Genomic DNA, 224,920 nt, shown 5'->3' on the forward strand with positions numbered 1-224,920 from the left:
ATTTATTCTGGCTATGCTACTATATTATATACGATCTTAATTCATAAAATTGATATAAAACACAAATAATTTCAATTAAGTTAATATTATTACGGTTAATACATAAGTACTGCTAATTTAAGGCGAATTTTAATTCGGCTAGACATAGAACCACTTATGTGAAAGCTTCCAGGATCCCTTCAACTTCAAAACAAAAGCAGTTTCAATTTCTTGAATACATAACTTCTTTCTCTAGTTAACACCCATCAAACGACCGAAAATATTTTTCTTTCTCATTGCGAAGATCATATGAAAGCCTAAACCATCACTAAGATAAAAATTAATGCCACATTTTAATTGTTAAAATAAATTGTTTTTTTTCGAGTCGAAAATTCAATAAGCATATAATTATCAAAATAACATTGGCATTAACTTGAAACGTTTATAGTCGTTCAACGTAATCACTAAAATTGAGTGGAAGTCCTAAAATACTCGCGACACTAGTTATTCTGTGACACATGAAAAAAATTCGCTCAGAGGAGCAGATTCTAGCTCGTAAAATACATTTCTGACAAATTTGAATAGGTCAAACACTCTGAAATTAATTTTTATTATTAGAAAAAAATTGGAAGACAACTATTTTTCGAAATGCAGAACTGATAGCCGAAATAATAAACACTCAATACAGAAAAATACAAAACATTTTATTCATCAAAATATACACAAGACTATCATTACGAAAGTTTAGGTCATAAGATTTATACATATCACATAGTAAAATAGAAGATACACTATCGAATATATGGTATGATATAAATTAATAAGTCATGCAGATAACTGAATACAAGATGAGTATTTTTTTTTTTAAGTTTGCATTAATAAAATCTTAACAGGATAATTTAAAAACTAAATAATGGTTTGTTAAAATTCTTAACTTTCATTTTTATCATGCTCGTAACAAAGAGACGCCATTAACACAATTTAGGAATAAACAGCAGTAAAATTTCCATTATCTTTCATTTACTTATAAATTAAAATTAAAATTAAAATAGGATAGATCATTTAAAAAAAATTCATACATTCTATTGCAATTTTATAGTACTCGAAAGACCAACATCCCTATTTTCAATACTCTTGTAGCGTATATTTACTATTAAAAAATGCGAGTAGTATTTATGCGAAACGCTTACTTTTAAAGACAAAATTCGTTAAAAGTAATAAATCTAAAACCATAATTCAATTTAAAATTAATATTAGTTTAAATTGATACTGTTTTTTACATTCTATACAAAGATTAAAATATTCGACAAAACCAATTGTTTAAAAAATACATACAGATTTCACACTAATTTTTGATTGAAAACAAAAAGAAAATCAAAATGCATTAGCATCCAAGATGATCAGCTAATATATTTAACTCAAAATTCCATTACTAAATCAGTTTAAGATAATAGAATTAAAAACTAGCTTGACCATTATTTCTAATTCATATCTTGATGCATGGCTGTGGAACAGAAAAGTTTCAGACAGAACAGATTTTCTCAACAAAAAATTATTGCACACTTATTTCATCTAAAAATATTGCTCCTGATATTTTAGATTTGATAATGTACAAAGGAACCGACACAGAATCTAGTTGTTGTTTCTCATATCTTTCACTTCGGCAGGAAGTTTAACAACAATACCATCCATCTCTTTAGTAAGTTCAATACAACAACCTAGTCGGGACCTAAAAAACAAATTGACAAATTTTTTTTATGATAAATAACACATACTGTAAAAACATTAAAATTTGAGATTAAATATTCCTAGAGGGTGCCTCTAAAAGACGTTTTAAAACGAAATACTATTAAATAGAAATTTAAGAATAAATGACTTTTTGAAGCAATACTACGGCTATTTTCAGACGGACCACTTTCGAGTGCTGGTCAAATGACAAGGCACCTACCTTTTTCCAAACTTCCGCACCATACTATTGGGAGGTCGTTTAGGCCCGACGTCTTTAACCTGTATCAAACCCTATTAAATGACGGATATTAGGTTTAATATAGTTTCGAGCCTGGAACCCTCCGTTCTGCAGACCGGATTTAATGCCGGTCTGCAGAGTCGGCCGTTTAATGCCGCCCAGATTTACAGACGGTAGTAAACAATTACGTACAGGATGATCCTTAAAGAATTTTTAAGCTCTTTAAATATAAAATGACGTATCGTGTAGCAGGGAAATAATGTGTGCCTACAGTAAAGTGACTGCTGAATTTATAGAGAGGAAACTTAGCGGGAAAAAAGTTCCAAAAAAATAATTAAAATAAAGAAATCTGTATGCTCTACTATAATGAAAACCAATAAAAAAAAAAGGTTCATGGAATTATCTGCGAAATTAGCGGTATACTTACGATTAAAATTATGAACTTTCGGCAACTTGGAAAAAGCTGCCTAAAATTGAAAAATATATTTTCTGGTACCTCCCTCCCCCACTTCCAAGGGCGTTTTACAATTTATTATTATTCACTTTCTTCGTTGCTTAAATTTCATTTCATCGTTGTTTACTTATCGAAAAAAGTATGATAATACCTACCGAATAATACATTTTTAGTTTAAGGCTAACCCTTTTTCAAATCAAGTTCATAATTTTAGTTGCAAACATCTCTGCCAATTTTGTAGAAAATTCCATGACATTTTTTCCTGTGGTTTTTATTATGACATAGCGTACATTTAACTGAACTCTTTGGCCAATATCATCTATTTTTTAATATTTTTTTTTTTTGTAATTTTCCTTTTTTGCCGCTAGGGACGCTGTAAACCTCTCCATAAATTCAGTAATCACTTCACTGTAAGTATACGTCACTTCCCGGCTATGCGAGAGGAGGCCGCTTTGAATTTAAAGGACTTAAAAAGGACTTGCCCGATCGCCTTGTATCTTGATTCGTTTATCCCAATCCACCACTAGATGGCCCACTCATTCAGAATCAAAATTTAAATATAATCAATTGGTAATTAAGTTCTCAAAATATTAAAATATGTTACCGACATTGGGAACACACAACTTGAGGACTCGTGTAATGAGTGAAACATCGATCACAAAATTATGCCATCAGAAGCAGCAAAGCAAATCTTACGTATCAGTGAGGCATGGCGAGAGGTCCAGTGTATCGTCCTCTTCATCCGAAGGTTTGCCGAGTTTTTGGAAGTCATCTTTCGAAAGAATCACGTGGCAAGTTGAGCAACTAATGGTTCCATCACAAGCACCTGTCAAGAAGCAACAAACATTTATCAAAATGAGACATAGCAAACAAAAATATTAACTTCCTGGGATATAATTAATACTTTCTCCATAAAAAATTTGATCGAAATATTCAGAGCAATCTTGAAAGTAAAAACTTAGTCACAGATTCATTAAAAAAAACAAGCTAATTTTCAAGTCAAAACTCTCCGGATGGAAACAAAGATTGATAAGTGACTCACTAAATTTTGATTGTATAACACACAATCATTTTTGACCACATATTATAGGCAACATCTTAACACAGAAATATAAGAAAAAAGGTGTAGCTTGGGTAAATACCGCCTGAAGCAAAATATAATTTTTCGCCCCTCAAACGTTACGAGTAGTTTAGCAAGTATAAATAGCACTTGAGCCATATCACTTTTTACTCCTTCAATATTCCTCATTTTCAAAGGGGCAAAAATGCACTAGTGTTTTGAACTATGACGCCTCCTTGCTGTCATTTGATATACTACTAAAGCTTAACTCTCAACAGTCCACTGTCCAGTGCCACATGACATAAAATTCATAATTTAGTTTTCCTAAAAGTGATACATTTTTCCCTTTATTCAAATTCACTTATTTTATAAATTATTATTATTATTATTACCAGCACTAATAAAATCAATAGAAAGCCAATGGCTAATGTAATATGTTTCGCTCTCAGAGGAATGCAAATGTAAGGTATGGGGGGAAAAAAACATCGATTCTTGTGGCATTTAATTTAATCCAGAATATTGTAGCCTCAATTAGCTTTAATTATATTGACTTCCCATTTTAAAGCAACACTATGGTTATTTTGGGACGGACCTCGTAATTTTGAATCGCGATCGAGACGACAAGGACGACACATGAGCTAGCACCCCTTCTCCAAACTTACGCACCACACCAGTGGGAGAACATTTAGCTCCGACAGATTAAAGGTGCACCAAACTCGCTTAGATAATGTTCTTCGACGAAATCGGGTATCGAATCTGGGACCCATCGACTGCCTGTAGTCTCGGTTGTGATCCTTAGAATAAAAAAAAATTCTAAATTCTAGGGGGTGTACAAATTAAATTTATGCGCTATTTGCATTTCAAAAAAGAATCTTTATTCACATGATACTTCAATTTATTCTGTGTAATGGCACTTAATATTTCTAGTTTGAAATCCCAACGATATTTCTTGTGTTCTGTCCATAAAGTTAATAATACAATTGATTGCGATAACATATTAAGCACTGCACATTTTACGGTACCAGCTAGAATGCTTAGAATGAATAGCTTATTTGAGAAAGTATTTGATAAATATACAAATATGAATACATTCTCATTATATAAATTTAAGAGATATTCAAGTTTTCTTAAGATAGACATTTTTTTTTTAAGAGTCCTTCGATGTTTTTAAAAATCAAATGTCAACAAGTTTTATATCTCAAATGCGAATTAAATTCTTTTTTTAAACTGAATATTTTAGTTTTTGCATCATACATTTCTCTAATGTTTTTAAGGGGCAGTATTCATGGTTTTTGCCGATATTAACAGCTTCCGGCGACTAGCTCGTTCGTCCAGAATACCGATTCTTTTTCTCATTGTTAAATTATTAATAAGGATCCGTTTTATTAAAAATTTACTAATTTAATACGGCTGAAGCGTGAATTAAAGAAAAAGCAGCGAATTAAAAGAATGTCACGTTCATTTTATAGTGCCAAAATTAAAATTTTAACATTGAATAGACGAATTTTGATTTAAAATAATGCATGAACATATCTTGTATTAATATTTGTTTCAAACTTGGCTTGTTGCCACTACACTGAAATAAAAAAAAATGATTTGAAAAAAATATTCAATTGAATCAAAGCAGAAAAGCAAAAGTAAATTATCTGCACCGATCACGTGATACTTTATTAGTATGATAAGCAGAATAACTTAAGAGTGAAAAAAGTGATAAAAATCCGAAATGGGTGTTGCAATATGATATAATTGACCACATGCGCAAACGAGAAAAATGAGATATTGGGCGAGAATAATTATACAGATTACAATGTAAGGAAATTAAGATTTTCGCCAGTATTAACATGACAAAACAATGAATTTCATAACCCGTTAGTTTTTTTTTTTTTTTTTTTTTTAAGGCCATGGGCAACTACCTTGTCAAAATGAGCAAAATATTCATGTCCACTTGCTGGTTTTTCCCTCTGCAGTTTCTTGACAAAGTGGAAATCGTCTCATTGGGAATTCAAGGTCAAACAATGTGCAAGGTTATATATATCTTTGAAGAGGAAATAATTTTTACTGAAGTGCAATTTTATGTGTATTTATCTTGATTTCAATTAAATGATCGTTTTAACCAGAGGAAGCGTTTTATGCTAGGCATTCTCATATGCTTTAGCAAGAAGGCGATTTTAATTTTAGCTTTAATGTATTTCGAACCTCTTTCCTTTAATCGAATGGATTGATTGTCTTCACATCATTGAATTATGATGTCAAGATAATATATCAAATTTCATTTTCCTTGCTGATTGCGTTCAAGTTATGTACTTACATACACGAAAAACAGACAGTAGGAAGTTAATTTTTAATTGAAAAAATCCTATAGTTCGGTGGTAAGATCCATTAGCTAAATTTCATAACATTCATTGCCTAAATTTCATTCTAAATACAGATGGGCAAATGGTCAACCCGTAGTTGGATTTGACCTAAAATTTGACAAGAATCTACCCTATGGATGATAAATCTGTGTACCAGATAAACAGACAGAGGTACAGAATGTGTTTTTGCAAAACTGTTTTTCGAACTACGGGAGATCTATAAAACGTGGAGATTTGGCAAAACCTCGAGTTCGAATTTTTGATGATTACTATATATTTTTCTCTATATTGTGTACACGCCATTTAAAGGACTTCAAACAATAAATTTCACGGTTAACTTCAATAACAATTGTGTCATATCTCGCAAATGAGAATCAGAAATAAAATCATTTTTTCCAGTTATCGATCGGCAATCGAAAAAGTGCAGCCAGATCAGATAATATTTGCGATGCAATTCTTACATCAAACACGCCAACTTATCAGATTGCACCAGTTTTAATTTTGCGTTGCGCTCAAAGAGAAAATTAGAGTACCATATCCTGGAAAGTCTGGGTTGTCTTGACCAATCACTTCTTGTATCGTGTGACCGACTTTCCCTTTCCTTTTCAGCTGGGTGCCGTCGTGTCTCTCGAAAGTGATGGCCACCCTGAAAAAAAAAATATGTATAACAAATAATAGTTTAATGTTTTTATTATGTTCTAAAATATTTGTATGGCAATTTTAATAATATTCTTAATTTAAATTTTTTAATGTTATTAAAATTGCTATATTCTTAATTTTTAAATTAATGTTATTTGATGTATGGAGGAACTTGTCTAATTCGAACCTAGTTTGCCAATAATAATTCTATTTATCAAAAATTTTAATCTAAAATTGAGTACAGCAAGAGGGGAAAAAATGGACCATTTTTAAACTAAAATGAGATTAATAGCCTTAAATATTTAATAGTTACAAGTAATTTAATAAAAATGCACATAAAGGTTTTCAATAAGTAATTCTAGTAAATAAAGCACAGCACTTCGAACATAATAAAATAAAATTTTTAAAATATTTAATCTTCACATAGTTTAAAAAGCGAGAAATTTTTTGTTGCATTTTTTCATCGACAACATGTAGAAGCAGATAAGACCCAAACGAAAGAAAGGCTTGAAAAATAAACAGCATTGTTCTAGTTTAGCTATATTAACGCCCCGTTTTGAAACAAAACGAAGGTTATTTTGGGACAAGATTCAATTTTGAACCATGATCAGACGATAAAGATGATAGCCGAACTAGAACTCTTTCCCAAATTTTCATACCACACTAGTGGGGAGACATTTGGCACTAACGAATTTAACATATATCATACCCTCTGATACAATGATTTCTGTTATTTTAAATCTAGAACCCTCCAGCCCGAAGCTGAGACATTACCACCAAGCCATCACGGCCTCTAATTGACACAAACAAGCAAAGAAATAAATATTTTAATTAATAAAAAGTAAAAATATCGAAAAAGTAAGCCATCAGCAGCATTCTTCTCGCCAATTTCTCATGTACTTGCATAATATGAGCCATTTTTTTTTATTATTAGCTTCGTCATTTAATCAAGAAAGCCGAATATGCAATTTGAAACAGTGCCCATAGACCAGTGCAGTTCGCATTTACACACAGAACCAACAATTGTAGCATAAAAACCGCATACTAAGAATTATTCTAATTTATCACAAATCAGAAAAAAAAACCCCAATACAGATGGTCAGCTTTTTGATGGATTTGATTAAATTGTTTTATTGAAGTCTGCAAATTATGGGGATAAAACTATGCCAAATTTCATTCATCTATTATACGTTTCTATACTAAATTATTAAGCATTAAAATAATATTTTATCAGGCATAATCGCCCTTCCACCCATTAGTTTTATTACGTTCATTTAGTGGTTATAATATTTATAAAATTAACATCGACTTCAATAATATTGAATACAAATGTAAATACCAGGTAGTTTGGAGTCAACGGATAAATAAAAAATACAATCAATCACCAAGCACTTTCCCTGACGAGTCATTATCATTACGAGAATAACAAAAAGAGAAAAAAAAAAGGACTCGATTAACGAGCGATGTTTCGCAGAAGTATCGAGGAGACATTGTAACGTTACAAGATAGACTGGCCTGTATCAGTCTGTACTGAGCACCTATTTGAAGAGAACCTATATTTCTATAGAGGTTTCGGTCGTATAAAGTTATAATAGTTATTGAAAGGAGATGCAGCAATTGTGACCCATAAAGGTTCAGTAAAGTTATCAGATAAAGCAATCGATCAATAAAGCCAATAATTTTAATAAAAATGGAGGTTAACTGTTTCACTGTAATATTTATATGGTCAGACATCTTGATTAGCGACTTGTATTGTTGACATCCTTGGCGAAATAAGGGGCACACTAAACTAGGATTAAACCAGAAATACTGGGACTATTTTGGAACGGGCCTCATAATGTCGAACTCCCATCAGATGACAAAGATACAGGAGATGACATTCTCCTCTCCAAAATTTACGCATCACACCAACGGAAGGCCATTTGGCCTATAAGGTCAGATTTAGCGAGGAACAGGCCCACATACACGACGTTTTTTTTTTAGTAGAACCGGATTTCGAACCCAGAACCTACGCTCCCGAGGCTTTACCACTAAGCCTTGTACTACTAGACTCTGCTAAAGTAATTTGAGAAGCATCGCCCAAATAAAGCAGTTGTGAACACTACAAATTCATTCTATTTTCCAATTCAATTTCCTAATCTCATCTAATTTCATCTGCATCTAATTTCCGCCAAATTTTGAACAGCAGTCAAAGACAAATGTCTTTAGACAACTTCCTTAGTAAATATAAAAGATGCATAATAAATTACATTATAAATCTGGTTATTTCTTTTCGAAATGGAACGCACCATCCTATTTTAAAAGAATTCTTATACAGACTTTTTTCGCTAAATGACTATTTCGCATTACGAATAAGATTCAAGAACGAATTCTGCTCGTTAAGAAAGAATCCAATGTGCATTTTCATGACGTTATAAAATATAACCAAAAGTAAGTCATTAACATGTAAAAATGACAAACTAAATTGGAAATATTTTACAAGAGAGGCCTCATAGGAAGCTATTTCAATTCTTCACTGGGATAGAAGTGCAAAATAAAGAATATTTCTTTCACTATACTTATGAACAGTGCCATTATTTACTGTACTGTGAATAGTGTTAAGTGGAATAGGAACCAGATCATAATCCGATTCCTATTCCACTCAAGACTATCTTGGAGGGGGGGGGGGTAGCAAACATAACTGACATCCGGAGGCATGACATTTTTTCGCTCCTTTAAAATATTTCATTTAAAACAATACATACTATGTTTTGTCCTGTTGGCTTCTAAGACTAGGTCATCATATATCACTTTGCCATTCCTAGTCACTACATTATTGGTTGTGTAGCTACACAAATTGTATACTTGCGTAATACGATGCAAGAAAACCGGAAGAACAATATTCAAGCTGGCTTCATGCAATTTCTGGCATGTAACTTTAGAAATTGACTCCAAAAACACATATTTTACGCCATCTTTACCGTCAACTAACATAAAATTAAATATCTTTTCAATCGTAACTTATTATTGCTCTGTTTTCTTTCATTATTTCCCATAATCCTTTAAAAATAATTAGTAATAAACCCAGTAAATTACAATATATAAAAATACAGTAAGCTTCAAAAGTATCTGATCTAATGTGGCAGAAAAGCAAGCTGGATTACAAAAAAAGCGAAATAGGATTGGCCGAGTTAATTATATGTAACCTTACAATGCACAACTTTACTTTTATTTTTACAAATGCAATTTTTTTGCATTTATTATATAAGTTATAATATTATGTAAGTGTTCTGAATAGCCGCATATAATTTTTAAAAATTTTCGTCAAATTTTTAAAAAATTAAAAATTTTCCAAATGATCACATTATGAATGAACCAATATCCCAATTGACACAAATCGCAAAAATTCTGCAATAAAAATAAAAAGTCCCTTTTTACCAACATTTACACAATACAAAAAAAAAAAATGATAGTATTTTTAAAGTTAGAACTATTCATACAACGGCCATCTTGGTATTTTTCCAAGTTGAAATCTAATTTAGTGCCGCTATTGCCATATACCAGACTTTTCCACAAATGTTTATCAAAAGGCATTTAAAAAGGATTTCTAAACATTCATCGTTGCCCTTTAGAACAGTCATATGAAGCTTATAAATGGAAATAATGTTTGGCCAAATGGCTAAACGAAGCACTTTAGGGTTAAGTCCCATTTGAAAGTAATATGAGGTCTATTTTGGGAACGGACCTCATAATTTTGAACCCACAGCAGATGACTATCCCTCCCCCCCCCCCTACTAACTTTCGCGCCAGATCTGCGGGTGGATATCTGAGCCCGTCAGTTTTGATCTGTACCAAAGCAACAAACTTTTCATTTTCGGATTCGAAAAAAAAGATGAAAGGAGTAAGCGTTTACATTTAGCCATAGGTCGAACTCAAATTACCGTGGAATTAGGAGACATAATAATCATGTATCTTTCTGCGTACCACCCCTTTCCGAAGTACAATCGTCGAAAACTGCTAACTTTCCCCAAAACATTCTAGCATACTCCCCAATAAAAGCATCTGCTCTCTCCTGCATAAAAATTAATGCCACAATATCGTGAAAGCACGAGCACTCCGATTTTTATTTTCAGAGTCGCACACAAGTGAGTTTTGTGCTTTATAGTACAGTGAGGCAGTATGGGTTTTGGATATTTTTTCGTCCGACTGAAACAAAAAGCAGAAGTAGAAAACTACAATTTTAGTAGCAAGATCCGATATCAAATTCCATTAAACTATGTTATTAGTTTTTAAGTTGTCGCATTTGCGTGTATGAGAAAGTACCGACTAAGCGGTATCTGGTTCAAAATCTAATAAGAATTACAATTTAGATACTGCACCTGAAATCAAAATTTCGATCAGCTAGTTCTTTGCATTTAATAATTATGGTGCTCATTTGTATTCTAATATATGGATTTTCAGTAAATGGATTTCATTCAAAATTTGATAGAAATCTAGAAGTTAGATGTTAAAATCACATACCAAATTTCATCAGTCTAGCTCAAAGCGTTTATGAGTTATGAATTCAATTCCAAACGAGTTTTCAGACTAAATGAGGTCTGAAAAGAAGGTCTCAAAATTTCAGGTCCAACTTTTTTTTCCGCCCATAATTTCTCAGTATATTTAAGGTATATATGAAAAGGAAAATGCATGCAATACTTTCTGTAATAAATACAATGCATTTTTTTTTTAAAGATATTGGAAGAAAAACCGGAAATGCATTGTTATATATTTTCTTTGCCTGAACTTATTTGTAATTCGGAACAGATATACTATTCTATTTTCACTTAACAACGACGAATGTTTCTATTAGTTTAATTCATTTCCTGATATGATATAATGAAATACTGCACTACAGAGAATAAACATCAATTCAATGAATGAATTAAGGAATTAGTCTAATTTAAAACTTTTTAATATAGTTTCCTCTGGTTCTTTGACTTTTAAAAACATTTGATTAACTTCTCTAATACGGATTAATTTGTTAATTGGAAGTAAAAACGAAAATAATTTTTTTAAATTCCAAATTGCTTTTGGTGATAAAATAGTCTGTACATCGTTTCTTCTAAAAGAATTATTTTTGAAGCCCTTTTTTTCACACGAGATTTTTACTGCTGTGAAAATGTATTCAATAAAAAATATAAAAACGTATAAAATAACTATTATTTCACTTTTTTTTAAAAAAGTGAATACGAGAAAAAAATTGTTTATTTTAAAGTAATATCGAACAATTATATTTCAATAACAGTATAATGCTTTAAAATTTTTTTAATTATTAAAATGTTTAACTATACTTTCTTAAAATTATTATTTTTAATAATTCATTATAATTTCATATTGATGAAACTATAATGAATTATTAAAATTAAATTACTATTTATAGTTTAAAAACTGTTTTCTAAAGTACTCATTTTTATATTCAGTTTTTCCTGGAAAGAAATTTGGATAGAAGGAATTTTTTTACCCTGTACCAGTTAGCTTAACTAAATTTCATTGAGTTTTAATGTTATCTAATTCAGTTTTATACTTATAGTTAAATCGTATAATTTAGTTCTTAAATTGAGAACTAAAATGGATGATAGTAATTACTGTATCCAATTCAATATATCATTTTCTTTATTAAAAAAAAATGATATTTAAACACTCAAATATAAAGCACGTGAAACTATGCACTGTTTTTCGACGTCGCTATTAAAACACTTTTTATACTGAAAAAAAAAAATAGTCTCAAAATAAAATATTTCATCAGTTCGAAAATATTAAAATTAAGAATTAATAAAATTTTCCATTTCGTCACTGCAATTAATATATTTATTTATTCCCTGAAGGAAAACGCCTACCCTACAGAAGCAATCATTTATACAAGCACACGAACAAAAGCAGCAAAATTTCGAACTCACCATTGATTGCCGTCTTCGCTATAAAACCTAAATTTATTAATATTTAAACTAGCTTTAAAACTCGTCCGTAGAGGTAAGCTCTTCATTTGGCTGTATGAAGCCGACGTCTGTAGCATTAGTCTTCCATAAGAACGGTTTAGAAGTCCACGACATAAATTTCTAACTGCCGAAAAAGACATTTTTATTTGCTTTCCTAATGAAATTCCAATATATGAAGTCACAACACAAATTTCACTTTCATATTACGAATACTTCACAGAACTAAGATAGAACAGAGCTGAACTTATGTATGTTTACGCTTTCGATTGAAGCATGTGCTTATCGACTAGAATCGTTCTAAATGCAAGTGCGCATGACTAGGCTTTATTTGGCGACGGAAAATGTTGGCGAATTTTCATACGTCATAACCCATCGCCGTTGGCAATCGAGCCGTTTCTTATTTACTAAATACAGCGTTTATTAAAGGTTCATTTCTAGCTTAAACATATTCGATTTTCTTCTCCGTATAGCATCTTAATGGCTATGTACAATATTTTTCACCTACAATGTTTGCTTCTGAGAAAAATGGTTGTTTGGAATTCTAGCAATTAAACATATGAAATTATGACCAAATTGGCTGCATCCATAAAATGAGAAGGATGCAATGTATCAAAATTAAATTTATTTCAAATTTCCTTTAGTCTTGTTACTAAGTTAACGATAGGGAAACTATAAAATGTAAAGTAATTAGGCGATTAAATTTAATAACAGAAAAATGTTGATAATATTTATTAAATGTCGTTTAGTATTCGTTCTATTATACATTATTGAAGTAATAAAATCTCTTCTACTACTTAGGCCTAATATTTTATTTTTTGCAAATTTTAAACAACTGAAACACTTTTATGATTGCTATAAATCTGTTTCCTGTGAAGTAAATCATTGATATTGGGTAAGAGTATAAAAGACATCGAAGAATTAAAAGAACAGATACTAAAAACAAAATTAAGAAGAAAAAAAAAACGAACTTTAATTCTGTTCTAAAAGTTTTTACATCAATATGAGATTCATCTGCATAGTTCTTTTTTAATTCCTTATGTTCACATTATCTTTCAAACAAAATAATGAATAAAATATGTTTTAAATAAATAGAAAAAAGAGCGGGATTAAAACAAAAAAAGGAAGCCAACAAACTTTTTTTTCCCCTGCTGCGGCGATAAAAAGAAAAAAGAGAAGGACTTCTAAATGAAAGAATTGCTCTAGGGTTGTTATTTCATTTTATTTTTCTACGTCATTGAGTGTTAAACTGAGGTTATTGTTTCCTACTTGATATCTTAAATCTTATCTCTATCATAAAGATATTGCTGATCATTTTTGTTATTGGTAGGGTTATTTATTTATTTTCTTCCTTTTTTCCCACAACTTTTCTTTGATAAAATTCATTACATTTCCTAAAGTGGTCGTTATTTACTTTTAATTGAATTATCATTATTTCAAATCGACGAAAATATCTTTCACCTTAAACTAGACGGAAGCTCTCTAAATTCTTTGAAAAATTTTTTCTCTTTTTACGGGAAATTCGCTTTTAAACGTTAAAATTAGAAAACCACAGTATAATATTAATAAATATGATTTTTCTGCTTCCTGTAACACTTATTCTGTATTTACAGCATATAATACAGTTCAACAAATGAAGAGCTTAATACTACGTTTTCGAATTATTTTTCAAAATGTTTATCATATTTATACATCGCTTCTTTTATATATAACAGCATGTGTATGTATAATTAGTGAATATCGAATTTACAATACAAATTGGTTCTGATTGTAAAACATTTTTGCAAATTATATTTTTTCTCATATATTATTGAAATAGATTGAAATGCTCAATGGATTAATGTTTCAATAATACTAGCCGACTTCGGCAACTAGACGTTTTGCAGCTTTAGGCGATACATAACATGAGACCCTTTTTTAAAAAAACTACATGTTTTAATATCATATTTCAACACATTTTTAATTTAACTTGAGACTAATGATTTATTTTATGGCAATTTCTTATTTTAATAACTTGATTTAATAATTTGATTTTATTTTTGCTTATTTATAATAACATACTGATTGTACGGCATCTATGTTTATGCACATTATTACATAAAGAGAAGCTTGGTATTTCGGGCCTCTTGGTCTTTAAAAACTTATCAAGTCAATTCTCAAAAGTCATCCAACGACTGCCTTAAAATATTGTGAAAAAAAGAAAAAAAGCAATGAATTAAAAAAATCGTTCTATTACAGGACTCCAAAATACTCTAACATTATATGTAATTGTCTTGGCTGGTTCGTGAGTGCTTTGAATAAATAGGCAAATAGAAAACTTAACAACAAATTTATTGCAGAATCGTTTGAGTTACTCTGCTCAGTAACTCCTTCTCCAAGAGCCAACATTCGAATGACATCACTCTTTTAATTACACTCTCGCTAGTTGTCTAGCGCCATCTATGAACGTTTATTTCCTAACGCTTCAACATCCAATCACTACAGAAATGAAATGGCGGATAAAATAACAAAACTGCCTCGGAATTTTCAAAACAAATTAAATAGATTGTACCAGAATATATTATAAAATTTTTAAAGGAAAAGCATCTCGAAAAAACAACTAATGATTAATCGAAATAATAAATACCATAACTCAATTGGTAACTTTATAGATACTATTGAAATTTCAAAGTGGTCTGGAAACAAAAACGAAGATAATCTCATCATTCGAATCTTATGCATCAAATTACCAGTGGATTGCTCACACAAATTTAATCTATATCCAATATGTATTAAATGCAATGCCCAGAATGACCTGGATCACATTCTGCTCCTCTCTTTTTTCGTTTAAATCAATTTATTTTCGTAGAACAATCATTCCAAAAAATTAAAGATTGCAATTTAATAATTTTGTCATTTAAATTTGTCTATCTAGAGTTTTAAATAAATATACGGTTTTGAAAGTTTGAGTAGACAAAAAGGACTCTGAGACTTATGTTGTCTAAAGGTCCCCAGAAGGATTAATCAGGCATGCTTGTTCATAATTAAACAGCCAGGGAAAATCAATGATCTGAGCGAGCAAGCTGGTTGCTAATGATGGCTACTTCATCACTGAATTAATAATAAAATTATGTTTTTATATAACACAGTACCTTTCCAAATCTCATTCTGATATTAAAACGGCTGAGCGACGTTGGGTATCTTCCTAGCTAACGATATATGTAACATAGACAGTTATCAAAATTCCATATATTAATTCATTTTCGTTGTAAATTTGATAGAGTTGGTGTATAAAGTAAGAACCAATAAAAAACAAACCCACATTTATTACAAAAAGTAAAAAAATATAATTTATTCATCATAAAAATTACAATAGACAACACCAGTTACAAAAATTTAAGGACATCCAACAACTGATATATCTGAGAAACAAAACAAGTAAACAATTCTTAAGAAACATTAAATTATCAAATAAATAAAATGACGCAACAAATAAATAAGCACAATAGTATTGCATAGACAAAAATATATCATATTCCAAAACCATTTTGGCAGTGATACTATACTTAACTTAGTAACATATAATTCGGTTTGGACACAGTTATGGAATTGGCTTCAATTTTATGTTATAAGCTTCGGGCTCTACGTTGAGACACTATATCTCGTAGTACAAATTCAGGAAAACTATAACCTGCTGTACAACAGACTATTTATATAAACGAATAAATAAGTTCGGGTTAAATGCAAGATTACAATTGCTTCTGCGTGTTTAACAAAAAAAAAAAAAAAAAAGTTATCTTGAAATATCCCCGAAAGCAGGGAATAATGAATACGTAGATGGAATGTTATTATATAATTAAGCGAGATTTCGCTTTCGTGAGGTGTAAAATAATGTTGTGGGTTCTAGTTATCTGACTACAATGGCAAGGCGCACTTCTGAAGGAAGAAACGGATCTTAAGACCCACGACTCACTTTTTCACCACTTGTTGGCGCCGCAATTATTATTTAATTAACTTTCAAAGCTTTAGCAGAGAGCAATAACTTCTATTTAGTAATCTCTTCTATTTAGTAATCTCACAAAGTGCATTACTTTTAAGTTTTCTTTTTTGCCAAGAGCAAGCATTGCAATAATTAAATAGCAGAAAAAGTTTAGTTTAGTTTAGTTATATTAACGTTCCGTTTTAAAGCAACACTAGTGTTATTTTGAAACGAGCCTCGTAATTTCGAACCGCGCGCGAGAACGATACCTGAGCTGCCACTCTTCTCCCTTCTTCAAACTTCCACACCACACTAACAGAAGTACATTTGATGGATTTAATGTGCATCACACCCGCTTACATGACCGTTCTTCGGTGGAATCGGGTCTGGAACCCTCGGATCCCCACGACGAGACCTTACACCCAGGCCACCACGGCTCTAAACAGTGGGAAGGGGGGGGGGAGTGACTTCTTTGAAAGATCCTGCTTTAGATCTTCCCGAGTCTAAAAGAACGATCTTTGGAAGTATATCTATTGATTAACAAATTTGTCATTCTGTTAACATAAATCAATCAGTAAGATTAAATAGGTAAAATTTGATAAGCGCTCTGTACACCAAAATTATAGTTTTTCATCAAATTTTGAATGAAATCTATCAAAAGGATGCCTGTCCATCTATGCACAAATGAGTAAACTAAAAACACGGCGAACTAGATGGATGAAATTTGGCACAGAGTTTTATCGCCAGACTAGATCAAATATTGAACCAAATCGGACAATGGGAGTCAGAAATAAATACTCGGATCTCTGCAAAGTTGCAGTCCAACCTCATGTCACCAATACTGACCAATATCTCTAAAAAAAAAGTATGTGTATTTTTATCTTAAACAATTAAATTTGGATGTTGTTAGGTTGCCGAAAACTAATAAAGGTCTCAGCCCTGGAGGGTAGTGATTTGTCTTCTACTTCATATTCACGACATTGCTTAAATAACATTAAGGTTATAGTTGCAGCGGCATAGAGTGGCGTTATTATTATTATATTACGAAGTTAAACATAAAATGCATTAGAATGCGTAAACATACGAGCTGAGAAGTCTTGTAATGGCTCTGCTATAACCTATTCAGCATTCCAAATTCATGCTGAATAGGTTATAGCAACGCCGTGTCTTAATAACGCAGCTATAACATGAAGACATGTCTATGGCAATGCTTTTCAGTACAATTTAAATTGTGCCTTATTGAATTAATTTTTGAATACTTAATACACAGCAATATAAATAATACATAGATTACTGATTTAATATAAATAAAATTAGCAAATAAACTACAACCAAGCAATAACTAATTTTTAATTAATTTTAATTAAAAATAAATTTTAAAAGTAATGCTCTCGATTCTCTGCTTCTCATTCCTTGCTTTTGTTTACTAAGAATTTTTCCACTTCAATTAAACAAACAACAACAAAACACGAAACTGTATCGTTAAGATAAATAAGTCTGCCGATATGAGTTAAAATTTAACACAATCATTTTTTTAAATTTCCTTTGATTATTCATTCAAATTTTTTACTTTTTATTTATTTTCAAATTTTGCCTCGCCATAAAAATTTCTACAGCGAAAAAAACGCTTTAAGTGTCGCTTCTAATATCTTTGGAAGAGATGACGATACAGTCAAAAACTAGCATCCTTTTAACTTTCTCAAATACGTAGTATAGAGAAAGTATAGTAATAGTCAAAAAATTCGAAATCGTGATTTTGACGACTGTCCACATTTTAGACTTAAGGAAGTCTAAAAACATTTTTGATAATACCCGTTTGTCAGTCTGAGACAAAGATAATTCAAAAATGCTCAGAGCTAAACGGATGAAATTTGCTACATGGGCTTCAACCAAATTTGAAGATTTTTATCAAATTTTGAGCTAAATCTATTCGGGGGGGGGATCTGTAAACCGGCTGTTCGAATATAAGTTAGCACGATAAATACAAAAAGAAGAGAGCTAAATAGATAAGATTTGGTACACAGATTTAACATCTATAGTGTAGTATTAACACCTGTCAAATTTTGAGTGAAAGGGTTGGGGGGCACAGACAGACAACAAGGGGTTGTCTGTCTGCGCTTTGAGAAACAAGTAAACACAATAACTCAGAACCGTTATGATTTAAATATATCAAATTTAGTAATGAATTTTGTGACTACAAGCGTAGTTTTGTGTCAGTTTTGATTCCATCGGTAGAGTAAATCCCTCTAAAATAGAAATTCGATTTTTGGATACTATTTATCGCATGCCAGGAATTAATCGCCAAATAACTCGCCAAGGATCACACGACAGATTCAGTAAAATGCTACATTCACGACGGAAGTTAATACTTCATAACTATTGTACGTCGGTGCCATACAATGCGTTCTCTGACATGACAAGTTTATTAAAGAGTATGAGAAAAAGGTTTAGAGAGACCTCTCTTGCTGGTTTCTTCCTAACAACAAATACGCTATTATTACGCATGCGTAGTAACAGAGATCGTTATTGCTCAAAATCGCTGTACTCTTCCAAAAAAAAAAACAAAAAAAAAACATGTTCTTTCTACCAAGTCAAATTCGCCATTTAAAGCAAGTTTATCCTGAAAATCTAAAACTCTAATTGTTGATAAATTAAGATATCAGATGCAAAATTAAATAAATTAGCCATTATATTTATGGATGTTGTAATGCTTATGAGCGGACTGCCGCTATATTGAGATCATTGCCAATTGCATAACTGTGTCCAATTAACAGTAATGAATATATTTCAAACACCACTTTTATCTTTAATATAAAGCTCCATTAAAAACAAATAAATGTATTACAAAAGCAACCAAACAAATCAGAATATTCAGGACAACATCAAACTTAATACTGAGAAATATTCGTAAAAACTTTTTCACAGGTTTTACTAATCACATTAAAGTTTTAAACAATTTTTGATTGTAATTGAAAAAAATAAATTCAAAAAATAAATCATGTTATAAAGTAAGAAAGATAAAAAATCAGATCTATCATTTGAATGATAATAAAAACTTAACAATATCACTTTAAATCGCTTTGTATAATGTTTATAGTTTGAGTTCATTCAAAATATGAATCCAGATATTTTATATGCTATGTGCTTTTTGAGAGAAAGCCATTAAATAAGTCACAAAAGATAATTTTAAAAATAACTTACAATAAAAATCACTTCAAAATGATTTTTATTTCTTAACATAATTTCCCACAACTTATCCCAAAATTTTATCAGTGCCTTAGAATCAGCTATATAATATCCATTGTATAGCTGTTTCGGCCATATTAGAACTTCATGTTGAACCTCTTTATTGTATGTAAATTGTTTTCCTACAAGATTCTTTTTAAGTAAAGAAAAACAACACAAAAGAGACGAAAACCACTTGGAATTTGAACTTATTCGGACCTATTTTTGCAGGAATAATCATTCAAATATTTGGAATGTCTTCTGTTTTAAGCAAACTGCACCTTCTTATAAGCATTACCGCTATTTTGAAATTGAATTATGCTAAGTCAATATAAAACGAATATTTTATTTATATATAAAATATTTTTAGTCAATATAAAACGAATATTTTATTTATATATAAAATATTTTTAGTCAATATAAAACGAATTTTATGAAATGAATAAAAATGTCATTTATTAACATTTTTAGAAAGTACTTGTTACACTTATCTGTCATATCAATTTGTAATTTAATGACTTTCTCTGAAAATTTTAAAATATTATATATATATATATATATATATATATATATATATATATATATATATATTATAATTATATGATTAAAAACCATATATCAGTTCCATGAATAACTGAAATTATGAATATGTATCAAAATTATTGATATGGCTTTAATTTGTAATAATAATTCAAAGAATACATTTACCGATATTAAAGTACATTGAGTTCTGATTAAAAAGGTGTGTTTTCATAAATTTGTAATACTTTGAAAATTTATTAAAAAACAACAGATGGTTATAAAAAAAAAATACGGTTTACATGACTGGCATCCGAAAATGACGCCATTTATATTACAAAAAAAATGTAGTTCAAAAAATTACCAATAAAAGATGGTGAATCGAAATTTAAATAAAATTTTTAAGAAAACAGGCTTTTATTAAAGTACCTAGATTCACATGGATTTGTTAATTCAATATCAAATCTAAGTTTGCCTTCAGTAATATTCGCGAATAATGATGACTAACCTCAAGTTACGAGTTTCGGATACTTTTTTAATAAGATCGAATGATGAAATCAACGTTGTAAGTATCAGTGGCCTCTATGATCACCAACCCTTAACCCAGTAGAATTTTAGTTGCAGGATTATTTAAAGTGGCTTGTGCATCAGTCCTCCTTTGCTACACTGAAGGAATTCAAAAATGCCATTTGTGGAATGCACTCTGATGTCACGTGATATGGTTTGTCATTATATGTAGTTAAGGTTTTATTTTTGTCATTATATGTAGTTAAGGTCTTGCTGAACAATTATTATTGAAATAAATCAATATAGCACTAAGTTGTTCTGTTATTATCTTCTAGCATCTTTTTTGGTACATGTTTTGATTTTTTTAATCATCATTTTCTGAGCCTTTTAATGCAAACCTCACTCATTTATGAACATTTGCTATTAAAATCTAGTTTAAGGTACCCTTATACCTCGCCAAAGATGCCAAGACAGCTGACCAGAGAAATAATACTGTTAAAACCGTTATTGCCAACCGTCTCGAATCTTGACCTTGGCATTGTTGGCATCCTTGGCGAAGTGAAGGGGCACTAAAACTAAATTTCAATCACATTTGCTTCACCTTTAATAAATTTTTGTAATTTTAATTATTTTTTAACTTATTTCAGGTGCATCCTGTACACTACTTTTGAAATTGATAAATGACTTAAGTACCAAGAAGCTGTCTTGTTTTAGGAAGCTTTATCACCATTCCATCCATTTCTGGGATTATGTCAACACAACATCCAAGACGTGAACTAAAAAATAAATAATAATAATAAATTCAGACAAAATACAAACACACATAATTGAAGAAAATCTACATTGCCATTATTTATCATTTTAATCCAGAATTCTACTGTCTTACATATTATTTATTTTACACATTATTTTTTAAGCTAAATAAGGACTTGCTTTTAAATGACAATATATAGCAAACAATACATCATTTTTTTGTAATGATTTATTATTATATGATGCTAAATAAGATTAAAAATGAAAAGAACATTTTGCTAACACCAATTCAGGTACTGACTACTTTATAAATGTTAATGATGATAAAAAAATATTTAATTTGAAAATTATAATTTCATTAAAATCGTCGATAAGTGAAACATGAAATATTTCTTATTCTGTATTTATGATATACATTTTTTTAAAAATCAAAAACACATCTTTTAACATCATTCTGATTAAAACGAAAATTTATAGAAGAATCTGTATTTCAACCTAAATGTTCTAACATTCATTATCTCACACTGCATTTATGCTTCATTCTCAATAATTAACCAAAGCAGCCAAATATATATAAACGATTCATTATCATCAACAATTATAACAGCTTGTCAAAATCTGCTTCTAATTTGAAGCAGATAAATAAACAAATCATAAGAATAGGCTTCCTTTTCTGTACGTATAGCATATAAATGTTCATATTATTATGTATAAGTTATTTCCTGCATAGATATTTGTACCTGTTAATTTTTATTTATGAATGAATGCATTCTCTTTACTATATAAGGCATTATTATTTTACATTAGGTCAATTAAGAATCCTATTTGGCTAATCCATACTGATAGACCCTTACAATACAAAGTCATAAACTATAACCATTATATAAAACACATTTATTTCCACAAATATATTACATTACTTATGATGCTCCCTTCAAGATAAAATTCATTCTGAGAAAAATGTCATTATATTCAGAAGAAAATCAATAATTATAAAAATGTTGAAAGCAATTATTAATTTTGCACTAGAAAATTAATAATGATGGTATTATAAATTGGTTAAATTTGAAACATAAGGATATTTAGAGAAGAATGAGATATAATTTTTACAAAACTGTTTTGGTATATCAAATTTTTTTGAAATTTAATATATATTAAAGGGGGGAAAAAACTTATAAAACTGTCCAATCTTCAAAAATTTAGTAATTTTTTGCATTTCTAACAAGATGGATAAAAAATGTAGTGGCTGGTTTAAAAATATTAACTCCAGAGACATAAATTAATCATTGTAATGTGAAGCAAATATAAAATATTGGCATGCAAATGCTTGTAATTTAAAAAGGATGGTTAGATATATATAATGAAACCATATGTCCAATTACTTTAAATCAATATTTTTTTATATAAGTTGCTATATTAGCAGCTTTCTCATTCCTTGCTTTTCTGCCACATAATACCATTATTTTAAAATTATTGAATCATAATTTTATAATAATGGTATATTATACTGTAATTTTGACTATATTAGTAAAAAAATTAAATAAGAAACTACTGTGAGAGATCACAGAAACACTGAAATTTATAATGTGTGACTAGATAAAAACTGTCTTTTTACAAAAACTTTTCAAAGAATGTGTGTTTCTTGCCATTCATAACTACATATTATTACCAAAGAAAACATAATATTTTTATCTTCTAGAAATGGTCACTTCCATTTATTTTTTCCTCATATAACTTGGAGATTCCGTGATTTGAAAATCGCTCATTTTTTAACCACACCTGACATTAAGTATTATTTATTGATACAGTAACAAGGCTTTTATTTGAATAGTAATTTGAAAGAAAAGTTTCATAATCAACTGTAAACCAAATTTTATTTTTTAAAAACTTTTCAAAAAAGTAAATCAAACTGTAAAAATCCAGTCATTAGGTTTATAAAAAAACTCATCAAGAAAAGGTAAATCAAACAGTAAAAATCAAGTAATCAAACTTAGAAAAAAATTAACAATATGTTAAAAAGAAAAATTGAAAGATTTTTGCTTTGTAGCAGCAGCATAAAAATATAGGAAATTGATAAAATATTACACAAATTTCAGTTTAAAAGTAAGAATTCCAAAAGGGCTTTTGATGAATATTTTAAATATCTTGAAAAAATGCCAAACTTTAGAAATCCAATTTCCATCATATGAAAATTTTTCTATGCATGCTTTTATTAAACAAACTGTAGAAATAAGCATGAAAGTTCAGGTGACATTCACCATGAACATTCTTGAAAGAAATATTCACATTTTTACAGAAAGTCAGTTTTATAAACAGTAACAAGATTTTAAATTCTTATAAGGAATATTCATTTTTGTGAAATTATTAATCTAATTAATGCAACCAGGACAGTAATTTGTACTGGTTTAATATTTTTCATATTTAAACAAATTATTGGTAAAAAAAATGAGGGATTTTTTAAAACTAATTTTAAGACTATTTGTAAATAATATTCCAAAATATTCCAAAAAAAATTCCACAAAAAAATATTCCAAAACAGTTATCAATCAGAAAAGAACTACACACGGAAGTATTTAAGGTTAAATGCATTTACAAATTATACCATTGAAAGCACACAGAATTACACAATGCAAATTAAGAATTAAAGTTTTGTTATAAGTTTAAAAAGTATCTGAAAGGTGTATCACTAATTATTATAAGAATTATGAATATCTTTGATTCTTATTTAGTTGCTAAATTATGGTACAAATCACCAAATTCTAGGGGTCTTAGTGCAATTTGAACAGAATCTTTATTATTGCCAAATTGAAATACTGGCATTATTCTGTTTTGGCATCATTATTCATCACTAAGTTCAAAAGAATTTGGTACAAATTGCAAAATTTTAAGGACAAATTATTATAGATTGACAATACATTATTGCTGAGTTTGGCAATTTTAAACAAGAATTGAGAGAATCTAGTGACTTTAATGTTTAGTATTGGCACCGAAATGGAAAAGGTCAATATTTTAGTTCTGGTGTCAATTGGTGTTCAGATAAAATATAAATGTCCTTATCAATCATAATCAAATTAGTGTGAAATTATCTTACGTATCAGTTCGGAAATCAGCATCACCTGCAGGATACAGATTGGCTATGTCATCTAACACATCCATCTCAGATTCATCCTCCTTTTTAAATTTGCTAATTGTATTGAAATCCTCTTTTGTAAAAATCACATGGCATGTTGAGCAAGCCATTGTACCTTTGCATACACCTATTAAAAATATCATGATAGAAAAAAAAAATGTATTAACAATACTGAAGAATTAAAAATTATAAAATATTATTAAGTCACAACTAAATATAGTTTTAAGATTGACATATATGTAACACTAAATTTACATAGCATTCAAATAGGACACCTCCTATTTAAAATAACTCAATGAATATGGAAGAACTTCCATTAATTCTATACTTAAATTCTAGTAAATATAATCAATAAAGGTAAATACTAAAATGCAAGAAAATTCAAAGTATTTAAGATATAAGAATTTGTTTTCCCCTTAGTTCTAATTAATTTCAACATTTTTTTAAATCTTAAGAGTTTAGCTGCATGAAATCTTGTATAATTTGCAATATAAAAATTGAGAAGTAAACAGTATTAATAAAAAACATTTATTTTATAGACAAAAGTAAATAATAGTATTTCTTTTAGAATAAGCACCATAATTTTTAATTACATAATATTATATTGTTAATTTCTTTTCTGATAAACAACCCAAGAAGCTAGTTGATAACTGTAAGTCTAACAGAATGCTTCATATAGCATTTTTTTAATCATTGAAATTATTTTGTATTTAATGAGGAAAATAATTTTTCAACTAAGGAATTGTAGCCAACATAGAATTTTCATTATTTAGGATAGAGAATGAAAATCATTTTTCAGGCAATAACTTCTAAGGAATCACAGCTGTAAAAAGACTTTCAACACAAAAATTATTAATTATGATGAATTACATATATCATCAATCATATAAAAATTATGGAGAAAAAATATTTTCAAATTTCAAGCAATTTTATCCTTTTAATATTGGATCCCCCTTACACCAAATTTTCACCCACATGACAACATAATCTGCAACAATTCAAATCAAATATATTCTAATCATTATATTCATAGAATAATATGAGAAAGTAATACATGCATAAATAAAATTTTGAACAATGAGAGAGTTATGAAAACTATCACAATAGGTAATGTTCTTGCAAGGAATTTTCTTAAAAGCCTCTTAGCAATAAACAAACAAACAAAAAATTCTGGGATACTAAATGAAAAAAAAAAAGTATTGCCTTTTTTTGTCTGTCTATAAATATATTTATAAGCTATAATGAGTCTCATATATTAATTATGTGGAATTTCATAGATGGTAGTAGACATTATAAACTCAGTTTTGTTACTTAGATTAATCCAGTACCAAATTCTGGAAAGTCTGGATCATCAAAAAGAGCATCATAAAGTGTTTTCCCAATTTCTCCTTTTCTTTTTACATGAGTACCATCAGTTTTTTCTAAAATAATAGTTATCCTGAAAAATACAAATTATAATCACTTATCATATAAATATTTATAGTTTTTGCATTAATATTTCGTCTAAGCTTAAACATGTTTAAATTTTATTTCTTTAAAAAGAAAAAATACAAAATAGACTAGTTTAAAAAAAGATTTTGGAGAAGTATTACATTTAAATCTTAAATGGTATATCAAAAACAAAACACAAATTATTAAACTAAGTGCAGTAAAATGCAAATAAAGCAGTTTTGCAGCTTTTGTAGAAATGAAGCATCAGTGGCATTGTAAAGACTAACAGTGCTCAGGCATTTATTTACCTCTCCACTTATGGTCTTCTTTGTCAACTTCTGACTTTAAAAATGGATATAGTCTATAGCGACATCCTATAAATATTTCTAAAATATTTATATAATTTTACTAAATATTTACTAAAATATTTTAATAATTTTAATTATAATTTTCTAAAATTTTAATAATATTTTTAAAATATAATAATGATTATTTTAATATTAAGGTTTCCTTTGCATTTTTATTCATAGAAGAATTAAGCTAATAATACTTAAATCATATGGATGAATAGTTTATCTTTATGAACAATATTGAATTTTCTTTAACAAAATGCAGTTTTTATTTTAAATATATTTTAAGGAAATAAATAATACTAAAAATTATTTCATTTTGAAGTCAGAAACAATTTTATAAATACGATTAAAGTATTCAATTATTTTATTAAAACTATCATGTTAAAGCAGAAAACAATACATAAAAATAATAAGAGCAATGATAAAGCTTACCAAAAGAATTTAATCTACAATTCCTTTTATTATATTTTTTGAAGTTATTATTTTTATATCTCTTTTTAAAAACTCAAAAAAAATTTAAGCATAAATTTTTAAGTGTTATTTTAATAGAAAGCAAAAACGTGAGAATATAATACACAAGAGGAAAATGATATAGTTATGAAAAATCATGTATTCAAATATTATTTCTTTACTTCATTTAATTGAAATTCTATAGTATAACATCATTTATTCTTAACAAAACAGACATAAAAGAGATTAAAATCATGACTTCATATGCACTTCACAACACAAATACTTTTATTGAATTTCACAACTGATTGATTCTGGTCACATTTATGTTTCAAATTCATAAAAAAAAACTTGGAAATCATCATATTGAAATACAAAATATAAGTGATGTTTCCAACTACAATGGAAAATATGCAAAAATTTATTCTTTTTATTTTTACAATAACAGAACTAAGTTCCATTGAAAACAGGAGATAAAAAATATTTGGTAAAATTACTGACATGGCTCTTATCGTTTCTGATGTCTGTGATAACCACTCCAGTTGTACCTTTAGTTATTTTTTAACAACAACATTATTTCTTGTAATATTATTATTACACTAAAGAAAAATTGTAAATTAATGAAAATATGCTTATATAACTAATTTAAGGAAAAATCAAGTAAGTATATAGTAGGAATAAATTAAAAATCCATAAATATATGTAACATAGCTGAAAAAATATTTCCTAATTTTTAACTAAAATTTCATGAATAATTAAAATAATCAAAAAACTATAATTAAAAAATATTTCTGTATGGTTTCATAACTTTTTATTAAAAAAAATAATCTCGTAAAAGCTTGAAAAAAAAGTCTATAGGGAAAAATTCAGTTTATATTAATTTGCACTTAGAGCAAAATTTGGTTATAAATTACTGTTAAAAATTTATGGCAATGAATTTGGACATCGAACTGGAAAACAAATATTAAACTTACCATTTCTTTCTCTCGCAATAATACCTCCAATGTTTACTATCATAGCTAGAACGAAAATGTGTCCTTAAATTAGTATTGTTAATTCCGTTGACAACCACTGATTGTCTGTAAGAATAGCTAAAAAACCTATAAAATAAATTTTTAGATATTGCAGACAGAGACATGATTGCTCTGTCCCCAATCAATGGGTTTTACGCCTCTGAAGATTAACCTAGAAGAAACTTCTTTTAATGAAGGGCCATTTTTAAAAATACATTTAACATACAGAAGTTTTTATTTACAACTTTCAACGATCCATGTGCTTGCAAGGAAACATGTGCTCTGCAGCCGAAATGCGCATGACTCTCAAATGCCGGCTTGGTTTGGCGATGAAAGATTGGCGATTTTGTTGAAAAGAAAATATTGTTTCAGTTTCAGTTTGCCCATTTCGGTTTAGTTGTACATTGTTGATTATTAGGAACAAATGAGTAAATTATTGAGAGGTAAATTTTATTTTTTGTAATATACTATTACGTAATTTTTTTCAATGCATTTGGTATACATAAAAAAAATGAATAATTTTTTTATTCATTTTTTTTCTAATGAATCTCAGTAAAGCATACACACCGCCTTTCCTTTTTTTTTATAGCAGAAAACTTTTAAACAAGCTTTATGTTTATTTTTTATTATTTTCTTCTGAAAGTTTAAATGTTTTGTAAGTAGCCAATTACTCTCATATTTCTTTTCATAGTACGCTAATGAAATTATAATTTTGAAATGCAACCCCCTCAATTCTACTGTAGTAATATAATATAGCGCTCAATAGATGCATTCCGTGCTACAATTTATTTTTTTTATTGTGTTACATATTAAATTATTTTATTTAAAAGCAATTATTTTAATTGTTGTTTATTTCTTTACAAGTGCTCAATAAGTACTCAAGAGTTTAAAAATTTTACTACATTATTGATTTTGATTTATTTACAAATAAATATGTAATGAATTCATTTATGTAAACTAGTATATGTTCTAAGTATTTTCTGATTATTTCTCTTAGTTATAATATTTAAAAGTGAAAAATATTTTAATCCTATAACATAATATTCCATATTTTCTTTATATTTCAAAAACAATAGCTAAAATGCCATTTCATCATTATTTTAATGCATGATAAATGTAAAACTGAATAGTTATTGTATCATCTGAATACTACCAATATTCTCTTCAGTGTTGGAAGGAGTAAAATTCAAAATTGAATATTTTTAGAATTACATCACTATTATTAATATGAAACCAATTTTTGGACTTTGTATCCTAATCTTACTTCTCTTATTACAATCCATATACTTATTGCAATTGTATTATCTTATTGCTTAGTTATCCGTATACTTATTGCAATGCCTATATTGTGTGCTTCCAACTTTTTTTATTTTAATGTGATTATGTCACTCTAAGAGTTACATACATGCATTGTATTTTAGAATAACTTTATTTTGATGGTAAATTTTTGTTGCATTTCCAAAATATGTTAATAAATCATATATATTATCTGAATATTCATTACTTCTCTGTGTAATTAATTAATTAGGTTCTATAACACAGGATTTAAATAAAAATTTTGGACTCTCGGGTGGCAAAAATATTATATTGCATGGCAGCTTTTAATAATTACAAGTTAATTATTAAAATTATTATTTAAAAAAATTTAGCCTGAGGGGTGAGTATTATATTTGTTATATATATCAGTAAATTATTTTCAATTGAAGTTATTTAAATTAATAGTAATAAAATATCTTTTTAAAATTTCAGGCCTTTTTTTTATCCACATGCTATTACTTTATTAATCATTAAAACATTAAATCTTATATTAAATTTCATTTTGTTGAATTAAAAATTATTATATTACAGTCATTATTATCATTGTTGCACAAAATGTTTTACAATATTAATCTATTTCCCCCATATTAAGTGGCTTTTTTTTCAGTGAAACACTTACAACTTAGAATTTTTTTAAAGCCTTTGTATATAATTTTAAAAATATTTAACATTATATACATAGATTTTTTTTACAAATAGATAATTTATTAAGACTTTTTTGCTGATTTATACTGATAAAATATATCTCAAAATGTAGATTTATATAGCTCCTATTTATATTTCAAGACAAAAAGAAAGAAAAGATTTTGAAAAAGAGTGATATTTTCCACTTTCTGAATTTATTTTGGGAAAAATAATAATTTTCCTAATTATATGAAAGAAATTGATTATAATTGTAAATATAAATTGTTTTCTTGTTATACTTTAAAATTAATATTGATTTGTTAGTTGTTCAAAACAATTTTATTTTAATATGTTAAAGTTATTATCAACTTAAAATTATGGTTCAAATAGCATACTGAAGGTGAGTTGTAATTTTTTTTTAATGTTTATTTTTAGCCTGTTTGTTTCTAGTAAAAAAAAAAAAAGGTGGATTGAAACTTAAAAGTTTAAGGATAATTTCAGCATACAAATTAGAAGTATTTTGTAAAAAAAAAAAAAATTAATAAGATAGATTGATTTTCTTGTTTAAAAATCTGTTAGATTGAAAACCCTCCCTAAGAACTGTTTGACAATGCCTAGTTTTGCTTGAAGTTAATCTTGTATTGTTTGAAATTTTAAACAGATAAAAAAAATGCAGTTTTCAATTTTAATGTCACAAAAATTGCACAGTAAAAACCTCATCTGAATAATCCTTCATTGATGGAAACGTTGAATTCAAAACTAGAAGAGGGCAGCATTCATTAAAAGGAAATAGATTAAAATTAATCTGGGAGAAGGTTTAGATAATAGAATTTGTCCAAAATACCCCCCCCCCCTTTCCTTCTCCTAATCTGAATGTTCTTAGCTGTTTAATGGTAAAATTAATTAGATATTTGAATAAGATCCAGGATAGAGTTGAATATGTCTGGTGCATTCTTTAATTGGCATCTGCTTATTCAATTTCTTCAATGGTCTGGTATCCATATGAATTCAATAAAAGGCCGCAGTAATCTTTTTATTCCAAATATTATGTAATAAGTGAATAATTAATGAAAATTGTAATTAAAGTTTCTTAATCCACTTAACATGGAAATGTAATTACAAAAAGATAAAGTGTACTTCCATGTTGCAAAGCTGTTAATAAAGTTGAGGCTTCACTTTTGAAAATGCTTTGTAGGCTAGAAATCTATTACTAATATTATTTTTTCATTCTACTTCATGCTATGTAAATATGTCTAGTAGATCATTTACTATTATTGACAACAATCTTTGATCTTTTCACAAAAATAATATTATCACATTTTTCTAATAACTCTATGATGTAAATTAATTATTTATTTCCATGACAGTTACATAATCATTTATCTTCAAGAAGTTTCACATATATTTTTGTGATAGTAAAATTTTGGTAAATAGCTTCCATTGGTAGTAGAGTTCTAGCTTCAGAATTGGATGGTTGTTAGTTCAAGTCCTTACACCACTAAATATCAGTTATGTATATGGGCCTGCTGCAAGTTAAATCTTTCAATGATCAAATGTTTCTTCACTAATGCATTACAAAAGTAAATAGAACAGATGTTGTAGTATATGTTCAAAATTATGAGGCTCATCCAAAAATTGCTTTGATGAATTTTAAAATATGATGTTACCCAATGAAACTAAATTTCAGGAAGAGAATTCATTTTCTGTGAGTTCATTTAATACTTTAATGATATAATTAATTTATCTAATTATGAAAAATACTCTCCTTGAAGATATGAGCTTTGATAATGAGATATCACTATTACAAAAAGGAAATTTCTGAAGATGAGTTTTCCTCTACTTATTTCCATTTTTTTTAAAAAAAACTTGAAAATTGCAGTATTTTTAGTACCTTTCTCAATATATGAACATTGGATACAATATTATATTACATAAAATATATCATCATAATATTTCTGAACCAAAGTATTTTTAGATACTTGCCCCAAAAATGAGAGAATAAAACCAAGTGACAGGCCAAGTGTTACTACCTTGTATTTCATTTACATTTTATGAGAAACATCCCTCATAAATATTAATAGTTAAAAAAAAATCAATGCATTAAAACTGAATATAATTTATTGAATAAAATCATTTGGTACTTTTTTTATTATAGTGGTTCTGAGATTCAATTAGCCATCAACCAAGATGGTGGTGAAATCTATTTATTTATCTATCAAGATATATGGTTTTGGCATAATCCTAAAATCTTCAAGTCTAGAGGCCAGTAATAAGAAAGTACCAATCGTTTTTACGAAGATTGAATAAATCATATTAAAATATGGAAAAAATTACTGTTGAAAAACATTTATTTATTGATAAAATTAATCAAAATATTACAAATTTCATATATATAAATCTTACATAAATATGTATTAAAATAAAAACCTTATATTATTTGTCTATATATATACATTGGACAGAAAAGAAAACACAGATTAAATACTAAATAATAAGTTATGCATTATTAAAAAATAAGATACATCTGCAACATTCAGAAATGACATCATTATATAGGATAAATTATTGAAGAAGTTATTAATTTTTTTAATATCTAAATCTTACTTTTTATTTCTCACTTTTTTAGTAAGACTTTATCCAATTAGATTATTAATGATACTAGAATAATGTATCTTAAAAATGAAATTAACTTAAACGTTTGGCAAAATTTGGATTTTTCTGAAATTATGTTAAAAAGGAATTAACATCTGAATTTTAATTATTTTTTTAACTTCAAAAAAGGTAGGTGAGTTATCATATAAATAGCTTTAACTTTGCTTAAAATTGCAAAAGAATGGAAAGTCTTACAAAATGTGTAAGATTAAAAATTGTTACATTTTTTAAGGACATATCAGGAAAAAAATTAGAACTAAAAAGGAAGCATATGCATAGAAACTTTCAGCAAAATAGGAAATCACATAATCTTCATAAACATTAAAATTACTTATTTAAGAACATCTCTATTTATGCAATATAAAAAAAGAGTAATAATAAAAACGTATATGATAATTTCATTAGAAAACAATCAGTGGTGTATAATACAAAAATTATATATTCAGATTACATGCAAATATGTTAAAATAATAAATAAAATTGTTTATGGTTGATATTTTGCTTCAATATTACATTGGCAGTCTTTTATATATAGATTTTCCTCAATTTAAATTTAGATTTAGTTCTAAATATGAAATGATAAAGGAAGTTATCATATAATAATATTTATAATCATATAGATATTTATAGCTGTCCTGTATCAATCTACAGCAGGTATACATATGAGCTGATCCTTGGCTTCATAAATACAAGCTAACACTGTGAGGCCAAGATTCTAACCCTGGATTGTAAAATTTGAGTGTAGCAGCAATAAGAACAGATGACAAAACCCTGTCACCAGAATTTTCCAGTCCTTTCTAATAAAATCGTCAAAAAAGGTCTTTTAAGCATCCTGAAAGGCAAAAATGATTCATTTTGCTCTCTAATATTAAGAAATGAAAATTTCATCACCTCTGCAATTTCCTTTTTAAATTTCTTAATGGTTGAAGCCATGTAGGTGGAAGAGAAAGAACTGATGAGAACGTTTAAATAACGTAACATTGCATCTATTGGAAAACTTTTTAAGTACGAAAATTGTTTATGAGAAAAGTGATAATTCACCTTATTTGAAAAATCTTGCTACTTTTAGTTGTAAAGAATTAATGGAGAAATGAAGATTTCAATTTTGCCACCATGTAAACTTCATTTGATTTGGATGAATCATCTAAGAACTTAGCTAAGGTTTTCTTCTCCTTATAACACATCCAACCACATGAAATACCATTTTGTTACTTTACCACTTAAATGATTCGCCTAAGCATCATATGAGAATTGAATTATTATATTTCTAAAAATAAATTTATTTACAGATGTTACAATTTTATACAAAAACTGCATAGAATCTATAAATACAACAGCATGTTCCAATGGAGACGTCATCCAATTAGCCAATAAATAAAACTAAATATTAAACTAGATGAAACAAACTGCAAAAATAAAAAGATTTTTTATTCAGAAATTAAATTAATAATTTCTTGTACAAATTTGTCAGAAATAAGCACTGTCAAAGAATTAGGTTATGGAATGATTTCAAAAATTATTTCAGAAATAAATAATCTCTATAAACACACATGCATAAACATGCACACACATACATATATGTATAAATTTGCTCTCCGATATAAATACTATATATATAAATCTGCTATCACATAAAAATAAGCTGCCATATATTCAAAAAGTAAATGCATTAATCATGTAGCTGAAAATAAAGTTTTGTAATAATAATTACTGTGGTTTACAGTAGTAAATAAATAATAGCTACACTTAATAGAAATTATTAATTTAACTTAATAGAAATTTATATAAAAAATAAAAATTTATAATCAATTCATGAAAATATTCTACCATGAATAATCATATACTGTTTAAATAAATCTCAGGGGGAAAAAAAGGTTGCACATATTTTACTTAATAACTTTTTTTTTTTAGTATGACAACAGTCAACTGCTTAATTTGTTAACATAATGTTCTGTTAAAATATGGATTATGTTGATATGTTGTAACTATGAGCCATGAATAGTATCCAACATCAGGGAGTATCCAAGAGTAATAAACTAGAAGTGCACATCATCTTCACTATAAAAGATGAACAGTGAGTAAGCTTCATTTTTTATCAATTCAGAATCTTCTTTACTAATATGAATTACGTCGATATATTGTAACTATGAGCCAAGAGTGGTTCCGAGATCTATTTAAAATCATCTTTGAGGAATACCCAAGAGTAATTGACTAGAAGTGCACATCATCTTTTGTATAAAAGATGAACAGTGAGTACGCTTCATTTTTTATCCAATTTTGGGATCTTCAATACAATGCCATCAATTTCTGGTCCAAGCTTCATGGCACATGCCAAACGTGATCTGTAAAAATATATATATTAAGAAATTTCTTCGTTATTCATCAATTTAACAAACTTTTCAAAGAGAAGAAATGCAGAGAGTGAACAAACTTTTCAAAGCGAACATACTTTTCAAAGACTCTGAGCGCAGAAAATTGTTATTATTATATATATTAATTTCAATTTAAATCCAGCTCTGAGAATAACTCATTTCTTATTGTGAATTCTAATTTCATTTCAAATCCAAGTTGTGCATTTTTTCTTTCCCAGGCTTTTGAGTTGACACATGTTTAAAATAAAAGGGGCTCAGCATAATTCAGAGAAAATTCCCTTCTAATGCTAAAAAGGTTTGGGATGTATTTCCACTCAAACTTTTTTCCCAGTTTCCTTCTTTTTTATTTGGAGAGTATTGTCCTCTAATCAAGAATTTCACAAAGAAACTTGCAGAAAAATTTAACTTAATCCTTAACAATCATGAAAAAGAAAAAGAAAATAAAGAAAGAAAGAAAGAAGTAATTTAAGAGAAATTGTATGCTTCCTTTACCAGAAAATTGCATTTCATATTTCATACATTTAAAAGGTTTATTAATTTGAATAACAAAAAATCTAATTTTTATTAATTATTAAATATCTAATGCTAAAGGTTTTCCTGCTCCAGAAAACATTTTTTTCACAATTGTTGACATATAAAAATTTTGGAAAAACAAGACATAAAAATTTGGTATTTTGATAATTATCATGCTTATGCTTGCATTAAAAAAAGTTTTTAAAATATCTTTTGCGACATTTAGAAGCTACAACTTGAAATATTGAAGATAAAATATGAAATGGAGCTCCAATCTCAGAACCTCAATAAATCTCAATATCCTGAATAAATCATACCTCTTTAAAATAAGATGTGCAAACAATAAACAATTTCCTATTCTATAAATGTTTTTTTTTTTTTCTTGTTAATAAGACTTGCGAAAGGTTACTGTAGTTCAGTTAAATTTAAGGAGCACTAACTTCGTAAATTTTGTAATAAATATTCTTAAAACAATACTTTTCGGAATAAAATATTCTCTATTCATGGAATATTTATTATTTTATTTTGAGATAGATTTTAGATACCTTTGATCTTTTTCTATTTTAAGACAAATTTAAACGCAAAGACATAAAAATAGTACTTCTAAATAGTTTTTGAATTATTACAATTAAAAAAAGAGTGTAAATCAACGCTTCACAAACAATACAGTTCTTAATAAATAAATATAAACAAGCAAGAGAAAAATAAAAGAATAATAATAAATAAAATCAAAAAAATTAAAATTCCCTTTAAAATGGAAAATTAAAAATATATATATATAAAGAAAATGATTCACTAATTCTTTGGTTAGAAAAGAATAACTGAAATCAAGAAAAAAAAATTATTAAAAGAAAACTGAAGAAATTGCAACTAGCTTCTGGTTATGTTTTTTACTTGAAAATTACTTTTCACTCATATTTAAGTTATTCTGTACAGCTGCATATCCAAATACAAGAATAATTAGTCAAAAATTTACATTCATGTAAATTGTTTGATTAGCAATTTACATGAAAGTAACATAATGAGATATAGAAACAAATACTCTAAATCTGAATCATAATCAATTGATGATACTGACTCAAGAAATGTCAATATCATATCAGCAAAACATTTAAGAATATACTACGCATCAAAATGGTTATATTTAAAAAATAAGACAAGATAATACCTCCTGGTTTAAAAAAAAAGTCAGAATCGGAGCAAGAAGAGGTTAGAGAAAGCAAAAATAGTAGAAAAGCACCACGAAGCAGTTCTTTTCGAATAGCAGCTAATTATAATTTAAATGCTGCAGCTAATTTGAAAACAACTAATTTCAAAATTCTTCAATAATCTTGAAAAGTCTAACAAGTTTGAAAAAAAGCATTAAACAAATGTAAGGAATAGTTTATATTTCTGTATCCCTCTTAAAATTTCTTTAAAATTGCCTTATGAAGAAAACTAATTAATCCAAGTAATACTTTACAGTTGTGATAAATTTTACAGGAATCAAAATTTATGACCAGTAAACATTTAGTTTCAAAATTCTGACCAACAAGAAATTTGAACTCCCTATAATTAATGACAACTCATTTAACATAAAAATAATTTCTAAAATTCATATTACAAATGAATAATGTAATATAATTTTTTAGATATCTAAATTAATGGAAAGATTTCTGTAATATTAAACAACTTTCTTTCCAATATAGTTTCACTTTATTGAATATGAATGTTATTTAAATCCCGAATGAATATATTAACTGATAAATAGATTAGTCACATATTTAGAACTATTTAATAGGATATAAAGATTTTATTCTGGCTTTTTTTACACAATTGATTTAAGTTGCCACTGCCTATGTGATTTCTACATTATTCTTATATTGACAACTAATAATTAAAAATGACTTGATTTTAAATTTCGTATTAAAACTAGTCGGATACATTAAATCAAGAAATTTGCAATGTCTGATAGTTAATACAATTTAAATAATCTCATCTTACGTAGGAGTGAGAAAATGGGCCTTATCTAATTCATCTGCCTCTAGTACTCCTGGCTCACCAAGTTTCTCAAAGTCATCGTTTGAAAGAATTACATGACAGCCTCCACAACTGATGCCTCCACTGCAACTTCCTGTCAAAGAGAAAATTGAATAGTTAACTACAGTCAGCCAATAATCCATAAACAAAATCTGCACAAATATAAAAGAATAAAATTTTAATGAATGCAACTAATATGTTTCCTAATAGAGATTATTAGTATTAAAGACTTTTTTTATGGTTTCAGAGAAAAATTGATAAAAATATTTTCATTCAGAAATTATTAAACAATTTGCTGCTTTAAGAAAGTTGTTACGTCTATGGAAATGCAAAAAGTGAGGAAAGAAAGTCTCAGATATTGTCAAAGGTCTGGAGGATCCCAAAGTGCATCCATCAGCAGCAACCAGTCAAGCTTTAAGATATCTGCGGTAATAGAAAGGCACTCGAAGATGTGTCTCGGTGTGAGCCGAGTTCCAGGGTGATTCTTGCAGTAAATATAGGCTCTTGTTCCATCAGGGAGGATTTTCATTCCCTTATAGTGATTTGATTTGTTCTTAATCTAACCAGTGTAGTTGTTACATTTCTACAGAAATCAGTCAGTGATTAAAGGCTTCCTAGAGGGTTGATTTATAAGTCTACATCTGGTCACAGTGTTCGCATCTGCAAGTATGATGGTGGAATTAGGTTGGACAAGATTTCGTACCTCTTTAGCCAAAGCATCCACACATTCATTACCTTCGATGTTTACATGTACGGATATCCACTGCAGCACACAAGATTTCCTCCTGTAATGTAGTTGATTGAGTAAGTCATTTATAGTAGAGGTGATGTTTGTATCTCCGTTTCCCTCTAAGAGCCTTTAGAGTCTGAGAAAACAACCAGTCCCTCAACAAAGTCCATAGCTTGAGAATTAGTCAGGTAAAAAGTTAGGGCTTCTTTGATTGCCAAAGTTTGCTGGTGGAGTTGGAGGCAATCAAACCTGTGTTAATTTTAAGATTACTTTTTCACCATGTGGAAGAATGAAGAGGATGACTGCTCCACTTCTGCTGAGGGATTTATCTGAAGAATCATCGGTGAAAGCAACTGCCAGGTTCTACTGGGTGAGCTTTTCTATGGTTTCTAGACATTTTTTTTGTTTGAGTATAATGGGGTCCTCTTTTTTAGAGCAGGGTTGAAGCAAGTTCAGATTAATATTAGTGTTCACCGATGGTGTTCTTGGAAAGAGAGGTAACCAGAAGGAAATTTAGAGATGAATGCTCCAGTTGGGTCAGTCTTCTGATATCTGCATCCAGCTGGAGAGTTGAGGATCTTTTAAGCCTGGTTGAACATTTCCGGTCATTGAAAAGTCTGGTAGAGATATGATCATTGCTATTGCAGCGAAGTCTATTGATGAATTTGATGATGGCAGTGTTGCGTCTACTCTCTGAAGGGGGTATGTAAGTAGGAGAAACAACCTTTTCAATTTGTTGGGTTTTTTATCTTGATGTTTAACCCGAAAGTGCCTCTATGACATCTATCAGTTGAAAAGATGCAATAATTAGTCTTTACTTGCATTGATGGGTAACCTTTGAGAAAGTAATACTATACAGTAATATGGAGTTATTCTGCAGTGGAATGAAGTGAATGCTTTTAAGATTATATGTAAAAGCAAAAACAATGTAATTTTTTTGACAAAAAAAGTTATGACCATTTTTTTTCTTAAAACAAAAAAATATCTGATATGAATTTGAAGAAAATGAGAAATCAAGGTGCTATATTAAAAACTATTCTGTGCTATTATATACTGAAAGTATGTGCTTTTTTTCCCATGCAATTTACTACATTTAATCATTTTATAATGAAGCAAATCAACTGATTAGACAAATCGATAAAAGTCTAGATGCATAAAGAAATAAACCCAAATTTAAAAGAATATCCTGTCACATATTAAATAACCAACATTTTCTTTTAGGGAAGACTGAACTTTCTTGGAGCGCTAAGACAATGTATATTTTGCTGGGTCCATTCTATCCAAATTTTCAAAATCAAATTTTTTCATCAATTTTAATTTAATAAGTAGTTTTAAGTGGCACATTTTGATAAATTGAAAGAGTAAAATGCTTAATTGCAAGTCACATTTTATGAATAGATTTCAGTATATTAATAAAATAATGCATTTTGAAATTCAAATGTAATTCTAAACAAAATAATAAAAAACAAAACTTTTTTAACATGATTCAAATAATATGTATTAATAGGATGAGACATTTTTTTCTTTTAATTATAAAGCCCTACATTTTTTTAGAATTATAAAATAATCTAATATAATACTGGCAAGTGGTAATTAATTAAGAATGTTACTATAATAATGTTCCAAAATTAATTTAAACAAGATTTGATTTTAATTTGAATAATTCAATTATTTGATCTTTATAATCAAATGAAAGCACAAAATTAAATAACTTTCAAAGTACAAAATCCCCTGACAATCGGTACAAGGTCCCCTGAAATCTGAGGCCCTAAGCAATTATCTGTTTAATAATCGAATCCTGGGTTACAGCAAAAGTCACCAAGCACAATTGCTGCCATGAAATATCTCTTTGTTCACAAAAATGTGCATAACTGCACAATTTATGATAACTTAAAGCTTATATTGGGCAAACAAATTTTAAGATTCATAGCACCCTATAGATGTAATCAGATTGGAGCAATTCTCAAGATATAGAAGGGAAAAAAAAATTATTATTCAAAGCCAGGAAGTAGGTGAAAACTCATACATTTTACAGCTTAAGATTGTTGCAGTTGGTGTATTTTACGTGCATTTTTAATCCCTTTTCAATCCCAGGGATACACATATCACAGGGATTACGTGTATCCCTGTAATCAATCTAGCAAAAAATGTCAGAGTTATTTTTATGAAAATATGGATTTTTTTTTAAATATTTATTTTCCTAAAAAATATAATTACCATATCCTGGAAATTCTGGATCATCTTCTTTCACTGTTGATCTAACAGTTTCTCCAGCTTTTCCACTCCTTTTTATCAGAGTTCCATCAGGCAGTTTAAATGTGACAGTTATGCTAGGAATAAAAAATATTTCCAATCAATAAAATTGGGTTTTTTTTTCTTTAGAGAATAACAAAAAACATAAAACACTATAGACTATTAATTAAAATATAGCTATATTCATTCTATGCTTTAAAAATTATACCATTGAAATATACTATGCGAATAATTACGCACTGAATTACTTTGCCTTCGGAAAAGTAATTCAATGCATAATTATTCACCTAATACAAAAATTTGTTTACTACTCTGAAAAATAAATATACATAATTGTTTCAAGTTGAATTTCTTTGAAAAATTAATTTATATCTTTTTACCATTCTGTAGGCATTTTTAACAATCAAAATTGAAAAATAAATAAATAAAATGTCAAAATGATATGCCATCTTGAATGGTGAGTGAGAGGTCCTTTCCGAGGGCAAAAGGTTAAAATATATAATCAAAGACTGCTCAAGTTTAAAACAATTATGTATATTAGTTTAAAATACATAGACATATATATACATATACTTAAAAGTACAAATACATTATAATATGGGTTTTTTTGCTGCAGCCCTAAGACTGTAATATGTCTTAAGGCTGCAGAAATTGCCCTAAGAAATTATTATTAATTTTATTATGTGGGACATCACTAAAATAAATCCTGCTAAAATCTATGAATTATTTCTAAATGCATTGGAATTATATTTAGGACTATTTTATTGAGTGCATGTCAAATACATATGATTACTGTTGAAGTGGTGGATGAGCAAACTGCAGGCAATTCTGTCAGAACTATGCTAACAAGAAATAAGCAAATTTTTATGTCCTCTAACAAAAAGAAAACTTTTGTTAATAGTTAAAAATAAATAAAAAAGCTTCACATACATGTAAACATATTTTTACATCCATATTAATACATATATTTCATGTTTTGAATATAATAAATTGAAATAATTTGAAAAGAGCCAGCATAGTATAATAAATGTTATTAACTATTGCATAGCTTACCCCCTCCCCACTGTCAGTTTGACTCATCACTAACTATAAAATTCAATTTAAAGAAAAATTTCAAGAATTCAAGTAATCAGAAAAGAAAAATGTACAAGGTAAATACATTCTGATTTTTCAGAATTAGTACATAAATTGTGAAAAAAGACAAGAAAAATAAACATGGTATACATTATTTTCTGAATTAAAAAAGAATTACAAAATAAAAATGTAGATACTTTTTGAAGATACTTCTAATAATATGGGTGTATCATATTATTACAATGACACTGAATATAAAGTGTAGTTTTCACAATTTTAGAAGTGATAATATTTTTAAATTGTAAATCTTCATAAATGGCTGAATATATAACTATTTCTTTTTTTTTTAATTTAATAACCAAGATCCTTAATTTAAGTAATCTGTAGATTGAATATCAATGAAAAATTAAGATTTATAATTAAATAACTACATTCTGTAGATTTCTTTCAATAGATTTTTATATATAAATACTTATTACAAAAACATAATGAAGTTTTTATTTGTGTGTGTATTTGTAAAATATATATATAAACTGTCACTTTTACTATAAAATAATGATATCTTTTGTTATTAAACTATTCCAGTTTTTTGAGGACAGGAGGATAAAATTAAACTTCAAGAAATGAATCATTAAAAATTATATTGAATATTGAAACATATTACAAAATTGTAAAGAAATGCAAGATTGATTAATAATTTTTTTAAAATAAAAATCACTTATCCAAGAACTCAAGGGTTTACTTTTGTGAATGAAGAATAAATTAAGTAATCAATGGTGAATGAAATTACATTACTTTTTTCTTAACAGACAGATCTCTGACAAGAATCAGCTAAATATTAGAATAACTTTTCAGTCTTAGTGGTGGCTTTTAGTGAGCAACTCTAATAATGAATGTTGACTCTAACATAATGTTTATTCATTATGTTTTCTATCAAAAGAATTGTCAGTTTGATTTAAGAAAAAAATCTACCTATATTGCAAACTAAAAAAATTAATATAAATTTATCATAAAAAGTATATCTTAAAATCAATTTGCAAATTGATCCCAATGTATTTGGTTTCAAAGCAAAACACTAATAACAGTAGTAACAGATTCAAAAGAAGAAAAGGGGGCGGAAGATGTGATAAAACAGTGAAATCAAGAAATCTTACCTTTCACTACAGTAATATCTTAAAAAATTAAATCTCAAATTAGTAGCGAGTGAAATTAATTTCGTTTGATTGCTTGCAATAAAAATAAATGATCTGTATGAATGATGTAAAACTTTGAAACCAGAAAGCGGCATATTTCAATTTCTGTATAAGCATGACGAAATCGCAAGAACAGTCATAAGCACATTGGAGAAAAGGATGCCAATTCAAAAATGCCGCAAAATGTTTATGTTTACATCCTCGAAAAAAAGTGGCGCGCAGAAAAGGAAAAATTCTCCTTCGCTGTAGTTTGGCGCATGTCATTCACCTTTCCTTAATTTGGCGCCGCATTTTTTTTTTTTTTTTTTTTTTTTTTTTTGTGGTTAGGCGATTATGCAAAATATTATGTAAGGAAAAAAACTGTTTATCTACGTATTGTGTCGCCATCTGTTGATAATATTTAAAACTTAAAGTTTATATTATGATGAAACTTGAAGACAGGTTAGGAGCAATATTTTTTTTAATCGTAAATATTAATGTGATGAAGGAAATTATGAATTCCGTTTCTAAAATCTGTACTTTGCAGAAAAAATAGCATTGCTTATTACTTTAAAATTTCTATCTGCAATGTGCGAGATATAACATTAACGGGAGAGTAATTTGTCCATCATTAACGTAACAAAACAAATCGTTATAAATAATATTTTAGATCTCTTTCTTACAATCATCTCTTAGTGTCGGTTTTAAAAAATTATAATATTAAATATAATGTCTTAAAAAATATTGTCACTCTCAACAAATTTATCCTACCAGAGGACACCTCAGATATTGAGATGAGAATTTTCTGATATGTACTAGCCGCCTTTCGCGACCAGCCGGTTCACCGATCTTACAGCTTCTTAAAATTTCAAGTTACAGACAAATATTTTACGTGTTTTCAATTGCTTCTTTATCAAACTATTTTAAGCTTCAAATTTTGATAATCATATAGTTCACTCATAATTTTAAAGCTACCTTAAGCCATAATGTACTATCTCTCTCTCTAACTTTCAATCAGCGCCCGTAAAATTAAAGTGACAATGATTAAACTGCAATCAATATAAAAAACATTTTTTACTGAAACCACGCATTTAAAAAAAAAATGAGTACTGAAAACAGAATCTTTTAGTATTTAAATCATACTTGCATTACAGAATAATTTTCATAACTTATGTAGTATCTTAAGAATTATTCTACAAAGATTCATCATAAAATTCAGTTTTTAGTTTTATTTTCTAAAGGATTTAAATGACATTAAATATATATATTATTTTATTCTTGTCTATAAATATACTGTAAAAAGTTATGAAATCTAAATTTTATACAGTCCTTTGGTCCTAAGGGATCATATTCCCGAAATATTCTTGACACTGCAACTTTTAAATAAGTAAAGGATCTATCTTTTGCTGTCAGATAAGAACGATTTATGAACTTTTGAATAGAATAGTTTAGAACAGAGGTTCCCAAACTTTTTTTTCTCATGGACCACTTTCAAAGTTTTACTATTTTCGGTAGACCCCCTGCTGCTACATTTCTACTGTATTCCCAAAACTCCTAAAAAATATCTCCCTAAATTGGGGGTGTTAAGAAGAAAAAAAAAGTAGCACATTTTCTTGTGTCCTATTTATTAAAATAATACTTGTGGTTATACAAAATTATAAACATTTTTCTATTACAAACAATCAACAATGAACTCTGAAATGGAAATCAACAACTGCTGAACTCAAATAGCTCCTCTTGTAATACCACATTTGCCTCTTCCCTTTCATCAAATGGGGTTATGATCCATGGTGGTATTTCCATTGTCAGAATATTTTAAAATCTTTTTTTGAAGTCATCATGCAAGGTATTTAAATGTTGAGCGTATGTCTGAATATCCTCATCAAGACATTCTATCTGTGTCAAGTGCGGAAACTGGGAGAATTCGCGCCGACTAATATTTTGCTTCATTAATTTCAATTTACCAAGAAAAGCTGAAATTACACCCATTGTTTTTATTAAGTTAAGGCTGTCCCCTTGTAACTGCAAGTTAACGTCATTGAATTTTATGAACAAATCTGTTAAGTACGCAATGACAGCTTTATATTTGATCAGATTTTCTTTTAAATCTGGTGCTTTAGTTTCCAGACATTCTATCACTGATTCGTAAAGTGAGTAAAATCTCGATAAGCATGCATGTTTCGACAACCAGCGTACTTCAGTATGTAAGAGCAGTCGTTGGAAATCTTCATCATTTTCATCGCACAATAGTGCAAATAAACGGGTATTCAAAGCATTGCATCTTATTTTATTAACTGCATTAATCGCAAATTGAAGCGATTGGTGCAATCTATCACTCAAATTTTTCGCTACAAGGTGTTGTCAGTGGATGACACAGTGAATAGCAATTAGTCCTGGTATTATTCTTTTAAGATGCCTTATAAACCCACGATATCGCCCAAACATGGTAGGAGCTCCATCTGCTGCCACCGAAATAATGTTTGTAAATGGAATAGATTTTTCTGTAGAAAAATCACTCAGAACATTAAATATATCAGAAAACAAATGAGTAACGTTTTGTTCTTGGCATTCGTATTTATACTAATGTAGATTGCAAGCACAGTGCAAGTCGCATTTCATCCCTTTGCAGATCTAAACAAGCATCCCGGACGAGCGTGCGCACTGGCGGCACTTTGCAAGTCTCGACATGTGGTGTACACTTGTACTATTATCTATTGTTCTATTCAATTCTGTGTTTGAACTGAGTTTCCAATAATTTTGAGTACCTACCTAGTGAATGATGCTACCTGCCTACGTTGATAGGTAAATCCAAGCTAAAATTTTTGTTCTTTATTATGAAAACCAGAATTTTTCGTGGACCCCCACTTACAACTTGTGAACCCCTGTTTTCTTTTCACATCTACGTGGACACTGTGTGGTCTCTTATGGACCCCTGGGGGTCCACCTGGACCACTTTGGGAAACGATGGTTTAGAACAATCAACATATTCATAATCATAGGCCAATAAGTCTTGAGAAACCCTGGTCGCTAATTGAGATATCATCTTTGAAACGGTTGATGAAGTGGTCTAAAATCACCCATTTTTATTAAATAGTGATATTTAAATATTCATAAATAAGTCAGTTTTAGAGACTAATTTAGTTGATTGGCAAGCAACTGTTTTTATTTAAAATATTTGTATCTCAAGAATATTTTGTTAAATATGATTCACAGAGCAGAGAATCTAGATAAACATTGTCATTTATTAGAGTATTTATAATTCAAGTTATATAAAATATAATTGTTTACTTCATTTAGATAATTTTACTGCATGCATTTCTATTATTAAAGGTTTACAAATTAGCCCCTGGGCATTGAATTGAAATTATATATATTAAACCATGTTTACCTTAAGTATAATTTTTATGGAATTAATAATGTCGATATTGTAAAAGATCGTAGAAATCTTTACTTTGCATTTACTTTTGTAAAATATCCTATTTCATATTTATTTCAATTCATACAGACACATGCTGGAAATTGCATTTTTGTATGCTTAATTTGCAATAACAATTTTTTTTTTTTTAAATTTAAGCTTTTGTCAATATGATGGCAACATGTTGATAAAAGCTAATAATTAGATAATTTTTCCCATGCACGCGTGCTCATCCAAGTTAAATTTTATTTTTATTTTGGGCGAAATATAGTGTTGAAAAATATGATTAAAATATATCTTTAAAAATTCATTAAAAATAAGAACTTAATTTATAGGTTAAAGTATTGGTATCATTAAAAAGATAATTTTTTGAACTTTAACTTAATGCAAAAGTCAATTTTGTGCTCTAATATATTTTCGGAACTTATAGCGGAAAAACCGCGAAACTTCGATTCATTTTTAATTGATTAAAATTGTAATTAAAAATTTTCAAAAATTGCTCTGAGGTGCACATATTCTGCCTCCAAGGTATAAACATGCCAAATTTTACAGCTGTATGTAAAACGCCAGAGCCAACGGTAGAGCGCCAACACACACACAAAACAGCTTTATTAACGACGGGTTAATTATTTGGATATAGTTCATACAAAAATACTAAAATCGCGATTAAATAATCGGGGGGGGGGGGGTAGGACGGTGAAAATTTGGGGTTATAGGTATTTTTTGATGCCAAATAAAAAAATAATTTTAAAAAAATTTGTCAAAAAAATAGAAATTTTTTTTTTGGATAGGGACACCCTAATTACCTAGAAATGAAATATACTTTACGACCTATTCTCATACCTACCAAATACACATAAAAAATTTCATAAAAATCGGTCGTGCCGTTTCGGAGGAGTACGAACACAAAAACCGTGACACGAGATTTTTATATATTAGGTATAGCAGTTGATTCGCGCTTCCCGAGTGGATACGTTATGGAATCGAGTTCGCTTCCATAATGTGGCGTACTTTCTACATGAGGAGTAGTATCAGTGGCGTATTAAGGATGGGAAAGTCGGGGCACATGCCCTGGGCATTCATCATCAGGAACGCAAAATTATGAGATGATTTAATCACATTTTAAAAAAAATACACCCATTTTTATTTTTATTATTATTTTTCTTATTTCTCAAAACTAAAATAAAGCTTCTTAAAAGCATATATATATATATATATATATATATATATATATATATATATATATATATATATATATACAAAAGTATTAGAATCAAGTTAATAGGAAAAACAAAAAAAGAAATAAAAATTAAACCAAAAAAATTATAAAAAAAGAATCCAGCCTGAAGACTTTTTCAAGGGTCACCCTCAGGCAGGGATTCAAAGAAAGGGATTTTTTCTGTGAGGAAATACAGACATTGTCTAATAATGATTCCTCGTGACCCGAAAATCCCCTGAAATTATGCTCAAGATATATATATATATATATATATATATATATATATATATATATATATATATATATATATATATATATATATATATATATATATATATATATATATATATATATATATATATATATATATATATATATATATATATATATATATATATATTAATGTATTCAGTTATCTCGAAATTTTCTGAATTCGAATCACAATTTATGTTCCCTGCAATGTTCCCTACTCTGACACTTGAGCTATTGTAGATAAATTCATTCTTGAATTTTTAAATATTCACCACTTTAAAGGTTAAATTCAGATTTATCGTTTGTGTTGTATTAAAAACAATGCTCTCAATTTGGTTTAAAACAAATACATCTTTATTTAAATTCATATTTCTGGGATTAAATTTATGCATTTCTTTGTGTAAAATTCATTAAAAATGTATCTTGATATTAGAATTTTAAAAAAATGGCCATGAATTTTTATTTATAAATTATTTGTAAAATATAATTTAATAATTATTGTTCCCATTTTTAATATTGATCTTTAAAAAAAGTTCAGGGGAAATAAATACAGACAAATGGCAAAACAAAACAGCATCACATACTTTTTTATAACTCAAATGAAATAAACCGGTGATTTGTATAGTGTAAATTGTATTAATTTCGTAATGAAACAATGAAATAAGTTCTGATTTAAATCTGAACAATGAACACTACAGTTCCAAATCGCATTTAGAAGCATTTTTTTAAATATTTGTCACACAAATTAGAGCAAAATTGCACAATTATATATTCCATTGAAAAAATGATTTTTTTAAATTTTAAAATGGTGCATCAAAAATATAGTGTAACACGTATTTTCAGAAGCTAATATATGATATTCCTGATATATGATATTTCGCTTGATTTTTGATTAATTAAAACTAAATCAAGTTCCGAGAAACCGTTTTAAGGTGCAAGTTCTCACCATCCAAAACACATTTGATTCAAATTTGATGAAATTAAGTCAAATATTTACGCTTGTAATATGCATTGGATAAATAAATTACAGAAATATAATTTTCCTCTTTCAGTATTATTAAGGATAGCTGCATAACTTACATTATGGATAGATCTTTCCTCTCCAAGGCATCATAAGAGTATATCATTAAAATATTTTCTTTAATTTAAATCATTTCAAAAAAATTTAATGAAATTTTGATACATTTGCACAGGAAATGTTTCATATATCAGTGCTTTAAAATAAAATCATCAATCATCAAATATATCAATGCTTGATAAAAACTTTATAAGAACCTCGATTAAAAATGGTGAGCAAAATTTCATATACCTAAGTCAGAGCCTTCTCTATAAAGGAGCCCGGGTGCAGAAAGCCATTTGGGGTTCTAAATTTTTTGCAAATAAAAAAAAATGAACAAATATTATTATTGCATGTTTATTTAATGCCTGATTTTGTTTTCGCTATTAATTACTTCAGGAAAATTAAAATTTTTTGCAATTTTATTTCGATGCTTAGTATAATAAGTGCATTTAAGCTTTATGTACACATACATGACCGAGGACAATTCTTTACTAATTTACTGAAAGAGCCCTCAGCATTTATTATAGTAACTGACAATATAAGAAAAAGTTTTAACACAGTTAATACATTTATAATTATTAATTAGTATACATTGCAATATGAGTTGAGCGTTATTTACATCCCTTTCATTCAAAATCAAATCCCGTCGCAAAACAATTATTTGGATTAGATTTTCATCTCCATCGTTATTATAAATGTTACCAAGTTTTTGGTTATTTTTCTAAATCATGTTTTCCTAAAGTTTTTATATCAGTGATGAATTTGAAATACTTTTAAATTTATCTTGTATCTGCAGAATAACAATATTAGTTACAGAGTTAAAAAAAATAGCCTTTAAATTCCTCAACCGGGTTTGCTATAATTTAATCTTCTGTTGTTTCGAAATATAATTTCTCTCTCTCTCTCTCTCTTTTTTTTTTCTTTTCGAATTTGTTTTTCAGGAAAATATTCTGAAACATTCAAATTTCATGCTATCGCGTTTGCTTCGTCTAAAAATGAGTTAAATTTTGTTCCTAAATTTTGGATTTCAGTTTTAATTTTATTGATCAAATTAAAAGCCTAATCGAGAAATAATTGTTTTCCTTTGAAATAATTTATTGATAGTGTTAATTTCTGACAGTATTGTATGTTAACAGTATGATTGTATGCTGTTAAACATAAAACTTTTAGCTTCAGATACCGCCATTATTTGCATCAATAAATTCTTCTAGGGTAACAAGTTTTTTAAACTTATATACACTGCTTTAACCGTATCTATTTTGGCTTCTTAACGAGTGTCGCATAATGATTTAAGAGTAATGTTTAAACGCTTTTGTAGAATTTCTCAGTCTTTTTGAAGATACAGAAAATAAACAATATAAACTTTGAAATATCCAAACAAAATTACAATACATACTGCTAGAAGCGGTGTCACAATAAATTAATAGAGTGTCATAGACAAGGCACATAATTGCATGAGGGTTTAGAGCAATTATTCTAGGGTCTTGACACCCACAAGGTATATTTCCTTGGCATGAACATGACTAGATCTAACAATATTAAACATTTTATAACATGGATTATCAAAGTAATATACGCAATTTTATCTAATAGGTGAGATAAATGACTGTATTTTATGTTTATAATATGTTGCACACTTGCACTAAACTGTAATATATCTGTAAAATTCGTATATTTACAAAACCGTCGATTGTTCCAATTAAATTTCTATCTCTATTCTTTTCATCCCGCTATTACTGTTCAGAACATTATTTTGGTTCTTGATCATGTAGAGGACCCCCTCAACCGCGAGCCCCAATGCATTGCATTGGAATAGTTGAAATGGAAATGCATGATATCAATTTATCATGCATTTATCATGTAACCTTATCGTTATCGCATGACCAGTTGACAATCTGAAACCAAGAAATGTGCATGCATATGCTTTTACAATGGTGGAAAAAGATTTGCTAAATACAAACTTCTGTTACATTATCGTGTATCATGTGACCAACCAAAATACTGACGCCAAAAAAAAAAAAAAAAAGTGCATGCATATATTCTTAAAGCTTTCATAGCGCCAATGACGCGCCTTTGTCCCACCCTCTGCGCTAAAAATCTGCGCAGCTCTCTCTTATACATAAAAATGATATCTGAGACGCTGAAATAATACATAAAAACCTTGAGTAGAAGATGAGTTAGCTCATCCCTCGCGCATGGCGAATATTCCTGGAAGACGATTTATCTCTTCCCTCGCGATGAAAGAGAGAAAAATCGCGAAACACGAAGTCCGCCTCGCCATCAATATCATGTGGAAAATCAGCTATATGACGCCAAAGAATGTGCTTGCAGAACACAGATAAAAATCGCCAAATACGAAGTTTTGTAAACATGGACCAAGAAGATTATTCATAGGTAAAGAATTTCAAGAAACATTTCACAAAGTCAGTGATTAAAAGTCTTGTGACAAAGCCTGACGACAGCTATACAAACACCTTCAATAGCTCTTAATCTCTTGGTTATAAGAAATTTCAATTTTTCTGACATCTTTGTGGTTTCTAAGGGTTTAAGACTGAATTCATGTATAAAGCTTAGTTGTAGGAAAAAGGCATATAATTTATTTATGTCAGCATTTTTCAAAATATTAATTTTTTTAATGTATAAAACAGATTTCTAATTAAAGATTAGTTTAACAGAACATGAAAAAAGCTGCAAAATACTAATTATATTAAATTAATTGATTATATGTTTTAAATTTTAATAAAATGGATTATTACATTTCATTTCCCAGGTTTTGAGCATTATTTGTGATACTTGAAAATTCAATTCAGCTTCTGGATACTTTTTGCAGTGTTATTGCGTATGGCACTTGTCATAGGCAAGCCAGCTGGCGAAGTCAGCGATTTTAAGCCGAGTTTTAGCGTCTCTTGTTTCAGCTGCGCCATCTATGACCAAGAATACGTCTTAGTTACTCATGCGTCACAGCCCTTTTCACGGGGCGTATCTCATTCAAACATTTCATTCACAGAATTTAGACCTGAATCAGAGAACAATCGCCTATGATCCAGTACCTCCAGTGGTATTGTCTCGATTTGGAAAACTTTGTGGCAATGAAAAATGTATGCCATGTACACGGAGTTACATGGGTTACAGTTTATACCATGCACATGGATTACATAGTCCATGGATAGTAGTCCATAGCACACGGATTACATAGTTAACAGTCATACGGAGAGTCTTCGGCCGGCAGGGCTCGAACTCGTAACGCCAGACCAATCAGACTATCCCGACCTCGTACTGTTTATAGTAAGACACAGTAGTTAAAGATTCGGCAAGACTTAAGATTAATGTACAGTTACTTGTGAAACATGACAAAATCGTGCCAACTTTTTGAAAAGTCAACAGTCAATCAAATAAGAATGGGTTGACGGGGTGCCTAGCCTTACTTATAATAGTTAAAAAAATAGTTTATATATAATAGTTTAAATATAATTTTATAGTTTCCACTTACATTAGTTTTTTAAAAAAAACTCTATATTTGAACTCCATATTTTACTATTATATTGAAATCCATATTTTACTACGTTTTAGATCTTCCAAAATCCGAGAAACATATTTTTCTAAAAAATTGCGCCTGTGAGTGAACACAATTATTCAAAAGCGTTTCCAACTTGATGGGTGAAATTTTGTATATGGTCTCTACTTCAGATTTTTAAATTTCTATAAAATTTTGAACGAAATGCATTCAGAGGAAATCTATAATTTAACCCGATTACAACAAAATGAAGAACGCTAAATGTGTAACATTTGATGCACAGATTTAACATCTAAGGTATAGATATGTTTCAAATTTGGAGCCAAATCTACTAAAAGATTGGTCGTCTGTCTGTCTGCACGTTCACAAGCGTCTAAACGTGGTAACAGCCTATTAGATAAATTAAATCCGGAAATTGATTGGACTTAATTTTTAAAGTTCGGATTTATTAAAATAGTTTGCATACTCGTTTTTCTCCATTATACAACGAAGCACTAAACGCTCATGTACGAGTTCTCAAAGCTGCTCAAAATTTACTGCTTTTTGTGCATTAGTTTCGCGTGTATTTTATTTTTTCAGTATATTTTTGTGCGTTTCTTCTTTTTACTTTCGCTTTTCTTTTACCTTCCATTTCTTTTGCTTAGCTAATTACTATACTTCTAATATGAAATAATAATTTGCCTGAAAAACAGCACATAGCAGAAAATTATTTCTTAACTTATTAAGTGAAAAGGAAATATTGTTCTCAAATTTTACTCAATACATTTTTTACAAATTTTATTCAATTTCAATCTCGATCAATAGTATTCGCTTTAAATCCGTCATGAAAAATCTAGTTAATATTTGAAAATATATATATATAAATTAGAACCCTCAGAATTTAATTAAATACTAACTCCCCTCTTAGCCCCCCTCGAGTATTCTTTGCTTGATTATTAGATTTATTCCATTGTTAAATTAGTAATAATCATTGGTTAAACTTCAGTTGTTATTGGAAGTAGAAACTTTCAAAAATCACTCTTATTATTGTTGTTAGCAGAAATATTACTGTTTAATGTTAAACAAACGCACAAAATGCAAACAATATAATAGATGAAACAATGAATCCACTTTCTGCTGCTCTGTTAAGAATCATTTCTCTTTTTGCAACTGATCGTTGTGTGACTTTTTTTGCTGAGCTATGCTTAGTGCGTTTTTTGAATATTTCAATGAGGCTACGGCCATCATTGGATGGATCGTCTTTTGGATGATCTTGGAACTGTTGAAATATTACATGTTCCCTCACTTACCCTCAATCGGAGATCTGATTTTCGATCCCGATTTGGATCAGGATGTTTATACATCACCTGATCCACCTGCGACAAGAGTGGAATCCGTTCCTGTGGTTCGCTCATACATGGTATTTAGGATTTGCCAGGCTTTAGAACTTCCAGCGAAACTGGCTCCATCTGCAACCCAAAAGTCAGATATCCCTGTTGTAGAATCCTATATGGTCTACAAGCTGTGTTCTGCTCTGGGTTTGCCTGCACGGATGGCTCCTGTAGGAGTGCCAGTTGTAGAATCTTTCGAGATATACCAGTTCTGCGTAGCCTTGGATATTCCAGTGAGATACCGGTCGCAGAAGGACGCAGTTTAACATCAAAACTGTCGTCTGCTGCCCGATGCAGTTTTACAATCAGAACTGTCTTTGGATGCAGCGATGGAGGGTGGGTGGGCGGGGAACGAAAGTAGCCCACCTCCACGTGGTGTTCCCTGGGCAACGGTGCAGTTCTCTGGAATTGTATCGGCTAAGAGGCTACTTAAAAGTAAAAACAAATAAATAATGAGCTTATTATTTAGTTTGACAAAACTTCACACCTAATTTTTGATTTTGCGTTTTAATGCCACAAAATTTCATTACAAGCATCAAATTCTGAACATGCAGAACGTGTATTTATGGTAGCAATAAATGCAACGTTTTTTTAGATATACGTAAGAATTATATATTTTTTTATCACAAAAAAAAAAAAGATTTAAAATATCTATTTGACAAAGAATTGTTGTAGAACTCACACATACGGCTTTGACAATCATAAATCTGATGGAGGAATCTTATAATGATTTAAATTTGAAAAATTATAGCGACAAAAATTTACAAATTCATAACATAATTCTTCGCCATATATTTATAGCCGGTTATGATAAAATAGATTAAAGGCCTTATGGTCAATATTTTGCCACGTTCCTTCCTAAAGGGTATGGAACTGAGCTGATTGAACAATAGTACAAATGGGGATGGTTTGGGTCGGGGATTATCTGTTGTCTGATAAGGTAAAATCTGCGTTAAGCAATCAGTATTAGATGGTTTTTCAACTAGTAGAACACAGATGAGAATTAGCACATTTTCTTGCCCGTTGGAGCTTTGAGTTGGGTTTTTTTTTATGGTACAAAAGCCATTTTTGCCTAAGCTGTGCCCCATTCATGATATTAAAATATTTGTATCAATTTACAATAAATTCAAAACCAGAAATCTCTACAAAATCCAAATGTCTAAAAGCGTAAAAATGTGAGTCATGAAAAAGCGCAGCAATGATGTAAGAAATAGTGCTGTACTAAAAAAGCGCGGCTAATGTTTATAAATGATTAAAAAAACTAATATTTTTTAGAAAACTAAAAAGATTAACATGTGAAGTTTTGGAAAGCAACTCTCCCAAATCAGAGCAACATTTCTAAAAATATGTAAGACGCTGTAAAGAAAACCGTGGACATTCTGCAAGAATGTGTAAAAGAGACGTAGGATTGTCACAAATTGAGCTAAATGATGTTGGGTCCTCCATCAAAAAATGTGGGTGGGGGAATCGAGTGTGCCCAATCCTCAACCTAGTTAAAACTGTGGTCAGTTTTCTGCTGTGCAAAGTGAGCCAGAGATCTATTGCAGACTTAATTGTGTGAAGCTTATTACGAATCTGTGTGTCCCATTCAGTTTGCTATTTGAAATGCAAAATGTGATATAGTATATACTTCTTATAATCAGAAAGAAGAATCTGTGTTGTCAAGAAAGTAGTAGCCAATTTAGCTGCCATATCAGCAGCGATATTGGAACAGTTCAAACAAAGGTATAAGAGTAAGGGGGGGGGGTATCTCCCCAGAGTTGATTTTAATCTATTAACATATAATAAATATTTATTATTTTTTTGTTCCTGGACATGGTCCTTTTACTTTTTATTTACAAAGATTTAATTTAATAAACAGCCCATTCTGCACCTGCGGTGGTCTGGGGTATGCCGACTAATTCGCTTTTAAATGTGCACACACTAGTTCTGATCACCTCACAGTGAATCCTGTCTAGTGAATCCAAACCTCTTTGATTTCTTAGTGTACTCAGGAACGAGAGTCTTCACGAGGGATGAGGAAGAAGATTTGTGAAGTCTCGAGAGATATTTGTGAAGAAATTCAGAAGAGGCTAGGACGATGGACCTGTGTCTTGGGTTGTTTGCATTCTTGTTTTAATTCATTCTTTATTTATGTAATTCTTCTGGCACAGTTTCTAGTAGTTTGCTTTTTATCTAGGATTATAGCTATTAAAAACTTCTTATCTTTCTACTCATATTCTTCATTTACCTTCTAGTGGTGCTTTTTTTTATGTGTTCATCATTCTGGGTCTGCTTTGTATTTCAACCTTATATTTGTGTCATTCACCTATTTTTCACTTTATATAATGGGATAGATATATGATATTAGATATTGGTACATTGTTTGATATTGTTATATCTTTATGTCTACTATATCTTCCATCTTTTGGACATTGTGATATATTTTTTATGCTTACTACTGCTTTCTATATGTATTTTTCAAATTCATCTCCTGAACCCAGAATCGGTTTGCTAACTATTTAATTTAAATATTTTATTTTAGTCAAATAAACTATAATGTATACTCTTATTTACCATCCATATTCTGGCGATGACTTTAAGCCTGTCAATAAATAAATAATGGTTCTCTCCCCGGAGATCTTTAAGGTCTTGCACTCTTTCGGATAGGCAGGCTGTCATGGGGTTGACCAAATATAAGACTGTAAATTGTAAACCAATTTAGATCCGAATTCTGGTTTATTTCTTAATTTCATCATCCAGTAAGATCTCTAATATTTTCAGATTACCCGACTTTCCACTGGATGAATTATACGATAGAACTAGTGAAAGTGTTTGTCACTCCACTTTTTTACATACGTAAATAAGATTTATCAACTGGTTGGATGAAATCTAATGAGCTTTATAATGAAAAACGACCTTTTATTCCACCAGAACAATTCAGATAACAAAGACAAAGTCAAAGCTGACATAATGAACAGCTTTTGAAGAAACTATCAATACAAATAGGAACAAATCACTAAATAGTAACAATGTTCAGCGAAAACAAGTAGGGAGCATGCTCTGCTATCAACACTCCAAAGAAAAAAATTAATCCTCCGACAAGGGCCTCGCGTTTTATAATCTTCCAATAGAGTGTGATATCATATATAATTCCCCAGAAGAATTTCCAGATATCTTCTCCTAATATAGATAAGGTCAAAATTCTTCCATTTTCCAGAACCTTTAGTTTTGTCGGCAAGGTCGGGGTCATTGATCTGACATCCATTGAACCCCCGATTGAGAATCCATATAGATCACTCCTTCTTATTATAAAATTAATTATGCAGAGAAACGATATTACGTATTTGAACATTATGATGTATTTTCAATTCGTAGTTCAGTGAAAAGAATAGAATATAGTTTGGAATATAGCTTCTCTGCAACAGATAGAGTCTGAATTTCAAATAACCTTTTAGTTATGATGTCTAACATTACTATTATGATGTGAGAACATGGTGTTGTTTTGGTTTGGGGTTTTTAAAGCCTCAAAATGTATCAACAGAACAATGAAGAGAATGATTTGTTGAAACTTTTAATGATTTTATTAATCACATCTTTGTAGAATGATCATGGTGCGAAGTTCAATCCCTTTTTACAAAATGATTTTGATGTTTTCAATTTATCAATGCATTTCATGGAAGAAAAGATGGTTTAAACATTCAATTTTTGCTCTCAAAATTCATATTGTCAAATAAAATTCTCGCATGTTAAGTTGAAATTTGCGTTAGCAGATTTAATTTTTAAAAATTATTATTAATATTTCATTTATAATATTCATAAACTCATGAATAGACAGATAGATAGAAAGACAACCCTTTAATATATTTTGTCTTCAATTTGACTCGCATCTAAAATCTTGACGATAAAACTATATGAAGAATTCCATCTAACTTTTCTTTGCATTTCTCATTTATCGGATTCATGCGCATACGAACTGATGGACAGATAGGCTTTTTGCTTAACTTATTTCTTCGGAAATTTGCAATTTTTCTTTAATATTTGCATACCAAATATTGTCTTTTTAATTGGTTTCGCTTATGAGCAGTTTCAGTATGAGCACAAGTACTGTGTATATGTGTGCACTTGCGCGCGAGTCAACTGATACATATCAGATTGCATTTCGTACTAATACCCTTTGCCAACTGTCTGGTTGGTCAAGGATATTAGTTATATTTAATTAGAATTAAGTAGTTTATATATAATTTCATGTCAATAATAAGGGCAAATTATCAGACATTAAAGCCTGAATATTTTGTCTTACATAAGCATAAGCCTTTTTAATGGAGACTATTCCCATGGCATTATAATGCTATTAAAAACGTAAATTTTGATACATCTGTCTTCTAAATTTCGTGGTATTGTAACTCCATTTTTTTATTTGTTTTATAAACTATACAGGTGTTAAATAATACCCTTATTCTTTATATTTCAACATTGGAAGAAAATTATCCGCTTAAATATTTGATGAAACAGTGAAAACGGTTCGATTTTCAGGACAAGGATTTAATGTAATGAAAATCAAACAAATAAATTTTAAAAAATTGTAAAAATTTAGGTAAAATTTACACGATTTTTAAATTAGAATTATTGAAAAGATTTAAAATGGTGTAAAATTTATTCTTATGCAATACTATTTTCGGAAACTATCTCAGAACAACACCAAAATTCAACTTCATAAGAAAACTTCTAATTAAAATATTTTAAAGAATTGTTCTGAAATGCACATTTTCCAAGGTTTATATGAGCTAAACCATGTAACAGTAAAATAAACGATTTGGCCTATATAATATCAATCCACACGCACAAATACACACGCATTCTTTATTATTAGTAGATAATATAGAAAAGAAGAGCATATGAATTGGTAACAAAATGTAAAAAAACATGCAATTAAATGATATGCACAATTACATGTATTACATCAATTAATTCACTCAAATCAAACATCTCAAATATTAAACTGTAAAAAGTCTCATGATGAAAATAATACACGTTTTATTTCATGCATTAAAAGACAATTTATTCATTAGAATGTAATCGATTACAATGAATAAAAATAAAAAAGTGGATTGTAGTATATTATTTTCATTGAAACGAGAAAAATGACACTATAAAAATCACGCAGAAACAAAAAGCAATAATAGGTTAGCAAAAGGGCTGATAAAATACAGCATTTCCAGGTCATAGCTGAAAAGTTTCATTTTATTATAATGAGAAAACCTTTAAGTACATCCTTAAATCAGAAAAAAAATGTCGTAATTCTTAACAGTTTAACAATCATAATAAATTGCTCATGTAAGCATCATTAATAAATAGATCGATAATGCTTTTTTCCCCCGTAACTGTTATATCCCCAAAAGGTTTCTGCTTTTTTGTCATAAATATAAAAGTTGAAAATTACTAGCATTTTGCTTCTTTTTTACCATAGCTTCATTGCAGGTATATACTATAAATCGTATTGACTTTTATTGGGGACTTCACACGTTTCGATAGACATTTATTAAGAGCAAAATATTCTTAAACATTCTAAAATAATGACTTTTATCTTTCGTCACGATATAAAGTCGTTAGGCAGGCTTATTTCTTATTGTTCCAGGAGATAAAGTTATGAAGTAATTTATTTTCTGGCACGTGCATGCTTATAAGATTTATTTTACGCAGTGGAACGATAATGGCGAAATTCTGCTCTTGCTTAGTTTTGTTTTAAAGAGAATCCTACTTGAAAGCTAGAAATTGGCGCACAGTTTGGAATGGAAGTTTTTGTACATTCTAATAGTGTATGGAAGTTAATTTATGATTCATGAGTTATATAAAAAAGATTTGCTAGATATTATTGGGAATTGATGAGTAGAAACAAACGATTAAGAAAAACACATTTCATGAGTGAACGACTATTATTGGAACATTGACAACAATTTTCTACATCACGAGACAGTATATTCTGAAAGCTGAACAAAAGAACGAATCAAATAAATTAAAAAACAAATCACAAAAACGAACAGACAAAAAAAAAAAAAAAGTAATTTTCTTGCATACGTTTTAAGAACAGTTCTGCCATATATTCTTATCAACTCGTTTCAGAATCGGAAATAAGGATTCGCATTTCTTCAACAGCTTCGACGCTATAGATATTTATAATTTGTTTGAAATTATGAAATTCCCATCTAAACTTATAGTAGCTAATATCCCTGGAAAACACTTTCTTCAAGTAGATTTGAAAACTGGCGGACAACAGCAACTCATCGGGATAGAAGGAAGATTTTTAGATGAGGTCTCAAAAGCTTTGCACTCTTCTTTGGAAATTATTGTATCTGAAGATGGCGAAATAGGACGGAAAGGACCTGACGGTAATTGGACAGGAATAATTGGCTTGGTGCAAAGGGATGAAGCGGATTTGGCTATGAATTTTTTGGCAATCACAGAAGAGCGTCTGACAGCTGTGGATTTCAGTACCATTTACACCGTGGATGCTACCACTTTTGTTATTGGAAGACCCAGTCCTTTACCACCAACTCTGGCTTACTTGTATCCTTTCGAGCTGAGTTTGTGGGTAAGCTTAGCCTTTATGTTGTTTCTTATGCCTTGGTTTATTTTACTATTAACAAACACTAAATCTTCGTATTTCTGTCTAATTTTGGATTTATTTGGTAATTTTGTAAATCAAGATATGTCCATTAGAGATAACTCAACTCGAAGCAGGGTGCTTTCGATATCCTGGATTGTATTTACGTATGTGATATCTTTAAGTTACTCAGCTGTTCTGCTGTCATTCTTGAGTGTTCCTCTTTACAGGCAACCAGTGAAAAATTTTCAAGAACTTTCAAACGCCATTAGCAAGAACGAGTTGAAAGCATTTTTGATCCGTGGGTCCATTATCGAATATTTCCTCGAACACTCCCAACAAAAGCATCTCAGATACCTTGGAGATACTATCAAAAAGGAAGGATGGTACACGACTTTAAATAATCTTAATGGGCTTGTTGCCAATGACCATTTTGCATTCATTGGTCCAAGAGTTGCTTTAAAAGTCCTTTTTGGATCAGATGAACACAAAATAGTCTTGTGTCATGGAACGTGGCTTTTGCAGTAAACAAAGATTTCTGCTGCAAAACTGCGTTGAATGTCGTTTTATTCAGAATGAGAAGTGCAGGTTTATTTGAGAAATTTGTTATGGATGAATCCTACAATACTTTGCTTGAAACTCCTGCCAGATTATCTCATTCAGATGATACGAAACAGATATATCTCAAGAATATATTTGGTGTTATTTTTCTTCTTATCATTGGGTACGTTTTATCAATCTTGTCATTATTGGGAGAAATTTTATACAATAGTCAATATTGTAAATTTTGCTTCAGCTTCAAAATATTTAAAAAATTAAAGCAACATATGATGCGAAGTCATTAATGTACGCCTGAAATTTTGTCAGCATTGAAAATCTCACCCTTTTAAATCATTTTAAATCCCTTTTAAATCATTTTAAAGGGCAAAAAATTATCTTTACAATTATGCCAATTTAGTTGCTGTCAAATTTTATTTAGATTTAATTAACTTTTAATTGTATTTGTAGTAATTAACTAATAAATGTATTATTACAATTAATTAATTTATTTATTAAACACATTTTATTTACAACAATACTTTCATTATTGTGAATGAAACAGATAGCATTATTTTCTTGAAGTGTTGAAAACTAAAGGTAAGTCACAAAATCACGCATGAAATTTGATACATTTAAGTCATTGCGTTTTTAAGGTATCCAAACACGTTGAAAAGGTCAATTTTCGCCAAATATGACATTTTTAATTTTTTTTTATTAGATAGACCAGTCTTTGAGCTATCCAAAACAGGTTTACTTTTATCTCTACGTTAATTAGAAGTCAAGATATTAATATTTTTGTAATGATTGGTAAACCGGAAGTGGACATTTAAATAACCGGAAGTAGCGATTTAAAACATGTTAAAAATTTGTATAAACACAAATTTAGTTTTAAATACGGAACATTTTTTGTACCGCAAAATAAAAAATGCCAATGAGAGTATTAACGGTGTTTTGTGGAAATTTGTACATAAAGATGTCTTTATTGAACTCCAAACCCTCAGATTAGGAACAATTATGTCTGTAATACATTTTAGGATTACTGAATATTCTTAAGGTTATTGCCGTGTATAATAGTGCAAATGCAGTTAAAGCATTTGCTGAGCTCGACAAAAACAGAATATACGAATCTAGGTGGCATTCACTGCCAAACACAAAAATTGCCAGAAAAAAAAATGATTAAAAAAGAGAAATTATTAAATGCTGAGGAGAAAGAAAGTATAACCTATAAATGTTCACACATAATTTATTATTAAAACATGTTAGTGTATACTTTAAATGCATTTTTCTCAAAATTGATTTTTTTCTTATTTTTTGCTCACTTCAAATCAAATAACTCAAAATATAATGATCATATTACTATGAAATTTGGTGGACTTTGTCTTTATATTATTTTATAGAGAATGAACTAAAAGAATTTAGATTGAGTGAATATATATTTTTTTAATTTACAGCCTATTGTTTGAACAATAACGTCATAAATTTACTAAAAATTTCATGATAAATTCTTTGACTGGTTCTAAAATTTTTATTTATTATTATAACCATACGATTGTAGTTCATTCCTTAGAGAAAAAACTATGTAGTTTATTTTGTTATAAGTTTTGTTCGGATGAGAGCAATAATTTTTGGTGTGAACCAATTTGAAGTTTTTAAAGAATTTGCTTAAAGTTATGCTTTTAAATGCCAATTTTCAAAAAGTTTTAATGTTTATTTCAAATATTGACATCCTATTACTACTTTTGAATAGTCTTAATCCCAGAAATATGGTTAAAGTATGTCTACAGCATGTTTTTCTAAAAATGTGCTCCGATCGTGTTCGGATACCTTAAATTGCCGCGTTTACATACTTGTGAAAGTGCAGACTGGCAGAAAATTAACACCTGGAAGGATTTTGTATAAAGATATTTACTCTTTAAATGCTAAATCTGTGTACCAAATTTTAGCCATCTAGTTCTTTTCATTTTGTTTTTATCATGCTAATTTATATTCGGACATTCTGACTTACTCATAATGGATTTCATTTAAAATTTGACAGAAATCTACAAATGCTGTGTAAAAACTGTATATAAAATTTCAACAATATAGCTAAAAGCGTTTTGAAGATATCCTTGTCAAAAACAAACAGATAGACAAAAAAAAAAAAAAAAAAAAAAAAAAAAAATGTGTTTTTTAAACTTTAAAAGATCTAAAACATGTAATTCTACCAAAAATCTTGAGTTCAACTTTTTTGACGATTAGAATATTTTCTCAATACTTCAAAATGAAATTCGTATGGCATTCAAACTCAGAATCAGTGAATGAAAAAAGTAAAAGTAAAGTATTGCCGGGTTTACACTCGGCCAGTTATAAGACGGCAGCGCATGCGTAGAAAGCGACTGGTTTATATTTGCCACATTTTCATAAGATAAGAATCAGGTATTCCATGATAAGTTATAAACTGACATTTGGACGTCCCTAAATTTTTCTTTTTCACTGCGCATAGCATTAAAATGATGGATACTTACACAAAAAAACATGGTAAAATAAAAATAAAAAAAGGCCGGTATACCTCAATTTGGAAAACTGTAAAAAATAATAATAATAATAATCGGAATTAATCTATGATAAGTGATCAATTTTTTCACACCAAATTCTACAAACGCATGTGTAGTAAGAAGAAAACACAGAACAGCAGCATGTTGTTGTCCCGCCGGGAAAATTACTTGACATCTACTGAACAGCATTTTTCAGCCTTTCTACGTATGCGCTGTTCATTGGCCGTCTTATAACTGGCCAAGTGTAAACTCGGCATAATGTCACTTTCTTTACTGATAACATTATAAAAGAATTCTTAATATACCGCTTTAGCAACATGGTTATTTTTATCACAGTCTATAGGCAATATCTTTATGAGGAGGTATATAAACAAGGAGCAATATAGAATATATCCAGTTTTAATTTCTAATTTTGTTTACTTTAGTTTAGTACGGATTGCTTTGAGATTTATGCTTACCGTTTGGCCGCTTTATCTCCATTTTTCTTGACTCCTAATAAGAAATAAATTTCTGGTAACACTGAATGAATTAAAAAATAATAAGAAATCCTGACTTTTATTCAACATATACAGCCAAATTTATATTGAAAAAAAAAAAAAAAGCTTTTGAACTTTTCTTTTTTTATTTTAAAATTGTACATTAAAAAATTCTCTAAATTATGCTCTTTTATTTAATTTATTTTCTTTAAGCTTTTAAAGATTTATTGGCAACATAGTGTGAAATTATAAATTTTAGAAAGTTCCAGAAGCTTTTGTGAAATGTAGAATTTAAGCGCATGATTTTGTTCCTTTGCATGCATTTTATGACTTAAAAGATTTTTTTTTTTTTTTTAATTTTGAGAGAGAGATCACTAATGTTTTCTCTCACTTAACATGTTGAAATAAACTGAATCGTTTTTTAAAACTGATTTTTCTTCGTAACTTCTTGAATAAACTGCACCATAAATCATTAAAGAAAACAAGATTCAATGTGCATTATGTTTCGCTTATAGCAATAGTAGGCAAATTATGACTAGTTTATCCAGTTTTAAACTACAGAAATTTTATAGCTATTAGAAATATTATATTGCAAAACCTAGCTTTTAAAATTGCATTTACAATTTTATTCGACGACGTGATGGGTATTTCGACGGAGCACCTGGACTCGTAGGTCCTTAATCTCCGAAACCTTATAATAATTTTAAGAATTTAGTACTAGTATTTATGATTTAAACATGAATATTTAATTGCCTGAATAACTATTGAACTCTGTAAGGGAATTGGTTATTAATAACAAACAAAAAAAAGGGGGATAACATACATAAAAAAAATTATATTACTAATTGTGATACAGAACTGATTAATTTTAATTAGGTATCAATTACCTGCTGTTGGCACACCTTCGTCGAATCTGTCCGATCCAGTTAGGTAGTCAAATGGTTATCAAAGGGTTAATGATCATGACTTTCCTTACAATTTTATTCATCGCATTAGTCTTAAAGAATTTTTTAAATCATATATACCTTATTTGTTCTTATTAGGTCCTATAATACGTTTTACTGACCTTGATTTTGATAATCCTTTTCCGAAAGATTTACTCCAATTTTTAATCAATTAAATTACTCAAAGAAAAGATAGGGCATTTATTTTGTTTTTGCTTTTTAAACCAGCGGGATTGGTCTTCGCAAAACATTCTCGAATACTCTTTAAATGCCAGAGAATACCTTATATGGCATTGGCTTATAATAGTTACGAAATATTTTTTGACGTGAATTTTCTATTTTTATCGAATCTATCGTGCCATCCTTGGTCAGCTATTTGGTAATTAATCCCTGGCATGCTTTAATAGTATTCAAAAATCAAATTTATGTTTCATACATGTTTTTCTCAACCGAATGAAACAAAAATTTGACACAAAACTGCAATTGTAGTCACAAACTCCCATACCAAATTTGATATACTTAAGTCATTGCGTTTTTCATTTATCGCTTTTACATGTTTCTGAACAGACCGACAGACAATCCGTAGTTAGATTTCGCTCACAATTTGACCTTTACATCATAGATGGTGAATATGTGTACCGAATTTTATCTATCTAGCTCTCTTTGTTTTGTAATTATCGTGTTAACTTATATTCGAACAGGTGGACTTCATCTGAACAGATTTTGCACCAAATTCCATAGAAATCTGCAAATTTAGTGTTAAGACCATATACCAAATTTCATCTGTCTAGCTCAAAGCGTTTTGAATTATCTTTGTCATAGACAGACAAATATTTTCTAAAAATGTGTTATTCGAGCTCAGGAAGGTCTAAAACTTGATAGATTAATTAAAATCTCGAGTTCGAATTTCTTGAGGATTTCTATACTTTCCTTATACTATGTATATGAAAAGTAAGAATTGGATTTTTGAACAAAAATAGGATTAACTAATTGTTTCATAGATTGGCGCCTTTTTTATGATCATATTCTAAACACGACAAAAAATCTTTGTTATTAATGGAGAATCAAGATTTTCATGATTAAAAAATTAGATGTAAAATTAAATAAACTTATTAATAACCTTAATGAGTTTTTTTTTCTATACCTGCATAAAGTTCACCATTACTGAAAATTTAACAATTTTATTCCAAACATAAACAGTGCTTTGTTCCAGTACACCTCCTTCCATGTAATTCAGCATAAATTTTTGTTCATCATATTTACAGGGGGATATAAAAATAAATGTCATCTCTTGAAAAGCTAGATTACATCACTGCACTCTTAATTTTCTCATTGCGCTCACTTTGCGCACAATCAGAGGAGGTTTGTTTTTGGCTTCAGATTCAAACTTATCAGGCTTGGCTTTAAGAAGAGTTAGAAGAGTTTGTAGATCTGTCGATGGGGTGAGACCCAGGTCGTCTAGCACATCACAAAAATAACCTGAAAAGAAATGTACAAAATTACAAAACAACAAAAGATTTTTATTTCTGCTGAATAACCTAAGAACTTGCTAAATTCAGATATCATGAATACAGCTGGATTATTAAATAGGCAACAGAAGTACTTGTTTAGATACCCTAAAACTTTATATCCCTAACAATGGAGTTTTTTTTTAGAGTCTTTTGAAAGTTATACTCTATGTTTTCATTTAATTAAAAAGGCTGTGTAATAAACCTTATTCAAATTAAAATCAAGCATTGTTTAAATTAATTTTAGAACACTATTCTAGAAATATTCTGAATTAATTACCATTTGCAAGTTTTATCTTATGCTGTTTTATAATTCTAATAAAATGTATTTCATAATTTAAAAAAAAATTTAATATTATTTGATGTTTGAAAAAATATTTTATTTAAATTTCAGTTGTGCATTTTTTTTCCCTTCTTCTTCTTTTTCTTTTATATATGATACATTAAAACAAACTTTAGAAAATGGTCTGCTATTCAGTTTGTCAAATTCTGCTACTTAAAACTATTTATACAAAGATTAAACCGAAAAAACAAAATAAATGTTTGATTTTATTTTTAACACATGTTTAATATTTATGACAAAATAAATATTAAATGTATGTTTAGAGGAAAAAAAGGGAACCCAGATTTACACTGTCTAGGATACTTAAAAGGCTTAATCCTGCCTTGATCATGAAAAGAATTTTGAGGCACATATAATCCAATTAATTACTTTATCTAATCTAATTATTGATCTAAGTATATACTTAATCTAATCTAATCAGTCTTTAATCAATTAATTTTATGCTAATTAATTACTTTAAATATTATATATTTTCATTAAAGCAGTCAGTTTTAAAGTTCATCTCTGTGCTATGATATTAGTCCATATTTTTCAATTAGTTTGATAGCTATTATTGCTAAAAATAATGTTGGAGCAAAATTTCACAATTAGCCTGGTAGTTGTCTTAATAAATGAGAGCAGAATTTAGAAATATTTCACTTCGAAAATGATAATAAAGATGTTTCCATTTACAAGGCTACTGCTATATTCAGTGAACTTTGAATACATTTTACTGGGTGTTAAGTAAACATAAAATATTTTTACTCAAAATGCCGAATATTAAATAGATTATCAAAAATTCAATAAGCAATTGCATAATCAAATTAAATGGGATTAATGGTCTTTACCATCTCAAGAATCTACAGATTTTAATTAGAATCAGCATCTACAATCATATGCATATGTAAAAATGTAGTTGTATCTCAAATAAGCATAAGGCAGAATTAAAAAATATCCTATGGCTTTAATAGAAACCTAGTAATTTTGCTAACAAGCCAAAGAAGATCTTTTGAAAGCAAGGATTTTGCTTTCATTTTTTTAATGCATATGAAGTGAATTAAACTGTGTTCTAATTACCTGTGGCATCCCAAATGTGCATTAGGACATTTATTAAAATAATAAATCCAAAATCTTTACATTTATATACAAAAAAGAAAAAAAAACTTTTTATTAATTGAAATAATTTTTAATAGAAATAATAATGACATTTGGATTTAATTTATGAAGCAAAATAAAATATTATTTATTTCTTGATTTTCAGTTTCTTGAAATTCATGGATTAGTTATACAATTCAACAATAGCAAATAAATAAATAAATAAATAAAATAAATAGCAAAGTGTTACTAGTAGAACTACTCTGATTGTTTGAATTACTATATTGGCGACAAATTTACTTTGGTAAATTTTCGTTCAATTACACATTTTTTCCAGAAAATATTTTGAAACAAAGGGGTAACTAGATATTCTCATAATAATCTAATAATTTTCGTTCCAGAAAAAAAATGGGAACAGACAAAAAATATAAATATATGATGTATGGTTGACTGAATAAATGAAATAAACAATATAATTCATCAGTCCGTAATTTATGTATTCAGTATTTCTGGGTTTTAGAAATATTAAAGACCCAACTATAATTGAAATTTGAAATTTAATTTTGAATTTTAAAAGTCTATAAAGCTTGTAACAAAGTAATTAGCCTTTAAATGAAACCTATTTCTGTTTAAAAGCTTTCACTAAAAAGTTAAACAAAATTCTAATTATTAACAGAAAATGATATTTTTTTATATAATCGCTATTGTTTCATATATAATATAAGGCACATTCTGAAACTATGGAATAAATAATAACTATGGAATAAACTAATAATAAATAAATTCACACAGAATATACATGTCAAATATCTTTTTAAAAAATCATATTTGAATTTAAACAAAAGCTTACTTAAATCTGTCACAAGCTGGCTGCATGCATTACTTTTCAAATGAGATATTTTCAATATATTTTCACAATAGCTGTCAGCTATTCTCCTAGCTAAGCACTCCAACAAATAATCTGCCACATTACTACTATTATCTAGATTAATAAACAAAACTTGTAAATGCATGTAAATCAATAATCAGTGATATTTGTATAAAGTTTTGAGAAAATAAAAGATGCTTCGTAAATTGAAATAAAAGAAAATGCATTCCACTCAAATAACTTAATGCTAAACAAATAATTAATGAAGCTTGTAATTTGGCATCTTACAACAAAAAGTACTGGTTATAAAATAACACTCCTTTCTGCATTTTGTAATATTATTCCAACCCATTTGAACTATTAATATTATTCCAACCCATTTGTGTTTGAACATAACACAAAAATAAATAATAGAAAAATAATAATTCCATTAGGAAACTTGTTTATTTTGTGTTAATGTTAGTAATAATAAACATTTCAAATTTACATTTGAAAAAAATACATAAACACAAAAAATTAAGGTTAGTTTGCATAAATGAAATCTTTATATTAAACAATTGCAAAGGAGGGTAAAACTATCACAAAGTTATGAATGGTTTATAATTGCAAAAAGCTTTGAACTTCTATTATCAATATCAACCAATACAAAAGTTATTTACATTTGCGTGTGCGTTTTGAAAACGAGAGAGAAAGAAAGAAAGATAAAACAAAAGTAAATATATATAATAACTACACATATATCTATTCGAAATACAATATAATATAAATTTGTTATACATTATCACTTTCATCCACAAACTAGGTCTTGAACACATTTGTATCTTGCTGCTAGAGAACTAATTCATCTTTTGATGATCACAAAATTTTAATATATATAAAATATTCAATATTACTTAGATATATCACAGCTATTTATATATGCTTTATGTAAATTACAAATCCAAATATGTGATACCGTTACACATTTGTATTTGATAAACTGTATTTGTATGAATAATATTATGTTTACTATATGTACTAAATATTTGACTGTTTCACTACGTTTTACAACAAATACATTTTACAACTTTTTCTGATTGTTGGTAATGTATGAATAATTGGTTAAAACTAATTTAGTCACAAACATCTATGTAAAAGATAAATTCTTTAAGGTTTAAAATGTCTAAATAATGAGTATGCAACTATTGGAACTTAGGATATATTTCTTCATATAATGGAAAACATGTAAATCTACAAAGTGGAGAAATTACATATACTTGATTGAAAAAAAAAATTTATTCTATTACAATTTTAACTTTTGTTTCCTTTTGTGTTTTTTCTGCATTATTTTACAAAAAGCACGATAATTACTTGAACACAAATTTTTTTTCCAACAAAATTGTCACACATTAACATTTTATATATGACAAGACTGCAAAATAAATTTCATTTATCTAATTGGATTTTGATTTATTTTATTCATATAAACATAGCTACATAGATGACTGACCCTTTCCAGTATCAGCAAAAAATACAATATATATCTAAGATTCTAATGGTAGAATCATATAACAGATTTCATCATTATATCTCCCAAATTCATGCATTCTTTAGCATTTTTAATTATAATATTTACTTTGATAAATAGATTCCAAGTGGATTTTTTTTTTATAACTAAGGAGAAACCTACAATTTTGGTGCAAAGACTACATACTGAATTTTAAATATTTAGTTATGCACTAATGTACTAATATTAAATATTAGTACATTTTTCAGTTGTTGTGTTCACAGACAGACAAGCAGATATAATTCCAAAAAGTGTTTATTCTGGTACATGGAAGTCAACAACATGGAAATTCATTAAAATTTTTATATCAATTTTTGGGCAGTTACAATATTTTATCTTTACATATTATGTACAAAAGAAAATAAAAACAATTCCATATCTTGAAATGAAAATTATGTTTTTATTAAAGTAAAAATTGACCTATATCTTATCATGCATACAAATGTAAAAATTAAAGCTAATAATATACTGTAATAACTGTACAACTCTTGGCATGTTTATGGAATTTGATGTATTTGTGATGTTACTAAACATATAACTGTTGGATTAAACTAAACATTGTTGGGTTTTCATTAGATTAACATGTGACTCAAGAAGAAAAGATGTTCAAATTTCTATTGAGTACAAGTCTCATTGATGTAACTAGAAGCCACTACACAAAAAATTCCATAAAAATAAAGAAATTTCATCTACAGTTCACTTAGTTCTGACAACATCTTTAAATGTAATAAAAATCTACAAGATTTTCCATGGAATTGAATTCCAATTCATAAAAAAATGAGAAATACTTATTTTTCATAAAAGTTTCATCTATTATTATGAAAAATATCAAAAAGGAATGTATATAAAACAATTATTTGAATTGAACTACTCCTTGTTAAAATGGATTTGCACATCCTATTTATAGCAAATGATACAAACTTTATCATAATATAAATAACAATAAGAAATGAATTATGAGTTTCAATAAAATTATACATAATAAAATAAGCACAATATATAAACAAAATACAAAACAATAAAAAATTAATGTAAAGTGATGTAAGTGATAGTAAAGTGCTCTTCAAGCTCAATTATTTATTGAATGATACACCGCTGCTAAATGAATATAAATTTTAAAATACATAAGATGCATTATTTCAAAAAATTTATTAATTGGATACCAAAAAATGAAAACTGCATGAAAGTAAAACTGAGGAAATATGAATAACCCTTTTCTCTAAGTAAAATATTAGATAATACACTATTTAATATGAAAAACAATTAGAAATAGAATTAATTCATTTAATTTACCTTGCTCCAATCCATGAGGCATATTACAATTCTTTAGAGCTGTGTGTAGTCCTGGATTATCTCTCAAAATGAAAGGTTCAATATGCTGTGGAATGGTCATTAGATACTGCCCAACCTAACCATAGGAGAGAAATTACAGTTAATATACTCAAATAACTATTCTTTCATTTTTAATTATTTTATACATGAAATCAAATTAAATACTCCATAGGGAGTTAGTTTTCAAATATTTAATATTTCAGCATTAAAAAAAAATATTACACAAGGCTGATCTTTAAGCAGAGTAAACAGACAAATCAGATTCTTTTTTTTAACTATTCAAAAATACTTCATGTAAAACATTTATTGTTTTCCTTATTTAACAATTATAGCAATATTTTAAATTGTGCATCATCAATATTACATCATCTACTCTGTAGTAATTATAAAAAAATAATATCAAATTTTATTCTAAAAAATGAATGATTTCAAGCGATTCTTTAATTGTATTAGTCAATTTGAAAATAAAATTTTTTAATATTATTTCCTTTCTATGTTAAGCTTTTATAATATGAAATTAGGACACAAAATAAAAATAAATAATAAAAAAGAGTTGAGGATTTTAATTTCAGTTAATTTTTTTAATATAAGTCTAATATTCAAAAATACTTCATGTATAATATTGTTTTCATTATTTAACAATTATAGCAATATTTTAAATTGTACATCATCAATATTACATCATCTACTCTGTAGTGATTATATAAAAATCATATCAAATTTTATTCTAAAAATATTGGCAAGATTTCTACTCAGTTTCAAAAATAAAACAAAAACGAATGATTTCAAGCAATTTCTTTAATTGTATTAGTCAATTTGAAAATAAAATTTGTTAATATTATTTCCTTTCTATGTTAAGCTTTTATAATATGAAATTAGAGCATAGAATAAAAATAAATAAGAAAAAAAGAGTTGAGGATTTTAATTTCGGTTAATTTTTTTAATAAAAGTCTAATAAGCACTACAGTCTGAAAAGCACTACAGTCATGAATAGTTTTCTTTAAAACATTGCAATGAGCAATTAGCAAAACTAGACAGAGTTTTACAATCAGCTATTTAAGAAATCAGACTGAAATGAAAATGAAAATGAAAAAAAAAAAAAAAATTGAATTAAAATAAACCTCCAGCATATGGTACCAAAAAAAAAAATGCTTCCCCTTTTTAAGAAAAATAAAAATAAAATCTATAGTTTCACTTGTGGAACCATATATTTTTAGTGCCTATGGAATTACTATTCAGTTATTCTTTCATTTAAAGTCAAATGGCCCATCGCATATAAAGTGACTTAATATTCCAGATCAGTAAAGCAATAAGCTAAGTATAATAAACAGGGATAGAATAATGAAATGTAAGAGTGAAATCATAATAAATTACTAATACAGTAGTTATACCAGTCCATAAAATAAAAAATCTGCTGGTAGACCATCAGTACCACTCATAAGTAAAAGGCTAAATACCTCAGTTATGTACTCTTGAGGAGTAAGACTGAATTCTGGTAAATCAGCAACAACTGCACTTCCAGCATCTTCACTCCACACCTGTTGGCAATAAAACAAATGAAAATTTTAAAATAATAATAACAATCAAAATATAGCACAAAAATTGTTAAGGATGATAAATAAACACTCAATCACTGTAACTTTATAAGAAATTAATAATCTTTGAAAGCCAAAGGAGACATTTTAACATTTTTTAAATCAAGGGATAATATACCCTAATACATACTGGACAGAACACAATTTAAGCATTAATGCACGTAATCATTAGATTTCAAATGTATTTAGGCAACAGAGATTATTAATGAATAAAATCTCATAAATTTAAAATAATATATGGTAAAAAATAATTTTTAAAGGCATTTAAATTTAAAATTAAGTATCTCCAGAAAGTGCATATCTATATGTATCAGATTTAAACAATGGTCCAGATTTTAAAAAAATGCTAGTTTTTTTTAGCAACTTGTTTTAAAATTTATAAGTTTCAAAAAGCATTTAGTCAGTGATTTTAATTTTTAATAATATTCAGGCCACCATAGCTATATGTGTTAACAAAATGCATCTAAAAATAGATATGCTCTTCATGATCATCAAACATTTGCAACTGAAAAAAAGTTAGTAAGTAAAATGAGTATATAATCTTCATCAATAAAGGAAAAAAAATTCTATAAAAAGAATCAATATATACTTCAAATTTCTGTCAGTAGAAGTAGATTACGTAATTGTGTAAGTCTATGAAACTTATGATTGATGTATATAATACCTTATTGGCAAATATAATAACTTAATATTTCATTAACAATGAATTCAAATTCAGCGATAAATCACATTTGTATTATAAATTTTATAATTTCGAAGATATGATGTTTTTATACTTTCTCGTATACGTAGTATAGAAAAAGTACAGTAATCATCACAATATTCGAACTTGAGATTTTGACAAATCTCAACGTTTTGAACCTTCGGAAAACACATTTAGGACATGTCAGTTTGTTTATGACAAAGATAACTCAAAAATGCTTTAAGATAAACGGATGCATTTTAGTATGTGGTCTTTACATCAAATTTTGAGTAAAATTTGTTCAGAGGAAGCCCGTTTGTCCAGCTCTTTGAAGCATGATAATTACAAAAGAAAAAGAGCTAAATAGGTAAAATTAAGTACACAGTTTTAACATCTATAGTTTAGACACCTATTGAAATTTGATTCAAATCCAACAAAAGGTTGATAATCTGTTGGTCTATACTTTCAGAAACATATAAACACGATAATTCAAAAACGCATTGACTTAAATATATCAAATTTGGGATGGGATTTTGTGACTAAAAGTGCAGTTTTGCATCAAATTTTTATTTCAATCAGTTGAGAGAAAAACATGCCTACGACAAAATTTCGATTTTTGGATACTATTAACATGCAAGGGATTCATCGCCAAATAACTCGCCAAGGATAACATGGTAGATTTAGTAAAAATGCTAAATTCATGCCACAAGTTAATATTTCTTAATTATTTTATGCCAATGTCATGTAAGGCATTCTCTGGCACGATAAATTTATTACAGAATATACAAACAATTTTGAGGAAACCATTCCCACTGGTTTAGGAATATGATGCAAATAAAGAAATAGAACTTACCTTTAAATAAGGAACTTTCTGTAAATGAACTTGAGCTTGTTGCAAGACCAAATCGGAAATTAAGGAGCCAGCGTCAGTGCAGAGCTTTCTAAATGTTTGAAGTGATTTTTTCAAAGGACTAGCACTTTTGTCTGCAATGAATACATATAAAATGAAGATCGAGAACCGTGAAAAATATTCATTGTTTTTCAACAATATTCTGAATTCTGGTTGAATAATTAAATACTACAATATACTATGACAATGTAAACAAGTTATATGATTATGCAGTAGTAGTCAATAAAAACACACCACTTACATTTTTTCTGAATGCGGGCTTAGTGTTGTTAATTTTAATTTGAACAAATTATACAGTAACAAAGAAAGTTTGATAGATTTGCAACAGAAAATTCCGATTGTATCATCGGTTTTGATATTGCATGATCCTTTAAGACACCAGACAGATTTATATACATAGTATGACAAAATCTACGGTTACTACCATAGTTACAAAGTCATCATTTAGTAACTCAGAAAACTGATTTCTGAAAAAATGTAATTAATTTTGAAAATATCAGTTACACATTTTATTAATAATATATCTATAATCAAAACTGAAAATTCCAATGAAATATATTCGATTAAAAACTGATAAATTTTGATATCATTGTAAATAGCTATTAATAATAAAGGTGGGATGTGTGGATTTGAGCTTAATTGGACAGATCATTTTACTTAAACCTACTATACTTAGCACCTATATATTTTGGAGGTGAAAATGAGTGCATTCGGATGATTTTTTTAATGTAAATTTATCTAATTAAAATCTAAGCAAGATTTTAATATGTTATCACAAGGAATCATAAAATACTAATGTGTAACACCATTTTCACAAGAATTTAGGATTTTAAAAACTGCTTCTTTGATAATACCAATTTAATTGTAGAGCAAAATATTAAATTTTTTTTCTTGCACTTTTTTTAAATAATACAATTTGTTGTTACAATAAAATTCAAAATATCTGTTTAAACCCAAAGAAATTATTTCATTTCTATTTTATTGAGTGATTTTCTTCCATTATTGAAAGCTAAGGAAGAAAGATGTTGTTTACCATAGCAATTTACATGAAATTGAAATTCCAAAAAGTGAAATTTCAATATTGTAAAAGAAAACATGCAATTTGAATAGAAAACTTAAGTTTTTAATGGCTTTCTGACGTCAGGGGCTAAAGTATGATATAAGGCTTTATTGAAAGAATCATGAACTTTGAGTAATGCATAAGAGATTAGTTGAAATTAAGCATAATCTATATTTCTTTCTAAATAATTGAACACAAAAAGCAGCTAATATACAGAAATCAAAATCTGGTATTCCTTCCAATGATTTTTTTTTTTTTTTTTTTTTTTTTTTTTGTATGTTTCACAGACATGGCATGATAATTTAACTCTGATATTTAACGATTTCGTTCTTGACACTTTAAATTTTATAAAGTTTTCACATAGTAAATAAAAATAAAGATCTGCCACAAAAATTATGAAAATAAAATTATTAAATAAATCTAAAATAACATTATTAACATAAAACTAAATCATGCCGCAAATTTTCTAAAAATCTTCAAAACTCTTCAAATCAGTTCTTTTAACGATATCAAATTAAAAAAATGAATTTAAATCCTGTTGTTAAAAATCTGTAATGTTGCTTCCCAGTACAGCTGATTCCGTTATAGGGAGAAAAGTTTTACGGTCGGTTCTATTGGATGCTGATCAGGTGCAGGATCAATGGCCATCGCGCTTGGCGACAAACTTCTCGACCTTTAGACGACAAAATGGAAGATATTAGAATCTTATGGAATTTTGGCGACAGAACCAATAAGAGTTGAATTATGCTTGATTTTTCGGGAAACTTCTGTGCCCTACTCCAGAAGCTATGAAAGGCCGACAATTCAAGCTGTAGTCATATAATCGTACAATAAGTCAATGACGAATTAAAAGGATCAGGCCAGTGAAGCTCAAGCATTTAAGTGGAAATCAAGCAAATTAGAGGCGTGAGAATTGGTTCCGTGCACCGAGTTTTGCAAACAAATATTGAAGCAGCATCGAATCGTATGTGGAATAGTCAGTCTTATAGTAGTTATTCGGCAGTTGGGTACAACTAAAGAGAGAAGACAGTGGAGCATAGCAGGCGTTTGGAGAGACCGTACAAAATAGTTTCGTAGATTCCTTCCTCCTGCTGAGTGCTGTTTGATCGCTTTGTGTGTCATAGTTGTTGCTTACAACAGAATTATATTTGTGGGCTGCTATTTGTTCTACGAGCTGCTGTGTATTGCTTGTGTACGTCTTTGCAGTGTGTGGCTCTTTGTGTTATAAAGGTAGTTATCTGTTACTGAGACCTGTTGACTGTGTCACCATACACAAACTACAGCGAACCCGCCGTTCAAATTTAACGGAATTTTTAATTTCCATAACACTATTAATTCGTTAAAAAAATACAAAACATCCAATACAAATGGAAGGGGGGGGGATTACTAACCTTCTTGTAACATATTTATCATTTGTTGAAGCTCCCGCTTTGCAGATATTGATAACAAAATATCATCATATGCATGAAAAGGGTTCACAGAATTTTCTTCAGTAGGAGAATAATAGCCAAGCTTCCGTCCAATCTCTTGAACGTTTCCAATGTACAAAACTTGCAGGCCTTCTAACTGCATCAGTGCTTCCCCTATAACTTGAGTAGCATGCAAAGATTGTTGAAAAACTGTCCAATTATCTGTACTATTTCTGTCTGGTCGCATGTGGTTTCTAAAAAGCCTCAACAAGCATCGGAAATGACCAGCATATTCAGAGATAAAGCCCTAATGTTATAAAGTCAAATATGAATAATTTTTTAATTATAAAATACAATAAAATTAAAGATACAACTTGATTTCTCCGATGATCGCATTAAACCGTCAAATCATGTAAAAAACAACCAAAAGTAGCTGAGCTAAGAGCAACCATACACATTTTCACTTTGAGTTTCACTTTGGCATTATTCTTGGTGTCGTTTTAACCTGTTAATTGGATATGACGAAATATTTCAAAGCAAAATGAATTGAATATAAGTTTATTACCCGGTTAACTGGTCAATAGCGATCGCCGAGGAAATCAAAATGTAGCAAATTCAATATTTTGACACTATAAAGAAATATTAATAAATTAAAGTGATTTATTTATAACGTCTATTTTAATATTTTTTTAAGTCACACTTAATTTCAGATTCATTTAAAATGAATTCTATTGCTTTTAACCAATTTACAATCTAAAAGTTTAGTCGATCTGCCCTCAGAATTTTGATATTTTAAAAAAATATCTCAAAGCATTATAGATCAAAAAACACTTGCGTTACCGGTTTCACAAATGGCTTTGAAGCAAAATTGAAAAAAATTACCACAGTTTCATTTGTTACTTAGAATTTAATGGGATATCATCTGCTTCAATCTGCCTTTTTTTTTTTCATAAATGCTTTTTCAAATTTAAATACAAAAGTTGGCATCCACAAATTAAATTTTAAAAAAATATGAAAATGTACTATTTTACAAGGGGGAAAAAAGTTATTTCTGATCAATCACACAATTTGCTTTCATAGCACATATCACTAGTTTTAAAAAATAATTCATTATTTTTTTAAATAATTCTTTATTTTTAAAAATAATAATTTTGGAATAATAATAATGAATTATTTTTTTTAAAATAATTGAAAACTGATTTTTCAGAAAAATGCAACATCATTATTCAGATTGGTTGATTTGGAGACAAATCCAGTTAGTTACTAGTTATCTAAATGTAACTAACTAGTTTTAAAACTTCTTATCAAAATGGATAAGAATTTGCAATTCTGTGGAAAGTAAATTATTTTTCATTTTACTATGGATAATTAAATTTTTAAATTAGGCCAAGTAATAAAAAGGCAAGAAAATCTTGATTAGATAGCTGAGGTTCTATTATACACATTTATAGCTCTGGAGTCATTTTGAAATTGTTATGAGAGATCAGTGTGAAAAATTTACCACTTCCTCTTATAGGGTGCTAATGATAATGCTGAAATTTAATTTTCTTTTGTATTTTACCATTTTGTATTTTTCCTTTCTTATTTATTTTACCATTATAAATGAATGATTAAATGATACTGCCAAAAAAAAATCACTTAAATTATTATTATTATTTTACTTACTTTATCCTTGTCTTCCTGTGTAATAAGTAAAAATTTGTAATTCTATTTGTGTTTCTATTTAAAGATTTTTTTAAAATAAAAATAATAATAATGTACCAATTAAGTTCTGCTTTTATTTAGCTTTGACATTTTGCTTAGAAAAAATAAAAAAAAATTTATATATATATATATATATATATATATATATATATATACAAAAGTATTAGAATCAAGTTAATAGGAAAAACACTATGAAGTTCTAATACTATGAAGTTCCTTTTTGGTTTTAGTTTAAATAGGTAATAAATTTTAGTTGCGATTTCGAAACTGTTTTGTTTCGTTTTCATTTTAGTTTCGTTTTCAAAAATTTTTTTACTTTAGATTGGTTATATATATATATATATAATTAACACAGTATAAATGTTTATCATTTAATTAAATGATTATGAAAGTAATTATATTTTTTCTCAAAAAAATGAAGGAAATGAACAAAGATTTAACAATTTCCATAAAATTGGAGAATTTTTAAGTCTTTAATTTTTAATCTTAACTCTTAATTAAGTCTTTCATTTTTAAGTTTTTTAAAAATATTACCTCCAAAGCTCTTAGAAAACTCACATAGCCACAACCTTGGGTTAATTGATGGCATCTACTTTCAGCCTACATGCAAAATGGAGGAAAATCAGCAGAAATGAAACATACAAATTGTTTCTTATTTTATAAAAGTGTGAAAAGTATAAAAAATTATTTAATGGGAAATTGTATGAAAAGTATAAAAAAGTAATAAAAGAATAAATTTAAATATAAAATCTGAATTTTTACCTCTTGAATCAGGCAGAAAACCTTGCTCAGTGAATCACCCAATATGCGGACACTATCTTCCAAGTCTTCAGACTGTTTTTTACAATAAATTATTATCAAATTTTTATCCGTATAAATAAGAAAACAATAAACTGTACTTATTCTTAAATCTGATACTAAAATAATTTTTTTAAAAACTTAAAGTCTAAATATCATTTTTTTTAAAATTTACATGTTGTGATTTATAAATTTAAATTCAAAGATTATTTTTAGAAATAAATCTAGTTAAAGCATTTACTTTCAAATATTAGATCATATAAATATATAAATTTTATTTAGCAATAAAATCTAAGAAACGAAACAAGATTATCAGCCACTTTTGGACATTAATTTTATAATATTTCTGAAACAGATTAAAAAAAGCGATAGGGAAATTTTCTATTTTATAAAACCAGGGAGAACATTCTCAGTAAAATAAAACATCTATGTTAGAACATTAAATAATAACTTTTAAAATTTCCTTAATTTTTAAAATATTTTTTTAATATAATTTACAATGATACTTTTATTAGTTTATTTACTAGATTTATACCCATTTATTAACAATATTAAATACAACTGAACAGATTAAAATTATAGAGATGCAAATTAATTTTTTCCCAGAAATTAATGTAATATAAAGTATACCATATATTTGGGAAAGAATACATCATAAGTTTATAATTTTGTGGATGTTTTGGATTGAAATTTAATATACTGACTCAATGGAATTTGTGCATTAATTACAATTTTAAACTAAACTTTTTGAAAAAGTGACCCACCACTAAAACATTTATCAGCACTTTTTTTTATAAGAGTATTACTGTTACTATGTTGTCATATAATTTAGAAGATATTCAAAAATAAAATAAAGATATGCAAAAACATTTCTAACAAAAAGGCTCGAATTTTATTAATTTTCTTTAATCAAGAATAATCTCAAAATTAGCAGCAATATTAAGAAAACTAAATCAACTATAAATTTAAAATTGACTATTCAAAAGTTCATACATAGAAATCATTTTTACAATATTTTAAATAAAAATGATATTTTATTAATTAAATAATTTAAAATTATAATGGAAGAGTAAATTTTAAACAATTGAAAAATAAATAAATAATTTATACAATAGTTTTATGAAGGAAATGAACTGACTTTTATTAGCTTACATGATGGCATAAATTTCCCAGGGAAGAAAAGTACTAATATAAACATAAATATACGATATTCCTGTAATAATGACTATTAATTCTATTATTTAATTAGTTAAAGTAATAATAATATAATTAATATTATAAATGAATATCCGAATATTAAATTATTCACTATCTTACATGCCAATAGTCAATTATAAATGATTACATGATTATTATTCTAAGTTATTATATCATGCAACTTATTCATATTCTGTCATGACTATATTCTTTCTTCACACTATGGAGTTTTATTATTACTATGCAAAACTAAATTTAGCTTCCAAAATAAATCTGGTAAATCTGACGACAATGTATGAATAAGTACATAATTCTTTAAGAAGATAGATATAAGAATAAAAGAGACATAAATCTTTTTTTTTAATTTATATATTTAAATTTTAAAATATAGAAATTATTGGCAGTTTCAAGAGTTTTGAGAAATCATCTTCAAATGAAAGATATTACACTTAGAATCTTTCATAACTCAAGATAAATACTTTTATTATTCCTAGATATTTTATTTTATTCTCTGGTTAAACATACCAATGCTAATGCTTTCAGTGATGACAACAATTGTTGCTCCTCCAAATAATCATACTTTTCAATGTGAGGGCGGTAAGGTGCATAAATTGTCTTTACAAGAAGGATAAGATGAGGATCATTGAAAAATTCTAGAAGAAAATTATATTAATTAGGAACAACATGATGTTGATGCAAAAATAATTTGTTTGACTTATGTTCATATTCTATGATTTGATATTATTTTCTGAAGAAAATAGTAAGAGCAAAATCGTTTTATAAGTCAATTTACTATAACTTATTTTTTATTTATCACATAATAAGATGTTCACATTAGATGTTTAAATCACATAATATCAAATTAGATGTTTAAATCACATAATATCACATTAGATGTTTAAATCACATAATGCACCTGAAAATTTTTTTTAATCTCTCTCTGATATAATGGGTACAAAAATAAATAAATAAAGAGCATTTTAAACTTTTCCAGAAAAAAAAAGACTTTTCATTTCCAAACTCCCAAAATAGTTAGGAAGAAACATCTTGTTTCCTTTTAAATTATAGTAGATGACATATATAGAACACAACCTCCTTTATAGGATAAATATTTAAAAACTTTTTTGTAATTTTTAAAGATTACAATTGTACAGAAATCAATTGATCATAAACCCCTAATATTCTTTGGCTATTTATTCATATTTTATATAAAATTTAAATTCATTTCTGAAAGAATCAAAATGGATGTCCAAAATATGTCCTCATATACATTGTCTGCTTAGACACAACTTTCAATTTTCCACATGAAAAGTGTAACTTTGAGCAAAAACCAAGCTCAATGTGTAAAATATACAACATCCATTCAATGTGAGGTGAATAGATTCTGCTATTTGCTTCAAGTAATGTCCTTCAAAATAATAAAATATTTTCTTTATAATTTTTTTTTGTAATTTTATTGAATTTTGATAAATTTTTTAAATTTTAATGATTTAAATATAATAAATATTTAGTTTTTACATATTTGTTGATTTAAATTTTTAATTAATATTTATAAAAATCTGAATGTTTTTTTCTCATATATATTAGATTTAGTTTACAGTAATTTCTAGAACGTATAAAAATGTGGTATTTTTAATATATAAAGAATTTAAATTTCTAAGAATAGAAATAAAAATGCTTATGAACTTACAATATTCATAATCATTATTATGGTCATAAGAAATTTATATAAACATTTCAGAAGAATTTCTAACAAATCGATTACTTTAGAAAGTTTGTATCCTCAAATGAGGACCTCTCCATGGAAAAGTGTTAGTTAAAAAAATGTACATTAAAATCAATCTTTAGACCAATTAACTCCATTCATAATTTCTTTTCATAATATTTCAAAAATTTAAATAACTAGAGCCAGAAAATATTAAAACACATCAGAAATATAAATTTTTGTAAGCAAATGATTAAAATAACTTAGAATCCTAACATGATTCTATTACATAAGTCCAACATTATATTTTCTTAGCAATATTATATATATATATATATATATATATATATATATATATATATATATATATATTCTTTCTTGTAGTCTAATAACTAACCATTAAAGATACATATAAACTAGTCAGAGATTCATTCTAAATGGCAAGAAAAATTATATTTTATATTATTTGAGTCAATAAAATGTACTGTGGACAAAATTATGAAATTTAAACTCTTTTGCAGTAATATATATTAGAATATTCTAAAACCTCTTAATATTTTAAAGGAAAGGAATTCCACACTTCTTAATAGAAACTGAGTTATGGTGTTTTGCATTTCATTACTTTAGGCCTCTCAGAGAGCGTTTTAAGGAAATGACATGCATTTACTAGCTAATCTTCCTCTTTGTTCACTGAAATGTTCTAAAATTACCAAAATTACCTAAAATATTATAATCAAATCTTTATAACTGTAATTTGTTTTAGCTACAAAATTATACAATTTTCCCCTCCCTTCTTAAATTAAAATGGCAATGCACATGGAATTTTTTCCAAATATGATCATACGACCTGGAAACTGCTTAAAAATTTAAATGCTTTAATTTTTCATTAACATAACAAACAGCATAGTTTTTTTCAACATTAAATATAATTTATACTTTATTTGGAGCATTTTTCTAATAGGAAGCATATTCCTGTTTCTAGTAATTTAGTTAATAGTTAATGAACCTCAAATAGGATATATACACAGTTAAAATTCTATATAAAATTCTACATATAAAAATATATGGCTCTTATATAGAACTTTATTTAAGTGTTAATTTACATCAAAAATAGTTTTTCTAAAATATTCTCAGGAAAGGAATGCTGTGTCATAAAATTTTGATAAATAAAAATACTATAAAACAATATTTGTGAAAAAATAAAATTTACTTACTAGGTTCTATGGCATGAATGGATATTTCTAAACTTTTTGCCAATCTATCTGTAATCTAAATCCAAAAAGCAACAAACAATTTAAAAATTATAAAATGAAACTTGCCATTAAAATATAAAATATATAATGTTTTGCCAAAAAATACAAATAATTCAATGATATCAGTGCCAAGAAAAATAAATTTTTGGTAATAAGCACTTTTAATATATCAATCATTACAAAATAATTATACATTTCAACTACTCATTATACATTGCAGAAATTTATTATTTTTAATAAATGAATTGCATATGAAACATCTTTTTAAAAGAATAATAAAATGAACTAATTGATCAAGTTGAATTCTTACTAAAATAAAAATATAGAAATCGTTGAAACGCTGTAAATTTTTTATACAAAATTAAATCGTTTCAGCCAAATTAGTAAACTTATTCACTGAAGATACTTTTTAATGAGTAATGATTAAATAAAAGAGTGTAAGTAAGCATGATTAAAGCAATATTTTAACAGACTTATTTTAATAAATAGTATTTTTTAGGTTTTATGTGTTGTGTGAAAGAAATACTGAACAAGTTATTTTAATTACTCAATATTATAATTTGAAAGAAATTTTTTTAGATCAAAAATAAGAACAATCAAATCAAACAATTTTTAGGCTGTTTTAGCCATTTTATATATATATATTACTTAAAAATAGTTAATAACGAATTTTTTTAAGAAATAACACTAACAATTAAGTAAAATGAATCTTGAATGAATCTGAGCTAAATTAGCAGAATAGTAGATAAGTATATCAAAATGCAAGGAAATAGTCAATATGCTTATTAAATCTCACTTGTTTCAATTCAATCAGGCACTGTAATTGACTGGAATGCAATCTCATTCCAGCATCGATACAAAAGGTCAGTGAAGGATCTAAATTAGTCAAAACATCTACAAACAATTCAGATAAAACTTGCACTGCAGGGATATCAGGGAGTAACTGCTGGCAGCATGTCATCTGTCAGTGATATCAGAATATATTATGTACAATCCAATAAAAAATTACTAACAAAACAAGTAATTACTCTAACATTTTAACAACAGCTATTCTAATAGCAAATATTTTTTTATTGATTTTTATTGTCAGCCATGAGTTAAGAATTTATTCTAGATAAATGTAAGAAAAAAGTTGATACATAATTGTTTCTATTTTATGATACTTGAGATAAATTACTTTCAAGTTTTTTATTGCTTTAAAAATGCTTTATAATGTAAATTATTTATTTAATGGCATAATTGAAATTACTCATATTTTTTATCCACCCATATTTTGATATTTTCGAAATCTTTTTTTTAATCAAAAACATATATTAATCTGATAAAATATGAACTCTAAATCAACTTGAAATTGATGAAAAAGATGTTTTTTTCTCATTTCGCAAAATCTTAAATCTATGACTGTGTTATCAACAAATACCTAAATTCCTTCTTTCTTCAGTTTCGAGATTGGTAGCAAAAAGTTTACATGATAATGCATGTGAATGAGTTTCATTTTAAATTTAACTACAAATATTTATAAGAAATAATAATTAAAATTTCACAAAATGTCTTTATAAAGTAAGATATTTCTTTGCTTTAGGAAACCTGTCCAACTATAACAAAATATGAAATTTAAAAAAAAGAAAAAAGAATATTGCTTTCATAAAAATAGAAAGTTAAAAGTTATAAAATGTGCACCCAAAAAATGTGCGAATTTTTTTTTAAAAATCATTAAAAAATTATATTTTTACTGATAATATAATTATTTATATTGTGTTTCATTGCACTGTGTCAGACCTGTAATATTTGAAATAACAGTACAAGGAAACTATATTTCTTTTTATGAAAGAATTTTCAAAACATACATAAAATATATATTTTATGCATTTAATTATATCTCTACAAATATGCTAATCATCAATTGAATTACTCTTGATTTATTAGAAGTTAAAACTAAACAAAAAAGTTCTGAAAATTAATTAAAAATTCACAAAATAAATAAAAGAATAAAAATATTCTTTCTCAAAACTTTTAAAAACAAGATATGCACAAATTAGCACTGCAAATAAAAAATAGAAAGCTATAAATGCTAGTTCCTATGAAAAATATACTCCTTCCAACTATAGTAGTTCATGATAATTCAATTTTTAAGCATAAGCGTATATGATAAAAAAAAATTAACCAAGCCAATAACAAAAAGAACATAAATCCATGTTTTTTAAAGTAAAATTTTTCTTATAATAAAAATTGTTTAGTGCAAAAAGAAAAAATGAACTGAACATCATAAATAATTTACTTGTGAATGCCAGGTTGATAATAATAGATCATTAAAATTATTTAGCCAATCCATTATAGTCTCATCTGGATCTGTTTCAACGATTTGTTTCCATTGCTTGAGTAACTGTTCCTAGGGTACCAAAGATAAAATTTGCTCAGTATTACTTGAAAGTGCAGAAGTTAATCGAGTTAATCTAAGTTATATCTATTTAATTTTACTTACTTCATTTAATTCCAGAAATCCATCAAAAGTTTAATTATTTTTTCTAACCATTCAAATATTTATCAGGAAAATTCAGATTAACAGTCATCAAAACATTATGAACAGATTTTTTTGTAAGTTAAAATATATATATATATATATATATATATCATTTATTATTTCATATTTAATTAAGATTTTATAATGTTTTAAATTATCAAAAAAATGCACTTACCTTTTGGAAAGTATGGTAATGCTTCTGAAGAGTATTTAATCTTTTAATATCTTTGAATATCTTCATATACATCAAACCAACATCGGATACTTAAAAATATAAAATAATATTTTTTTATTAGTTTTCAAAAATGATCAAAACATTAATAAATAATTTTCAAATGAATAAATTTTTTTGGAATAATTATTATCAAATACAAATGTAACTAATGTAAAAACAGAAAGATACTGTAACAAAATAAAAATTCCTAACAATGTCATTAAACTAATACAGATTCATAAATTTTGATAAATTAAAAAATACTATACTTAATTAAACATTCAAAATTTATGTAAGTTTTTTCTAATGATATATATATATTCCAGATGGAAATAAACATATCAGATGAGAAAAGATGAAAATATATACATCATCAATGATGAAATTTTTACTTATAAATGTATAAATGCAAAATAAGAACAATTCATATATAAAATATGTTTCTATAAATTTCAAAGACATATTTATTAATATAATTTAATAAATAAATTTTTTTTTTATTACCTATAGATTGTGTGTTGAATGCAGCAATTAACTGAGGACTAATCATTACTTCCAACCTATCTTTTAAACTTTCCAACCGCATACATCTTTGATGGTAATCTGGTACATCAGCTAATATTTCCTATGATATGATAAATATCCATAAGCTAAAATTTGACCTTTATACTTTAAATATTAAAGTATAAAGGTTTGTAAGACTCACATAATAAAATTACTTAAATTTTCATAACGCTATGAAACTAGAAAAACTAATTAATAATAAAAAATGATCATTTGAGTATACATTTTTAAAATGAGAGAAAAAAAAAAAGAGGGAAAATTGAGTTTGCTTTATAATTAAAATTTGATTTAAAAAAAAAGACTCATGTTCTACTGTGTATCCTCAAATGAAAAATTATGTTACAAATTTCATAAAGTGTTATATAACTTTCAAAAATGCATGCTTAATTAAATACAGAAAAGAATAGCATTTTAAATACAATATTCATTTTATTACATGGTAATAACAAAATAATAGCGTTTTTACAACATAGTTTTGAAATTTGTGAACAGCAAAAAAAATTTCACATAATAAGGTGAACATAAACATTCAATCCAAATTTTAAAAAATGAATGTTAGTTAAAATTAATTTAAGAAATAAAAGAAAGGAAGTAATTAATAAAAGTCATTGATAGTTTCTGCTGCAGCATGAGATTTAAAAATAAAAATAAATGAAAACAAACTGCCTTTCATTAATTTTGAAAATCTCTGTTCCCTTATAATATTAGTTGTTAAGTTCTAACTTAAAAATAATGTTTGTTTGTTTTTTTAAATTGAAATCTCTCACTAATTTACAGACACATATTTTCTGTAATGTGAATTTTTAAAAAAATGCAATACGTTACTTCAATATACAAACTTTAGATCTCAATCTTCACAAATTATTCTGTCTATTAATTACAACAATTAGAAAAATATGTACAGTAAAACTTTATTTAGATCTAAAAAATAACATTTATTTTCATTATTTAAGGTTTTTGTATTGAAAAACTAAGCTCCAAAAACAAGATTGATAATCCATTAACAAGATGATGTCTGAATATTATAGTGATGATTAGGAAATAACAATTGAATAATTAATTTCACATATTTTTGTTACCAATTATTGCAGTTCTCATTTCATAGCATTTTGAAAAAATCATCTTCAAATGATACCAATTTAACCATCATAAAAAATTTTCTTCTGACTTTTGACAATTTTTTTATTTTTTTGCATAATTAAAAAATAATAATTTTTACTATTTCAATGAAATTTAAATCATTTTCATACATTTCTGAAAGATAAAGAAGAAAGAAGGTGTTGCATGAACAATAAGAAAGAGATATTTCAGTAGAGACAAATGCAGTAAAAACTATATATTTGTAATGTTGACAAATTACAACTAAATTGGCATTTGTGATAATCAATATTAAAGATCTGGACACAATTCGATTTTGCATTTCAAGATTTTGAGGCTTATTACTTGGCTTCAAATACAGGTATCCAAATAAAAATGATGTCACCTTATAGAATTTTCCCTTTGTTTCAGATTATGTGCTTAATTTATGTAAAGACCTGTAAGAAACTTTTTAAATTAGGATCTTCTCCAATTGGCAATGTATTCACTTTATCCATGATAATTTGTAACACTAAGAGATATGGCAGAATTGCTATAATATTTTATGATCCACATGGGCTTTTCTATCACATTCTTTCATTTGGCAGATCAGGTCAAATTCATCCTGTATGTATGCAAATGTGTGTTATAACAATATTAAATGTATTTTTGAATGCAAATTATTGTTGCCATTGAATTAACTAAGAATAATTTTAAAATTAAAATAAGAACAGATAAACGAAGTCTGCCGTCATTTCATACTAAAAGTTTGCATTTCCTTTAATTTTTTTGTCTGCTATACTGTAAAATGAATTTCAAAAGTAAATTGATACAGCATATCAATTAAGAATTAATTCATTCTTCAAACTTTTACTGATTGCCTGATTTTATGGTTAGTCACAAAAGATATGCAATTTTTAAAATTCTCTCTGAAAAATATAATTTCAAATAAAATATGCTATCCAAAAGAATTCTGCAATCTACGGAATCATGATTTAACTAGAAATCGCCAAATGTAAAGTTGCAATAACAGATTTCAATAAATTTCATCCAATAAATATATGTAAAAGAGCACCTAATAGTTTACAAACAAAATTTTAAAAGAGCTTTGCTAGAAAGCCATTACATTAATCAATATCAGGAGAATAGTTTTAAGAAAATAATATTAATCAATTCAAAACACAATCAACACTGAATACATTTATGGAATGTGAATTGTGAAGTATGTTCATTTTTAATTAATTATATTTTATAATATATTATTTATTATTTTTTACATAGAAATTATATTTTATATAGAAAACTGTGAATTTTATACAAATCAAGTATTATTTTCAAAATAAAATCTAAACAATAAAGAATTAAAAGAATTTTTTTTACCAGACTGTTCTGCATTCCTACTAGTTTTGTAGCAATCTAGAAGGTATAAATAAAAAAAATAATAATATTTCCCAACATTAGCATAATTGATAAAAACTGATCAAGTCTATATTTTAAAATATGCAAATTAGGTCGTATAAAGTAATTTAAAAAACTTACTGTATTAATATCTCCACTTTCAAACACTTCTTCAACATCTGCAGACAATGTAGTCCAATTGTCAGCTTCCTGCAAATTGTTCAGTTAGTTGGGATAGATATAGCGAGCACTGATTTAATAATTTTATTTTTTAAAAAATCTTCAATTTTAATAAAGAGTTTTATTTTTCATTATATTTTCCACTTTTATTATTTAAATTATGAGTAACATCCTATCTTGAAATTGCATATGGTAATTTTAGAGCTTATTTTACTGGATTACACTTTCTTTAAAAGTTATTTAAACTTTTCTCTTAAAACAGAGAAAACTATTTTCTATTTTAAAATACAAATCTCACAAACAATACCCTTTATAAATTACTTTTTAATTAACTGTCTTTTTTTCATATTATAAGTAACAGCAGAGAAATTTATAAATAAATTTAGATCCACAGATTTCATGCAATATCCCATTATCTTTTGTAAATAATTTTAAGAAAAGAATGATGAAAAATTCTTAGAAACATTATTATTTTTAAGGTGTTATAAAATAAAAATAAGAAACTCCTTTTTGTTTTTGGAGAGAGGTAAAAAGTGAAAAATACTGATAAAAAATTTCCATCGACAAGGCAGAAGGTGAGATAAGATTCTGTTTATAGAGAAATATAAAGACTTCCCTCAACACTTTCCTATTTTAATTCCACAAGAATAAAAGAGGCTGAAAAAAAAGCATCCTGATAAGAACTTTTCAATAAGAGGCTACAAGTTTAAAGTAAAAAGCATTCAAAATTTAGGAATAAAAATCTCTGCTTAGCTATTAACTTCTAAGCTGATGAAGATATAAAAAAACTTTCAGGATAAAGATGATTTATTATGATGAAATAATAATTTGCATGTTTTGAATTATCTTTTTATTTTCAATCACAAGGTGAATTATAGGAAAATAAAAATTCCAACGCTCCATGATACTCAATTCCTTTGATCTAAAATGACTATCTAAAACTGAAATGAAATTTTTCAACTTCACTTCAACAAATTCCATGCTGTTTAAATCCAATCAAAACTACTCAAGCTATCTCACAATTTAACACAGTTGCAATAAAAGTTATATATGTAATAATTTCAATTTATCTAAACTTTAAAAATAATTTTCTAATCACTTGGACGGACTACGTTTTCATTAATTTTTAAATTGTATGGATTAATATCTTCCCACAGAATCAAAATGTTTTACTCCCTGAAACAAATGTTTTACTCCTGAAACATAGAATCAAAATTGATTAAGCATCTCATAAAATAATAATTATGTCTCACACTTTCCAGTCTTTGACACACATTAAAGGAATTAGAATTAAAACTATATTAAAATAACTCTATATTAGTGCAAAATAGAGGAGGAATATCCAGTTTACAATAAAAGATTTTAAAGGAAAATATTGAGAATTACTCTAAGAGCTTTGCTTGCTTCTTGCATGCAGGATTTGACATGATCTATCTGAAGCAGAACTTGCATAGATTGTGATGAATCATATTCAACCTGTGGAGTAACAAAATAACTAATAGTAATAACATAATAAAAATTCTATTTACTTTTGTAAAAAAAAAAAAAAAAAAAACATGAAGCAAAGTTTTGAAACAGAAAAAAATATCTCAATAAGCAATAGAATATAATCATACTCTTTGAGTAGTTCATTTTTATTACAAGCTTCCATATTAGTTCAAAACTTTACAAATTTCAAAAATATGTGCTTTCATAAAAAATTTTAAAAAATGAGAGAAAAACGGCATTAAAATTATTTTTTAAATGTAATATTATTAATATTATCTTACTAATATATAGCAAATTCAAACATAGTAAAATTAAAAGTTAATAATTTTAGTAGCATTTATTTACCTTATCATGTTTAACTTATTACAATAATACAAATGCAGCAGAGATGCAAGAAGGTAGAATTAACTTAGAAATTAATTCCTATAATACATTACCTAATATTTTTCTTAGACAAAAGATAAAAATTTTATGTAGCAGAAACAAAATTAAGCTGAACAACTTAACTCCGAACATCAGTTCAAAATTAAATTATCACATAATTATAAAAAGATAATTGTAACATGATTTTAAAAAATCTAAAAAAAAATTCTACAGAATAAAAAAGAAAAGTTCAAATTTATACAATCTGTGAATGATACAACTGATCTATAACAAAATTTAAAATATAATCTGAGTTCACATTCTAAAAAGTAAAATTTCAAATTTAAAAAAAAAAAAAATTATATCAAATCCATAGTTTCTCCTGAATTATGTTATTTAATTATAATCAACTTCAAAATTGCTTAAGTAACTTGCTGCTTGTTTCACCATTAAAATTAAATACAAAATTAATCAGAACTTTAAAAATATAAAGTAGAGTTAAACAATAACATATAACTAAAGAAATAGTCTAGTTATAAAACAACACAATTCGAAATTGCAATCTTAAACATATAATTGTCACATAAAATGCAATGCAAAAAATTCAGAATGATATACTAAACTTTACTTTTAAAAGAACGGGTAACAAAACTGTAGAAAGAGCTAGTATTACATAAAATCAAAAACAAGTAAATATCATTTTCTAACAATCACATGCAAATTTAATGAATGTAATACCTTCATAACATCGCCTTTAACATTGCTCATTTGTTGTTGCAGTAATCTTGCTTCATTTTGCATGACTTCAATTTCTCTTGCAATTCTGTTCAAAAACAAACAAAAATAAAAAAATAAAAATACTTCTTAGCAGGAACAGATTATCAAATAAGCAAAGTAGGGCAACTGCTTAGTAATTTGTAACTTTGAGGAACTCTGATCCTTGAGATTCTTTTGTAGCATTTTTAGGTTACTTCAGTTTTCTGCTTTTGATTTTATTAACAAGGTTTATGAAGGAAGTATTCAAATCAAATAATATTTAAATTTTTGAGCATCTCTCGTGTGATTTTCTTTCATATTTTCAGATTTCTTAAAGAGGAACATAGCCCAACATTTTACATGTTACTGATTCAGTCATATCAGCTTTTAATAAATTTTGAGATTATTCTAAGAAAGTTTTACAATAATTTTACTTAAATTTACTTATTTATTGTATACAAGATACTAAGACTAACCTCCTCAAGGAAAACCGTAATTAATTGTCATGTTATTTCATCTTGTTAAAATATCTGTTACTTAAAAATATGCTTATATAGAGATTAAATTAAAATCAATAAAAATACTTAATTTTGAAAGTTCGAAGAGAAAGGAAGCATTGAAAGGTGAAGCTCAAAATTTGTATTGCCTAGATTTAATTCAGAAGTACTTCTTAAGACAGTGATTTATGATCAATGCTTTCCATTTCATCATGATTAAAACTTTTTGATTCATAAAATTATTGTTGCCATTTTTCATATGGGCGTAAGAATAAAGATGCATATACATTAAATAAACAAGAGTAATCAAATAGCAAATACTTCAGAGGTTTTAAGAAATCAGCTGAAGTAATCTCTCAAATACTCCCTATTAAATGCATTTGTATATTATCAACTCTAGGTCACTGGAGAATAACAACTATGAAAGAATCTAATGGAGTATGATCTTTAGTAATTAATCACTAGAATGCTGTTAATACACAAATACCAGAAAACCGAATATGTATTTTTGATGCCTTTTCCGACCAACTAAAACTAAAATTACACAAACTACAGTTGTAGTAACAAAATCACATATCAAATTTCATATATTTAAGGATATTAGTACATGGAATGATCTTGCTGATCTACTGTCAACAATATTTTCATTGTTTTATAATTATTTTATCTAAACATAATTTTCTCATGAACTCTATGTAATTTAATTCTTCTTTATTTTACAAGTAAGGTCATTTAATTGCTTGAATTTTTGTTCTCAGAATTTTATTTTTTGCCAAACAAATTTTTTCAAACCACACTCTTATTCTAAAATTTTTAATAAAGCCATATCTAATGTACACAGAAACTATAAAGAGTTAATTTTAGCATTTAGTCAAAGAAATTGGAAAATAATCATCAGATATCCTTTTTGTAGATCTGTAAAACAAATTACAAAATCTTTTGCAGATTTAAAAAAACCAGACCTTATGAAAATTATCAGTATAATATCTGAATAAACTTAAAAATTGAGAAAACATGACCAGTGATATTAGACATTAATTCAAATTAAATCGTAGAAAACTATTAAACAGACAAAAATTAAGTAAAAAAAAAAAATACATATCAATCACCTGGGGATATTTTGATTTACTTGCTCAGCAGTTTTTTCCAATGATATATTTACTTCCTAAAAAATAAATATAAAAATGCAATCAATGATTTATTTTACATAAATAACTATAAAAGAAATTTAGTTTTTAAAAAAAATCATGCTTATATTTATGAGCATATTAGTTAACAAAAATTTTATATTCAATTCAATGCAATAAGACTTATGAATTTGTTTTATAATGATGCAAAAGTATAATGTAACTTACTTGAATAAATGACTGAAGTTTGGCGACTATTGTAGTTGCAAATTCCTGCAAATAAAGTATATCTGATGAAAAACAATACTAATTAAATGAAATGAAGGAAAATCTTTAGAGTGATTTTATATTTATTATTTACATTCAAATATATAAAATCTTTTCAGTAAAAAAAAAAAAAAAAAAAAAAAAAAAAAAAAAAAACATTATAAAATTTATTAAAATTTTTTCTAAACTATTATATAATAAACTAATATATAATATATTCTACTAATATATTTCATTTATATAATATATAAATAAAAAATATCTTAATTTATATTATTGCTGCTAATTTTTATGTAATTAAATTTTTGAAAAATAATTTCTTGAATGTAGAAAGAAACAATGCACACAAACAAGTGAATAAACAGATTCATATAATTCATTTATATAATACTTTAGATGCTATAGTATTTCAAAAATACATAAATGTTATAGCCTGTGAATTTTCTGTAGGCGGTTCAAGGTCACATTTCCTACCTCGTTATTGGTTGTCTGGTACCTGTAACATGGTAGAAAATGTGACCTTGAACCGCCTATAGAAAATACACGAACTATAATATGCTACTTGCCTTATTATAATTTTGAAATGTGATCCTGAATATGTGAATTGTTCATTATGGGTTAATAAGATACATAAATGAGTATTAAATAATAAAAGTGTAAAATTAACAATGTACAAAAAATTGCATTAAACTAATCACAACAGTATAACAAAAAGCTTCTTAAACATGCTTGAAAAGAATTACAAATGAATTAAAGTCTTAATAAAAGTGAAAAAAGAAATTAAAGACTTTCATAAAAAAAAACTTTTATAGAAATTTATAAATTAAATTATTATACTGCAAAACATATTAAAACAATTTATATGCCTAAATTAATACTTTGCTATATTTTATCTTTAATTTACTGCAGCATAGAAAATAAAATTTAGATTTCACAAATAAAAGAATAATATAATCAACAAGATGAATGTAAATAACAGAAAAACATAAATAAAGAATATAGTAATAATTTGTATATAATTTTGAACAAAATAATTATTAAATTTCTTTCAAGAAAACAGAAAATTTTCCTTCATCAATTTCTATGATACTGAGCAACAAAATCAAAAAAATATATTACTTCTTTATTTTCCTTAGCTTCTGCACACTGAAATGTTTTATTGATCCATTCTTTTGGATCAAAATCATCTTTAGAAAACGCTGATAAATCCTGTAATTAGAAAAAAAAATTATCAATAAATTGCAATAAAAATACTTTATTTTAAAAATTCCTCAGAGTAAGTTTTAGAATTAAAAATCATGTACTTCTACGTGTATTTTCTTTAAAAGAAATATTACGAATCTTCTGAATAAATCTTTGATATTAGCATTATTGGCTCTAAAATAATATTTTTAAATCAAGCAAATGGAACATTAGTATATTGCATTTAGGCAATTATGTAGGGAATATATCTTTACACTCTACATTCTACAATGCATATATTTTTTAATTTCCTTTCAAATAAAACAAGTAGATAAAATCGTTACAATCATTGCTGTATCTAATTTACTATAAAAATATTTGATGCAGTAATTAAACTATAGTATTATATTTCAACAATCATTTTAAAAAGAATATCATTTGTTTCTTAATTCCATTGAGGTACTATGCTTTGTTCTTTAAAAAAAATATTACAGATGAAAATAAATATTTAATTGCAGTATTGTAAATTGAGTTTTTAAAAAATTTCAATCAATACAGAGAAGCAATTATAAAAGAGAACAAAATAAAAATATTTCTAGTTTCCAATTTCCATACCATTGTTAAATAAAGCCAAGTTTAATAAATCAGTAATTAATAAAAATATTGTATTTCAATTTTTAAAAAATTAGAAGTAGAATGTTTATATGGTTTTAAATATAATATTTAATACTGAATTAAAAACGTCGGTATATTCATCATCGGGCATTTAAAGCATTTGTTTACTTTTCTGTGAACATGTCAATTTTCTTCGTTACGGTGACAGTTACTAGATAATAGATAAGCAGATCTGAATTCTATTATTTTAAATATAATTTCCATACTTTACAGCTGAGAGTGAAATAACAATATAGGTATGATTTTTGAAACCAAAACTATATTATAGATCTTAAATCATGAGTATTTATAATCTTCTGATTTCAACAGCTCAAAAACTACTCAACTCGATTACTATTTATAAAAACTAGAAGCATGGTAGCACAGATTATTGCCGAATAAACCGAAAACTATTAAATTTCACTGTTATTATTTACATAGTTTTAAAAAGTTTCAAACGTAATAATCATGAATATCAGATGTGCTACACCAAATGACTTGATGAATATGCAGCATTGCAATTTGCTGTGTCTTCCCGAAAACTATCAGATGAAATACTATTTTTACCATGGTTTGTCATGGCCACAATTATCTTATGTTGCAGAGGATGAAAAAGGAAAAATTGTAGGCTATGTTTTGGCTAAAATGGAAGAGGATTCGGATGATGATCCTCATGGACATATTACATCTCTGGCTGTCAAAAGATCTCATCGACGTCTTGGTCTAGCGCAGAAATTGATGGATCAATCTTCGCGAGCGATGGTGGAATGTTTCAATGCAAAATATGTCTCTCTTCATGTTAGAAAAAGCAACAGAGCAGCCCTTCATTTGTATACAAATACTTTGAAATTTCAAATTAGCGAAATTGAACCAAAATATTATGCAGATGGTGAAGACGCTTATGCCATGAAAAGAGATCTGGCTAGTTTTTCTTCTCAGAACAAAAGTGTTGAAAAAGACTCTAAAAATGATAAATCGTAGTTTTAATTTTATATATACTTACGTTTAAAACGTCCTATAATTATGTATTGTATGAATAAAAACATTATCATTAAATTTAATTCTTGTACTTTTAATTGCAATAGTTAATATTTATTTTGTGAAAATAAATTGTAATAATACCAGAATTTGAAGTTTCATTAAATTTTAATTATTAATATTGTGATATATTCTATTTCTAAATAGTATTTTTGTAATGTTATAAATGTGTAGATTTTTCAAAATAATATGGAGTGTGAGAACTATCAGGGTCAAGAGAGAAGTAACACTGGAATTGATTATTTGTAGTATTTTAGATAAAAGTTTTTTTTTCTTTATGCTAAAAAGGTATAAAATCATTTTTGAAAACAATTGAATGGTTAAAAATTGTCAATTTAGCAAAAATGAGGGTTTTTTTTTTTTGTAGCCTGAAATCATTATTGTTGTTATTTCAATTATAAGTTCATGATTTAATTTTACAATATGAGAACACAAATTCTTAATAAAAATGTCTCATCCTATAATATAACATTCAAGTTTTAAAAAAATTGTTCGCTGAAGTGAAAGTAATATATAGGTCATAAATAGCGAACAGATTTAAAAAATTATTCTGTTAAATATATTAAGTTGATGATTTGAGATGAGAAATATATGCAAATTCTTATTTTGTTCTCTTGAGAATTACGCTCGTAATGAAAATGTGCCCAATTCCTGAAAGAAAAAAAGGTAGTGTTACTGAAATATTTTAATTAGTTCTAAAATTTGGTTAGCATGCACAAATATATTTAATGATATAAAACTACTTCTAAATTTAAAAAAATAAATTTTTAAGTATTTTATCAATCCTTTTTGGTAAATAAAGAGCAAAATATGTTAGTTGCAATTCTGTTGCAATATTTAAAAAAAGCAAGATTCCCACTAGAGCATTGCAAACTAGATGTGCCAATATATTTTCCATGAGAAGCTTTGATAAGTTTATATGCCATGTATGGAACTCTTATATTTGTCTTCAAATTATAAAACAATGCATTTTGTATTTACAACACTTCTTTTAATGGCAGTTCTCATAAATCATTTATTTATTAGAAGAAAAATATTTTTTCGTTGTGAGATTTTTTTTATAAAACTATAATTAAGTTAATGTTCTAACTATATAAGAAATATTTAAAAATAGACAGTCTAATGCTAATTCATGTTCAAAAATTAAGATTGATACAGCCATCTCTTAACTTCCTTTTAGCAGAAAGATGTTGATCACAGTGGATATAGTTTATAGTACGACTACATGACTAGCAAATCTATAATAAGTTATTTCATGAATCCAATATTGCTATCAAACACTCTTTCATCATAAAAAAAGCATTCCATAATATATTTTATCCATAATTTATTACATTTAAATATAATATCAAAAAACGGGTCTTTAATAGAACACATTCTAATCTTAATCAGCAATTTGGATCCAGACAATTATTTGATATAAACTAAAATTTATACTAAATACTATAGTAAACTAAAATTTGAAAGAATTACTTTGACTTTCATTTAATATACCAATATTAATTCACTTGTTAAATTTATATTATTTGACACATAATGCAGAAAGAAAAGGTTTGCAAATAAAGTGACGAATTCAAATTTCTGTAACTCTCAGTGATATTTTTTTTAACAAAAATCATAATGAATTGTTCCAATTTTCTTCAGACAAAAAATAAATAAAATGCAACGTAGATAATAGAGTTGTGTTTTTTTTTATGAAAAAGTGATCATGACTTAAACTAGAAGAAGTAAAATGCTACTACTGAGTAAGTTTTGGTACAATAAAAGGTGCTGTACCAAGGAATAAAATTTAGAATTTCACATCTCTCTTGAAGCAAATTTAAGGATAATAGTAAATAACAACACATATATGGTGATTAAGTTCTTTTATTGCTGATGAGTGAATAGAATACAACACTCCTTGGATTATTTACAAGGAATGACAGATCTTTACTTGTAATGTATTACATAGGAAAAGCAATTATTTGTTCCTCTGCAAATTTTTATTTTAAGAGGATATTTTGAGATTTCCTCTAAAAGTAATCTAAAGATTTAAATAGAAACAGAATAGTTATCAAACTAACATTATTTTGAAGGATGAATGAAATATCTGATATACTGTTAAGTGAAATGGCACTGGAATGAGAACTAAGAATATTAATAAAAAAAATTAATTAATACTGAATATATCCATGATGCAAGTAAGAGTGGCAAATGAAACAAATTCATTAGATTTTTTTTTAAATTCCTCTAATGTTAAAAATTCTATGCCTCAACATCATAAAAGTTAAACCACAAAATACAAAATTATGATCATCAGATATTACATAAATCAATTGTTCAAAAAGTTCCTTTATTATGGAGCACGTTCAAATAATATTTTAAATGTTCAATAATGATATATCAAAAATATCATTGAAATTGGTAATAGATTTGGATGTTTATCACCTATTAACCTGAAGCTTCCTTTGTGTCACCAATCACTTTTAAAATATTTTTCCTCTAGATGTATTTTCATTTGGATTTTAAAGATTCAGTCTAATCTGTCCTCCACATGTAAGCAGAAACCTATCTTGGGAATTCTTTGCATGAATTAGAAAATTAGCATTCTCTGACTTTCTGGTGGCAAACGTATTTCAATATGTAAATTTATTTAATTACTATCTTTCATGTTAATAATTAGAAAATAAACTCAATTACTTAAGGCAGTTCAAGCGTTTACCTATTGGTGGGAGTTGAGCAATTGTTTTTGACTGGACTGTTGAATACTTTACCTATTGAAAGTAATTCCTGAGTGTTTCATAAAAATTCAATCAATTCTCTAGGTTTATAATAATTTTGAGTGCCTGAATCACTCTTGCTTTGCCTTGATGTTTCAAATGGAATGGTTTATCCTGACTACCTTCAACATGCTGCTAGATTGATTCTTTTCCCAGTTTGCCTCTATATGGTCTTACATACTATTTAATAGGCCAAGTGGTGTAGGTTTAATTTCCATACATCCACTTTATACATAATTAAACTGGATGCATTTAAATTTTCTGTGCATTTCAGGTTTATTGTTCTAACAATATTGGTTGTCAGCACATGCAATTTGTAGTGAAATAATGAACTAAATCCAATTTATTGCCGAACAGATTATATATATATTAAAAGAAATAATTATGCAAAAATGTATTTTTAAAATTTCTTCCTCTTGTTGAAAACAACTAAGATTATTATAAAAAAATGTATTTTGGAAATAGTTCCCTACTGTAAAATTACATCCAATTTATGGATAAATCCCCCCCCCCTTCAGATTTTGGGTAGTGCATCCGTATTGGTATTAATGTTAATTTGAATAAAAAGTAGTGTTGGATATTTTATGGAATTAATTTTAATTTTTTTGTCACTCATTTTATACACAGGACATTCCTATTAGCCATTAGTAGAATGGGTCGGTATAGCCTGGTAAGTAGGGCGTTGGATTCGCGTCCCGTGGGTTGCGAGTTCGAACCCCACCAGCCGAAGACTCTCCGTGTGTGTGGTGGCTGGCGCATGTATAAATCTGTCGTGGTCACAAAGTCCTCTATGTCAAGAGTAATAAAACTGGGGGTACTAGAGCAGCGGTGATTATTCTCTGATTCAGGTCTAAATTACGATCTGTGAATGAAATGCATTCATGAAATCCGCCCCGTAAAAAGGGTTGTGATGTGTGTGTAGCTAAGTCGTATTCTTGGATGATATGGTGCTACAGAAGAACAAGAGACATACCCTTGGCTTAAAATCACTGACTTCTAAAGTCAATGGGCTTGTCTATAACATGCGCCATTAGAAACAACAACATTAGTGGAATAGCTAATATAAAATTTTTAATAACAGTAAAAAATGCATATATTTTTATTCCTTTTTTTTATACAAATAAATTTTTTCTTTCTTGAAAAATTTTGGAATTTCAAAAGAATGTTCAATTAGCATTTCATAGTTATGAATTATATTTTTCTTAATAGCTTGTTCTAATTTTCAAATGTGACTGATTTATCCCCCCCCCCCTATTTTATCATAAACTAAAATACTTCTGATCTGCGAATGTTCCTCCCTTTTATTTCCCTTTCCTTCATTTTAATTTTTTTTTCGCAATTTTAAATTTTTATATAATTTTTTTGATCATTCTAGGAAATGTTACTGATTAAATTATCTCTTTGAATGTAAACTAAATTCTATTGTTGTCCTTTAAAATTTTGTTTTAATTTTGCTATTCTGTTATTCCACTAAACTAATTAAATAATACTGCAAATTCATTTCAATTTTATTAGTATTTTGCTGATCATAATTTATTGATCTAAGAATCAAGATGCAAGTATTGATAAAATTAAAAATCTGTAATAAATTGCAAAATCAATAAACTTTACATTATTAATTGAAATTATTTTTACAAACCGTCTTTCCCCCTTATTATACACATCTCCATATATTTTGAAATCTTCAACATGAGATGAGATGTTTACTTATATTTAAGTGAATTAAAAAAATCGATAAAAGAATTTACAAAATAAAAGTACACAGAATTTAAGAAGAATAAATTTTCCAATAATAAATAAAAACAGATTAAAAGTTGCTTTTAAAAAATGAAACATTTTTAAGAATAAAAGCTCATAATTATTCTTATAAATTTTAAAATACAGATATTTGTGAGACTTAATAACAGATCTTACTAATAAAATAATGAAGGAATTTATTTCTTGACAAATATCCCACTATTCATATGCAAGAGATTGCAGTGGTTCTGTGATCAAGTTTTAGATAAAATACACTCTTATAGATCAACTCCACCAAAGAATATTTTTTTGGATTAGCTTGGTTCATATTGAATCTGTCACATCAAACATCTTCTCACAAGGTTATAATACTGAAGTTTAAAAAAGAGCACGCTCTCCTAATATAGGCTGTTGTCTGACCATACTTCAAATTATGAGACCTGTTCTAAAATAACCTATAGATAGGTTTTACTATCACTAAAATCTATCTAAATTTATTACAGTAATTATACATTGATTCTCTATGCCGATTGTGTATTCTATATTTAACAAGTACGAGATGGTGCAAGGCAAAAAGATAGATTAAATAAGAACAAAACATTATGAACATATCATTAATCTTTCCAATCCAAATTTTGTTTGATTAAAATTTTAAATCCGATGCAAAAATGGTTCTTTCTGCGATAACCAATGTAAAAATGGAATTTATTTATCCAAGTTTGATCTCCAGCACGTATAAGCCATTAATGTAGAAAGGATTAATACAGAAAAAAATTTCCTATTTTGAGATATCTAATAACGGAAAAACAAAAAGCTGAATAGTAAAATTAAAAATTATTCTTTCTTAAAATTCTTTCAATTTCCTCAGCTTTCTAAATACTTGGTCATTAAAAAAAAAAAAAAAAAAAAAAATCTGGTTTTAAAACTAAAATGATTACTAGTAAATAAAATTCTTTAAAAAAATCTTAATTTTTGAGGACAATTATAGTTTTAAAGATTGTGACAAGCATCTTCATTTAATGCAGTTAAAAAAAAAACTTGTTCATTTCACTTTTAGATAATAATATAGAACAGCTTCCCTTTTATTTACAAAGGAATTTAAACATAGTAGTAGATGTTTTCATTTCCATAATTCTGCCCAAATACATTATTTAATTTGTGTCATCAGCTCTCCAAAGAATTAAATTTTGTTTAAGAGAAGGATATTCATATTTAAAATTTATTGATAATTCACACTTACATTTAATTCAGAGAGAATTCATTACATTAAAGAGATAATTCAAATCAACGCCAAGAAAATTAAATGATAAAACAAGACAAGCTATCCCATTTCTATAATCATCCCATTAACTTATCTATAATGAATGAATTTTTTATGAAATATTTCTAAATTTTTTGTTAAAATATATGAACTAATTAGAAATTATCTTTAGTTATTACCCTTTTGCATTTTTTGAGGAACTAGAAGCAAAATGACGCAATATGTAGAAAAATACTTCAATAAAAATGTCAACACTTCAATAAAAACAATAATATTGATAATAAATTGAAATAATAAAATAATAAATATAATAATTGCATATAATAAATTGAAATAATAAAATAATAAATATAATAATTGCATATAATAAATTGAAATAATAAAATAATAAATATAATAATTGCATATAATAAATTGAAATAATAAAATAATAAATATAATAATTGCATATAATAAATTGCAATAAAAATAATAAATTGCAGAGATTCTGTTTTTGATCCTACTTACTTAATCAGGTGCACATTAATGGCTGATATTATTCTGCCTATGTGGTTTTGCTTATTCACTAGGAAAAAAAATAATTGAAATGTGATTTTTTTTTGCAAGTTTTTTATAGTATAAGGATGAAATTTTCTCAGATGCAATAAATTATCTTCTTTTGAATAAAAGATTAAAATTTCAATATCAGATATTGTAATTACAATATAAACAAACATTTAAATGCAAAAACACAATCACTGTTTTTCACTGAAACATGTAAACTATACCAAATTTCTTTTACTATCTTTTAGGTTTTTGTTTTTCAATTCAAGACATAGTTATTTGAAGCATTTCAGTTGGTTACAATGACAATGATGATATTTTACTTCTATTTTTCCTAAATCAAACTACCTAGGATTGCATAAATAGTGAGAAATATAAAATTTCATCAAGATAAACTTGAGGATTTCAACCCTTCATAAAACATGATTATTTTATGTCTTAGATTAGATATGATAATATTTCAGATTGCATGCTCATTTAAAACAAACATTAATGAGAAATTTATTTTTGCATATTTTATTCTTGGTACAACTATCTTGCAGAAAAATTAATTGATAAATCAAACCAAAATAAGAGAAGTAAAGAAACTTTTGTTATGATGTTATTCAAATTTGATTCATCCCAGAATGCTAAAATAATAACAAATGAGTAGCAACTGACTTTTGTAATAATAGAATAAGTTTATTTGCAAGTTCAAATGTTATAGAATAAAATTAAAAAAACTTTGAATTAAATATAAAATTTCTTGCTTAGATTTATTTTTACAAATGATAACATTTTATAATGAGTTTTGAATTTTGTCATGATGTTATAAACATAATTAAGCATCATATATGCAATATGTAAATTTCACCTATCTTTTTCTCATAGTGTGTTGACAAGTGTAAGTATACCTTTTGATGAATTCAGGGGTGTTTGTGGGACCCCAAAAAATCCCCGGAAACTTTTACGGACTTACTACCGACATTTTGGAGTTTCGAGAAGGGGGGGGGGGAGAAATGAAAAATTACGATTATGAAGTATTGAATGACCTAATTATAAAAGTTCAATGAATTACTTTTTTTGCAAAATTAAGACTTTTGAACCCAGGTCACGTGATCGCACATCTGGTCGAACGAAGTCTCTCCCTTTTTTTTCTGCCGCGCCTACTTGCCGAAAAGAATCCAGAAGAGAATGTCCGAGAACAGGGGGAATGAGTCATAACTCGCAATAAGGAAAGAACAAAAAAGAAGTTTTTTCCCCCTTTTCACGCATTATCACTGCCTTTGGAGAAAGAAAGGAAAAGTTTTCACCACACACACTGACCTTGCGTTTTCTGCTTTCAAAGCAAACAAAATTACCCAGATCAAAATAAATAATTCATTATTATTCCTACTTCCTTTTGAACGACGATCCCCGGAATTTCCGGGTATCGAAGTTCAAAATCCCCGGAATTCCGGGGTTTCCCCGGAGCACAAACACCCCTGTGAATTATATTTATTCAATAAGGAGAGTAATTTACAGGTAATGAATGATATGTTTTAAAGTTCAAATTAGCAAAAAATACCAAATTTAATGTTTTAATTTAGGAATTTTTGTTAAAATTCTATTAACAATGATTTAGACAATTTGCAAACAAATGGCTGACAGCTTTCAATTCTGTGTTAAGCATGGAGTAAAAATTCAGCATTGCCATTTTTTGGTAACTTGGTACATAATAGTGTACACACCTTTTATCAATATAATTGATATCCCCCTAGGTCATATTTTAATATTTTTATTTCTATTCTTTTGCATCATAGTGCATTTGAATCAGCCATTACTAGTCGCTATATCAGTCACCAAATTAGCAACACATTCCTCATTGATACAAAAAAACCACATTAAATCTTATATTAATTAATTACAGCAGTTAAAACATAAAATGTCAATAAAAAATCAAATAAAATAATTGTGAGGAAGTATGGTTATGTCACATGGCAACTGTATTTCCAAGTACACAAAAGTAGATAATTGATGTAGAATTTTCATTAAATTCCCTTTCTTTAAAAATTCACCTAGGTAGCAAAAAGGATTTTAAAAATTAACAATTGACTCCAAAAATGGTCACAAAATATATTATGTGATCTGAGAGACTACCTGCAGTTAATAGTGGATTAATACAAACAAAACTGATGGTAAATAATAAAAAAAGATAGAGATAAAAGTGTAGGAAACATAAATATAAGTAGAAAAAAAAAATACTGTCCAAAAAAATAGTATTTAAAAAGACTATAGATACAGTAAACAAAATTAAATTAAAGCAAATTTACAGAAGTATGAAAGACTAACTTAAAAAAAAAACAGTTAATTATTAGTAATACATTTAAATGAAGAAAGTATACCAATGTTAATTTAATGTATTTAACATTTAAAAAAGTATGAAGAAGCATATTTAAATTAAATCAAATATTCCAATAAACACATCAAAAAGTCAATAAATAATACTTTATTTTACATAAACAAAGCAAGACATGAAAAAATATGCGAAATAATGTAAATTCATAGTTTTGTTCAAAACTTGGGTATTAAAAACAGATTTCATAAGCAATCTAACAGAATAAAAGTTGTTTAGCTATGAAATAAAAAAGAAATACAATGTGAAATGACAATATTATAGATGAACTGAACATACAAATGGAACATTTACACGGCTCAGAATGCATTAATTCATATTTCTCAGGAAATGAATTGTAGTTATATTTTCAAGATTTACTCTTTAACACTGTTGTGTGAGAGATAATTTACAGTCTTAATAAAGCAAATATTAAAAAAAAGAGTTATATGACAAATTGTGCTTTCTCTTCTTTCAATTCATTTTTTTTTAATGAAAGTTTCCAAGCATATTGATTCAAAACTTTTAAATATATGATTATTATAACAAAATGTTGCGATGAGAGCTAATAAGCACTGCATAACTAGAAATACAGAATATAATGAATGCAAAATTAACCAACACCTTAAATGCTTGCATTGGCTGAAGTCATTCAAAAGTATTTACACTGTCTATATGTGCAACATACACAAGCCTAAGTTTTGTAAAAAGCAATTTAAAATGTTAAATGATAATTATGCGAATAGATAAATATAATACACGTTTTATAAACATTTTAATATACAATGATGAAACTGAAAGCCCTATTTTATATGCACATTAAACAATATTGCTTTTATAGCAATAGTTTTTCTCTGAAACAGATTTCGTGAAAAGAATACAGGCACAAAATATATTAAGTTAAAATTTCAGTCAAAGCAATCTTTTTCTAGAAATTTTATAGAATTCTGTTTTTGCTAGGATAGTAAAGATGCATTCAAAAATAAATAGAAAATAATACAAATAATTGTTTAATATGATAGAATGCATATGAGAGCAGATTAAAAGTGTAACTTAATACACATTCTTTTGATAGAATTGGATTAAAAATTTCGTATTCAAAATTTACATGAAGTCCTAAAAAGCAGTTAGATTTAAAATTATTTCAAAATAAAGTAATTGAAATTTGCACATGGAAATTTCCTTACTTATAACTGCACATTATTTTGTTATTAAATGCACACAATGTATTTTCCAAAAATGAACTCGGCACTAAAAGAAAGAAAGCAACTTAATTATAAGGGAAAGCGAGATAAAAATGCTGCAGCAAAATATTTCTACAAGTTAGAAACAGAAATAAACATTAAATATGCATCTCATCATAATTTGACTTTGAGCTCTGAAAGACAATATAAACAAATCTTGCCAAAAAAAAAAAAAAAGTATTTTAAGAACAAATTTTTGAATGCCTTTTCTCAGCTTAAATTTTTTTTAAAAATCATTTAATGTATTGGATAAAAGAATTTTTTTTAGAACATACAAGCATTTGAAATTAGTAAGAGATAGGCAAGGACTTTTGAAAAGTCAATGAAAACATATTTTTGCAATACTTATTATTAATATTATTACACTCGCAACTGAAGGAATTATTTACTGATTTATACTTTTCGTCCTGTTGTGCTTTTCACCCCCCCCCCCTTCATGAAAATGAATCCTGGAAATTGGTAACATATATTAAATGAAACACATGAAAAGTTGCTGTTGCGAGAGAGAGAGAGAGAATGAAAAAAAAGAAGAAAAAAAATTAGATGCAATACTTTTGTAAAATTATTAAATAATTTGATTGAATTTTAAAATAAAAAAGAGAATTAAACATTAAACCCTCAACTATAACTAGATCACAATTTGCAAAATATGAATACAAACATATAAAATACAAATGATGAATATTAATTACAACAATGATGGCAGTAATCATACAAATTAAATACAGAATAATAAATAGATAAAACATACAATATCAGCAAAACATAATTTCTTGCATCACAGTTCAACCATTTATAACTTTTCAATAAGTTACAATTCTGGTTCTCAAACTGTATGGTAAAATGTATTCCTTTTTTAATGATAAATAAAAATGATATGACAGACATTGCCAGGAATTCACAGCAAAGACAGTTTGGTTTCAATGAATAACTGTGCTATAAGATGATTAACGAAACATAAGATGTTAATTGTAGAATAAAATAAATTTCTTATTTTAAAGCAGTGATTTTCAATTTGCAATGTATTCATTTTTCAATTGCCTTTAGCAATTACTATTTATGATTAAAAATATCATTAACACTAAAATGAATTTTTGACTTTTTAGCAGCAAAATATCCTCAAAAGCATGAAATTGATAAATGATAAGATTTCTTCAAAGATTTGTAAAATTAATTTAATATATTTTATTACTTGTAGTTATCTTTAATTTATAAATAAATACAAAAACATAAATTTATTTTGAATTTTTATTATTCATATCTCACAATTTTAATTAATTTCATTTCATTTACATAATGAATATATTAATTATGCAGAAAATGAATACACAGAAAAAAAAAGATTGAGAACCACTGCTTTCAAGAAACTTAGTTTATAATTAATTAATAAATACTTATAAAGTAGTGAATTATTCAGTTAAAAAATCTAAACTGTAGCAAAAGATGCACTGCTTGAAAAAAAAAGTAATCTATTTACAGAAAGAGGAATGTCCATATCTTTAACATACAATAAATGCAATTTCTTATATTTTTTAATCTAATCGTAATCTTAAACTTCACATAAGTCAAGGAATACTTTGAGAAGTTAAAAAGAACTGTGAAATGAAAAAGTAATCGCACATGCACACACACACACAAATAAAACATCAGTTTAAGAACCATATAATGGCAGTGTTTCACGAACAATAAAAATTTACTATATAAAATAAACAATATTGCTATAAAAAACTGTTAAGAATGAATACATTTTTTTTTTACATTAAAAATTAAGACACTTTTTTAAGTTTTGTAGGTGGAATGTCAATATTTAAAGAGTTGTTCTTTCCATATTTTAATTTAATTCGTTTATACTTTACATCTCCGACCCGTTTCAAAAATTCAGAGAAGTCTTCATCATTTACATAACGGCTATCAGGTGCACTAGGCTGATCATACACTTTATAGGAGTCCGGTGAATTCCGTTTTAATACTTTAATGTAATGATCTTCATCAGGTCTACGATGATGATGATGATGGTGGTGTTTTTTATGTTTGCTCTTTTTCTTCTTATATCTACTACTGCTATTGCGGGAAAAGCTTTCATCATGCCTGGAATTGAATTTTTCCATACGTTCAGGGTTTCGGAGCCCAAAGGGATTGGTAGATGAATAAATAATGCCTGAATAAGTTCTTTTAATACGAAGAATCAGTTTTGAGCGTTCACAGGAAGGCAAATTGTCTTGTTCGGTCGCCGAAACCGATTTTATTTCATTTGGTTTATCACTTGTCCACTTGAGTTTAAGGGTGGACGGATATGAGGGTTCTTCTACTTCTATTTGCCCATTCTTTTGTGAAAGACTATGATCCATTAGGAATTCTGTCTCAGGTGAAGGAGTTTTTTCTGTGATTGCTCTTAAAGTCTCTTTCATCCGTGACAGAAGCACTTCTGAATATTCGTTTCTATCACTCATGGGTTCAAGAGCAGGCAAAGATTCTTTCTGATGCTCCTCAGAATCTAAAGGTAAAGACAAGTCATCACTATTTTCTAATCTAGGAAACAGATTGCTCTCAGGATTGTTATCCACTGAAACAGGTGTTATCACAGCATCTTGTGTGGTATTGAAGTCCATAGGGAAATCGTTACTCTCAGAGCCAATTCCCGAGTCGCTTTGATATTTGTTGTTCACTGGCAGAATAGGTTCCCTCGGAACAGCATCTGAATCACCATTGTCTGAACTGCTACTGGAATCTTGGGTAATGACATTATCGATTTGAGAATAAAATATCTGAGGGCAGCCTAATGGATCTGAATTGTGATTTACATCTGCAGAAAATACATCTGAACTTTCAAAAGACATAGGATTTTGATTGGGAAAATTTCCAAATTCTGAAGTGAATTTCTGAGGGTGATTAAGAGATTCAGGAATTTGATAGATAATATGCTGCTCAATTTCTGTATTTGGAGTTGGGGGACTGAAAAGAAGTTCATATGGTTCATTGGTTGAATTTTCAACTTCAATATTGGTTGGATTTTCGACACACTTAGAATTAGGGGATGAAATCGAATAAAACCCAGCCTCCAAAGAATCAGACTGGACCAAATGTGGTGGTTGACTATCCAATGCACTTTCAGAAGATGAAGTTTCATTTATTTCACAAGAATCTTGGGATTTTATAGAACTTTTTGTATCATCATTTTCTAACATAGGTTCATTCTTTTCATGATTTTCATTTTCAGTCTGTTTGTTGTCATAATTATTTGGTATATTTGTCACACTACAAGACTTTTTATCAATATCAGTTTGATTCTTTGTATCCATCTGAACAGTAGAATTCTCTTTCACTTTACTTCTGGCTCTCTTACGATTCTTCACCTTTTTCTTTTGAGTTTCTAACATAGGCATAATGTTACGACGTGGATTACTGGTTGATTTAGGATCTGAAAAAAATAATAATGCTCTTATTTATAAATGCTTTTGTAGAATTGATTGCAAGTTACAAAATGGAATATAGATATATTTTACTGCACAAAAAATTATATCATTAAAATAATACGCACATGTTTATAAAAGAAAATTAACAATAAGAAAACAAAAGTAATATGTGCAAAATCTTATTTTATGTATCTTTCTTTCTGAAATCTCATCAAAAAGAACTCCACTACATCTTTTTTTGGAGTGAGAAGAGAAGACAATTGTTAAATAGAATAATGCAAGCTAAGTAAGGAAAAAAAGAATGCCCAAACAGACTTGCAAGTTAATATACATATTTTTTCTTTCTTTTATAATACTCAAGCTAAAAGGGGTCATCAGATGGAAACATATAACTTATTAAATCAGTATAACACACTGATTTTCACTGAAGAATAACTTCAACATGAATTTTTAAAAACTTGATATCTTGTGTTAATTTATTTAATTTTGCAGTCGTTAATATTTCATACTATTAAAAAAAACTAAAAAATAATAATCTTTTTAACAATACTTTTAATGTATGGCAAATTTAGACAGTAATTCAATTTTTAATAATAGATAAATATTTCTGATTTGTCTATAATTAAAAAACAACAAATCTAAAGAACATTACTAACATTAACAAATCTAATGTTATTATTAACATCAACAAATCTAAAGAATTTTTTAAAAGTTATTTTTCTAATTGTCATATACACAAATCTTTTTTTTTGGGGGGGGGCTTGATTTTTTTTAAATTATAAGAAAAAAATAAAGAAATTTTTTTAAAAGATTGTAGTTTTAATATAAGATATAGAATTATTATTTGTTTGACATTTTGAATTTTTACTTGTTTTGATAGTATACTAATAATAATTTTATTTCCTCTTTTGCTTTTAGTACTTTTATTGAATATCAAAAGAGCTACACATTATTTAGATATGCCACAGAACTGGGGGGGGGGACTGAACTTTATAAAGTAATTGAACATGGTAGTAAGCATAAACAAGAAGCAAAATAAGTAAGATTAACTGAACAAAGAAAAAAAAAGAATAAATTTATACAAAAAAAAAAATACTTGAAGTATTAAAAATATTGTAGAATTATTAGATTAAAAAAAAATCAAGCTCAAGAATGATAAAATGTGATCTCTAAAACGCTGAAATTCTCTGATTAGTAAAAAGTAATCAGGTTAGAAAAAGCTAATAAAAATTTTACCACTCTTATTAAATATAAGAGCACTGAAGTATTCAAAATCTTCTGTAACTTCTTTAAAATGCTTAAGTAGTAAATGAATGGCACTAAGTGTATGTATTAAAATTTTTTTATTTCAACATTAAATTATTGATGTACATATCGAAGCTGTTATTACAATTAAAATAATTTTTTAAACAAAGGTCTTCCTTTAATAAACAATTTAAAAAAGGGAAGTCATAAAACTTTATTTTTCTAATTTATAATTACCCTAACACTATCCTTCAATAGCTAATTACTGAATTTTTAATTTTGACCCAACATTCTTATAAATGCAAATAATCACAGAATTTCAGTAACATATTTTTCAAAAAATTTCAATAACATATGATCATAGTTGCCAAAGGAAAACTAAATCATTAAATATTAATACATTAAGAAAATATACTGCTTATTTTAATATCATTTCATTTTAAATTCACATAAGTATTAAACATATGAATCTTGGAATATCATATCAATTCCCGACTGAATCTTTTTGTTATGAATATCCATATATATTGAAAAATATTTAGAAATGAAAGATTAAATCCAGTTCAATCTAATTATCTCTAATGATAAAAATAAAAGATTTGATTCCAATATAATACCATTTATTTGAGAATGAAATAAAAATGGGAGAAAAATTTAAAATATGTTACTTACAAATCCTAAGTCCTTCAAGTTTCCAAAAATATATAAATTGCATCAAAAATAAGTTGAATTTAATTTCCCCAATTATAACAGCAGGAATGTCTTATTTTCTTTATAAAATTTTTGTTGATACGGAATTTCACACGCATTTTAAGCATTAAACTGGTGATGCTGTAATAAAAAAAACAGCCTAAACTTGGTAGCGGATCGTGAATATAGATCAGCCTTTTCCTTAATTTAATTTTCCTTTTGAAGATAGGAATATGATTTGACCTCCCTTGAATTCAATACAAAGAGCTGTTAAAATTCTAAAATTGAGTAAAAAATAAAAATTATTTAAATAAAATAATTTCAAGATAATGAAAATTGATATGCAAGAAAATAAGTATTCAATACACTTACCAGAATTATTAGTAAGCATATCATTTATATCTACAGGTTTCTCATTTGTGCTGGCTTGTTTCTTAAAACGATTCAGTCTGTTGTCAGTTTCTCGCAAGCAATATGCTAGTCTTGATTCTAAACTATACTCATGTTTTGGAGTTTTAGTACTGAAAGCACCACGACCTCGTCTGCAAATTTAAAAAAAATTTAATGTATTTTTTTATTGAAATGCTATTTAATAAGGGATAACAGTGCTATGCATACCCTCCAACATTGGTTACTCAGTAGTATTTCTTACCAATATATTACATAAAACATAATATTATCAAATTATTAAAGAATAGATATTTTTAAAAAATTTTAACTAGTTAATTTTTAATGTTAATTAAAATTATTTAAGACATTAATTATTGATTAAATATATAAGTAAAACCATTTTTTTTTCAATCACAGCATACGATTTTGTTGATTAAATAAATCAATATTATTTGTAAGACATTTACAATTTGTAATTAAATAGCAAGCACTTTTGTTTTTCTTAAGTCTTCATTGCTCAGTTTAGCATCATAACAAACTCCCATATTCATTTTTGTTATAAGGAACAACTCCAGATTTTTTTTTTTTTCTTAATACTTTTATCATCTACTATGAATGAAGATTTGACAAAAGATTATTTTCAGCATATTTTGTAGTTTTCCATTACATACATGTAACTTTCACCTATTTTCCATAACTTTTTATAGCTGAAAAATTTCATTAAAAATTAAGATGCTTCATACCAAAATGGCCACATTCAAGCTGCAAAATCTTTTAATCCATGGCATAGTAATTTATATTTGTATTACTAACATTTCTCCAGCTGTTTGTTTTATTCTGAATAATTTACATAATTTTACTGAGCAATTTTTATCCTTTTTTTATTTGAAAAAAATTTTAATAAATTTTTTATTAAATAGGTAATGTTTTTAATTATTTTAAAAACATTACCTACTACTTTACTGTCAATTTATACAGCTCCTCTAGTCACTAATTTAAATTATTAAACAAAACAGGGTTTTCAAAAATTTACAAGTTTCATTTTAAATAATGAAATTATTCTTAAATACTTTGAATACAAATAAATCCTAAGTAAGGCCAGAAAAAGATCTCACAGATATAATATAATTATTTTTAAAGTGTTTATGTTGATGATGATTATACTACTGTTGGCAAGGTCAGCAAGTATAAAATATCATGATGATATCATGTGAATATATGAACAGAAATAAATAAATAATAATAATAATAAATTGTTTACTGATAAATGTTTCTTCCTTTACTAGTGACTGCTGCTTCATTAACAACTATAGCCTCAGGATATTTACATTTTTAACATTCAGACATTGACAGATGCCAACAGAAATCTAGCAACTGTCTATTCATAAAAATAATGGTAAGTAAATGAATATATTAGACTTTAATTACACAAGAGTCAAATTTGATCAATGTACTTCAAATTCTTTATGGTTCACTTTTCAAAAAGAAAGTAGGGTCATTTAAATTTATATGAAAGATAAAATATACAGGGATTAAAAAATAATAATAAAGAGTATTCTTATAACATAAAAATATCATTCTTCCTATATAAAAATATATAATGCTTTTATTTAAAAACTGCAATAAATTATTGATTTAATTTTAGCCTTTAAAAGAATAATAGGACAGTGCCTATTTCACCTTTTTTTTTTAAGAATCTTTTTTGATTTTCCCTCTACTACAATTATTTCAAAGGAAAATTCAATGTTTCTTTAGTTAAAAAATTATAACACCATTAAAAATTAGTTAGAATATCTTTTTAAAAAATTAATTCAGGTCTTTTTCAATGAAGAAATTCTTTATTTATAATGAGAGAAAATAATATTTCAAATAAATGTTTGCTACAAATATACTATAATTATTTGGAATACTAATTTCTTCCATTTTTTGGATATTTATTATGAATCAAAATACAATATAGTTAATAATTATGATAACTGAAAAAGTTGAGATATAAATGTTTCATCATGAATTTAAGATTTCTCAGCCAATACAAGCTAATATGGAAATTTGTAAAATAGTTTCTTTAAATTTTGCTTGAATCATTAATAATTCAGATAGTTTATTTAGAAGACTCATTTTTAATGGATTTCATATAAATTACCATTAACTAATAATTTCAAATGAGTATATGTATAAAAAAATTATATATATTTAATAACACAGTAACATAAAATTATTTAACAAGAAAAAAATAATTATAAAGTAGAGCAGATAATTAAAAAAAAATAACACATACTAATTTATTTGGAAAATTAAACTTCAAAAATAAAGATATTCCTGTTTTTGAAAACATCTTAACTCATGTAAAACCAAGTTTTCGGTCTTTCCTTTTTCAACAAAATGCACTATTTTTTTTTTCAAAATATCTATATGTTCTTTTCAGTTGCATTTACCAAGACAGATTCTATTACAAATGATATATTTGTATTAATATAATCAAAAGAAAGTCCATATAGCTTTACATTGTGACATAATTCATAATGAGTGGGAGTGGAGGGATAATTTCAATGATGCTTTTTGTTGAACTTGGTCTCTATCGATAAACTTTTGCATCTAGGGTTTTTTTTTTTTTTTAAACTGAATAATTACAAGAATATGTAGAAATAATGATTTTTTGTTTCTTTTCTTCTAAAAAAAACTACCAGGGAAGATAAGATTTTACTGAAAGAAAGCAAGTCGTTGGTTTTGTTCTGAAAAGAGGAGGATCAGAATTGTTTCAAAGAGGAGGATGAATTTTATTGAAATACTAATGCCAATTTTAAGTGCAGATTGCAAAAAAAAATTTCTATTACAATCTCCAATACCGGTACTTTCGAGACATTTGAGGAAAAATAAAGAATAGATAATCTAATTTTATGCTCTCGAGTAAATAAGAAACAACAAACAATGATAGAAGTTGCAGAAGGTTTTCGGGAAATATTCAGAATCCTTGAGGTTCAGTAGGACTAGCTTCACGTAGAAGAAGAAGAAGAAAAAAAAAAAAAAAAAAAAACCTCTTCAAAGGGGGTGGAAGACGAAAAATTCAAAAGATATAAAATACTTTATCATCATGGTTAAAGCTTTAAACACACATATTTAAAGGGAAAATTATTTCAGTATAACACTCCTCAATAGATTAATCTGACTTTTTATCATTTTCTCTCCAATTTAATGCTAAAGTGGAAAATTTATATGAATAAATCTTACCTTTCACAAGTTTCACATTCACAGTAGCAATTATTATCACCAAAGAAATCTTCACCATAAAAACAAGTAATCTCTTCACCAGCATCTATGTCCCTCAATACTTCAACACATGCACTATCACGTCCAGTTGGAACAAACTATAAAAATTCAATACATAGTAAGCATAACTATTTTAAAACAATAAAGAAACCAAATGTATTCCTGTAACCTACATAAGTTGGCAGTGTAATTTGAAAAACTGTGCTGGCATGGGTGGCAAATGTGCAAATCGTGTCTAGTATATGCAATACAAATTTTAAATAGCTAACAGCTTTGAATTGAAATAATTTTAGAGTCACTAAAAGAGTACTACAAACTTTTTGAAATGAACATGGAAAATGAATTTAGTGGATGACATTTTCAGAGTAAGAACTTACAGAGATATCAGATACTATGACAACCAAGTCCAAATTTATCAGATGATTCATTTTTTATGATTGAAATTTTTTTTATGATTATTTTTATGATTGATTGGTTAAGTCTTTTTTGAAGCTAATATAATCTTTTGGCTTCCTCTTGAAAAATAAATCATTTTATATGATCCCAAATGGATTAATATCTGGTAAATAAATTGACTAATGTAATGCATCTGGATAATGATTTGTATATTAATAGGCAATACAGTAGCTGCTCCTTAATGTGAACATTTTAGAATTTAAAAAGTTTGATAACATTTATCGCCTGACAATAATAATCAACTATTTTTTATCATATTTAATTTAAATTTGGGTTTACCAATGATTTATTCCAAACATAACAAATAAAATAATTATTAATTGTTGCTTAATGACAACTATTCCGAAATGGTTTTCTTATATATTGTTCATACATATATATTTTTTATTTGTAGAACAATGATGATGGATTTCAAAACATCAAGGGCTTTACTCATTTTAGCATTTAATGGAGGATTTTTCTTTTCAACACCTTTACTCTTGTCAGAAACTAAAATGTTTATTCCTCTAGCTCACTAAGTTTTTAATTTTTCACAATTTTACAAAGAGGAGATTGTGAAATATTTAATTGTATTGTAACATTTCACTTTAGACAAACTTTCATAGTTGATAAAAATTCTGATTTTATCTTTAACATTCACATTATTTTTCTGCCCCCCCCCCTGTTTTGCTTTCATAATTCATTTAAAGGCAACAATGATTTATAGCTGTTCAACAGGTTTCAAGCCAGATTTGGCAGCATAGCTATCAGATAAAATTAATTCAAATAGCTCTCCATTGCTTTCTTACAAGAGAAACAAAAAATTCCATTATCAAAAATTATTAATACTGGATGAAAAATGAAGAATCGATTAATTCTCTATAGCAAAAAAACTGATAATATTATACAATGTTGTGATCACACCAAAAATATATTTTATTTATACATTTGAATATTTCAGTTTGGGATCAGAAGATTTAGATAATATATAGTGAATGATAACATTAACCATAATCACATTAAGCAACATCCACTGTAATTTGTATTCCAAACTCACTTAATAGTGTCAATTGTTTTTGTTTGTTGTATTTGTCGGCTGTTATTGCATTTTCATCAACATCATAAATACCAATTTCTAACAATAAAAATACAATCTCCAGGTTTGGTTTGGACGATATGTAAAAAAATGAGAGAGTTTAACTGTTATTTGTAGCAACTTCTAATGGTACTCTGAGAAATCATTTTAATTCAAAGTTGTAGGTTATTTGAAACTCACACTGCATTTGATAAATACAAACCTTGCAGTTCGGACGACAGTCATGATTAATAAAAGCTGCAGGCCCAAGCCAAAGTTGAGCACAGTTTTTTCTACAGGAATACATAACACTAAAATCATTTTTTCCAGGATGAAGTAATTCTGCTTCTTCCTTCTCGGTCAGTTCAGCAATACACCCAACAAGGTAATGCATCTTATCATTTTTATACCTGTAAAAATAATTCAGAAGAGGAAAATGAGAAACATTCTTAACATATTTTATTTTTTTAAAAAATAGCTAAATAATATACATAAGATTCTCCAAACAAATATTCTGAAATTGAAAGAAAAAGTTTTCAAATAATTTTTTACTTTAATCCATGTAACTTATGAATTATAATTACAGTTACTCACCACTTTTTGGTTGCACACACTTTAGCTCCAACATTTCCTTCCAAAGAATATCTTTCACAAATGCAAACACGAAAACCAGATTCTTTATCAAATATTCGTAGGTACCTAAAAATCTAAAATATAAAATAATACAGATTAAAATGAACTAACATAGACTTTTGATAAAAAACTAAAACCACTAAAATTCAAATTTGAAATTTTGTAATAAGTGGAAATACTTTCATTAGAAAATGATATTTAAAAGCAACAAGAAGTATTTTAGAGAACTTTAATAATTTCACAGAGCAAAAAATTCTATTTTTCAAAAAATTATTTTAAAATTTTCTTTAATGCATTAAAATTTTAATTTTATTTTATGATGATATGTTTTGATTCAAGCCTTCAACTCATCTTGAAGCCAACTTTAAAAAGTTTCTAAAAGGCAATTTTTCTTAGTTTTTTTGATAAATATAAAATTAGAATCTAGTACATACAACTGGGAACGATTTTAAGATCAAGAGTGATTTTAATTAGGAGACATAGTTTAATCACAATTTTTTTAAAGTAGCCCAATTTTACACAAACAATCATCACCCAGATTTCAAAATAATAAAAGTCCTAAAAAATATGCCTTTAAATTGAATGTCATATTACAAAAAAATTGCATATCTACTTTAAGATTGCAATTTATAATATCTGTAAAAGCAGTTAAAGAAACTGATAAATAATAAAATTAATCTTAATAAATTATTGAATGATAACTCAGAAGCACATTCCCTAGAGTATATTTTTTAAGAAAGAAAATAGCTTATGGATTTCTTGCATAATCTAAAACATAGCAGTAGAAGTCCAGTTATATAAATATTTTATCAAATAAAGTCACTTACATGATCTTTAAGAGTTGCTTGTTGACTCCTAGGCTTTGACATCACAAAACGTGGGAACCAATCCCACGCTGTCAGTGCTTTATAAGCTTTTTCATAATCTTGATCATTTGTAAAGTCCATCAAAGCCTGAAGTAGTTTACCTCGATCCACATCAAAAGGTGTAAAGCTGAAATAAATAAATTTAAAAACTTTTCTGCCTGCTTTTTTCAGACATAATACAGGCTTGAAACAAAGAAAACTGAATTTCATAAAACAAGGAAGTTAAATATAACCACCACCAAGAAATAAAGTAAGTATGATTAACAGAAAAATAAAATGAATACATTTACACAAAAAGTACTTGAGATATAAAAAGTATCGTAAAATAAAATATTTAAAAGAAAATTAATCAACTAAAAGAATAATAAAGTTTCAAACCAAAAACATTGAAATTTGTGTTAATGAGAAAATATATCAATTCAGCTTTTACTTTTGCAGGATTTAAGGAATTCATTTTATTGATACTTGCATATTAACCAGATACAATTTATAAATTTTTAGCTTAACAACATATTACTAGTGAACTTTAGGCTTAACCACATATCACAAGCGAACTTAATCAACACAATACCTTTCACTCTTTCCAACATGGGTCATTAAAATTTTTGAGATATAGTGAAAAAACACATTCAATGTGATTAATAGGTTGTAAACAATGGATCACAGACTGATTTTTTTTTTTTTTTTTACTTGCCTCCTTTTGCATGGTTGGTGTCCTCAAACGAGGATGCCGAATAACTAGAGCAATCTCTGTGTAAATAATCTTTCAAAATTAAATGAATACCTTATGACAACAGCAGCAATTATGCATTTTCAGGTTTATGGACACTTTTTATCCATAATCTAGGTAATTTAAAATATTAAATATACAAAATATAATATATTTACTATAAAAATTCTAAGCTAAATCTTATAAATATAAATAATTAAAAAATAAGAACTATTACAATTTAGTATAAATTATAATTTAATTCAACTAAAAATAAAAACTATTTAATTAAAATGCTAAAAATAAATATTCACTATTAAATTTGATTAATTAGGAGTTAATTTTATTAATTAAGAGAAAAACATGAAATAAAAATAATTAAAATAACTTATTATTTTGCATGAAATTTCTCAAAGCACGTGGGAGTGTCTTTTTGACCAACACATAGCAGGAAATCGTTTTGCACACTGTTCATGTTTTGTTCATGCTTTTCATTTTCAAGGGGGGTCTTGATGAGCATATGTTTAACATTTTCTTTTCTTTTTTGTCTACTTTTTTTTAAAAATCTTTTGCTGCACAATATTTCCATGCTATAATAATAATTATAAGTCAATAATAATAATTATGAAAAAAAGTTTAAATAAAAAATTATGGCTGCATAAAACTGAATATTTACAGAAAAAAAGATAGCAAAAAATAAAACAGAACATAAAGACGAAACATAAGTAACAATCTAGGACGGGGAAAAACAAACAAACAAATCTTAAATATGGAATGTTTTCTGGATTCAAACATGGATTTCTTTTTCTTGAATGTGAAGATAAATAAATAACCCCCTCCCCCCAAACACAGAATCAACATCACATCCTTCTCTGCAAAATTACAAACTGCATCTTCCACATAAAGAGAGGCAAACTAAAATAACCGACGTCCTAGATAGGTGGTGTCCTCAAATGAGGACACCTGTGAATCAGTCAATTTGGGTTGTCCTTAAATTAATTTGAAGATTAAACAAAATTATTATTTAATACCTCATAGATAATTTAAGAAAATGGGGGATTGGTTTTGAAAAAATTTCATTTCTTAAAAGATCAAAATTTAACAAATTTGAGGCAAAAAATCAGAGTATTCTTAACATAAAATTAATGCTATAGAAGAATGAAAATTGCTCATGCTGACATCTATTTTTCTAAAAGGAGACTATATGCTATTTTTCCAGCATTTTTAGGATTTTAAAGCCGATACTTTTTTTATAATTTTTTTTAATTGGTGTCCTTTTTTGCGACCACCACCCCAGAAAGGATTAACACGAAAAAACACAACACCTTTGGCAATTTTTTTTAAACAAAAAACTCACTAGTTGCAATAAATATGACATCTTTAGCAATTTTTTTTGGATGCTTGATTGCTGGCATTCAGTCAATATACAAGTATTATTTTATTTATATTACATAAATGGTCCACTGCTCTGATGATTACTTACTTGATGTTCATTTTATGAGTAGTGAAACCAAGATAAGGATCAAGAACTAAACTTGTTGCAAGATCATCATGTTCACAAAGTACTTTGGGAGTCATTCCCGTAGATGGTGTATAACGAGAATGATGTCTTGAACCAACTTCCACAAGCATTTTTACAGGATTTTACTTAAACTGCAAAGATGAAAAGATTTCTTTTAAATAAAAGTATTGATTTCCACTATTTAAGACACATAATATACATATATATTGGAACCATATTACTTCAGTTATACAATAAAAAAATAAAATAAATTGAGGTGTATATTTAATCTTATTTTCAAGAAATACAATGCCGTAGTAAAAGATTCTTATATATGTTACTGCTAAAGTGTTAAAATTAGTTAATCTAGCTAGATAATCTGCACATTACATGGAAATCGGATTAACTATGGCAATCTGTTAGAGCAGAAAATTGTTTCATTTCTCAAATTATCTATATAATCTTCACATTACCTACTAGACACTTATTAATCTGCACATTGCATACTAGACACTCATAAAAATTAAAATCAGATCTTTACAAGAACAACAACAAAGATTATGTGTGCTTAAATTAAATGTTGTTTATTTATCTTTTAATTCTAAAGAATCAAGTTGGTACAATTGGACAATTAACACATTAATTGATAGCATCAATCGTCAATTAATTTAAAACATTCAATACAAAGAATCAAATGGGTTAAAACATTAATGCAATTAAGGAAATTGACATAATGTTATTTATTTATCTTTCAATATCTAAAGAATCATGTTAATACAATCAAGCAAATAACAAATTAATTGAGAGAATCAAACATCAATCAATTGAAAAATTATAATACAAAGAATCAAATGGTATAACATATTAGTACATTTAAGGAAATGAATTTATGAAACATATGATAAAATTACGCAACTTATGAGAAATAAAAATAGCCAATGATAATTAAATGCTGGTGAACCAAACTAACAATGGAGGGAAAGGGGGAAGGAGGTGAGAAAGGAAATGAGAAAAACAAATTTTTGAATTTCAATTATACATAAGCCTCTAATGTGCACATTACCAAGTTAAAATAAGGAAAACTCTTGATTCTACACCTTATTGGAGCAAATCAATTAATCTGCAGATTAGTTAGGTAATCTGCACATTAACATCTTTCGATCTTTAACAGTAACATATGTACAAATAGAAAGCATCAAATTACTTAAAGTAAATATATTTCCACATATTATTTGAAGTAAATATACTATTGTTTTTTTAAATAAAATATCATTATTTAATAATTTGTTTGCTTATAATCTTTATTTAAAATTGTAAATTTAAAAAAAAAAATGCTCATCATAACTCAAAGTTCTAAAATTTCCTCATGGTAAAAATTCCTTAAAAGTATCATCTTTGGAAAAAAATTATATATTAACAAGTTTCAGATATATTTCAAGACTAATTACATATTTTCTTTTTAATCACTATTTGTTTAACAAAGAATATTTGTTATTTCTATTTATTAAATGCCCCATTTTTAAAACAGGTTCTACTCAACATATGACAAGTTCTGTTCTGACTGAAAAGTCATAAATTTTATATTATTTTTCAGTGTTATTTTATTCTAATGTTTAGAATTATTCATGACAAAATAATTCTTAATAGCAGTGACTGAAGGGTTTAGGCAATGTGATGCAGCAAAACACAACAAACTTTTTCATTTCTTTTAGGTAATTTTCATCTAAATGTCTTGGAACATGTTGAAATTTTTTGAAGTGTCTCATTTTGAACCTTGAGATGAATTTATAAATGATAGCATTATAAACAAAAAGTAATATCAATTGCTCCTTTCACTTTGTTCCAAATAAGATAACACAAATAGTTTAATTTCCATTCAATAGAATAACATAAAGACAAATAAAAGTGTTAAAAATACTATCTGTCACTATCATAATATATTTATGCATAGGAATGAGATTAAGTACTGAAATCCTTCCTTTTTTTCCAATAATTTTTTTTTAATTCAAAGAACTGATATTTGGAACCATGTACATACAAATACAATACATATTCAAAGACATACTTAATAAACATATAAATAATTCTACATAAATAAATTTCAGATGAAACTTCATTGATAGTTGAAATATTAACTTTCATGTAAAATCTGATCTGTCAAATGAATTTAATGTTCTCACAACTCAAACAGAAAGCTATTAATATGACAGCAGCTTCAAAATTCACAAAATTTATTTAAAAATTTCAGCTAATTGTGTAATGTTTTCTCATTGTTTCATTTTCACAGATTTCATTTAACATCTAGAGGGTTTCAGAAAATGGTTTTCGGTCTTGGTCAGATATCAAACACAGTTTGATCCAAGATTTAACATTGCTAAAAGCATACACAACAAATAAAATTAGTACATATCACATAGGAAAACTGAAAATCAACTTATAGGTTATTTTTTGACTTAGTGTGAACTGAAAACAATAAATATTATAACTGCAATTTCCTTTAAGCCTTATCTTTGATGACCAGCAAGTGCATTATGAATCCTGATTTTGTTCAATTTCAATTAAATATTATATCTCTCAAAAAATTTAAGTAACAAAGTGTACTAGGTTTTATACTTATGTTATTTTAAAAGATTTATCCTTGATCTGTTTGTTACATAAATTAATATTCTTAATAAAGTTATAGTTTCATGATATAAAAAACATTAAATCTATCTTTTACTTGTATATTGTCTTAAACAATACTGTTGCTTTTTTATTCTCAGATAATTAACAAAATCTATCTTTTTTTAGCTTTCAACAATAGAATAAAGTTATACAAATAAATATTTGATGAAATATTAAAATTGTTTTAAATTTATTGAAATAATAAAGACTATTATAAGAAATATGTAAAAAAAATATCAAAATCCAGGAAAAAATTATATAACAATTGGTATTGTTAAAATGACAATATTTTGAAATAGAAAATAGTGGAAATGTCAGTTTTGTGCAATAATATTTTTGAGAATTATAGCAAGAAAATGCCAAAATAATGTTAAATTTTAATTAATTAATATTTCGAAAGAGTGATGCATATTTTCAACCTCTAAAATATATTTGTGCCAAAGTTGAAGGCTCTGAATCAAACCATATGATCAACAGAGTGTTAATAAATGCATACACATTCTCATGTATGATTAATAGATATATATGCTAATTCCAGAAATCTTTTGATAGAACTAGAATTTAAAAGCATATTCTAATTATGAAAGCACCATGAAGCTTTAAAACTTAAGGAAATATGCTCAGAAAATGTAGTAGTTTTTTTATTCAATTTTGATAGTAACTGAAATCCAAGAATTTGGATGAAAATTTTGCACTATTTCTAAATTTAAATACAATATTTTTTAGTAATAATATACTTTAATTTCCAAAAACAAGGAAAAAAAATTTTTTTAAACTTGTCTTATACCAATATACTATCCTTAAAACAGTTGTAGCTAGAAACAAAACATATCGCTAAAAAAATAAGCCGCTTCATTTCTTTATCAATTTTTAAAAATCACTATCAAGTTACTGCCGCTTCACTTTTTATAAATAAATATAGATATAAGCAGTTATATGCCTGTACATTAAATTTTTCTTTTAATTATTTTAGAATAACTAGATTAATAATAAAGGTAATAAATTTAATTTAAAAACTACTCTGGGGGAAAATACTATCAATCACCTTTTAAAGAACATTAAATACTTCTTTTAATGGGATTTAAGATTTAATTGGGAAGATTTAAGATTGGGAAGTCAGAGGTTTTCCTTCTGTAGTCCAAAGGGCTGAAAATATTCTTCATAGATACAGGAAACTATAGACTTCCACACATAATATGCAAGTAACTATGCATTAAATAAAAAATAATCTCCCCCCCCCATCTTCTCCAGGCTAATCTAGAATACTTTGCATTAAACAAAAATAATGAATGGTATGGAAAAATAACTCAAAATAATATATATTAATTTAGAAAATATACAGAAAATCAGTGAATGATTAATATTTCAAAAGTTTAAAAAAGAAAAAAGTTTATCACAACATGAAAAAATATATAAAAAGAAATTATACATTTAAATTGGTTTTCAGAACTAGACAATTATTTATACTACAATATTGTTAGTTCAAACAAAATGCCAAAGTATATTTGTATCTGTATTTTTAATGGGAATATAAATATATTTTTTCCCGCTACTAGTAACATTTTTTTTGTTAATTCACTCAAATTTTCAAAGCAATGCGAGTGATTTTCCAAAATTTGTTTTCTCTCAGTTTACACCAATATTTTCAGATTCAATGAAGAAGTGCATAAGAGAAATACAGTATTTTTTAAAAAATTTCATCATGGCTTTTTGATTTGTGTTTTTTTATTATTATTACTTAATAAAAATTTTTGGAAATGGGAGCATTTTAATCAAGCATTTCTCTCCTTTTTAAATTCTGTCACTTAATCAATAGTTTTCCAGAATTCAGACATTACTTTTAACCACATATTCAGTTCATGGTTATGATTATACATGGGGATGAGAAAGCATGATCATAGACGGAAGTGAAAAGGAGAATGAGTAGAAAATTTCCTTTACAGGAAGAATTTTCTGAGTATTTATTTGGTGCTAACAAGATAGAAAACAGAATCATTATTGAAAATTAAAAGTTATGATTAAATTAGTATTGCTTCCTCATGATTACAGAAGCTTTGAAAAAGATGGGTAAAAGAAAAAAAAATTAAAAATGCATAATTTAATACTGAAATTTAATAAAAAAATTTACCACATATCTAATCAATTTTAAAGTTTCTTGATTAATATGATTTACCATGTTGTTATAAATAAGCAATTAGATTTGGTCATAAAGATAGTTTTATCTTTTTAAAATGAAAGCAATAAATATGTTTAACTTACTAATTCTTCCTAGTGTTTCAATACAAAATAATATACAGTAATTTTAAAGTTTAGAATAATTTAAAATATGTATTAACAATTCAAATCCCTAATCCTTCTAAAACTTGAAAAAAATTATATAAATATTACTCTAATTAAAAAAAAATTATAATTTCACAACTGTAATGAAAAAAATACAAGGATCGATATAAAATGACAGCTCAATATTTATTACATCTTCTATTAAAGTAATCCCCTACAACCACAATGCACCTTTCTGAATATTTTTCCAATTTCAAAACATAGTTTAAAGCTATTTTCATGAAACTATTTACAGACTCATGTTAAATTTTCTTTTAATACATTAATGGTTTTAAAGAACATGATGAGGTAATTTCAACCATGGGAACATGAAAAAGTCACAAATTATCGTATCTTGTGAATATGGAGCATGTGGGGCTATATATGTTAGATTTTTTTCAACAACACATACATATATAATAATGCTATTAAGAAATGGCACATTAAGATGCAAAACATTTCAAATTCAGTCATGCATGAACTGATTCATGCAAACACTAAATTAACAAATTCTTTATTGATACTGTTAAAAGTTCATAATACATGCACTCTAACATTAAAAGAAAATAATCAACTTTATCTTGAGTTTTTAAATTTAATCTTCCACTTTCTTGAAAATTTCATATTAATTGACAATTCTTATTTTTGATAAATAGTAATTTTTAAAGGATGTTTGTAACATATTTCAATGTCTTTGTAACGAAAATTGCATTAAGAAAAGAAAATTTAATGTATGTTCTTTATTTAACTGCATTCACCATTTTGAAAATTCAATAAAGTTAAAATTCTTATCTCTTCACAATAAACTGACTTCATATTATCTTCTGAAAATAAAATAATAAAATCTCTCAAAATAATAAAGATGAATATGCGTATGTAACATTATTTTATGTGAAGCAGAATGCAGTTTGAAGACAGTGAAGATACTTTTAATTTCGTGACGTCATTTTATTTCATTTTGTAGAAGCAGGCATATGTACAAGCGATGAGCACACAGAAAAGGAATGAGGGAAAAGCTCTTGGACATTTTACCCCTGGTCTTATATAATTTTTTTTTATATAATTTCTTTTGATAGGTCTTATATAATTTCTTTTGATAGGCCTTATATAATTTCTTTTGATAGGGAAAATATTTCTTTACAGTGCTAATGTATTATGAGATTTCAATAGGGATTTTCGTTACACGCGTGGACAAGGCAGGGAAAACACAGGGAGATTTTAAAAAAGAATTTGTCTGATCAGCGGTATTTTATCTCTTCAAGCGCAGTGTGGGAAAGTTAGATTTTAGCTGATTCAACAATTTAACAAAGCTTCTCTTGAATTAATTAAGTAGAGACAGTGGAATTGGACCACGAAATAAGAGAATATTTTAGAATGAAGTTACTATGGGCTAAATTAAGATAAAATCTTGAAAATTAATTAAATTGAAATTAGAGTTAAAATATCATTACATGTATGTATTGTCACTTTATAAACCACATCTTTTGAACTATAGTTACTAATTTTGGCACATATATACCTTGGAGGATAGAAATGTGCAACTAAAGAGTGATTTTTTAGAACTTTTAATTTAATTAAAATTATGTCAAGTATTGAAATTTTTCCAAAATAATTTCTGAAAATTTTACTGCACAAACATAAATTTTACAACATTTCAAAAATTAAGAAAATTATCTTTTTAATAATCACTTGAATATTAAGAAATTCTTAATATCCCCCCTCCAATTTCCAACATTATATTATAGTGTATATCCAAATTTAAAACATTTTCATAATTTCTTGCAATATTTAATTCCATGATTTTCTTTCAGTGTAGAAAGATAAAGAAGAAAGCTCCTGTTTAATAACTGTGCAGTTTACAATATGAATAAAAATAGTGAAATTCAGGAGATAAATGAATCGTACATTTATTTTTTTGATAACATTATGTTGTCATGGGAATGGCTCTTCATTAAAAGGCTTACAAAATGAACAGAACAAATGCTGTTAAAATAATACGACATTAATGTCTGACAATTTGACAGAATCTCAGATTTGAATTTATATTTAACTGAAACTAAATGTAGCCAATCTCCATGGCCAACCAGCTTGTCACCAAAGGCAACTACAAAGTTACAAATATTCTTAGTAAGATAGTAATTTCTAGAATATGTATAATTCTAAATGAATTCTTGATAATTTTTTTTTATTACAGTAACATTTTCTGTCTACAATTTTGATGCTTTTTTAGAAAAAATTTTTTTTATTCTGCCAATTTTTTTGTATAATATTCACAATTTTTAAATATTTTAATAGTCCCTTTTGATGAATTTTTGAAAAAAAGTTTTTTAATACTAACATTTTTATTCCACAAAATTCTTATTTTATGAAAAAAAATTAATAGCTTGTATAGTATAAAATCCAGAAAATCTGTAAACATCAGAGTGCTTCAAAATGAAATGAGTTTTTTCCCCCTCAATTTATCAAAATATTAAATGATAATCAGCCCATTATCGAAATTAACGCTTTCCTTAATGACTGAAAATGAAAGCAATATCAAGATTTCTTTACTTTCTAAAATACTCATTAAATAGACAATTTATTGCAAGTGTATAACAATCTTTTTAGTAAATTCAAAAGATAACAAATGTAGAAAAAAATTAAAAAATGTGTAACACATTTTGCATTTCATTAATAAGGAGCAATTCTGCTACTACAAAAAAATCACTCATTTTAGAAGAAAAGTTGCATTCAAATCCAATTTGGTACTTTTTTTTAAACTTCACAGAAACGCAAGATGCATTAAATTGATTTTAAAGTTATAAACCAAAAGCTTTCAAAATTAAAATGACTCATTAAGATGGAATGACTGAATGAATCGGTCTTTATGATACAAGGGCCAGGATTAGTCAAGCTGAGTTAGCTTAGTATGATGGACTAAACATTATGGACATTAAAAAAATCAAGTATATATATAAAAAAAATGCTAAAATACAATAGTTACGAAGTATTGATTTATAAGGAAAAAATTTACTATTAAAAAAAAACAATTTCACCAGTCAGACTGTTTTAATGTTTTCAATAAGATATGCTTGTATTTAAAAAAAAAAAATCACAAATTGTTTTCAAAATAGGTAAAAAAAAAAAAAAAAAAATGCTGGATCAATATAATTTATAATAAAACTCAAAAAGAATTCCAAAAATACTAAAAAATAACAATACAAAATTCTTTTATACCATTGCAACCAATGAAACAATTGTTGCATTCCAAAGAACTTTTCATAATCTGTTTGAATAGAAATGCATTGATTTTACCATTTTTTTTTTTAAATTATTGTACCATTATTCTTAAGTCTCCAACCAATAGGCCAGACAGACTAAGAACCCATGTTGTATCTGGCCCAATGGAATGTCATTACTCACCTAAGTGATCAATTTAGTTAATAATGCTTCCTTTCAGATAATTATATAATAGATTATATCATATATTTACTATTAAACTAAACTATAGTTTAAAATTGTGCATTTAAAGTATGCTAAAGTAAGAGCTGTCAAACTTTTAACTCTATAATAAACAGCATACGAGCTGGACACAGAAGAGTTACAATCTGATTATGATACTATTTTTGATAATCTGATACTACATTCAAATAGAGCTAAAAGTACTCAAGCTTTATTTCGGCAGAAAAAGAATCCATCAGAAACTTGCACTCTCTCCAAGATAATCTGCTGTGTGCTAAGGTCTGTTTGAGCAATTTAACATTTAAAAAATAATAAAATCACCCAAATGAATTTTATCTTTCCTCTATGCATTCCTAATTATTCAAAGTTAATAAACATAAAGATGTATTTAAAATCAATGTAAAAAAGGACAAATAATAATTTCTCAATTTATGTCATTGCAAGCAACATCTCTTGAATAACTTCATATCCAACAAAATTAAAAAAGAATCAATGCTTAGTGTAAATGTTGATTTTCTCTTCAAATGGAGCAGTAGAGACGATTGTTCTTTTTCAGTAAAGAAAAACATTGATACTTACCAAATTGAACAAATATATAAATTGAAAAATAAGCATTTTTACAAAATGTCCAAATACTTACCTGATAACAAAAATTGATATAAAAAGGTAACATGTAAATTTTGTACCATAATATAGCTTAATATATTATGAACATAAGAAGAAAAAAAACATATTAAATTCATATAATTTTCAAGCCTTAACTATTGAAAAAAATTAATTGGTATGATATAATCACAGAAAATATAACATTAAGAACTAGGTTATTTCAAAAGACATAGAATTTCCATCATTTTATTCATGGATTTGGTGAATGCCTTCAATTTTAAAGGATAATAAAAAGAAGCAAATTTGGAAGCAATTAACCTCAAATTAAATTAACATAAAAAAATTACTCTGATAGTAATTAGTAAAGATAGTCCATATATGTGTCTGTGTGTGTTAATTTTAAAAAATCTGGAAAGGATAAAATGACAGAAAGAAAATATGAAATTAGACTAATACATTTTATAAGATTAAGTGCTGAAGAAGCTTAACTTGAATTTTGAAAATCAGTTCAATATTTCCAAATAAGTTTAATTTTTTTATTCTAACTTATTTTATAAATGTTTCCAATAGTATACTAGTAAAATGTGGCATACAGCAAATTAAGAGATTAAAAGAAATCTATAAAATATACATACCTTAGCAAAAAAAGGGAAAAAATCACAATAGCAAAGATCTATAAAAAGAAATGAACAAAATCAGTATTGTAATATTTGTTATAAAATACATAGTATTCCTCAAATAATTTTTTAGCAGATTAACTGTGATAAAAATAAAGTGTAGAAAAATAAGTGAAATAATCTGCATCAGAATTCTGTATGAATAGAATAAAATAAAAAAATATATATATTTGCATCTCATTTTTATAAAAAAATTAAATTATGAAACATGCAAATTTATAAAGATTTGTTTAATTTAATATAATGAAAAGAGGAAGAAAATCGTACAATTTTCCAACGTATTCTGTAACTTTCATAGATCGCAGAATATATATATAAAAAAAAATGTTTTGTCATCATTAAGCAACAGTTATGTGGCGTAATAATTAAAAATATTTCAGACGATTTTTAAACTTATATTAAGCGATCAACAAAAAGTATGGGTAAAAATGCTTGAAGCGCTTAACGTACCTGTTTAAAAAATAGGAATAAATAAACATCTTGTCAGTAAATTTAGGCTCCATGTAAACATCTCATGACGAGTGTTAATTCTGTTCAAAGAAATAAAAAAATAATCAGGTAAATTAATAAATATCGTCAAGTTATTCCCCATAAAATTATAATAATATGATAAACAGGCATATACCTTTTGTGAGTGTTTTGCTAATAACCCAGTGTTTACAAATGTGAAATATCGACAGAGATTGCTTAGCAGTCCTAAGCGTCATTCGAAACTTTTCATCGAAAGACGTTTTTTTACTGTGTAATAATGTAAAAACATACAGATATACAATAATATATATTTGTTTATAACAAGTGCTTTTTATGACAAATACTTAGATAAAACGGAAAAATATATTTTCTAGAGCAAGGGGATTCCAAAACCATCTGGGAACCTCTCTTTTTGAATGAGCATCTTTTCATCTTATGCGATGAAATACAATTCACCTACTTTGATCTTTATAATATAGAATGATACACTCTTTTTAAAAGACATAATTACTTAATGTACCAATTTGTGACAAAAATATGTATGTAAGCGTTTGGTCAACTCAATTGCATATTACACTAGTTTATTATAATATTTCTGACCAATAACAATCGTAGTTCAAGGAACTCGTATGGCAACGGCTGTTTTTGATTAACAAATATTGCCAGATATTTTTTTAAATAAGGCCAACGTGGAATAGAGAATATCGGTTTTAAAAAAGAAAGATTTGTGTTAAAAATTAAACTCTAATGAAGATAAAATAGTTAATCGAATTTCTCATAGTATTATCTTAAAAGGATTCAATAAAGTAGAAATTTCTAGAATAGAAAGAAAATATTTCAAGTTTGCTCATGTACTCCCTTCACAAATTTAAATAAAGACGATAATAATGCAACTAAAAACATCGCTTTTCTTCATTGTAAAAAGTCAAATAATAATATTCCATAATTGTGATCTGACACAAATTAATAGATTGAAGAATCACATTTGCATATGGGGTACAAATTTCACAAACAGGTTCACATGAAAAGTCCTAGAATATTTTTGATCTTAAACATAAATTCAACATCATTTATGTATAAAAAGTAGTCTTTAATATTGATCTTGATAGTTAATTAAAAGGTCAGAAGCACAATTTTTTTCTTTAAAATACCTCGCAAAAATTGAAAGAAAGTTTTTTTTAAATTATTTCATCTGGAGAAGAATACAATCTTCAAAGACCAGTTTAGACCACTGTGGCCTGTTGGCAAGGTCTCGTTTGCAATATCGGAAGGTTCCAGGTTCGAGAGTGGATTCCACCGAAGAATCGTGGTATAAGCGGGCCTGGTACACCTTAAATCCTCCATGGCCAAATGTCTTCCCGCTGATGTGGTGGGGAAGTTTGGCGAGGGGGTGCCGGCTTAGGTGTTATCCTCGTCGTCTAACTACTGCTCAAAATTACGAAGTCCGTCCTAAAATAGCCCTAGTGTTGCTTTGAAAAGGGACTTTAATATAATCAAAGATAAATTTAACATTATTTCGGGAAGAACGTAGCAAATTTGAATTACGGGCAGATAACTAGAACGATAACAGGCTGGCACCCACTTTACTAAGCTTACATGCAGCACCATTGGGAGAGTATTCAAACTAAATGAATTTGGGAATCATCAGACCCGTTTATACGATGATTCTTTATTGGAAGAGGGGTTCGAACTTCCTGATGACGAAACCAAGAATTATCTAGTCACCGCAGCCCGTAAACCGCTCATTTAAACCAATTACAATTCACTTGTAGTTCCGAACGCTAGATCGTTTGGTTGGCCAACGAGCGTCTTATCCATTGGACTAGTGAAACCCTGAAATTGTATTAAAATAGTACTGGATTATCGGTTAAAGACTTCGGTTTCATGTGATTCTGAATAGTTTTTTAAAATTAAATTAATTCTTTAAAATTTCAAAAAAGTTTCTAACTAGGAAAGAAGTGCGAGTAATAACAACTGTGCTATGGGAAAAATGATGCTGATATAATAACAGCAATTATTCGGATATTGGGCTGGAATATAAGCTTATTTCTTACTACTCAACTACTAATCTGAATCACAGATGAGGAAAGATCCCTTCGGGTTTTTTTAAGCATCAGTGCTGGGCTTACAAATAAAAACTTTGTTTAAAATTTTGCTTCAAGAACTGGTTTAGCTTGAGAAAGTTTTATAACAACCAATGGGAGTGGTGTCCCCATAAAAAAAACTGTTATTGAGTATCTAGGATGTTTCTGTTGAATAAAACTGATTTCATCATTTACATTGACATTCTTGTCATACTGTGTTAAAATTATTTCTAAGTGTCTAGAAAAATAAATGTTGATAAATAGTAAATACTTTTTTTTAGTTTTTTGAATTAGTGAGTACATTGAAACATACATTTGATCATATTTTTTCAAATAATTATCACATATATTTTATCTCTCTCTCTCTCTCTCTCTCTCTCTCTCTATATATATATATATATATATATATATATATATATATATATATATATATATATATATATATATATATATATATATATATATATATATATATATATATATATATATATATATATATATATATGTATGTATGTATGTAATGTGTAAATAAAAATTATGAAAGCGTGATTTTGTTTGTTTTCCTTTAATGATTTCTACAAATTCAAATGAAATTATTTATTCATAAGGTGCATAGATTTAAAAAAAAGGTATCCATACCTTTTACATTTCATAATTTGAAATTGTAAACATAATTTATTCAATATATACTAATTTGAGTTCCATGTTCTTTCCTCTGAGCAAACTGAAAACATCAAAGTCTCAATGTTTATAAAAGTAATTACATAAGAAAAAAATATTATAATTTTATTAGTAAACTTTAAAATATTAACTTATCTAAGAGTAATAATTATTTTTAAAAAGAACTAACTGGGGGAACTATATTCATAAGATTCAACATTCAATACTATTTAAATAATATGTAAAAAAAACATATGTAATTTTTCCGAAACACTGTCATAGTCATTTGTCAAAATGTATTCTTCGGATAAAAAAAAGGGATATGGGAAAGGAAAGAATAAAGCGGCACCAAACGAATTAAAAAGCGATGTTAATTAATTATGCAAAAACAATAATTCCATTGAAAATACTAATTAAAATTTGAATATAAGAAATAAAATTATTTAACTAAGAAAATTTGGAGAAAATAATTCAAAATAATATCTTTAAAAAAAAGCAGAAGTTTTTAATAATTGATCGGCTAGCGTAATATTTACTAAACAATGGTTTCGTAAATGTTATCGGCAGACATCACGATATGCGCAGAGCGGTTGAAAATTGAACAGAAGCGGTTTTTTTGGTACCTGACACGTGACCGTGAATTGACCCCATTTCTTGTTCTGGCGCGGTTCTGGTTTATTTGAAAGGCATTGTGTATCACGGACATATTCCTGATATTCCTACTTTAAAAGATCAAATAACGTTACCCGCCAGACGAATAAATGCCTATATGCTGCTAGCCTCCGTCGAAAACCGCGTGTACAGCATGCAATTATTGGAACATCAAGTTGATGGTCACCTTGAGCCAAATTTATAAGGTGCTATAAGAAACATTTTTCATTGGTATTTGGTGTGTTGCTATTTACTATTTCCATTGGCAGTTATGTATTCTTTTCCCACACATTATGCAATTGCAGCGCCAGGATTTCCTCTTGCGGCGTTTTTTGGTACTAACTTTTTTTCCTTGATAAATCGAAACCGCATACTTTAATGTGCATGGTGGCCAAATTTTGCTATATTTCGTCCAGTACATAGCACGCTACAGGGCTCCGAACACCTCCTGTTATTTCTTGATTATAATTTTTTAAATATTTATTTCGTAATTAGCTAAGTAATATACAATTATTGTAATTTAAATTTATATTTGATCACAATTATGAATAATTTTAATTAAATTTTCCATTATTTAAAAAAATTATTTAGTTGAATGATTTTTTTTAATAAGTAACATATTGCCTAAATCATTGTGATATGGACATAATTATTTAAAAAAAAATTAGAATATTTTATATTGGTTACGCGTTCAAACATATATAAAGGATGATCGGTAAAGTCTTTTTAAAAAGCTCTTTAAATTTGAAACTGCATCTCATGTAGTCAAAGAAGTAATGTTTATCTATAGAGGAATGCCTATATCGGATATAATGAGGCAGGTTACAAATGGCAAAATGAGGAAGTTACAAAAAAAAAAAAAAAAAAAAAAAAGAATTAAAAAAAGAAGACTTGTTAGAAAAATGTGGATTATCTCATAATAAAAGTACAGGGAAAAGTTTCATGGAATTATTGTAAAATTGGCGGATATATCTAAGATCAAAATTATGAACTTTCAGTGACTTGAAACAGGGTTTGTTCTGAAATTGAAAATGTTTTCTCTTTCAGCCTCCCCACCAAGTGCGTTTTTCAGAAATTTTTTTATCAAAAATTTTGGATTTAAAAATTTATTAAACATTTTGAAGTGCAAAGATAAGATATTTTTTTCTTCTTTCAAAAATTTTTTTGCAGCATTTTTCGTTTCTGAGCTGATAAAGTTGTCATTGACTAAAAATTATATTTCCAAAACTTGAAATAATTTTTTAAAATTCAATTTTAAAATTACAATATGATGTAATTTAGTCTAAGTATTATATCCTATTTATTATATGATTTATTCAAGACAATTTATCTGGGGGCACGGCAGTGCCCCCACCAAGTCGAGCAAAAACAAGCGGCACGGCCGTATACGGATGGATAAAAGGATGGTACGTACCATCCTTTTCTTGAAGCAGTTCAGGCCATTTTGGACCCCCTATAGCTTTGTTGTGGATAAAACTAGAAGCCTGAATTTTCAGTAACCAAGCAGGCATTATATAAACACGGTATATTTCAAATTTCATTAAATTTGAACCAGTAGTTTAATAGTTATAACTAGTCAAAGTTTGTGAATTTTGTCACTGACTGACTGACCGATCATCTAAACTCTAAGGCACTTCTAGCAGACATAGAAGCTTCAAATTTAGAATACAATTAGTGTTTAGTGTATAAATCAAGGAAAAACTAAAATATGCGTGTAATAATGGACGGATGGATAAATTTCACGAAGTTTCGAGCATTATCCATTTTGTCAGAAAATTCGTCGCCAAATGGTCGCCAAGTTTGTCACCAAGCTCTGAGATTACTGGCTCGACATCTGATAGCATCCAATATAGATTACTGTAAAACGGTCTTTCTTATGATGACACTATTCGCCCTGGGAAAAAAAATAAAAGGTTTGTAACAATATCTAATTTGAAATAATTCAATTTGAAGCTGTGGAAGCTGCAAACGCAATGGGTGACTTTCAGAGAATCAATCTGGTAGAAGAAGAGTAAACTCATCTTCAAAGTATGATCTCAAAACTTAATGCCGATCAAAAAAGAGCCTTCGATATGATCACAAATAAAATGGACACAACTGATAATAACGCTGACTTTTTACGCTGTTTTGTGAATGGAACTGGTGGCACTGGAAAGAGCTTTTTTAATAAAAACTCTGAAAGTTTGGGTTAAGACGTATTTAAACAAAAAAGTGGCCGTTAGTGCTCCAACAGGAATAGCTGCATTCAATGTGAATGGATTGACTATACATAGACTATTGCAGCTGCCTTTAGAACACAAGCAAACACAGAAGTACAAGCCACTTTCTGATGAAGTGCTCCAAGTTCTGAGATCAGATTTGAAAGAAGTAGTGTTGTTTATCATAGACGAAGTGTCGATGATATTCAATGTTACTTTAACATATATTCATTTACGCATATTTGAAATATTCGACACAAGCGACGATCAGAATGGGTGGTTTGGAAAAAAAACATCTTGTAGTTTTCGGAGATCTCTGACAGCTTCCGATGGTAAGAGAAAAGTGACCTTTTGAGAAACTATCAACTGCTGAAACTAACAATTTGTTAGATTCCCTCAGTATACCGAGAATCTGTGGATTGAACTGTTCATATACGATGAACTTACAATTAACATGCGACAGCTCAATGATTCTAACTTTGTTGTAATGCTAAATAGAATACGATTAGGTGTGACTACACAAAAAGACCGCGACTTACTCTCGATTAGATTAATAACTCTCAAATCCAATTCAAATGAAAACAGATTAATTGAAATAATTGAACACTTCTCGAAACTTCCTGATGATACCGTTTCCTTATTACCTACAAAAAACATGTGTCAACAATTAAATAATGCAATGCTTCAATCTCTTCCGCATCCCGAAATAAAACTTTGAGCTGTAGATAACATAGATTGCCCCAGGTACCTAACAAAAAGAGCTCGTGAATGCATAAAAAAATATGAAGACGATGCTTCTATGACTGCAAGTCTGGAAGAGAACATAATTATAAAAATAGGAACAAAAGTCAGGTTAAGGTGAAATATTGACGTGAGTCTTGGTTTAGTTAATGGTTCTATCGGTATAGTGCAAAGAGTAAAAGTTGATCCGGAAAATACAAAAATAATTAAGAAAATATACATTACATTTAATAAAGAACATGTTTATGAGCTTAGTCCGGTCAAAACTAAATTTGAAATTATTAATAGATAATAATAAATATCATTCAAATCATATAATTACTCAAATGTTTATTCACGAGTTAAAACAAAGTAACTGAGTCTTCGTTAATTTTGGCAACGCTTCATTTATAATTTGTTTGTATGAGAAATTTTTTGATTAGCTGGGCTGTTTACTATTTCTGTTTGAATACCAATAATTTACGCATGGTCGAAGTCTGTACACTCCTCTGATTTTTAAATCTAAAAATCTCACTTTGGATTGCTACTGTAAGTAATTTCCTTTAAATTACCGTTTTGTTTATATGTATAGCATCATTCCTAGTTTTCAACAACGTACTAAAAGTCGTAAATGTTGCTCTACTAGATATACTCTAGTAGAATTTTGTAGAAAAATTGACAATAAAATTCGTATATTGTTAAATATTTTTGACCACTCGTTAGTTTCGCGGCCGGTACAGTTCTAGAGACGGGTACCATTTGGCGATTTCCCGCCAAATTTTTCTCGCCAAGCCCCGCGGACGCTGTAATCTTCAGAATTGTATTTCTCAATATTATGACTATTTTCAAGAGATTTTTTTCTGAAGATTACAGCGTCCTTGGGGCGATGGCAGGAGAAAAATTTGGCATGAAGTATACAAAAAGAACAAAAATAAGAATAATTATATTTAATAGAATATTATAATATTATATTTATATTTAGAATATTATAGAATATTAGAATTTAGAATATTATAATTATAAAATAAGAATAATTATATAAGAAATAATTAAAAATAGCACAATTTGAACAATGTTAAATTTTAAAAAAATGCACAAAAAAAAACAATACAATTTTTTTTTTTAACTCACCCGATTGAACGATGTGAATTTCGTTAATTTACAATAATGCCCTTCTCTTCTACAAACCTTTCCTTTCTGTTAATACCATATCCTGCCCGCATTCACCACACTTCCATCAGCAATTAAATCCATTTTCATGCACCATGCAACACACGCTTTCACTACCAAACGTTCTAAATCGAAAAAACCCCTCAATTTAAGGGATTCCTCATTTGTCACGTTCATACCAGCCATTTTACACCACAAGAAAAATGGACTAAAGTAAGAAAAAAAAAATACTTTACAAGCAGAAGAAATCAGAATAAATCCAATCGTCAATTAATTGAAGAGAAAATCTTGAAATTCCCAACGAAAAGCTGCCAGCACAAGAGAAATCGAAGAAAGTAAGAAAAAATACGTTACAAGACTTGGGGAGCAGTAGAAATTAGAAATTCCCCACGAAAAGCTGCACTTATGCCTAATTGGTTGATATTCAAAGTCAATTCATACCTGATTAGTTTATAATTACATCACCGACATCACCCCATTCTCTTCACAGGCTTGCCATACATTGCAGGCGTAGAGGGGTTGCCATATTTGCAACTTTAGCTTTAAAATTTGGCGCCAAACTTGGCGATACCCGTCTCTAGAATTTAGCCTCGCGGTCTTGGACAAGATCCACAATTTTATACAGAATAGGAGAGAATAATGACAGTTTTATTAGAGAATATGCCATATCATTCTCCCTGATTAAGCTTTTGTATTCACATCAACATTGGCAAATGACTAGGATTTGATGGTTTTTCAAACCCGGTTTTTAAAAAAAACCAGGTTTTTTTAAAGTAAATTTGTCACAGTCGAAAACCGGTTTTCAAAATAAGAAAAATGGTAATCCAGAAGGCTAGACTCTTCTTCTTCTTCAAAAATGAATTTTATTCGTTGGGACCGATTCGTCTAGCAGCTGAAGGCTTAGGGCGACGAGATGCCAATTTATTAACAAGTGAAGGTATATTTTAATTTCTGTTAAATGAATTAAAAAACTTAAACACTGAAATAAGTTTGAAATTATTATATGCTTTAGAAGAACGAATTGAAAAAAGAAGACAAGTAGAATTAGCAACTCTTTTGCTATATATGCAAAAATCCATAAAACATTTCTAGTTCAGCAAAGAAATATAGTGTACTTTAATTAGCTTCAAAAACCGAAATTATTAAGTTATCTGGAAAGATATTGTCTTGAATGTTTCCAAATTCTTAACGTGAAAAACGAAACTGATGAAGAACAAATCGAAGAAACTACTCATCAGAGTAACGCTTTTTTAAAAGAAGCCATGGAAAAATCAATTCATAAGTTTCTTGAAGACCCCGAAGAAACACTTAGAAAATCCAAAGACACTGAAAGTTGAATTTTCATTATTTTAGGTAACGAATAAAAGAACAAAAAAATTTAGATTTGTTATTTAATGCCATGAAAACTATAAAATCAAGCTCAGTAGCTAGTGAACGAGTATTTTCAATTTCAGGCAAAATTGTGTCCAAAATAAGAACAAGACTTGGCCACCGTTCAGTGGATATTTTAAAATCTTATTTCGTTTTTTAAAATCTTATTTGCTTGGGAGAAATTAAAATTGGTGGAAATAATATAAATAGTATTTGAAATGTTTGTTTGACTTTCCGTTATTTTGTGTAAGTAATGTGCTTATGTAGTTCTTAATTTTTTTTTTATATATTTTGACTTTGATATTGATTTCTTTTTTTTGTTATTTTATATAAATTAAATTAAATAATTTCCTTGTTCAATTTTTTTTGACAAAAATTCGAAAAACCGGCTTGAACCGGTTTTTTGGAAATATTGAATTCGAAAACCGGTTTTTCATAAAGTCGGTTTTTGTATAAATCCTACATTCGTGTCTGTCTTTTTCATCAAATATTTGAAAATTTCTATCAAATTTTGGATTAAGTACGTTTAGAAGTTTGTCATTTGTAAGATTTTAGCCGGTGGTTTGGCTAATGTTTATATAAAGTTGCCAAATACTGGCGACAACGTAATTACGATTGCCGGTACTAATATTTTAGTTTGGCGATGACTGTTGACGTGCTGACGGAAAAATGTCTCTTACAGCAACAGGCATTGTCTTAAAACTAGATTACCAAGTTGGTGAGGTGCATCATGGGGACAACAAGCTTTAGCTTTATATTTTTTACAACTGTTTCAGCAGTTTAAGATAAAAATACTATCGAAAAATATTCAGTTTTGTAATATCCATTTAATAGCTTTTTTTTTCTTGTACGAAGTATAAAAAGTATTTATTGTAATCGTCAAAAAATTCAAATTCGAAATTTTGGCGAATTCCCATGTTTCAGGCTTCCTAAGTCCGAAAAACACATTTTTTAAAATTTGTCTGTCTAACTGTCGCTCTGTATGTGAACAAAGCAATTCAAAAATGCTTTGTATTAAAATATTAAATTTGGTATACATCAGATTTGTAGGCTTATATTACATTTTGAATAAAATCTATCCCAAAGGAAATCTATGAACCCGGATGTCCGAGTACACGATAGCAGCAGAATGTAAAGAGCTTGATTTATGAAATTCGGCGCACAAATTTGAAAATTTAAAAATGGTAATTTAGGTAAATGAAATTTGGTTCCCAGTTTCAGCATCTAATTTGCACATTCTCATCATATTTTGAATTAAATATGGAAATGAGCTTATCATTTGTTTATCTATATTTCCACATGCATATAAATACAATAAATACCCCCTCCCCTAGCAGAAAAATGTGGATTTTTGGAAGATAGAGAACATCTTGCATGGAACTGGGGCACAACAATTACGAAATATTAATCTTTGGCATAAATTTAGCATAATTTTTCTTTTTAAAAATTTGGCTATCTATCATGTGATCTTTCGGCGATTATTCCCCAACGTGCGATTAAAAGTGCACGAAAATCGAATTTGTGTTTTAGACACATTCTTCCCGACGGACTGAAATAAAAATTGGATCCAAATTACACTTTTAGTCACAAAATCAAATACCAAAATTGATATATTTAAATCCTTGTATTTTTGAGTTATTGCATATGTACGTTTTTGAAACTATAGACCGACATACGATCAATCCATTGTTGGATTTGGCTAAAAAGTTGACTGATGTCTTCCCTATAAGTGTAGACCCCCGGGGGGGCACCTCGAAATGAGGATGAGATGCTTCCGGCATGGTGGTTGGATCTCGCCACCCTGGAAGCTACACTAATAGGTGGGGGATCTGACTCCTCCCATCGATGACGGGACGTACTTCCTTCGGGGAGGGTTATACCATGACCGGTGACGGCCCTAAGGACTCAACCACAGTTACCGCCAGTGTTGCTGTTGCGGCGGTCCGGTCATTCAGTTTTTATGGTTTAAATCCGTGTGCCTTCGTGGCGGGTCGGAGAGTTAGATGGCTGACTTCCCTATAAGTGTTAAATCTACTTACCAAATTTTATTCAGCTAGCTCTCTTTGTTTTGTAATTATCTTGTTAGCTTATATTCAAACAGATTGATTTCCTATGAACAGAGTTTGTTCAAAATTTGATAGAAATCTACAAATTTGTTGTAAAAATTGCTTACCAAATTTCATACGGCTAGCTCAAACCATTTTTGAGTTATCTTTGTCGCAGACAGACAGATGTTTTCCAAAAATGTTTTTCGAACTCAGAAAGGTCTAAAACGAGGAGATTCGTCAAAACCTTGAATCCGAATTTTTTGACGAATATATACCTAGAAAGTGAAAAGTTATCGGCATTTATTACCATAGAACATAATTCAATGCAATTGACCCTGACATAAAACTTTTTTTAAAACTTTCATGATATGCTGATGTGAAATTAAGTGAGAAAGTAGTCTCTCGCCTTTTTGTTTTATGGTATTTTGAATGGAATTATAGAAATTTATTATAATTTTAACATTTTTCAGGTGCCATTGAAGATATTTTCAAACTGAAGCTACCGAAGAGTTTTCTGCCAAAATGGAAGCTGGTAAGAAAAATTCAAAAATCATTATTTAGCTCATCCTCTTTCGTCTATTTATCCTGCGTATTATTTTCTATTGTCAACATCACCTCAATTAAAGCAAAGACTAAGTGATGAATAGTGGCGATATTTTTTTTTATCGATTTTTGGCGTTTCATATTCAGTTTACATTAAAATCTATTACTTTCAGATTTAATTTAAAAACAATAATAAAACATCATGAACAAAAAAAGAAAATGGTAAATCGTCAATCTAGAGACACGAACATGTTCAGGATCACTTTCTCAATGCATTTAGTCGTGCTATATATTTATAATAGTTTAAAAACGATTTTCCATTACTATCAAAATCTACTGTTTTCCAAGAAAAAAAAATTCCTTTTTAATTTTTATAAATACCAAAGACATCATGACCGCACATCTCCATCACATCTTTTCTGTTTTCATTATTTTTATAAAGCTAACTTAGATAAATCACGTAATTTACAAAGCTTTTACAAGAATCATTAAATCTAATAATATTTTCGTCCAGTTAGCGAACACGACAAACAAAAAGTTCACTGCAATCTGGCATCAAATACTGCATTGCAAAGAAATTTTGTGAATTATAAATACGTTCATAATCCATACCGTGTCTTTCTTATTTGATATATATATATATATATATATATATATATATATATATATATATATATATATATATATAGACTCTAACTCTCCGAACCGCCACAAAGGCACACGGATTTAAACCATAAAAACTGAATGACCGGACCGCCGCAACAGCAACATTGGCGGGAACTGTGGTTGAGTCCTATGGACCGCCACCGGCCACGGCACAACCCTCCCCAAAGGAAGCACGTCCCGTCATCGATGGGATGAGTCAGATTCCCCACCTATTAGTGTACCCTCCAGGGTGGCGAGATCCAACCACCATGCTGGAAGCATCTCATCCTCATTTCGAGGTGCCCCCGGGGGGAATATATATATATATATATATATATATATATATATATTTGATTTTAGCAACGTATAATGAAAGGCGGGAATAAAAAAAAAAGAATTGTAATCATCAAAAATATTAAAAATCGAGATTTTAATGAATTTTCATAATGTTTTTTTTGGGGGGGGTGCATTATATCAATTTATCTGTGAATATGATAAACCCAAAACACATTGAGCTAGACGAATAAAATTTAGTCTGTCTGAAGTGAAACTCAAATCGTGTTTCATTGTAGCTGCCTTTATTTTATCCTGCTACTTTTTTACTGTTAATGATCAAGATACGAAGATTCTGCTTATTTTTCCGTGTTGAGAAGATCTTAGTATTAATTAGTATTAGATATTAATCTAATACTAATTAATACTAATCTAATATTAATTAATACTAATCTAATATTAATTAATACTAATCTAATATTAATTAATGCTAATCTAATACTAATTAATAATATATCTTATACTTAGTATAAGATATTAATTTTTTTTCATTTTATTTTTCTTATAATTAGGATTTAACTTCAAAACTAAACAATAGCTAATTTAAAAGTACATTTATTTTTAAACACTGCTGTTCTTTCATGTATATAATTTAGTGTATAAAAGATATACACCGAAAATTATGGAGAGAACAGCTCGTTGGGCAGAGCAGCGTAAGATTTCTAAAATAGAATGTGTTATATATCTATCAAAATTTGAAATTGAAAATAACTTGCTGAAGAGAGACCATTAAAGAAAACTGCATAAAATATTTAAGGAAAAATTCAGCAACCAGACATTTCGGCGAACCAAGTGATTCCAAAGGTGTATAGTATAAAATCAATGAATGAATGATGAAATTTCTACACTTTTTCCAAACTTCTTTCCTTTTATCTACCCAAATCCTATCTTCCATTAGTTGATGAGTCCTCTAAAATAAGACAGCAGTGTGAAAAAAAAGAGGTATCCATTTTGATGATTTAACAGTTTAAAGAGGTTTACGGTAAAAACTAAAATAATCTTATTGTCCGAATTATTTGCTTCTGCATCATAGGATTAATCAGGAAATCATGGGTAGTAGAAAAATCTCATTAGGTTGAGTGCCCTGTAGGTTGTTCTTCTGTACAAGAAGACGGAAGATGCTGTCACTTCACAAATATACAAGGGTATCGGTAGTCCTTTCAAGCCTTTAAATTATAAATGGCGTCCCGTAAAGACAGAAAAATAACGTGTACTCACAGTAAAGTAACTATGCTAAATTTATGAAACAGGCTGCAGTGACTATAACAGCAAAGAAAGGAACTTACAAAAAAAGGGGGGGGGATTCGGTTAAAACGTCTACTTAGAAAAATGAAACTATGCCATAATAAAAACACAGGAGAAAGTATCATGGATTTTTTTTGTAAAATCGGCGAAGATATTTGAGATTAAAATTATGAACTTCCCTTGATTTGAAAAGGGTTCGTTCTAAAAATGAAAAGTGTGTTCTGTGGTACTGTCATATAATGTTACAGAGTTAAGCAGCGGAGAAGAGAAATTTAAGCAAAAAAGAAAGTAAATAAAAATTTAAAAAATGAGCTAGGAATGCGCTCAGAAAAATGCGTTAGGGGACGAAGGAAAATACATTTTTCAGTCGTAAGACGAAATTTTTTTCAAGTCACGCAAAGTTCATAACTTTAATCGTAAATATCTCTGCTAATTTTACAAATAATTCCATGAAACAGTTTTCTGTGTGTTTTATTATGGTGCAGCGTACATTTTTCACCTAAACTTTTTGGCAGATATCTTTTTAAAGAAATGTTGAGTTATTTTTTGTAACTGCCATATTTTGCTTCTAGAAAAGCTATAAATAAATTCAGCATGGCACTTTACTATAGGCACACGTTAATTCCCAGGTTTTATAAGACGCGTTTTGAATTTAAAGGGCCTTAAAAATGCTTTATCAATCCCTCTCTATATTAGAAGGTAGGTAATTATTCGTTTTTTCATTCAATTTCTTCTCTTTAGATTTATAAATTTTTTCTTATAAGTGAACTATCAACCGCGGAGTTTGTGAACATTTTACAACAAACGACGTGACAAATAAAAACCGTAAAAGAAATGAAAACTAAAAAATAGTTATGTTGAATTTCAAAAATTAACATGGTTCTTTTAGTTGGGAAAAAAAGAAGTGATTTAAAGGAAATTATTGAATTTATTTTGAAAATTTTCATAAAAAATTCAATTACAAATTTAATTTAATAGTTGTGTAATTTTTCAAAGTTTTATCACAGTAACTAAAATGGAAATACTAATTTTCTCAGACATTAGAATCTGATTCAATTTTTATTAGAAATGGGTTATCGTTTCATCTGTAATAATTATTAATCCTTTTTTTAAGGTCAACCAATTGTGGCAGATGTCCCGGAGGCAATTGAAGATCAACCTCATGAAAGAGAAAGTTTTCTCACTCGTAAGTAAAAAAATTAATTTTTGAATCGCAATTTGACATTCACTTATATCCCAATTTTTCGAAAATAGAGTTGTCGTGATCCTCTGTATTTCTTCATTCACCTTTTCTAATATGATATAAACTTAGAAAACGTAGTGTGTGATAGTAAAAAATGTTGACACTGATAATTTATTATATAGTGCTGAGAAAAAGTCCTTTAAAATCGAGCGGTTCGCTGTAGTGGGTGTATGGTGATAGAGTCAGCAGGCCTCAATAACAAATAACGCTATTTATTAAAATGAAGACACGAATACACAGACGACAAAATACAGACGAGACTAGGGATTGCAATACCGGACCAAAAGTTCAATACCGGTATTCGGTATATTTTAGATCTTAATACCGGGATACCGGTATTAGAAATTTTAGGAAAAGAAAGAAAACACGGGTGTTTCTTTGTTTTATTTACCAGTTTTATTAGAGAATGTAAATATCACAAAAATAATTTGTAGCATATAAATTATAACGGTTTATAAAGAATCACAAAAAAGTAAAGGAACATGTTTATTTCAATCACAAAACAGGGCTGTTGTTGTTTCTGATCCAAAGTGGTATAGCTGCACTGTACCACCTCCATGAAACCAAAGATCTCTAAAAAGTCCAAAAAAAATAGCGGATCCCTTAAAATCTCAAAAATCGTAAAATTTAAACATTTAAGAATATGATTGGGGGAGGCTTGATCTGCCTTGCACCAAAGACATTCAGCAAAGATCCTCCGTCCGTGTTGGAAGATGAGGGATTTCGTGTGTCCCTTAAAAAATGAGAAAGAGCCGTTTGCTGTTTTCTAGAGATATTCAGACGGTGACACCTATCGGGACTCTTACCAAAGTACCAAGGGTGAGCAGGTGGGACTCTCCAAAGTGCACTCGACTCCATCTTTTTGATAGAGGAGATTTCAGAATAAGTTAGTGTTGCATCACCATGAAATATGTCTGCTGAGGCAGTCTTAGCTAAATTATACGCTATCTCATTACAATTTAAACCAACATGTAAGGGGACCCACTGAAAGTGTATAGAGTGCTCAGCGGAGAGCCTGGCAATAATAATGTTTAGATAAACAAAAAAGTGTTAACATCACTATTCAGTCTGTGGTACTATTACAAATTTTTGAAATGTGATCTTAAAAACATAATGCATCAATTGTACTGTCATTAAGCCTGGAATGTTATTTTGTGCAAAAATTATCAGCTGTCGAAAACGCTCTTTCGACATCTACGATAGTTAGTAGTACTAAATACCTCATCTTCAAATAAATCAATTACTCGTCGGATGGTTTTGGATATAGCTGATTTCTGTATTGTATTTTGGTTTGTTGAATATTATTATTTATCGCTAATTCTAATTTTTGTTCAAGGGACAATTCCTTTTCACTATCGACATTTGTGCCATGATAATCTCTTACAACTGTACCGAATTCTTCTGAATGTGGATAGGTTTGTGGGTAAAAAAAATTAAGAAAATTTACTATAAACTTGATCAGATTTGAATTGGTTAGTCTCTTTTCTTCTTTTTCATTTTTAAAATAATTATAAGTATGTAAATACCATTAGACATTTTCTATTTCGATATGCCTTTCTTCTGTGCGATTTGTCAATGTAATATATAATTCTTCAGATAGTGATGTGTGCTGTTCTTTCAGTGACTGTAACATGAAATTTATTGTTGCATTAGCTGTTAATAAATTAGAATCTCTCCGACATAATGCCTCAACAGCCAGTTTTAATATTAAGTTTATATTAAGTTATAACAACCTGTTCTGGATATTAAGTCGATTTCACTATCTGAAAAATAATTAGCTGGTTTAAGTCGATTATTGCTTTTTGGATTGGATATCTCAGTTTCAAAAATCATTCCATCATTAGGAGCAAACTGCTCCAACGTGTTTTGAATCTCTTTCTAAACATCTCCTTTCATCTTTCCTCTCACTCCTATTTTGTCAAAGTAAATCCATACTAACGCATGCGCAAAAGGTGGAGGCTTTAACAATCCATTGTCATACAGTATTTTATCACTTCTCTTGATTGTACGATGCAACTTTGTATTCACAGTCTAATTAATTTCGCCCGTTAGGGAGACATAAAAACAAAAACGTATACTATAAAACGTATACTATAAACGTATACAAAAACGTATAAAACAAAAACGATCCCTGAACAATTTAAAAAATTACAAGACAATTTAAAAAATTTCTAGTAAATACCGAAAATCGGTATTTAAACTTGTGAATACCGGTATTACAAAATTGTACAAATGGCTCAAAACACCAGTATTCGGTATCCCGGTATTGCAATCCCTAAATACATCTATTACTCCTAATTGAATTCCATGTGCATAGCACAATTGCTGATTTGCACCAATCAACTTTCCAACTTTTTTCATAACTGTTGCTCCATCAGTGGTTATGGATACAATATCTTTTTTCGAGGATAATCCATGTTTCGCTAATTTAGATTTAAGTAATTAATCAACCCATTCATTAGCTAATTAATTTCGCCCGTTAGGGAGACATAAAAACAAAAACGTATACTATTTTGCTATGTTCACGATCCCTGAACATATAGTGGAGACAGTTTTAAAAATATTTAGTAAATACCGAAAAACCGGTATTTTAACTTGCGAATACCGGTATTACAAAATTGTACAAATAGCTCAAAATACCGGTATTCGGTATCCCAGTATACCGGTATTGCAATCCCTAGACGAGACGTATACAAGCAATAAACAGCAGTACTTACAGCAAACAATAGAACGCAAGCAGCACAACAATGATACATAACTCGAAGCACTCAGAGAGAGAGAGAATTTCATTTTAAGCTGAACCCAAATGATTGACTGCAGCTCGATCACACGGCCTTTTACAATTCCCAAAACAGGGCAAAGAAGATTCTCGAAAGTTCACATCGCGTCCTAATAAACTTATCACCAAAATTCCCGAAGATGCTACATTCTTCCTCATTGTCGCCAAATGGTCGCCAAGTTTATCATCAAGGTCGGGGATCACTGATTCAGCATCCGTACAGCAACCAATACAACTATCTCTCAAACTGTTTTCCTTGCAATGGAAACTACCCGCGGAGAAAGCAAAACTACAAATTCGTAACAACATATTCGAAGTTTTAGCTTTAACAGAATATGAAGTTTTAAAAAAAGATTTCAGAATCATATATATTTTTATTATCGGCTAAAAAGAGGAGCCTCTTGCCTATAGCTTTGAAATATGCTTATCCTTGGTTATGTCAACACAACTATCAGAACATTTGCTGCCACCATTTAACTCAAGAACTTAACATCATTAACTTAATCTATTGTTACGAAATTTCCCGGGGTTCGTTTGGATAGTGGATGTTATATAGTGTGAAGAACGCTCAAGACACACAGGACAGCACAAAGACGACAACTATATACAGCACAGAAGACGATTATCTTCAGCCGAGACGTGCAGCAACAACAGCATACACAGCAGCATATAACAAGACTCTACTGCAGACAGTAGCGCATAGCTTAGTTCAGCACTAGCTTCAATCCGTCGCTGCTCCGCTTAACTCTGGAAGGCCAGTTCTTTACCATCGATTCCGACTACTCTCTTCACTGTCGCTTCCGATTAATACTGGTTCACGACCACCCGGCAGCTGCAGCTGCTTTCTTTTATAGGTCTCAGGAGGCGGGGCTAGAAGCCTCTCAACCAAGCAGGAACGTTCGAGGCGTAACTCGGTTTCTACTGGACGGATCGGGAAAATTCTCGATGTTTCGGGTATAATCTATTTTGGCGCCAAAGTCGCCAAATTCGTCGCCAAGTCGCCAAATGATAGCCAAGTTTGTCGCCAAGCTCTGGGACCTCCTATGGAACCAACTATGCTGGGAAGCCGCATCAAGGATTCGTAACACTATTATATAACCAGATTATCTGTTTTATTATAATTAAGAGATAAAGGATCATCTAATAAGAAATAAACTATGAGCCACCGGTATAAATATTATTAACGGTGAACGGAAATATGACAAAAAGGTGATTACAAACGCTATATGCGATAGAATTACATTGCAGCATACGACTGAAAATACCAGTGGAATGAACTGAAGCATAAAAGAAGCTAAGATTGAGAGAAAACTCTGCAGCGGTACTTTGTTCTTATCCAGTATTGGGCATAAACTCAGTATTTCAGCAATTAATCCATGTACTTACTATTTGCAATTAATCATAGTTTACAATGGTGCGTTTGGATTAGCGAACCTCTTCTGAAATATTACTATCCTCTGCAAGGGCATTAAATAATCTTGGCCTATTTGCCATTTCAGATATTCAAAAGCTTTTTACGAGTGCTCCATATACCGAAAGAAACTGAAATTAAATGGCAAATAGCGCTCCTAAGGGATCCAGGTGGTGTTTCTGGCTTTTCCGTAGAATCTCGGCTTATTTTTATATTGCCGACTCCTCGACAGTTTATGCAACACATTTTATATCACCTTGTTTGACAATTACTTTGAGATGCAATGGGATTATGTTTAAGATTATTTCACATGAGGCAATAACTCTCCTCGTAGCATTGATCGTAAGATCAGCTTGAATAGTTTCTAACAGTAACGCAACATTAAAATGAATTTTATAGACATTCCTGCAATCAATCATTTTAGAATAAGCAGTTTTTAAATGAAAAAGGTGATGATATTAGTATATCAACCAGATGCCAGCGATTATTCACTAATCATGCCATGCTTATGGAACACCAGAGATTTAATTCCAAATAAAATCGCTGCAATTAACCATGTTAATCTATGGATAATGCTCGCCAAGCGGCAAACGGTTTAGTCTAAAGTTCGACAACTGCATACGATTTAACCTAAAGTTCGCCAATGGCTCACGGTTAATACACAAGTACCAAGGTATTATTAGAGGGTAGTCATATCACTGACTCTCCGACCCGCTCGAAGGTACACGGATAACAAAAACTGAATGACCGGACCACCGCAACAGCAACACTGGCGAGAACTGTGGGTGAGTCCTATGGACCATCACCGGCCACGGTACAACCCTTCCCGAAGGAAGTACGTCCCGTCATTGTGTACCCTCCAGGGTGGCGAGATCCAACCACCATACCGGAAGCATCTCATCCTCATTTCGAGGTGCCCCTCAGGGGTTATTAGAAGGTATCTCAAAAGATCATTGATAAACTTTAAAGATATATCTGGCATCCGGAAAAACGAGATTTTTAAGATAAATTATAAAATTTGGAACGCAAAGACAATAAAAGGAGATTTTATTCTCGCATTAAGTAAAAATAATCGATACGTCAAATAAAATGTATAATAGAGGCTTAATGAAGAGCAAATTCATAGTCGCACATAGTAATAATTGCATCATTAATGGCAATGCTAGTGGTATACAAAATTATAAGTACAATGACAAATAAGAAGGAGTAGTAATAACAAACTTTTGGAGTAATTAAAGTAAATGCTTGAAAGATTTAGCATCCGAGACTATACTCTATTCATATGCTGCTATCCCTGCAAATCGGTTGTTGTACTATTTTAATTTCCAAACCTATATTGCATACTGTATCCAACTATCGTTTTATTTTATTTTATTTAATAACATGTTTCATTATATTAACGACCCGCTTTGAAGTAGAGCACAAATTATTTTGGGACGTGGCCAGATAACAAGGATGATACTTGATCTGTTACTTGATCTCCTCTTCAACTTCAACACTACACCAATATTACAGAATTAGGCTTATGAAATCAGATTTAACTTTAACTAGGTCCCCATGCATAGCGAATCTTTCAATGGAATTGGGTTTGGAACTTAAAATTTCTAATTCGATATCTTACTATTATGCCACCGTAGCCTAATGATATGGTACGGTTCGGGAACTTCTGTAAAGTACGCTCTCTGGATCTGCTATGCTTAGTTTCAAAAATAACTTATTTCTGTATAAATGCGTAGGTGTTTGAAGTTTTCAAAAAAACTTTCTGATCACCTTGTACATCAAAAGACTTCAAACGTCTACGTGTCACTTCTTTTACAGGAACTCTGCAAATTCGTTACATTTTGGCTCTGATGGGCTTTTGGTGCTTCTTCGTACTAAGTGCTCTGAGACTGAATATTAGTATTGGAATAGTGGCCATGGTGAATTGGACGGCGATTAAGAGTGAACTTCCCCAAGAAGTTCGGAAAGAAGAATGCAAATATGATTATGGAGCAGTGAGACGACAACAGGAAGTATGCAGTAACTGGATTGTAGCATTTATTTTAAACTGATAACGAAACTCAAAATTAACCTTTTGTCCATAACAATTATAATAGCCACAGGGATAACTAACTACACGATCAAATTTTACTATTGAACCACCTTAGGTAAAGTCAAGTCCTTCCTATCTGAAAAAGCAATTTGTAAGACAAATATAACTATACCAAATATAACTAATTGAGATAGAAATATTAATTTTCAAAACTATCACTTTCAGAACCATAAAAATCGTTTTTCTTTTCTTCTAAAGGTCATTAATGGTAATTTTCAATAAATGTATGATGTGGCATTGTTAGAAACTTGTGGTAAATAGCATATTAGCTAGTTAACAGCTCTTCTACCCGAACAATTGTTTTGGTATAATGGTTTAGTTACTGGACTGCAAACCACAAGGTCCCAAGTTCTATCCTAGCACATCACATACCGCTAAAATTGGTGACCCGGACGTGATCCTTCAACCTTCACACAGCTGTTGTGGCGCCATCTACCCGCAACCAAAGTCGTCAGATTCACCTGACGCTGCAAACCAAAGTCGTCAGATTCACTTGACGCAGCAACCCAAAAGCCGTCAGACTCACTTGGCGCATCAGCAACCACAAAACGCTCGCCATAACGCTTGGCGCTACTCAAAACTGGGTACAGGCCCATTAAGACAACAGCTAAAATACATCACAACTCAACATCCATATCGTTCGTCTCACCTCCGACTCACTGGAGGGAGAGTTCGTGGTGAATAGCATATAAGCCAGTTAACAGCTCCTCTACCCGAACAATTGTTCTGGTATAATGGTTTAGTTACTAGACTGCAAATCACAAGGTCCCAGGTTCTATCCTAGCACATCATACTTTGGCGCGCTTTCTTCGAGAGAATTAGAACGATCACTACAAACTCTTTGGCTGCATCCATTTTGTACAACAATATACTGAATGGTGACTAAATATTCAGTTAATTTTGATTGACATTATGTTGGAACTTTTTAAGCACTTCAATTAATGTACTATCTGACTATATTTTTTAAAAATTTAACCAAAGTTAATAAATAAGCTTCCATTTCCTGACTCTGCCCTTTAAATAATCTTTCGAAGTATGTATATTATCCTTGAAAATCACAGATAGCCTCGCTTAAACATTACTCAGTGGTATGGATAAATGATCTAAGTCGATAAATCTGCCTTTTAATATCGCAGTAAATTTGACAGATAGAAACTAGAAAGTTTTTATTCTTATGAATGGATGGTTGTAAGATGAACATTGTGCTCACTGATACTTTTTCATTGTGGGTGTTGTAATTTTTTTTTTTTTGTAATTTTTTTTATTGTACTACTCTACCGAAGTCGGAAAAAATTACATGCACATGCATACCTTATTGGAAGTATATTTCTAATTTCAATGTAAGGAAATAAACACTTATACCATTGTTTTTGGAGGTGTGGTGGTAACTTCATAAGCCAGATAACAACTCCCGGACACGAGTGCACACTTTTGTCTAGTGGCTTTGTTACGCGGCTACGAATCTTAACGTTGCAAGTTCGAACCTCAAACTTGCACAGAGGCATCCTGAATGTTTCAAGTATATGGATTATATAAATATTTATGAAATCTTATTTTCATATATATATATATATATAATGATCTGCCTTGAATCTTAATTTTGTCTCTGATTATTTTTTTTATTATTATTAACTGCTTCTTCATGTAATTTGATTCATTTTCATGGAGATAAAAATTGAATGTGATGAAACAATTATGCTTCTACTATTCTTTGCCTAAACTCAATTGAACAAATTAGCAAACGAGTCTATATCTAAAAATTTTTTTTATTTTATCTTCAGATGGGATATTTATTATAAATCCGTTAACTCATATCAGATAAGAAATATGCGCCATTGTTTCGTTTTAGGTTTCTTTCTATCAATTGTTTGTCGCTATTAGATACATTCACAATATTACTGCAACTACTATCTCCTCAGCTACTTTCAGATTATTTCGTACATTGATATTTTACATAGATATCTATAATTATTTGTAATTTTTTTAATAGCATGTTGAATGTTTTACATGATTTTATTTAATTCGACTTGTTTCATTTTTGTAAACATACTCTCAATTCAATTCCTTTAACTCAATTCCTGATGGAATAGAGCTATGAAATTCTTACAGTTGTATACTTCGATGATACACAATATACATTTTAAATATTTTCAGAACTTAATTATTAATTAATCGATTAAATTAGTTAAATTTTGATTCCAAATGAGTGAGGCCACCAAAAGTTAAATTTATGAGAAAAAAAAATGTATATCAAGATCCCATAATATTTGTAATAAAGGGTTAAAAAGTAAAAAATAATTTTTAGAAATGCTTTTTTTTTTCAATAAAAAGTGTGTTCTCAACAGTTGTTTTTATGAAGGACTAAAATCAATATGACTCTTTTTTGGTTTAAATTATAAAATTTTCATAAAATCAAACGCAAAATATGAAAGAAACGTCGAATGAGCAATTTATAAGAAAAATAAAATATGCTTACTTAGAAAAAAATTATATTATTTCAAAAAGGAAGTAGAATTAATCTTACATAAATATATCATTAATAAACTTTAATTGTATCATTTTAAATATTTCAAGAACTGATTTTTTTTTTTTTTCAATTCGAACATTAAATAATAGACGATCATGTCATTTGGCTTTCGAGGTGCATTGATTTGGATTTTCTACACTAAATACTAGAGAAACTTTTAAAAGGGCATTAAAAGTTTTATTTTATTTATTTAAATTGATTTGTTTCATCTTTATAAAGGCGATATTTTTAATTTTTTTTTTTTCATTTAGTGAGGCTACGCTACAGCTTTCAAATTTTGTAGACTTACGAGTTTAAGATGGCACTGCACTATTTTAATATTTTCCAAGTTTAATTATCAATTAATATAAATTTTAATTAATTTTTTTAACTAATAAAGGTGGCGCCATCTAGTAATAATTTGAGAAAAAATTTAACATTTTATCTTAATCGATGAATTATAAATTATTCCCTTAATTGTCGGTTCCGTGCCTAATATGGACAATGAATTATCTCTTCACAAATTTACAAAATTTTATTAATTCTTTCAAGGACACTACAATTCGTCCATATCTGATCTATGAACACGTCAAGTTTTCTATGAATTTTTAACTCAATTAATTTGATGACACATTCTCCAAATAAAAAATGTCACCAAATTAGATTTTTTTAAAAATCAATCAAGAGATTAATATCAAGAAAATTAAGTAATAATTAAAACTAAAAAATCTACTTTTTAGTTTACTAATAAAAATGCATTTTTATAATTTTAATCTGACTTGTTTAAATTCAGCTCTTTTCTTCTTAGGATGGACCTTTCCTATGGGACCCAGATATACAAGGTCACATTCTTAGCAGTTATTTCTACGGTCTAGCCGCTACTCAGCTCTTGGGAGGACGCGTGTCCGAACTGGTCAGTGCTAAATATGTTCTTTTGATTGGTACACTACTCGCCGCCGTCGCCAACACCCTCATCCCTGTTGTCGCCAATGCATTTTTGAGTGGATATCCAGTCATGGCTCTTCAAATCTTCAAAGGATTCGGCCAGGTTAGGAATATATTGGGAGTATTATTATTATTCATTCACAGAGTATATATAATATCATATTATTATATTATATACTATATCTTGTGTTAATTATGATCACTTTTATGCAATTCAAATATTTTGAAATGGGAATATAGAATGCATCAATAAAAAGAACATGACTTGAACTTTACTTTCTCAGATATAAAGGGAGCTAAGAAGTATTATAATCGAAACAGAAAGTGTTATAATCATTCAAAAAATTCGAACTCGAAATTTTCGAGCATCTCCGAGTTTGAGACCTTTCTAAATCCGAAAAAAACTCGTTTTTGGAATTATTTCTATACGTTTGTGAACTTAATAACTCAAAAACGCTTTGAGCTAAATGGATGGAATTTGGTATACATGGTCTCTACTCCAAATTTGCAGATTTCTAGTTTTTGAACGAAATCCATTCTGTTCGTCAGGCTATCTGAATGAGCTAGCACGGTAATTACAAAACAACAAGAGCTAGATGGTTAAAATTTGGTGCACAGATTTAACATCTGAAGTATAGACATGTTCCAAATTTGTAACCAAATTCGCCAAGGAGTTAGCCGTCTGTCGTTCGGTACTTTTATATTAAAAACGCAATGAGTTAAATAAAATAATTTGGTATGTAATTTTGTGTTTACAATTATTATTTCATGTCAAACTTTGGTGTCTATCGATTAGGGAAAAAAGGCATCCGAAATACATATTCGATTTTCTGGTAATTACATTGTCGTAATTAGGGTTGCGTGTATTTGTTGTGACTCCAATTATTACAAAGTTTTATAAAAATAACTTTATTTACAATTTAACTAAAGAAATTAAACATTTGATTTTTACTATGAATTTCGCCGAGGCAGTGCGCGAGAGCGTTCCGAAGAGAAAGAAAGAGAATAGCTTTTTAGAAGCATACCCGGATGATGAGCGGCGCTTCTATTACTTCACACACAGCCTCGACGGAGCCTGTAGTTTACAGATATCTGATATGATTTATGATCGATATATATATGATTCATAATAGGTATATATGATTTATGTTAGGTATTCACTACAACTTATTAACCACGCGCAGCGATTAATCGCCGAAGATTGCGTTTAATAGGGTTTTTCGTAATTATTGTTTTCCAGTGACATGCTCTCAGTGACAGCTCAAGGCACACCTCTCAATCCGGGACTCTAAAAATAAAAATCTGAACACTCATGCTGTTCAGGTTGACAATTTTATGCGGATGGAAGAAAATTTCGGGGTTTTGACTTCCATTGGTTTCTTTGGTCACTTGAATTTCCTATTAATATAATGTTAAAAATCATTTATGATTCCATTTTATTTTTATAAATTCAAAATTAGGACACTTGCAGGAAAAAACGGTTTTTATTTCTGAACTCTTACTCTTTTAGTTAAATCTGTCTATATCTTGTGCCCTTAGTGAAGATAACTAATTAATTTTTCAAATGTTTTAATTCACTCAAGAACTATTGAATGAATATATCAGTATCATGTAATACCTTCACACCTCCCAAAAAGCCATAAAAAACTTCTCATTCCATTTTCAAACTTTGAACACTCTTCTCTGTTCATTTCGAATTTTTATTGTACTATAGTGGTATAGTTTGTTTATTAAAATTGCATAAATTATTCATTCACTCATTTACTGATATCAGTATTTATATATTTAAAAAAATGAGTAAAAGTAAAGAACTAGTCTTCAACCTCAAGCAGTTGTCCAATTTTGCCAATTTTTGACTCATATGAAGGTTTTAAACATCTAAATACATTATCATTGTTCTCCTATTCATTCATCATTCTTTAATTTTGAAAAAAAAAAAATGAAAAAAAAAAAAAAAAACTTTTACTGTTCAATCTCCATGAAAAAACAATCCTGAAGATATAATTTTCGATTTAAAACCATTATATAGTGATTTCGTCCATTTTTTCTTACTCGCATTCGAAGTATAGAGGGACTATAGTAATCTTTAAGAAAGTCGAACTTGAAATTTTGACAAATCACCACGTTTCAGACTTTCCTCAGTATGAAAAACAATTTTTTGGGATCGTGTTTGTCTATCTGTGGGCATGACAATTCTAAAACGCTTAAAATAAGAAGAGGAAATTTGGCATATAGTCTTTACATCTGATCTGTAGATTTCTATCAAATTTTAAACGAAATCCGTTCAGAAAAGGTTTGTCGGTTCGAATTTAAGTAAACATTATAACTGCAAGATGAGTTAGTTAGTTAGTTACATTAACGTCCCGTTTTAAGCAACACTAGGGCTATTTTGGGACGGACCTCGTAATTTTGAACCGCGGTCAGATGACGTGGACGACACCTGAGCTGGCACCCCCCTCTCCACACCACGCCACACCAGCGGGAGGACGTTTGGCCTTGACGGATTTAACGTGCAACAGACCTCCTTACACGACGGTCCTTCGGTGGCATCGGGTCTCGAACCTGAAACCTTACAGCTCCAGAGCCGAGACCTTACCACCAGCCACCGCGGCCCGAAAACTGCAAGATGAAGAGAGCGAAATGGATAAAATCTGGTACATTGTAGATATCTATCAAATTTGGAATCAAATCCATTAAAGGGTTGCCCCTGTACTGTCCTGTATTCCAGAAAATGTAAACGCAATGGCTTAAATATATAAAATTTAATATGTCATTTTGTGACTAGTTTTTTTTTTCAGTTTAATGTCAAATTTTGATTTCAATTCAGTTGAAAAAACATGTCTAAAACACAAATTCGATTTTAGGATACTATTAACCTCAAGCCACGGATGAATAGCCAAAAAATCGTCAAGGATAGATTCAGTAAAAACGACAAATTCACGTCAAAGATAAATATTTCGCGACTGTTTTCACCAATGCCATACAAGGCATTCGTGGCCTTACCCCAGTTCGAGCCTTTTTACGGTGGGAGGAGGATAACACCTTTATTAGGGAGTATGCGAGAAAGTTTTGAGGAGACCAGCCCCATTGATTATTTCATACGAAAGCTTATGATCTTATGACACATTATCAATGATCTCCTATTCATTACCATTCACTTCTATTTATAAGAAATATCGCTAATAAAAATTTGACAAACCCTCCAGCATCAACAACTTATTTCACTTATTATTTCACTATTTGCAAGCAAAACTAATCAACCAGAAGGCATTGTATTTAATATGCAAATTTAGTTTAAATTTGTACTTAATTTTAATTTAATTTTTTATGATTGGATGTAGTTCATCAGATTTGTTTGATATGACTATATTAAAAATTAACTCTTTTAATATGGTAGTCGAACAGCTGGTCGACAATTATAGTTTTAGTTTATAGCTGGTTTTTAAAATTATTTTTTAAAAAATTGTCTCTTTTATGTACTGAAATTTATTGTTTGCATATTAATTATTTACTACCAACCGAAAATTTGTCAATCACTCCTGCATAGCGTCATTTCATGATATTCTGAACAAAGAAATTTTTGGCATCAAGTAATAATGGGTACAAATGGTAGTGTATTCAATAGTCTGACACTTGTTCTTATTAATTGTGTACATGAATCTTCTTAATGGTGTCAAGATCCATGACATCGTACAGCCATTAAAAGTGCATTTTATTTTTTAAATGCTGTTTTTCAGGGTACTGTAATTTTATTTTCTTATTCTTCGTGTGAATTGTGAAGATAAAAAACATTTTTTTTTTCTGTGGCTTTCAGCAATGTAAGAAAAAGGTCCTCCAATTAAATATTTGTTGACAGAATAAAAATTGTTTAAATATCATTTCAACAATGAAATGTATTGCTAAAAATTATGCAAAAAAATTTCAAAATTATGCACAAAAAAAAATTACTCAACAATAGTCTAATCGTTTCTGTGTAATATTGTAAAAACGATAGCATAAAAACATAAAAATGTAACAGTTTGTAATCAATTAAAATGCTAATTAATTTAAAAAAATGGCATAGAAGTGCACATTCTAACCCTGCAACGTTTATTGCTGCTAGAGTTGGTGATTCTAGCTCAAACAGTTGTCCTTAAGGGGTGGGGGGTGGGAATGCAATGCTAGAAAAGAAACATTAAACTTTATAGCACTTTATTTATTTATTATCACTTTAAAAACGGATTAATCAGTAACCCGGCTGTAATGTATAAAACAATATGACGCTCAAAAATACTTTTTGAGAGATCACGAACATGCAACTAATGTATAAGACATTAATCGAAATTAAACAGTTGTCCTTAAAGCACCAAAAGATTGGCATATAGATACACAATCTCTTTTATTATTAGTATTAAATATAAAAATTGAATCTGTACTAACCAGCTTTAAATATAAAAAATGGTCATGTTTTTTTCCTTACTATATTAGCAGTTTTGCATAACCCATTTTTTTATTAGAATTTTTTGATAAATCCAACTTCCAATTCGGTCTTGTTAGCATTGAATTGGCTAAATGAGTCAATGCAAAGAGTTATATTTCTGAATCCCAAGAGATTCTTGCCTCTATTAAAGGGGAAAAATCTTTTAGCTCTGTTTTGTGATTAAAAAAGAATCAGTGTGGGGCTTGCCAAATGTGTTCAGATTATATATAGCTGTCTTTCAAGACCATATCGTCAATGTTTATCAAAGTGGGATGTATCAGAAACCACACACAATGAAGCATGAGAAATTGCAAAGCAGCAGCTGGATCACTAACGATATACGACATTTTATAACAACCACATGCAACAATTTGAGAAACGTTAGTTGTAAGGAATTCCTGTTATTTTTTTTATGTATCTAGCCAGAATATTTTCCGAAATTTCAAAATTATCATTTCGAAAGACAAATATACGAGATAAATTCTTGATATCTTCAAGAGCAGATGTTTAAGCTCAAAAATATGTGTGCAAATCAAAGATTTTCGATTTCTTCTTCAATGATATAATCGGATTTTTTGAAACTTTCGTCGCAAAATTGTCAGCTATTAACTGCTCTCACGTTTCTGACATCCTCGTGAAAGGCACGTGCGGCAAATAATTATAATAATGGATAAAGGACATTAGCCTGTCGTGCCCATTAAAAAAAGACATTATCCTTTCCCACGTTATTAACTTTTTGCAGCAAGCGTAAAGCGTATTCTGTAAGATCCACACACTTCCGAAAAACACATTTTTCACTTTTGACGTGGCTATCTATAACACCGATTATAAAGCCACGTGAGTTACTTATTTATATTCCGTTGTCGTGCAAGCATCATGATGGCTTAATGGAACGATTTTTAACCTGTAGAGCGCGAAATGTCACTGAGAAAAGTGCTGAAACTGATTGTTTCTGATACTGCAAAAAGACTATATGGATTGGTCTCCCCACAATTTTCTGGCATTATCTCTAATAAAGGTGTTATGCCAGATAACGCCTGGCATGTCATTGGTGTACAATAATTACGATATATTAACTTTTGGCATGAATTAAGAATTTTTACTGAATCTATCGTGCCATCCTTGGCGAGTTATTTAGCGATTAATTCCTGCCATGTGGGTAATAGTCTACGAAAATCTACGTTTTAGACTCGTTTTTCTCAATCGACTGAAACAAAAATTTGACAAAGAAAGGAAATTGTAATCACAAGATCCCATACAAAATTTGATGTATTTAACCCTTTCTAGGGCCGTGGGAAGTATGCTTCCCACCAAATTTATCAATCTTTGTATGAAATTATGTAGGTTGGCATAAGTTCTGACAATTTTTTTTGGAAAGACAGAAACTTAGATGCTTCAGTTCTTTATCTGAGACAAAATGATGTGTCTTGATTTGTTACTTAATTATTAATTAACCAAATTAATTAATCAAATTAAATTTATCTAATAAGCTAAAGGAATCCCTTTTCTTATTCTAATTTCAAGCCTAAAAATATTTTAACATAACATGACTAGAAAAAAATGGCCCTTTAAAGGGTTAAGTTGTTGCCTCTTTGAGTTATCACGTTTAAACGTTTCTTAAAATACAGACCTAGAGACGGTCAACCATTGTTGAATTCGGCTTAAATTTCAAACTGCTAAGTATCTACACTACAGAAGTTAAATCTGTGTAGCGAATTTCATTTATCTAGCTCTTTTCTTTTTGTAGTTATTGTGTTAATTTATATTCAAACAGCCGGAAAGACAACTACCCTCTGAACAGATTTTATTCAAAATTTGATAAAAATTGGTGTAAAGATCATATACCAAATTTCCTCTGTCTAGCTGGAAGCATTTTCGAGTTATCTTTATCACAGACAAACAGGCATTTTCTAAAAATATGCTTTTCAAACTCAGAGTCTGAAACGTGTAGATTCGTCAAAATCTCGAGTTCGAATTCTTTTTACTATCACTATACTACATATACGAGAAAATAAAAAATGCCGTCATTAGGAACTTGTAAATATATATCAGATAAATCTTATTTTCATTCTAATAATTTGAAAATCCGATACTCATCCGCCACCTAAATTTGATATTCATATCTAATCAAAAATAATGATTTGTCTAATTTAAAAATCTATCCGTTTAAATTTCCAAAATACTGTTTTTATTTTGATTTCATGCTATTCTAACGGATAGTTAGAGAAGTTCGAACCAAATTTAACAAATGAAAAGAAAATTGTAAACGATAAAGTATGGTAAGTCAGCCATCTGACCCGCCACAAAGGCTCACAGATTTAAACCCTAAAACTGAATGACCGAACCGCCGAAACAGCACCACTGTTGGGAACTGTGGTTGAATCCTAAGGGCCATCACCGGCCATGGTACAACCCTCCCCGAAAGAAGTACGTCCCGTCATTGATGGGAGGAGTCAGATCCCCCACCTATGGTGGTTGGATCCAACCACCATACCGGAAGCATCTCTTCCTCATTTCGAGGTGCCCCCCCCCCGGGGGTTGATAAAGCATGGTAATAATTTCACTGTTTTAATGTAGATTTCTTGGTTTTGAATGGTTATAATTTTTTTCCGTATACGAAATATACGAAATGAAAGTACGACAATCGTTTAAAAAAAATCCAGACACAAAATTTTAACGAATCTTTACATTTTAGACCTCACAGAATCCAATCCCCCCCCCCCTTTTTTGTTTGGAATTATGTTAGTCTATAAATATGATGCTTTGTAGAAATTACATTTACTCTTATCTTCTCTTTTGGATACAAGATGGCGATGTCTGATGAGGCCATCCCATAATGCATTGCGAGTGTAATAAGAAATGTGATGACGCTGTTCCGTTAAGCTGCGTCCATGAATGTCTTGTCTTGTCTTTGTGTTCGTTTAGAGTGTGAATGTGATTATTAAAAGAAATGTTTGTATAAAAATATTCCTCCTGTTGCTTCCTGCACGGATCATAATAATCTGAATTCCACCACAACTTCAAAATTGCTTCTGGATAGATAGATAAAATTTTGTACATGGTCTTTAACCTAAATTTGTAGATTTAGATCAAATTTTGAACCAAATCCATCTGTACTTTTGCATGCACAATAACTTGAAAACGCAATGACTTAAATACCACAGGACCTTGATTTAAGGAATTCATCGGAACCGAAAATTTTATTCGTTAGTTAAATCGTGGATTATTCTTAATATAGGGGGCAGAAACGAGAAATTAAAAAAAATGCGCACTTACTTCCTGAAATAGTTCTAATAAGCTACTACACAAATATACACTTTTCCACTGTTTCTTGACAGATGACGAGAAAAAATTCTTTTTCGAGTTTATGAAGAGAAGAAAATATTGTATCATTTATATCCTGCTGCATTAGATACGCTTTCATAGTTTCCAAATCATGTAAAGCATCGGAAAAATAGCAATTATAATGGGAGTTCCATTATCGATTTCCGTATCAGAATCGCTGTTCATTGATTCCTATAAATCAACAATTTCATTAACTTCAGAGATGACCAGTCCGATGCACAGATGGACCACGTGTGTCATAATCGCCAAAGAATATCACAAGAGTTATTCTTCCCATATGACTTCTTCTGAAGGGTCAAATGGAGAGACGACATCTTCATCATTTTCATCACTTACCACTTGTGGGTCTGAAAATCTCGCTTTCTGAAAGCATTTTTACCTTCACGTATACTTAGTATGGGAAAAGTACAATAATAGACAAAAATAAATAAATAAATTCAAACTCGAGTTTTTGATGAATCTACACGTTTTACATCTCCTTGAGTTCGAAAATCACATTTTTGGAAAATGTCCGTCCGTCCATGTGTGGCAAAGATAACACAAAAACGCTTTGAGCTATACGGATGAAATCTGGTACGCAGTCTTCACACCAAATTTATAGATTTCTATGAAATGTTGAGCAAAATACATTCAGAAGACCGTCTGTCTGGTTGTTCGAATATAAGTTAACACGATAATTACAAAACGAAGAGAGCTAGACAGATAAAATTCGGTAAACAGGATTAGCATCTATAATCAAGACATATTTCAAATTTTAAGTCAAATCCAACGAGTGAAACTCAAAGGCGTATTTACTTAAAGGTATCAAATCTGGCATGAGATTTTATGACCACAAATGTAGTTTTGCGTCAAATTTTTATTTCAATCGATTAGGAAAAACGCATTTATAATACAAATTCGATTTTCGAATACTCTTAACTGCTCCTCAGGTCGAAATCGCCAAAAAAAAATCGACAAGAGTGCCAAATATATTCAATAAAAATGCTGAACTCACGTCAAAGATTGATATTTCGTAACTATTGAACGCCAATGCTATTTTCTGGGGTAAAACTATTAGAGAGTAGGTGAGAAAGCTTTGGAAAAATCAATCCTGCTGGTTTCAATTGTAATTTTAGACACATGATCCAAAGATTGTCTCAAAAATGTAGAGCATATAAAATATTAGCTTCCCATCTTTTCTCCGCATTTTCGTCCAACGATGCTATAATTTTTCTCATAAGCAACTTTCTATAATTAATTTTTAGAGAAAGAATGATACCAGTGTCTAGTGGTTAACGCACATTTATGCGATTTGGATTGGTAACATGGGTTTGACTTTTATTAAAATTGCACATTGGAGGATAGTAAACAAAAGAATATTTCTATTTTGTATGTTCATAGACTTAACTAAAAAATGTCAAAAAAAAGTTTGTAAGTGGGGTAAAAGTCACCCAGGATTTTTTTTTCTTTGTGTTTTGCCTGTAAGGCCTTGACGTATTTTAAAACACCGCGACTTTACTGTCTTTTCTTATCATTGCTTAAAACTATTTCATATCATGGCTTCCTATGGTTTTAACTTGTCAGTTGCATCAGTATTAACGTGATTTTGCTTTTTTTCTCCCCTCCAAAGTATTTTTCATTTACATGGACAAGCGTTTGGTCGTGTTTTAAGTTATAAAACAATCTTGTTTCATCTACATTGTAAATTCTGGATGTTGAATGCTCATCAATCAGGCTGGGAAACTTTGCTTCCTAATCTTTTATCTTTTACTACATCTCATTTACATCCGTTTTTTCTCTACATATTTTTTTTTCTTTGGATTATGTGGTATCTTTTCTTAAAACGGTCTATCTAACAAATTGGATACAGAAACATCTTTCGCATTACACTTTTTGACAAGATGAAGGGCTATTTCTTTTATTAGGGATCTATTAATGACAATTTTCTTGGCTTAAAATATGCTGAATCAATCCATTGGGTCTAATTCAGGAACAGAAAGCGGGGTGGCTTTCAATGACTCTTATTTTCGACGATTTCTCTCCACATTCTTCAGTGGCCTGTTCAATTTCTTCGCGTTGTTTAACAATTGTAGCTAATGTTGTCGTGGACATTTCAAAGCGTACAGTTACAGCGTTTTGTAGTCCCATGTTCTTGTGAAATTCGAGGAAAATATTTAGCTTTTCATTCAATGTTTTCTTTTCGGGCAATTTGCCATGCTTCACAACATTTCGAAAATCAAATGTTGTACAAAACCGAATGTCCAGTACCCTTCCTTCTCTGCATTGTGAGAACGGTGAGATAAAGAAGGAATTTTCTATCTCACTCACGTAAAATCTATGTGAAAAGTCACGCTTATTATTCATTCGTTCCAGAGAAAATAGATAGTGAATTCATTTGAAAATTAATCCAGTATTTTTCTAACCTAAACTAACAAATAGTGTTTTTTTGGAGGAGGGGGGGGGAGGCTGTTGAAATATTCATTAATTGTTAAATGGGGGTTCATCTTTATTTTAATTAGAAAGAAAGAAAATTAATTAAATTGCGAAATTCGATAAATAGCGGACTCGTTAAATGAAATTTTTTGTGATCTTATGACTGCCATTGCAGTTTTCTGACAGATTTTTATTTCCATTTGTCGGAAAAAGATGTCCAAAATGCACTTCTGATTATCAGGTATCTTTGTATTAAACATATTCCAGCTATTAATCACTAAAAAAATTGCCAAAGATCGCATGCTATTAGGCTCCTTCGCAACTAATGTTCACTATAGTCTGTATTATTTCTGTAGGCGTTTCAAGGACACTCGTTTTCCCTACTCTTCACTCTTTCTCCTTCTCCGCTGCCATGGTTTCGACAAAACTTGCTTTTTTTTTCCACGCCAGTACGTTTCGGGAATACCTTACCTTCGAAATACCTTAACAGCTGTGTAGAAAAGAAGAAAAAAAGTGACACTGTTTTTTGCTTTAGCGTAGCGAGGCAGACAACCAGTAACGAGGTAGAAAATGTGACCTTGAACCGCCTACAGAAAATACACAGACTATAAAGACGTACAGTTAATAATACTCAAGAACATTCATTACAGAATATGCTAGAAAGTTTCGGGGTGACTACTCCATCAGCTTTTATGTAATCTTTATTGATATCCACATATGAAGTATTATCTCGAACTATTTAACACAAAACCGATTTTTATGTAATTCATTGCATGTTGAAAATTTAAGTAATAATCGGTCATTCTCATATATTGATGTTCTTTTGTCACTGCAAATACTGCCAACCAGCTGCCTTTGACGACCAACTGGTTCGCCTGGAATACTGATTATGTTTAATTTTGATTAATCTCTTATACATTAGTCGCATGTTCGTGATCTCTCAAAAAGTATTTTTAAGCATTATATTATTATATACATTTCAGCCGGGTTACTGATTAATCCGTTTTTAAGTGATAATAAATAAATAAAGTGCTATAAAGTTTAATGTTTCTTTTCTAGCATTGCAAAATCCCCCCCCCCTATTTTCTTCTTTTGTAAATTGCGCATATTAAACAGAGCTTTTCTGCCTTAGCTCTTAACAATGAAAAAAGCGTTTACGTTTAACTATTTGATGAAACCATGAAAACAGTTTGAATTCCATTGCAATAATGTAAAATTTATGTTCAAAAATAATAATATAAAGATATTGAAAATACAGGAGGAAAAAAAATTCACATTTACAGTTTCAGAGATTTTTTTTCTTTCTTTTCTTTGATAATCTACGTTATTTTCCAGGGTATCATGATGCCTGCCTTTAGTGTTTTAATGGGCAAGTGGGTTCCACCCACTGAAAGGGCCCGTTTCATGGCAGTGATTGCAAGTGGAATGCCTGTAGGAGGATTTTTCACTGTTGTCATTTCCGGAATACTCTGTCACTCGAAGACATTCGGATGGCCTTATGTCTTTTATGTCTTTGGTAAGTCGCATGAATTGAGTATATGTATTTCCCTTTTTACGTTGCCAAATGTTAGTCGCATTTAGCTACCAGTTAGTTCGCCATGAATTTTCGCTAATTTGATTTTAGTTAAAAGAAGCTTAGTTAGCTTAGAAGTGATTTCATGATTTTTGCAAGAAAATATTTTAAGCTCCAGATTATTTTTATTAACTTTACATCTTGCTCTTGTGTATATAAACCATTCCAATAAAGTCAAAACCATTATAGTGCACTGCTACAATAAACATAATCCAGAATCAAACATTTTGGCGGTGGTTTGGCATAAATGTTTGAAGAGGTGGATATTGGCACAAATATTATTTAAAATTAAAAGATCCGCCCCCAAAGCTTCAAAATTGAATCTTCATATAAACCTAACCCATGATTGTATTCTACATGTCGCGAGTAGGTACCTAAATAAAATAAAAGAATGTGAGTTTTTTCTTCCAAATGTTCCACTCTCACTTTGTTTTTAGAGTATGAAAAAGGACCATTTCAATCCTGAATTTTTGTAATGAAAGAAGCTGCTTGGAAGTTGATTATGCCTCTTTCTAACAACATTTCTACTTAGTTAAGTAGATAATCGTGTTACTGATTACATATGCCATTTAATAAAAAAGCCTTCTTGTTGCAGGTATTGTGGCTATTATATGGTGTCTACTCTGGATGGTATTAATATACGATTCACCGCTGAGTCATCCATACATATCAAGAAGAGAACTGAATCGGATTATGTCCTTACGGACGCAGAAAGCTCCGATACTAGTGAGTAAAAAAATAAGCAAAGCTATTACAACTTATTAGTTAGCCCACGGTAAACTTCTGCAACTTATACTTTCTCCTTTCGTCTATTTCGAAAAAAATTATTTTATTCTTCTGTTGAACTGTTGAAATCAATAGTTTTCAACTAAGTGAATCCGTGTAATAGCAAAGGCAATTTATTGCTGGCGATGATATTGATTGCATTACTTCTTTGTATACAAATTATTTATATCGAATTTCTTGAATTATTTTACTTCTTCGTATGTGCAGTATAGAGAAAATATAGTAATCGTCAAAATATTCTAACTTGAGCCTCCCAGAGTTCGAAAAACACATTTTTAACAAATGTCCATCCGTCTGTCTGTGACAAAGATAGCTTAAAAAGGCTTTGAGCCAGGCAATTAAAATTTTGTGTACGGTCTTTATACTAAATTTGTGGATTTCTATCAAATTTTGAGCAAAATCCGTTTAGAAGTAGTCTGTCGAATATAATTTTACACAATACTTACAAAACGAAGAGAGCTAGATATATAAAATTTGGTGTACAGATTTAACATCTTTAGTCTAGACACTTGTCAAATACATTTTGAACCAAATCCAACCACAGGTTGACTGTCTGATGGCCTGTACTTTCAGAAACATGGAAACGTAATAATTCAAAAATGCAATAGCTTAAATATATCAAATTTGGTACGGGATTTTGTAGTTTCAAGTGCAATTTCGTGTCAAATATTTGCTTCAGTCGTTTGAGAAAAACGTGTCTAAAATACAAATTCGTTTTTCGGATACTATTAACGCATACCAGGGATAAATCCCCAAATAGCTTGTCAAGAATGACGCGATAGATTCAATAAAAATGCCAACTCCACGCCAAAAGTTAATATTTCGTAACTATTGTACGCCAATGACGTGTAAGACATTCTCTGGCATGACAAGCTTATTAGAGAGTATGCGAGAAAGTTTTGGGGAGACCACTCCCGCTGGTTTGTTTGTCATATTCGATAATTGATACTGTTACGAATCTGTGATGCTGCTCCCCAGCATAGTTGGTTCCATCATCAGAAAGACTGTTTTACAGTCATTTGTATTGGATGGAGTCCGGGTGTCGCGTCGGAGGTCCCAAAGCTTGGCGATAATTTGGCGACTTCGGCGCCAAAATAGATTATACCCGAAAAATCGAGAATTTTCCCGATCTGTCCATTAGGAACTGAGATACGCTTCTAGCCCCGCCTCCTGAGACCTATAAAAGGAGGCAGTCTGCAGCTGCCGAGAGTAGTCGGAATCGACGGTGAAGAACTGGCCTTCCAGAGTTAAGCGGAGCAGCGACGGAGTCAAGCTAGTGCTGAACTAAGCTGTGCGCTACTGTCTGCAGTAGAGTCTTGTTGTGTGCACGTCTCGGCTGAAGATAATTGTCTTCTCTGTGCTGTATATAGTTGTTGTCTTTGTGCTGTCCTGTGTGTCTTCGTGTAAATAAACGTCGTTGTTTTTTTCTACTGCAGCCTGCTGATTGAGCGTTCTCCACAACATATAACTTCCACTATCTAAACGAACCCGGAAATTTCGAAACAATACAAAGATATTGTTAAATTTAATAACTTTTGAAAGCACAGACTTAGTAACTATCATTTGAACCTATACAGGAGAATCTGAAAATGAACATTTATATCTTAATCGATACTATAAACTTTGTACTTGATGAAAAAATGGACATTAGCAACAAAAATGATATACAGAACGGCATTCTAAAACCAAATTGAACAAGTATACTAAGGGTAACATTCGGATCATTTTGAAGGCAAAATAGAACGTACGGATCTATTTTGTTACGCAGATTCACTTTGAAGATAAAGGCAAATAATTAAGCCGCTTTGAAGTATGTGAATTGGCTTCATAGAATCTATTAAAAATTTCATTTTTACTAATGATTCGTCATGCATTTTTTTTTATGTATTTAAATTTTGTCTAGGTTCTCATGTAGCAAAAATTGGGAAAATAGTAAAGCAACAATAATAATCTTTTTTTTTTTTTCACAAACTAAAATAAATAGTGATGTTTCAGTAAAATTTTCTATTTAAGAAAGATTTTGACTCCCCGAATTTAGACACAAAAAATTCGGAAGGTACATTTGTTTGCTAAACGTTTTTCATAATAATTTTCCTTTTATTTATTTTTTATTTTATGTTTTTTTTATTTTGCGCTGTGAGAAGAGTGCAAAGAGGAAGTGTTGCGTTCATCAAAGAATTCGAGTTCGAGATATTGACTAGTCGCTACGTATCAAATCCTCGTGACTCTAAAATACACAATCATTTGGAATCCTGTCAGTTTGTGAACTCGATACCTCAAAAACGCTTATGAAATTCGGTACATGGACTTCACGGCAAATTTATAGATTTTTATGAAATTTAGAACGAAATCCATTCGGTGGAAATCTGTCTCTCCGGTTTTCCACATAAAAATGAACATTGAAACTACAAGACATAAAGAGCCAGATATATAAAATTTGGTGCACAGATTTAACATGAAAGGTGAAAATTCGCGTCAAGTATTGATTCCTATGTATCAAAGCGTTGAAGCTTAGTCGAAGCTGAAGCTTCTATCTATAATTTCGTATATAAGTAAAAGCGGCAACTCAAAATTACAACATCTGAGATAAATGATATTTGGCTTGTGATCGTGTGATTAAAATTCTAATTCTGTTTCAATGCAATGTATTTTATATGTGCAACAATTAAATGATATATTAAATAAATTATACCTTTATAGTAATAAAGTCTTCTTATATTGAACCAGTTGCTAAAGCAGAACTATATTCGCAGCGAAAAATTAATTTACACTCGCAGTTCTGTTGTTTTCATTACAACTGTCCAAGGATCTAACAAGATTTCTTTTGTCGTTTTCGTGTAATTATAATTTATAATGAAATAAATTAATTTCAATCTCAAAAATTAATTAAAGCATCCAATTATTATTTAATTACTGGGTTTGAATGACCTTTCAAAGTCGCAATGTCTTGGTGAAAAGGTTTCACCTTCGGGAAGAGAAACGGTCTAGGTTCGAGACCCGATTCCACTGAAGAATCGTCGTGTAAGCAGGTCTGCATTGGGGCCAAACGTCCTCCAGTTGGTGTGGTGCGGAAGCGTGCAGATGGTGAGTGCCAACTCAGATGTCGGCCTCGTCATTTGACAGCTGTTCAAAATTACGAGGTCCGTCCCAAAATAACCCTAGTGTTGCTTTAAAAATGTGATGTTAATATAATGAAACTTGAATGATATTTCATCACACTGTTTTTATTGCTCATATATCCTTCTTTAAGCTAAATACTTTTACAAATTTATGGACAGTTTGAAAAAAATGCGTTTAATTAGCAAGGACATATTTTTTCTTCTGGGTTAAAGTGACTTTTCTCTCAAAATACTTATAGAGCAATACCCTAGTGCATGTGAAGACTAAGAGAAATACATTTTTGTAATTTTTTTTATTGACAGGCCTAACCGCCACTTTATTTTAAACTTATTTATCTATTATTATTAAATTTATCATTACTATTTATTATTAAGTTTATCAGATTAAAGATTAATTTAAATGTACTCTCCAGTTACTATTGTTAGTGAATCTGAGTCATGATTATTGGAAAGAAATGAAACGAAATTCACTGATAAGAATTTCAGAACGAAAGAGGAAGTTGACATTTTTTAATAGTTCGAAAGGGAAACTTCCCTTTCAGATATGAACTTGAACTTGAATATAAACAGTGAAGGATATAGAAACAAAGGCTAAGACTAAAAAAGTTACATTTAATGGAAATAATACTTGAGGCTTGAATAAAGATGCTTAGATGATGTTTGCTTGCTTGAGATAAAAGAAAAGCAAAAGAAATGTTCGGCGGATCGATGTTGATTTTTTCCAGAGCGCAGCTTTGTAGACTGTATATTTTGAACAGTTTAACAAGATGTGCGAAATGTCGTTGTTGGTAGGGCGTTGGATTCGCGTCCCTTGGGTTGCGAGTTCAAACCCCACCGGCCGAAGACTCTCCGTGTGTATGGTGGCTGGCGCACGTATAAATCTGTAGTGGCCACAAAGTCCTCCATGTCGAAAGTAATACCACTGGGGGTACTGGATCAGGGGTGATCGTTCTTTGATTCAGATCTAAATTACGATCTGTGGATGAGGGAATGAAATGCGTGAATGAAGTCCGCCCCGTAAAAAGGATTGTGGCGTGTGTGTAACTAAGTCGTTTTCTTGGCCCTAGATGGCGCTACTGGAAAAACAAGAGACGTACCTTTGGCTTAAACCACAAATGACTTCTTAAAGTAAGTGGGCTTATCTAAACAAGAGCCATTAGAAACAACAACAACAAGGTCGTTGTCTTCGTTGCGTTTGATAGACAAGGGGTTATCTGAGAGATTGAACCTGTGAAGAAGACTTGGAATAGTGATCATTTTACTAATCACCCGTGCAATTATCTTGAATCCTACTTCTAGTCTATTTAGTGATTATTCTGATGTATGGAAAATCTCCAAAGAAAGCAAGATATTTGCCCCCGTGATAATTATTTGAGTCGATTTTAGCAGAGTTCTTTCTCAGATTGGAGCTCACATCCTTCGGGCAGGTTTCATATATGAAACTGGGACTAAGACTAAAACACGCTCAGTCGTTTCAGACAGTTAAAATTACAGTTATTAGAATCTGAGACTCAAGTGAAGCCATGGAACAGTTAAAAAGTTTTTGAATTTAAGTGATTAAAGATAGCATTATTTTTAAATGTTCTGATTTGAATTCATGGCATACATGTGGCAAATCATTTTTCTTCCAGAAATATCCAGTTCCGGTCGCTGCTATTCTAACATCCTCAGCTGTGTGGGCCTACATTAGTGCTGGCTTTGCGTCATTTTGGGCTCTCTGTCTTTACGTGTCGGTCGTCCCCCTCTTCTTGGGCACCGTCTTGAAGTTCAACATTGAAACAGTAAGTTTAACTTAATTCTACTCTCAGAATGAATAAATTATTAGATGACCATCTAACTTTACTTTTTAAACTTACTTTCAAAAAAATCTTATTGCATATATTGTTACATGGATGTATACATGTATATTATCATTATTTGTCTTGAATAACTAATTTAATAGGGAAAAATCAGTTTTTTTTGTTTTTTTTTTCGTAATAATGACTTTTATCCGACATTCGAAGTAATTTTGTGAACTAAGTCATGTGCTTCAAAGTCAGAAACTGTATGCTTGTCGTTGTAGTTTCAATAAATTTATTGAATTGTAATTCAATGAAATAAGTAATCAATACATATTTAAAAGTTTTGAAACCATTTTTGTTGTTGTTAAAATATATCGGTGTTAAAATAAAATCGTAAAAGCATGAGATTCTGATAGAAGTGATTTTAAATTAATAAAAATTTCAATCGCATTTATAGCATATTTTAAATTTTTCATGAATTTTAGGAATTTTTTTTTCGTGTATTATTTATCGTGGCTTAATAATCTTATTATTATTATGAATCTATAAAATTTCTTTACTGGTTGATGTAGCAGAAACTAAACAAAATAAAACGTTGAACTCATTTGGCAAATAATTAATAAAAATAATCAATTAAGAATTTCTGATCGTTTTTGTTTTAAATTAAAGAGAATTGTTTGAATAATGTTTTCAAAAATTTTAAATAAAATAACTGAAGTAAAATTTCAAATACAATTGTTTTAGTTTCAGTTTTTTTTTCGGGTAAAAAAAATAATGTGATACAATTGTAAAGACACTATAAATAAACACACAAAAACACTTGCTTTTTGAAACAAAAAACTTTGTGATAAATATACACATGCTCCATATCTTCTCCTGAATAATTGAACTGATTTCAAACAAACATTGCGCACTTATTTAGGATAAGAGAAAATAAAGTACACTCTAGCTATTGAAATGTATAGTTTAATTAAATATTTAACTAATTAAAAACAAGCCGAAATTTTTCACGATTTTTTTAGCATTAACATCGGAGCAAGTTATTCTATAAGAAAAATGATTATGCCATCTTCAATTCAAAATTTTACCTTTTCAATGATGCAAATTTCATTTTTCTGCAATTCTTTCTTCGGCATTCACTAATTTTTTAAAATCTAATAAATAATGGAATGGATGTAGAAGTTTTTGAAATCAAGGAAATTTATAAATACGCCATGCCTAGCAATGAAGTATCACTTTGAACTGCCTAACCTTTATTTTTTTTAAATTTTTCTGCTTTATTTTTTTAATGCTTTTGGTAGCATTTTTATTGGTTTTAAAATAAAATATAAATCTGAAGATTATTTATTTAGTTTTAAAATGATTATCGTTGGCTTTTGAAAATCGTCTGCTTATTTCATATTAATATTTTGATTTTAATTGAAGACGTTTCAAACTATAAAACAGTTTTGTTTATCATAATCAGAAAAAAGAAGAATTTTGTAATATATTATACAAAAGTGCATTTTACATTATAAATATAAGAAGCAAACTTTTTTTAAATCCCGTGCAAGATTGGATATATCAGCTAATTTTTAAAAAAAATAGAAATAATCACTGTGGTTGCCCTTTAACATGACGACAAGAATTGTTCTCCTATCACGCTTTTGAAGCAGAAAAAAATTGTTCATATGATTTTTTATAAAATTAGTTATAAATATGAAATGTCCTAATATATATATATATAAAGTAGCAATGGTCTAATATTTCTCATTATCATTTTCACAGAATGGGCTAATGTCAGCGATGCCAAATATTGCCGAGGCCTTAATCTTGGTTTCAACCAGTGTGGTATCTGATCGAATGCTGAAAAAGGGGGTTCTAACTGCCACGACCATACGCAAAATATGTATTTGTACAGGTAACAATAGAACGCTTTATTGAATATCATTCATCAGCTGCAACAGCATAAAAAAAATAAACTGCAACAGTTGCATATTATTGGCGAACAATAGTTACAAAAAACATTTATTAGCAAACCAACTTTAGTTGTTGTTTTTTATGGGGGGGGGGGAGCGGATGGAATTAAGTGCTAGCAAAAATTTGATTAGAATATGTGCTCTAAATTCTAAAATTACGAACAAAATTTTATTTATCTAAGTTATCAGATTTTTGAAATTTAAACTATTAGATTTATTACATTTACATCCGTAGGTCATATACTAAATTTCACTCACTTAGCTCAAAGCATTTTTGAATTATCGTGATTACAATTAGAGAGACAGATAGACATAGTTCCAAAAATATGTTTTACGAATTGACGGAACTATGAAATATGGAAATTCGCCAGATTTAATTCTTTTGAAGATAACTATATATTCTGTTTCTAAATATTGTACACGAAATAGCAAGAAAGAAAAGAAAATAATAGTTATGTTCTTAAATTAACGAATGTTTGATTTTAATTTGAGTAAATTCTATTGCACAGCCCTTTTAAAGCAAAATTAAAGGACAATTATTAAATTTCCTTGAATTTTAAATTCAGTATTTTAGAATTTCTGTCTATTTTGCTCATTGGATAATATAGCCTTGGGTAGGTACATGGAGAAGGTTGAATTTACAAAAGTTTTAGGAGAGTTAACTTCACTCATTTAATTGATAGCAATTAAATGACACTTCTCGAATACTTATTATGAATGTTTTTTTTAACAGGTCTGTTTGGTTTCGCGTTCTGCATGACTATGGTAACCTTCACAGGTTGTCATCGAGTGGCCACCGTGCTGTTATTGGTCATGGCTTTAGGGCTGAGTGGATTTAGTTTCTCTTCTACTGCTGTGGTACCTGTCGATATGGCGCCTAGATTTGCAGGTAAGATTTCAATTTATTGTGCTACATATCATTCCTCATATGTTAAAAATAAAATATGGTTAATATCTGCTATCCGGCACCTCTTCATACCACCAATGTATGCCAAGTCGCCATTGCCATTGAGACATAATATCTGTTGACGGTATCAACCATACCGACTAATAGATATCAAACAAATTTTATTTATTATCTTCTAAGTCCAATATATTGCCCTATAAAGTGGCGGTAGATAAACTGATGCGTACACAGAGATTGAGTTCACTTTTATTATTAGCAGAAATATTTAGGCCATAATGATCCATAGAATTTATAGAACACATTCCTGTGTATAGTGAATAAATTATTCTCAAAATCTCAGTAAAAATATTTATATATGATTTATGGAAAATAATTTATTGTCATTAACCGCAGATACATTTCAAAAGAATGCAAAATAATTTAAAAAGCGCTTTCAAAATACATGCATTACTTTTCAGGTACGATATCTGGAATCATGAATACGTTTGGAGCTTTGTCAGGAGTAATAATTCCTATGGCTGTCGGATATCTCACAAGAAATGCGGTAAGAAAGAAAATATATATATATAAGAAGATTCCAACTTCTAGTTTGAAACATAATAACTTGATAAGTTTTCAGACGCAATTCGTCATTTTATTTTTACATCATTTTTTTTTTTTTTTAAAATTTACGATTCATTTCATGACAACGATAATGTGTAAATGCGTATCAAAAAATGCGTGTGAATATAAATGAAATAAACAAAACAATGAAACTATTTTAAAGTATATCAAAAAAAAAATATAAAAATGAGGGAACAGATTTTGCGAAATAAAATTGGCACCATTGAAAGCTTTTTTTTTATGTGTTTGATTTTAAACTGGGATAAAAAAAAAAGATTTTAATGTATCAAATTGGGTATGAAATTTTGTGACAAGTGCGTTTTGTGTCAAATCTTTGTTTCAATTGGTTGAGAAAAACGTGTCTAAAGCATAAATTCTATTTTTGGATATAATTAACGCAAGCTAGGGATTAACCGCCAAGTAACTCGCCAAGGATGACAGGACAGATTCAGTAAAAATGCTAAACTAACGTCAAGTGTTAATATTTCATAACTATTGCACGCTAATGCCATGTAAGGCGTTCTCTGCGATAACACGAAGTTTACTTCATAACTCGATTCGGATTCCCAGGAAAGCCCCTAGCTTTTAATTCTCCTCTGCATGTCAGTTCTTAGATTTAAATTTATTAAAAAAGGAACTTTGAAATCTTAAGTATAAAATCTGTGCAAAATAATAACCAATCTTTTGCTTTCAGCAAACCATGAACGAGTGGTCGATAATATTCTATTTCTCATCTTCCATCTGTGTGGCAGCTGGTATCATATTCATTTGTTTCGGGTCAAGTGAAAAGCAGCCCTGGAATAATCCAGCTCCAGAGAAAGAATCTTCTGCGGAGTTAGATTCTTCTATTCCAACCGGGACAAGTGAGTATTTAGCCGAGGAATCATCTCCTCCTCCATCAAGTTCTCCGAAATATTAAGATATCTTTTCTCCCAAATCATCTAGATGTCGAGAGGAGGAGGGCATCTCAAGAAGAAGACATAATGACCTTTATTTACCAATCTCCTTAAGAGACAAACACTTTGGGAAAACAGCAGTTTAGCTGCTATAATTAACTTGTAGCTAGTTTTTGAGGGCAACAAATCGCCTACGATCAAAGAGAACCTCAAAGGCCAATGGGTGATAGATACCAATTTATAAAGTTTCGTAGTGAAGATTTTACTATTTTTTTAATGTTCAGAAACTTGTCCCCTTGCTTAAAGGTACAGGACTCACAAACAGATGCACAGTGCCATCAATTCTTGTAGGACAAGTTACGAAGTTTTAAGAAGATGCATCATTCCAAGGCGTTTAAAGGATGTTATGTGATATTTTGAAATAAATGTTTATTTGTTATATTGTACTTATCATGACTTTAATAGTTCATCAGAAAATCTGAGAATGTTACAAAATTTAAAAAAAGATCACCTTATTTTCCCTTTTGTGCTAAAAACAAACTGAATAAATACATCATTACCTTTTTTTTTGGTTACTTTTTAATATTTTGAAATTGCTATTACAATTTAAATATAACTTATACTTATAAAAAAGAACTATTTACATTTAGCAGGGGTGTTTGTGGGACCCAAAAAAATCCCCTGAAACTTTTACGGACTTACTACCGACATTTTGGAGTTTCGAGAAGGGGGGGGGAGAGAAATGAAAAATTACAATTATGAAGTATTGAATGACCTAATTATAAAAGTTCAATGAATTACTTTTTTTGCAAAATTAATAACCATAAATTTTCAAACATATAAACTACTACATTTTATGTAAATATTTTAAATTACCTGAATTAATTCTTTAAAAAAATTATCTAATTTCTGCTGCTTTTTTTTATTTTCTGATGTTTGTGGGCTTGTCTTTCTTTTATGGTAAACTTCATAATTGCAGGAAGGTTGACTTTTATTTTCCTCATTTACAGTTGAAGAAATTTCCTCGAGAACTGCACATGCAGAGGTAGAAGCAGTTTGCTTTTCTGCTAATGTAGAAGGTTTTTCAGAGACTTTTATAGGTGACTCATCTGATATACATGTTTTTAAGTCCTCTTGATATGTTTTCCAACTTCTGTTCATATTCAGTAAGAGATCTTTGTGAATTGGATCAGTCATTGGATTTTTTGAGCCATATTTTTCACATGAGGTTTCTTTAGAAGCCATTAAATCATATTTAATAGTCTGCACTGCATCTAGGGAATCAATCTTAAGAGAGGTTCTATAGTCAGTGACAAGTGTATCCATTAAGTTGAATGCACTTTCCACTAATGGGCCATGGAAGCAGCTAAGGCAGGCTTTGACCAATTTAGCCAATGTAGGATACTTACAATCATTTGTGAAATCATCTTTTAAATTAAAAACTTTAGACCAATATTTATCAATTGTACACTTGACTTGATTTCCACTTTCATCAGACGTGTAGAGCATTTCTTTGGTGATATCAATATCACCCTGGTATAACCTTATTTCAGCTTCTACTTTTGACTTTTCATTATCACTAAGTATTTCATTATCACAAAAATATGGACATAAAAGATGATAATTTTTCAAAAGCTAATATTGTAATGGTTTTACCTCTTAGCTCTGGATCTAATGCTGTAAAACTAATTAGATATGAATTTTTAAGGGGTAATTTCTGTTTCATATGCTGTGCTGTATTAGTATAAACTTTCATCAGAGAAATTTGGAATTCTTTTGCTATTGGATGATTTTTTGATAATTTCTTCAGGAGAGTGGAAGCTTCTGCACCAGTAAATATTACTTTGCTAGGTAGATGGAATTCTGGATTTGTGACATCAACCTTTAATAAATCATTATAAGATGTGCACTCTATATTTTCTGGCTTCATAAAAAAAAAAAGAGAAAAATTTTGCCATCAATTTATAAATATTGGAATGTATTAAATGAAGCATTGGTTTTTTTGTTTCAAATAATTTAATATATGTGTTAAACTCTGGTAATACTTCTGAATATAATGCCATATGCAATAAAGTTTTGTTCTGCATAACAAATAACCCATTTAGTATTCTTTTTTTCCAAGCTAAAGTATCCTTTGTGAGTTGTTGGGAATGCAAGCAAGAATACACCCCTTCAACAATTTTTTTCTCAGCTGCAGAAATATTTCTTTTATTGTATACAGTTTCAACATAAGAAAAATAATCCCCTTTATCAGTTTTATCCAAGTAGTGAAAATAAAATGCAATAAGAGCATCCCACAGATCTTTGATTCTTTCTAAAACACATAAAATGTACACCCACCTATGGTCTGGTCTCTTCAAGGGCTTAAGTTTTTTAATGGCAAGGGATTCACAGATTTTTAAAAAATTTTCTCTTTTACTGCAGCTTTTCATATCAAAATAGATGTCATCAAACAAATCTTCTAAGTATCTATCAAAACATGAAGCAAATTTTTTTGCACAGTTATTAGCTGTGTGACATGTGTCGCCATCAATATCTAATAAGTGGGGTGCTTTGTTTGATCGTAGTCTGGTTTCAACACCTTTTTTTTTTCCACGCATGGTGTTACATGAGTCCATTAATACACTAATTAAGTTTGCCCATGGAATATCATTATCTTCAATAGTATTAACAACTGCTTTAAAAACAGCTTCTGAATTGCAAGATTCCATCTTTAGAGATGCAAAATGATGAACTACAACTTCATTTTGATTGTTATCATAAAACTGCACCAATATTGCTAGTATACTTTCTTGAGCATTGCTAGTACTTTCATCCAAATTTAGAGAAAATGGAGTCTCCTTTAAAGTTTTAATGATATTTTCTTTAATAGTTTTTGCGAGCCCATATTTCATCTTATAACATGTAGTAGTCCTGGACATTTCCAACGAGTTTAGTGCCGTCTGATCGCGGCTCAACTGTTTGCAGAGTTCAATTAAATTGGGAGCTTCATTGAAAGAGAGAATTCTCGGCGATAAACGAAGTTATTAATACCTCTTGGCGTGCTTTTCTTGTCACTATATCCAATGGCCGAGCATCAGTCTCCAGTAAGTCATCAGTATTTTTTGAATTAGCATAATTACTTAAAGTCATTGAATGTCTAATGCACTTTGAATATTTTATGTGCGTCACAGTTTTAGAATGATTTGTGAAAGACTTGAATCCTTCCCCACCATACTTCAGCAGTGAGTTACAAAAAACACAATATGCTTGTCCAGCAACATTTATTTTCTTGCACCATTTGCATTCCAGACACCTTCTTCTAATTGTATAATATGACTATTTATATCGAGAAATTTCATAGTGAAATTCTCTTGCGTGCATAAATAAAAAAATATTTCAATAAACGAAACGAAAAATTTACACGTGCATCAATAAATGAAACGAAAATTTTACACAGCGGAGAAAAAAAAGTTGCGAAGCGATCAATGACAAATAGCTAATACGGCGAAAAATCCCCCTTCTCTACTTATTGGCCCCACGCCAGGAGAGATAAGACCTTTGAACCCAGAGTCACGTGATCGCACATCTGGTCGAACGAAGTCTCTCCCTTTTTTTTTCTGCCGCGCCTACTTGCCGAAAAGAATCCAGAAGAGAATGTCCGAGAACCGGGGGAATGAGTCATAACTCGCAATAAGGAAAGAACAAAAAAGCAGATTTCCCCCCCTTTTCACTGCCTTTGGAGAAAGAAAGGAAAAGTTTTCACCACACACACTGACCTTGCGTTTTCTGCTTTCAAAGCAAACAAAATTACCCAGATCAAAATAAATAATTCATTATTATTCCTACTTCCTTTTGAACGACGATCCCCGGAATTTCCGGGTATCAAAGTTCAAAATCCCCGGAATTCCGGGGTTTCCCCGGAGCACAAACACCCCTGATTTAGTGTCCCGATATATCTATCATACTTAAGATTCATGAAGCGTGACACACAGGAAGTGAAAATGGCGGATCAATACACATTGACACCAAAATTTTAATCTATTAATCTAGAAAAGTTGTTTTCTAGATTAGTCTTTGGTTAAGTTTTTTTTAACAAGTTAACTTACGTTAAGCTTGTTTAAACTTTTGTTTAGTTGATATAAGGCTCCTATTGGCTTGTTGTACCACTTCTGAGATCATAGGTGAGAAATCAATGGCAGGAGAAAGAATGATTTTTTCAATAAAATTTATTTTGAATTAAAGTAATTTGCTGAATTTCATATTTTTTTTTTTTTTTGAAACTAAGAATTAAAGCTCAAATTGCCTCATTTGGCAATCGAATGTCGTTATTTTCTCCTTAAGGTAATGACTGAGCCATTTCTTCTTAATTTAAAATAAAAACAGCTTTTAAGGCGGTGGGGTTGGATTAATATTTAATAAATTCTTTTCTTGATCAATTCAAAACTTTTTTTCCAAATTCATGGTAGAAAATATTCCTTCGTCGCTGAACTGTTATTGACTTATCATGTCACAATCTTTACAACAGAAAGAATGAAATGAAATTGAATAATCCTAGAATCATATCACGGGCAATGTCGTTTCACAATCTAATTTTTACTAGCATCATTTGCAGCAAGCTTTCATTGTCTTCCACATTTCATTTCATCCCACATTTTTTCGTATGTTTTAGAATATTTCTTTTGATTTTTATAATCTACAGTTCTGCCCATGATGTCGTTGACACGAAGGAAAATAAAAGTGCAATATCAATATAATTTTTTATTTTGTTTTCATCATTTTATTTCAATTGTATCATGAATAACGCCATGTGGATACTGCTTATATATTATATAGAAAAAGATGGGGGGAGATAAATAAATAAATAACTAATTTTTAAAATTAATTTTAAAGACAAAAGAATTCCTTCCTTTAATAGCAAAAATAAATAAAATAATAATTGTAAAATTAAAATAATTCTTTTTCCAATGGTAAAATTCTGGATTTCTTTTAATAATTATTAAAGAAATTAAATAAAACAGGGAATTCTTTTTTGAGCATCTATAGGATCATGCGACTCCATGATAAATGTCAATTAAGATTTGAAGTTTGAAAATTATTTTGCTGTAAAGGAACCCAAAATATCAATTTATGCCTATTATTAAATTGAATCTAAGCAAAATCAGTATACCTGGCAGAAGAACTGGTTGTCAAAGACAGGCAATATGAAATAAATTTCATTACATAGGCACTCTTTACCAATTAAGATTGATTTTTATAATAGTTTTTTTAAGATTTAAAATGAAATAAAATAGTTGATTAAGCTTTAGTCAATGATTTCAAGTCAATATAAGCAATCAATTCAAAACTTATTTTACAGTTTCAGAGAAGTAAAAATCTATGCAACAAAACAGAAAATATATTTCAAAATATTATATAGAACAAGATTTAGAGTAAAAATCAGTATTCAGAAACATACGAGAATGATATATTAATTTACACTTTCAAACATCACACAACGCTTTTGTGGTTCTAGAAAAGAAAATTTTTATTCCAATTTTTGCTTCATAGCCAGTATACACTACAATTTTCAATAGTTATAAAAGATTTCATTTTGTTTCACATACACATACACAATAAAGATAAATAATCATGAATTCTTGTATATAAAGGATAGTTCATTTAGCAATTTAAACTGGATAATACAGTCACATACAAAAATTAACTTAACATGAAAAAAAATGAATAGAAGAAGTATTAGTTGATGGCAAGTTTACCGTGTAAATCATAGCAATTTTTAAAAAATCACATTTTTAGGAAACAAACCAAAATTTTATGTATAAAATCATATGACTAGAGATTATAAATAACCAAACACAAAAAACAGAAAGAATAATCAATTTTGAGAGCAGTGCACATATAAATTCTATAATTATAAATCAATATCTAAAAAAAATATTCTTAAAAAAATTTAAGGTAATCTGATAATGTAAAATAATAAAAAATTTGAAATTAAGAAAAAAAATGAAATAAATTTTAATTTTTCAAACTTTTATTTCTTTATTTCAGCAAAAGAAATAAAAGTTTTCATTGAAAAACTGCATTTAAAATTAATAGCAAATGTGATTTTTTAAATTTGTAGCAATTTCATAATATGCAGAATGAAATAAAATAAAAACCGAGGATAAATATTACCCAACACGAGGAAGACAAAACACAAAAACTAAAATTTGCACTGAAATACAGATGTGCAGTATCTTATCAACAATGAAAGAAATAAGTTACTACCACTTTTCAATAAATCTAGTAATAAACCAACTTAACTAATAAAATAAAATATTCAGCTAAAACATAATAAATGATGTATTGCAAATTAAAAACAAAGATGAGTAATATACAGAATGATTCTCTAAGAAATCCCAAAAAATGTTTTGTATTTTCTTTGCAATTAGAGCTACAATTCTTAACTACAAACTACTAAAATAGAAATTCATCAACACTATCAAACGACTCTTAGCAGTTATGTAGCGATGGCAAATTTCAACAAAATGTATTTTTACCGATTTATTTAGCATACAGTATCACTCCACAGCACACTTTAAGGGATCAAACAAAAAGTAGCCAAAATGGTGCAAAAGTCTAAATTAATGAAAAATAACCTGCATAAATAAAAATGCTCTGAAGAGAGAGGGAAAAAAAAAAAAAAAAAAAAAAAAAAACATCTCACAGATATTTAATATTGGTATTAGAGATAAGTTTGCTCCTTACCAAGTATTTATTTTAAATATCTGATATAAATTGATAATGATATTACTCTGTTTTGCACTTCTGCTTAATCTCTGGGTTGGTAATTAAAATGTATTTTTTTTTAATTTGGTTTCTTTTATAATATAAGTATTATCTAAGACATAATAAATGTCATATTTTTATACGAAACATTAAAATTTTAATAACCAGTACTGTATTTATAATAATAGTGATATTTTCACTCTAGATAAAGATAATTATTTCTTCCAATTAAATATGAAATTCAAAATATATTCCCATTTCCATATCTTATTCCATATATATTCAGTTTGTGTTAAAGATACATAAACTATTATGGGCATTTGAAATCATTTCTTATACCCTCTATTTGAGTGTTGATAGAAATTATTGAAATTTTTCATCCCCTTTCTTACATATAGATAGATGATACCATAGTTATTTGAAATTTTTTTGTTTGTTTATGACTTTACTTCCAATTCTTTTGTTGAATTTCCATTGGAAAATAAATTAAAGGGAGCACAAAATTTCTCAAACAAAAATTTAAGAATTTTAACACATTGTGAACACAGAAAATCTGATAAAGCCAATAGACTTATAAATGGAAAGAAAGCAATAATGATAGGAACATGAGGTGGAGTAATACTGTAGATTGTTAATTTCTATCAAAGTTTGAGTAAAAGGACTGTAACACTCATTATAGACAATAAATACATTCTTAGGACCTCATTAATGCAAGTATCTCAAATGTGCAAATACCAGAGCAAGCATGTTTTAATATATAAAATATTGCCGTTAATACTTGCTAGATATGCCTGGTGATTGTTATAACTTCTTCCATCAAATGAGTATACATAACATTAAAATAAAAATGCAAATATAAAATATAATCCTGACCTATATATTCTGTTATTTTAAAAGAAATATCAATCTGATCATTTATAGATTAAAAAAAAATAATAAAGCTGCATTGTAAAACTTTTTTGGTAAACTAATAATTTTTTCAATGACGGAATTCAAATATAATTTTTAACTCCGAAATTTATATTTAAATGGCATACGCAAGTGTGGGAAATTTTTTGAAGTACAGCTATATTCATCATTAAAAATTAGCAAAAGATTAATTGATCAAAAATAATAAATTATTGATAGAAATATTCAAGTGAAAAAGAAAATCTATAAAAATCACAATCTTCATAATTTGTTATATTTATCAAGAAAGGAATACATAGAAATAATATCTTGCCTGCCCACAACTACTTTCATACATTATATATAACAAATCAATGCTTTTTTCCCCCTTTAAATAACATTATCTGGACTGGACTAGCACAATTAAACAAGAAAATTTTTGGCTGTTAGCTGAGCTGTAAAAAATCCAGTCAATGCAAATATTTGAGCCAAAGTTGTCTGAATATTCTTAGATTATATAAATACTAGCATTTGGCAGTGAATCCATTGGCAGCTCTATAGTCAATAGCAAAATGAATTGCAGAAATATTCTCCATTACAAATTAAATTTAAAACTTTGAAGAAAATATTTATCAGAAAATTGCAAGACTTGCTCATTAAAAGCTGCTTTCTAACAAATTCTTTTTGGAGATTTTCAAACAAAAATACACAAAAGTTTCACAAATTATCTATTACATTATCCCAAAATAAATGACAATAATATTTTCTTAAATAAAATTTTTAAAAAAATTATCATTTTGGGACTTGATGAGAATCAGTCCGCATCAATTGCAAAATATATTAAGAGGAAAAAAATCCACATAAAAGAAACATTTAAAATAACACGAGAAAATGAATATATAACAACTAACATCATTTTGAATAACTCAACCAGAAAATCTTCTATTGTATGTGACATATAGTTACAGAAAAATTCAATTTAGTATTAAATATAAATTCAAATGATATTATGATGAAAATGCATTAAATGGCAAGTGGATATATTAGAAAAAAAAATATTATAAATGATGATTAACATATTTGATCAATATTTTAAATGCATGAAAACATCCTGTACAAATAAAAAGAAGAGATAAAAATAGTTTTTAAATCCCAAAATTTGATTGAAAACAGGATATATCAACTAAAGAAATAATAATAATAAAAAAACATTTATGAAGCCGCCCACCATTACATAAGGAGGAATTTTAATGAAATAATCATGAAATGAAAAAAAAAGAAAAATACTAATTATATGAGTTTAAATCTCCATTCAAAAATTCCTTAAAAATTGGATCTTATATATTTAGGAAGCATGCAGGAGTGAAATTTGATACAAACCTTTTAGTTTCATCTAGCAGTAGGAAAATAATAACAAAAATCTTCCAAACAATTTATATTTTATATAAAAGTATACAAATAGATTTGGAAATGAGAAGCAGAATAAATACATTTAAATAATAAAACTAAAAAAATTTGTAAACAAGAAATTTCAAAAGAAAACAACCATGAGAGAGATATATTTGAATTTTTCGTATCATTTCATAATGGCACAATAGATTTCAAAAAGAATGTATCTTTTCAAGTTTATTGATATAGTGCAAATGTAAATACTTTAGATATGGAATCAACTGTAAGGTTATACATTTCTAATAATTAAAGATTGGAAAGAATTAAATTTTTTTCAATTGAAATCCAAGATTAAAATCTCAAAATATAACAAGAAATAATGAATGAGTATAATGTTATGTGAAAATTAAAATTCCCCAAATGAATTTTAATTCCCTGAAGATTTAATATGCAAACCTACAGAGAAAATATTAAAATGTCAATAACACTCTCAAATATACAGAAGTCGATGAAAAATCGAACGCAATATCATATACTGGCAATAAAGTACAATGCAAACACACAATGATGTCCTAAAATTGTCATCAAAGAAAAGTGAAATTTTTTTCACTATGTCATTTATAGACCTATTTTATTTAATTATGTGCAAGTTAAAACATTGTACAACCCTCTCTTACATTACAATCTGCATTACCAGTATTATTAAGAATTGATGTTAATTATTACATATTATGCTAAAATTTTAAATGACTTATAAATGGGCCCAATAAAAACAATATACTAAACTTACAGTAAAGGAGAGAAGTTTCTTTTTCTTTTCTTAAAGGAATAATCGTATTGTTATTCCCTTTCAATAAAATTTTAAAATGTTCTGAAGATAAATTATCAAACAACATATAATATTATCAACAAAGAAGAAAAACCATTTTCCAATGAAAAGAGTGAAAATTAAAATGACACAGACAATTTTTTTCCCCCTTTTCTTCTGTCTCATCAAATCTATGCATCAAAATTTATAATTTTCTGAATGCCATAAAAATGTAACGTTAAACTACTCTGTCTATGATTTAAAAAAGCATGTTCCATAGAAGCTTTATTGTTGGCAAAATGAAATAAATTGCCAGATTAAAACTAAAAATGAAGTTCTACTAAATATATAAGATGAAATATAAGTAGAAATGTTTAAAATCTGTAAATCACCTTAAAAGAGTTATTTAGACATTTAAATTTATGATAACTGTTTTAAAATAGTTAATTTTTTTTTACCCTGCATCTTTAAAGACATTTTAAAATAGAAATGAAGCAGCATTGCTTCATATTAGAAACTTAGTTCTTATCATTCATTAAATCATATGTTATTATAAGCTTTATTCTGAAAAAACCATGCTAGGCATGTAAATAAACACCTAACTTTAAAATGGAAAATTAATTTTAAAATATTGTAATTAGACAATCATAATGTACTTTAATTTACAACTTATTCTTCACTAAAATTTACTACTCTTTAAAAATTCTCATTATTATATTAAAAAAGGTGCTGCACTTTATCAACTTACAAATACATCCAAAGTCACACATGGTAAAATTTCACCTTTTATGACAACGCCCCCCTCCCATACTCCCCACAAACACAAGTTCAACAGCACGAAAAAAGAATAGTTGTACAAATATTTTTTTTCCCCTTATGAGTAAATGAATAAAAAATGTAGAAGTTAAACACGACACTTTTTTGCTGGAGGCTCCAGTCCATTATCTTTGCTACCCTTATTTTTATCAGAGTAAGCAAAGTCAGGTGCATCATTCGAGGCTTCTCCACTACTTGAAACAAAGCTATCCAAGGTGTCAACAGAATCCTCATCTGGAAGAGGTCTCTTAGCCTTTTCTTCAGCCTTGGGCTGATCACTCGTTTCCTGACCATCATTGTCGTTGTTTTGAGGGAGATCCTCTGGAGGAGGTAGATCAGAAAGGATAGATTGATCCAAAGATCCAGCAACAAAATGAGCCCACAGGGCTAGCTCAATTTTATGAGGGTTCCAACCTTGAGAGGTGTCTAAATAACAAAACAATAAATACACTTTAATCAATTAAATAAACATTCATTTTTAAATTTAAAACCAAATATGGAAAGGTCTTCAATTATTAGATAGACTTGAAAAAAAAGAAGGAAAAAAAAGCTTAACTTCAAAAAATAAAAAAAACTACACAATACATAAGCATCAAGAGGTAAATTAAATGTGATTAATAGAAAAATAAAATAGATTTATACAAAAAGTGCTTGAGATGTTAACAATATTATAGAATTCTTACATAAAAGAAACTTAACTAGTCTCAAAAATGATAAAATTCAATTCTAAAAAAGACTGAAATCAGCATTTCTGCTGAAATATTCATGTCTATGACTCATTTTAGATTAATCCTAAGTCTGACAATTCCTCCCAGAAAAATTTAAACTACTACAACTTTGTACATTTTAAAATATATCTAAAAAAATTTCAATGATTTCTTTTTTTTTTCACAAATTTATGCTAGTTATGATAAAAAAAAATTAAATATAAAACTAATGATAGTAGGTTTATTCAATCCAATGAGAACATAAAACATTAATACTTTCTTATTTAAATATTCTTAATTGCTTCATTGTGACAAGTAAATAATTATGCATGCAGCATTAAACTCATACAAAAAGGACTCTTTACTGGTTTTGAAGAGACACTTTATTGGAGAATAAACAAGAGTCTTTTAAAATTTTCTTCTACAGAATTTGAATTTATTCACAAATAAATTATGAATATACTTTTAAACAATAATAGCATTAATGGTGATAATTAAAATTCCCTATTTTTGAGAGAAAAAAAACATTTATAACCCACTATGCAAAATTGAGTGAAATTATTCTATAAAAAAAAATAAAAAAGATTGAAAGGATTATTAGTTTTAAATTTGTCTTCCTTTAATTTTATCAAATACCGGAACAAATAATGCTTGACTTTTTAAACTTATTATATTCCACTCAAATCTAAATAGCATTTCCTTTATAAGTTCAACTTTTAAATTGCTTTTAATAAAGATGAATAAAATTGCTCTGAAATTATAAAATTCACACAAAAGTATAAAGAATAAAACATTGCAAACAGACCAACAAAGCCAAAGCAGAATCAGATATCATTAAGGTAATACCTAGAGAGTTAAGATGATCTGCTTTCTTCTTCAGTTCCATAGCATAATTTAGATACTCTGCTACTGTATAATCCATGGTCTCAACTCCTGGTGTTGACAACATGCATTCATCAGCCATGAAGGGAGCTTGATCAGGATAAGCTGCGGCTAAAATTGCTGCAAAAGGCATTGAAATAATTTTATAAAGAAATTTTTAAAAATTTGTTTTACTGCTTACAAAAAATTAATCTAACATTAAAAATAATTATTTGCACATAGATTGCAGATATGCAATTTATCTTATGATTAGTCTTATAACTAAATTAATTTCTAATTTCTGAAGATGCAATTATGACATAAAAAAAGTTTAATATCATTTAAAAAAATATTATTCCCATTTTTGATCAATTTTTAGAACGAAAACATTTTTATAGCTTGATTGTGCTAAAAAAAAATTCAACTGCTAGCTTAAAACTGGAAGATAAATAAGAATAAAATTAACTAGTTAAAAAATTAATTAAAGATAATTATGCAATAAATTTAAATGAAATCTAGTTTGAAGGAGTTTATTATTTTTGTAACCAAATAGTGGTCAATCTGGTATAACAAAAAAATGAAAGTTTTTGCTACTAATTTTATTCTAAATCATCTCATTTTAAATCGTGGCCCTAAGTTAAAGGAGCCATGTAATAAGAACAATGAGTCTAATGTAACAGCTTAATCAGTTGGGTTTGTGCTAATTTTCAACTATGCTCAGATGATAAGAATAGGGCCTCAGCTAGTAGTTGTCACTCTACACAGCAACATCATAAAAAGTTTCATGTCAAAAAGATGCTTGACATGAAATTCATTAAATATATTCAGCTTTGACAGCTACAGCTCATTTTTATGGCTAAAGAAAACATATTCCATTACTGTCTAACAATACAAAATGTATTCCTGAATTTCTAGTTGGTATATATCATCCAGTAGGCAGATTTAGAAATCAAAATATCACTTGATTTCTAAATCTGACTAATGGAAACTTGAATCTCTTTAAATTGAATGAAAGTTTGAATCTCTTTAAATTTATTTTTGAGATAAAAAAAAATAATAAATGTTATTTGCAATATCTTACAATATATATATTTTTACAAAAATTTTATATGCATCTATAATTTTTTTTCAATTATCTCTGGATTTTTTTTATATATTTTCAAAAAAAAAAAAAATTGGAACTTGATTTTACATTATAGTATCCTTAATTTTGGTATTTTTTAAATATATTTTAAAAGAAATTTATGTTTTAAATAAAGTGGACAATAACATACTAACCATACACAATGAAACTTCAAGTGTCCAAAGTTAAACAATAATTCTCTAATTATACCAAAGTCCATCATCACCTTTTGTATCATTTAAACAAGGATGGACAAGTTATTTAAAGATCATGTAAAGCAGTAATATATTTTGTCTGGGAAATTCTTCCATACATCTTTGAAAAAAAAACTTATGAAGCTATTGGTGTAAACGTTTTTAACACAATTTATTAGCCATTTAATAAAATAAATGGTAGTTTTATTATTATAATCTAAAGAAAACTATCTTTATTTGCGTGTTGACAATGAGGTAAAATAATGATACAATAAGAAAATTTCTCATTCCAAATCAATGAATTCACTTTAATTCATACTAACAGAAATACAAACCTGATGCTGAGGCAGGCCCAACTCCTTTCAGACAAGTTAACATAGCTATAGCTCCACTCAGGTTAGGAAGCCGCTTAAAAGCCTTTTTGCTGTGCGTTATAACTGCCTTTTCAGTGTTGATCCGAACTAAATCAATAAGATTTGGACGAAATTTCTCTCGCTACAAAAAAGAATAAGAGATTTGAAGTTTCATTTCATTTATACAAGTTCATAATAAATAAAATTGTAGAAAAAATTTCAGTATAGTTAATTATAAAATTATTGATACAAAAAACGTATTAGTAAAAAACTATTTTAATACAAATTGATCAAATTCATCTTATCATACTTTTCATCAAACATATTCTTGCTCCAAAATTTATAACTTAAAATTATTTTTAAATCATACTAAGTAAAAAATTGTATAAAAACAATTAAACCTCTCTTGAAAATTGTTTGAATATTTTAAATTATTTCATTTATTTCACAACTTCTAAAAATTTATTTCTACATTAATAAAAGTAAACATTGAAATATTCTTAAAAAAATATGTTTTTATTGATATGATAAGCAGAAAAATACATTACCATTAGCTTCCATTTGGTAAGTTGCACAAGTTCTTCATGTGTAATATGAGGCTCTTTTCTTGAATGAATAAGCTTTGGGAATTCTTCTTGATACCTAGAATGAATATTTATTAGGAAAAAGTACAAACATATGATATTCCATAAATTTATTTTGGAATAAAACATTATATTAGAAGTATGAGCATTTTGTAAATAAAGTTAAAAATTTAAAATATATAAAAGAATTCAGAATGAGATAGGTATTTAATTCCTTCAACAGTGCTAAATTTTAACTTAAAAAAAAAAAAAAAAGAATCTTTGAGGTATGGGGGAAATTTGAATGCAAAAACAATAAATGTTAACAGTTAACTAATAATATGGAAAATTAAGGAATCCAAATTTTTTAAAATAACAAAACAATTTTTAAATGATAAACTTATCATCTGCTTTCACTAATTTTAAAATATCAGAATAAAATTCCAAGATATTTTTCACATTTTTTATTCATAATTTGAAGGAAATAATCCAGATATTTAGCTTTTTCAGGATTTCTCCATCCAACCAATGGAAAGCATAGAACAGCATACCAAATAAAAAGACCAGATAGAAGGAAAGAAATTATGAGAAAGTATTTGGATCTTCTATAGTTTCAGAAGAGAATATGTTGACTCAATATTTTGATTCCATGGGAAAATTAATAGCCCAGGCAACTCAGAAAATAAAGTTACAGAGAAGCCAGAATTTGAACAATCAAAATATTTTTAGAAAGTAGATTAATTACTATATTTAAGGTAATTGACATAGAATTATTATACATATTAGTACTGCCTAGATAAATATAGCTGTGTCTATCGAAATAGCTAGAAATTTTGGAAAATATCAATGCCACTAAGTTCAACAAAATTATGGTTTTATATAATTTAACAGCCAATTCAAGAAAAAAATATATATATTTGACCACAAAAAATTTTATAAACAAGACATAATGAATTTTTACAAATACTGTTTGTTGAAGAATATTAATTTCGTCTTTCATACAAATTTCATAAGTCTGAAAAAGATACTTTTGCAATATATGACCATCCAATCAGGTTAATACTTCTTTTATGGTACCATTGAGATGACGGGCATAATTTAGCTTTTGCAAATACCTTCCCTTCAATTTACTAACAAAATTTCTAGCTTTTGGAGAACTACAGATTTAAAGACTAATTTTTAAAAATGTTACAAATCAAAAGCAAAATAAGAGTGCATTAAGGAAAAGTTCAGGATTTTAAAAACAACTAATTTTAACCTTATGTCTTAACTACTATAATCCATTGATGGAAAAAAAATATTAAGACTGCATGTAAGACTTTAAGACAGTGATGTAAATATTAAAAAAAATTGCAAAATAAAATAATAAAGCAGAAATATAAAAACACCAAAAGCAAAATTCAGCATTCAATTAAACTCTTAGGTACATTTGACGGCTAAGACTCGCCTATGACCGCCAAAATTAATTCATGAATAAAATTTTATAGAAATTTGCCTTTATAATAATAAATTTAATGAAACTTTGTTTGTCCATAAACCTTTATACACCTGTCCATAAGCTTTCTTTATTTTACTTATGAAATTAAATGTATTCCAAATGCAATATATATATATATTACACCTACTTATCCAACTTGATGCAATTTCATAAATTTATTTGCATTCTTTTATTATTATCTTTAATTACACATTTAATTCCTATTGAATTTTACCAGTATCTTTTAAACAATAATTTTAAAATCATTAATTATTTCATAGAATAAATGTTTCCATATTATTATCTAAGTCCCCATCTTTTTTTAAATACTTTTACCACTTGATTTATTTGACATTCTGAATGGCAAGCACATTTAGTATATTAAAACATATATTTGCATTCAGGAGCAAAATTTTTTAACATCTCTGCAATTTTCAAAGCATTATATCATGTGTCAAAGTATAAATATTAAAATAATAATTTGCTGTTATTGAAATGGATTCTGAATGAAAAAATAAGTTACTTATAACAGCTTATAACTGATGAAAGAAAATGAGAGTCCATAATATAATGTGGTACTTTTCCCATTCCCAACAGCAATAAAAAATTTTTTTAAAAACTGACAAACAGCGGTTGATTTTTTTTTTTTTTTCGATTTGGCAAATATAACTTTATGGTCACTAATGGCCTACGCAAACGGGAAAAGTATCTATAATATATATATACACACACACATATATCAATAGCAATGGCCTGTCAACTCAGAAATGAGAAGTGCAGCAACAAATACTTATCAAGAGAATACAATTAAAATACAATTATTAAAAGACAACTTTATCTTTAAGCTGCTCAGAGCTTCTCCAATAATTTGAATTATATTTTAGAATATAATCAGTGCATCTTACTTTTATGAGTTATTTCTAATAAATAAAAGAACAGATATTAAACAAAATACATTTTCAACAGGCAACATCAAAGTATACATGAAAAAGAAAGAAAAACAAATTAAGGGAGTAAAGATAAGTCTTGGATAAAAGAGAAGGGAAGGGGGGGGGGAGCAAACAGTGCCAATTGAGCACCAAACCAAGAACACAAAAATTTTCTCCCGGTCTTTATTAATTTAAAGAAAAAAAGTATTGCTTTTTATTGTTATGATATATATTTTGGGTATGTACAGCAAATAAAATTTGATGTTTTCATGAGCTATTCTGTCTGCAGTTCCTTTTAATTATTTATTTTCAATACAAATCACACTTCTAGGTATATTTAAACAATTAGGATCAATAATGAAAATACAAGATTTTACAAAATTTCAGTACGTAGTGCAGCTTATTGGATAAATCACCACTGCATATAAAGTAAATTATAAAATTGATACGATTAAGAGTAAATGCCATATTGAATTCAGTATGGCATTTAAGGTGACAAGCTAGAAATCCGATATAAACAGCTTATATATCATGATATATACAAATAACAGGCATAATTATGCAATAAAAAATCGCAAAAGCAATGATGCGAGATACAGTTGTTTAAAAAAAAAAGGGGGGATTAATAATTATTTTAAAATTAATATGCTATGAAAGGTACAGCAGCATGAATGGTATTTCCATGCACCACATACATAAAGTTTCAGAAATATGAAATCCATTAAATAACAGCAACTCCCAAAAAGCTTAGTTGGTAATCTACAGGAGTTATTAGCTATGAAAAATATGAATTCAAATGAATATTCCAAAAAAAACTGCTAAAATAATAAGAATATTAAATTAACAAAACATTTTATTACAAATTAAGTAAATGGATCAGGAATGAGTGACTACAAAAATGAATTACTAATAATTAAAAAAAAAAAAAAAACTTTGCTAAAAATATATTTTGCAAATAGAATTAAAATATTATATTATAATTTAGGTATTAAAAAATAAGAAATAAGGAATGAAAAATCATGCAGCTTGCAAAACAGCATGCATATATACATATACAGTGAGGTCACAACCAAGTTCCATCAAAAAACATGTCGGCGAAAATTTTGAACATCACAAATGTATTATCTTAATAAAAGTAATAACAAAATGTTTTAAATAATTGTTTGAGCTTTTCTTATACATTAAATTTACATCTAAAAATGTAAATAATAAAAAAAAAATCATTCAATTTATGTGAGAAAAATTATATAACCTAATAAACATCAATGGCTAATTTCTCGCTCAAATGACAGAACAGATAAAAATCAATATCAATTGCTATAAAACAGTCTTCGATTTCAAATTTAATCTTAAAGAAACCATCAATAAAAATAATTTATTAAAAGTCACATGGGTATAACAAAAATTACTATAAATAAATATCAGCTAATTTAATCTTACCAAGAATCCATTCGTATTAACTCTTCTGGGCCTCCTTTTTTCGTACGCTTTGCGGCTTTCGCTTTTAAAGCATCTTTATACTTGTTAAACATATAAGACCATTGCGCCGGAGTAGCTTTCGTAAAAAATTCTAACGTAGTATCATTAATGCTAGCCATATTTACCAAACCAATAAATGTTTATAGCGGACAACTCTATTTCAATGAGACTCGTTAACCGGAGGACGCTTGAACCCCCCATTTGAAGTTGAAAGGGGGGGAGCAGTGGGGGGAAGCAGCACTGGAGGACGGATTTCATTCCGCTAGTGATGGAAATGGGGGAATCGATGTATGGTTGCTTTCGGAAAAGCTTTTTTCGCCAAAATTTGAAAATTTATTTACCCGCCAAGAATGAAGCGCATTTTTGGAATGTATAGGGTGGAGTGTGGATGAATGTCGGTTGGATCTATGATGAAGGCAGACCTTATTTATGCACGATCTTTTTTAATAAAAGAATAATTCCGTGTTATATTATATTTATTTTTGCTCATAATTAAGTTTTATGAATCTAATTTTTGACTAGAAATTAATGTTGACTGTGGCTGGGAACTTGGGAAAGCTGAATTTTCTACAGGCGCCTTCTATTTATAATTAATTAAATGGCAAGAAACTAATATGTTAACTCATAATTAAATTCTATCTTCTATTGGTTTGTTAAATGAAATTTAAAGATTTCACAAAGTAATGGAATGAACTTCATTTAAATTCTTAATGGAAACTAAAAATGAGGCTTTATTCGGAATACAAATTCGATGTAGTTTTCATTTTATTTCTTGCAATTTGGCTGTATTCATTGGAAAGTATTTTAGTTTTTTTATACTATTAATTTTAATGCCCATATTTTGTTTGTTTGTTATTGTACAAAGCTAAATGTTTTTTTTTTAAAATTAGCTAAAAAATTTTTTAAATGATGCTTTTAAAAAATTATATATATTTTTTTACCTAATTAAGTAATAAATTAGTGTTATAGAACATTTAAAACATTTTTTATAACTGCAGACATGCTTTGGTTTTGTTATTTGCTAGTATTTATAGTAGCAATAAAGCATTTACATTTTGTGGTCTAAAAATTGCAATAATAAAAATCTGTAATCTCTTTCTTGCAGTTTTGTCCATTCTTTTTTTTTTTTTTTTTTTTTAATGTTGATAATGTGCATGATGAACTCTAAAATTTGTTTTCAAATTGAATAATTCATACTTGTAAAAATATGCATTGTAAAGATATATATATATTATTTTAGTTAAGTTTTTGATAAAATATGGCTTATTCTCCTTTAAGAAAGTATGATAACCAAAAATCCTCAAAGGAATCATCAAAATATTCAATATTTTCTATTTAATAAAAACTAATTTTTGTTTTGTTAAAATAAGATTTATATTGAATTAAAAATTATATGCATAAGCTGATTAATATTACATGATTTTAAAAAGTACCTTTTCAATACATATATTTCTTATTCTAATTTATTAATTTTTTTTTCATAAATGCTTAATACATTTATTTATGCATACAGCAATTTAATTCTTCTTTTTATGCTAAAAATCAGAATTTTGATTGAAAGTAGCCAAACTAAATTTGAAAAGGTAATAGAATCAATTATTTCTAATTATACGATTGGTGTAATAATATTTTAAAAGAAAATTTGTATTAAAAATTCTAATATCGTGGATAAATTTGTTCTAAATGTTGAATTTTCTACTTTTATAATAATGCACAGAAGTTAAAACTTAAAGAAAATTTGGAATGTAATTTTTAATTTCAAAAAATAAAAATTATTTTTTAATTTAATATAAAAATATTAGTGTATTCTAAATTAGTCAATAGAATTTTCAATTAAATTGTAAAATATCATTTGTTAATTTTTGCATAATATTTAAGTCATATTTTATTCAACACTTATATTTTCTCAAGAAATTTTTCTTTTTCTTAGTTTTTTGAAGCTTAATTTCTTCTCATTTTGATTTTCAATAATAATTCATGAAATAAAAATGATTTGCTTCACAAGCATTCATTATTGTAATATACAAATGTATATTAGTTAACCAAACCATTAACAAAATAAACATTTACTCCATCTTAAAAAATGCTATACTAATATTGTTTTAACTGATTCAAATGAGTGGATAAATACCAAATGATGAATAGTTCTGAGATATTGTGTAAAAAAAATTATAAAGGATGATAAAAATCCTTAAAACCTATAAAACTTACATAGTTTATATACCTACTTTATCTTTTAGAATTAAGGTTTTGACTAAATTATTAAAAAAGACAATTTCTATGAGGATGTAGAAAGAAAAAAAATGTTTTAGGAAAATAAAATGGGAAAATAATTTTTTTTTGTTTTAAAGTAATGAATAATTACAATGGAATAATGAATTTTAACACTGTTTATGTTAAATTGAAAAAAAATATTTACAATTTAGAATCAATAATAAAAATAATCATAATCTCTGAATCAAATTATCTGCAAATTCATTTGTTCAATAGGAATTTAATAACTTGGAGAATATGACTTTAGTCACTTGGAGACTTTAAATCAACTTCCATTGTCCCCATTACTAAAACGTAAAGAAAGGCTAATTTCCAAAAATAATTTAGTATTGATTCAATTCACCTTCAGTAAAAATTTTAAACTACTAACGCAAGTAGGTTAAAACTGTCTGAGTGGTTTAACTTACACATATCAATTGGATCAATAAAAGAAAATAGATGGCAATCAACTGAAGACAGATTTTATTCATTACAGAAAAAAGGATGGACAGAGAATGAATAATATCAGAAGGATCACAAAATATGTTCTGATCATTGTTTTGATGAAGGAGTAAATTAGTGAGTATTTTAAAATCAAAAATTTACTCCAGTAATTTAGTCAGTATTTTAAAAATCAAAGTAGTTTTGTACATTTTAAATGCAACTGAAAGAACTTCCTGGGCCATTGTATTCACAAAAGAAGAAAAAAGAAATCTTTTAGCATATGAAAGAGCAGTTGAACTTGGATATGTATCATATAATTGGGGACTTCTAAAGAGAACTTGACAGGAAGAAAAAAATAAACTTGATGAACAAAGAGAAAGCACAATCATTTACAATTGGAATATATGATATAATATATTCTCAAGATATTGTATCAAAGCTGATAATCTATGCAACTCCTCTCAAAATTCAAATTCTACCTCTAAAACATGATTCTTATTAATGCTTAAACCACAGCCTGAAAATTGAAAGGAAAAAAAGTGTAAACAGTATCTTTCACTTTTGTTTCCAATATCATTTAAAAAAAAAAAAAAAATCTTTCTTTTTTATTTAGTTAAAATTACTTTTTAAAAAATCGTCTACCTCATTATTATTCATTGTAACTAAAAAGAATTTAAATTAAGTATGTTAAATGTATGATGTGTTATTCTTTGTTTTTTTATTAATTTTTTAAAAATTTTATGAAATAAAAAAAATGATATGCTTCCCTCTCTTTTATCTTTAACTTTTTCTGCCTCGTTATAACATTAGCATATAAGATCATACAGTTTTTTTATATGAATACAATTAATTGAAAAATAAATAACCATTGTGGATATTTATCCTTAAAATTAGATACCTGAATGCCATCACTAATCAACTCGCACTAAAAGAAAATTTTACTTTTGAAGAAAAATAATTATTTTGCGAATAAAAGAAACCTTGGTTAATGCTTCAGAAGAAAATTTCATAATTTCCACATGTATTTTTTGAAGTTTTAAATACTAAATCTGAATGATAAAATGGTATTTTAACAAAATTTCGAATATGGCTGTGTTAATTTACCTAAACATTTTTATTGAACAAATAAAATATCTTGAAGGGTACGAGAAATTGTGTTGTTTCAAGATGTCATAAGGAATTGTTTACCTCGTTTGTAGATTTTTCAGCTACTACTGCAAACATAATATTCCATTTTTTTTCAAAGATTACTGTTATCAAATAATATTATTGCTGTCATACTTTTTTTTTTTTTTTTTGTAATCACTATATTGCATACAAACAAACGCGTAATGTTGAGTGACAGAAAAAACAAGTTTAAATTAATGACAAAAGAATAAATTCATCTTTACTTGATTAGTTAAATTTTGATAGTCTTGGGAATGAAATGAATTTTATTACAATAATAAAAATTATTGTAGAAATACATTCTAAAATATTTTTTTAGTTTATTTATATTAAAAAGACAATTGTATGATAATGAAATTGATATCAATAAAAGGATTTTGATATTAAGTTTGGAAAATGGTGTTAGTATCATTTTTGTACAATAATATATTTGGGAATTATAAGAGGAAAACATCAACATTTTGTTTAGTTAAAATTATAACAGGAAATTTTGATGCATTGCATCAAAGCACACGCTTTCATCTTTTAAAGCATGTTTGATAGATTTTCAGTTCCTGGAGTCGGCAGTCTGTCTTATAATTCATGTTAAAGTATAGATAAATATATGAACAACGATATATTTCTTTAGTAAGATTGAAATTACAATTGCATATCTGTATATTGACCTAATGTTATTCTTTGATTTGATATCCACCGGAATGCAGCATCTTGTAAAATTTTTATTCATCTACTATTCTATTTAAAAGTGAAGGGTTTTTTTTTTATCAATTAATTTTAATAAACATTATTTTGATATTTTTCTCTTTTTTCTTTCGCATTTTAATCATCAAAATAAAATTGCTTAAATGTAGTTTCTCAAAGAAAGCTTATTTGCAGAAAAGTATTTCTTAGATAGCGCAGTAACCGATGCTTTTATGAGCATAAAGAAAGAAAAATAGATACTTATGACAGTTCTGTAATTGATTTTTCCACTTCCATCTACTTATCTATCTCTGCTGCTTTTGAAAAGCTACCCCAATTTGCTTACGGCAACAAAACCACCGGGTGGTGGTAAGCAGATGCGATCTTATCTAGTATCATATGTGCTAAAATTGTAGGATTAACGGAATTTAATTCGCTTTTAGAGAAAACTTGGTAAACAGTTAGAAAAGCTGTAGGGAATGCATATTTCTCATTCTTATAATGTGAGTGATTGATGGATAATGATTCTTTTTTTATGGGGTAATCAACATTTTTCCCACGCGAAACTTGATAATTACACTTTAACCCACGCCTGGAGATGGGAAAATTCAGTGAACTCATGATCTAATTTCCTTCAAACAAATGCCTTCATTTTATAAAGGCAAATCAATAAATTTTTATTGAATAAAAAAAAAAGACAAATTAAGGAATAATTAAACAGATAGTTATATGTTTACACAAATGATATAACAAAGTATTTGACATTCGCTTTGGTCTGTGAATATCCATTTTGAACGGATGATTTTTAAGTAAAGTTGATTAAACTGAATCTATTTTTCCCTTGTAGCATATAAATATTACAAACACTTGATAAAGAATATTGGAATTATTATTACGATTTATTTCTTATTTAATACTTTTTTATCGATGTATTTTAGTCAGTTTTTGAGTTCGCTGTTTTGAGTTGCATTTTAATATAGTTAATGTTTTGATAGCAATAATGGACAAAACCATTTATTATACAACCATGTCGAATGAGTTTTATTTCAATATATAGTATGTATAAATATATATATATATATAGAGAGAGAGAGAGAGATTAATTAAAATTATAGTTGTAAATTTTGATAAATTGCCTAAAAGTACACATTTTTATCCTCTAAATCACGTTTGCTAAATGTTAATCTTTGGGGCGGCAGTCTGTCTTGTAACTCATGTTAACACGTAGATAAACACATTAATAATTATATTATTCTTCAGTAAGACTGAAATTACGAACGGGTATCAGCATCTTACTCTAACGTTATTCTGTTGATTTAATATTCATTAAAAAGGACCGAGAAGAGCTATTTGGAAGGCAGCATATAGCAAAATTTTTATTATTTTTATTAATCTGCTTAATGATCAAGATTTTTAACCAAAAAATTTTAATAACATGAGTTTTATATTTTCCTCTTTCTTGTTTGGTATTGTATTCATCAAAGAAAGAAATCGCTTAAAAGTAGCTTCTCAAATAAAGGCAATCGTTTGCAAAAATAAATTCAAGTTAAAATATCGATTTTTATTTATTCTTTTATTATTTTTTTTTATTGGGCTCAATTTTTCATTCGGTTGATATGTCTAATTTTTCTGAAAAGGATGTGGCATTATTTACAAAAATTTTAACATGATTAAATTTATAGATTGGATGTTGTCTCTGAATTAAGTTAGAACATTTATAAGGCAAAAACATATTCGAGATTTCTGAAGGCTAGACCGTTCGACCGAAAGTTGGTTCGTAATTTGAATAATAAATGTTCACTAAGAAAAGTTTTTAAAATTGCAAATAGGTTTTTTTCTTTAAAAATTTATTGACGTTTTAACCCTTCGTCTCAATAACTTCGGAGCGTATTGTTGCATAGAAGTCATTCTTATGCCATTTTAAAATTCAAAATATTAATTATTCAGTGATATCAATTTTATTTCTGTGTAATTTCTTTTCATATTTTAATTAAATATTTGAAAATATTTTAAAGAATATTTTATAATAATACTTTCTAGTACCTTTGTTACAGGGTTGGTCTTAGAAAACGCGAGGCCTAATCTGAAACTATTTTCTATAATACTTATTTCTAGACAATTTTTACCAGTTATATAAAATAACTTTTGTAAAAAAAACATTTTTTAAAAGATATTCTAATTAGTGAATTAAAAGCAGATTTTTAAAAAAAATTAATTGATTTTTTTTTAATTTTTAAATTATTGTTACTATTCCCCTTTGGCAACTAGCTGGTTTGCCTAGAATTAACATTTGCTTTTCAATTAAATATTTTATGTAACTTGCTCTCTTAATAGATTCTCAAGCAAAATGTTTTTAAGCTTCAAATTTTTATAAACATATCACCGATACTATTATAGAAGCCTTTCCTTATTCTGTTCGTTCTTCGATGCCTTTCTCTAATTTTCTATGAGCTCCCGTAAAATGTAAACTTGAAATTGAAGCCGGAATTGATAAAACTTCAATAAATACATTTTTTAAAAACCAAACAAGTCTTTAAAAAATATATGAGTTTAGAATTAATATCTAATTTGTATTACAGAATATTTACATATTTTATGAATTAAATAAAAACATAATTCAATAATATTTTCTTTGGTCTCGTCATAAAATTTTATTTTTAATTTTGCTTTCTAAAAGATTTAAATGACGTAATATTTTATTTTATTTCAATTAAAAAAGTACTTCTGTAAACGATTATGAAGTCTAAATTTTATACGATCCTTCAGACCTAGGAATCCTATTCGGTAAAATAATCTTGACCATCTAACGTTTCCATCTTTGCGGCAAATCTGACCGAGTTATAAAGCCTTGAATATCCTTATTTTAGGACAATCAAAAATGTAATTATTTTAGATTGATCAATCTTGGGGAAACTCAGGGCACTGATTTTGTATCTTCGAGGCAGTCAATGGAGTTCCGCGTTTTTATAAAACAGTGACATTCAAATTGTCATAATTCACTCAGTTTTGGTCACAAAAGGGCGAACTTTTTTTTTTATATAATATAACAAAATATACATAGAAAAATTATTAAAAGCATGCCTCATATTTAAGTCAACTTAACATGGGAAAATAAACCAAACCTTCATATCTTGGTCATATCAGTGGGAAAAGGCTAAGATGAGGTATTAGGAGCAACAATGTAAATGGTTTCAGTTTCTCTTCAGTAATAAAATACAATGCTGTAAAATAAACTTAAAAACTTTTTTAAAAAAATAAAAAATAAATTATATGGCAAAAATTTTTTCATCATTAAAAAGATAATGTTTTGAATTTTAAGATGCTTGCCATTGTAGGATGTCTCCTTTCCGAAAACTAAGAGAACTGCTCCACTTCGGTCTCCTTCATGGTTTTTTTCTATCATTTTTCCTGATAGGTTTTCGAATATCCTTCTATTGATAGCGTTTGAAAAAGTCATAACAATAGTTTTTGATGCAAATTTAATTGAATTTTTTATTTCTTAAGATTTGAAGTCTGATTGGAAGAATTTACTTGATAAAATCAAATATCATAAATCCCATTATGGGTTTGAAGGGGTTTATACATTCCAGCTTATTTTCATCAAATAATCTACAAGCAAGTTCATTACATTTTCAGAGAATAAATGTAGATTATTCAAAGAATAGTAGTTGATTAGAAAAGATATGTAGAAATTTATAGAACAATTAAAGGTCCATGCTACACATTCAACATTAATATAACAATATAGGCGCATACCCGGCAGCTGAACATAAATGCTAAATAGAGAATCAGTCAATAAATATTAATTTTGGATTTTAAGAGGAGTCGGTGCATAACTAAGCAGGTATTCCATGTATGACATGGCTAGAGCCCAAGAAGAAACATGAGCTCTAATGTTAGCTAACTATTTAATAAATAAACACCGCGTTCCCCAATGATATAAGTAGACTGTTTTGTTTCACATTGAAAACACATTTACATTATAATGATGATTATTGTTAGATGTATACTTTGGAAACGAAATCGAAATAATTAGGGATGTACCAGCTGCTTTCGGTGACCAGCTGGTCTGTCCATCATACATTTAGTATTATTTTAATTATGTCAATTAAAGTATTTGCAATAAATTTAATTTTTGTTAAATTAATGCATGAATTGCAAAAAAAAAAAAAAAATAATAACAAGTTACATATAGTTGTAAATTATTATAAAAAATACTGTTTATAAGAATTTTTTTTAATACTTAATTTTAGTTTAATTCTTCTTTAATTCTTAGTTTTTTATGAAAATTACTGTTTAAGCAAACTATAATATATAAATAATTAACATAACCTTCGAAAAGAATTATCTTGCAGTTGATAGAGGACTTATTTAATGATTGAGCTAAGAAGTAAATATATTAAAACTAATAGAAAGTTAATTTTTAAAATTGCTTTTTATTGAATGATAAAAAAAAGCCATAAAAAGCTGGTCAAATAAAAAAATCAACTGTATTTTATTAGGAAAAAAAAAAAAAAGATGATGCTCCAGTTATACCTAATTTTTAATTTTATGTTAACCTAAAATAAATGAAATAAAATAAATAAAAAATAAATAAGAGAAATGAAAATAATAAAGTAGATTTGAATCTTCATCCAAAATATTATAGAAAGCCAAGATTATAGATTTTAATTGTTTAGTTTTATATTATCTTTAAAAAAATTAAAATGACAATAATATGTGCATAAAATTGTATTGAATATCACTGCAATGTGCTCATATAGAAGTATAGTTAAACCAATGAAAAAATTTTTTGAAAAATATGTTTTAAAGTATTTTGAAAAATACTAAGATCAAAGAAATAAAATATTAAATGGAGTTAAAAAAAAAAAGATAACTGAAAAATTAATTTTTAAAAAAAATTTAAGATGTTTTTGGTCAGCGATATATTTTGAAGTTATAAAGAAAATGTTGGAATTTTGTTAATTTTTTATTAAAATTTTAATTTAATTTTTGAAACAAGATTTCTTAATATTGCTATCTAAGAAATAGCTAATTGCCAGCCAAATTTGGAAGCTCTAAGTCCAACAACCTGCCTCGAAAGATGCAATTTATTGATAGCATGCCAGCCTATAAATTTTATTATATTAAAAGTATGAATAATTTTACCTCATATTTTTTAATAAAGAAAAATCGTTCAGCTTTGATTGAAAAATGAAAATGATTTGTCTTTCATTTACAATATTGCTGTAAATCAAAATTTAAAAATTTGTTAAAATAAAGAATATTATAAGATTTTATAATTAAAAAGATATCTCTAAATATACTTTTATTTTAAAGATGAATTAAAATCTTTTTTTTAATTTGGAAACATTTTCGAAAGTTATTGCAGAAAAACTTCAAACTTTTTTGCTGTTTTTAAATAATAAAAATTAAAAAATTACTTTACCAAACATTACACTTTCCTACCCTCCAAAACATATTTATTCTTCTCTGCATACACACGCGCACGTTCTCTTTTATTAGAAAAAAAATTTGCATTTAGTAAAAAATTTATATATATATTATATGGAGAGTCCTTGCAGTCAAATATTATTTCGAATCGCAATAACATAAAAGCATTTATTTATTCAAATTTCGCATGAAACTATTTCTATTATTTTCGCCTGTTGGAGATGTTTTCTTTCAAATGAAAAATAATTATACAATAATAAAATAAATAAAAAATAATAAATAAATACATTTATATTTTCAATAAGTTATTTAATAAATAATAATTTTTAACAAATGACAAAAAAATTCTTAATAAATAAATACATTTTAATAATAATAAAGAATTTATTTACATCAAAATCAATTTAAAATAAAAAAATTATCAGATGAATTTCTGAAAGAGTGTAAAAGAAACGAGTAAAGTTTCAGAAAGAGTAAAAGAAACGAAACAGTTTGACGATTCCAAGTTTTGGCGGAATAAAAGAAAAAACAAAATCGCATAATAAGAAAAGAAAAAGATTGGCATAGTTCGCCACAAATGCGCTTATTTGCCAAATCTTATAACCCCTATTATAGCTAATCCTGCAATTGGGATAGTTCTTGTTAGCGCCTATAGATGGCTGTAGACTGCTGGCGCCGTCTACAGGCACTAATTGGAACCTAGCTTGATCCTCCAATACGTCCTCCGGTTAACTCTACCCTATTTCAATACCATCTCATTAAGCAGAGATGATATTCACAACATAAAAATCGATTCCTTTCAGTTCTCCATAAACCTCGTTTCCTATTAGAGAAAGAAGTAGAAGTTCATAAAACTCTTACTTTGGACACTGGAATTTCACTGGCTGTACTACAAACGCAAAATGTAAATCAGAAAGTTGATTTAAATTATCCAATAAAATTCTGACATACGTTTCAAATATATACTACTAATACTGATAAACAGTTAGAAATAGTTTTGATTGATGCCAGAAATAGTTTTGACTGGAAACGGTAAAGCACAAACAAGAATTCAGGCATTTTGATAATTATATCTTCAAAAAAATGACGAATATGTCTCAAAACGATAACTGTTTCCTTAAATTTTTCTTATTTGAAATCATAAACCTTATAATTTCTAATTTGGGAACTATACAAATGCTTAGGGTATTTACTGTCATTAATACTTATTAGCTATTTTGCTTCCGATTTTTTTTATGTTTAAATTGATAAATGTTTAAATTTTATTAATTAAAAGTTTGAAGCAAAATTTGTGCAAAAGTTAACTTTGCAGATGATTTAAAAATGAAACTCCTATATTGATATGGCGCCTTTCACTTTAAAGGATGGAGATTAGAAGATATATGATACTCAGCTGATTGGTGGCTGCACATCCCATCTGATGAATTTGCGTTGTTTGTCAATAAAGAATCGAATACTTGACGATGTGTTTGTCAGGGTAAAGTTTAAATTATTTTTTATTTTTCTTTCTGATGCTTAAATATAAAAAGTATTTTTAATAACGTTTAGGTTTTCTTTAAATTTTTCAAATATTAAGTGAAATCTTTTGTTAAGAGGGTGTCAAAAAGTGAAAGTGATCACTTTAGTTGCATGTGTACGGAGCATTCTTCATTTCAATTTTTAAATTGATATTAATTTATACTAATACAGACCTAGATAGGTGATATTAAAGATTGTATATCATTTGAAAATAACTCCATCATATTTCGATTTTAATTCTTGAAATTTTTAAATATGAATTCATTTTACAAATTTAAGTAGTTTGATTTCATACCTGGTAATATTTGAGGCCTTTATATTTGAATCGAATTTATAGTTTTTTCGTGTATTTATTTTAAATTCAATAAAATATTAGTATTATTGAGCACATTCAAACTTATTAGTATTTATTTGTAGCATTTTTTTTTCTATTGTCATGTAAAATGGATTTTCTGTATAATTATTTATTGTTGTGAAAATGCTTTTCAATAAAATGGGTTATTATTTTTTAAGATTTAACTCTTCTTTGTAACATTATATATATAGTAAGTTTCTTATTGTACTGGTGAAAAAAGAATATGAGCATGAATGTATTCTAGACAAGGACAAAGTCTGTTTTCTATTATCAGCCCTTTTATTTTGCTTTCACTTTTACCTGATTTTGAGATACAGATATTGATAAATAGTTCTGTGAATGTCTTCATAATAGGGACAATTCTAATTTGTATAATTTCCTTTAGTGTTGTTTTTAAAATGTTCTCTTAAAACTTGCAGATTTTTTTAAAATGAAAATATTAAGATTAATACATTAGTGACCTTAAATATTTTTGAAAACTAATTACAATTTTAAAAATATGGATTTTTAAAACTGTAATATTTATTATAAGAATTCTGCTCACGTCTAAAAATAATAATAATGATTGAATTTTTAAAAAATAAGAAGAAAAAAAAGTATAGTACTTTAATAATATTTCTTAAATCTATAATCTTCTTTAAGGTATGAACTAAAAAGGTGATGAGCTTATGAGTTTCAAGATTAGTAACACCGTTTTCCTCCTCTTTTTAAGCTTAAAAATTTACCAGAAAAGAATTTTATGTACATCGTATAGAATTTAATATATTTTAAATGAAAAATTTTTATTTTTTTGTTTAGACTAGATTAAATTAGTTTTTAATTTATACCCTCATTAAAAACATCAGTGCTGATTTCATAGAAAAACTAGCTTTTAGTTACAAAATAGTGCTTATAGGTTTTTATTGGAATCCATAGACAAAAAACTATATTCCAAAGATATAGATTAAAAATTTCACTTAAAATCTTAATCATAAAAAATTGTTTTATTAATATATCTTTATTTCCCAAACACTGTCATTAAATTATTTTCTAGTGTAATCTTACTTTCCAATGTTACAAATTAAATGAAAGTAATATCAGTGGGATCACATAATTGATTTTCATAAGTTTACAGCTTATATTATTGCATTTAAACTTATCCCATATTTTTCCTGATTTATACTTTCCAATCTCATTTAATAGAAAAGTAAAATATAAGTTGGAAAGTTTACAAATTTATAACCAATTCCACTGTTTAAATTAAATTTTCTATTTCAAGAATGTCATTTAAATGTAAAAATTTCTTGTACTGTAAGATTTTATATAATTTTTGAAATTTTTGTAATATTTTAAAGGATTTCCCTTATCTTTGTTAGTATTCAGAAAGGTCAAAGCAATCAAATATTTTCTAGTAAAAGTTACTATTAAGTGCTTTGTACTCTTTCAGTTTTAAGAGTAAAACCTGTTTATGCTGTCAAATATTTGATAAAAAGTAAAGAATTTATCTTTCTTGTTAAAGGAAAATAGTATAAATTTTTGCTTCAATATTACTGGTATTGGAAAATATTGTAAAAATAAATAAATTGACAATAAAGTATTGTTGGATTAATGTCAAATTTAACTGATTAAATTAAGTACATTTCTTTAAATATATATAAAATAAAAATTCTTAACTGAGCTGAAATAAACTGAATAAATAACTGAAAATTAATAAAAATTGCTGAATTCTTAAATGAAAAAAATTAAGAATGTATCTGATGAATATGGAATTACTTTTTGAAAGGTAACTGGTGAGTTTTGGAGAGTTCTGAATGTATTCTCTCTGTATGCAAAATTTCTCTGAAGAAGAATAAATTTCATGGATCAAAGAATTTGACTATTTTGGAAAAACTGAATATTACTATTGATTTTAATAGGTTTTAATATTGATAGTTCCCTTTGATATATTCAGATGCAAATTGAATTTAGGGACTAATAGTTTGAAAATGCAGGATGGGTATTAATTTTTAAAAGTATTTTTTTAAGAAAGTAATGTTTTAACTTATTAACTTTAAATTATGCTATTAGAGTTCCATAATGGATGGAAATTATTCCGTTTAATGTTTATAGTGTAGTTCAGTTTAGTTTATCATTGGCATTAAATTTCTTAATTGCTGTCTTTTGGATAGTGCAACAATCTATATTTATGCTGTATGTATCTCTTAGTGTATTATACAAAAAGATAATTCATAATATTACTCATTTTATTTTCTATCAGTATTACCATAAAGAATGAAAATGATTTGGAGAATTTTATTTTGTTATTACATCCTAGAATAAAATGTTAAAATGCTTAATTTATTATTTTACAGCATATGAAATATTCTTACATTATTTAAATATATATTGTTTTATTCATTATAAGAGAGGCTTGTTGTTTTTTCCCTTATTTAATTAAATAATCATGACCATTACCCATTAATTATACCTATTATTTGACATTTAAATTTATATAAATATTTATAATTTATTTTAAACTTAAGTGTTAGAGTCTAATATTCTGTAGGGGGAAAAAAAACATTGTTTTATTTTTTTTACATATATATATATATGGCTATTGGCTTTCCAGTGTTATAAATTACTTTTAAAATTTCTTTACTTTTCTTGCTTTTTAATAAGTTTTCCAATTTTTATGTTTGTACCCTTAAATGAATTTATCATTTTCAAATCATTCTTTTTTCTTTTATATTTTGCACTAATTTGAAATTTATCTTCTTACTAAGTAGAATCTTCATTTTGACAATTAGTACTGATATTAAGTTTTAATAAATTTCAAATACCAAACTTGCATGTTCATTAAAAACTACAGCAGATATTGTGAAGTGAATAATGTGTACACAAAGCATAAGCACTTAAATAGGTTTTTTTTAAATTTATTTTGCAAATATTTAATTAATAATAAATAATTACACACTGTGTTTCCTTTTTGCATGTTCATTTTGTTAAAAAAATAAATAGAAACAGACAGTAGAAACTATTTCTAGAACAAAGTAAATAAATAACATAAAATATAATAATTACAGGGTGTGAAAAATTTTACAATTTATAATTCAGCTGAATATGCATATAATATATGAACATTATATGTACAAATTTGAGTTTTGATTTGAAGTATTAGAACAGATTGGAAAAGTAGTATTGTAGTGGTAAGCTCCAAAATAATAATAATCCATTCATTTGTCTATTTGTATGTATGACAAATGAAAATCTTCACTTATTTTTATTTTATATCTTTCAAGAGTAGTAGGCAAAAAAATAAATAAAGGCTTGATTACATCAGTCATTGCATTCTGTACATCGGCCATTGCTGCACAATTTTTACAGCATACAATTTACAAAAATGACCCCAGCCTAAAAATATTATCTTTTTTCTATTATATTAAAACATTATCTTTTTAAATCAAAAGTGAAAATTCTATTTTTGGAGTTAATAACAAAGAAAGAAATCTTTTTTTAATTATAATATTACGTGAAAAATTTGTCAAAACAACAAAATTGATTTGAATTTCGTTAAAATAACAAAATGCATTTTTAAAAACTGTGTTTAAAAAAACTTTAAAAAAATTCCTGAAACTAAAGGGAAAAGTGTTTAAATTAATTAGCATCATAAAAAAAGTTTTTTTTTTTATTTAGTAATGTTTTGAAATTAATGAGGAAAAATATTAAAAATTTGATGAATTTTATATTAATTAGAAATCTAATTAAAAGTTTAGAAAATCCTTTCTTATTTAGTACTTATTATCCCAAAAGTAAATAACAAACTTTTGTAGCTCTGTTCCAACAGTCTGTTTTGTGAAACATTATTAACAATTTACAGAAAGTATGCTTGCCTAAAAACTTTATCTTATTTTTTTTCTTTTTAAGTACATAATCAAGAAGGAAATCAAGAAATGGAAGGAACAAAGAACATTCAGGATAAATTTTGTTTTAATTCAACTTGTAAGATAGACATGCATAAATAAAATCATTCTTTAAATGCAGTTAAGTTTTGATTTGTGGAATATTATATATGAAAATTGACAAGAACTGTAAATATCCAAATTAAGTTAAGAAATATTATTCTGACAAAACCAATTAATAAAAGAGTTTTCCATCACATTTTTTTAATTTAGATTTTTAAAAATTATTATCTGATTAAAGGGCAGGTTTGTACTCTATTTTAGATTCAAGATGAAAACTAAATTACTTATAAGTAAACACTGTATTGTCTTAAAAAGACTTTAATTAAAAATTTAATTTTGTATTTTGTATCAACAAATTCTTACATTTCATGCTTATTTTTTAATAAAATTTCTTTGCAAGTATGTTATACTTTTAAATTTTTAACTTCTTGAAAAGTAACCATATGACACTACATTCAGCAAAATCAATGAATGGAAATCTTGAACCTTTGGGTTCATGAGCTTCATATAACCCCTTAGATATTCAATTTTATGCTCCAACTTGGATGCTTATAAACATTCCTCATTCAGTTTTCAGTATTTGTAACCAAATAAAGCTTACTGTGCAAGTGTCTTTATTTTTTGTATTTATAATTTTTTTAAATGATACATGATTAAGTACATATTTTATTAGATTTTATTTATTTTATAAATTCTAGCTTAATTTTTATCATTTAAAATTAAGTCTTGGGAATTTTTAGATCTTAAAATGTTTACTGATGCATTGATTTGTCATTATATCGAATATTTTTGCAAACAATTTTAACCTGTGATAAGAAATATTTTCATTTTATGCCTTATCACCCTTTTGTTTCCACTTTCTATATCAAAAATTACAGGCAATGATTCTGTTTTATTTGAAGCAGTAACAAAATAATAAAGTCAAAAATAGTCATCAATAATAAAATCACACAATCATCTGTAAGGGGAAACAACACTTTTATGTTGTAGATGATGTATAATGAGGGACATTCCATTGATAAATAAAAATTCAGTTTCTGTATTAGAAGATGGTCAGGTAATGAAAGCTCATAAAATCTGATTAAAAATATACATCATTATTGCAACTTAACAAACTGTTCATCACAGTCTGGTAGGAAATGTTAATCTGTGTATTAGTAATGCTTGAAATCATTTTTCTGCTATATTTGTTGTATATTGAAAATAATTTATCCTTATTTACAATTCTTATTTATTTTTTTTCTTTTGAAATCAGTTTTTATATGATGTATTTAAGTTTGCCAGAAATATGAATTATAAATTAAATTTATAATTCATAATAATTAAATTAAATTATTTAATTATTTTTCAAACATTTTTTCTTTTACATATTTCTGTTTCAAAGAGATTTTTTGACGTGTAAAAAATGTTAAATTCCAGATTAATTTATAAAAAAATTTAACAAAGCTATTAATTTTGAACATTAGCATTGGTTTTTTTTATTGATAAAGAACTGTTATTTTTATAAAAATTATAGTTTGATAAATATAAATTTAAATAAGTCTATCAAAAAAATTTCTTTAATAAAGTAGTAATTTTGAATGTTAGCATTGCTCTTTTTATTGATAAAGAGTTATCATTTTTATAAAAATTATAATTTTAAAAGTATATTTTATAAGTAAGTATCAATAATTTTATAAGTTTAAATAATTCTGCAAAGAATTTATTTAAAAGATTACAAATACTTATTATTGGCATCATAAATTCTATCATTTTTTATATTGTGCTATATTTTTACATTAATGAAATAAATCATAAAATTTTATGCTGTATATGAAGGAAGAAACTAATTTCATTCTAGTTTTATACAACATATTATCTTGATTAAAAGACCTTTCAATAAGTAAATTTTGATGCAAATTTAACTATTATGTGATGGTTCAATAGTCTCATTTTTTTTCTTTCATTTTTCAAAGGGCAAATATTTCCAAAAAAGAATGATGTGTGGTCATCTGTTGTGTTCCCATTCAAGAGAGGATTTAAGTTAACTGGTGCAGGTGACAATGACATGCTAGAGTACACATGAATTAGAATATGGCTGCCCCTCCTATTCCTCCCAAAGGTGGTTCTGATTCATGGTTGAGAGGTAATGTGGTTACTGACCCACATTCATGGCGATCTGACAGTCAGAATTTGTTTTCTAGTAGTGATTCTCAGCCAAAGACATGTTTTAATGACAACTTCTCATCAGTATTCTGTGATAGCATACAACAGAGTGGTGAGTCATGCTGTTTTGTTTAGATTTCTATCTGGATCTTTTTCACAATCATTTTGATTCTATTTAATATCTCTTTAACTGTACCTGAAAACATGTTCTTTGATAACTTTCTTAATTAATTTGATATATTATGTTAACTTCTTTTTCAAATATTAAGAATACATATGTATATAAACTTTAAGAGAGCAGGTCATTACTTTTTTTTTTCTGTTTATTTATATGGATTCTTAAAATAATATATCTATGTTATAATATTTTTGATTGCATTAACATTATCTGTAAATTAATAAGTAGTAGTTAATAAATGAAAGTATTGTTTGTATGCTGATCTAATATTAAATCTAATATTTCAGAAATATATATCTGAAATATAAAATTTTCTCCTTTAAGGGGATCTTTTTATTTTATTTTCCAATTTCTCTTGTTTAAAAGAAAGCTTATAATTTATTTTAAAAGCAATCTTTTTGGGTATAATTTATGAATTCATTTATATAGATCTTAATTCTCATTTTAAATTTAAACTAATGCTCTTTTTCAGACAAATCAAGTTGACATTTCATAGTTTAAAAGTAGGATTTTGTTATTCATTTTTTACTTACTTCTTGGTTTGTTAGAGTTTTAAAATTTGGTGCATATGTGTATTCTCAATTACATGATAAATATCATGATAGCCAATAAATCAATCGATTAAATTTTGATTTCATATAAGTGGGGCCTCTTAATGATACACTTTAGAAAAATAAATTTTACTATAATTGATTATAAGTTAAAGATCAAAAAGTATAATATGTTAAAATATATCTATAACTAACAAAAATGTGTTTTTTAAAAGGTTATTATTTAGTAGATATCATCTTATGCTTAATTTTTAACATTTATGTTGTAATATGTATTCATAAATATAAAATTGTAAATAAGTTTTTAGTTTTAAAAATAATCAGGCGGGAACAGAAAATGCACCTCCTTCCATTAAGTGCTTTGGCAATATTGTTGTAGTGATATTTAAATTATTTTTCTTTCAAATAAAAATTCAAGATTTTCTGCAGTTTTTTTTTTTTTTTTTTCCTTTTTATTGTTGATCGGTTTAATAATTTCCATTAAAATATTAAAACTGATTTATTATGTGAAAGTCAGTTAATGCAATACCTTCCTAAATTTTAGCATAAAACCTTAAACTAAAATAATTTTAAAATATCACTATAAAAGTTTCTAAAGATATCTAATTATAAATATTTCAGATAATGCACCTCCTTTACCACCACGGCCCTCTGCTGATGCATTTCAACGAACACAAAAGCCAACTTTTGAAGTTAACGAACTGAATTTAGTTCCTCCTCCACCTGGTAGTGGTCAGCTGTATAAGAACCCATCACCTGAATTGCGTCGATTTTCATCTGGTCTTACTAGCAGTTCCTTCAACTCTGTTTCTTACAGCATGACAAAGACAACTACTTTGTTCCAAAATAATGTGCCTGGAAATTCTGGTTCATCAGTGACTAGGAGTTATTTATCTAATAATGTCCAACGTTGCAATTCACTAATACCACAGACTGCTCAACCCCTTGCATTTACTAACAGCTTATACCAAAGTCAGTATGGGCAAGAGTTTTCATTTCCAGGATTTCAGGTTCTGCACAGTAAATCAGCTCCGAATATTCCCAACTCAACTGTGCTTACTGGAACAACTGGTAATCATGCAATTACTGCACAAAATTTTGGTATTAATGCATTATCTACTGCAAGATTTTCAGTGCCAAATGAAAATAATTTAATGAACAGAACTTCATATGCTGTTATTAATCACAATCAAAGGTTTTCTAACAATAATACTCCAGCTAATTTAGAAGATATATACAAATTTATGAAAAAGAGGAGTGATAGTAATTTGATAGATTTATATTGCAATGACCAGGAATTGAAATATCAAAGTAATCAGAGTAGCAAATGCAGTGAAGATATTTTAAAGCTTTTTGATCCTCTTGCTGATACTGTTAGTTATTCTTCTAAAACTGAGAAAGTAGAATTTGTTGAAAAGAAATCAACTGATTTAGTAGATTGTTCAGTCAAGCCTAAGCCTTTTGAGGCGAAGGCAGACATTATTCAAAAAGAAGTTGTTTCTGAAACTATTCCAAAGGAAGTTTGTTCTGAATCAGTGAATTTGTCTAATCATTGCAATGGTAAATCTGACTCCATTTTGAAAATAATCCATAAAACTGATAATTTCTCAAAAGAATTTGAGGCTTTCTGTGCCAAACTCAGAAAGTTGAGGCAAGAATTTTCATATGATGATCATGTTACAAATGCTGGTTTGGTTATAAGCCCATCACTTGATAGTAATCAAGAAGATTCTTTGAGCATCAAGTTGATAATTTCATCAATTAATACTGACAGACCTGTATCTTTTACATGTGATGTTAATACTAGTGTGGAACACATAATCAGCCATACGGTTTGTTCTATATTTGATAATGCTTCATCTTTATCAATGGATAATTTTGTTTTAAAAGTGCATGGCTTATCTGAATACTTTACTTCACATTCAACTCTAGCTGACTATGAATATGTTCATCAGTGTCACAAATTTGATAAACCTGTTTGCTTGACTTTAACTGACATTAAAGATTTAAAACGACCCTTTGCCAGAACCAGAAAGGATGATAATAATGATTCAAATTTTAAATATATAGATATTGCTCCTTCCTTAAGGAAAGGAGTCATTTCATATGAATCTATCAGTATTCTGCTAGATACTTTAGAAAAAGAAATGGAAAAGATAAAATCAAGTGCCTTAAAGTTTGATTCTTTAGATTCACTGAAGCCACAAGGAGTTATCCAAGCTGTGAAAGCCATTTGTACTTTGCTGTCACATGTTGAAACTTCAGAAATAACCGATACTGTTGAAGCTTTTATTAGAGTATGCCTTCTATATGATAAATCTGCTGAATCAGACTTTGATACTTTACCAGAGCTGGGAAGTTTAGGTAATTCCAAAGGCAAAAAATCTGAAAGTGATTTATTGAATTTTTTTCAATTACTGGAACTGAGCCTGTCTCATTTGCAAAATGCAGTTCACGAGTTACTTGTTATGTATGCCAAAACTTTTCGAGTAAATTTTGAAATAGAAGCTCTTGATGTTCCTCTTCAGGAAAAAATGGTAACAGATTTTTTAGATACTCCACTTTTTGAACTTGGTATAATACATAGACTAGATCCTAATATTACATCGACATTTGAACAGTTTTTCATAGTTTGTGAGATTTACCATGGTGGATTACTGCTAACCTCAGTAACTTCTAAAAAATCAAAACAATCAAAGAGTTTTTTCCCTCAAATAGTATTTGAAGAATGGTTACAATTTGAGAATATATCGATGTGTACATTGCCCAAAGAATCTGTACTCTATTTTACTTTGTGGGGAATTAGTCAGAGTCAGAATGATGCTAAGCAATCTAATAATAATGTAAATAACAAGTCTTGTATTGGCTGGTGTGGAATACGTTTGTTTTCTTATGAGGGAATGCTAGCTCAGGGTAGCTTTTTATTAGGATTTTGGCCACCTGAAGTTTCCAAAAACAGTGGTCCATTGTTATCAAATCCAGATTCAAATTGCTCACTTATTCATGTTCGACTACCAGATTTTGGATGTGTTGTTAAGTTTCCACCTGTTATTGATAATAAATTTGCTTCTACTCAGAAGCGTGATTTTGAGAATTTAGAACCCCATGTTCAAACTGTTTTAAAAGAAATAATTGCAAAAGATAATTTGAAACCGTTGTTATCAGATGAGAAAGAATTGTTATGGGAGAGAAAATATTATTTGCATCAATTTCCCATTGCATTACCCAAAGTTTTGCTCTCTGCACATGGTTGGGACTGGGCATGCTTATCTGATATATATGCTTTATTAAAGGCTTGGTCACCATTATCACCAGTTGAATCACTGCACCTTTTAATGCCTTGTTTTCCTAATTTAGAAGTTAGAAAAACTGCTATAAGTTGGATGAAAGATATTGTGAGTGATGAGCTCTGCGATTATTTGCCTCAGATGGTACAAATATTGAGGTATGAAGCTTGGGATGATTCTCCTACTGCATGGTTTCTCCTTGAAAGATCCTTAACAAGTGTCAGAGTTGCCCATCATTTGTACTGGCTTTTGAAAGAAAATGTTAATGATCCTATAGCTGGAGCAAGAATGAAATTGATGTTGAATAGCCTACTTACCATTGCTGGTGAAGCAATGAGAGAGAGAATAAATTCACAAGAAGCATTGCTTGAAGATCTATCAGCTATTGCTGATACAATTAAAAATACCAAAGAATCTTTGAGGTTAAATATCCTGTTCCATAAACTAGAAAAAACTCACCATATGCTAGTTGAAAACCCTACGTGTTTACCTCTTAGTCCCAGCTGGGAAGTATGTGGAGTAGATGTAAAGTCATGTTCATACTTTACATCAAATACCTTACCTTTAAGGCTAACATTTCATACTCCAGAGATGACAGGAACTAATAATGAAGCTATTTTCAAAGTAGGAGATGATTTGCGACAAGATATGATAACAATACAGATGATTCGCATTATGGATAAACTGTGGTTGAAGGAAAGTTTGGACTTGAAAATTGTAACTTTTAACTGTGTGGCTACTGAATTTAGGAAAGGAATGGTTGAATTAGTTCCCGGGGCAGAGACATTACGCAAAATACAGACAGAACAAGGACTTACTGGATCTTTCAAAGATCGTTCCATAGCAGAATGGTTGCAGAGATACAATACTTCAGAATTAGAATATCAGCAAGCAGTTGAAAATTTCACTTTGTCCTGTGCAGGGTATTGTGTTGCAACTTACATATTAGGCATTTGTGATAGACATAATGATAATATAATGTTGAAAACATCAGGACATATTTTCCACATTGATTTTGGTAAATTTTTAGGTGATTCTCAAATGTTTGGTAACATTAAACGAGACCGGACACCTTTTGTTCTGACCTCAGACATGGCCTATGTTATAAATGGTGGTGATAAACCTTCTAAGAAATTTCAATATTTCATTGATCTTTGTTGCCAAGCTTTTAACATAATCAGAAGTCACAGGAATATGTTCTTCAATCTTTTCTCACTTATGATATCATCTGGAATTCCTGGTATGTCAATGAATGCTGTGAATTATATTGAAAAAGCCTTGCTGCCCAATATGTCTGAAGCTGAAGCAACAGTTCATTTTACACAAATGATACAAGAAAGTCTAAAATCTTGGTTCACGCAATTCAATTTTTTTATTCACAATTTAGCTCAACTAAGGTTTACAGGGGATCACAATGAAGGATTTATGCTCTCTTTTATACCTAAAACTTATACCAAAGAAACGGATGGAAAGATTATGAGGGCTGACGTTATTGGATACGAGAAAATGTATGACCCTGAAAAATATTACATCTATGTAGTCAAAATTGAGAGAGAGAATCTGCCAGATTCCATGTTTGTTTACAGAACATATCGAGAATTTATTGAATTTCATCAGAAACTTAGTATGATGTTTCCCCTGGCAAAATTCCACCCATTGCCTGGGAATCCACTAATGGGTAGAACTAATGTGCGAGAAGTTGCTGATAGACGTAAAATGGAATTGAGCATGTTTTTGCACTCGTTAATGGCAATGGCTGAAGAAATAGCTCATTGTGATTTAGTATATTCGTTTTTTCATCCTTTGTTGCGAGATCAGGAAGGTATGGAGAGAGAAAACGAAGCCAGGAATTTTTCATCTCGATCGCGACGAAGTAGCTCTTTAACAGAGATCCATGGACAGATAAAAATATCAACTGTATATAAAAAGGATTCTTTGTTTATTATGGTGATGCATGCTAAAAATTTGAGTTCTCCTAAGGGTACAGCTCCTGACCCCTATGTAAAGACATATTTATTGCCTGACCCAAATAAAACAACAAAGCGAAAAACCAAAATCGTATCAAAAAGTTGTCATCCAACTTTTATGGAAATGCTGGTTTACAACTTACCATTAGAAGTGGTCCGTCATAAAGCCCTTCACGTTTCAGTCTGGGACTATGACAGAGTTCAAGAAAATGAATTTCTCGGTGCTGTTCTTATTCCTTTGAATTATGACTTAAGTAAAGAAATCACCCAGTGGTATTCTCTTGGTCAATTCAATAGCAGTTAAGTGATTTATTATTATTATTATTGTTGAATATTAACCCTGGTTACAATTTAAGGCTGAATTGGTTTTTGGTTCATTGATGCTACTTTTTTTCTTAAATTATTAGTTGCATTCTGTTTTTAAACACGTTTGCTTTAGCAAAATCACATTATTTAAATTGAAAGTATATTTGAAAGAAATGCACTTCTTATATAAGAGTGTTCATCTGTTGTTTATAGTATAAGCCGATAATACAGCTGCTCCAATTTTTTGCATGAGTGATTTTTACCTTGCATTTTTATATGCTGTGGTACATAAAATGTCCATTTATATATAAGTAATTTGTGTGGCCCATTTTTTAAAAATGATGTAAATAAATTTAAATACTTTTTAAGGAAAATTGCTCTGATATTGCCAAAAAGAATGAAGTTTCAAAGTTTTTTTCCATGAAATTAATTTTTTAATTAGTAATTTTAGTAATTGTTAATTTTGCTTTATATATTAGTGAGATCTTAGTTATATTAGATCACAATGAATTGTCTTTTGTAGATTTTTTTAATGATTGAATGATATTTAATGTTTACTGAAGTTGTGTAAAAACCTTTTCTTATTTGTATCTGTTTATATTTATCAAACTTAATTCATGTTTATGTTTTTGTCTTTACTTTTGTAAATTGTGATAAATTTATAATGTATTAATTCATACCATCAGAATCTTTCCTAATATTTTATAATAGCAACAATCAGGTTATTGTAATTTTCATTCATTTAAAGTATTCTTTTTATTATTTCCAAAGGAAGGGGAAAGCTATTCTTTTTAAATAAAAATCAGTAACTACACTGGTAGGTAAAAGTAATTTTTGTGGAATATAAATGAAAATATTAAAAACCATTAAAAGTCCAAACTAATTTGGAATTGTAATATCTAAATTGTCATATTAAGGTTTGTATCATTAAAATGAGTTTTAGAATATCAATGCAGTTTTTATTTAATATAAAAATTACACATATTTGAATTTTACTTAAATATGTAATGATTGTATAAAAATATGTTTCGGATCCTAATTGAGGGGAAGAAATTTCATCTCTGGAAAAAAATTTAAATATATTTTAAATTTATTTTTATGGTCATGATATTTTTATAGCTAGTTACTTGCTGGTCATTTTTTAGCTTTATATGATATGCTTGAAAAGTATTATTCTTAAAGAATTCATATTTTATATGTAAGATGGTGTTCATTTATTAATTCAACTGTTAACAATTGTGTTTGTGTTTGTTTCAACTTTTATTAGTTTTCTTTAATTATAAATTTATTTCAAGTATATTCATTGCATTACTAGGCAAAATAATTCTAGCTGATTTTTATTCCTTGATGTTCATAATAAGTAGTTATTTAACAAATTTCTGTTTCATCTCATTTTTTTTTTTTCCTTTAATCTCACCACAATTCTAATAAATGTACTATACTTTAATCTATCACTCATATAATTAAATACGTTTTTATAATGCATATCCATGTATATTGTTAGCCCAGCAGCTATCAAAATGCTCTCTAAATCCTATAATTACCTTAAATTATAAAATTTATGATACTGTTATCTCCTCCATGACATAAGTTTGCTGTAGACATATGTATACTAGTACCTATGGCAATGGAAAAATGGCTTTTAGATTAAAATTTATAATTAGTGACATTTTTTTTGTTGGATTATAGAAAAGTGTCTTAATATTATAAGTACATATATGCACATACAACCTCAATTTTAGACTGGGTTTATATTTCAGTTTGTAAAATACATTAATGAAGTTTGATAAATAATGCAAAGTAAATGCAAATCGCTTCAAATATATCAGCTAAGTTTGACTAAAAAATCAAGTATTGGACTTTTTTAATATATGTATTGTTTAAATTTGTAAACAGCTTTTCTTATCCTTCTTACATTCTCTACTCTTTCCTGCATATTTTATTTACTATAATTATAGTTCCTTCAAATTCATTAACAAATAGAATAATGTATCTTTGTATAGAGAATTATCAAAAATCTTTAGTGGTAAGAATGAAATTTAAAAAAAAACATTTAAATTTTTATGCTGTATTTTTTTTAGTCGCTAGTCTAAAATTTGTTTGACTATTTTTCTTTTTTTTAAGTTATATGTATATACATATTGAAAAAGAAAATGCCAGCACGAAAATTTCGTTTCAAAATTGAAAAAAAATTTGATAAAAACTTATAAGCTTATATCTAATATTTATGTCAAAGTATTAATTTTTTAAATATCTACTGTAAAAGAATTATATTCTATATATAATTTATCTTTTATTTTTATATTTATGGATTTTTCTGCTTTTTATTTTAATATTTAACGGTATTGAATAATGAGTTTAATTGAATACTTTTCCATGAGCATAACATCAGTCAAATAACCACTAAATGTACCAAATACAGAACCTTAAATAGTGAGGGGTGTATTCTTTATATACACTAGATGATTAGTGTAAGATAATTTGTTTTTGTACATAATTTGATGACAACAATCTAAAGTAATAATTCATGTCAGTTCTTGTGCTTGGTTATTGCTGGTGTCTGCTGATGGAAAAGTATCATCACTTGGTTTGAAATTATTTCATAGAGCATTTGGGATCAAATTCAGAATAATGTGTTCAATTCTTTTTGTATTTGTGGAAACGAAAGTTTTCATAGTTATTATTATTATTAAAACTGTGATTTAATAGAAGAAATTGTGGAAAAATTATTGATGCTACTGTACAAGTTGAACCATTGAGAGGATCACTCAATATAAAGTGGCTTATTTTTTCCCTTAATACCTGTATTGTTGCATTATGCATGCAAATTTTATGTAAATAATTTACAATCATCACAATCTATTAAGAAAATATAATATTTAATCTTATAATTTTATGCATGCTCTGATATTGTATCATGCATATGTATTGTATAAATGTCTTTTTTTTTTGTTGTTTCTATTTATATATATGTTTGATTAAGTATCTCATTCCATTTTATTATTTGTGAATATATATAGAATATTTAATAAAAATTATCAATGCAAATTTTTAATAAAAGAAATTTTAAGCAACTAATCCTAAAAAATATATATTTTTTTGCAGAAAAAAAATTGCCAAAGAAAAATATTTTTACCGGGAAAAAAATGCCATGGTGGACTTGTTATTGACTCCTGAAACTAGAACATTGCATTTAGTCGGGGGGGGGGGGGGGGGGTCTTAAGCTTTGGATCACACAAAAAGAGCTTCTTTTAGATTGGTTTCATTATTTCATTGTCCCTTTTTCACCCTTTATAATGAGTTAAAACTGTGTTAATTATATAAATAAGCTTTAAAATTTAAAAAGCCGCCCTTTTTCCCAGTTATTGAAAGGGCATTGAATAGTGGTATACTGGTTTTATAACTTTAATAGTTCATATTTTTGAGTATCAAAAATATCAGCAAAAGGTTCATATGGATGAGAGCAATTGACAGGATGAACATGGTAGTTTTTTTTTTTTTTTTCTACCAGGATTTAATTACTGTACATCTTAAATTTCCTAAGAAGCAAATGGTTACTAAATTTTAATACATGCTTCTTTTTAATGGTAATTTTTTTTATATAATCAAAGATATAAAGATTTTTATGGATGTTAAAAATAAATTAATCAAAAAAAAAAAAAAAAAACTACCAAAAACAGAAAACATACAAAAGTATTAAAAATGTGTTCTTTTTTATCATTCTAACCAAAGATGGTTATCGACAAGAGGGACCAACATTACCAAAGGATTGTTATCATTAAATTTGTTGTTAAGTTTTATAAATTTTTAAAGGTATAACTCATCATTTCTCAAATGTTAACTTTTCTAATAGTGAGGGAATTCAATTTTAGTTGCCAATAAAAAACTGCTCTTGAGGCAAGTATATACAAATTAGTTTCACTGATATTCTATTTAATATGATTTTTTTAATGATACTGTATTCATTCCATAGAAATTAAAAATAACTTTCAATTAATTATGAAATCGCATGCATGTTAAATCAAATAAGGAAAATGTTCTATATATTTTAGTCCATCTATTAATATGTTCTGTTGAGACTCAAGAAATTTATTTTGATACATAGTATGCATCCTGTTTTATTTTTACATTTTAATAATAATTTTAAAAATGAAATTTTCTAATCCATTTTTAAGCGTTTTTCCTTTCTAAACAAGAAATTCATATTTGTAAGAATCTTTAAGAAGAATCTAATTTGTAAGAATTTAGTTTTCGCTTATTTCATGATGTAATATTTTAGCAAAACAAATTATGAAAGAGCTTTTAATCTTTTTTATTGTTAATTTTGATTGTAAATTTTTATCTTCATGTCTTTTTAAATAAATAATAATTCTCTTTCCTTTGGAAATTCAAATAATGTGTTCTTAATGTGTAGAATTACTGTAAGCAGCAATGATAACTTTTTTAAGTAAAATAAAAATTCCATTGTCATTTTAAATTGTCAGTTATAAAAGAGAAATGTATAATTGGTTTTATATTGTTTGTAGATTATCTAAAGATAATAAAAAGATATTTATATTTATTTGCATTATCATTGGAAGTCATCTACAAATTGATGTTTTGTACTGAAGAGAATGATTTGGTAAGCTATATATTTTCTTTAATTTTGTATAGTTTTTCTGGATAGTATTGTATTTTATTTTTCAAGAAAATATCCGAAACATTTTGTAAACTTGTGTATTTTGACATTTTAATATGCTTTTTTTTTTTCTGAATAATACGTATTTTTTTCTTAGTTTTGTAATGATTTTAAATAATTTATATATTATTTTCTTTTACAGTATGGAATTCGATAATAAAAATTAAAATTTGATATAACTTTTAAAAAAATTACTGAATAATAAAAAACTGAAATATGTTTATTTATATTTT

At 28.0% G+C, this 224,920-nt stretch overlaps 10 protein-coding genes and 1 long non-coding RNA gene across 11 annotated transcripts; 5 read left to right on the forward strand and 6 right to left on the reverse strand.

Annotated features, from left to right (window-relative positions):
* Positions 1 to 716: 716 nt before the first annotated feature.
* On the reverse strand, positions 717 to 12,700 carry LOC129984779 (adrenodoxin-like). The gene is made up of 4 exons (XM_056094736.1): positions 12,371 to 12,700; positions 6,347 to 6,459; positions 3,096 to 3,225; positions 717 to 1,708 (listed from the first exon to the last, which is right to left on the reverse strand). Exons 1-4 carry the CDS (start codon positions 12,547 to 12,549, stop codon positions 1,612 to 1,614), a joined length of 519 nt encoding a protein of 172 aa, XP_055950711.1. The 5' UTR covers positions 12,550 to 12,700; the 3' UTR covers positions 717 to 1,611.
* A 7,753-nt stretch (positions 12,701 to 20,453) lies between these two features.
* LOC129984727 (2Fe-2S ferredoxin-like) lies at positions 20,454 to 27,970 on the reverse strand. Its single transcript, XM_056094672.1, has 4 exons — positions 27,707 to 27,970; positions 25,827 to 25,936; positions 24,460 to 24,625; positions 20,454 to 21,391 (listed from the first exon to the last, which is right to left on the reverse strand). The coding sequence occupies exons 1-4, from the start codon at positions 27,868 to 27,870 to the stop codon at positions 21,301 to 21,303; spliced, it is 531 nt and encodes a 176-aa protein (XP_055950647.1). The 5' UTR covers positions 27,871 to 27,970; the 3' UTR covers positions 20,454 to 21,300.
* A 147-nt stretch (positions 27,971 to 28,117) lies between these two features.
* LOC129984473 (uncharacterized) lies at positions 28,118 to 37,433 on the forward strand. Its single transcript, XR_008785490.1, has 3 exons — positions 28,118 to 28,188; positions 34,250 to 34,412; positions 37,211 to 37,433. It is a non-coding gene; the product is annotated as an uncharacterized LOC129984473 (long non-coding RNA).
* LOC129984472 (2Fe-2S ferredoxin-like) lies at positions 34,405 to 42,764 on the reverse strand. Its single transcript, XM_056094358.1, has 4 exons — positions 42,454 to 42,764; positions 40,190 to 40,302; positions 37,207 to 37,336; positions 34,405 to 34,680 (listed from the first exon to the last, which is right to left on the reverse strand). The coding sequence occupies exons 1-4, from the start codon at positions 42,585 to 42,587 to the stop codon at positions 34,599 to 34,601; spliced, it is 459 nt and encodes a 152-aa protein (XP_055950333.1). The 5' UTR covers positions 42,588 to 42,764; the 3' UTR covers positions 34,405 to 34,598.
* A 16,709-nt stretch (positions 42,765 to 59,473) lies between these two features.
* On the forward strand, positions 59,474 to 60,412 carry LOC129985016 (glutamate receptor ionotropic, delta-1-like). Its single transcript, XM_056094945.1, has one exon. The coding sequence runs from the start codon at positions 59,474 to 59,476 to the stop codon at positions 60,410 to 60,412; it is 939 nt and encodes a 312-aa protein (XP_055950920.1).
* A 5,131-nt stretch (positions 60,413 to 65,543) lies between these two features.
* On the reverse strand, positions 65,544 to 95,793 carry LOC129984042 (conserved oligomeric Golgi complex subunit 7-like). Its single transcript, XM_056093805.1, has 22 exons — positions 95,612 to 95,793; positions 94,934 to 95,023; positions 93,776 to 93,820; positions 93,530 to 93,585; positions 91,906 to 91,990; positions 90,703 to 90,792; positions 89,278 to 89,346; positions 89,119 to 89,154; positions 86,602 to 86,722; positions 86,059 to 86,147; positions 85,641 to 85,751; positions 84,159 to 84,323; positions 83,324 to 83,378; positions 80,930 to 81,057; positions 79,172 to 79,243; positions 78,944 to 79,009; positions 76,688 to 77,012; positions 74,180 to 74,310; positions 72,507 to 72,587; positions 71,011 to 71,125; positions 68,154 to 68,285; positions 65,544 to 65,857 (listed from the first exon to the last, which is right to left on the reverse strand). The coding sequence occupies exons 1-22, from the start codon at positions 95,612 to 95,614 to the stop codon at positions 65,688 to 65,690; spliced, it is 2,235 nt and encodes a 744-aa protein (XP_055949780.1). The 5' UTR covers positions 95,615 to 95,793; the 3' UTR covers positions 65,544 to 65,687.
* A 216-nt stretch (positions 95,794 to 96,009) lies between these two features.
* Positions 96,010 to 96,711, forward strand: LOC129984107 (N-alpha-acetyltransferase 10-like). Its single transcript, XM_056093888.1, has one exon. It carries the CDS (start codon positions 96,119 to 96,121, stop codon positions 96,629 to 96,631), a length of 513 nt encoding a protein of 170 aa, XP_055949863.1. The 5' UTR covers positions 96,010 to 96,118; the 3' UTR covers positions 96,632 to 96,711.
* An 11,188-nt stretch (positions 96,712 to 107,899) lies between these two features.
* LOC129983978 (histone-lysine N-methyltransferase KMT5C-like) lies at positions 107,900 to 131,603 on the reverse strand. The gene is made up of 10 exons (XM_056093712.1): positions 131,142 to 131,603; positions 130,967 to 131,046; positions 130,475 to 130,512; positions 120,792 to 120,961; positions 118,561 to 118,726; positions 117,695 to 117,807; positions 117,324 to 117,510; positions 115,552 to 115,688; positions 112,306 to 112,475; positions 107,900 to 110,003 (listed from the first exon to the last, which is right to left on the reverse strand). The coding sequence occupies exons 4-10, from the start codon at positions 120,938 to 120,940 to the stop codon at positions 108,352 to 108,354; spliced, it is 2,574 nt and encodes an 857-aa protein (XP_055949687.1). The 5' UTR covers positions 120,941 to 120,961; positions 130,475 to 130,512; positions 130,967 to 131,046; positions 131,142 to 131,603; the 3' UTR covers positions 107,900 to 108,351.
* A 12,429-nt stretch (positions 131,604 to 144,032) lies between these two features.
* LOC129985017 (putative inorganic phosphate cotransporter) lies at positions 144,033 to 177,493 on the forward strand. The gene is made up of 11 exons (XM_056094946.1): positions 144,033 to 144,063; positions 145,770 to 145,841; positions 151,907 to 152,100; positions 155,495 to 155,734; positions 167,183 to 167,363; positions 168,016 to 168,146; positions 172,957 to 173,106; positions 174,874 to 175,006; positions 175,798 to 175,953; positions 176,430 to 176,515; positions 177,269 to 177,493. The coding sequence occupies exons 1-11, from the start codon at positions 144,033 to 144,035 to the stop codon at positions 177,491 to 177,493; spliced, it is 1,599 nt and encodes a 532-aa protein (XP_055950921.1).
* A 5,471-nt stretch (positions 177,494 to 182,964) lies between these two features.
* LOC129984573 (uncharacterized) lies at positions 182,965 to 195,987 on the reverse strand. Its single transcript, XM_056094488.1, has 5 exons — positions 195,766 to 195,987; positions 191,905 to 191,998; positions 191,339 to 191,498; positions 189,672 to 189,827; positions 182,965 to 188,544 (listed from the first exon to the last, which is right to left on the reverse strand). The coding sequence occupies exons 1-5, from the start codon at positions 195,921 to 195,923 to the stop codon at positions 188,207 to 188,209; spliced, it is 906 nt and encodes a 301-aa protein (XP_055950463.1). The 5' UTR covers positions 195,924 to 195,987; the 3' UTR covers positions 182,965 to 188,206.
* Positions 195,988 to 207,165: 11,178 nt separating this feature from the next.
* LOC129983860 (phosphatidylinositol 4-phosphate 3-kinase C2 domain-containing subunit alpha-like) lies at positions 207,166 to 222,148 on the forward strand. The gene is made up of 3 exons (XM_056093525.1): positions 207,166 to 207,259; positions 213,531 to 213,832; positions 215,071 to 222,148. Exons 2-3 carry the CDS (start codon positions 213,649 to 213,651, stop codon positions 220,005 to 220,007), a joined length of 5,121 nt encoding a protein of 1,706 aa, XP_055949500.1. The 5' UTR covers positions 207,166 to 207,259; positions 213,531 to 213,648; the 3' UTR covers positions 220,008 to 222,148.
* Positions 222,149 to 224,920: the final 2,772 nt, after the last annotated feature.

The sequence above is a fragment of the Argiope bruennichi genome, chromosome 9, assembly GCF_947563725.1.
Source record: "Argiope bruennichi chromosome 9, qqArgBrue1.1, whole genome shotgun sequence".
NCBI lineage: Eukaryota > Metazoa > Arthropoda > Arachnida > Araneae > Araneidae > Argiope > Argiope bruennichi.

What these genes read in the sequence shown, in the direction of transcription:
- LOC129984779 (XM_056094736.1), bottom strand. Translation starts at nt 12,549, where the DNA reads ATGTCTTTTTCGGCAGTTAGAAATTTATGTCGTGGACTTCTAAACCGT. An exon ending in CCCAGACTTTCCAGGATATG is followed by an intron (nt 3,226 to 6,346) that starts GTACTCTAATTT and finishes GCTTCTTGACAG; the next exon opens with GTGCTTGTGATGGAACCATT. An exon ending in TCGCCATGCCTCACTGATAC is followed by an intron (nt 1,709 to 3,095) that starts GTAAGATTTGCT and finishes TTTGTTTTTTAG; the next exon opens with GTCCCGACTAGGTTGTTGTA.
- LOC129984573 (XM_056094488.1), bottom strand. Translation starts at nt 195,923, where the DNA reads ATGGCTAGCATTAATGATACTACGTTAGAATTTTTTACGAAAGCTACT. An exon ending in TTAATACGAATGGATTCTTG is followed by an intron (nt 191,999 to 195,765) that starts GTAAGATTAAAT and finishes TATTCATTCTAG; the next exon opens with GTATCAAGAAGAATTCCCAA. An exon ending in TGGGCCTGCCTCAGCATCAG is followed by an intron (nt 189,828 to 191,338) that starts GTTTGTATTTCT and finishes TGCCTTTTGCAG; the next exon opens with CAATTTTAGCCGCAGCTTAT.
- LOC129985016 (XM_056094945.1), top strand. Translation starts at nt 59,474, where the DNA reads ATGAAATTCCCATCTAAACTTATAGTAGCTAATATCCCTGGAAAACAC.
- LOC129984727 (XM_056094672.1), bottom strand. Translation starts at nt 27,870, where the DNA reads ATGTCTCTGTCTGCAATATCTAAAAATTTATTTTATAGGTTTTTTAGC. An exon ending in TCCAGACTTTCCAGAATTTG is followed by an intron (nt 24,626 to 25,826) that starts GTACTGGATTAA and finishes TATTTTTAATAG; the next exon opens with GTGTATGCAAAGGTACAATG. An exon ending in GCTGATTTCCGAACTGATAC is followed by an intron (nt 21,392 to 24,459) that starts GTAAGATAATTT and finishes TTTATTTTTTAG; the next exon opens with TTCACGTCTTGGATGTTGTG.
- LOC129983978 (XM_056093712.1), bottom strand. Translation starts at nt 120,940, where the DNA reads ATGCTTGTGGAAGTTGGTTCAAGACATCATTCTCGTTATACACCATCT. An exon ending in ACTCATAAAATGAACATCAA is followed by an intron (nt 118,727 to 120,791) that starts GTAAGTAATCAT and finishes TATTTATTTCAG; the next exon opens with CTTTACACCTTTTGATGTGG. An exon ending in AAGCAACTCTTAAAGATCAT is followed by an intron (nt 117,808 to 118,560) that starts GTAAGTGACTTT and finishes TTTATATTTTAG; the next exon opens with ATTTTTAGGTACCTACGAAT.
- LOC129984107 (XM_056093888.1), top strand. Translation starts at nt 96,119, where the DNA reads ATGAATATCAGATGTGCTACACCAAATGACTTGATGAATATGCAGCAT.
- LOC129984472 (XM_056094358.1), bottom strand. Translation starts at nt 42,587, where the DNA reads ATGCCGCTTTCTGGTTTCAAAGTTTTACATCATTCATACAGATCATTT. An exon ending in AGATATTACTGTAGTGAAAG is followed by an intron (nt 40,303 to 42,453) that starts GTAAGATTTCTT and finishes TTTTATTCCTAG; the next exon opens with CATAACTGTCACATTTAAAC. An exon ending in GCCCATTTTCTCACTCCTAC is followed by an intron (nt 34,681 to 37,206) that starts GTAAGATGAGAT and finishes ATATTTTTACAG; the next exon opens with ATCACGTTTGGCATGTGCCA.
- LOC129983860 (XM_056093525.1), top strand. Translation starts at nt 213,649, where the DNA reads ATGGCTGCCCCTCCTATTCCTCCCAAAGGTGGTTCTGATTCATGGTTG. An exon ending in TGATAGCATACAACAGAGTG is followed by an intron (nt 213,833 to 215,070) that starts GTGAGTCATGCT and finishes TAAATATTTCAG; the next exon opens with ATAATGCACCTCCTTTACCA.
- LOC129985017 (XM_056094946.1), top strand. Translation starts at nt 144,033, where the DNA reads ATGGAGAGAACAGCTCGTTGGGCAGAGCAGC. An exon ending in AAGAGAAAGTTTTCTCACTC is followed by an intron (nt 145,842 to 151,906) that starts GTAAGTAAAAAA and finishes CTTCTTTTACAG; the next exon opens with GAACTCTGCAAATTCGTTAC. An exon ending in CAAAATATGTATTTGTACAG is followed by an intron (nt 175,007 to 175,797) that starts GTAACAATAGAA and finishes TTTTTTTAACAG; the next exon opens with GTCTGTTTGGTTTCGCGTTC.
- LOC129984042 (XM_056093805.1), bottom strand. An exon ending in TTAAAGGCGATGTTATGAAG is followed by an intron (nt 90,793 to 91,905) that starts GTATTACATTCA and finishes GTTACTCCACAG; the next exon opens with GTTGAATATGATTCATCACA. An exon ending in GTTTTCTAAGAGCTTTGGAG is followed by an intron (nt 77,013 to 78,943) that starts GTAATATTTTTA and finishes TTATAACATTAG; the next exon opens with GGCTTTATCTCTGAATATGC.